Source organism: Lynx rufus, unplaced genomic scaffold (genome assembly GCF_022079265.1).
Source record: "Lynx rufus isolate CCGP_SWC_20201006 ecotype Redwood Valley unplaced genomic scaffold, mLynRuf1.p SCAF_2, whole genome shotgun sequence".
Classification (NCBI taxonomy): Eukaryota; Metazoa; Chordata; class Mammalia; order Carnivora; family Felidae; genus Lynx; species Lynx rufus.
Window position 1 is genome coordinate 150,447,694 of NW_025814834.1, and position 279,480 is coordinate 150,727,173.

At 39.7% G+C, this 279,480-nt stretch overlaps 3 protein-coding genes and 1 long non-coding RNA gene across 6 annotated transcripts; 3 read left to right on the forward strand and 1 right to left on the reverse strand.

Moving 5' to 3' along the window:
• Positions 1-44,706: 44,706 nt before the first annotated feature.
• DDAH1 (dimethylarginine dimethylaminohydrolase 1) lies at positions 44,707-180,389 on the forward strand. 2 transcript variants are annotated; one of them, XM_047085864.1, is made up of 7 exons: positions 44,707-45,009; positions 116,834-116,884; positions 142,773-142,872; positions 149,857-149,930; positions 150,760-150,879; positions 177,825-177,968; positions 180,223-180,389. In XM_047085864.1, exons 1-7 carry the CDS (start codon positions 44,707-44,709, stop codon positions 180,337-180,339), a joined length of 909 nt encoding a protein of 302 aa, XP_046941820.1. In that variant the 3' UTR covers positions 180,340-180,389. The 2 variants fall into 2 exon arrangements, with proteins under 2 accessions (XP_046941820.1, XP_046941821.1); XM_047085865.1 differs by lacking the exon at positions 116,834-116,884.
• LOC124516510 (uncharacterized) lies at positions 167,810-199,418 on the reverse strand. Its single transcript, XR_006963052.1, has 3 exons — positions 199,288-199,418; positions 190,964-191,080; positions 167,810-168,404 (listed from the first exon to the last, which is right to left on the reverse strand). It is a non-coding gene; the product is annotated as an uncharacterized LOC124516510 (long non-coding RNA).
• Positions 199,419-215,477: 16,059 nt separating this feature from the next.
• On the forward strand, positions 215,478-226,130 carry BCL10 (BCL10 immune signaling adaptor). Its single transcript, XM_047084654.1, has 3 exons — positions 215,478-215,752; positions 222,855-223,143; positions 225,592-226,130. The coding sequence occupies exons 1-3, from the start codon at positions 215,696-215,698 to the stop codon at positions 225,945-225,947; spliced, it is 702 nt and encodes a 233-aa protein (XP_046940610.1). The 5' UTR covers positions 215,478-215,695; the 3' UTR covers positions 225,948-226,130.
• Positions 226,131-232,584: 6,454 nt separating this feature from the next.
• CUNH1orf52 (chromosome unknown C1orf52 homolog) lies at positions 232,585-243,250 on the forward strand. Of its 2 annotated transcripts, XR_006962837.1 has the most exons (4): positions 232,585-232,900; positions 233,540-233,738; positions 239,485-240,399; positions 242,992-243,250. XR_006962837.1 is itself a non-coding variant. In XM_047084498.1 (3 exons), exons 1-3 carry the CDS (start codon positions 232,625-232,627, stop codon positions 239,556-239,558), a joined length of 549 nt encoding a protein of 182 aa, XP_046940454.1. In that variant the 5' UTR covers positions 232,585-232,624; the 3' UTR covers positions 239,559-243,250. The 2 variants fall into 2 exon arrangements, 1 of the variants encoding a protein (XP_046940454.1); XM_047084498.1 differs by having other exon boundaries at positions 239,485-243,250.
• Positions 243,251-279,480: the final 36,230 nt, after the last annotated feature.

Below are 279,480 nucleotides of genomic sequence, written 5' to 3' on the forward strand. Positions count from 1 at the left end.
CTTGAGGTCATGAGTTCGAGCCTCACATCGGGAATAGAGATTACTTAAAAAAAAAAAAAAAAAGAGGCAAACATCCTGTCATATATGTCTCAGACATTTATTTATACTAGAAAGAAAATATTACAGATATAATTACTATCCCTTTACAACCCTTTTTTGGCATCCATCCATTTTCCCCCATGTAAGTACAAATAACAAGTATTTATCTTTTTACTTTTTTTCTTCTTTAAAAAAAATGGTTACACTGTACACACTTTTCTATAGCTGACTTTTCTCAAATACATCATTTGAACATCTTTCTATGTCCGTAATATGGCTCTATCTCTTTTTCACTGGCTACATAGCAGTGGTGGTGGGTGATAGCTAACATTTCCTGAGTGATTACAATGTGCCAAGAGTCTGTCACATCTTTAGTTTACAAGAACCACATGTGGAAGAAGCTCCATTTTGGAGATGAGGAATCTGAGGCTTAGAGAGGTGTGACAGGTAAAATAATGCCCCCCCAAAATGTCTATATCTAAATCCCCGGAAACTGTAATGTATTACCTTACATGGCAAAATGGACTTTGTAGATGGGATTAAGGTTGAGACCTTGAGATGGGGAGATTGGACTGTCTGGGTGGGCCCAGTTAAATCACTTGGGTCTCTAAAAGTGGAACCTTTCTTGGTTGAGTTAGAGTGAGAGATGATGACAGAAGCAGGGTCAGATGACACCACAAGAGATTCCATGCTCTGTGGCTGTTTTTGAGATGTAGGGGTCTATGTGCAAGGACCAGCAAGAAGACTCTAGGAGCCAGGGGCAGGCCTCTGCCAACAGCAAGCAAGGAAACCAAGACCTCAGTCCTACAACCACACGCATGGGACTGAGCTCTGCCAATACCTGAATGAGCAAGGAAAGGGATTCCCTCTTAGACTCTATAAGAAGGTCCCAACACTGTCAACACACTGCTTTTAGCCCAGTGAGACCCATATAGGAATTCTAACCTGTCAGACTATAATAAGTTTGTGTTGCTTTACACCTCTAAGTCTGTGGCAACTTATTATAGCAGTAATAGAAAATAAATATAAATGGCCACAACTAATAAGTTGTAGTAAAATGGGAACTCAGGTGATCTGACTCCAGGGTGTGTGTATATATAGCTGAATCAGTATTTATTTAATCAGCTCATGTTAGTGGACATTTAGATTGCTTTCAATTTACGGTATTTCAGACAATGGGATAGTAGATTTCTTCATATCTAAGTAAGCTCTACTCACAACGTGGGGCTTGAACTCACGACCCCAAGATCAAGAGCTGCATGCTATACTGACCTAGCCAGCCAGGCACCTCAAAAGATTTTTTTTTAAGTAAGCTCTTGGCCCAGTGTTGGGCTTGAACTCATGACCCTGAGATCAAGAGTCACGTGCTCTACTGACTGAGCCAGCCAGGCACCCCAATTTCCTCATGTCTGTATTTTTAAACACTTTAATTAGAATTCCTATAGGAAAATTTCCTACAAGTGAAATTATTGGATCAAAAGATAGTCATATTAAATATTTTTCTAAATACTGCCAAATTGCCTTACAGAATGTTCCCAGTGCAGCTCTTAGACAAGAACTGAAATCACCAGGAAAAGAGTGAACAAAAAATAGGAATGGATCTGGCTTATTGTAACCATTTCAGCAAAGAACTGATGAAGGGACCACGTAACTGAAGATGCCTTTCTCCTTCATTTTAAGCAGAGAACCTATCTGTTCCAGAAGAGTTCCTCTGGCTCTTTCTTTTTCATGTGTATTGTGGATAAATTCATTTTGTGCTTTTATTTCTGGGTCTTGCTTTGGCCTTTGAGGCAATAAAGATTGACAAAAATAAATAGCCTTTTTAGTAAGTATCTCTTGTGCTAGTGATCTATTTTAAAATGCTCTATTACTTCAGTTGAGGCTAGAGTTTCCCTTGTGCACAAATAGACACTTGAAAACAGTAATCGCATTTCATCAATTTTAAATGATAGGCTTCCCAGCAGGGTCCTGGAACCCTACTTTTAGAAAAAATTACTGATTAAAGAAAATTAACATAGCAACCTGTTCAAGTGTGTGGGCTCTGTGATTAGCTGATATGTTATGGGAGTCACTGCAGCAGGGCCCCGTCAGGATTTAATGGTCAGTTCCTCGTGTGATTCTATGTGAGAAAAAACCTCTTCACATTTTTCACATTAAAGGATCCTGGACTCTGAAAAATAAGTCTTTTTTGCTGGAGATAACTTTTACTTTCTTCAGCATCTTAATTCCATTCTTTTATCTGGAAAGTGGTCTCTGTCACTCTTGGCTGGTACCAATGCTTTTGTTGAGTTTATAGGTGGCATAACACCCTTTCTTCCCCGCCCCCCTTCTTTTGTCTCAGAACTTTCTTTTCTCTTGGAGATTTTGGTTTTCTCCTTAGGCTGTGATTTTTTATCTTCAAAGTTGTGAAATAATTTGACTCAATTGTTATGTTTGTTTTTTGCCCTTGTGCTCAGCTGCTAGATCCTGGGGCATTGTAATAAACATCCTCTTGGCTGTGAAATGGAAAGATGTCTAACTAATGATGTTCATTTATTTACTCATTTATTTTTGATTCATTTTTGCCTAGGAAACCAGAAAGGAAAATCTGAATTCTGATAAATGTTAGGGTATTGTAATGAACAATAACACCTCTTATTTGTTGAACACTTACCATGTGCCTAACACTACTCATTTTTTTTGTAAATGTGTTAAAGTCCTGAGGGCCATTCTGTGAGGTAGGTGCTATTATTATCCGTATTCCATTGTTGAGGAAATTGAGGCTTTAAGCAGTTAGACAACCCGCTGAAGGCTATATAGTAGTGAATGATAAAGCTGAGACTCAAACACAGGTTTGTTTGACCAGTCTGGGTTCTTAACCACTATACCAGAATGTTCTTTGGCATTTCAAATCATTTGTAAGCAATGCTTCCAAGAATGTTTTAAAACCAAAAAACCATAGCAAAAGAGCTCCTTACTTTGTGGTGAAGTAGAAAGAGTATTGGGATAGGAGTCAAAAGGTTGTGTCCTTACTAGCTGAGCAAGTCCACAGGCAGGTCCTCAAGTCTTTCTCTAGCTCCTCCTTTGGCCTTTGTTTTCCCATCTGTAAAAGCACCAATCTTCTAGCATCCTAAAAAAAAAAAAAAAAAAAAAAAAAAAAAAATCGACTTCCTCTTTAATTTCCCCTTTTCTAAGATAGATGAAACCTGCCGCTCCGTCATTTGTGACAGTTAAGGCTGGTATCGGATGAGTCATTCGGCACAGGGCTACTTGTCCTGAAAAAGAAGGAAAAAGCAATGATTAAATGCCCTCCCCTCCACCTCAGCAGAGAGCAAAGCTAAGCATAATGACTCAAATTCAAAGCCTAGAAAATCTTGGCGGAAACAGGGTGGATATGTTCTGTCTCCAATTTTCTCTGTATATCCATCGTTGACCATAGAAATGTGGGTGAATGTGTGGCTCATCGTGTAATCATCAGCTCAAACTTGCTCAAGCTGTTGTCGAGTAATAATGCTACCAAGCTGTCTCTGTCCAGTCAGAAATGAGACCTAGCCACAGAGAAGACTTCCTAACTTTCTCAAACATGTATCATTATCACATAGCTTTTTTCTACCCTATATGTTATGGGCTGAATTGTGTTCTCTTCAAATTCATATTTTGATGTCCAAATCCCAATTTGTTACTGCCTTTGGGAAACAGGGCCTTTAAAGAGGTAATTAAGGTAAAATGAGGTCCTATGGGCTCTACTGTAGTGTGACCAGTGTCCTTATAAGAAGAGATTGGGACACACAAATACAGATGAAGGCATGAATGACCATGTAAGGGCACAGGGAAAAAGTGGCCATCAGCAAGCCAAGGAGAGAGGACTCAGAAGAAAACAAACCTGTTAACACCTTACTCCTTGGACTACTAGCCTCCAGACTGTGAGATAATAACATTCTGTTGCTGAAGCCACCCAATCTGTGGTATTTTGTTATGGCAGCACTAGCAAACTAACACAGGATATTTTATTTATTTATTTATTTTTTCAACGTTTATTTATTTTTGGGACAGAGAGAGACACAGCATGAACGGGGGAGGGGCAGAGAGAGAGGGAGACACAGAATCGGAAACAGGCTCCAGGCTCTGAGCCATCAGCCCAGAGCCTGACGCGGGGCTCGAACTCACGGACCGCGAGATCGTGACCTGGCTGAAGTCGGACGCTTAACCGACTGCGCCACCCAGGCGCTCCAAACACAGGATATTTTAAATCCAGGACTGTTTTTAAGGTTTCTCCTTTACTTCTCAGAATATCTTCACCTTTATGTTTTTCTTTCTTTCCTCCTTTGCTTGAGTTCAGTTTTCTTACCCTAATAAGTCATACTTAGGTATCAAGCTTCATCCATGAACTGGGGTACAGACATTTCACAGATGTTAACAGTGTTTGAAGAATACTTAGTGTTAGATTACTCTTGACTGGTACTCTGAATATAGCTTACATTTCTACACCTATGTGAAATCCTTGACGCTGACTCACCTGTGTGTGTCACTTCTTAAGCAGATTATTTAATTTTACAACTAATATAATAAAACACTCAACTATGTACAATTGAGTTCTCATCCCTCACCCATAGCCCAGGAGTGTTTCCATTTTTTCTTACTTCCTATCTCGGTAAGATGGCAGCAGCAGTGCCATCCATCTAGACTCAGATTCTCAATCTAAGAATTTAGGGAGCCCTTGTTCTTTCTTTTCCTTACCTCACACGTGCAACTCCTTATCCGCTTCTATTCATCCATCCTTTAAAATATCTAATGGGAAAGTATTTGTCAAATTATAATATTAAATTTTAATGAAAAATATCAGTATGGACTCATGAATTAAAAATATACATGCATACAGCACCACTATCTGTCCATCCTGGTTTTGTCTACTAGAAGAATATAGAAGCAATGATACCCCTTGAACAATAAATACATCTAGACCCACATTTTGGTTTCCATCGTTAACCTACTAAAAAGAACAACGATCTTTGGAGAAATCGCTGATTCTAGTTGTTGAGCAGGGAAACTACACGGTGAACTTAGGATATCCTGTTATCCTAGGAACTAAGGAAATGCTCAGTGATTTATGGGGGCATGTTAAAGGGACACAAAAGCTAGTTTTATTTTTATTTTTTTTTTAATTTTTTTTTCAACGTTTATTTATTTTTGGGACAGAGAGAGACAGAGCATGAACGGGGGAGGGGCAGAGAGAGAGGGAGACACAGAATCGGAAACAGGCTCCAGGCTCTGAGCCATCAGCCCAGAGCCCGACGCGGGGCTCGAACTCACGGACCGCGAGATCGTGACCTGGCTGAAGTCGGACGCTCAACCGACTGCGCCACCCAGGCGCCCCCACAAGAGCTAGTTTTAAAGGGCTTCCACTAGACACATTTGGACAATTTGAAGATGACTGTAGTTAACTGCAAAACATTGAAAATATAAAAATCCATGAGTGTATAGTGATACCCAAAAAGTAATGGAAAGAAGAAGAAAAACATTTACATCATTAGAAGTAACAAATCCTTACTCTGAAATTGATAGTAAAAGGGAAAGAACTAAACATTTACTTTGTCTTTTTAGGAGAAATATGTATATCATCATCCTAGTTGATGAGGGAATCTTACCTTTAGAAAAGAATGCCGTAGAAGAAGTGATATTTGAAAGTCACTATTTTGCAACCCCCAATGAAATAATATTTCAGAACAGGATATTCACACAATGACAAAGTATCATCACACAGGTGACTTACCAATTGCAAAGGAGCAATCTGGTGGGTCACTAATTTGGCTATTCCAATAATATGGGGTAACCTTGAATTGTATTCCTTTTGATGTGATCATTCACAGACTGATCCATCTGTGATGCAGATGAAATTCTCAAAATCATTTATGAACTATTCTTGCCGAAAGTGTTAAACTCAATCTAATTAAGCCTTTAGACCTAACTTCAAATATATAGGAATTACAGGAAATCAAAGAACAATGAAATTACAGGAAACCTACAGAGGAATCTGCAAAGTGAGATATTCTATAAGACAACTTTTTTGGATTCTTCCAAAAGTCATTATCATCAGGGGAGAGAGAGTAAGAAGACCTAACAACCAAATACAATATATGAACCTTGATTGACTCTTGGCTTGGTAAAAACAGCTAAACATTTTGGGGACAATTGGAGAAAATTTCCATATGAGTTATATATTAAATGACATGATATGTGATATTAAAAAACTAATATTAGTTTTCTTAGATGTGATAATGATATTGTGGTGATATACAAGAAAACTCTTATTTTTAGGTGATGCATATTTGAGTTATTTAGGTGTAAAGTGTCATGATATCTATGACTTTCTTTCAAAATACATACACACACACATACACACACCTACACACACGCACACACACACATATATATATACATATATACATGTATATGTGCATACTGTTATCATTTTGCCATATTTGCTTTATTTTTACACACACGTATACGTGTATACACATATATGTGTGTATATATGTATGTGTGTGTGTGTACATATATATATGTATATATGTGTGTGTGTGTGTGTAAAAATAAAGCAAATATGGCAAAATGATAACAGTTATTAAGTTGATGTTGAATCTGGGTAGCAGTTGGTATTCATTGTACTATTCTTTCAATTTTTCTAGATGTTTAAACATTTTTATAAACAGTTTGGGAACATGTTTAAACCTCAGCTCCTTTTATGCCTCTGCCCCTTGCCTCCGTCTTCCTCACCACTCTTCCTACTTCAAGTCTTCATCATGTCTTTCTTGAACTATTGTGGTGGCCCCCTGAGTAGTGCCATAATTCGATCTAAATGCCTCCAAGTTATCTGCCAGAGTCTCCTAAAAATCAGCTCTCACTAATTTCCTACCCTGTTTCACTCTCCCCCATCACCCACATGGTAAAGTCTGAAAACACTTGGCAAGCAAGATTCCAGACTTCTCATACCACATTCTCATTCAAGGCATTTTCCTGCCACCTCGTAGCCTGTGCTCTGTCAGGGGTCACAACCACAAATGCCCATAGGGAGGGCTGGGAATAACACAATAGAGGGTGTGGGGTTTGGGGTGGGCTAGGGAGAAGAATCTCCCTCTAAAGGAGGTAGCTATTATTCAAGATCAGTTGAATGTGGGCCCAGTGTTGCTAAATCTTTGCATTTCCAGTAAGTCAAAAATAAAGGTTTGTGTACAAATTCTCCCCATTTTAAACATGGACAAGTAGTTTTTAAAAAACATTCTGCAGACTTAAAAAAAAAATTGTGGGCTGCCGGGCGTGACTCCTGCATGACTGAATGCTCACTTTTTGGCATCGACCTCTGTGTTATTCTTCCTTCTCCTTTGTCTAGAATACTTTCTCCATCCTTTGTCATCGAAATCCTGTGTATCTTCCAAAACCCAGCAAGCAAGGCCATTCACCTTCCCTCACTCCCCCAGGCAGAGCCACTGCTCCTTCTGTAGAGTGACCTTTTGTACAAACCGCCATTCTAGGACTTGTAATGGAATTACATATTTGATTGTCTGTCTTCTTCCACTGGGTTCTGAACCCTCATGATTAACAGCCACGTTTTACTTATTGTCTCCCTAGTGCTGCTCCTGGAGTCCTATATATTTCAGCATCTGATGAGCATCTGTTGGTTTAGTTGCCTCTTAAAAGTAATGCTGTAGAAGAATTTAGGACATAGCTTCTACGGCATCCAGTTGGAAATGTACTTAAGAATGTCTATGAATCAATAAAAGAAAAATTATTGTTATATCCCAAGTAAGGCTGTCTTCTGAGATCATTTGTCTATTGCAGGAAATCAGGTAAACACATTTAGTTTTTTTAAAAAAAATTCTGAAAACAGGATTCTTTCTGACTTTTTAACCCAAGAGAATGATAATAGGGTTTTGTTTTAAGGATTGCCTTTCAAAGGCAATCTTGGCTAAGATCAGGCCAATGAGTCTAGGCAGCTTTGGCAACCTATAAATGCTCCAAACCTGCTCAAATTCTTGTAAGAACTGAGTGGTGAGGTGTGTGCTGAATCAAGTCACCGCCTCTTCTTGGGACATCAATTTTTATCAGTGCCCTACATACCCAATTCTCTCCTTCTTGTCTCTTTCATGGCTTTCTTTCCTGCAATGCTTGCTTACTTTTATTCAGCATTCCTTTCAAAATCCAGCTGAAAACTTACTTCTTCCAAGGAGTCTCTGATAAGTGCCCCCAGCCTTAATTGTTCCATTATGTTATATTCTCCATTTATTCTTTATGTTGGGTATGTCATATTCCACTGTATACTATATAATTAGAATAATTATGTTAAGAATAATATAGTAAGAGTCATTTGAAGACCATTGTTAAAATAATAGCTTCCTAGACTCTTCCCTGGAGATTCTGATTTGGGGGACCAGGCATGGAGATAAGTACAGGTAATTTGTATTTTTAACAATGGCCACAGCTAATTCTTAACATCAGGCAACTTTGGAAAGCATTAGCCTCATCTTTATAAGGTTGGATTTGGAGTCAGACTGTTCAGGATTTCAGGCTGGGCTTTTAGCCTTGTAGCTCTGTGCAACATTAGACAAGTTACCGTGTCCAACAGCCATGTATTTTTAATCCAAAAAATGGGAATGATAATCATTATTATAGTCCTGTTCTGGAAGAATCAAATGATTTATGTAAAACATTAGCACATTGCCTGGAACATTCTAAGAGCTCAGTAAATATTGACAATTATGGTTATATTTGCTTTTAATTTGCCTGGTTATGTAAATAGGAGTCAAGGTTTGGATGACGGTTTCTTTGGTTCTTCTGTAACACTGTGGTGATTTAGGGTAGGGTGACCCAGAAGATTTTATACTAGCCAAAGACTGTTGCCAAGAGCCTGCCAATTTTTATTGCCCCAGCAAGGTATCACCCTTTGTTCTCTAATTTTACCTGTCATCTCCATTAAATTATAGAAAGGTCTTTGAGGCCATTGACCTTGTCATCTACTTTTATCACATAGTAGATCCAGATCCTGCACGATGGGCTATCAACAGAGAGAATTATCTAATAGAACACACACTTATTTCCTGGAATTATAGAACCATCATTTCTTATGTTACAACAGCTCCTAGTATGTCTTGGGGTCTTCTACTCCTGCTCTTTTATGATTAGTCCCTACACAGCAGCCAAAGTGATCACTTAATAGTGTGATCACAGAATGTCATTCCCTTTTGAAATTTCCCAGTACTTCCCACTGTATTTAGAATAAAATCCAAACTCCTTACTGTAGCTTTGAAAACACTACCCGACCTGGGCTGGGTTTTCTGTCTGACCTTATTTCCTGTCATTCATTACCTGGGTTATTACGTCCCTATAAATTTGCTGTCCCCCTGCCTGGACTGTCTTTTTCCCTAGATCTCCATGTCATTCAGCTGAGATGTCACTTTCTCAGAGACCTTCCTGTACCTCCCTATCCAATATTTTTCCTCTCATTAGTTTCTGTCCCATTATCCTGCTTTATTTTCTTCAGATCACTCACTACTGTCTGATATTGTACTTACTAGTAACTGTTATTATTTGTTTATTGTAGCCTCTGTGAGATCAGGCATCTTGTCTATCTTACATTTTTAGCACTGGGGACAGAACCTGGTACATTTCATGTTCTCAGTATATATTTGGCAAATCAATTAGTGAGACCTAAAGAACATCTATAGAGTTCAGTAGACTTCAACTTTTTAAAGCAGAGGACTCGTACCAAAGCATAATATTTGGTTTTAAATTATTAATCTGTGTGTTTATTTAGTTCTTTCCTGACAAGCAATAGGATTCTATACACACAGCAAGTTCTAGCAAATACTTAGCAGTTTAATGAATCTTTGTTCAACAAGAGCTACCACCAGGGGGAAATCAATCCTCTGACCAGTAGCTGTAGATGGTGAGAAAATCTGGCTGGAGGAGAAACAGGCCCAACCTCAGGGGACAAGGGCAGGCAGGAGGCCCTGAGTGTTCTGGCAGCCCAGCTCCTCCAGGGCTTCCCCTCAGCTCTGCAGAGAGAAGCAGTAGGAAGCAGGAGAGGTAGGGCCCTCATTTGGAGCATCCAGAGGAGAAGCAACAAGATAGGGCTCTTTAATGCCGGCCTGGACTGCGGAGAAAAGCTGGAGCAGCCCTGGGCCAGTGGCAACAGCACTGAAGAAAATATGGCAGCAGTGGTGGTACCAAAAGGACAATATCTCAGAGAGGTACTGACCTGTGAGGCTGCCTCCCACCAGGATTAAGCCATAAAGGATTGGGAAGGAGGCAATGAATGCAAGTGGCAGTGAGGAGGGCACTTGACCCCTCACCCTTTCCCAGGTGACAGGAAAGGGTTCGGGTACTTGGCATTCTAGTAGTTAAGTATGTGTGATCTCTGACAGAACTATTGGTTTTGTTGTTATTTGGGTTTTATTTATCTTTCAGTATCATCTTCAGGGATTAAACATATGCAGAGATGACAGAAATGTTAGGGTTAACAAGCAAGGACTTTAAAATAGTTTTTATAAATATGTTTAAGGATTTAAAAGAAAATAAAGACTCAACTGAATAGAGGAAAAGTCTCACTAGAGAAATGCAAACTATAAAAGAAAACTAACTAGAAATTCTAGAACTGAAAGTTATCTGAAATGAAAAAATATCACTAGATGAGCTTAACAGTAAATTGCATTCTAGAGACAGAAAAAAATTGTGAACTTAAAGACAGCAATATAAACTATCCAAACTGAAGCACATATAGAGAAAAAAGACTAGAAATAAATGAGCAGAGTCTCATTGACTTGTAGGGTAATATGAGGTGGCCTAACATCTGTGAAACTGGAGTCTCAGAAAGAGAGGAGAGGGTGACTGGGATAAAACATAGATAGATAGATAGATAGATAGATAGATAGATAGATAGATAGATATAGATAGATATAGATACATATATCTATATAGATATATATATCAAGAAAAAGCTGGAAAAAATCCAAATTTGATGAAAAATATTAACCCGTGAGTTTTATAAGCTCAATGAGCTATAAGGAGGATAGAAATAAAGAAAACCCCTTCTAGGTACATCATAGTCAAATATCTAAAACCAAGGACCAAAGAGAAACATCTTAACAGCAGCCAGATCGGGGGAAAAACTCCTTCTGCACAAGAAGGGGAACAATATCTGACTTTTCCACAAGTCAGAAGACAATGCAATAACATCTTTAAAGTGCTGAAAGGAATAAAACCTGTTAACCTGGAATTAGAAACCTAGTGAAAAGATCCTTGAAAAATGAAGGGAATAATAACAGTGAGAGCAAGAGCAAGAAAGAAAACAAAAAGAAGTAAAGGGAAAGAAGGAGGGAGGAAGAAAGAATGAATGAAAAAGAAAAACATTGCCAAATAAAAGCTGAGGGAATTTGTCAACAGTAGACATGTACTTTAAGAAATGTTAATGTCTTCAGGGTGAAGGAAGTGATACCAGATGGAAACTCAGATCAACATGGAAAATGAAGAGTGTTGGAAATAGTAAATATGTGGATCAATAGAAATTTCTTTTTTCCTTGCCTATTATTGGAATGAGTGTCACTCTTAATTATACAGCTAAGTTCTTAGTGGACATGGCAGTTGTCTGGGAATCAGGAAATCTAGGGCCTGGTTCATTTCTATGACCTTAAGTAAGTTGCTTAATCTCTTACCTTGCTTGGATCATGAATCAAGTAGAATTCTAATACTTGATATTTTTCTCTTTTTGGTAAGCATGCAATAAATAATTCCTTTTATCGCTGCAAAACACCTCCAAAGGGCTATCTACCCATTGCTTCTCAAATTTAGTGTGCATATGAATTACCTGGGAATCTTATTAAATTCAACTACAATTGATAAACTCATTGTGGTATTGGTAAAAGGACAGACAAATAGGTCAATGCTAGAGAATAGAAATATATTCTTTTTTTCCCTTTTACTTCTAACCTGTTATTCTTTATACTTATACCTTATATTTAAAGCTTTTCTTTTACAAACTGTACATCTCTATATAAACAGATGTTTATATACATCTGTCTTATAAACTCATTTTTGTCTTTTTATTCACTTTTATAATCTCTGCCTTTTTTTTAATTTTTTAACTTTTTTTTTAATTTATTTTTGAGACAGAGAGACAGAGCATGAACGGGGGAGGGGCAGAGAGAGAGGGAGACACAGAATGGGAAGCAGGCTCCAGGCTCTGAGCCATCAGCCCAGAGCCCGACGCGGGGCTCGAACTCACGGACCGCGAGATGGTGACCTGAGCCGAAGTCGGACACCCAACCGACTGAGCCACCCAGGCGCCCCTATAATCCCTGCCTTTTAATTGGAGTGGTTAGTCTAATTATATTTAATATCATTGTGGATGTTGAGCTTGTATCTGCCATCTTGCTATTTGCCCCCTTCCATCTGTTTGTTTTGTCCCATCTATTTTTACATTCCTTTGTTTCCTCCTTCCTCCTTTTGGATTTGCTGAGAATTTTTAAGTATTCTACTTTATCTCCTCTATTGGCCTAAAAGCTGTACATCTTTGTTTTATTTTTTGGTGGCTGATCCTTAACAGAGTCTACTATGATTTCACATTATATCACTACACATGTAGTATAACAAACTCATGAAAGAATACTTCTTGTTCCCCAGCTTGGCCTTTGCACTATTGTTACATGTCATACTCCTTCATATGTGAAAGCCCCACAGTTGTTACTGTTTTCGATTTACATAGTCAATCATCTTTTAAAGAAATTAAATAATGTCAATATTAGAGCAGTCCTGGGAAACCTTCTAAGTTTACTCTCTGCTTGCTGTATTTTCCAAATGTGGTATGTAAAGTCCTCTACAGCCCCTACCCGCTGGGTTCAGGTGAAGCAGCCCTTCAGTGAAGTCACCTCTGCTGACTTCTGAGGTTCTGTTCCTCAGAATCTCTTCAAAATTCACAGTAGGAAAAGAGGACAGCAGGGTGCTTAAGAGGAGGGTGAATACTGACCAGGAGATGGAGAGGATAAAACCCCATTAAGTCTGTATCTTAAAATCTCATTAATCTTCACTTTTTATGAAGTATAATTTGAAGAGATATATTTCTTTTCAGAAAGCAAGTTGTGAGACACTTGGGGGTTAGTTAGTTCACCCGGGGCGGGGGGGGGTGGGGGGATGCTGAAAATCATACTTGAATTGTCAGTAATTCCAGAAAGCAAAATTCAGGTACTAAAGAGGGAGTGGGTAATTGAAGTCCCTGGGCAAAGAAAGATCTTTGCTTCTTCCCAAGGTCATCTGGTATGGGAGTAAGAGGGTTTGAAGAAAATGTGTCATTGATGATTTAATAATATTTGACGTGAGAGATTACATTTCCCTAATTTCATTTTTTTTACATAGAAAACCCAGACTGCCTTAAACCTGCTAGTGATATATGTGGGTTAAAATTGCATTGAACAACATTGCGTACACTTTCTAATCACCTCAACGTTTTTGAGTACTGTGTATCTCCATTAAAATATATATTTACATTATGCTTTAGATTTGTATCTCCTTTTGACACTCTCATGTTTTGTAAGAATAGAAATCTTGTCTAAGGCTTCTCTTTAATGGGAATAGAAACCTTGCTAACATCTGAATCACGCTGAGCATAAAAAAGAAAAGTGGGGCCATCTCCACACTCAGTCCCCTTTCCTGGCATAGAATGACAGAGTATTGATGTAAAAAGGACTGCTTTTTTTTTTAATATTCAAAGTGTTACTAAGTGCCGTGGTCCTTCATCTTTGGAAATATTGTGGCTTTCAGGGTCACTGGCTGTGTGTCATATTCCAGCAGAGAGCACAATGCATCAGCTGTGGATTTTCTTTGTATTCTCAGTGTTGTTCGTGGCTGTTTCTTTACATAATGGGCTGTATGACACCCTTCATTTTAAAAAAGCCCTTATGTTTATGATTACTGTGTCAAGTTATTGGGTCTGTGGCTGGCCTTGCACAGTCACCGGCTTGAGCTCACAGGAAAGTGGGCATAGTTGTCAGTGCCACGATGCTGTTCTGTTAGGTTAAATAAAATGTAGAAACTGGTGGTATCCAAAAAACTTCTGGTAAAAGCATTATCTTGGCAGCAGGGAGCTCCTGGGTGGCTCAGTCAGTTGAGCATCCAGCTCTTGATTTCGGTTCAGGTCACGATCTCCTGGTTTGTGGGATCGAACCCTGCATCGGGCTGACAGCATGGAGCTGCCTTGGGATTCTCTCTCTCCTTCTTTCTCTGCCCCTCCCCCCTCTCAAAATACACAAACATTAAAACAAATTTTCTTATTTGAATTAATGAAGAAGGAAATATATGCTGTGAAAAATGACTGTTAAATAGCCTTGGTTTTTCTGTAGGAATGTCCTCAATGTTAGCACCTGCAGTAGGATAACATGTGTCATATTGGTTTTATAATATTAGTATCTGTACAGAATGATGGCAGGAAGACAAAGTGGGTTTTATTCCTTACCGGTTATTATTGGCTGATGTTACTCCTGTGAAGGCTTATGGTATTAGGTGAAACCATGTGAAATCATTGTTTATGTAGGCAATTTTATATGGCTCTAGGAAATAAGAAGTATTTTAATTAGTTTTGTCCATATTGTGAGTCTGCCACAAATATTTTAAACGAATACATATATTTAAACTTGAAGGCAAGATTTCTTTGTTCTCACTCTTGCTGTGTTTTTACTCTTTGTCAGTGCCTTCTTGCTCTCCAGGAAATGGAGACTCTGTATACAGAAAATCTGACATTTGCCATTCTGTAGCCCTCTTGAGAGGTAAACAAGTAAAAATACGAATATTACTTACTCAGTTGTGGGTTAAAGCCATCTTCAGATCCTTCTAACAATAATTTAAACTTCTGGCAGTTCCTTTATGAATTCTTTTTTCTGTAGAAAAGACAATTTCGTCACAGGAATATATTACAAGTATTAAGATATCTTTCCCCTCCCCCCTGCTCCCATATTTCTCCATTTTCAGTTTCACCTATACAAAACAGGAGCTCTGGTAGCCTCTGCTGAGACTTTTCGGTAGGAAATGCTTTGAAAAAGAAAAGAAAAGAAAAGAGAGAAGCAGCTATTTTGAAGACTGACTTTCTAAAATTATATTTAGGTAAGCTAAATTTTCGATGTCATCCCTTATAGCTGAAAGTACACACATTTGATTTAATCATGTTAATCAAAATGTATTTGCATTCAAGTGCTCTTATATATCAGTGCTTCTGGATGGATTTAAATTATATTGACAGAAAACATCCATTTCCTCACGTTTTCAAATACCAAGCAGGTTTCAGAACCTTGGTCTACAGCATGGTTGTTTTGGGGGGAAAAAAATGTAATTCGGCCAAAGCTGATCTTGTTTTTCCTTTATTCTTTAAGCCAGAAGCAATTACTTTTCATTTCAGGATTAAGCGGCTGTAACATTGCCATTCGTCGCCGAGGCTCCTGGTTTCAGCACGTCTCCTTGGTTCCCAGCCAGTCCTGGGTGTTCAGGTAGCAGCTGTGGCTGGGAGTGCCTCTCCAGCCCGCATTCCTTGGCTATGAATTCTGCAGCCCTGTTTATCTGATGAAGACCTCCCCATAGCGAGTTGCTCATGACACTGTCACACAGACCTTAATGGATGGTATGGAAAGATACTGAATTTTTTTCCTCCAGGAATGCCAGCCAGTCCTGAATGCCAACCAGTCCCTTCACTTTGGCTGATCACTGCAGAGGCCTGGTGCTGAGGTCTGATGAGACCTGTTCCACATAAACCAAATTCTAACAGGATGCCTGCAAGTCCTCTCTCTGAGGCTGTCACGCAAGCCTGTTCAGAGAATTTTCGGCAATTACACTTGCTCAGACATTGAGTCTCACTTCTCTGCACTAATTATTTACTTCAATTTCTACTTTCAATCTATAAATGTTAGCACTGTCAGCACTCACAGACCTGTCTTCTTTCTCTTGAAACCATGACTTTACTTGGGATAGCTTGGGATGCTTTAGAGCATGGCTTTCTCACTATGTCATGTGTCTTCATTTTGCTTTCCCAAACCAGACTGTAAACTCCCTGAGAGAGGAGACTCTGAAAAGTGGTAATATCTTATATAGACAGATACACAACAAATAACAAGAACAACATTTGGACAAAAAGACTGTTGTTGCTCTTAGTAGTGGAGAAAATTTGCCTTAACATGTTCAGAAGACTCTCGATCGACTGCTACAACATACGTCTCTTCTCCTTTCCCCCGCCTGCCCTCTGCTGGAACTGCTAATGAGCAATAAGAGGGCCAAAGCAGGACGTGGTGTGGGAAACAGGGGAAAATAGGGGCTTGTCTGACTGAAAAGCAAGTTGAATAACTGTGATTTGTCAATTCACAACCTAGATCTTTGAAGCTCCTCCTTACTTGCTTTTGGGCAGCTAGCAGTCTCATTACAAGACCCTTTATTGGTTCAGCTGTGCGTGGGAATGTGATTCTACCTAATGGCATGAGATGGACCAAATGACCTTGTATGTCTTCCACTCTTCTTTGCTTGTTTCACCTCTCTGTCTTGCAGTCATCCAATAGATGGCAGATAGCTGAGCCAGATAGTGCCCCGTCCCAAACATAAATGCCCTCCTGTTTGCCAAACCCTCAAAACCTTCACCACCTTCACATATAACAGGCTTTTACGAGGATCTGGCAAGACTGCCGCTTCGGTAATGCAATGCCGAAGGTAAGCTTGAAACTCTAGACTGGTTTCCTGTTTCGAAGGGCAGCAGGATGTGACAGCTGCGGAGGCAGCCCATTTGCCCTTGGAGAGAAGCAGGAGTGTCTGATCACTAGATGACCTCTCCCTCCTGCTGGCTCAGGGATGGTGTGAGCAGTCCCACTCTCCCTCCTGCCCTTGGTCAGATGGCGAGATGTTATGAAAAAAGGGAGGAAAACATGTTTTTTTGCTTTTGTTTTATTATTAAAAGAGGCACTCTCTGAAGAGGCAGAATCCATTAGCTGAATCCATTTCAGTGTCTATGGTTAATTAATTTAGGCAGCTTTAATCCACTTTTATTATGTAGCCTTTAAGAGCAATTCTGGTAAATGTCCATCCCATAAATACTAGCACTACTTTATATGTATGATACCCTTTTTTGGAAGGGTGAATCTGAATTATTATCCAGATATTAATTTGCACACAACTCTGTCTAGACAATGCAAAAATACTTCCTCATAGTTTGAACATTGTTCAATACATTTTGAAGTGGGGAAAACGGCTCAGATATGAGACTTCACATTTTAAGTCAGTGAATAAGTCAGTCTGTTTGCTTCCCGAAACATAACTCTGAAAATCAGTCTTATCATACTATGAACTGAATAATTGATTTCCGCATTTCATTCTGTAAATTAAACACTAGACTTTGAATTACTAGAAGAAATAGCACAGTTAGCCAATAAGGCTTTCTTATAAAATGACAGCATTTTAATTTAGTGTATGCATTAGCATTTATTCATGGCTAAGATTTCATCAATCAATTTTCCATTTAAAAAAGATGTCTTTGAAAACAACAGTAGAGAAATGCTGAGTTCCAAAAGCAATGTTGTGAAAGGCAGCAGCTCTAGCATTTTGGGCACATGTTTAACTTAATTATAGTCAATAATTATGTAGCTCCAGGCATAAACCCACATTTTTAAAATTTATTTATTTTGAGGGGGGGCGGTGGTGGATAGAGAGAATCCCAAGGAGGCTCTGCTCTCTCAGCACAGAGCCCAACGCAGGACTCCCTCTCATGAACCGTGAGATCATGTCCTGAGCTGAAATCAAGAGTCAGACACTCAACCAACTGAGCCACCCAGGTGCCCCTAAACCCACATATTTTTTTTAATTTTATTTATTTATTTTGAGAGAGAGAAGGAGAGTGCAAGCAGGGGAGGGACAGAGAGGGAGAGAGAGAATCCCAAGCAGGCTCTGTGCTGGAGCACAGAGCCTGACACAGGGCTTGATCTATAAACCCCAAGGTCATGACCTGAGCCAAAACCAAGAGTCACAGGCTTAACCGACTGAGCCACCCAGGTGCCCTTAAACCCCCATTTTTTAAGCATCTACCTTATGAACTGACTTTCTTGGAATGTCAGAGTTTATAAAAGAAAATAGTTAAAGTTTAATGAGAGGTGTGTTGTATTTGTTCAAAATTATAACAATGTCTGATAGTATTTTAAAATATTTATTTTGCTACTTTCTATGCTACTTTTGGTTTTTAAATTTGTTTACACTAGTATGTCAATAGTTGGCTTCAGATTAAATGAATATTAGTACTTTTTGATAATTTTATTATTTGCTTTTTGAAAATATTTTAAACTGAAAGTGACTCCAAAATAGAAGCTTTAAGAATTCCTACCACCAATTAAATACTAATTTTAAATCATTTATTCATTTCATTCATTCAACCAAATTGTATTTAACACATAACAGGACTGACTTATCCATATGCAAGATAGGCATAGCACCTAGAGCCCACAGGACTTTTAGGAGCCCATGCAAATGTTTTAACTTCCTTTAAAAATCAGAAGGAAAAAAAAAAAAGAAATTTTACGTCAAAGAAAATGTTTAAATATATAGAACTAATCTATTCATCTTTTTTTACCAATATGGTCATAAAATACAATTTTCAATATTTTTTATGGTGGAAGAAGTTCATGCAGGCTAACATTCCCAGGACCCACAGAAGTACTATTGCAACCTGTGCCAAATTCTACCTATACTAGATTCTAGAGATAAAAAGATGAGTAAGACACAATTTCTATGCCCAAAGCGGCATAGTCTAATGAAGAAAATGGGCATATAGGAGACAGTTCATAAAATGGTTTCCTTGAATTTGTTTGAAATAGTTGTTACAGCTTGAGGAACACAGGCATTTTTCTACAAAATGTCATTTAACATGTAGCCCTGGTCTTAACCTTCTTTCAGTTAACTTATACAAAAATAGGATTTGCATACTTCAATGATACATAGACACCATGACTATATGTTTGTTTCTTTTAAACACTAGTGATATTACCATCTGGATCTGTAAGCGAAAATATTCATATTTTACTAGCAACTTCATTAACAGGGCCACGAAGGAAATGCCAGGTCCTCCATATTGATGGTTCAGTGAGGAAATTAGAAATGTCTCCCTAGCATAGCAAAGCTAACTTAGCTTATATCTTTTAGAGTTTTATTGAGGCTTCAAAAATGGAGCCGAATCTTGGCTATACTTTCTGTCTTCATAAAATGTCTCATTTATATAAGATTCAGCTTTTATTTTTTCAATTACTACTTCTAATGCCATAATTGGAGTAGTCAGAATGTTCTAAGCCTAAATCTTCCTTGCTAATATTTGGGCCCACTTCCACATTTTTTTTGTTGCCAATTGGAGAACGATTTTTGATCACTTTTTATTTTTAGGGCAATTTTACCTGCATTATCTTATTATACACATGCAAATGCTTTTTGAATAAGTAGGGCATCATAGGACATTGGAAAGAGCACAGACTCTGACAGACCTGGCTATGCATCAGAATTCTGTCACTCAAGCTATATGACTTTGGTCAATTCATTTCACCTCATTGAATCTCAGCTTCCCCGTCTGTAAAATGGGGATTGTTATGCATGTGTTACAAAGTTGCATTAGGAACTAGACTAATGTATGTTAAGCATTAGGCCAGTACTTGGAATATAGTGGATGCTAGATAAGTAGCTGCTATTATTATTTTCCATGTTTTACAGATTAGGAAGCTGAAACACAGACATATTAAATGGCCTTGGCCAGCTTTGGGGGGGATAAGGTTCCCAGTTATTATCGGAAAATTGCAGCCTGACTTTTGATCAAGCCTCACTGAGAATGAGGTTGTAGGACACACAGAAAAGTTCAGAAGCAAAAAGTATAGAAAAATCAGTAACACCAAAGCAAGCAAATAATCAACATGTATTTATTGAGCACCTTGTAAGCATATGGTATTCTGTGCACAAGTTGGGGTACTTTGGATTGCAAATGGCCAAATCCCAACTTGCACACACAAAAAGGAAAACTTATTGGCTGGTGTAACCCAAACACAGGTTGTAGGGAACTGATCATAGAGATGTCTGAATTCAATGTCAGGAACACTTTTAGGGCTTACACTCTCTATTTCTGACAAGAGTTTCTATTTCTATTTCTGACAAGGTTATCTTTGCAGATAGCTGTCTCTATGCCATGGGGAACATGGCTTCCAATAACTTTGGTCTCTCATCTTTTCCTAGAAGCTCTTCTACCAGCAAAGAAAGAGGATTTCTTCCCATTTGGCTCCAGCCTGGAAACAATCCCAAGAATGACTTGTATTGGATCAATGGAGGTTGCATACTCCCTCCCAAACTGCACACCAAGCCAGGAAGATGGGGTAATATGATTGGTCCAATCAAGAGTTCATGTCGACGCTTATCATTAAGGTGTTGGTTTTATTTTTTTATCTTCATGGAAGGAAGTTTATTGGAGCAAGCAAAGATAGTAACCTTTATCTTATATGAGATGTAATAAAGAAATTAATATTTTAATGGTAGAGTTGGTTTAAAGAGCCAAAAGACTAGAATCTCAGGATGTCTAGCTAAGATACTACAGGGCCCAGGTGGACATGTCATGTGGATTTTTCAGCCAAAAAGGGAAACTTACCATATTTTTGCCTCCCAATGTATTAGCTCATAGAGTACAGACTTAAATTTATTTCTTAACATGCATGTCTTTTAATGGAGAAAGTTACAGACACTTGGGTACTATCTTAGAAAAAGCAGAACTCTTAGGGGCACGTGGGTGGCTCAGTCATTTAAGTGACTGACTCCTAATTGATTCTGGCTCCTATTGATTTTGGCTTAGGTCATGATCTCACAGTTGTGAGACTGAGCCCTGATTTGGGCTCTGCAATGAGCATGGAGCCTGCTTGGGATATTTCTCTCTCTCTCTCTCTCTCTCTCTCTCTCTCTCTCCCCCTCTCCCTCCCTCCCTCCCTCCCTCCCCCTCTCTCAAATAAATAAATAAACTAGAAAGAAAAGAAAAGAAAAAGCACAACTCTCTGAGAGGGTGGCTGGAGGCTGGACCACAGACTGACTTCCTGTCCTTTGAAAAAGTCCTGGGGGAAATGCATTATTCTAACAGCTTGCTTAATGCTTTTGCTTCCTGTGGAGAGGGGTTGGGGGTAGGAACTCAAAGCAGACTTATAAATTGAGTTCTATAGTGCAGGGACTTCTCCAAAACTCTCGGCTGGGTTTATTTAAGACACTGAACTGTTTGCTGTTGGCTCCAGTATTTCAGTGTCCACTCACTATTTCGTTCATAGGAGAACATGGTATTATATTAGAGATATGGGGAGATCATGACTGGGGGAGGAGACTGTTTTGACTTTTTATGCCAAAATCAACATTCCCCGCTCATGTCACAGGAGCCCCAGAGCCTCCTGTCATCTGGGCTCTCCATTCAAGGTTACCTTGATTACTTTCAAGGCTTTAGTCATGAATCTTTCTTAACTATTTTTACCTCAAAATAGTGTCTTTAACAACTCACTGTTGCTTTTTTCTGTGTCAAAATTAGAAGTATCCCAACTGTTTTCCAGCACCAAATTCTTTCCTCTTTCACCTCTCTGGGAAACTAACTCCATCCATTATGCCAACTTCTGTTTACATCTTCGATTACCCCTTTGCTGCACCTTTCTCCACACATCTACCTACAGGACTGTCCCCTTGAGATATCATCAAAAGAGATAATGAATGTGGGTGTACTCTATGACTGTAAAGTGTAATATAAATATGGAATAACATCATTATCCTTTCTTATCAGTCATCTCAAAAAATTATCAATGTAATGTATTTCTTGACTTTACTTTCTCACTATCAACTCATTACTTAATGTCTTAAAAGCTGATGTGTCGTAATGTGTTGAGGATGGGAGGGCGGGGGCAGGTGTCCATATCTTTGAGTCTTCTTCCAGTATGTGGCACATTTGACTCTGCCCTCCTCTTTCAGTGTCTGTAACTCACTGCTTTGGTTCACCTCTCTGAGTACTCTTCTCTCTCCTTTAATGCCCATCTTTTTCCTTCTGCCTCTGAATGGGAGTTGTCTCTATCATTCTGTTATTGCTCCTACTTACCCTGCCCCCTCTCTTTTGTTCTCATAAGTACTTGTTAAAACAAATCTCATCTCTATCTCTTCCCTTCAACCTGTTAAATGCCCACTGTAATTTTAACCTACATATCTCACTAGCCCCAAACATGAGGTATACAAAATAAACTCTTACCCCATCCTAAATATCTTCCACCCCATCTCAGCCAACAGTGTTACTTTTTAGTCACGTAGGCTTGAAACCTTGGTTCCTGTTTTGATTCCTTGCTCTCTTATCCCTGAATCCAATTTAAGCTATATTTTAAGAACATATTATTCTGTTCACCTGTCTTCACTCTGTCTCTGCCTTCTGCCTTCTCTTTCTTCAGGCAGTGATAGTTCAAGCTGCTGGGATAGCACACCGTCTTACTTTGCTTTTGGTAAGGTTGTCCAGAAGTATTTTGTGGCCATACTTTTTTTCTCTTCCTCATTCTGGATTCTTTCCCTTTTCTGAACTGAATAACCATTTGAACTTTATTCATAAAGATCACTAAATCTTTTTCTACACTAATACCTTTCTCAAAACCTAAATATATACTAACATGTTTAGAATGGCCTGTATAACATGTCTAGTTAAGTAACAGGTGTAAGCTGACCATTGTTTATAAGCATTGACATGAAAAAAATACATTTCATAGCTATGTGTTTTATTAGTATAATTTGACATCTTCAAATATAGTCAGTAACTTCATATTAGGATATCATTTCAACCATATTTGATTTAGAAAGCTAAAGTTTGGAAGATCTAATGATGGGCTAGTAAATGTATATTAAACATATTGCTTAAGTTTTTATACATTTCTAGCAATCATCAGCATATAATTCCAGTTTATGTGTAAACTCATCAGAAATATCACTTCAATCTCTAGGACTCGTGCCCTCTTACTTTATTTCTGCATATCCTATTAATAAGGAATGATTAAGGACAGCTTTAGTTTTCTCAGTTTCAACCTTAAAGATGTATATGGTAACAATAGCGTACTGTGTAACTGTTAAAAAAAAATCGAGAAGCTCCTTATGTGTTTATATGGAAAGATCTCTGTTATAAACTGGGTGTGTCTCCCCATCCCCCCAATTCCTGTGTTGTTGAAGCCTTAAACCTGAATGTTATGGTGTTTGGGGAGTAATTGGGGTTAGATGAGGTCATAAAGATGGGATCGCATCAGGGTGGGATCACTGTTTTTATAATAACAGACACTGGAAGACATACTGTTTCTCTCTCTCTAGTGAGGACACAGTGAGAAGGTGACCATCTGCAAGCCAGGGAGACAGCTCTCACCAGAACCCACCCATACTGCCACCCTGACCTCAGATTTCCAGTCTCCAGAACTGTGAGAAAATAAACTTCTGTTGTTTAAGCCGCATAATCTATGGGGTTTTCTTATGGTCGCCCAAGCTTATTGATACAATCTCCAAGATTTATTTGTAGGTAGGGAAAAGGGGGTGCCAAAAGAGTGTATCGTTGGGATGAAGAAAAGAAAAGAGTCTATACTTGTACTGGTTTGTATATCCATTCTAAACGTCCTGGGAATAAATGAGAAACTAATAATGTTGTTTACTTTTTTGTGGGGCTATAGGAACGTGACAGAGGACGGGGTGGAAAGGAACCTTTGCTGTATATCCTTCTCTATCTTTTGATGTTTGAACTATGTGTATGTGCCACCACTTCAGAAAACTAAATAAATAAAATTCATTTAAAAATAATAATAAAACCACTTGGAAAAACAATATTATATTGAAATAAGGAAAATATGGATTATATTGAAAGAAAATTATTGATTAGCAGAATAATTACGGCAGAGGTTGACGTTTGAAGATGAAGGAATATGAGCAGTTATATTAAATTGCTTTCTTGGGCCGTTATTTAACAATTGCTGTGATCATGTAGACAGCTCTGTCTACTGCCCTTTCCTGGGATCTGCATTGCTGACAACAACAGAGCTTGAAGTACCCCATGTAACATGCATTTGATTGAAAGATGTTGGCCATGGGTTCTCAAGTACTCTCTTGGTCGTCTGTCTGGGAGTAAAGGCTTCTTCAGCTTCCCTCAGTTGGTGGTCCAGTATTCAAGGACAACTCCTGAGAGAAGGACCAAGCCATTCATTTGAAAGAGGCCAGTGTCTTTTCTGTGGACAAAGATGTAACATCTCTCACAACTTACCTTGGCCAATTAAACATCCAGTTGTTCTAGAGACATTACATCATGCTACTCCCAAGTGTTGTCCTTAAATATAATAATGTAATTCTGGTCATTTCTTTGCTTTTAACTTCCATCAAAGATTTCTTCTCCATTGGTCATCTGGCCTATCTCTTTATCCCCATTGACTGTTTTTTAAGTAAACTCTATGCCCAACGTGAAGCTTGAACTCATGACCATGAGATTGAGTCACATGCTTTACTGCCTGAGCCAGCCAGGCACCTCCCCCCCACATTGACTCATTTTGAGCTGTTCTGCCATGACCCCAAAGTACCTTTATTTCTGTCCCCACACCTTCATAAATGTCATTTCCATTGCCTGAACTACCCTTCTATTTGTTTCTGTTGATGAAGTTCCCCTAAATGGAGTTGACTGTTTTTCTTGACATCACCCTAAATTTTTGAACAGCAATAATATTCTCTATGTGCTTTTTACTTCTTGTCAGATTCAAGAAGTTTGGGGGCCATAGCATATTCATTTTGCATCCCCAATGCTGGCATCCAGTAGGCATGTGATGGTTGAATGAATGAATAAATATACACTCTGGCCGAAATGTTAAAGACAAAAATGTCATAGTAGCCTATAATAAAATCCGAACCAATGCTTAGGGAAAATGCCTCACAGGAGGATTCTAACTCTCTGCACTGTGATTGTGTTATTCAGGTCCTGATTGACTTATAAGAGCTGAATTCTGTCAGGACCATTTTTCCATTAGCCTTTTGCAGGGGGTTGGGGGACTTTCAATTTTGTAGATATTTTGTGCATGTTTTGAAAACTCTGCTGGGCATCCCCCTACTAAGGCATCTCTTTGAGGATTTCCTCTGTTTAAGAGCATTTTATTTCTAACATTTTAAAGTATAGATGGCAGCTCTCATTCCAGTGGATTTTCATCCTTATCTCCAGAAAACCATATTTTGTATGCTTTGTGGCAAAGTAAGTTATGCATCTATAGAAGTCACCCCGTGGAAGTGAGCCTTTGGATAGAAGGCTGAGCTCCACATTTGCTTGCCAGAGAGTAAGAGTGACAGCAAGGTGATCTCTGTCACTTTGTAGTAGGTATCTTTCTCATGTAACTTTCTCAAAGATGCTCTTTTAAAATATTGAGATATTTGCAGAAAACAAATCATGAATATTTTCTAGCTAAAAGAATTCACTTGCCACCTTTTGGAGGGTTTCAGCTGTGTCAATATGGTACTAGGGAGACAGATATTAGAATTAGGCCCATTATCTTTTGTTAATTCAGTTTACCCTGGACAAAGTAAATTAAATGCTTGAACTCCAGCTATTGAGACATGCTTGTATAAACATGGCCTCATAATAATTTGCTCTCAAAGTTCATTGACTTTTAAATGTCTTACTGATGCTGCTAAAATGTGTCCATTTATATATCTAATGTATTAGCATTTATTTTCTATATTATCTTGAAATCTCGTGTATAGCGTGATAAGTGTAGTTAATAAAACTTTATTGTATACTGGAAATTTGCTAAGAGAGTAGATTTCAGGTGTTCTTGCCACACACACACAAAAGAAAATGTGTTTGGGGTTGCCTGGGTGACTCAGTCAGTTGAGCATCTGACTTCGGCTCAGGTCATGATCTCAAGGTTCATGAGTTGGAGCCCAGCATCGGGCTCTGTGCTGACAGCTCAGAGCCTGGAGCCTGCTTCGAATTCTGTGTCTCCCTCTCTCTCTGCCCCTCCCCTGCTTGCTCTGTCTCTCTCAAAAATAAATAAACATTTAAAAAAATTTTATTAAAAGAAAATGTGTTTGGAGATGAACATGCTTTTTAGGTTAACTATAATTATCTCACTATGTATATTTATATCAAACATCATGTTGTACTCTTTAAATATATACAATCATTATTATTATTCTTTTTTTTAGAGAGAGAGAAAGAGAACATGAGCAGGATAGAGGAGCAGAGAGTGGGGGGGAGAGAGAGAGAATCTTATGCAGGCTCCATGCTCAGTGCAGAGTTCAACACAGGACTTGATCCCACAACCCTGGGATCATGACCTGAGCCAAAATCAAGAGACTGAAACTAAACCAATTGAGCCACCCACTCACCCCTATACAATCGTTATTTTTTAAAAAACAAGATTTGCAATAGATTGAATGCAGAAGATAGAGGAATCCAGCTGTCCTCCATTTTGCAAAAATGTAAAATAATGCCACTCAGTATATATTTTTTGTTTTGGAGATTATGGTTACTTTTTCATAAAAATACATTATTTGTGTTCACTTTAAAAAATCCAAAACATTTTCTATAGTAATGAGCACCATTGAAGTCTGAGTCCGATATACATTTGAGCACAATCCTTACACTTTTCTCCATATAAATAGCACATTTGTTCTTAGTGACATGTGGCTGAAGGCAAAACTTAAATCCAACAGAATTTGCTGGATCTTAGTTCTGATGCCATTTCTTGCAACCTTTGGATATAAAAATGACAGAAGTCTTGGAATATTTCTCCCACTCCAGAATTTTAGTTATTTTGCAGTCACAAATCTGCAAAATCTCCAGATTTTCCCTCCTCCAGGAAAGAGAGTCTTAATTAAATAATTAATTAAGCCTTTTAAAAAACAAGCAGTTCCCTGTGGATTGCTTTTATAATTGCCTCTATACTCCTCAACTAAAGGTCTACCTAAGCGAACTGCCTCATTTGTTCTCAATATAACATTTTACCAATTTAATTCATCCCATTGTTTACTATAAAGCTCATGTGTCTCTGTTGTCATCATCTGTTCAAAGCCATAAGGTCCCAGAAGAACCAAGTATCCTTAATTTATTTTCTATGGGGCCTAACCAGCATTATATGATATTAAACAGGTAATAATTATGTTTAATGTGATGGTGATAAAGACAGGAATCTATAGTAGGCTGATAAAATATGAATTTAACATGAAAACAGACACTTATTAAAGCTTTAGTGCTTTTTATAGCACACAGTAGTCTATCCGTGGCTCAGAAGAATTTAGTATGATGTGAAAACATGGATGAAAAGGTGCAAAATAGCCAACTTCCAATGACTCAGGGTACATGTGTCCCTTAAGTTGCTCGCCTGCCTTTGCCCTATGGCCATGTTTCCGTTTTTATGATTCCAGCCAGAGAAGGCATAGAGGAGGTCAAATCAGTGAATTCTCTAAATAGTGATAGTTCTGGTAATAATGTTACTCCAAGAGGGGCACCTGGGTGACACAGTTGGTTAAACATCCGACTTTGGCTCAGGTCATGATCTTGCAGTTCATGAGTTTGAGCCCCGTGTTAGGTTCTGTGCTGACAGCTCAGAGCCCGGAGCCTGCTTCAGATTCTGTGTCTCCCTCTCTCTCTGCCCATCCCCCACTCAAGCTCTGTCTCTCTTTCTCTCTCAAAAATAAATAAACATTTAAAAAATAATGTTACTTGAAGAGAAGGTGGTAATGACTGCTAAATCATTATTTTGAGGGATTATTGTAGAATTAGATCTTGATGGAATTAGATCTGGCATTAATAAATCAACATTCATTGAATGTTTAGTTGGTAGAAACATGGAGGAATTCCTTTTTCTGTCAGAGGCTCTGTATGGCAAGTCTGACTGTGGAAGATCTTGTATCCATGGGAGAAAGTCAAATGGTTGATCTTCATGAACTAGCTGAGCTTGGAGGAGCAAGCCTGAAAGACAAAGTCGTTTTCTAAAAATGAAGGATTTAACCTTTGTTCTAGTCCTTTCTGTCAGCAAGAAAACTGTCAAGGTTGATTTCAAATAAATTATCATCCTTGGCATTTCCCCCCAAAACTGCCTCTCTGTCACTTCATAGAAATCGCTACTTGTCCTCAGTTGTATGTAGTATTAGCTCAGACATTGCACACAATTCATTATACCACAGAAATTGAAAAAAAACCACATCATATATTATAATATAATATAATATAATATAATATAATATAATATAATATAATATAATATATTTCCCCTGAACTGGCTATGTATCAATAAACTCAGGAGTATTAGAGTTAAGGTCTGAAACCACAGCCACTTTGTCACTTAGCGGTCAGTGTTCTTCCAAGAGAGATTAGGAAGTGTTTGGCTTAGAGACAAGCTTTAAAAATTACTGAGAAATGCATTTTTGCCAGGTCTATTAATATTACTTCTACTTAGATCATCATATTTCTTCACATCTTTTAGATGTTTGTGAAGTGTGTTTGTGATAACATTTCTTTCACCTTTAAAACAACCTCAGACCTCTTAAGTACATGTGTCTTCAAGACAGAATTAGAGCATTTTCACTCCTGGAGTGCATGTATCTATGATCAGATATGATCACATGCTCTAACAGTGAATTGAAATCAGTTTTATGACTCCTACCATCAGAGCAAGTGCTGGGCCTAACGAACTGGGGGCAGAGAGGTACATGACCAACACCACCCTGCATGGGGTGTGGTGCTGAGCGCCCACATTTCCCATCCGGGTCCACAGTCTGCAATTCAGAAATCCAAATGGCTCTGGAAAACAGGACTTTTTAGTAACAAATTTGGTGGCCTAGACTCATGAGAAGCCTTAGAGTTCTTATTCTAATAATCCCACCTCACTAAATGGGACTATCAATATGTTAGATTATGGAGTGCTGGCCCAGGCCTATTAGGGGTGTTATGTAAGTGCATATACTCACATTACCTTTCTAACTGCGCCCCCCCCCAAAAAAAAAAAGTCTGAGTTTTGAAACACACCTGACACCAAAGATTTGTATCAGGAATTGTGAGCTGTACCTTTCCTTACGGTGCTAAAGTCTTTAACACAAAATCATTATGGGCAGTCGCTGTTAAATCCTCCATCACCTGTGTATATGGGTGATTAGTTGCTCTTACAGAAAACTATAACACTTATCATAACATACTAATAGCTTGTTTTCAATCTAGTATCTTCTGGACTAGACCGACAACTCTTCCAGAGAGAAACTGCCTTTAAAAAATAACGTTTATTGTTTATTTTCTGATTATAACACAAATGTATGTTCCTTGGTGAAAATTTGGGAAGTACAGAAACATGTACAGAAAATAAAAATAATATATAATCCCACACATGAAGGACAAAGTTCCTATTATATTTCATTATGGTTTTTCCTATGCATATTTTTAAAAATAAAACTGGGACCATACTAAAGCATATTCTTTTTCCCCCCAGTTTTATTGATATAATTGACATACAGCTCTGTGTAGGTTTAAGATGTATGGCATAACGACATGTGTGCAGATTGTGAAGTGATTATCCACAATAAGTTTAGTTAACGTCCATAACTGAATGGATGGAAGCATTATTTTAAAAATCTTTATTTCTAGTGGCTGCAAGGTATTCCATAGGTATGGAGAACCATGATTTATTTAACTACTGCCTTATTGGAGGACTTCCTACTCGTTCCCAATTTTTTAAATGAAAAGAGAAACAGTTTATTTCTTTTTTTTAATTCTTTTTAACATTTATTATTTTTGAGAGTCAGAGATAGAGAGCAAGCAGGGGAGAGGCAGAGAAAGAGACACACACACACACACACACACACACAGAATCTGAAGCAGGCTCCAGGCTCTGAGATGTCAGCACACAGCCCAACGTGGGGCTCGAACCCACAAACCATGACATCATGACCTGAGCTGAAGTTGTTTGCCTAACTGACTGAGCCACCTAGGCACCCCTAGAGAAGCTGTTTCTTAAACAGATTATTAGGCACAGTGCCTAGCACTTCCTCACTCAATAAAAAAGTATTGAATTGATTAAAGCTATTTTCATCTACTAAGATCCTAGCACAAATAGGCTTATTAGGTTTAATCAGACACTTAGGAGGAGTCTGAAAGAATGAACTCCAGAGCCAATATATCTTGATTATGAAGGGAGCAGTTTAAGCCTGACTGAGAGAGGCAGTGCAGGGATAGGAGTTGCTAACAGTGTGTAGGGTGGGGAGAGGAAGCTTTGAAAAACTTCTAAGATGAATTTTGACTATGTCACAGTTTGACCCACTGAGGGAAGTGTTGAACCATCTGCAATGGTTTCATTCTCCCATGCTTCTCAACAAGTGGCTGTTTTGTCGCGTGTTTCTGTTTTCTCTTTTAATTGCTCATAGTCGTTCCTTTGAGGGCAGACATGTGCTCTTTGAATTTAATTGAATGTCTGCTTTAGAATAATATGACAAGGGGAAACATCTTCTTAGATTCCAGTATGTGTTAAGATGGGTATAGTCATTTCTGGAAACTCCCAAATCAGATCTATGTGATGTCTTCCAGTAAATGTAATTAGGCCAGCTCAACAGGACTCTCCCCCAAGCAAAGTCAAGCAGATGGAAGCTGGAAGCACCATTTTCACTCTAACATGATTGAGACAAGACCCAGCAAACTGGACTAGCAATATTTGATGGTCTGCTGGTGTTTTGATGATATTTGCATGGGCTCCTCCAGAATGCCTGTTCCCATACCATGTAGAACGAACGCTGCCTTTTTTGATTTGGGGCCGAACCTACTCTACATTCAGATTATCTGAAAACTGTCAAAATACTCAATAAGCAATTAATGGTGCAAATACTGGAGCACCTGGGTTGTTTAGTTGGTTAAGCATCTAACTCTTGGTTTCTGCTCAGGTCATGATCTCACAGTTCGTGAGTTTGAGCCCAACATGCTGACAATGTAGAGCCTGCTTGGGATTCTCCCTCTCTCTCTGACCCTTCCCCACTCGCGCTCTGTCTCTCTCAAAATAAATAAATACACTTTTAAAAATGGTGCAAATACTAGTTATGGTAAATGCTAGCATTCAGCAAATTTGTTTAATTTAATTAAGCATTTAATTTCCTTCTGGTGTTTTTTATAAAATAAAAGAGGGAGGAAAAAATAATCTCAGTTATTAACTACTTAAAGCTTTTCAGTTACTGAAAAGCTATAGCAAACCATGGGCTATAGCAAACCATTGGGCTATAGCAAACCATGAATCTTTTAAAAGCAAGACACTAGGGTGCCAGGGTGGCTCCATCGGTTAAGCATCCTGCTGTTAGTTTTAGCTCAGGTAAGAATCTTGAGGTTTGTGAGATCGAGCCCCGAGCCCTGCGTAGGATTCTGCACTGGTTGCACTGAGCCTGCTTGAGAGTGTCTCTCTCTCTCTCTCTCTCTCTCTCTCTCTCTCGCTCCTTCTGTCTCTGACCCTCCCCTGCTCATGCTCTTGAGCTCATGCACTCTCTTTCTCTCAAAATAAACTTGAAAAAAAAAGCACAGCACAATTTAAATTAAAATAAAAATTGTTTAAACTTTCAAAAGGCAATGGAAATACAATTCCTTTGAAAGGGTATTTACTTTCATATTCCTTAGAATAAATATTATAAAGTAATATAAAGCTATATAGAATACAATATTACAGAGTGATATAAATCCTGAGGACTATTCCCCAAAATGTTAGCCCATTCATCATCAATTGACATTCATCACTCTTTCCTGACAATGCCCAGCCTCTTCCCTTGATCTCCTCCTTACCAGTCAATGACCATTTCTGATGAGGATCAGAATATTACAGTGAGGCAGTCAGTATTGTAAAGCTCAGGAAATATTAAGTCAAAAGGAAGGATACAACTAAAAGGATAATCCCTAACATTAATTAGGATGTCAGAAAGAGTTCTTGGCAAAAAGTAAATTAGAATTGGAGCATCTTTCTTTTCTTCTTAAAGATGCATAAAAATACAATTCTGATTTTTCTATATGCTTATCCCCTTTCCCCCTAAAGTGATGTAGCTGTCACATGATGTATGCCCACCAGGGGCAGGGGGCAGGGAGGGAATGTTTTCCAAGGTAATCTTGCTTTTGTTTTTCTTTCTGTATTTTTGAAAAAAATCTTTGTTTAAAAGCCCAATTTTTTTCTACTTCTGAGTTGGCAGATGACATAGTTAATTAATTTTTTCTCAGTTATAAGTACATTAAAAGTAATTTAAGAACTGAACAGAGAATTGAAGCCCACATGTTAGGATATAGAAGCATAAAATATCCTAGACTATCACATTATTGATGATCTGTGCAGCATTTTATACTGATGCATATATTGATTTGATGGAATGTTTAAATAAATTCTCAGGAAAATTGAATAAGTAGCTACATGTATGACCTGTATGAACACAAATTTCCATTTTTCTCTAGCTTTCACATAGAAATTGAAATTATACATACATAACGGGAATAGTGTGAATCATGCATCACATTTAGAGTTAGATAATCTTGGCATGACTTAGTCTTGATTTACATTTAAACTATACTTGTATCTGTGATATCACCAGGATGCATTATATTTTCTGCAGATGTTTTCTTAGGGTGATTTTTCATGCTGTTTTCTCTGAATCTGGGTGATTCTCATGTGAGACATCATTAGGTTTGTAGGGAATGCTTTTCTAGTTGTAAAAGGCTGTAAAAGAAGCCTGAAGGCAGGTTGCAAACCATTGGCAAACTCCCCATTATTGAGGAAACACACTTAGTGGAGCCCTTAACCTTATATGAGCCACCCAGCTGGGCACTGACACTCAGTTTCCTCACTTTTAAAGTGAGTTAACACTATCACCCACACTCCAGCTGTAGTACATGGATTTCTTTTCTGTTTCCTCAAACACATTAAGCTCCCTCTCACTTTTTGTCTTTGCTAATATGATCCCTTAGTTTGGAATATTCTCTCCAATCTTAGTTCATACTTACCCATCCTTCAAGTCTCATCTCAAAAGTCACCTCCTCAGGGGAATCTTTCTTGATCCCCCAGATATTTCTGTCATTATATGTTCAGGGAAACCAGTCCTTTGCCTGTATAGCACTTATTTTATAAATATTTAATTGTATGATTGATTAATAGTTATCTTCCCTGCTGGACAGTAGTAGTGTCCAGCACTAGTCAGTAAATAGTGCTAGTTGCATAAGTAAATGTATATGTATGGACCCTGATTTTAATTCAGGAAGTGAAAAAAAACTTCAGGAAATTGAAGGCAAATTGTCTAAAAAAGTTATATAAGTACTTTCCGGAATAACAGAACTTGGAGAATAAAAATGTGGCTGATTAATAATGGGCACTCCTTCCATCAAGAGGTAGTGTCTATTTCTTTTCTGTTTGATCTGGACAGGACTGTGACAGCTTTGACCAATACAGGATGACAGAAATGATGCCATGCTAGTCTCATGTGTAGCCCTTAAGTGGCGAGTCCCCCCCCCACACACACACTTCTTACCTCTAGGAAGCCAACCATCAATTAAGAAGTGAGACTACTCTGAGACTACCATTCTGTGAGAAGCCCAAGCCACCTGGAGAGGCCCTGGAGGAAGAGACTCAGAGGAGAGAGAGGTCAGACAACACTGAGGCATTGGAGATGTGAGTGAAGAAGCCATCTTGAAAGTACATCCTCCAGCTCCAGCTGCCCCAACCAATTCCACATGGATAAGACATGAACCACCTAGATTAGCCCTTCCCAAATTCGTGACTTACAAATCATTGGCAAAATAAAATGATTGTTTTAAGCCACTAAGTTCCAGGATACTTTATTATGCAGCAATAGATAACTGGAACAAAGAATAAGAAAAGCAGTTCATGATGATGAGGAACTGAGGAAAGATGATTCAGAGGAGAAAATGTGTAAAGGGTAAAATAAGGAAATGTGTAACAAGCACCTCAGAAGTAAAAGTTCAGGTAATGGAGATGGTGAGGCTTTCTCCATAAAAACCACTGGAAGTTTGCAAGCTACTCATTTATACACAATGCAGGTCCCAATTTAAGAGACCTTCTACTATAATTTTATAATGGTGCTGGCAAGTAAAAAGTGTGGGGAAATAATCTGACACCATTTTTTACATGACTTTATAAGGATTGTCCCTGTATATCATCAAGCACATGGAATATAAACTAGTTCATTTAAAATGCAACAAATTTTCACCCAATATTCAACATAAGTTTCCCATTTGTCAGGGGAAGTTGGGCAACAATTTTGTTATAATGAGATTTGGCCCTAGAATGGGTATATAAAGCTTTACCCAACCATGAATGGAATGAGGAAAAGGAAAAGAAGTAACCTTCATTGAAAGCTAATTATTGTCAGGTTTTGCATATTTTTTTTTCATCTTCTTCTCCTTCCCCTTCTGGTTCTTCATCATCATTATCACAGAAGCTGATAATATTTGTTTATCAGTGCTTACTCTAACTATATTCTATAAAGCTTTATTTACATGGATCATCTCAATCTTTTAAAACCATAAGGTAGGTGTCTATATTCATTTTATAAATTAAAAACTCAAAGCTCTGTATGTTAAGGTGATTTATCAGGACTGTACAGAAGCCAGGATTTGAACAAAGAGCTATCTGAATACTGACTAAACCAGTGAGAAGGACAGGGAGTACATGTGTCCTATTTGTTTAAGGTAGTTTTTTTTTAATGTTTACTTATTTATTTTGAGAGAGGGGGGGTGTGAGCAGGGAAGGGCAGAGAGGGAGAGGGAGAGAGAGAATCCCAAACATGTTCCATGCCACCAGCACAGAGCCTGATGTGGGGCTTGATCCCATGAGCCATGGGAACATGACCTGAGCTGAGATCAAGTCAGATGCTTAACCAACTGAATGACCCAGGCACCCCTAAGATAATTTTACTTAATCCTCTTAATACCCATCTAAGATGAGTATTACCATTCCTGTTTTGCATACAAGAGTCTGAGGGTCAGAAAGGTTAAGCAAACTGTGCAAGATCACACAGCTGTAACAGAGCCAGATTCAAACTCAGACCATGAACTCTACTGCACAGCAAGTAGCAGGCATCTGGAGCAAAAGAATCATAGATTCTTGAAGGTGGAACAGGGCCTGGTATAATTCTCTTATTTTATAAGAGCTGAAAACCATTCTTATAAAGGTGGGCTGATGGAAATATGGAGAGGTGCATGCTATCCATTGCTTTAATTAAGCCATTCTCTAAACACCTGAATTGAGGACTCGGCAATAAAAAGATGTGTCTGTCTGCCAAGAGATCCTCAATTAGCAAGTAATACAGTATTGTGATGGGAGTGAAAATGGATATAGGTTTACCACATCTAGCCTAGGGGTTCGGGGTAGTCTTCTTACTGGGGGTGATGCCTCCACTGAGTCTTAAAGGAGGATTAGGAGCTACCAGAGCAGGGATGGGATCAAGCATATTCCAGGTGTTAGAACACCGTGTACAGAGGCCCACATAAGACAAAGGAGGGGGAAGTGACCAGAATGAGGTTGTGGAGGGGCGTTTTGCAGGCCATGATAAAACATTGGGACTGAATTCTGAGAGTAGGAGTGGCCACTGGAGGATTTAAGTAAGAGTGTCATGGTCAGATTTGCATTTTAGAAATACCACTCTGGATAGGACTGTTGCAATAGTCCAGAAGACCAATAATTATATTCTGGACTAGGTGGTGGCAGAGTAATTGGAGAGACATGCGTGGATTTTGAGCCATTTTATGAAGACTGATCTGTCAGAATAGGATGGTTGATTAAATGTGGAAGCAAAGGAGAAAGTTAAGCTAAGGATAATGTTCAGATTACTGGCTTGAGCAGCTCTCTGAGTGAATGAAAGGGGAGACAGATCCTGGGAGGAACATGATGAATTCAGAGGTGGGCATGTTGACTTTGGATTTCCTGTGGGACAGCCAAACATGGGTGTCTTCTAGGCAGTTCTGATGCTCAGTGGAGATTGCAGGACCAGAAATGAAGGTCTGGGCATTGTTGGCATTGAGAAGATATTTGAGTCACGGGTGTAGATTAGCTCCCACAGGAGGGAGCATATAATGTTTGAGGAAAATAGAGTGAGGGTAGACAACTCTGGGAAACACTAACATTTAAAAGTAGTGGAACAGAAAAAGAAGAAGGAGGAGGAAAGAAGGAGGAGAAGACAAGGATGAGGAGGAGAGGAGGAGAGGCAGCAGCAGCAGCTAGGAGAGAGCAGTACCACTGACGCAAAAGAGGAAGCAGGAAAGAAGACTCCTAGGACATGTGTGTTCTGATGTAATGCTAAAACAGGTGTGGATTGATACCACAAGAGCAAGCATGACCATTCCCTGGAATCACAGCTCTAGCAGTTCATTGTTCTTCATCAGGGAATGAAGCAACTTCATTTCATAAAGAAATGAAGAGGGCTTATCAAAGCCCTGGAGTGTGTGTGTGTGTGTGTGTGTGCGTAACAATTTCAACTAGAGAAATGCTTTTCTTTTCTTGAACACTTAGATTGCCTAAAGTTTGAAAAGGCTTTTCTCGCAATCTTTTTGTGCCCCCACAGACATACATTTAAGTATGAAATAACCATACAAAGTAGTTCTGGAAAGACAGTGTTGCAAAAAGCTCTGAGAAACAGAAAATAAAAGGAATTATAAACGCTCAGGGCCACAGTAACCTTTGCAAATCATCATAATACATCACAACTTGTTCAGACTCAATACACTTACGTAGTATTCTGTACTGTTGAGGATACTTTGATTATCCCATTAGCTCCTAATGTGGTTGTAATGAAGTAGATGACTCTGGCATCAATGGGTTATTACGCAGCTAAGAGAAAATAATAAACAGCATAAGAGAGGAATAGAAAGGGTTACAGAGGTTTAGAAAGGGGAAATGTTCCTTGTATGGGAGGGGGGAGGGAGAAGAAAAAGTAGAGCTTTGAAGAGCCAAGAGCACCTATTGACTGCTTACAGTGTCCCTGTTACCGAGGTAAGCACTTTATATGTTATCTCATTTGAAGGACTTGGGTATTCGTCACAGTGCCTGGCACAAGAGCAGAAGAGCTATATTAGTGGTTATCATTAATTGAATACTTCCTGGTGCTGGTCACAATAAGACCCTTTGTACATGCTATCACATTTCAGCCTCAAAACAACCTACAGATTAAGGTATTATAACTCCCACTTTACATATAACTCCCATTTACATAGAAGTTTAAGTGAGTAACCCAACAAAGCTCCCTGGTTAAAAAAAAAAAAAATGGCATACTCAACTAAGAATTTTGAAGAGAATGTTTAATAAAGAAAATGTTCTGGGGCGCCTGGGTGGCGCAGTCGGTTAAGCGTCCGACATCAGCCAGGTCACGATCTCGCGGTCCGTGAGTTCGAGCCCCGCGTCGGGCTCTGGGCTGATGGCTCGGAGCCTGGAGCCTGTTTCCGATTCTGTGTCTCCCTCTCTCTCTGCCCCTCCCCCGTTCATGCTCTATCTCTCTCTGTCCCAAAAATAAATAAAAAACGTTGAAAAAAAAATTATTAAAAAAAAGAAAATGTTCTTAGAGGTATGGGCAGGTTAAAGACAACCAACAAGGGATGTTGAATTATCCAGGGACTAGCAAAAATGGGAAGCCATTACCACCTCCAGATGTAGATCATTTAAGGAACACCGTTAAGCGGTTCAGCTGACTTGCAGCAAATTAGCTGCTTCTTTCTAGAAAATGGGAGTTAGGAATTCTAACTTTGCTGCTTTCATTGACATCTTTACATTAAACACATATGTAATGGTTGTTATGTTGGGTGGTTATGTTATGCTGGATCCCTTCTGCAGCTACTCTGATCAACATTCATAATTCCAGGAAACACTTTGAAAAACTGGAGAAAGTGGATGGCCCCAAACACAGCCTCCTTATACATTAAATATTGCCAAATGCTCTTTCTGAAAATGCTGAATTGACTTTTTTTTTTGCAACTTGTTTTTAAAAAGTATTCAATGTCATGTGCTTAAAAGTGGGTTTTGAAATGTGTGCTGTTTATTACTTCAATGTAAGTAGTTATCAGAATCCAGCCAGAACCTGGAATCACTCAGAAGGGGCCACCAGACAGAAGCTATGATTATAGAAGTGTGTGCATGGTACAGGACCATGAAAAAGTAGGAAGAAAGTGAGAGGAATCAATATGTTGACCTCTCTCTCCTCTTTCCCTCCAGTCTCCTGTAAGTGCCTCCCATTGGCCAAAGCCAGCAATAACAGATCGCAGGTGGTGCAGTCCATGCAAGTCAGTCCTCCAGGACTTAGAGCAAGACAGAAAATGATTCTAGGGCACACCAAGTTTACACAACTAGAATGCAGGAAGGCCAGGAGCCAAAGTCAGGTTTATCACGCCTTAGTCACTGCTTATATATATTCCTCTACCACACATTGCAGGTGCTTGGTAAATATTTGTTTAGTGAATGAGTTCCCATATGAAAGTTGAAGAAACTGAAGTTAGGAGGCTACACATCTTGACTTTAGAAACCAGAGCCCTGACTACCCGGGAACCATCTCCCAGTCTATAACTTAACTGCCTGCCCTCTTGACCAAATATCATTTACTCCTTGGATGTCAAGGAAACTCTGTAACAATGGGTGCCTTCCACAGTAAACCTTTTCACATAAAATTTAATGATTGCTATGTGTAAACACTCAGGACTTATTCTCAGAATATAGACTTATGGATGGTACTTACTTGATCCAGTATTCCTCGCACTGGAATGGACAAGGACACCCTTGAGCCCTCATTCTCTTTTAGAATTCCCAAACACCCATCCCTAATGAAAGTAAATCTTGGGGCGCCTGGGTGGCTCAGTTGGTTAAGCTTCAGTCCGACTTCAGCTCAGGTCACGATCTCACAGTTCGTGGGTTTGAGCCCCGCGTTGGGCTCTGTGCTGACAGCTCAGAGCCTGGAGCCTGCTTCACATTCCGTGTCTCCCTCTCTCTCTGCCCCTTCCCTGCTCATGCTGTGTCTCTCTCTGTCTCAAAAATAAATAAACATTAAAAAAAATTAAAAAAAGAAAAAAAAAGAAAGTAAATCTTGAATCTTCTAAAAATAGAGTAAGAAAGGACTAAGGCAGGAATGTCTGTTTTAATCCTGAAATAATTGCTATCTAAAATTGACTTCAAATGTAGGTACCAGCAATATTATCAATGGGAAAGAAAAGTTGCCTTTGTATCAGTGTCCACCTGGAGAACAGAAACAGCTCTAGGTATTTCAAAGGAATTAAACCAATTTCAACTGGTTATAAAAATCTTAAAATGTGTGGAAGAGCAAAAAGAACAAATTGACTATAATAAATCCTACATTCTCGTTTATGATTACATCTCCAGTGCCTAGCACTATACTTAGTATGTAGCAAGGGTTCAATATATATGTACTGAATCTATGACTATACTTGTAGGTGAGACATGGTCTGTCAACCTAGGAAAGCCATGGATTCAATTGGAAAGCATTAGGATACCTGTATGACTCTGGTAATTCAGTGAATATGGATATGTGGTTTGGCCTTTGGTAGGAAATCACATTCAAAGCCTTCTGTTCACAACCTGTCAATGGATAATATTTATTAAACATCTACTAGATGCTAGATGCTATTCTGGGCACTTTTCTAAGTACCTTGCATTATTAATTTACCTTCATAGTAGCCCTGTGATAATGAATTCATTGTTTCCCATTCTACAGATGAAGATGAAACTGTGGCAAAGAGTGCCTTTTTTTTAATGTTTGTTTATTTATTTTGAGAGAGAGAGAAAAGAGAGAGAATGAGGGAGGGGCAGAGAGAGGGAGATAGAGCATCCCAAGCAGGCTCCATGACAACACAGAGCTCAGTGCAGGACTTGATCTCACAAACTGCAAGATCATGAACTGAGCGGAAATCAAGAGTCAGATGCTTACGCTACTGAGCCACCCAGGCACCCCAGACAAAGAGGTTTTAAGTAACATGTCTAAGATCATACAATGAAATAGCAAAGCCATGCTTCCACCCACAAAGTTTGACTCTAGAAGCTACACTCAATCTCCACGTCATTTGTCTCTTCATTGCTCAAGTGAGGAAAGCTTATTCTACCATTCTACCTTTATTTTCCATTTTTCCCATTGTGCTCTGAGGCAGAACCCAGCTAGGTGTTTCTGCAACCTGTTTCCTCTTCTTTCTGGGCCCACAGATTTTACTTCCTAGTTTTTCCCTGTGATTACTGTAGCTGTGTGACTGAATTCCAGCCAGAGGAACATGAGCAGAGGTGATATGCATCACTTCCTGGCCTGGCCCATTAACCCTCTCGCATATGATGCTGTATGTGCTTTCCCTTCCTTTCAGCTTAAGGAAGGTAAGCATGGTGAGCTTGGATGCCATATTTTGAAGTGTTGGAGCCACAAAATGGAAGAAGGCTGGATCCCTGCATGTTTGGGGGAAAAGAGTCAGGAACCAACCAGGAACATCTGTGTTAGATTTAAAGGAACAAAAGATAAACTTATGTCAGCTTTGTGCCGCTATATTTGTTGGGGGTGTTTGTTGTAGCAGCTAGAGTTATCTTAACCAATATATATGTGAACTGAGCTGATCTGTTATCCCTGGAACATGTGTCTCGCTTCTGCACATACTTTTCCTTAAAATCTCATTCTCCCATTCCAGTTATTCACATCCTAAAAATTATTCAAGGCCTAAACCAAGACCAATTGCCTCTAAGCAGCTCTCTTCCACACCCATCAGCCACAGTGATATCTCCTTCCCTCAATGCCTATATCACTTTGTTGTCTATGCCTTTCATATGCCCTTGTCATAGCTTCAATTTTGGATGTCTTGTTTTCCCAATGCGGTTGTAAGCTCTTCAAGGTCAAGGATCATGTTTTTATGCTTCTTGTATGTCTCTGAAGTATGTAATACGGTGTTGAGCCTTGGGAATTTTCAATAAATATGTGTGGGGGAAATGAATTTATAGATGCATTAGGCTCAATAAAATCTGCTTTCCTAAAAAAGACCCTTCATTACTTCAAGCAGGAAGGCATGTAAACTATAATTTACTGGAGTTGGTGTTTTTATTCTTTTCACTGACATATACATTCTAACACTTTTTGACAACTGCTTAGAGGAGACAGAAGGCATGCTCATCAAATTTCAGTTGACACAAAACTAAAGGTAATAAATAATGCACAAGATGCCAGAATCAAAAGTAGGCAAGTGGGAATGAAGCAGATAGCATTTAATAAGGATAACTACAAGATTAAATTTTTAAAAACCAACAGCCCAGGGGCACCTGGGTGGCTCAGATGGTTGAGTGTCCGACTTCAGCTCAGGTCAAGATCTCACAGTTTGTGAGTTAGAGCCCTGCATCAGGCTCTGTGCTGACAGCTCAGAGCCTGGAGCCTGCTTCGGATTCTGGGTCCCCCTCTTTCTCTGTACCTCCCCCACTCACGCTCTCTCTCCCAAAAATAAATAAACATAAAAAAAAAAAAAAAGGCCAGCAGCCCAATTTCAGTATGGAAAGACATGGCTAACAGAAAAAACTTTTTAAGTTTTAATTGGCTGCTGGGCTGACATGAGCTCAGGGTGGTATACAAGACCCCACGCTAAGTTAGGCTCCAGGCACCGAGTGGCAAAGTATTCAGGTTTTAACAGGGCACTGGTTTTAACAGGGCATGAATAAACGTCACCAGGTGGAGGCCAATTAGAAGCAGATGTAGCATCAATGTTGGGTAAAGGAGGGAACGAAGGGCAACGTCAGCACATGGGTTAGCTTTCAGCTGTAGCATTAGTGGGAATCTCCTGTCTAAGGCCGCCATTAAGTGATTTCTGACACTAAGCTACCTGGGGCCCCTAAGAGTTTTGCCCCCAAGTAGGTCTTAAAGGTTTGTTATTTTACCTTTGGCCACACTCTCCTGTGTCAGGGTCAGAGCTGCCCTTCACTTAAGACACTTCACTTTTGAAGCTGAGAAGTACGTCATCTGGGTAAATTCAAGTCAGCTTTGCGACAGGTGAGAGAAAGCAAATCACATCAACTCCAGGCTCAGTTGGGACAATCATTCCAGGATCCTCAGATCTGCTTCTAGAAACCCACATTTGCTAAAAACTTGCCAGAATTCTGGCAAGAAGCCTATGGCCTAAGCCTTAGCACTGGATCATTTAAAAAGTGAATACAATCTTAGGCAGTGCTAACAGAAGCCTAGCATCTGGAACAAGGATCCTGCTGTCATCTGTGCTGGTCACAACACACAGGAAGAATTGTTTCTATTCCAGATACCATGGTTTTTTTTTCTAAATAACATTTTATTTATTTTTGTTTTTTTTTTTAAATATGAAATTTATTGTCGAATTGGTTTCCATACAACACCCAGTGCTCATCCCAACAGGTGCCCTCCTCAATACCCATCACCCACCCTCCCCTCCCTCCCACCCCCCATCAGCCCTCAGTTTGTTCTCAGTTTTTAAGAGTCTCTTATGCTTTGGCTCCCTCCCTCTCTAACCTTTTTTTTTCTTCTTCCCCTCCTCCATGGTCTTCTGTTAAGTTTCTCAGGATCCACATAAGAGTGAAAACATATGGTATCTGTCTTTCTCTGCATGACTTATTTCACTTAGCATAACACTCTCCAGTTCCATCCACATTTATACAAAAGGCCATATTTCATATAGCAGCACTTTCAACAATAGCCAAATTATGGAAAGAGCCTAAATGTCCATCAACTGATGAATGGATAAAGAAATTGTGGTTTATATACACAAATGGAATACTACGTGGCAATGAGAAAGAATGAAATCTGGCCAGATACCATGATTTAAAGGGATACAGGCGAACTGGTGTGTGTCAAAAAGAAGATGACCAGAATGTTAGAAACCAAATCACTAGTTACTTTTTGGTGGTTCAGGCTCAAGGCCTAGAAGGGGTCAAGATGGTGGGTGGGAGGGTGGTGTCAGGCAGTGTAGATATTAGAACTGTCTTCAAGTAATGTGAAAGAATACTAGCCTATTAGGCAAGGCTAGAAGACAGAACAGGAACCAGTGGGTTTTAAGCCCAAAATGAAGATTTTAACCATTATAGCTCTTCAAAAGTAGAATACGCTTTGTAAGTAAGAGAGGTTTAAAATGTTTTAAGATCTGGGGCACCTGGGTGGCTCAGTTAGTTGAGCATCTGACTTCAGGTCAGGTCATGATCTCAAGGCTCCTGAGTTTGAGCCCCATGTCGTTGGGCTCAAAGCCCGGAGCCTGCTTCAGATTCTGAGTCCGACTCTCCGCACCCCTCCCCCCACTTGTGTGCGCACTCGCTCTCTCACTCTCTCTCTCTCTCTCAAAAATAAACATTAAAAATTTGTTTTAAATAAAATGTTTTAAGATCTGATGATTTTCATAGATGTTCTAGCTGGAATTCAGGACCACTGGGTGGGAAGTTAGAGGATTTCTGATGTCTCATTCAAATCTATTGTTCTATGATCTAATCAATCTTTAAATTAGAAATGTGCTACAGAATATGAGGAAACAAGATTATTACCTGAGATTATTTTGGAGCTAGGGTCTGGGTTTTGAAGTGGATCTTCCCCTCAAAAGAAACAGAATTCATGGATGATTTAATCTACGATATGCAAGAGGAGAAAAATAGACATTAAGTGCCATTAAGAAGAGAAAGACACTCCCTAAGGTGTATGGAAAAAGAAACATTCAACAAATACCAGGAGAAATTGCACGGAGCCTGTACAGGCGTGAGGGGGAGGCCAGGGAGAAAGCTGGAAACCTTTTCCAGGGATGAGAAGTTGTGATGCTATGTAGTCTGACGCTGCGCGAGGTGAGCGCTTCTCTGTCGTGGGGAAAGCGTGCTTGGTCTTTGCCTCCCCTAGTCTGCGGCCCCTGGAGACAAACACACCAGAATCACATTGTTCGTGACAACGGACTGTCCTTGAAATACTGTGAGTTTCTATATTGTCTGTTTTTCTCTACGTGTGTTTTTGGACTCTTCCCCTTTATCACAGACGGGAAGAAACGCACTCTTTTTATAATCGCGAGTCTCACCTGGGGTGAGGGGTCATTGGCGGACTTGGGTACGAAGAGAGAGAGATTTTCACGCCAGGAAGTGGGGGTGGTACCACGTGCTGGGCAACCTGGGACCAAGAGAGTAGGGAGAGAGGTCAAAGTATTTAACCACGGAGGCATCATCTTATCCTTTGCCTCTTGACCCCCGAGAAGCCCTCCAGTCACTGCCCAGAGCACTGCACGCTCTCCACGTGCGCCTTGGGGCTGATGTGAGGTGTGCACCTGCGGCGGAATACAGGTAACGTCAGGGCCGGGTCCACCGAGGTCCACCGAGGTCCCCCACCTGCGCACGGCTCGCTCGCTCCCCGCTCCCTCCGCCGCCTCTGCGAGCCCACTCCTCGTGCGGTGCTCGCCACTACAACCCCCACCTAGGCTGCCGCAAAACCCGAGAGCGCCGGGGTGGGCGCGCGGGCTGCGCGCGGGCCGGCGCCGGGAGCTCTGGGCATGCTCAGTCGCGCGGGCAGGGCTCCGGGCGCGAGCGGGGCTCTTTCTGCATCACATTCATCTGCTGCCAAGGGAAGCCGCCGGGCGCTCGCAGGCTCTGCGCGCTGCCCGCGGGAGGACCCGGTCGCCGCGCCCCCGCCGCCGCCCCGCAGCCTCCTGGAGCCATGGCAGCGCTCGGCCACCCCGCCGCCTTCGGCCGGGCCACCCATGCCGTGGTGCGGGCGCTGCCCGAGTCCCTCTGCCAGCACGCGCTGAGGCGCGCCAAGGGCGACGAGGTGGATTTCGCCCGTGCCGAGCGGCAGCATCAGCTCTACGTGGGCGTGCTGGGCAGTAAGCTGGGGCTGCAGGTGGTGAAGCTGCCAGCCGACGAGAGCCTCCCCGACTGCGTGTTCGTGGAAGACGTGGCCGTGGTGTGCGAGGAGACGGCCCTCATCACCCGACCCGGGGCGCCGAGCCGGAGGAAGGAGGTGAGTGCCCGCCCGGCCACGCGAGGGGCGCGGCCGGGGACGCGCACCGGTCCCTCCCCCGCCGCCCGCCGCCCGCGCCCCAGTTGCAGGCGGAATCGCGGAATTGGCCCCCGGGCTAGTTTAAAACTTCTCATCTGGGGGAGAGGGTGTGTCTGAGAGAGAGAGTCAGAGAGAGAAAGAGAGAGAAGTTCATTGTTCACGCCTCCGGGCTGTCGGCACAGCTTGGGTGCCTCCAAGACGACCCGACTGAGTGTGGTTGTGCGGACTCCGGCAGGTGGGCGGGGTGGGGAATCCACCTCACAGACATTTTTATTTGGAAAGATTAAACAGTGGCAAAGACGATGCAACTCGGAGCGTTTCCGAGGGAGCAGGGGCAGGGAGGGTGGCTGTTCCAGGCGGGCGGGCGGGCGGATGCCGAGCGAGGACTCCGGGAGGGGGTGGGGGACAGCGCCAGTTGGTGACACTGAAGCCCCCTAGCCTTGCCTAGGGTTTTCGGACCAGCGCGGGGCAGATGAACTAAGCGGGTGTCGGCGCCCACAGACCTAGGGCGTCCCGAGTTACTTTTGAGTGGTGAGGAGTGAGTCCAGCAGATTGTAAGGAGAATGGTTTGTTGGTGAGCTGTGAATAATGTGTTCGTGAATAGGCTAGGTGTGAAAAGCTGTACTCAGGGTAGAGTGCTGGGGGTGTGTGTCTGTGTTTAATTAGAAATGGTTGTTTCACAGATTCCATGATCTTTATTCTCTGTGTTTTTAAACTTCTAACAATTAGAGCTTTTTGTGTTCTCAAGGAAAAGAGACTCCTTTAAAATATTGCAGCTTGGGAAAATGGCTGTGATTGCTTTAAACCCGAGGTAGGTTGGTGGAGAGAGACAGAGTGAGAATGGATTTTAAAAAGCCATCTGGCCTGGGATTCCCCTTATTGCCCGGCGCAGAGCCCAGGCTCAAGACTCTCCGTTGCTATTGCATCCAGTGGCATTGCAAGAAGCTGTTTTCTTTCATATCTGGGCGGTTCGGGATTTTTTTCTTCTATTTTGTCTTTATTCAGTTCACATTGGAAATGCCCCCATAGAGCTTATGGTTAAAATATGCTTGTTCTAAGGGCGCCTGGGTGGCTCAGTGGGTTAAGCCTCCGACTTCGGCTCAGGTCATGATCTCAAGCCTCGCATCAGGCTCTGTGCTGACAGCTCAGAGGCTGGAGCCTGCTTCGGATTCTGTGGCTCCCCCTCTCTCTGCCCCTCCCTGGCTTGCTCGCTCTCTTTCTCTCTCAGAAATAAATAAACATTAAAACAATTTTTTTTGAATATGCTTATTCTACACATGCTTCGCTAGTTAGTTGATAGAACCATACGTGGGCTGAAAGAATAAGCGTATTCCACTTAATTCTTACTGAGACAATTTATCTTTTTTTCCACCCTGCCTTAGCAGAAAACAAAAAGAGTAATGGGTCTTTTTCACTTTATCTTTTTATTTTCTTTGCCACACCTTTGGGTTTGTGAGATGGCCCACTCTATTTTAAACTGATAAGCATGTAACGCCATTTGAATACTTTCTAGTATATCCTAGGCCATATGACACGATTGTGGTTTGTGCTTAAAAGAGTAAAAGATTTCAGAAACCTTTTCAAAATGGTACTCACTTGATGAAAGTAATCCAGTTTCCTGTCAACATACTGTCACATATTTAATCATCCATTTCATTTTATTCCTGTAATAAAACCTTCCCAAGTTTGGCCTTCCCAATGCTAAAGTGGGCAGTGATCTTTCTCTGTCAGTTTTTGAAGCATACATTTTGGAATGGCTTCAGTCTTATATCGGTCTCGTGGCCCCCTGCCAGAGGCCACATGGTGTAGTGGGTAGGATCGTCAGACTGCATCCAGTTCTGTGGCCTTGGGTAGTGTCTCTTGCCTCATTTTTCTCACCTGAAAAGTGGACATAATAATACCTATTTCATAAAGTGATTGTAATAAATTTATTAATCTATCTGAAATTTATAGGATAGGACATTTCATGAATGCTGGTTATTATTCACTTAATATTAGGTCATGGAAGATTTGCTTCTTCTTGAGCAGTGAGAAGTCTACTATATAGTGATGTGACATTACAGTGACATTTCTCCTTCCCAGGGCGAAGGGGAGTCATCTGCATACCTTAGGATCCATTCTAATCTGCTTTGTAGCACTTCCTCCCAGCTTGAGTTTCCTGCAGGTACACGTGGTCTCCCAAAAACACCTTTGCCATTGCACATGATCTGAATCAGCAGAGTAGCAGACCTTCCAGCTGGAGAGAGAAATATGGGCAGTTGTATTAGATGGGGTGCTTCTGGAAAGCAGGGCTATGCAGGGTGACTAACACTCTTTGAAACTGCTCACAATACCAGTTTACTGCCTTAGTTGTTGAGTGAATAAATGAATAAATGAAATCCTAACTAGCCGATATTAACAAGCTGATAATAATTACTTCAAGGCCTTCTTTGTACTGTTGTATATATTTTTCATGCGATGCTTGACTCTCTGACTGAAATTCCACAACGACTAAGGCATTATTTTAAGATTATTGCCACTGATATCCTTGCCTTCTGTCTCCTTATTCTCTATTCTGTTCTTCACACTGTGACTAAGCTGGTCTTTCTAAAACTCAAATCTGATCCTGTCCCTGCTACGATGAAACTTCTTGAGGGACCCCTATTAAGCTTTATGAACCCATTGAACTGGACTCTCTTGCTTTTCCATCTTCAGTTGCATCTCTGACCCTACCCCAGGTGCCTACCAACCCTTTGGCTCAAGCCAGCTTCTTTCACTAAAGCTCACCATGCTGTTGCTTTTCTAGGCATAGAAATTGAGAAAATGTCCCTTTTTCTGGGACATTCCGCCTCTTTCCTCTTCTCCATTTTACCTAGCTGTTTCTATTCATGCAGCACTTCTCAGCTTACTGGTATCATTAATATTACTAGCTATTCTCTCTCGGGTGCTTGCCATCTGCCAAACATTGTGTCAGATTTATGTCACAGGTTTCAATGAATGCTCACATCAACTCTTAGATCTCAGCGCTATCATTATTCTTACTTTCAAGTTGATGGAATTGAGGCTTAGACGGATTAAATCATTGGCCAGGATCATAGAGTAGAACCAGTGAAACGAGGATTTGAACTCAGGTCTGTAGGACTCAAGCTCTAGTCACAACCACTGTGATACTAGACAACCAAGTCTAGGGTTGGCTCTCCTTTTATGAGCACCTATGACTCTCTGCACTCCCTTCTGTGGTATTTGTCGTACTTTATGATAATGGCCTGGTTTACCTTTCTGTATCCCTCCACTGTTATGAAAACTGTCAGGGCAGGGATCACATCTACATTCTTCAGCATCTTATAACCAGGACCTTGCACACAAGAGTCATGCAGCAAATATCTTTTTGAACAAGTGTGTCCATGACTTTAGGTCAACCTTAGATTTCCCTCCTTATGACATATTTGGTGTTTTGCAAGCATTCTCAATTAATAGAGCCCCAAAAGTTTCATTATAATTGCAGGTGACTTATAACTGTTTTACTCTTCCTCTCCTTTCCCCTGACTCTGTCTCTTATTATTTTGCTTGTTTTTATAAAAATCCTGAGAAATCCTTCTTTATCAAAGCATCATGTTATATTTAATGACTTTTCTTTCTTGGAAGAAAGGACTGAGAACCGAACTCAAGAAAATACCCCTCTGTGAAAGCAGTGTTTGCCACAATGGGACCTCCCAAGATTAATAAAACACAGACACTATCTGCAGGAAGCTTAAGTTTTGGTGAAGAAAACTGTGTACAGAGTCAGCAAATAATGTTAAGTGTCTCATAATTCTGTGTCTTCATGAATAGGAATATTTTAATGTTTAATACTTTAAAGACAAATAAATTAGCTTTTAGAACTAGTCTTTTTTTTTTTTTTTTTTTTTTTAGTTTTTGAGAGAGTGTGTGTGTGCATGCTCATGTATAAGTGGGGGGGGGGGGGGCAAAGGGAGAGGAAAAGAGAGACTCTTTTTCCATGCCCACCGTGGAGCCCGACCAACACAGGCTCCATCTCGTGACTGTGAGATCATGACCTCAGCTGAAATTAAGAGTTGGATGTTTAACCAACTGAGCCATCCAGGCACTCGGAGAACCAGTCATATTTTAAATGAATCCAGCTTAATTTCTGAAGGAAAAAAAGTCAGTTTACAAATGTCAATGTCCTATAAACAAATACCTAAGAGCTAATGTAAGACAAGTGACAGGGTGTGAGAATTGGGTTTTTAAAAAATTAAAAATTTTGGATAAATTATACACTTCTGCAATACCAAAATGAAAAGGTGTAAGAGGATAAATATGCAGTGAAGTTGTCTCCCTGCTCTTGTACGTGACTACCTGGTTCCCTTTCTTAGAGGCAACTTTTAATACCATTTTCTTGATTTTTCCTTCTAGCAGGTTTTTAGTACCTAATAAATGATTAACTGACAAAGGCTACTCAAGCAAAATTGTAAAGTATATCCTGTGCCCTTTAACCCCTCTTTGAGAGTTATTTTATCCTTTACAGGTATCAAGGATTGGTATGTGGAATATTTTGTCTAGGAGAGAAAAAAACAGAGACTCATTCTCACACTGTGAGAATGGCTTTAATTATCCTTTCCTGGACCATTTGCATTTTTAGGGACCTCTTTAGGAAGGCAGCATAGCACAGTAATAAGTCTCAAAAGTGGAATTAGACATTAAGGTAGGGCAGGGAGGTATAAATGGAAAGAGTGAGCAATACATATTTTGATAGAAATTCCCCTTTTATTAGAGCACTTAACTGTTTGGATCTACGTATTTTGGCCCTGGGTATATTCTTTGGTTAGGCTAAAAGCATAACCCTTTTGATCCCAGAGGCAAATTGAATATGAAGCCAATGTCTAATGACTAGCCAACATGTGCCAAGTTATGTGTGTGTGTGAATTGCAAAACATGGTATTGTTATTAGCTCTATTTAAAAGAAGGAAACTGAGGCTTAGGTAACCAGAGTTAAGTAAGTTGTCCAAAGACACACAACTAATAAGTGACAAAACTGAGGTTTTCATGAAAATATGAAGGTCATTTTTGCTTGAAGTGCTTGTAGCCGGTTGTGGTTAATCATAACAGAACATTAAATCAATACAAAACAACTACCTGAATCCCATTTTATACAGCTAACAATACATAATCTCAGTTGGATATTAACGAAGTGAATGTTTTACTTCCGTCATCTCATAAATGAGAGTAGATTATTTTCATTTTAGTTAAAAAATAATTATCTGGTCATTTACATGAAACCCCAGAATTATTTTATTTTATTTTTTTTATTATATGAAATTTATTGTCAAATTAGTTTCCATACAACAGTGCTCCTCCCAAAAGATGCCCTCTTCAATGCCCATCACCTACCCTACCCTCCCTCCCACCCCCATCAACCCTCAGTTTGTTCTGTTTTCAAGAGTCTCTTATGCTTTGGCTCTCTCTCCCACTCTAACCTCTTTTTTTTCTTTTGTTTTCCTTCACCTCCCCCATGGGTTTCTGTTAAGTTTCTCAGGATCCACATAAGAGTGAAAACATATGGTATCTGTCTTTCTCTGTATGGCTTATTTCACTTAGCATCACACTCTCCAATTCCATCCATATTGCTACAAAGGGCCATATTTCATTCTTTCTCATTGCCACGTAGTACTCCATTGTGTATATAAACCACAATTTCTTTATCCATTCATCAGTTGATGGACATGTAGGCTTTTTCCACAATTTGGCTATTGTTGAGAGTGCTGCTATAAACATTGGGGTACAAGTGCCCCTATGCATCAGTACTCCTGTATCCCTTGATGGAACCCCAGAATTGCCTAAGCACAATTTGTCCAGAATTGTGTTGTTTACCAGGAGGCTGGACGATTGCTTTTTTTAAATGCACACATTTCCTCAAACTTCTTTTTAACATCAGGTGAGAGAACTGCCCTAAGCCATAATTAGAAATTACTCTTACTCTCACCAAGATGGAAAGTGAATGTGCTGGAGGCTCTTTCCATGGCAGCGGATTAATAGTTCGTGATAAACTGTCACCTCCAACTGGATAGAACAACTGCTCCTTTTCAGGATGTTTCTTTTTTGACTCTACTTGGCCTTGGCAATGAATGTTTGGAAATTGATATGTCTTGGAAACTGGAGTACATCTATTATATAATGCAATCTATTCCCATGCAGTTGATCTTGAAAGCCTTGAAAATAAAGAACGTAATGATGAGTAGGGAGTGACTTCTATTAGATACTATTAGCTGAAAATGAGCTTTCTGCAGAGATTCCTAGAATCATTAGAGAATCGTTATAAAACTAAGAAGGCAGAGATGGATCCCTATAATTCAGATATGCTGGAAAATTGCTTTTGCATGTATTTAAATTCTTGTTGAGCTCATATTTCTTCAAAATTAGTTTTATTAGAGTAATGATGTGTATCTATCCATTACTATATGCCTCAACACAGAAAAATGTACTTAAGACTTTCGAACAAATAGATTTACCTTCCATTGATTTTGCCTCATAAATAAATTATTCATGGCCTCTTATGAATCTCACTATAAATTTGGAGATGCATGTTTAAAAACTGAGTGCTGGTTGTTACTTATTTTACTGGCATTTGCTGTTCAACTCTGTAACCACTTCAGAAAGCCTCATTTTCTAACTGGACATGTGGTAGAGTTCATTCCCCGGCTCAAGGGGTATCATAATTAAAGTTAAAATAACTGAAATTTTAATGAGAGAAAGAGAAGTTTCATTCGTATCTTGTATAGAACATGGCGTGTTGTTCATTCCAGATAGTCAATAAATATTTATTTACCATAAATAAATCCCCAGTGTTCCATCACAATGCTCCCCTCACCTTTGAAGTTAGCTTTTATTGCTTTCCCTAAACTGGTATGAGGTATTAAATCTGTTAGAGTCCTCAGGCCCATTTCATAAGTAGGCACTTTTCATCCAAATGGACAAGCAGGAGTAGTCTCAAACAACAAATCCCATTTAAAATGCGTGCATATGATGCCATCCTAGTTCACTTCATCATTGTCAAATAGTTTAATAATGTACATTGTCTTCCTGAAGCTGAGTGCTGAAGGAGCAGTAGTATCACATGGAAAGAATAAATCATCAGACTTTAGACTCCTGTTTGTAAATGTTTAGGTCATCCAAGCAAGTATGACCAGAGGAAAAAGCACAGCAGACTAAAAAGATGAAAGTATACATTATTACAGGGTTGGTTTAAATCACTGTGGGCAAACTTAACTTAGTTTATGTTAGCAAATTAAAGAGAATACAACCTCTAAGCTGCTTTTGCAAGTAGGTGCGCTCATAGGAGTAAATTGTCATTATAGTGAAGATGAATACATCAGTATGTTGCTTTATTTGAATATGTGTGATTAAATAAACCTTTGCCTTAATTAAAAATATGTATTTGATTTCTTTGTTCTTGTTTAAGAAATATTAGAGTTTTCTAATTTGCTTACAGGTCCTGTTCAGATGGGACATGGAGGGTGAGAGAAGGATAAGAGATGTGGAAAAATTGATGGGGCAGTGTTGATAACTTACATTTGTGAGATGAGATGAGGGTTTGATGAATAAAAAATACTGGTTTTTATTCAACCTGAAACATTATACTTGTCCTACTTAATTAACCAATCATATAAACTCATGCCTTGCTAATGATGATCCATTATGAGATGAAGCTGAATTATGAGTGCATGATTGCATTAAAAATGACTGTGCTTTTGAAGGTAAAGCAATAGTAGTTACATGACTCCTGTATGTTTATGCATTCAACAACTGTCTCCTACATGCCAGACCCAACGTATGGTGCTAGGGAGATAGAGATGAATTAGATCTCACTGCTGCCTTCAGGATCTCACAGTTCACCAGGGATGCAGACTGGTGGCAGATGCTTGCAGAACAAGGGGAGAGGTTTCACGACAGAGTTCTGTCTGGTGCTATGGAAACTCTGAGGAGGTATATCTGACCCACACCAGGACTTCTCAGAAGAGATTATTGAGCTAGAAGTAATGGGAGAAGTCAGAGAGGACAGCCTTCCAGAGATAGAGAGCACTATGAAGTAGAATGAGGGTGATACTCCAGTAAAAATTAATTTCATTAATGTTGAAAAGGATGCAGGATTGAAAAAAGCCCACCTATGCCCTCTCAGAACTTTGAGATTTTGGCTCTGTAGCTCCAAGTTCACCAAGAGAACTATATCCTTAACTATTTCCTGTTTGGGGCCTAAAGGGATTTGGTTCCCTAGCACAACCTATTCCTAATTGTCCACTTATTTCTTGAGGTTGCTAGCATGCCATCTTGCAGACGCAGTAATTTTTCCTCTTTGGCCCCAAATTTGTCACATTAGGATGTATCAGGCAAATATGACATCCCATAGTATATAGATATATATAACATTATCCAGTCAAGATAAGAGAAAACTATTTCCTCTTTGCTGTCAAAATGTGGTTTTATTTACAAATCTCTCCATCTTGGCAGAGTTGAATTTTGTACATGCTGTGAAAGGCAACGTGGTAGGGATATAACGCCATCCTAGAGGTTGGGGGATGCCGGTTTTGACTTTTTGCCTTGATATGAATATCTAATATTCTTTACAATTTGGAGATGCTCTGCTTTCTTTCTGGATCTCAGGTCATGTTGAGATGGGACATGGTGGGTGAGAGAAGGATAAGAGATGTGGAAAAATTGATGGGGCAATGTTGATAATTTACATTTGTGAGGTGAGATGAGGGTTTGGTGAATAAAAAATACTGGTTTTTATTCAACCTGAGACATTATATTTGTGCTACTTAACTAACCAATCATAAAACTTATGTCTTGCTAGTGATACTCCATTATGAGATGAAGCTCAATTTACTCTGTTTCAAAAGCTCAGCTTCCTTAACCATTCATAACATACTTGAAAAGTAGTTTTTTTTGTATAGAAAGCTTTAGATAAAAGCCATTGGAAGAGTATAATATCCCTAGACCCACACAATTTCTATCATCCCATGACTTTCATCAGTGTCTGCCAGTTGATGTGTCTGTGGCAAACGTGAATCAATGGCCTGAAGAAATGAAGAGCAAGTGGATATGAAATATGTTCTGGAAGCTGTGTTTTTTGCTAGACATGCCCATGGCAGTTCTTTCCTATAAACTCTTCTTACATATGTGTTGACTTCCACTCCTGGTGCTACATTTGGAGCTCTGTTTTCTAAATTTTGACTTTTGTCTTCCAAAACTGCATGTTATTTTTCTGAACAAAGAAAGAAAAAAGATACCCATTTAAATGTAGCTTTTCTGTAGTTACCTATGTATAATTTTTAAAATATAATTTATTGTCAAATTGGTTTCCGTACAATACCCAGTGCTCATCCCAGCATGTGCCTTCCTCAATACCCATCACCCTCTTTCCCCTCTCCCCCACCCCCCATCAACCCTCAGTTTGTTCTCAGTATTTAAGAGTCTCAATGGTTTGCCTCCCTCCCTCTCTGTTTGTAACTATTATTTCCCCATCCCTCCCCCATGGTCTTATGTTAAGTTTCTCAAGATCACACATGAGTGAAAACATATGGTATCTGTCTTTCTCTAACTGACTTATTTCACTTAGCATAGTACCCTCCAGTTCCATCCACGTTGCTGCAAATGGCCAGATTTCATTCTTTCTCATTGCCAAGTAGCGTTCCATTGTATATGTAAACTACATCTTCTTTATCCATTCATCAGTTGATGGACATTTAGGCTCTTTCTATAGCTATGTATAATTTAATATTGTTAACAGTAAGATATTGATGTAATTATTTTTAAAACTTGGAGATATGCTTGTGGTAAACTTGGACATTCTTTGTCTGAAATCATTCAAAGAGCTAAAATTAATAATCTTGGTGCAGTTAAAAGATACTAATGGAAGAAAAACACATCCACTTTATTCTCTTAATTGTTACTTTTTTTTTTTTTTGAGTCCTAGGGAACCATCATTTTACAAAGAAAGAACTATAGTTCAGCTTTGGGTCATATTTTAGGTCACTTGTGATATAAACATATTTTCCAATTCAAGAGTTTTCTGTGGAGAAATTATAATCTAGTGGTTTATTTTGAGGTAGTGAAACCATTTTGCTTTTGGTATTCTTCTGACTTGTCTTATGCCATCTTAGTCCTCTAGCAGGGACCCAGGTTTTCCAGCTCAGCTCCTCTTTCTACAAAAAATACAGTGTTGAAAGAGAGAAGTACCCTAGTCACAAAGGGTACTGATTTCATTTTTACATTACGCTCAAACTAAGCATGTCTAAAGCTTTCAGCCTCCCCTAGTCTCCAAGCTTCCCCAGGCCACCCCATGTGAGTAGTTTAACAATGAATAGAGCACAGCTTCAAGACAAGGCTTCTTGTATAGTTGTGTGTGTGTTTTCAAAGTGCTGCTCTCCAGCCATCATAGAGGGGTCATGAAATCAATTCAGTGGGTCATGACTAGCCCTTTTATTTTTATTGTAACAGAATCAATAGAAAATGTCAGAGTGCACTGCAACATAGTAGGATAAATACAGTGTCCTGAAACTTTTCTCATTTTGATACATTTGTGTTTGTATGTATACTAATTACGTATATAAAATACATTCCTTGCTGTAGATAATTGGCAAAAAAAAAAAAAAAAAAGTGAAAACCCACTGTATCTCCTTTCAACCAGATTGCACATTTCAGCCTCTTCATAGAAATTCTGGAGGACCATGCCTGTTGTCCAGTTGGGATCTGGGAATCATGGCAAAAATCCCAAATGTTTATGTATATCAAGTCACATTTTATTTCCATTTACCTAGGTTAGAAATTGAACCTTCTGGCTATTTGGACCCCTGTCCATTCAGGGGAGAAAAAAAAAAAACTTACTTGAGGAACATGAGGAGGAGAAAGACTGTCAACTCCACCATTCTCTAGAAACTGATTCTGCCTCTCCTTTGGTAACATTCTAAGTCAGTTAAGGGAAGGTTACATTGATTAAAACAGGCAAGCATGGTTTCCATTTGAATGGGCACCTTTTTCATTTTTTTGAGAGTGGATTCTGTGGTGGCAGCACAGAACTGAACCACAGAGTTCCTTGCGTCCAGAGGGGTGACTCCTGACATTTTCCTGCCAGCAGCCTCCAGGTGAAAGCTATCTGCATTGACCCCAGGAAGCCTCAGTGTCTAATGTCAGGATTTCCATTCCACTAGAGATGGAAACTCAGAACACTTTTTTGTTGTTGTTGTTCAAAGAACCCCAGAATATGTCAAAACACAGAATGTCCTAAAACATAATTTTAATGTTCACATCATTTTCAGACCACTGACTAAAGGCCTAGCAGGGACCTTGAAAATCACTGGTTTCACCATTTTTCTTTCACACTTGTGCAACACTGAATAGGTGTAAATCCAGCCTTTACAGAAGAACGCCCAAATGAAATTTAATTTTCTTCCTCAAGTAACCCATTTCAGCAATATTTGTGAGTGTTGGTGCTCATTAAGTATGAGTCATTTGGACTGACATACAGGTTTGAGTTCATTCTGACAAAGTGTATTTGGTTAGGAACAAGTTAGTCTGTGATTACAGGAAAACGGTATCCGATTTTCAGTTGTAAACCCCACCCCCACCCCCTTCACAGCTGAGCAGCCTAGGCCCGAGAGTGGAGTGTACTCTCACACCTGCTCTTTTGTCCCCCTCAAAAGGAGTGCTGTCAAGATTTCGGTAAGGGAATGATAATAGAGGCAAACAGTGTGTTGCTGTGACTGGAGAAATTGTGTGTTTGTAGAAAAGGGGCTTGGAATTGTGCATCTTGGAACTATGTTTACGTGAGAAAAAATGGGTAGTGCAATTGTCATGTCTATGACAACATTTTTCTTTGTGAGCACTGAGCTGGATAACTGAAGCCTCGGAGTGGTTTGCAAGAGAACTGAGGACGAATATTGCTTCTAATCTGGTCCCCAGAGAGAAGCTTCTTGGTGAGGGGGAGAAGGAATGGGGATTTAGGCTGGAACACTTTTTTGAAAGTAAATGACGAAAAACATACAAGACATTGCCCGCTGGCCTCAACGTGGCTGAGGGCTCAATTAGGATTCCATCCACACTCCCTGAAAACACTTGCCTGCCCTGAGGTCAGCCTAATGACTGGAAACTCTGCAAATGGAACAGCTACTGTCCCTTGGACTGTTTTCAACACACAACATATGCACATACAGTTTATACACACTCAGTATCAAGTTGGGATAAAATCAGTTTTCTAACAATGTCTTCCTTGTGTATAATGCTTAGTAGTGATGCAGATCATCAAAACCGATTAGAGAGGTTCTTGAGTTACATTGTTTTGGGGGACCACTATCCAGGAGAAGTATTTTTTTTTAATGAATTCTGCTTTTTCACTGGGCTCTCTCAGCCCAGGATCACCTCCATATCAACCTTCCTTCCTCTTGATGTCACCCCTTTTTAGAGCTGTCAGTGGAGGAGAAAGGGTGTATGCAGTTCCTGGAACTTTCTTACCCTCCCTTACCCTCCTCTTGTTGGGGAGTTCCTTTACCACCATGGATTTATCCTCATATTCTGGGTCTAGCTAGTGATTTTCATATTGCAAGTTTCAACTCATAGGTGGATCATAGTGTCCACCTAGCAGGTCACTCTACTTTTTGTTTGCTTTATTGCAAACGAACTAGAATTGAAAATACCGGAGCACGTCCGTTGCCCATAAGACAGCCAGGGGTCTTTTCATTTACACACATACAGATATACACATGTTCACTAGTGTGTTGTGGGTTGTGATGTAAGATGTATTTGCCATTGAAATCTGCTTATCTAGGAGACCAAGATAAAACTTTAAAAAAGTACTAAAATTACCTTTTATTGATAGTCTTTGCTGTTTGCAGCAACAATAGAATTTTGGCATGTGTCAGAGGCACTGACTTTCATTGAGCAAATAGGCTGTTTGTCTCCTTTTATTACCTAGTAGGAAGGTAAAGCCACTTGTGTAAATGCAGCAAAATGCAGGAGATGGAAAGGAAGGGAAGAAAAGTAAACAGTGTAGATGGTAGGTTTTGAGTTCTTCTCAGTAAGTAGGTATTTCAAATATTAAGGACTCCTTCACATAAATGCTATAGAGTATTTCCGTATTCTTAGACATATCTTCATTTGTACACCAAATTATGATGATGTGTTATTACAGGCCAGGATGGCAGTTGTTTAGAAACCACACCTGTTATTAAAAAAGCCACATTAGGGACGCCTGGGTAGCCCAGTCAGCTGAGTGACAGACTCTGGATTTCGGCTTAGGTCATGATCACATGGTTTGTGATTTTGAGCCCCCACGTTGGGTTCCACGCTGACAGTGAGGAGCCTGCTTCAGGATTCTCTCTCTCTCTCTCTCTCTCTCTCTCTCTCTCTCTTCCCCTCCCCACTCACAGTCTCCCTCCCTTCCCCCCGCCCCAAGAACAAATAAACATTTTTAAAAAATAAATAAAAGGGCCACATTAGAATCCAGTGCATTTTTATGTTTTGTTGACCCCAACCTCACTTCTACCGATTCTGCTTTCCCATGCCCCGCACTGATGTGCCCATCGGCATCTTCAGTGTGCCCCACTCCCTAAATCCATCATCACTTGAGGTGCCAGATCATCTCAGGTGCCTCAGTCATTGTCATTCCCAACATGCATACCCCTCACACAAAATCTGGTACCTAGAGACATGTACTTTTAAACTGCCTCAGGAGGCAGACTGATTCCTGTGACATTCCTTGAGCTGTGCTTTTTCCTCCTTTCCATTGCCTTCAGGGGTGGAAGAGGACAGCTATGAATTTAAATTATGGTTCCACTGCTTATTAGCTGTGTAGCCTTGAGCAAGTTGAGCTTCAGTTTCATCCTCTGTAAAAATTGGGGGGGGGGGTTGACCATCTGTAACTTTGTTAGGATGCCTATATGCATTAACATGTTAAAGTGCCTAGCAGTACTGTGCACAGAGTAGCTCTTCTGTCAGTGATAGTCCCTCCTCTTATGTTATCTGCTTTCTGTATTTCTAGAGAGCTGTCAGTCATTTAAGCCCCTGAGGTGGAGACTGTGCTTTACTCTTGCTACTTTCCACCCTGAAACTAAAGATCTCCATCCCTTTGGCTTCAGCCTTGCTGCCGTAACCCTTTAGACAATAAGACTCTGCCTAGCAATTGGGATTTGTGGCTCTTTTTGCACCCCTATGCTGGCTTAACCTGAAACATGTCAGAAGGTTGGGAATACCATGAGAACATATGCTTGAGCCTGCTTGGGCAGCTGGATCAATCCCCCAACACCTATGTGGCTACTGTACAGGCAGGTCTGATGAGGGCACTAGCTTTCTCTCCACTTCACTTTTGTAGGAGTAAGTCATCCTTAACTGAATCAAAAGATACTGCCCTTTCCATAATTCTTCTTCATCCCCTGATCTTCTAGGTAAAAGAATACCTAGAGAATCTCTTCCTTTCAATTTACCATTTGATCCTGAACTATTCATTTATGGGTGTTTAGCTTTGAATTCACATTTCTAGTATCTGTATATTTAATATGTTTTCCATTTTTAAGGACTTTAAATTTTTATTTTATTAAATTTTTTATTATTACCCTTTTTATTGAAGCATATTTAACATATAATTTTATATTTTAGGTGATACAACATAGTGATTCAACAACTCTATATATTGCACAGTGCTCAAGAGGAGAGTAGCCACTATACAACATTATTACAATATTGCTATTATTATTTTTATTTTAGAATAGTTGACACACAGTGTTACATTAGTTTCAGGTATCCAACATAGTGATTCAACAAGTCTATTTGTTATGCTATGCTCACCACAAGTGTAGCTACCATCTGTCACCAGTGTTCTTACCATACTATTGACTGTATTCCCTGTACTGTACCTTCTTTCCCTGTGAATTATTCATTCCTTAAGTGGAAGCCTATGTCTTCCACTCCCTTTTACCCATTTTGCCATCCCTCTACTCTCCTTTCTGGGAAACATCAGTTTGTTCACTGTATTTATGGGTCTTTTTCTGCTTTGGGTTTGTTGTTGTTGTTGTTCATTTGTTTGGTTTTTTAGATTCCACATATAAATGAAATAATGTGGTATTTGTTTTTGTCCGACTTACTTCATTTATCATGAATGATACCCTCCAAGACCATCTGTGTTCTCACAAATGGCAAGATCTCATTCTTTTTTATGACAGAATAATATTCCATTATATATACACACATACACACATATACATTATATACATTATACACACACACACACACACACACACACACACACACACATCTTCTTTATCCATTCATCTGTTGGTGGTGACTTGGGTTGCTTTTATATCTTGGCTGTTGTAAAGCTGCAATAAACATAGAAGTGTGTATATTTTTTTTGAATTAGCATTTTCATTTTCTTTGGGTAAACAGCCAGTAGTGGAATTACTGGATTATATGGTAATTCTATTTTTAATTTTTTGAGGAATTCAACTGCTTTTCACAGTTGCTGCACCATTTTACATTCCTATCAACTGTGAAGCAAGAATTCCTTTTTCTCCACATCCCTGTCAATACTTGGTATTTCTTGTCTTTTTTGGTCTAGCCATTCTGATATCTTATATTGTGGTTTTGATTTGCATTTCCCTGATGATTACTGATGTTGAGCATCTTTTCACGTATGTGTTGGCCATCTGTATGTCTTCTTTGGAAAAATGTCTGTTTAGGTTCTCTGCCCATTTTTTTGATCAGAGTATTTGTGTTTTGGTGTTGAGTTATATAGGTGTATATCTTGGATATTAACCCCTTATCAGATATATAATTTGCAAATATCTTCACCCATTCAGTAAGTTGCCTTTTTGTTGTTGATGGTTTCCTTTGTTGTGCAAACCAAAATAAAAAGCTTGAGCACATTGAGCATGATGTTAGCTGTGGGTTTTTTATATGTGGCCTTAATTATGTTGAGGTATGTTTTCTCTAAACCCACCACTTTTTTGAGAGTTTTTATCATGAATGGATGTTGAATTTTGTCAGATGTTTTTTCTGCCTGTATTAAGATGATCATGTGATTATTATCCTTGATTTTGTTAATGTGGTGTGCTACATGGATTGATTTGCAAATATTGAACCATCCTTGCATCCCTGGAATAAAATCCACTTAATCATAGGGAATGATTTTTTTAATGTGTTGTTGAGTGTGGTTTCTTAATATTTTGTTGAGGATTTTTACATCTATGTTCTTCAGGGCTATTGCCCTGTAGTTTTTGTTTGTTTTGGGGTTTTTTTTTTTGGTTTTGGCGAGGTTTTTGGCAGTGTCTTTGGTTTTGGTATTGGGGTGATACTGACCTTATAGAATGTATTTAGAAGTCTTCCTTCCTCTTATGTTTTTTGGAATAGTTTGAGGAAAATTGGTATTGACTATTCTTTAAATGTTTGGTAAAATTCACTTGTGAATCCATCTGATCCTAGACTTATGTTTTTTGGGAGTTTTTTAATTACTGATTGATATGTTCACATTTTGTATTTCTGATTCAGTTTTGGAAGATTGTATGTTTCTAGAAATTTTTGCATTTCTGCCAGGTTGTCTCAGTTATTGGTGTATAATTTTTTGTGACAGTCTCTTATAATCCTTTGTATTTCTGTGGTGTTGATTGTTACTTCTGTCCTATTTCTGATTTATTTATTTATTTATTTATTTGGGTACTCTATTTTTTCCTTTAAGAACTTTAAAAATTCTTCTTTCATTGCAAGGTGAAATTACACCTGGAAATGAGTCTTGGTTTCACTTCTCAGTTATATCATCTTTGGCAATTCACAAGTTTTAGTTTCTACTGAAATATTTCTTCTTCCCAAGGATGTTGAAGACCAAAGTATACTGAATACTATGATGCCTTATACAAATGTGATTACAGTAGTAACATTGTTATGGTAAATGATAGACTGTACATAATGATTACAGTAACTTTAGTACTTATGGACTAGAGATGACTAGCTTATTTTTGAAGATGTCTCTGACTAGATCTGAGCAGTGTCACTTGCACTGTGACCACTAAACCCTGATAGCCTTTTAGGAGGAGCCCTGATAGAGGCACTCTTAAAAAGCTTTAGTCAACTCTAAAGACCCAGATCTACTCTGGAAACTCTGAACTCAGACAGATAAACTTTGGGTACAGTTTTGTCATTCTGTAAAAAAAGATAGCATGCCTCTTATTCATTTAATTGTTATTGAGTGCCTGCTGTATGTAAAACTGATAGAGTAAACAAATATGATGCCCAGCCTAGTGGAACCTTATCAGGGAGTCTAAGTGGGGAGATAACCATAAAATAAACAATCACAAATATATGCATATTTAAAAACAGTAAATACTGGGGCGCCTGGGTGGCGCAGTCGGTTAAGCGTCCGACTTCAGCCAGGTCACGATCTCGCGGTCCGGGAGTTCGAGCCCCGCGTCGGGCTCTGGGCTGATGGCTCAGAGCCTGGAGCCTGTTTCCGATTCTGTGTCTCCCTCTCTCTCTGCCCCTCCCCCGTTCATGCTCTGTCTCTCTCTGTCCCAAAAATAAATAAATGTTGGAAAAAAAAAATTTTTTTTTAAATAAATAAATAAAATAAAAACAGTAAATACTGTAAAGGAAAAGGATGTTTTACTTCATAAGGTTGTAAAAATAAGAGACCTTTGCTGGAAAGGACTTGAGTATCAGTTTTTACATACACCTCTTATTAAATAGTAGGTAGTAAATGTTCATTGATCAAATGATAAATAACTGGTCTAATATAATGTTACCAGAGACACTCCTTAAGGCAGTAAAGAGGTAGATTGGCATTGAGGGGGCACCTGGACTAGGAAGTCTTAAAACGTCTCTACTTAAAAGCTGTATAGCTAAGAGCTAGCAGATGATTGCTGTGGACTTTAGGATTCCCATCTGTTAACTGGGGATAATGCTGCTCTTTGTCATCCTCTATTGTCTTGAGCTTTATTTTTTTTTTTAATTTTTTTTTCAATGTTTTTTTTTATTTACTTTTGGGACAGAGAGAGACAGAGCATGAACGGGGGAGGGGCAGAGAGAGGGAGACACAGAATCGGAAACAGGCTCCAGGCTCTGAGCCATCAGCCCAGAGCCCGATGCGGGGCTCGAACTCAAGGACCGCGAGATCGTGACCTGGCTGAAGTCGGACGCTTAACCAACTGCGCCACCCAGGTGCCCCGTATTGTCTTGAGCTTTAAACAGAGAAGTGGGGGTGCCTAGGTGGCTCAGTTGGTTAAGTGTCTGACTCTTGATTTAGGCTCAAGTCATGATCTCATGTTCATGGGATCAAGCCCCATGTCGGGCTCTGTGCTGACTGTGCAGAGCCTGCTCTGGGTTCTCTCTTTCCGTCTCTCTCTGCCCCTCTCCCACTCATGCATATACCTGTGCAAATGTTCTCTCTCTCAATAAATAAATAAACTGTAAACTTAGCACCTGTAGGAATTGGGCCACAGCCTGCCCTGCCACAACATCACAACATCTGGAGATGGGTCCCTAGTCCCACAGTCCTCTCTGTAGAAATCTTAGAACCAGCTCTTGAGGGAGTCCCGTAGCTTGCCTGATGTGGGTCTCAGACCTTTGGTAGCAGGATCTATAGTAATGGCACTGCGTATGGCTAGCTTTTTGCCACGTGTTAAAGGATTACCTATTTTATGGAATTTCTAGGGAGAGCCCTCTGTTAGACCCAGGAGACTAATTGTGTGAGAATATGCACCCTATTAAAGAGTTTGGGAGCTAGATGGGTTTCAAGAACACATGTAACCACCACTTATTGTGTACTATGCTTGCTGCTTTGTCTACCCCACTTCATCTTACCCATACAGTTTCCCCTATTCTATGAATGGAGAAACTGAGGAGAGGCTATATGACTTGCTTAAGGTCACATAGTTACTAAGTAGTGAAACTGAGATGGACAGCCTGGTGTTTCTGACTCCAGGGCCTGAGCATTTGGCCACTATACTACAGAAAACACACAAGCAGCCATGCCAACCATTAGAGGATTTGGGTTAGCGAGACCCTCCCTGTTGATATAAAAACCAAAGTCACAGGTTTGATATCTCCAAAGGGCAATTGTCTAATCCACCAGTGAGGGCACCAAGAAGAATGAGAGACAAGGGATTCTGTGGCTGAAGACAAGGTTTCAGCTCAGCAACTACCTATCCTTCTATCCCTCTACCCCCTAATCCATGATGCTAGCCCAGAAACCTTGCCCACCTAGGAGAATCACAGAAGCTGACCAGCATCTCCAGCCATGGACTTAGTCTGGGCTTGATATTTGTTGGCAAGGTTCCTCACCAAATAGTTAAGCAACCCATGTAGAACCTTGATCTTAACTTACAAACACAGAAAGGCATGCTGAGTAAGAGTCTGAATAGGAATCCTAAGATGGCCCCAGCTCAAGGAAGGAAACTCCCCTGGCTCTCTAGAGTAAAAAACAAGGGTTAATTCTATCCATACACCCACACTAACTCTTGCTCAGTCTTCCTGGAGACAAATCAAAGGAAAAATTATGTGAGTTATGCATGAAAGAGACAGATTATCACTTTTATTGACACAGATGTTATTCTAACTCTGTGTGTGTCTCAGCTGACCCCAGGTCAACAATACAAACAATAATTAACACAAGCAGGCTGCAAACCTGTCTCATTCCTGTGCACCTGAGTTTTAGTTGAAGGAGCAGGGATACACATAGAAGCATGCCTGGATCTTACTGTCTTTGTATCTTAGAAGAGGGAGGGTAGGATGACATGCCTGGCTTTAGGTTCCAGCATCCCTTAACCCCATTAACTAAGACACTTGACTTCTGAGATGGCTTAGTTAAGCCATTGGCTCCTTACCCTTCCTCTCTCTCCAGTCTTGCTCTTGGGACTAGTGTAACCCATATTTAATAAAATGAATACATTACCCACACTGTACAGCTCTGATTTTGTTCTTTTGAATATTCCTTCTCCCCTCTGTAGAGGACTTGAGTCCTGGCCTTGTACTCCATCCCCATGGGGACTTGCCTCTGGACTGCTCTGACTTCTGCACCCCGCAGTGTCCATCTCTCCACCACCATCACACATTTTTCCTAACCCTCGACCTCACCACCCACTTGTTCCTGCCACCATGCTTTCTGGATATCCATTCTGTCCACCTGCGTAGATTTCTACCTACCAAATGTGTGTCTCTTCGTGCCTGGAACTAATTTTCAGGTTTATAGGTTCCTTCCAGTGCAACCTGTCTTCTCCTGGTTAATCCTTTCCCCCACAACAAACAACAGCATAATAGCATTTATCATGTGTTTATTGTGCATCAGCACTTTAAATCCATCCTTCTCATCAGCAGCCTTGGTCTTGTTCCTAACTCTTGGAGCAATCTGGCTATTAGCTGAGGAATTTAGAAGACTCCTTAGTCAATAGGTCAATAGTCAGTAGTGAGTCAACCTCATCATTTCTGCTGTTGGCCTTGTTCTGACATGACCCTTGCTTAAGTTGTGCCCCAGTTCCATTAACTGCATTTATATATTGATACCCTTTGCTGATTTCCTGCCTGGATCCCCGGTGAAAGACTTCAAGACTGACCTACAGTCCTATATGGGAGGCCTCCTTAAGCTAACTGCCAAACCCTTTGGCTCCATGTTGTGCCAGCCTTCTCATATATCTGCCTGGTAAATGTCAGGCCAGACACGAGCCTGCCTTATGCTGGGGTGAGCCCATCAGCATGCTCCCTCTTGCTGGAGTCTCTGATGCCACTGCCATTATGACGCTTCTTCCTTCTGCTCACAGTTAGAACCATCCCTGGTCACTGGTCTTGCCCTGGGGGATCATTCTGCTCTCTGGACCTCAGATGGAACACATGCTCTTATATTTTAAAGTATCTGTTAGGTCCAACCTATTGGGAAGTTTAGGGTAACATGACTTAACTAGGGCACACTCTTAATTTTCCTTCTCCCTTCCCACCTCCTATAGTAATTAGCTATCAATAAATGCTACTTTTCTGACTCAATTTAACAAATCAGTCTGTTCTTGGAATTCTCACTAAACTGACTTTAGTATGATTTAGTAAAATGGCATTTGCGGGTAGGAAAGTAATCTTACAGTGTTTAATTAAGCAGATTAAAATGTGATTATCTCAATTGTCAAAACTGTTTTTGTAGATTTCCTGTGTTTTCTGTTGTTTTCTGTAAAAGAAAGATTATTCACATTATTGTAATTCCATACAGTGCAAAACTAGAACAAAGGAAGTGATGCAAATCCTTTAGCAGAAAGGTCATTTGAGTCATTGGAGTGTCCTGAACCATAGAGGGCACTTAGAGCCATTGTTGATGCACAGCACATTTCTTCAGATTATGACACCACTCATTTATGTAGAGGTTTTTCATGTGAATATTGACACTCGAGACATACACTTGTAAACAAAGGCAGGTAGTGTGAGGAGGAAGTGAATCCTTTGTAGAACTCTAAATTTGCCAGATCCTCAGAACATCTCACTCTTAATAATTCCTGACATTCTTTATCTTTTAGAACAGAGAGGATGGGGAGAATTAAAAAGTAGGATTAGCAATGCTAGAAACGTGAATTCTGATTGATGATCCAGGATAACAACTTCAAACTAACAGATCTTGATGTTCTCACAAGAAAGGATGATGAAGATTCTGGCTCCCAATCACAATTGGTCGATATTTGTTGCTGAATACAGCACTGCACAAGCTCTCCATGTCTTCCTTGGGTTAGAGAAAGTGATGAATTCAGGGGCACAGCTGGCTTGTTTTGATGATTGACTGTGAGGAAAGAGGGTAATTTTGCAAAAGAGAAATCTTTCCAGAGTTTCCATTGAGGATTAGCCTGTTGAAATTCAGAGAACAAAGGCTGTGTGACTTTTGGTTAGCATTTTGCATAACTCAGAGTGACTAAATCTACAATTCCTGGTAACTCAATTTGAATCTTTGGCAAGCTTTGGAACTAGATAGGGAGCTATCAGATCTACCTCCAGGCTAAGATTAGCAATCATATTACTGGGTCAATGATTTTGCATTCTAGTCAGATTATTTAGATTGTTAAAAATCAATCATGTCTGCTGAATGAAAAAGGAGGAAATTGTAAGAATATACTCAAACTGAAATCCCAAAATCATTTGGAACATGGAATCCCTCTTTTCCTCATGCTCTCTCTTTTCTCTCTGGGTCTGCTGTATCCTATCATGTTTTCTAATAACTTTAGCTTGCTTGTGGTCCAGAATTACCTTATATCCCCTTAACGTAGCTGCTGTATCAATGTAACTCAAATTTCTATTTCTCCGTTTCCAACTCCCAAAGGGGGAGTCTCATGGCCCATATTAATTTTTTGAGCCAGGCAACCAAGTAGGTAGGTAGTTGGCCAGCCTGAGAATAGACTAGTTTTGTGTCAGGTGCCCATTATTGGTTCATTCAGCTGTGTTTTAGGGTCAAAGACCAGAGTAGGTTTGCTCAGAGCAGCAGAGTCTGTAGACAGGGCAGATTCAGGCATATAAATAGGCAGTGGTTGGTGTCTCATATATGACTAGCTACCACCTGCTTTAAGTGAATCTGAACACTAAACTGTAGTGAACGAAAAGTGCTCTGGATGAGGAGACCCCAGTCTGGTCTTTTTTCCTTTTGAATTTTTAAATTCAATGAAGATGACCTCCTTTTCTCTCCTGGTGAAAGGTGGCCTGTCCTATATCCCTTCTCTCCTGCCTCCAAGTGAAAATTAAAACATAATATAAAAAACTATTGCTGCAAAGAGAGTGGCAACTGAGAAGGAGAAGAGCAAATGGGAAGAGAGAAGGAGAAAGAGAGTGGGGGAAGAACTGACTAGAGATGGGATCTTCACTTTGCACCCATAAACTTAATACATTTCCATGACGCTAAGCCATAAACTAGATGATTAGGGCTGACGTTGGGAGGTTTGAAGGAGATGGAGAGGGAGGGAGATGGAGTTTAAATAAGGGCGGAAGAATATGAAGGAGACAGTTTGGGATATGGGGCCTTAGTAGGTGGAAATTCCACCTTGGTGTCTTTGAAGTGTGATTGCCAAAGGATAGGATGAAAGGGGGACTAGAAACGAAGGTGAACCAGTGAGCAGGGCTGGCTTTCATCTTTCCCTCTTTCTGAAAGCACTCCAGGAGCCAAGTTCATGAGCAATCTCTAGGGCCCAGGGCTCAGCATGAGTGTCTCAATTTCTAACCAGCCCCAAAAGAGATGCACCAGACAACAAGCATCTGGGTATTCCAGACATCTTTACTGGGCTGTAATGTTTCGGTTTGCCATTATAACAAATGGCCAGAGTTGCAGATGACATTTAACTGTTGGGAAAGATTTATTTGACTTTAAAATGTAACCTGATCTTTTCAATTAGCATATCCCCTTTGGGAAGGAGAAAAGAACCTTTTTATTCTTTGGTGTATCTTCACTTGCTTTTTTTTTTAAATTTTTAATGTTTATTCAATTTTGAGAGACAGAGAGAGACAGAGCATGAGCAGGGGCGGGGACAGAGAGAGGGAGACACAGAATCCCAAGCAGGCTCCAGGCTCTGAGCTGTCAGCACAGAGCCTGACACGGGGTTCGAACCCACAGAACCTGAGCTGAAGTCAGACACTTAACTGACTGAGCCACCCAAGCACCCCTTAACTTGCTTCTAACATTAACCATCTCTGCAATTTGATATCCTATGGTCTGGCCTGCAAAACCACATATATCAAGCTTCCTAAATATTTGGTCTTGAATGCAGGGCTTACATTGCACATATCAGTAATCTTTTACCTTTCTTTCTTGGTGATTAAAAAACAGGGCCTACTGAACTCCTGAACTCATTCTACTAACGTAGCTCAGATGCCTTATTCCTTGAAACTTTCATAGATTCTTAGAGTTATTGTGTCCCCTATACTTGGGTCAGCACATACACTCTTACCGTAGTTACCTATTTGCATGATGTTCTCCCTCAGTAATCCACGAACTCCTTTCCTGTAGATGCCTTATTCCTTGAAACTTTCATAGATTCTTAGAGTTATTGTGTCCCCTATACTTGGGTCAGCACATACACTCTTACCGTAGTTACCTATTTGCATGATGTTCTCCCTCAGTAATCCACGAACTCCTTTCCTGTATCACCACTTCTCATTTTTTTCACTTCTGAGCTTCCAGCCCTGAGCACAATAACTGGTACACAGTAGATGCTCAATGAATGTTCATTGAATTGAGTAGACTGTGTTCAATACAGTTTAGCATGCATAATATTCTTGGGAGCCATTCTGTAAGGCCATGCAATAGGTGACAACTTTGGTGTGGTTGGAAGAACAAAGGAGTTGGAATCAAGACACCTGTGTTCAAGCCCTCACCTTGTTCTTTACGGATATGTGGCTTTGGTCACAGTCTCCCTGAACTTTGCATGTAAAATACAGATAATGATTCCTGCTCCTCAAGGCTTTTGTGAAGAAGAAATTTTTAAAAATATGAAAAGTCTCTGTAATGTTAAAGTGCTATGTATAAACATGATATCAAAAGATAACATTCTTCTGAAAATTCAGAAAATAATCCCCCTTAGATATGTGATTCAAGACAGACCTTTATTCTGTAGCAGACCAGCTACCTTTATTCTGTATACAGACCAGCTCTGTAGCAAACATGTCATAGAGTTAAAAGCTATACTGTTGTGAGAATAATAAATACGAAGCATCTAGTATAATGCCTAGCATATAGTAATCATTCAGTGAATGATAGCTATCATTACTGTTTTCACCCCTACTGTTATTAGGATAATGTAGCATTTCCTCAGCTGGCTGGCTCAGAGGAAAGCAGTTGGGCTATCAAAGAAGGGTAATGAATCTTCAGTCCTCGTACAGTTCTATAACCCTCTATTTCTGAACGAGCATCTGATTTCTTGTCTTCTTTAAACTCTGATTTTCACTTGTGTACTGTAGGATGGCTTCAAGCTCAGAGAAGAGGAGCTCTAAAAATTCAGGTAAGCATAGCTATCCTCTTGAGCATGCACTTTAATTCTCTCATTATCTGTTTGTCAGAGAGCAGAACCTCTACTGAGAATGGCAAGGCTATAAAAATGTCTGCATTTATCTACAAAGCCAATATCCTACTTTATTTGGAAGTTGAGGTGGAGATGGAGACCTTTCAAGTACTTGATGCCATTGAGCCTTGTTAATTTGTGAAAGGGTTTTGTACTTGCCCTCTTTTTTTTTTTTTTTAACCATTCTTAATTTTCCAGTCCTACTTTCTTGTTGGCTTCAAATGTGCTCACGAGAGTCCTGCCAGCTTTAGTTGGAAGGAATATATTTCCGAGCTTAGTTGGACATCAGTTTTTTTTGGGCCCTGCCCAGACTTTTGACAGAGAAGGTAGTGTTAAGGGGGTTGATGGTGTCTAGACAGTAAAATCAGAAACTGTGTAATTTATGTTCTATTACAGACATCCACTTCCCGGATTGGAAAAAGGAAACTGGTTTTTATCTAAGGAAGTTACATTAAAAACCAAAGCCCCTGGGTATTTCTGACCTATGAAAAGTTGAAGCTTGGATAGTTTTATATAACATTCTTTAGTCCCTTCAAAGACAAGAGTTATTGAGAGTATTACTGTGTAGATGAGAAATAAAACTTCTAAGTTCCAGGAGACAGTTTGTAGAACTATATAGTGATCCTTTGCTGCTGCTTACCACAGGTTGAACCCCTATAAACTCACAGTGCAGTTTAGGTATTGCACATCAGTTTTAGAGGGATGTGGGAAAGTTAGAGAGGAGAAAGGCTAATAGCCAAAGATGGTGGAGTTGTTCAGACCTGTAAAGAAGATTGCAGATCTGACTCAGGAATTTAAAAAAAAAAAAAAAAATCAAACTTTGCTTTAAAGAAAAAGCATGCTCTTGATTAGGAAAAAGTATAATAGAAATTTAAAACGTCTTAAATCCACAGTATTTTGTATTTCTTTTTAGATTACTTATTGCTCAATGATAAACTAATAATGTTTATAAACTAATGATGTTTATCAGGTACTCAATATTCAGTAATGTCAAAAGTAATGGGATGACAAAAATCTTAATAAGCTGGGCAAAATCTATGTGGAATTAAAGGATTTTAAGGACCATGATAGCTTTTGTTTTATTTAACCTGGATAATTATCCAGGTTTTTAATGAAATCTCTCCATTTTTTTTCAGAAAAGTATAAACTCCTCTATGTAGCGCTATGAGACATTATATCAAATTCTGCTCTCTGAACTGTTCAGAACACATGCATTTAAAATGCTGTAGTCTTGGGACACCAGTCGGTTGGGCGTCCAACTTTGGCTCAGGTCATGATCTCACGGTTCATGGGTTCGAGCCCCACGTCAGGCTCTGGGCTAATAGCTCAGAGCCTGGAGCCCACTTCAGATTCTGTGTCTCCCTCTGTCTGCCCCTCCTCTGCTTGCACTCTGTCTCTCGCATTGTCTCAAAAGTAAATAAACATTAAGAAAAAAATTAAAAATAAATTTTAAAATAAAAAAATTTTAAAAAGTAAAATACTATAGTCTTATTATTATTTTTTTAATGTTTATTTATTTTTGAGAGATAGAGACAGAGCATGAGCAGGGAAGGGGCAGAGAGAGAGGGAGACACAGAATCTGAAGCAGGCTCCAGGCTCTGAGCTGTCTGCACAGAGCCTGACGCAGGGCCCAAACTCACAAAATGTACAATTGTGACCTGAGCCAAAGTTGGACACTCAAATCACCTTAGCCATCCAGGCACCCCTAAGTTGCTTCTAAATTTTACATAGAAAGAACTTTTTAGTATGTAGTAATTAGGTAATTAAAATTTGTTTTAAAGAGCAGATCATTTCAGAAATTATATATTAATATTAGATATTAAAATTAGATATCAGAAAACAGAGAAGAGTATCAAATGTGTAATGTATTGATTGCTACATATTCATGATATGTGTAATATGCAGAAATCTCTGTAGCAGCCAGAGATTGTGATAAAAGCCTTTTCCACAGCACCATAGCCCTTTGGCAGGAAGACTCGGAGGGTCGTAACTGCATCAGATACTTGGGAAGCTCAAGTCAGTTGTTCAACATGCCACTCCAGTCTGGGATGTTTAGCTTGTCAGCTTCCCAGGGTGAGAGTCTACACCTTCTGCGGTTTCCATGGTTCTGGCACAGTGGTGAGAATGTAGAGGACACAGTGGGAAATTCTCAATTAATTGGTGGAATTGTCTGTGTAGAATGTGTTGGTAACCAGCATACACTGGAACATTGTATCCCACCACTGCTAATTATGGTCAAATGCAATTATCGGAAAACTGCATAAATAATAATAGTAATAATAATAGTGACCATTAATTAATGGTAATAACAGTTACCATTAATTAAGCACTTACTGTCAGCTCATTTAATCTTCCCAACAACTTTATGAATTTGATTTTATTTTCACAGTTTTCTACATGGGCAAGTTGAAGTTAAGTAGCTTGACTAAGATCACAAACTTAGTAAAAATTGGAGTTGTTTAGATTCAGATTTGTCTGTCTTGAGTCCAAAACCTATCCTTTTCATTATCATCCCATTCTAGAACTTTTTATTCATCTTCCCACTAGCTTCTTATAAGTTATAATTTGGCCTACCCTAGGGTGCTCAACAGAACTTTCCAGATGTCCATGTTTCATACCTCACAGCTAAAGACCCTTTGAAAATCTTCCACCATCATCCTGATCCTTGTTCTGATTATTTCATGCTGTATAACAAACTATTCCAAAACTTAGTGGCTTAAAGCAATAACAGAATTTAATTTGCTCATGAATCTGCCGTTTGGGCCGGACTTAGAGGAGATAGCTTGTCACTGCTTTGCTTGGTGTCAACTGGGGGTGGCTCAAAAAGGAATAAATAATTATTTACAATTCTGGCAGTTGGTACTGGAAAGACTCAATAGCTTCTGGCTGCCACAGCTGAGACTCCTCAGGCTTCTCTCCCCATCTGTATATGGATTTGCTTATGTCCTGTATGGTGGTACCAGAGTTGCTGGGGTTCCTATATGTCAGCTCAGGACACCTAAGAGACAGGGCGACAGAGAGAGAGAGAGGGAAAGCCAGATGGAAGCCATATTGCCTTTTTTAACCAAGTCTCAGAAATCATGCAATATCACAGTTTATTCGTTAGAAGTAAGCCACTGAGGCTGGCCCATATTCAAGGGAAAAGAAATTAGATTTTACCTACTGCTAGAGGAATATCAAAGAATTGGTGAACTTGTTCATCATGGTACCATGTGCCTTTCCTAAGTAGGTTTACTCCTATCTCAATTCAAGGCAGTAGGGCTGGGCCTGGGCTCAAATGTGCAAGAAGTGCAAGTTGTCAACAACATTCATTGCTTTGCCTCTTTTAGAGCCTCTTTTCCCACCAGTAATAGCACTGTACAGCAGTAGAGCTCCTCTGCTCTCCCAAGCCCAGAACTTTCCAGCTCTCCCACTCCACACCCATCCTCATCTCCATCCTAATACTTATCTAGATGATCAGTTCACCCAGGATAGTGAAGCCCAGAGAGGTGCTCGGCACCATTACCAACACAGCCAACAGAACTTATATAGTGTCAGTACTGCCTGGTGCCTGAGCCAGCTCTGACCAAGGTTCACAGTGTGCCTGTATTGCTATAGCACATATCTGCACATCACCAATCGTACATTATTGCTTCCTCATCATTTGTATTAATGATCTTTCCCAAGATGTTTCTGCCAAAACCTTCATTACCCACATTATACCACACTTTTGTGTTCTCTGAAATACTAAATCAACATGGATGGCATTAATAGAACACACTAGCTCTGGTGTAGCAAACACCTGTTTGATGGCATAGGAAAGAGTGGGTTCACCTTCCTAGGAAGAGTACAGTGGTTGTAGAGACAAAGCAGGAGTTTTCTTTGGCTGTCTTAGTGATTTTCATGTGCTAGAAAATAAAATATAGTATCTCAGTATTTTCATAAATCTTGCTGCATATTTTTCTCAGGTTTATGAAAATGCACTTCTAAAAAATTAAATTTAAATACTAAAAGCTTCTTACATCTTTGAGAGATAATAGGGAATATTATTTTATGTGCTAGTAAAATAAATTATTGTAGTTTTTTCTGGATCTCCTCTGCCTTGTTTCCAAAATATCATATTTTCATTGTGTTCTTAAAGTTAAAATAATCTGCAGGATTTATAGTGTGAAGGCCAAGGACTCTGTACCTTGTTTCTAATCGTCTTATCAATTGCATAGCAGTCTATAAAGGCACCAGCAAAGTACATTTTTTGATTTTAAAATATGGTGCATCATTTGGGGAATGCAGATGTGGCCCTTAACTCCTAATTCTGAGGTTACTTCATCATACATGAGCAGTGGGGTCTTATGCTGCTTAATCTTACTTCCATAAGTAGCTGTCTCCAATCTTTGGTCTCCAGGAGGATATAGTAACCTGTACCAGGGATCCTGGTACATTACTGCATGCCAGGTTATAGGGCTAAACTCAGACACTGTTGACTATGACAATCACCAGTGGTCATTTAGGGAGTGTTTACTGTGTGCCAGTGACTTGAGAGTTCTTATCTCACTTAATCCTTGGAGACAGTTGTTAATATCTACATTTTATAAGCATCAAAACCAAGACTTCAAGAGATTAAGTAATTTGACCAAGATTGCACACTAATACATGCTGAAAACTTGATTCTAAACTGGGCCTTTTTTTTTTTTAAGTTTATTTATTTATTTATTTATTTATTTATTTATTTATTTATTTTGAGAGAGAGAGAGTGAGTGAGCAAGTGGGGGAGGGGCAGAGAGAGAGAGAATCCCAAGAAGGCTTCACACCACCATCAGTGCAGAGCCCGATGTGGGGCTCGAACTCACGAACTTAAAGATCATGACCTGAGCCAAAGTCAGACGTTTAACTGACTGAGCCACTCAAGCTCCTCTAAACTGGGTTTTTTGACTCCCCAGCTCTTGCTTTTGGCCTAATTACAACAACCATTGTTTGCCATTCTTTTTCCTCCCTCCCATTACCTTATTGAAATTCAAAAAAGTCTCAGTTGCTAGAGGATGCTTTTTCTTTCCAGTGGTATTGCTGTGATATGAAATTCTTTTCTCTCATGCACTGTGAAGTACCATGTATAGTAAGAAGAGAATGCAAATAGACATCTGAGAGCTTGCAGAGTTTCTGTTTGCATGTGAATCAAATGAGCCTTGTAGGACTCAGTGACATTGTGTTACCACATAATGAATATCTTTATATAATTGAATTGAACTCACAGGAAACATTGGAATTGATGACCAGCCCTAAATTGAGACTGTGCAGCAAGGAGGAAGGACCCAGGCTGCCTCCCACTTTCCTGTGTTCATTGGTCTATTTTATGAGCAAGCTTCTGGAGGGCTTGTGTAGAGCTCAATGAGATGATATACTATGAGATACGGGAAGAACAACCCTTATAAATGGAGTAACACTAAGCAAGAAATGCCTATAAAATTTCGAACCTACAGGGTGAAGGGCACTGTTTGCATCTCACATGAAAGCTACTGAAGAAAGGAGGGAGGAGAGACTCCCAGAATGGTACCCCTGTAGAAACAGTGACAATCAAGATTCAGACTTTGTCCACTGACTCTAAAATTGGTGGCAATGAAATTAGTTTACTCCACAAGTTCATGGTAGTTGAGGTTCTGATGACAGTTCCCTTTCGACTTTAGATTGTGTTGTTATCCAGCCAACTCTTAAAATAAAACTCCTACTTACATGAGGTCAGTGTGCTAGACACTACACCATAGTCTACTGGGATTAAGGGTAGGAAAAAAATAAACAGACAAATGTAGCAGTGATAAGAATTATGACTGAGAGAAACACTGAGCACAGTGGAATGGGGGCCCTTGTCTAAAATAGATAGGTCCAGGAAGACTTACCAGAAGTGGTGACATCTGAGACAAGATGAGCATTTATTTGCTTTTTAAGATAATTTTATTGCTTTTAGGGGTGTGTGTATGTGTTGTGTATGTTTGTATGCATTTATCCCAGATGAATGAAAAACCTAAAAAAAACTTATGTAGTGCTGTGTTAAATAAGAATGAGTGGTAACAGTGAATATCCTTGCTTTGTTCCTGATCTAAGAAAGAAAAGTATTGTTTAGCATTGCTTTAGCTGTATCCCCCAACGTTTGATATTTTATATTTTCACTTTTGTTTATTTCAGTGAAGTCTCTTCACTTCTCCTGAGACTTCCTCTTTAAACCATTGACTATTTAGAAGTGTGTCATTTGGTTTCTACATGTTTGAAGCTTTTCCTGTTATCTTTATGTTACTAATTTTTTGTTTGATTCCATTGTGGTCAGAGAACACACTGCATATTTTCAGTTCTTTTAAATTTGATGAGGTTCGTTTTATGGCCCAGGATATATTAAGTTTAACATATCTTAGTATATGTTCTATGGACACTTGAAAAGAATGGATATCCCACTGTAGTTAGGTGTTCTATAAATGTCAATTATATGCTGTTGGTTGATGGTGATGTATTCTTCTGTGTCCTTGCTGTTTTATGTCTTATTGTTCTATCAGTTGCTGAGAGCAGGATGTTGAGTCTCCAACTATAATTGTTGATTTGTCAATTTCCCTTTTCAGTTCTATCAGTTTTTGCTTCACATACTTTGCCACTGTGTGGTTTGGTGCACAGCCATTTAGGATTGCTGTGTCTTCTAGATGGACTGACCCTTCTAGCATATTGTAATGTCTCTCTCTGTCTGTGTTTCTTGTAGTTTTCTCTGCTTTGAAGTCTACTTTATCTGACATTAATATAGCTACTATTTTCTTTTGACTAAGGTTTGCATGATATATCTTTTTCTTCCCTTTTATTTTGAACCTACCTATATCATTATGTTTGAAGTGAGTTTTTAGTGGACAGCATATAGTTGTGTTACTTATTTTTTTAATTTATTTTTTTAAATTTACATCCAAGTTCTTTAGCATACAGTGCAACAATGATTTCAGGAGTAGATTCCTTAAAGCCTCTTACCCATTCAGCCCATTCCCCCTCCCACAATCCCTCCAGCAACCCTCTGTTTGTTTTCTATATTTAAGAGTCTCTTATGTTTTGTCCCCCTCCATGTTTTTATCTTCTTTTTACTTCCCTTCCATTATGTTCATCTGTTTTGTATCTTAAAGTTGTCATATGAGTAAAGTCATATGATATTTATCTTTCTCTGACTGACTAATTTCACTTAGCATAATACCCTCCAGTTCCATACACATAGTTGTAAATGGCAAGATTTCATTCTTTTTGATTGCCAAGTAATACCCCATTGTGTGTGTGTGTGTGTGTGTGTGTGTGTGTGTGTGTGTGTGTGTATACACCACATCTTCTTTATCTATTCATCCATTGATGGACATTTGGGCTCTTTCCCTACTTTGGCTATTGTTGATATCACTTTTATAAACATTGGGATACATGTGCCCCTTTGAAACAGCATACCTTTATCCCTTGGATAGATACCTAGCAGTGCAATTGTGGGGACATAGGGTAGTTCTATTTTTAATTTTTTGAGGAACCTCCATACTGTTTTCCAGAGTGGCTGCATGAGTTTGCAGTCCCACCAGCAGTGCAAAACAGATCCTCTTTCTCCTTATCCTCACCAACATCTGTTGTTGCCTGAGTAGTTAATGTTAGCCATTCTGACAGGTGGTATGAGGTGTGAGGTCGTATATCTCACTGTGGTTTTGATTTGTATTTCCCTGATGATGAGTGATGTTGAGCATGTTTTCATGTGTCGGTTGGCCATCTGGATGTCTTCTTTGGAGAAGTGTCTATTCATGTCTTTTGCCCATTTCTTCACTGGATTGATTTTTGGGTGTTGAGTTTGATAAGTTCTTTACAGATTTTGGATAGTAACCCCTTAGCTGATATGTCATTTGCAAATATCTTTTCCCATTCCGTTGGTCGCCTTTTAGTTTTGCTGATTGTTTCCTTCACTGTGCAGAAGGTTTTTATTTTGGTGAGGTCACAATAGTTAGTTCATTTTTGCTTTTGTTTCCCTTGCCTCCGGATGCGTGTTGAGTAAACAGTTGCTGTGGCCAAGGTCAGAGAGGTTTTGCCTGCTTTCTCCTGGAGGATTTTGATGGCTTCCTGTCTTACATTTAGATCTTTCATCCATTTTGAGTTTATTTTTGTGTATGGTGTAAGAAAGTGGTCCAAGTTCATTTTTCTGCATGTTGCGGTCCAGTGTTCCCAGCACCACTTGCTGAAGAGACTGTCTTTATTCCACTGAATATTCTTTCCTGCTTTGTCAAAGATTAGTTGACCATACGTTTGTGGGTCCATTTCTGGTTCTCTATTCTGTTCCATTGATCTGAGTGTCTGTTTTTGTGCCAGTACCATACTGTCTTGATGATTACAGCTTTGTAATACAGCTTGAAGTCTGGGATTGTGATGCCTCCAGCTTTGGTTTTCTTTTTCAAGATTGCTTTGGCTATTCGGGGTCTTTTCTGGTTCCATATAAATTTCAGGGTTGTTTGTTCTCACTCTGTGAAGAATGCTGGTGTTATTTTGATAGGGATTGCTAGTTCTTCTTTCCAAAGATTTCAAAATTCCTTCTTTTATTATTACCTTTTTACCTAGAGAATCTGGTTTAGCCATTTTTTAGGGTAGGCCTGCTGGTGACAAATAATCTTAGTTATTTATTTGGGACTGTCTTGATTTTCCCTTTATTCCTGAAGGACATTTTCATGGATATGGGATTCTGGATTGACAGTTATTTTTTTCATCATTTGAAAAATGTGTCATTTCCTTCCAGCCTCCATAGTTTCTGATAAAAAATTCATTTTCATTTGAATTGTTTTCCCTCTATAGATAAGTTGTTATTTCTCTGTATCTGCTTCTAAGACTTTTTTTTTTCCTTTAGTTTTCAGAAGTTTGTCTATGATGTATCGTGGTTTGGATTTTTTTTTTTTTAATTTATCTTGTTTGTAATTCATTCACCTGCTTGAATCTGTAGGTTTATGCTTTTGCCACCTTTAGGAAGTTTTCAGCCATTATTTCTTTGAGTGCTTTTTCAGCCTTGCCTTCTTCTCTCCATCTGGAATTCTAATGACAAGAATATTATAACTTTTCTTAGAGTCAGTCTCACAGGCTTATTTGGTCCTTCTTTGTATCTTCTGTTTCTTTTTTTTTTTTTTTTCAACGTTTATTTATTTTTGGGACAGAGAGAGACAGAGCATGAACGGGGGAGGGGCAGAGAGAGAGGGAGACACAGAATCGGAAACAGGCTCCAGGCTCTGAGCCGTCAGCCCAGAGCCTGACGCGGGGCTCGAACTCCCGGACCGCGAGATCGTGACCTGGCTGAAGTCGGACGCTTAACCGACTGCGCCACCCAGGCGCCCCTGTATCTTCTGTTTCTTTGATGCAACTTTCTATTTTCTCATTTGTTTCCAGCATGTTTGTAATTGCTCACTGAAGTATTTGGTGCTGGCTGCTTTAAAATCTTTGTCAGGGCACCTGGGTGGCCCAGTCAGTTGAGCGTCCAACTTCTGCTCAGGTCATGGTCTCGCAGTTCATGAGTTTGAGCCCCACGTCGGGCTCTGTGCTGACAGCTCAGAGCCTGAAACCTGCTTCAGATTCTCTCTCCATCTCTCTCTGCCCCTTCCCATTCATGCTCTGTCTCTCTCTGTCTCTCAAAAATGAATAAACGTTAAAAAAAAATTTAAAATCTTTGTCGTATAATTCTAACATCTCTGCCATCTCAGTGTTGGTATCTGTTGATGGTGAGTATCTGTTTAATGTAATTAAAATTGTGGTTTTCCTTGTTCTTAGAGTGATGGGTGATTTTGAATTGAAACCTGAACCTTTTAGGTATTATATTATGAGACTCTGGATTTTATTAAACCTTCTATTTTAGCTGGTTTCCTCTGACATTCCTTTGGCAAGGGAAAGGTGAGGGCACTGCTTAATTATTGCCAGGTAGGAGGTTTTGTATTGGCTTATTTTGCTCAGCATAACCTTTTGAAATTACTTCATGCTGTTGCCAGTATTAGTAGGTTGTTCATTTTTATTTCTGAAAAATATTATGTTACATGCATCGTATGCCTCAGTACCTTTGAAAATTTTTCACAATTTTTTTCCCATTTACTGTTTATACATTGTGTTTATTGTATTGAATCTGTACATCAATTTTGGGAGAAATGTAATCTTAGCAATACTGAATCATACAAAGAAGACCCAAATGCATATTTAGGTCTTATTTAATGCCTCTCTGCAATATGTTGTAATTTTATAGTCTCCTTAACTAGTTGATTTTGGGGGGTTCTATTATAAACGGTATTTTTTATTTATTTTCCAATTATTTATTGCCAATACAATAGTCCCCCCCTCTTCTGTGGTTTTGCTTTGCATGGTTTCAGTTACCCAACAGTCAACCATGGTTCAGAGGTAGATGATCCCTTTTCTGACATATTATCAGGTCATTAGTAAACTAGCACTATGTCATACTGCCTGCATCATTTACCTCACTTCATCTCATCACCTAGGCATTTTATCATCTCACATCATCACAAGGAAGAGTAAGCACAGTATAAGATATTTTGAAAGAGAGAGGGATATTTTGAGATTTTTGAGAGGCAGAGACCACATTCACATAACTTTTATTATGATATATTGCTATAATTCTGTTATTTATTACTTGTCCCTTACTGTGCCTAATTTATAAATTAAACTTTATTATAGGTATGTGTGTATAGGAAAAAAACATAACATATATGGGATTTGGTATATTCAAGGTTTCAGGCATCCACTAGGGATCTTGGAACATACCCCCATGGATAAGGGAGACTACTGTATATAGAAATACAGTTGATCAATTGCATCTGCAGTCTTGCATCTTTTATCTGCAGCCTTGCCAAATTAACTTATTCTCGCACTTTTGTGTGTGTACTTTCCACCTACATGATCATGTCATCTGAAAAAACAAGTTTTACTTCTTCCTCTCTGAATGATATGCTTTTCTTTCTTTCTTTCCTCCCTCCTCCTTTCTTCATTTCTTTCTTTCTTTTCCTTCTTGTTTTTATGAGAGAACATGGATGATTTTAATGATATTCTTATCAAAGAATGGTATAAAATATAGAAGAATGAGATTTTTTTTAATTTGCTGTTTTTTTCTCTAGCTTGAGAATTTGGCACAAGGTTTATGTATATTATTTATTTGCCTAGTTGTTGAATTGACAATACCTGCGAATATCCTTATAATTCTGTATGTTAATTAGATTTGTGTAGAACATCCTAATTATGTTCTCAGTCTGTATACTAGATGTATATTATTGCAGTTATCCTTGTTGTTTAGCATTAAGGACAGGAATCTCTACAAATATCAACCAAATAATGCATTTTTCTGAAGTCATTAAGGGGAGGTAGATTTCATATGCAGAGGTCAAGAAAAAAACCCTCTCTTCGTCCCTTCAGCCAAGCTCAAACCCACACTTCTCCTCTGTCGGCCCAGGTCCCCTGCCAGGTCTTTGGTGTTTTATTTCCTAATTGTACCTCTTCTTGGTACCTCAGCCATTCCATGAAAATCCCTAAGTGGCACCTACAGGAACTTAAAAACAAAAACAAAATTGAATATGGTATACACACACACACACACACACACACACACACACGTCTGGCATCCTGGCCCCAGACCAGTTTTGTTACATAGATTTGTATCACACAGTATAAATATCAGTGTCACAGAGTAGATCTCATAGTTTGGAGTCATCTTCTCTGAACCAATAAGTTTAAGCCAAAACTGAATGGGGAATTATAAGGTCTAGAGTATTGTTTGTTTTACTGGTTTTGGTTTGTAGGAATCAGCCCAGGTCTTGATCATTTCAGGCCCCTAATTTGCTTTCACCACATTGTACCTTCAAGATGCTAAAATACCAGAATGAAAAGTGAAAAATTCTGTTGTTTTTATAGATGCCTTAAATACTGAACATTTGAATTAACTAATAGAAGATTGAATGGGTGAACCAAATCATCAAGTAAACTATAATTCATTTGTATTTGCTTCTGGAGTGTGTCATGTGATATTTTCCTGGGAAGATTCATATTCTTAATTATGTTTGGTTTACAATAATATTAAAATAACCACATTTCCTGAATACAATTCAATTGTGCCATTAAGGGATATGGTGTTCCTTTATCATTCCAGTTAGGGTAGAATTTACTGGAAATAAAAATTGGCCATGAATAATCCATACAAAAATAAAATAGATTTCACTATATCTAGAAGCCTCTATACCAACAGAATTTACATTATTTCTGTGTGCCAGTGTTTCTCAGAATCCTAGCTTTGGGAGGGATATGGGTGCCTTCTCACTGGTTTAGCATAGGTTAGCCAAGGGTCTGCTTTATTTCATGCACTGTGTTAGCCCATGGGGAAAAGGAAATGGGAGCTGGAGGAGAGGTCATGCCCTCAAAGAGTTCTCTGTTTGGTGATGCTCAGTCTGGCTATCTTGAGCCTTTGCTTGATCATCCTGAATAAAGCACTGTTTTCTTTGCTGTCCAAGCAAGCAGGAGTAAACAGGCAAGCTGGTGGCTGTTTGTGTTGTCTGGGGTTACTTGTCTTGAGTGTGCTGCAGGAAGCTGGTGGGGAACAGACCATTCCCACTGCCTTCTCAGATATCCGTTCACAGACCTGGCAACAACCCTACCCTTCTTGAATAGTGTTTGTCTCTGAGAAAACATCTGCATAGGCAATAATATCCCTCTCCTGAGCCTTGATTCTAAGAAGTCTGGAAAGGCAGATGGATAACTTAAAGGGTCTTGGGTGACACAAACTACTTGGGCTCTTAATATGGGTAGACAAGGTAGTGGCAGTTAGCTAGGACTCAGCTAGTTAAAATCTAACTGCCAAGTAGTTTATAACCTTCCCCAACCAGTAAGACTGGAATAAGGGTTGGTGCCAAGAATGCTGTAAGGGTTGGGCCTCAGTACCTCGGCTTATAGTTCTTTCATTCGTGTTCAGATCTCAGTGTTGGGGGAGATATATGACAGCTGAAGGACAGCCTTTCCTACCCCCTCCCTCATCTAGGATATTTGGGAGGACAGTTCATTAGGAAATACTTAAATGTTTATGAGGTGGGAGGGGTACTAAAAAGAAAAAAAAAAATATGCCCAAATATCAAGGACCCAGCCCTGTTATGACCTTTTCTATCCCATACACTTTTTCTCACTCTCACTTCCGTAACATCCTTAGAGAGAAACAAGGTATTCCACCTTGTTTATTTGTTTGTTTTCCAAGAGCAGTTGACAACAGACAGTCATGTAAACACACCCAGTTTAACAATCATGTAAGGAAATAGATGACTATTCCTGTCTGTCCCTTTGAGCTGGCCCTGCATGGACTGGCAGGACACAAGCATTTTGCACATGTCATTTCTATATAGAGGTCTTACAGCTGTAAAATTCTTCTTTGAATCCAAGTTACCATATGAACCAATTAGAATAAAACCCCCAAAGTTCCGTAACTAGCTTGTTTGTTCTGAGCAGGCTTCTTGATGACTAGAAGTTTGGAGCTTCACATAAAAAATTTCAGAAAATCATTAGATTTTCCAACATGTCATAATATAGAATGCCCTCTTTTCTAACTTGCTTTCCGTTGTCTCTTGCATTTAAAGAAACAAAACTGAAAACAAAACCAGAACCACAAGAACGATAAGCTCTTTACACACTGCAGAACCAAGTAGGGTTTAAATAAGAATTGGAGACCTGTATCCTGTTTTATGTGTGAACGTAGCATGTACTTGTCTTTGGTTAAATGTGAAATGGAAACTAACTAGCTATGATCCTGAGAAATTTACCTAACTTCTCTGAGCCTTGTTTGCCTCAGCTGTAAGATAAGGAACTTGAACTAAGATCATTCATAAGATGTAGTAAGAAGGTTTCAAAATTTTAGCCCAAGTGAGTGTGCAGAGAAAAATATGTTTTTCAACACTTTTAAGATATCAGGTAACTTACTGATAGCCAGTATTAAATTAGCAGAACTTGTTTGAGTAAACGAGTAGCTAGTTACCAAGTTGTAAGTGTCTAGTATCTTGGGTCTTAAGCATTTGGGGATTTCTTGATCAGTGGCTATGCAGGTACATAGGCAATAAACTGACATCTAATTCAGTAAATGTATATTCAAGGACTTCTGACTGCATGGACTTACTTACTCTAGGAGGTGAATAATGACATCTTTAATCTTTAATGACAGCTTTGATAGTTTATGAAGCCCTTTCATGAGTTGTCTCACTTGATTTTTATACCAACACTATGGAGTGGAGAGGGCAAGTATATCACCATTTTACAGATGAAACTGAGGCTCAGTGATGTCGCATAGAATCCTAATTTCAATCTACTGTTCCTGGGTTCCAAGGATACGAGGGATGGAAAAATATAAAAGGCAAACTTTTTTGAAAAATAACTATCTGATGATGATGATGGCAGTTAACATTTAATGAACTCTCACTGTGTGCCAGACATTGTTCTAAGTGTTATATATATATTAACTAATTTAATTCTCACAACAATCTTATGAAGGAGATACTGAAATTATTCCTACTAGTGATAAATATAACGTGGAATTGAGTAGGGCAGGATTTCTTTTAATCTGCTTTGTTCACTGTTATAACCCCAGCAGTTAGAATAGTGCCTAACACAAAATGGACACTCTGTAAATATTTTTTTAATGGTTATTTATTTTAACAGAGAGAAAGAGCACATGTGAGCGGGGGAGGGGCAGAGAGAGAGAGGGGGACAGAAGATCCCAAGTGGGCTGTGCACTGACAGCACAGAGCCCAATGTGAGGCTCAGACTCACAAACCATGAGATCATGACCCGAGCCGCAATCAGATGCTTAACTGACTGAGCCACTCAGACACCTCCGTAAATATTTTTTGAAGGAATGAAAGTTTCTGAATGATTTGAATGAACGAGTCTCTGTTCTTCCAACAGAGAAACTGAGGCTTGGAATAACTGGGTAACTGTTCTTGACTAAGATCACTCAGCTGAAACAAGGTAGATGCAAGATTTGAATTTAGCTAATCCAGAATTCTTTAAGGCCACAAGCTATCCTTGTATTGAAACAACCCACCAACTATACTAACTGTATGTGCTTTGGGGGAATTTTTAAACTTCAAAAATCATAATAACTTTACTTATCCTTGGATTTAGGTTCTTTGCAAAGAAACATTTAATTGATGTAAAATCCTAGATTTGATATAAAACCCTTATATTGTATTGATACTGATCAGGCTTGGAAGACAGTTGTTTAACTGAGTATTTTGATATTTCTGCTTAAGAATGCATTCTCTAATTAAATGTGTGATGTTTTGTTTGTGTTGCCTGAGGCACTCATTACAAACTGGGAAAGTCTAGCTCTGGTTTATCCATCATAGAAATATAAATGTCTGAGAAATGGTGTGACTAGCCACAGAAGCTTGAAATGGGAGGGTGTTAGTGGGTGGGGGGATGGGTATGATTGCAAGTTCAGGTTAGTTAGAATAAAATACTTAGGAAAAATTGAATTACTAGAAGGCTGCCAGCTTGCAAAGATGAACCTGTGAAAATCTAGAAAGGAAAATAAGACACGAAGTGATACATTACCTTTGAAAAGTACAAATGTAAAACATACAATCCCAATGTGAGATTTGGGCTTCACAGTGAAAGAATTGCAGTGTGAAATGCAATGCCTAACTTCACCCAGTAGTTAATGTGACATGACAGCTCACCTGGAAATGAACTGTAAAGAAATGCTTAATTTAAGAATTATATTGTATGATTTCCATAATCGAAATGTTAAAAGCTTTTTAGCAGAGCATAAGTAAATGTTTCAGTAAAAAAAAGTGTACTCTTTTTTTTTTTAATTTTTTTTTTCAACGTTTATTTATTTTTGGGACAGAGAGAGACAGAGCATGAACGGGGGAGGGTCAGAGAGAGAGGGAGACACAGAATCGGAAACAGGCTCCAGGCTCTGAGCCATCAGCCCAGAGCCTGACGCGGGGCTCGAACTCCCGGACCGCGAGATCGTGACCTGGCTGAAGTCGGACGCTTAACCGACTGCGCCACCCAGGCGCCCCAAAAAAGTGTACTCTTAAAGTATACTCTTTCCTTACAAATAGCATGCGACAATAGACTGAATGATAATTTTCATTATTGTTTGCATATAACTAATGTAATTCTTACCCATTTCTTGTGTATTTACACTTGCGTCTTGTTTTACATTGATAAACTAGAAAGGAAAGCCAAAGATGGATTTCCCTTTATTTTGCGATGTTTTCTAATCATAACACTATTAATTCATATTCATTGCAGAAAATTTGGAAAATATAGAAAAATTTAGTTTTTAATATCAGAGCTTAGAAATTTCCTTTAGAGGGATAGTGTATATGCCTATGTTCAGTCCTTTAAGAAATCAAAAAAATTGGTATTTTCTAATTATATACCCATGTGAACTAAAGAGGAGAGAGATAATGGTACTCATTTTATATTTGAAAAAATGGAGATGCTGGCCAAAGAAAGAAAGAAAAACAAGTGGAGTTTTAAAGAATTATGCAAGAGGCGCCTCGTGGCTCCTTTGGTTAAGTTTCCAACTCTGAATTTCACCTCAGGTCATGATCCCACGGGTCATGGGTTCAAGCCCCACATTGAACTCTGAGCTGCCAGTGAGGAGCCTGCTTGGGATTCTGTCTCCCTCTCTTTCTGTCCCTCCCCCTCTCTCTCTCTTTCTCTCTCTCTCTCAAAATAAATAAATGCACATTTTTAAAAAATGAGTTAAGTACAATATTTAGCACATGTTCACTTTATATTTGTGAGTCATGATGAAAAAAAATAAATAAAAATTATGTTCACTAGATATCTGCATATATAGAGAGCTTCTTTTCTGTACTTATAGCTATATTATGTGTTGACAGATATCACTTTAGTTCACATGTGCGGAGTAAGACGTGGGTGTATCAGTTTGCATCATACATACTATACCCTAGTCTCATTAGTCTCATAGTCTGTTTTCCATCTTGATCCCAGTGTGATTATTAACCTTCAAAATAAGGTATGCCTGGGTGGCTTAGTTGGTTGAGCATCGGTCTCTTGATTTCAGCTTAGGGCATGATCCCAAGATCATGGGATTAAGCCCCGCTTTGGGCTCTGTGCTGAATGTCGAGCCTGTTTGGGATTCTCTCTCTCTCTCTCTCTCTCTCTCTCTCTCTCTGCCCCTCCCTCTCTAAATAAATAAATAAATAAATAGACATTCAGAAAACAAAACAAAATAAAAGCAGAGTACCAGCCCCAGTTAGTTTAATTAGTGAATTCTCTTCTACTCAACATTTTAGGAAAAAATGACACCAATTCTCCATAATGTCTTCTAGAAAACAGAAGCAGAAGAAACACTTTACAACTCATTTTATGAGGTCACCATTACCTTAATACCAAAACCAGGTAAAGTCATTACAAAAAGGGAACTCTATAGGCCAATATATCTCATGAACATAGATATAAAAATTCTCAACAAAATATTAGCAAATTGAATCCAACAATGTAGAAAAAGAATTATACAGCATGATCAAGTGGCATTTATTTCAGGTATGCAAGGATGATGCAGTATTTGAAAATCACTCAGTATATTCGGGCATCTGGGTGGCTCAGTTGGTTAAGCGTCCAGCTTTGGCTCAGGTCATGATCACACAGTTCATGGATTCGAGCCCCACATTGGGCCCTGTGTTGATAGCTCAGAGCCTGGAGCCTGCTTCAGATTCTGTCTCCCTCTCTGCCCCTCCCCGGCTTACTCACTTGCTTGCTCTCTCTCTCTCTCTCTCAAAAGTAAATAAACATTAAAAAAAAAAATCACTCAGTGTAATCTACCACATGAACAAGTTGAAGAAAGAAAATCATATGATCATATCAATACATGGAGAAAAAGTATTTGACAAAATCCAACACTCATTCATGATAAAAGCTCTGAAAAACTAGGAATAGAAAGCAACTTCCTGAACTTAATAAAGAACATCTACAAAACAAAACAAACTTAATTGTAATAGCCTACATTTTTTTCCCCTAAGATCAAGAAAAAGGCAAAGATGTTCTTTCTCAGCTCTGCTATTCATCATTATACTGAAAGTTCTAGCTAGTGCAGTAAAACAAGGAGATAAAAGATATACAGATTGAGAAGAAAGAAATAACAGTGTCATGTTTGCAGATGATATAATTATTATTATCTAGGGAGGAAAATCCCAAAGAAACTAAAAAATAAAAACAAAACTCCTAGAACCAATAAAGGATAGCATAGTCTTGGGCACAATGTTAACGCACAAAAGTTAATTGCTTGCCTATATGCCAGCAATGAACAATTTGAATTTGAAGTAAAACAAAAAAAAAATTTACAATAGCAAAAAAAAAAGAAAGAAAAATGGAAGGAAGGAAGGAAGGAAGGAAGGAAGGAAGGAAGGAAGGAAAACCTACATATAAATCTAACAAAATATCTATAGGATCTATATGTGGAAAACTACAAAATTCTGAATAAAAAAGTGAAAAAAGACCTAAGTGAATGATTCCATGTCCATGGATTGGAAGATTCAATATTATTAAGATATTAATTATTCTCTAATCTACCTAAATATTTGATGCATTCCCAATCAAAATCCCAGCAAACTATTTTATAGATATCAACAAACTGATTCTAAAGAATGTATGGAAAGGCAAGAAACCTAGAATAACCAACACAATTCTGAATAAGAAGAACAAAGTTGGAGGACTCACAATACCTGATTTCCAGACTTACTATAGATAATAGATAATAGATAATAGAACCCAGTAGGAAGCCTAGAAATAGACCCACACAATTATAGTCAACTGATCTTTGACAAAAGAACAAAAGTTATTTGTCTTAGTGGGTCGCCATGACAAATACCATACATTTGGTGGCTTAAACAACAGATGTCTATTTTCTCACAGTTCTAGAACTGTAAGTCAGGGTGCCAGCATTGGTTCAGTTCTGGTGAACTGTGCTCACACAGCCTTTCCTCAGAATGTGTGTGGAGAGAGAGTGCAAGGTCTCTGGTATCTCTTCTTGTAAGGGCACTAATCCCATCATGAGAACCTTATCCCCCAATAATCTCATTAAACCCGCATAAAGACCCCATCTCCAGATGCTACCACATTGAGAGTTAGAGCTTCAATGTATGAATTTTAGGGATATGCAATTCAATAGAGAAAGGATAATTTTTCAATAAACAGGATGGGAACAGTTGGATGTCCACAAGCAAAAACTGAACCTAGACATAGACCTTACATTTTTCATAAATATTAACTCAAAATGTAGAATGTAAAACTATAAAACTTCTTGAAGAAAATATAGGAAAAAACATAAGTGACTTCAGTTTGGCAACAAATTTTTAAGTACAACACCACAAGCATGATTCATGAAAGAAAAATGGGATAAATACACTTTATTAAAATTAAAAACTTGTGCTTTGTGAAGGAAACTGTTAAGAGAATGAAGAATAAGCCACAGATGGGAGAAAATACTTGCAAAACATGTCCAGTAAAGAAATTGTGTCCAAAACATACAAAGAACTCTTAAAACTCAACAATAAGAAAACTGACAACCCAGCTAAAAAGTGGGCAAAAGGTCTGAAAAGACTCCTTACCAAAGAAGATATACAGATGGCAAATAAACATATGAAAAGATGCTTAATATTATTTGTCATTAGGAAATACAAATTAAGACGAGATACCACTACCTACCTACTAAAATGGCTAAAATCCAAAACACTGACAGTGCCAATTACTGGCAAGGATATAGAACAACAGGAACATTTATTTGTTGCTAATAGGAGTGTAAAATAGCACAGCCATTTTGGCAGTTTCTTTCAAAGTTAAACATAATTTTACCATATAATCCAGCAGTAATGGCCTGGGTATTTACCCAACTGGCTTGAAAACTTATGTCTACACAAAAACCTGTATGTAAATGTTTATAGCAGCTTTATTCACAATAACTCCAAAGAAGATACCAAGATGTCCTTATTAGGACCTTTTTATGATATATTCATATAAAGGAATGTTAGTCCTCAATATGGAGACATGAACTATCAAGCCATATAAAACCTTGGATGAATCTTGAATACATACTGGTAAATAAAAGAAGCTGGTGTGAAAGGGCTACATACTGTATTATTCCAATTATTTGACATTCTGGAAAAGGTAAAGCCATGACAGTGAAAAGATGTGGTTGCCAGAAATTCCAGGAGAGAGGAGGAGGGTTGAATACATGAAGCACAGGACGATTTTATGGGGCAGTGAAACCCTTCTGTATGACACTATAATTATGGACACATACATTATGCATTTGTCAAAACCCATAGAACATTGCAACACAAAGAGTAAACCTGAATGTATGCAAACTTAAAAAAATCATTTAGGAGATTGGGAGTCCCAGGATGGAAAACAGTATGATTAAAACAAATAAACAAACAAACAAAAAATCTAACCATTATAAGGTATGAAACAACCTCACTGAAGGAGGTTGGGGGGAGAGCTGCTGACCTATGTAATTTTGGAAATGTGTGGAATCTGTAAGATTAAAAGCAAAGCAGGGACACCTGGGTGGCTCAGTCAGTTGAGCATCTGACTTCGGTTCAGGTCATGATCTCACAGTCCATGGGTTCGAGCTCCGCGTCGGGCTCTGTGCTGACAGCTCAGAGCCTGGAGCCTGTTTCAGATTCTATGTCTCTCTCTCTCTGACCCTCCCCTGTTCATGCTCTGTCTCTGTCTCAAAAATAAATAAACGTTAAAAAAAAAAGGCAAAGGAAACAGTACATACACGCTGAACCATAGTGGACAAAATTGTTTGCCTTGAAGATGCAGGTTAACAATTCTGATATTTCTATACTGGAACTGAGCAATTAAGTAAATGGATGGCAGTTGGTAGAAGCTGGGTTTCTCATTGTTGGAGAGTTTACTGGTAACAAGAAAAGCTAGAATGATCTCTATGGTAATAGATCAGAGTTGGAGACATCAGTATGAATTCATGTTTAGCATAATATAAATACAGATGGTTACATATAGAAATATTTATAGATATGTGTATATACAAGAGCTAATATATGCAAATATATTTTTTGCTCCTCAGCTGAAAGGGTCTGGAAATAACAACACTCCAGCAGTAACAAGCATACTTAGCACCCAGATCTTGGTTTCTTATACTGTTCTCCTATAAAAGGAACCAGGACTCTTTGGAGAAATATCTGATTTTAGCACTAGATCAGGAAATATACAAGATGAATCTGGAGCATCTTATAGTGCCAGAAAGTAAGGAAGTACTTTTAAAAATGCGCACATGGAGGGATGCTTGGGTGGCTCAGTTGGTTAAGCATCCAACTTCAGCTCAGGTCATGATCTCATGGTTCATGAGTTTGAGCCCGGAGTCAGGCTTTGTGCTGACAGCTCAGAGCCTGGAGCCTGCTTCAGATTCTGTGTCTCCCTCTCTCCCCTGTTAATGCTCTGTCTCTCTCTCCAAAATGAATAAACATCAAAAAAGTTTTTTTTAATAAATAAAAAATAAAAATGCACAGTGGGGACGCCTGGGTGGCTCAGTCCGTAAAGTATCCCACTTCAGCCCAGATTATGATCTCCCAGTTCGTGGGTTTGAGCCTGGGCCTGGCTGTCTGCTGTCAATGCAGAGCCTGCTTCAGATCCTCTGTCTCCTTCTCTCTCTGCCCCGCCCCTGCACGCGTATGCAAGTGTGTGTGTTACACATGTGCACACCCTCTCTCAAAAATAAACATTAAAAAAATGCACACAATGATAGAGTGTGTCAAAGGGATACAAAAAGCAGTTGAAAGAGCTCTCAATGGCTAAAGATGGAGCAATTTGAGCAACAAAGTAAATAAAACACTATGGGATTATAACCCAAAGTATAAAATAAATATCCTTGAGTCTGCACTGATATAAATAAATGATTGAATAAATACTTGTGGGAGAAAAGACAAATCTCCCATGCAGAAGAATTCCAAATAATTTATGTAGATACTCTGCCTTCAAGGAGATAGAGCAAAACTTCCCATACCTTAAGTGTGACTGTACAAACTGACTGTCTTCCAAAGAAAGGGGAGAAAGTAACTTCACCAGGGAGAGGCCTGACAAACACTGAGCCAAGTGATCAAGGTCAATACCAACAGTGATAAGTCATGCTGATAGTATGTACACTTGATAAAATGTAGCACTTTGCCTCAGCAGAGACCCATAAACCCAGTCTAATCATGATAAAAACATCAGACAAATCCAAGTTGAGGGACATTCTACAAAATACCTGACCAGCCCTCTTCAAAAACACAAAGGTCATCAAAAATAAGGAAAGTCTAAAAAATTGTCACGGCCAAGAGAAGCCTAGGAAGACAGGGTGACTAAATACAATGTGGTGTCCTGGTTGGGATCCTGAAACAGAAAAGTATGGGTTTTAATAATTAAAACTCTGCCAGTATTGGTTCATTAACAGTGTACCAATATACGGTAACATGTGCCATGCTAATGTAAGATGGTCGCAGGGATACATGGGAAATGTCTGTATTAGCTTCACAGTTTTTTCTGTAAATCTAAAATTGAACTAAAAACAAAGTTTGTGGGTTTTTTTGTTTTTGTTTTTGTTTTTAATGTTTCCAAGACTTTCTTGCTGTTGCGGCTGTCCTCAGGGTCACTACATTGCACAACTCCAAGAAACACCATTCATATAAAATTCAGTGTGAATGGTTTCCCCTAGAGTTGTGCTAGGCTGCAACTTCAACGGTTTTTTTCCTAAGAAAACTTATCATGTTTGCCATGTGTCAACTTATGTGTTCCCAGTGAAACTTTCCCTCCATTGATTATAGATCCTGTCCCACTGGTTTCCTCAGAAGGGGAAGGTTGGACTGGATCAGTGACCAACCTTTTTCACACGGAGGTAGGGAAGGCACTTTCCCTCTTGTTTAAGCAGGCATCAACCCAACTGAATGTGAGCAGACAGGGAAGACGTAGCCAACTTGGGTAGATCTGGTTGGCTTCTCCTGTCCTGGCCTATGATCTATACTCCACACTTTGACCCACTTCTGACCTTGGTTATGGGGTAGGAAGCACAGCATGGCAGACTTGATGATCCTGGTGCTTCAACCTCCTGAACCAGGAATCAACCCAAATGGGCCAGGAAAGCCCAGGGAATGTAGTAGGAATTGTGTTGAAAGTGGCAGCAGAAGCATTTTTGAATAGAGAAGGGCTTTTCCAACATCCAAAGAAATGCTACATTTTCTAGCCTGCTTCAGTGAGAACCTGAAATACAAAAATTGTTGTTGACTACTCTGAAACTCGGGCATTTAACTGAGATATGCAAATGAAATATTCAATCCCTATGAAATGTGAGGCCTTCCCCTGGCATTTAGTCCATAAGTTGTGTTCCACCAGATTTTATAGCATCAAGTTCCCCCATTCGAAACCAATGGTCTTTCATTTACTTTCTTGTAAATTATAAACCAAATTATGTAATGCAAACCATATAAAAAGAAATTTATTTTTTGAAAGAACCTCATACATTTCTTATTTTACTGAGGTTTATTGGTCCTGTTAATAGGACAGAAGAAAAATTGACCTTTCATGTTTTTACTTTTTTCCACACTGAAGGGAGACCTTGAACTGTTAGGGCAAAAAGGCAAAAATACTTGACTTGGGCCAACTTTTTTTTAACAGAGTAGGTCCTGTTGCTGAGATAAGCCTCTTGCTAAATCAAATGTGTGTTTTTGTGTTTGGTCTTGGATCTTATCTGCCTGCAGCAGCAGCAAAGCTTAATAACAAATGAGGTTCAAAGAGGTGAAGCTGCTGTCTCAGCCTCTTACACCAGTGTTTTCAAAGAGTTCTGTAGATTTGGTCATTATGCTCATCCTAATCAAACTCTTTGAAAGCTTATCTTCTGCCACCGTTTCCTACAGTCTTTCCGCAAAGCAACCATTATTTGCCATCATTAGTAGAATGGTATGTGGTGCATAAATGTACTTAACAGTTAAATGTCTAAGACATTGTTTAAGACCATCTTTTAAAGAATCTCAGTTTGGCATGATTTTTTTTTTCTAGTTTTAGTTTTCAAATTGGAGTATTTTGCAGTTATTTTCCACGCATTGCAGTTGATTTCCTAAATTTGCTCTTCAGTTCATGAGGGATATGGTTTCTATCGCACAAATAAGTTAAGTAGCTGCCATTTGGTAATATAGGTAACAGAGATTGTTTTCTTCTTTTTGTGCTGGGTAATTCTATTTAAAAAATTTTTTTTAACCTTTATTTATATTTGAGAGACAGAGAATGTGTGAGCAAGGGAGTAACAGAGAGGGAGACACAGAATTCAAAGCAGGCTCCAAGCTCCAAGCTGTCAGCACAGAGCCTGACATGGGGCTCGAACTCATGAACCGTGAGATCATGACCTGAGCCGAAATCAGATGCTTAACCGACTGAGCCACCCGGGAGCCAATGGATAATTCTATTGATTACCGGAAGTGTTACGTATATGAAGGTTGATAAGGGCTTCACAGTCCTTCACAGTTGATAGGATTCACAGTCTAACCTTGGTTTTCTTCAAAGGTCCCTGTTGGCTGAAACTCTCAGAAAATATGATTGTGCTCCTCAGTCAATGAAATTGTAAAAGTGATCAGGAGCCCTGTCCTGAGGAGGAGGGACTGTCTACATTTGGAGTGTCTGAGGTGGTAATGTTGAGACTCAGACTAGCATGATGTAGGGATGGGGACCAACATTCCTAGAACACAAGCAGAATGAGCCCACTTGCCTCTCTGTGAGTGGGGCTCTTGACCACAGGCCTGGCTCCCAGTCCCCTTCCTCTCCTCTCCTCCCCCTCACCCAGCAGAGGTCTGACCCATCCCTGCGAGAAGGCAGCTGTCCTTGGCTGGAGCCAGCTCTTGGCTGCACGCTGTGCTCCACACAGCCTTCCAGCCCAGCCAGCTTGGCTACAGACGCCTCAGATTTCATCTCCCAACTAAAGACAGTTCATACACTAAAATCAGATTTTCTCACCTGGTAATTTGATCATTTCTCAGTTGGTAGATTTCATCCATAAAAATTGTCTTCCTGACAATAAAATAAAATCCAATGTTATCTAGCATGGTGTTACATGTATGAACACTACCCAGTGAAAGCTCTTGAGAAAATGAGAATTAAAAACAGCAGTTTAGGGGTACCAGCCTGGCTCTGTCAGTAAAGCATGCAACTCTTGATCTCAGGGTTATGAGTTTGAAGTTTATGTTGGGCATAGAGTTTACTTAAAAAACAAAAAAAGTTGTGGTGCCTGGTGGCTCAGTCAGCTAAGTGTCTGACTTTTGATTTAGGCTTGGGTCATGATCTCATGGGTTTGTGAGATCGAGCCCCACTTCAGGCTCTGCACGAACAGTGTGGACTCTGCTTGGGATTCTCTCTTCCTCTCTCTCTCTACTCGCCACTTCCCTGCTCTCTCTCAAAATAAATAAACATTAAAAAAAAAGGTAATCAAAACTTAAGGGGCGCCTGGGTGGCGCAGTCGGTTAAGCGTCCGACTTCAGCCGGGTCGCGATCTCGCGGTCCGTGAGTTCGAGCCCCCGCGGTCCGTGAGTTCGAGCCCCGCGTCGGGCTCTGGGCTGATGGCTCGGAGCCTGGAGCCTGTTTCCGATTCTGTGTCTTCCTCTCTCTCTGCCCCTCCCCTGTTCATGCTCTGTCTCTCTCTGTCCCAAAAATAAATAAACGTTGAAAAAAAAAATTTAAAAAAAAAAAAAAAAAAAAAAAAACTTAAAAGGCCCCTGGATACCCCTCCTCAATCACAGTCCTCCCAACAGAGGTAACTCCTCATCTGAATTTTATGTTAGCCCATTCCCTTGTTTTTCTTTATAATTTAATCACCTGTGTATTTTCCTTCAAAACAATATAGTGTTTACTTTTGTCCTTTTTGAACTTTACACAAAGAGAATCACAACTCTGTACTTTTAGTGTGACTTCTTTTGCTTAACACTACTGTGTGCTGTATTCCAGTATATGAATATATCAAATGTATCCATTTTACTGCTGATTTACATGTGAGCTGTTTCTAGTTTCTTGCTATTGTAATGAGCAATCCTGCAGTTAGTAGTCTTAAACATGCCTTCCAGGCCACATGTGCAAGAGATTCTCTCAGATTGATACCTAGCTGTAGAGGTGGATTGTAAGGTATATATATTTCCAGCTATACTAAGTACCGCCAAAATGTTTCCCAAAGTAATCATTGCTATTAATGTTCCTACAAGCAATGGATGAAAGTGCTTATTGCATTACATGTCCTTCAACATGTGATATTATTTGATTTTAATTTTTTCTAGTGTAATGAGTAAGAAATGGTATCCTACTGTGATTTTAATTTTTATTTCCCTGATCACCAGTGAGGTTGGATATCTTTTCATATGATTATGGGCTATTTGTGTTTTCATTCATTCTGTTCGAGTACCTCTCATGTGCCGGGCACTGTTAGTGTCTCCTACTTCTTTGAAATTTCTGTACCTATTGATTGCCCATATTTTCATTTGTGTTGTTTTCTTTTTTCAAAAAAATTCTTTATATGCTGTGGAAACATCCTTTGTTGGATACATGTTTTGCAAATATTGCTTCCAAGTTTATGGCTTGCCTTTTTACTCTATGGTATTTTTTGATGAACAGAAGCTCTTAACTTTAATATAATCAGATCCTTTTTCTTTATATTGTTTTTTAAAACTTTAGAGTTTTCCTTTCAAATTTAAGACTTTCCTACTATTTGAGATGTATTCTTATACATTATATGAGGAAGGGATCCAGTTTCTATTTTTTTCCCCATATGGAGAACTAACTCATTGTGACATTATTAATGAGTGGTCTCTCTTTTACCTACTAATCTATAGTCCTCTTTGTTATGAGTCACGTCTTTATGTATATGTGTAGGTCACTGTTCTATTTGTCTTTCTCTGTGCCAGTTCCACTGTATCACTGTATGCATTACTTACCATTTAAAAAAAGATAATACAGTTGATCCTTGAACAACATGAGTTTGAATTGTATGTGTCCACTTATACATGGATTATTTACAGTATGGTACTGTAAATGTACTTTCCTTATGATTTTCTTAATAACGTTTTTTGTTCTCTTGCTTACCTTATTGTAAGAATACAGTATATAATACATATAATATACAAAATATGTGTTAATCAACTGTTTAGATCATTGGTAAGGCTTCTGGTCAACAGTAAGCAATTAGTAGTTAAGTTTTAGGCAAGTCAAATGTTATGCACAGATTTTCAATTGCACAGTGGGTCAGCACCCCTAACCCTCCATTATTCAAGGGTCTACTGTAACTATTTTGGAAGTTAAATGCACAGTACATGACACATGTGAAGCACTCAGTAGATGTCATCTATTATTATATTAGTAGGAAACACATTTTGGGGGAGAATATATTTCAATATAGTTTTTCAACAATATCCAAAACTCTGTAGAAAATTAGTGAATGTTCGGTAGAAATTTTGTTTGCATTTGATCCAAGTTACCTGGCTGTCCAGAGACTGAAGATATACACGTGCTCTGGGGCGCCTGTGTGGCTCAGTCAGTTAAGCAATCAGACTCGATTTTGGCTCAGGTCATGATTTCACGGTTTGTGGGATTGAGTGCCATGTCGGGCTCTATGCTGACAGCAAGGAGTCTGCTTGGGATTTTCTCCCTCTCTTTCTGTCCCTCCCCTGTGTGTGGGCACGCTCTTTCTCTCAAAATAAATAAACATTAAAAAAAAGAAAGAAAGAAATACACCATCAGTCATTGTCTTTGCCTTTTTCTGAAGCATGTAGGAAAAGGTGAAAGGTGAACTCTCTAGATTCTCTAGTTATCCTCACTCAGAGTCTCTTAGGAAGGCTAAATGAAGGAGGCTTTACTTTAGTAGTTTGTTTCTTTTTCAGAATTGAGTTTTGGAAGAGAAAATGATGTGAAAGAATATAGAAGCATATGCAGGGGAAACTTCCATTGATAAATATCTACAGCATCCAATTTTCTACACCTTGCTTCTATTCCATACTTTTCTTATTATAAACCACCTCAGAATCTTTATAAAATAAACCCATTTATTTGATGAAGAAGAAGGAAGTGCCACATTTTAACTGTTACTGAAAGAAATGTTCTTTGCTCTGTTGGTCTTGGACTTCCACAAAATACTTGATTCCAGATGTTAAATTGTTTTTTCAGAAGCCTTGTTAAAGTGCCAGAGCATTAGATTTTTGAAGGCATTTCCAAACCCCAGCTGATTATCACAACACACAGGAATCCAAACTTTCAAAGCTCAGCTTTGGCTCTGAAGTATATCAGCAGCTGCAAAAAATATGTGCAAAGGCACAGGTTCACAGGACTGAGGTTCAGTATCCGTATATGGTAAAATTATAAGTAAATTTCCTTTACTTCCTGGTTATCAGAGATTCAGCTCAGTTGTTTAAAAGGCTCTAAATTTCCTTGATCCTATAAAAAATAATTGTAGCTCAATAATGGTAATAGTCATGTAGCAAGGTGGTATGTGGATTCATTCCATTAGCTAATGTCATATGGGTTTCTCAAAACTTCTTTAATTTTATTTTCCCACCAAAGCATTCACAGTGATGAACTTATTTTACATCTTACTCCAGCTATATATTTCAGAATATATTAACAAAGTCACCTTTCCTCCAATTATTTTATACATATTCACTATTTGTGTTCTTCTTAAGAGGCTTGCTTCATCATTGCCTAGGGAACCAACCCAAGAATGGAGAAAAAGTCCTCTCCATTCATCTTATCTCCCTCCAGCCTAAGGCAGAGGGATGGATCATCAATAGAGGCTGGAACCTGACGAAGGTGGGGAGGGGAGTTTAGGAGAGAACCAAACAGAGATGTTTGAGCTACATCTCTTAATTGTGTTCCAACAGCAGACTGATGATCTTTGCATTCAAATCATTTAACAAATAGCATTAGAGCATCTAGCATAGTATAGTAGACTCCACACTCAATAAATTGTTATCATCAGATAGAGTAGAATTATAAAGACAATCTATAATAAATGAGAGATTGTCCTGGGCCCTAAAACAAAATGTTTCAAATTAATTAAAAAAAAAAATATATATATATATACATATATATATATTATATATAAATATATATATATATAATATATAAATATAAATATATTCATTCTATTTCATACCACTGGCACTACACCTGGAATTTGGTATAAGTAGGAATTAAAAAATCAGTCCAATGCCTTTCTCTCCTAAATCCCACAAGTACATTCTACATTGGCTTGATCATTTAGGAGGAAGTCCTGATGCTATCAGTGTAGAACATTCCTCCAGGCCTGGGTGGGGTAGAAGTTCTGCTTTCATCCCTTTCTAATTCCTTTTCCAGCTATTGATTGGCTTCTGCAGTGCTAAGGGCAGAGGTGTCAGCTGATCTTTCTCTGATTTCTTAAGATTCCTCCCTTTCAGAGCAGAAGCCAGCAGGACCAGAATACTTCTAAGGAATCTTCGGCAGCAATCTCCATGGGGAGCCTCAAAATGAGAGTGAAACACAGCATTTACCCTCAAATGGCTCAGCAGTTGTCATCATGGCAGCTATCAGGAGCTACAGATGTCTCTTTCACAGTCTTCATATTTAGGGCCCAATAGAATTAATTGTCTGCTGTCTTGGCATCTGGATCTAGACAGATGTACACTGAGCAGCCATTTTGCTAAAGGCTGGGATGCTGAAATGAAAGACACAGTGATAGCATGATGTGATAATCAACACTGCATCAATCCCTGCCCCCCCCACCCCCAATCAAGGTCCGCATTTACTTTGTCAGGCAAAGGAGCATTTTACTTAAGCCAGGTCCATTACCTTTCTAATGGCTCTTCCAGTGGTGTGAAGTCTTTTCTTTGTCTTTATTGACCTCAATACTTCTAGTTTGTTTTTAAAATCTTAATTCTAAGCTACTTATTGCAATTGTGCCAAATGTTGAATTCATAATTCTTTGTTCCAGCTCCTCTACTTTGTGAAGGTTAACTATTTATAAAACCATGCCAAAACAACAACAAAAACTCCAGCCTACCTTTCTTGAAGCAATAATTCTATTCTAAAAAAACCATGTGAAAATTTAATTCAGATAATTTATAACAGTTTACTGCTGTCTCTTAGACTCCTCCTCTCTGTCAAACTGCTATTGGTCTGTTTCATGGATAATGGTGTCTGAATATTTTCACATGCACTACAGTGGTTTTTGTGACGTTGTAATAACTTGTGGGCTAGACCAAGACTGGCTGGTCGAGGTCCTGGCCAGACACACTTAGTCAGAGGACCTATGAAAAATATAGTTAGATAGAGTTGGATCTCACGACATCATTTCAGCCCCATAGGCGATATCTACAACAGCCTAACCCCACTTTGGTGGTGACTCTACACTGTTATAATATCTCCCTCACACATCAGAGTGTCTGCTCCTTGTTTTGGTCCGTATTTCCAAAGGTTGTTATACCAGAAGCAAGGGGATATTTCTCATTGGTTTGCTTGCTTCAGTGTTCCATCAGAGAAGCAAAGACTTAATTATTTATGAGATAAAGTTAAGTAAAATCGACAATCAGAATATCCTTGGGACTAAGCCATGCCTACCACTGCAAAATTATCTTTTAAAATGAATTTAACTTATGCATTCTAAACTGAATCATATTCACCTAAACCTAAAAATACTCATATAATCTCACTTTCCCTTTTCTGAAAAGGAGATTAACATTAATTTTGAGGAAATTTTTTCAGATCTATCTTTTCGTAATCTCTCCTGGTATACACATAAAGAGAATTGTTATGATTAAATAGGCATTGAAATGGCCTAGTTAACTTTTAGTACAACATTTCAAGTAGGGAGCGAAGACTAGTGAAGCTATGAATTTTGACCAATAGCTTGGGTTTTGGTAAAAACTTTAGCATATGGCCCTCAAAATTGGTTTTAACCAATAAATAGCATTTGCTATACACAAAGTTGAAAGCTCATCTATGTATTTCAGTAATGCTGTTACAGCATGAAATGCCATCATAGCAGTGAATGCAAACTGCTCTGGGAGCACAGAGCTAAATACCTGCTGTGGAGTTAAGTAGCCCTTCACAAAAGGTGCAGTGTTTGAGCTGGGTCTAGAATGAGGAGTTGGGAGTTCCAGATGGAGAAAGGTGAAAGATATTGTAGGCAGTATGTGAAAAAGCATAGAGGTGTGACAGAGGATCTCTGCAGACCAGTAGGGAAGTTTGATGTGACTAGAAATTTAAGTGACAGGAGAAACACTGGGAGGTTACACTATGAATGCCAAGCTGAAATGGTGGTGCTTCATCCAGTATTATAGTTTAATGGGAAATAATGAAGAAGGTGCTTTATTAGGGCAATGATGTATCAGATCTTGATGTTTGGGGATATCTCCGTGTAGATTAGAAGTTCAAAACACCAAACTCAGGGAAACCACTTAGGGCTCCTACAGTAGTTGATGCCAGACATGTTGTGATTCTGGACTCACAGTGACCATGGGAATGTAGAACAGGAGATGAAGTTGGAAGGTATTTAGAGTTAGGTTATTAGCTCTGTGAGAGCAGGAATCATGTGTGTTTTATTGGATTTTGCCCCATAAAGCTCTCTGTACCTGTTGTGTGATCCCAGAGTCTACAAGACCCCTTTCTTCCAAGATCCCCACCCTTTCCACTTTACTACTCAGTTTTTACTAGTTGGTCCAAATTGTTCAGTGTAGTAACCCCACTCATTGTTTCTGCTGCTGTCAGATATATAGACTTAACATCAATGAATTGAGTAAAAAATTAAACTAAATATCCTCACTCATTTGTACTTTTTCATGTATTTCTGTTTCATTCTGTTTGTCCATCTAGCCTATGCTGGAAGAACAGCTACATTTTTAGTGGATGTGTGTAATTAGCGTGATCAGAAAGGAAGGTACATATTATGAGATACTTTTTAGCCATTTTTAAAATGAAGTAGATGTACAAATATGGAAACATTTCTAAGAAGTGTTTTTTTAAAAAAGGAATTTATAGAATAATGTGATAATACATTAAACAGAGAAACCACAAATCAAAATTATAGATCTTATTTTATATGTATATATTATTACCCAGATAACGGTATGAAAAAGAATACTCCAAATTGATAACGGTGGTTACCTCTCAGAGAAAGACCAGAAGTAGAGGGGAGAGGTGAATTTTTCGGTTAATCTTTACATTTGAATATTCCCCTCCCTCCCCTAAAACAAATGCAAGAAAGAGGGAGAAGGAGAGAAAGAAGAGGAGGAAAAGAAGGAGGAGGATGGGGGCCCCTGGGTGGCTTAGTTAAGCATCCAACTCTTGATTTGGGCTCAGGTCATGATCTCAACGTTCCTGAGATCGAGCCCTGTGTTGAGCTCTGCCCTGAAAGAGCAGAGCCTGCTTGGGATTCTCTCTCTCTCTCCCCCTCTCTGTGCCCCTACCACACTCCTGGCTCTCTCTCTCTGTCTCTCTGTCAAAATATATAAACACTTAAAAAAAAAAAAAAAAGAGGAAGATAAAGTAGCCAGAGCAAAACTCTTTCAAAGCAGAAAATTCCTTGTTCTGTACTTATGTTTGTCAAGAGCAAAAGAAACTGAGAAACATGACTTTTTCCAACACTGGGAGAAAAAAAGAATTTGATTTCATGAATTATTTTCATTATTGAGGCTGAAGTTGTGATTGGTGAAGTAGTGCAATGAATCTGATACCCAATTTTAAACTAGAAAAATCCATATTGTAAACCTGGACCTGCCTTTGCATAGCTATGAACTCAAGCAAGCAATTTAAATTCCATGTGCATTGTCTTCTAACTCTAAAGCAGGAGAAATAATACCTATTTCTAAAATGGATGTTGGAAGAGACAAATGACAAATGCAAGCAAAAGAATTTAACTCTTTTGAATTTTATGTAAGCATAAGATAGGATGTTCCGGTATAATCTCTACCTATATACATATACTGACTGGGTATCTGTTGCATACTGTTTACCAATTTTAAATGTGCAAATTATTGTTTAAGATAATCTTGCATAATCCTTGGGTCAATATTACGGAAAAACTAACAATCAGTTCTTTCAGTTTTCTGATTTCAAAAAGCCTCCTTTCAGATTTAAATTGAATGGGCAACCATTATTTCTAGTGCTTAAAAACACAGTGGCATCCCCTTGGAAATCCCTAATTAGTAGTAGCTGTGGTCTAATTAGGTAAAAATGATAATCTAAGAAAGTCCATTGATTGTTTTAAAAGCAAGATATTGTAATTCAAGCATATTTCCAGATGCCAGTGAATTGCTGGAAAGCTGCAAGTTTAACTTTCCGCTCTGATAGAGTTTTAAAAGAGGTCAGAGTACGTTTTACCATAGTGTCTAGCAATGTGAGTTTGTGCAGACCTTTTGGCAGACATTCCTGCACACTCAAGCTAAATCAATGAATCATCCATTGTTGGCCGGCCCCGCTCTCAGTTGCTAAGAGATTTTTCAAGCATACTGAGGCTGCTTCATTCTACATGGTCTGTAAAAAGAACAAAATGTATTAAATTTGTAAATGTCTCCTCTTTCCTAATTAAAACTTTGCCCAGGACTTTAATATTTGGGGCAAAGAGAAAGTCAGTGTGTAGCTGGAGGGTTTCTACTGGGGAAAAAATAGGAGAAAACTTCCTGTTAATAGCTCTTCAGAACTATGTGTGTGGAGGAAATGGAAATATTTAAAAAGTGGACGCAGACACCAAAAACAAAAACTCAACTAGGAAGGTCTAAACTCTTTTAATGAAAAATTGTGTGTGTGCATGTGTGTGTGTGTGTGTGATTATGTTTCAAATGAATAAGGTTTTCTTCCGGTTTTATTAAATGTACTTTAATTTTCATTTCTCTGAATCATACAGACTTTCTTTCTAATTTAGCCTATAATTTTAAAGCTTTGATGTAATAGTTTTTAAATGTAGAAATTTAAAAATACCATAAAAATAAAATGTAGTTTTTTTCAACTTACTATTTATGAATGTATAAAGTTTATTATGTTTTATATATATCCTTACTGATATTTCAAGTTTTAAAATATATAATAATTGTTTTCCTTATGTTCTTTTGGGACTCTGATAATTTCACATTATTGAGAATCCCATAATTTATCATAGAGGCTAGTGATTCATATGATGAGAGGAAAAGGATGTTTGGACTACAGATTTTAAAAGAGAAAGAGAAAGAGAGCATAACAAATCTTAACTTAAAAACAAGCTATTTTTTTTTTATTTTTTTTTTAAGTTTATTTATTTTTGAGACAGAGAGAGACAGAGCATGAACGGAGGAGGGGCAGAGAGAGAGGGAGACACAGAATCGGAAGCAGGCTCCAGGCTCTGAGCCATCAGCCCAGAGCCCGACACGGGGCTCGAACTCACGGACCGCGAGATCGTGACCTGAGCCAAAGTCGGACGCTTAACCGACTGAGCCACCCAGGCGCCCCCCAAAAAAATTTTTTTTAACGTTTATTTATTTTTGAGACAGAGAGAGACAGAGCATGAACGGGGGAGGGGCAGAGAGAGAGGGAGACACAGAATGGGAAACAGGCTCCAGGCTCCGAGCCATCAGCCCAGAGCCCGACACGGGGCTCGAACTCACGGACCGTGAGATCGTGACCTGGCTGAAGTCGGACGCTTAACCGACTGAGCCACCCAGGTGCCCCAAAAACAAGCTATTTTTAAAGTTATTGGATTTGAGTCTGTTCTTTAGTTTCCCAGGATAAAATGCTATTCCATAAATCTCTCATAAAGATGAAGCTTTGGAGATAAGAATGTGGGCTTTGAAGTTGGACAGGCTTGAATTATGATCCTGGCTGCTCCATGTTCTAGATGGTGTGACTTTGGGCAAGTTACCTTCTTTGGGCTTCCACTTCCACATTTGTAAAATAACATAACAAAGTACATCACAACAGGTTGCTATAGGATTCAAGTGAGGAAACGTCATAGCCTTGTCACATAGTGGGTACTCAGCTCTCAGCTTCTCTAGAACTGTTGGGGACTGGTTATTGATATTCTCTTAAATGCTCACAACCAAACCTTGTTTGTTTTAAGTTGGCAATATTACTATTTGTTTTACTTCTAATTTCAACAGAGATGTATTCAGATGAGTGGATGAGAACATTGATCTCATGTTGCGGAGCTTGGGATAAGAGCGCATGAAAAGTCTTACGCCTTGGCCTTCTTTCTTGCAGAGAAACAAAACATTTGTGATTCGTGGCTTCCTGCCTCCCCTCTCTCTATGAGGTCCTCTTTTTGTGGACCCCACCTTCTTTCAAGACCTCTATTCCAACATGCCATCTCCAGTTTACTATTCACTGCTATAAAGCAGGACTTCATCGAGGGCACTTTCGTTTTAGCCAAAAACCAAGTATTTCCCCAGCCAAATGCAGAGTAAGGAATGAACTGTACCTTAGTACTACTACCAGCCCTGTTCTGTTGACCCAGAACATTACTTTTTAAGACTTCAAAGCAAGCTTACAGAAAAATAAAGACTGACCCTATTTATGTGTTTAAACTTCCTGACACCTGTGTTTGTGTAGAGGAAATAACTCAATGTCTGTACTAACAATTTGATGACATACACCCTTTATAGAACCAAGTACATTATTTTTACAGTAAGTTTTTTTAATGTCAGGGAAAAACAGTATCTTTTCCTCAGGTGTTTGAGTGTTTTCCCTCTGTAGTCTTAGATACAGTTTTAATCCTATTTCTTTTAGGTAATCTTTGTTATGCTTGATTGTAGATCAAATGGAAACGAACCCATTTGGCCTATCATTGAATTAAACTCAAGAGACTTGCTAGCATCTCTGCTCTCAGAATAATATGAAGTGGCAGCTGTATAGAACTGATAGAGAATCTGGTAGCCCCCGCATAAAAAGAGAAGTCCTAATGTAGCTGAACAGTATCCACAAAAGAACGTGTCTGTCCCTGCCCAGAGAGGATAAAACAGAGGTAAATGACAGAGTGAGGATGTAATGCTTAGGCTGTCCTAGGGCAAATGGTAGAGCTGGACATTCCCTGGCAAAAATGAAGCAAAATAAAACCCAAAGGAAAGAACTTTAGGTTTAATGCATAAAGAGATTATGGTCCCCCAAAATAAAAATTAAAAAAACCAGCATAAACTGACTTAAATTGCAGGGGTGGCATTCAGTAAGCACTACAGGGTAAAACTCTTGTGGTTTCCTGTTGGAGTTTCACTTTGCAAATACTTTTCATACAATTCAACTTGAGAGAGAGAGAGAGAGAAGGAGGGAGAGGGAGAATTTTCCCTCACTTTCTAAATCATGGCTCAGTAGTGTGTTATAAAACACTGAGAACGGAAAAGCCATTACGTGGAATATAAAGAAATACTTGAGTCTACAATATCATTGAACTCTTGGATTCAGTTTCAGCAGACATGTTCTGTATTCCCACAAGAGTCTGGAAAATTGACTTCTATTTTTTTCTGTCTGGAGTTGCAGTTAGTGTTATTATTTGCTCCATGGCTCAATCCGGGTCAGACTGTTCTGCAGTAACACAGGTGGATGTTAAAACAGGGAATCTGTTGAAAAGATTGTGGAGGAACTGCTTCCCTAAAGCAGTTTTGGATGGCAGTTTGGTGGCAGTCAGCTATGGTAAGGACAAATGAAGCCTAGCAGTACCTTCTAGAATGGGGTCTTGCAAGGTTTGTCACCTGCAATCTTTAGGAGAAGTTTCATGTAAAATGGGTCTTTAGGACCAGGTGGCATCCTCTAAGAAGTGGATCCTAGAAGTGGAGGTTGTTGAATTCTCTTAATATTTGTGAATTGTAATGTTGTTCTGCATGTCTCTAATTAGCCTTATTTGTGAAATACAATACGCATTTCTTAAAGGAAAATTCCATAAATCTTTTGTGTAGGATTTAAAATATTGTAGAAATTTACTGTTAAAAACTAGTTATAGAAAGATTTCTTATCCTATTGAAGGTAGCAGAAAGAATATAGTTATGATTTAAGGTATAGAAATTGTTTTGTATTACATAAAGTGTTTTATTGTCAGCAATTACATTGTTAAAATGTAACATGTAAATTTTGCCAAGGGTACATATATCTACTTGTAAGTGATCACACAAGGGAAACTATATTTTATGTGTTCAGCCCATTGAATTATTTTTCTAGTAAACAACCTAGCATAAAATAGACTGAAACATCCATTTATTTTAGCAACTATGTTAAATTACAGATTAATGGTCCAAAATAAAATTTGAACTGATTTAATACATAATTCAGCATTAGGGGGGAAAATAGATCTTTTTCCAACTGAGAATAGACATTTTTTTTTTCTTTTGTGACTAACTTATTTTCCCCTTAATAAGTTTAGGACATGCCTGAACCACAGCCAGCCTTAAGAATCCCTTTGTTCAGAAATGTTCAGTGTTATATTGACTAAGGAGCAACTTGGGGGTTGAAAAATAGATCAGTGTTTCAATTTCTGACTTTAGACTATTTTTAAAGTGCGGAGAGTTCCAACTGAAAAATTGCAAATGCTCCAGGACACTGTGCCTGGAAATAAGATTCCTGAATAGTAGAGCTTGGGGATGTTTAGGCGGCCCTTACAGAAATGAGCCTTCAAGTACATTTTAAGTACACGGTGTCTCGCACGTTTTGAATGGTTCTTCTCAGATTTTTCTTGGATATAACGATTTCATTTTGTTTTGCTTCTTTTCTGTAATTCTGTTTGTTAAACCCAGGAGTTTCCATGCCCAAGGGAAAATTTTCCTCAAACTTGCTATCATTCCTCTCCAGATCAAACCCCAGAAGCCCTAGGGAGGGTCCCAGCTCACTGCCGACTCACAGATTCCCTTCTTATCACTTGGAACAGACACTCCTCTGTGGGCACATACACTGCTGTCTTAAGAGAGCAGATATCTGTTGAGGTTAAACTAATATTTTTTGGAGCAAAAACAAGAATCCTGAGATTTTTATTGGTTAATTGTGTTTTCTAGAAATGGAACTTGAGGTCAGCTGTATTTACCAGAAAATCCAGAAAAGCATTTGATATCTTGGTATTTGTAAGAAATTACAGATTTCAGAAGAAAATATCAAATTAATCTGAGTCTGAAACAGTGTGGGAAGTTCATATATACTATCTTTTCAAAATATTTTGTCAATAAAAAATTTGGATGGCAGTCTCACTTGTTATTAGGTGAAAGACGGGATTGAGGAGAAAAAAAAATTCACACTTAGACCCTAGCTGGAAAAGAGAAACAGGAGGTGAATTTTTTTAAAAAAATGACACTTTCAGGGAACATTAAAAAGGAACTAGGTGCAGAACAGTTTATGAAAACATTTTCTTTCAAATAAGGTAATAGTGTTTCTTTTTAAAAATTTATATGTAACAATATGATTCTATAGCTAAATGAAAGGATTTTTAAAATAGCTCAAAAGCTGCTTCTCTTAAAATTCAAAGTAAAATTATATTTCAGCCTCATTGCAACCTTTTTTCCTTAAGGTAGATATGAACCATGCCCTTCTGTATATGCTTTAAAACTGTCGTTAGTATTTTGGATATATTTAGTAGTTCTTTTCTGCCCCGTGAAAAGTGAATAAATACAAATAAAAAGAACCTTTTGGGGCACCTGGGTGGCTCAGTAAGTTGAGTGAATGACTTCAGCTCAGGTCATGATCTCACAGTCTGTGAGTTCGAGCCCTGCGTTGGGCTCTGTGGTGACAGCTCAGAGCCTGGAACCTGCTTCGGACTCTGTGTCTCCTCTGTCTTTTCCTTCCCCCTGCCCCCCTTGTGTTCGCTCTGTCTATTCAAAATAAATAAATATTAAAAAAAATTTTTTTTTAAAGAACATGTCAATAATGGAGGATTTCACTTTCAATGAATTTCAAGTTTTCACAGTAGTCTCTCTTCTCTCTTAGGAGCTCTAGGCCTGTGGAAAAAGGGAACATTGTCATTTTATTGTCAGATGGCGTCAACACAGTTTATTATCATAGGTACTTTTAAATACCCAAAGGCAGTTTCTACACAGAAATTTACTGATGAAAGAGTAGCAAGTTAGTGTTCTGAGAAGTATTGACTTTTCAGCTCATTGTTCTAGAATTGTATAGATAAAACTTTAGAAATCCCAGATATTTGCTTGCTGTGTCTTTGAAGAGTATAATCGCATTGTGGGTGTGGATGATGTCTCTGCTTACGTTTTTATATGTTTTCCATTTTTGCATCCTCATGCTGCTGAAGGAATAGAAGACAGCTTAGTAGCATATATAAAATACAAAGTAGAATCAATCAGAATACGGATAAAGGAAGAAAATAAGAATAATTGCCATTGGGAAGAGCCAGGAATGCAGTTTATGATACACATGGTCTAGACACTGTTACAGATGGGCTACAAATTCCACTATAAGCTTTCTACTGCCAGCAGTAAGAGGTGGACCTTGTAGGTGCTTCAGTCTGAGGACACAAAGATGCAGGCAAATCAGTTCATGAGAACTGATAGTGTTCTTACTACTAAGCTCAGAATTTCCTCTTGGGGCCCCATGTGACCAGAGTGTGATGATGTAAATACCATCATCTATCACTTTTCTGTGGTAGGTGCAACTCACTGAGTTCAGTATTACAGTAGGTAAACTCTCTTGATTTGGGTGTACATTTTAGTATTTCTGGAAGAGTAGTAGACTGTGTGTTCTTCAGGCAGTCCTCCCTGATTGTTTTTAATAAATTGTGCCAATGAGTACATGATTTTATTATGAAAAAGTGGCAGAGATACAGCAAAACAAAGCCAAGATTTTCCTGAGCAAAAATTTTGAGTTTACTCAGGCACATGGACCAAAAAACAAGAACAAAAAACAAAAGTAGGCCTTCACAGCTCCCTAGTTCTGTCCCATTATTAACAGGGCTGACATAAATACCATCTCTAAAAACTGTGAGGTCCTATGGGGCACCTGGGTGGCTTGGTCGGTTAAGCGTCCGACTTCGGCTCAGGTCATGATCTCACGGTCTGTGAATTCGAGCCCCGCGTCAGTCTCTGTGCTGACAGCTCAGAGCCTGGAGCCTGTTTCCGATTCTGTGTCTCCCTCTCTCTCTGCTCCTCCCCTGTTCATGCTCTGTCTCTCTCTGTCTCAAAAATAAATAAATAAATAAATAAATAAATAAATAAATAAATAAATAAATATTAAAAAAAAAAAAAAACAACTGTGAGGTCCTATATCTACACTCCTTATGACCAAAATAAAATCTCAACAAAACATGTATTAAACATGTCTTGAACTTGGGTGATACTGTTTCCTTGCATTGACTTCAACATGAACTATTTGAAAACTGCACCCCCAGGCAACTAACAGATTTAATTTCTCCCAAATTATTACTTATAAGACATATAAACAATGGAATAACTTTGGTTTTAGGATATTTGAGTTACAAATATTTGAGTCATTTTTTTTTTTTATTTTTCTGTTTTGGTAATTATAGGTTATAAGCTTGTCTTATCAGGCCATTCCTAGTGAGAGGTAAAATAAACCAAATCAGGAAGCTTGGCTTTCTGCTGTCTATAGCACAAGAACAAGAATCTATTTCATCCAATTAGCATCCTCTCTTTCCTAAGTAAAAAGTTGCACGTGGAGTACAAAATTCAGGAACTCTTTATTTCTTTTCCTCGTGTTTCCTGAAAGGAGCCCATTGCACTGAACCATTCTGGTCCTCTGATCCTTGTCAGCAAGTTGCTATTCCTGTTGTTGGTCAGCCACATTTTTTAGTGGATTTGCAAGTCACTTTACTCAAAGTAGGAAGCAGATTCTATCTTTCTCTCTTTGCTCAGCAAAGCATGCCCCTGTGTTTCCTCTTTCCTTGTGGAATGTCTTGGGACAGGTGGGTGAGGTGAATATTGGTGCATTGGGTTTTAAAATGACATTGGCCCAGCTCATGGATCAGGTTGTTCTCAGTTCTGATTGGAAAGCAGGAGACCTTGCCAGTTCTACAGTTAGATTCTTACCAGGGGACCCCGTATAAAGTTCATATCTGATCCCCATTTCCCTTTGTTTCTTCCTAATTAGCCATAGTGTGGAGAAGAGGATGGGGTAGTAATTGATACCCCTAACCGCTTGCAAATAAGGCAAGGACACTGAGGTAGGATTAGGCTTGACCAGACCTAGAAAAGTATGTGACGGTATATTCTTTTCTGTCCTTTGACTTCAGATGTAAAGTTGGCCAGAGATTCTTTTCTCTATGGTAAGTAATAAAGATATTCCTTGGGGTTTTTGTTGTTGTTGTTGTTGTTGTTGTTGTTGTTGTTGTTGGAAGTTAAAAGGTCTAGAAATGTCAAGTTCGGTTACACATTCTTTGGCCATTACTGCTGAATTATATTAGCATAACTGTAATAGAAATTTTAGGTATTTTACTCCTGGTGATCCTGCTACCTCAAATATCCTCCTTAGGCCCTCCCCGCTTTCATTTTCCTTTTGGAGGGCTAATTCCAACTTTAGCTAGAATGTGAGTTCTCTGAGGTCAAAGAGTTAATCTTAATCATTCTTGTATCCTGTCATTCGGTTCATTCATCCCTTATGTATATATTCATTTAAAACAAACAAACAAACAAAAAACAACTAACTTATTGGCATCTCCAGTGTGGTAGGCTTGCACCAGGTCCCACAGTGATGTAGCCACCAACATGAGAGCAGAGATGCTGCCCTCACAGTTTCTGGTAAAGCCCCTCATGACAAAAGGATTTCAACTGAGTAACTAAAACATTGAGCACAGGGCCTCATGGCGTCTGTCACTCAGCACACATCTGTTCAGTGGATGAATCCATCAGTAGTGATGAAAGTGGCACATAGTCAGTGTCCTGAGTTTTTTGTACGGATCTTATGGATTCCGAGACTAGAATTTAACACAGAGTGAGTAATTAATATTCAGTAAATAACATTTACTGTGGGTAGGGCACCATGCTAAGTGCTTTATATATACCATTTTCTTCATCACAAAAACCCTGTCAGGTACAAACAACTTTTAATGTCCATTTTACAAATGAGGAAACTGAGGGTCAGAATATAAGTAACTTGCCCAGTCAACTAGCAACTATCAGAACAAGGATTCGAATGGAGTTGTTCAATTCCAAAGCTAGTGAACCTAAGCATTTTGCTGTACAACTTCCCAGGGGTTATCTATTTCTATTCCTTTTAGTGAAACTTGGACCAGTGGGACCTTAACAAAGAAGCCATCTATCAGTCAGGAGACCAAATATTCCACATTAAAAGCAGACAAAAATAGCTTCATCAGGAGCACAGTGAAGGTCATGCTTTTTTTCTTTTTTGTCACTTTTTCAGAGAGTCATTGATGGTCTTAGAGTGGTAGTATATACCAGGACTTTCCCGAATGCTACATCCAGCTAAGCTAAAGAGGAGTTGCCTATGGATTCTTATAATGAAACTTACATGAATTTTAATATAAAATGTAATTTTATAGTTTACTAAGGGATCTAATGATTCTGGACAACACATCTAGAAATGGAATAAGGGAGGGGGGAAGTGAGACAAATTAAATATATTGTTCCCTCCCACTGTGCCTCCAACTTTACTTCTTAGGGAAAACAGTAAAGATAGGTTAAAATTATGTAATTACTTTTCATTCAAACCATGCAGATTATTTCCATAGTCTCATAGTTTATGACATTTACTGTCTATATAACTTGTATTTACAGAGCTAATGTTCAAGAAGCAGTTTGGGGGTTTTTTTCTTAACAATAGTAGCCACAGTAACAATACCTAAAATTGTTTGCTGTGTGCCAGGCTTTGTGCTGAAGCTTTTACATGCATTATTTCACTTTATCATTCCCGCAACCCTAGGAGACAGTTATAATCTCCACTTTAAAAACAAGGACCCAAAAGTTGGACAGGTAGAGTAATAGCTCAAGGTCAAGGAACCAAGATTTGGAGAGGTTGAGGACTGTCTCAGGGTAACCGACCTAATAAGTGCCTGATTCCAGTGTCCATGGACTCAGTTACTCTACTGGCCCACCCTCTTGAGAGGTTAGCCTGACTGCTGGCTAAACTGCCATCAGGTAAAGCCTTGCAGTCCATACATAGGAGTTTCCCAGGGCAAAGTGATCTGGAGAAGAGAATGACCCATTTCCAACTTGATAATACTCTCGTAAAGTGGTTTTTAAAATGAGATAGTCCTCCTAAAAGCAAATTATTAAGGAACACCCATCATTGAAATTATATTTAATACCTATTTACTACTTATTTTCTTCTAAGAGGATCCTGGTTTCCTTCTCCAGGCCTGAATTTTATGTTTTTTCCCAAGCCATTCTGAATTTTTGTTTGCTTCAGGTTAGAAAAGCTCCCTGGGTATAGCTGTGGTTTGATGTTTTCAGCTGCTTTGCTCTGTGCTGATGGTTTTGACTCCTTCAGTAAAGGTACGCTGGCCTACCATGGCTCTCTTATATAGGAGCTCAAATAGATATTGCAGAGGAGAAGAATCACAGCAGTTATGAATTGTGTTTCTGGGTCTCTGTAAATTTTAATATAATGGTTACATTTTCTTATTAATCATTTTGCTACAGGTTCATCTCCTAAACACACTCCAGAAACACTGCTGCATAGTTTCAAATGGCCTTCTTAATTAGCTTCCAAGCTCTATTAGAGTTAATAGCTATATCAAAGCATAGCACTTAAAAAAAATTTTTTTAAGTTTATTTATTCTGAGAGAGAGAGAGAGAGAGAGAGCGAGAGAGAAAGCACACACAAGCAGGGGAGGGGCAGAGGGAAGGAGAGACAGAATCCCAAGCAGGCTCCAGGCCATCAGTACAGAGCCCAATGCAGGTCTCAAACTCATGAACCGTGAGTTCATGACCTTAGCTGAGATCAAGAGTTGGCCACTTAGCCAACTGTGCCATCCAAGTGCCCCCCAGAGCATAGCATTTTAAATAACATTTAAATAAATCCTGAAGGAGTTTTATCACACTTAGTAGTCTGTTCCCTTTCATGCCATTGTCACCAAAATCATCAAGAATCATTATACTTGTTCTTACAGAAGTATTTTCTAGACCATCCATTTATTTGTTAAAGGGGAGGATGTTGGTCCTCACTGTTTTAATGAGAAAAAACAATCACTTGAGTTAGGAGAAATTACAGAATGTTGTCACATAGGTTCAGGTAAGTAAAGTTACAATGTTTAGTGTCTGGGCTTGAGCCTTTTACTTCTAGCCAGTAAAGCCTCCAGGAATTTCTCTTTTGCTGTAAACAGTTAGAAAACTGGACCAATTATGTGAAACACTAGTTTTCAGACAATGTACAAGAAGAAGTATAGGACTGTGATCCTTAAAGGGATGGAAACAAATGAAGTGAGATGTCCGGTTGCCCCAGGTCACTGTCTGGAGTCAGTTTCCAGAGAGAAGGGGAACAGAACAGAGCCCAGGGATCTTGCCGAGTTCACAGGACAAAGATCAGAGTATGGGGAGATCAAGATGGTAGAATTTTCAGGACGAAGTACTGGGGGTGAGGGAGCTTCATGATGAGAGCATTCTAGACATCTGCAGAATTGTTCCTTCAGTCTTGGGCTGCAAATTTATTAGTCTATGCATACTTAAGAGCAACTACTTAACACTGGAGAGAGAAACACTAGAAAATAGACCAAAAAATTCCTGGAACTCACAGTACATGGGAATAGTTCATATTCATATCAGCCAGCATAGAGAGATCTCAAAACATGTATATGAATGAGAGAGACAGACAGACAAAGGAGAGAGTCAGTAGTGCAAAGGGATCTTATGATCAGGATTGGAATAAATGGCCAGAGAAATCAACATGGACAATGTAACCAGTGACCAGTGGGAATATGACCATTTCAGCTATGACCGTGCCAGTGATCAAGAATCTAGGACCATGGTGACATGATTGTATATCCTGGAATATTCCAGCACGAGACTCTCTATAAATGCTCAGTGTGAATGTTGCCTAGAAAGAAAGGTGGCAGGGTGCCCTAGTGGCTCAGTCAGTTAAGCGTCCGACTCTTGATCTCGGCTCAGGTCATGATTTCATAGTTTGTAAGCTTGATCCCCACATCCGACTCTGTGCTGGCATTGCAGAGCCTTCTTGGGATTCTCTCTCTCTCTCTCTCTCTCTCTCTCGCTCACTCCCCTTCTTTCTCTGCCCCTCCCATGCTCTTTCTCTCTCTCTCTCTCCCAAATAAATAGACTTTAAAAAAATAAAAAAGAAAAAGGTAGAGAAGAAAAGGAAAGACCTAAATTTAACTTAGTTTGAATTTTAAATGATTAAGAAGTTACTGGATTTGACTACATGTATCTGAATTGTTTTCTGTCTCTAGAAAATGTGTTCAATTATAGGAAAATAAAATCATTTATATATAACAATTTGTAGTTTTTAAAATTGTCTGCTGGCATATTATTTAATGTCATGGGACCTGATTGATCATCTTTGAAATAGGGAAAATAATATCAACCTCATACAACTGAATAAGATTTCAAAGGATAATTTATGGTGGCGGGGGGGAGGGGACATTTATACATTTAGAAGAAAATTTCCAGTGTGAATGTTAGGTAAGCTTAGGTTTTCTTGGGTTATTTTGTGGGTTTTTAAAAATTTTTTTAATGTTTATTTATTTTTGAGAGAGAGAGAGAGAGGCAGACTACAAGGGGGAGGGGCAGGGAGAGAGAGGGAGAGACAGAATTGGAAGTAGACTCCAGGCTCTGAGCTGTCAGCACAGAGCCCAACTTGGGGCTCAAACTCACAAACTGTGAGATCAGGACCTGAGCTGAAGATGAACGCTTAACCGACTGAGCCACCCAGGCACCCCAGGTTATTTTGTTTTTTATGTGAGCTCTACACCCAGCACAGGGCCCGGATTCATGACCCCCAGATTAAGAAAGAGTCTCATGCTCCATGAGCCAGCCAGGTGCCCCCAGGCTTAGGTTTTTAAACCAATGTGATTTCTGTTATTTCAGGAGGCTTGCTCTGGCTACCATGAATATGATAACTTGAAGAAAGGAGGGCCATTAGGAGGAGACCAGTTAGGAGGCTTTGTTCAGACAACAGGGAATGAGGCCATATTTAGGAAATTGCCGTGTTTTGGGTTCAAGAGCCTTTCCAATGGTACAAATGTGAAGAAGGGTAAGGAATTAGGGAGGAGTCAGAGATGACTCCAAGGTTACAGGCTTGATGACTAGGAGGACAAGGATGATATTAACTGCGTTCAAAAGTAAGGATGTCAGCAGGTTTGAGAAAAAGATGAGTTCAGTTTAAAGCACACTGAACATTGAGTACAAAGATGCCCTCCAGAAAAAGAAGTCAACAGTATTGTAATGGTTAAGAGTGAGGGTGTGGTGTGGCTCTGGAGGCAGACTCTTGGAAAAGTTACTTAAGCTTTCAGTGCCTCAGTTTCCTTTTGTGGAGAACAGTGGTGAAAATAGTGCATACTTCATGGATTTGTTGGAAAGCTTGAATATAAAGTCATCCAGGAGGAATACTTAGAAAGGCACCATCTTTGAATGTAGCTACTTTGGCCACTGTTGGTGGGAGGATGGTACAAAGGGCATGAAGAAAGGGCACTTCTCACTGCTGTGGATGACAAGAGATACAGCTCTGAACATTTAACTAGCTGGTGACTTTGAACAAGGGATTCAGCCAGACCTCAGTTCATGTGTGAAAATGAGGGATTAGGTAATTCTCTATAAGGCCTCTTAGAGCTCTTACCATTGTGTGATTGTGTTGAGGCTGAAAGTAAAATTTGTCACAGATAAACCATAATGGAAATAATTTATTCACAGATAATGGAGCAGTCAATGGTGTTCATCACATTTTTGAGTACCTGTGTGTCCGTAAGTCATATTTTTGCATTTAAAGCACATTAGAAATTTAAACATGATAAAGGTAAAAAGCTTTTTGAAATTTGCCTCTGGAGATTTTTTTTTTTTTAATTTAGAATTTCAACTGTGCATTGTTCTAGTGGCTTTTCTATTTACCTGTCACTGTAAATTTTCTGCAGAGTTTCTGGTAAATGTATGGAGTCTTCTCCTGTTATGCTTGGCTTAGTGATGTCACAAAATAGCTGTCTGGACGCTTACTTCATCTGCAAGAATAGGGTTTTTCATTTGCCAGGATTTTCACTTGTTAAAAAGGGTCTCAGTCTCCGTAGACAGGGTATTAATTTGCTGTTTTTAGATAAGCCTTCTAGAGCAGAATGCAATCCTCTTCCCATTAGGTTACTAGAAATTTTTATTAATAGAAACATGCTAAGCACATAAACAAAGTTAAGATTTGCATGTGGCATACACAGGGGAAAGTTTATGAAGGAGGAGCTATAAGGAAAAAATACCAAAGAACTTCCTCTTAATAGCTTATACCTCCCCTATCATTTTACCTTTTAATAGGGGAGGTTTTCTTCACCCTTATTTTCTTTAACCCTTTCTGGCTTTCAAAATCTGATACCTACCCATATGTATTGAACAAAATCATTTTTCACTTATGCCCTTTTTAAATTACAATATGCAGAATATGGTTGAAATAATAGGATGAAGTCCAGTTAAGTCACCTGTAAAAATCAGCCTAAATTACTTTATTATCTCATATTCATGCTGAAAACTTTCTTCATATGACACATGTTTAGTATTCACTTTAGATACATTTTCAAAATGTTCAGCTATCAGAATAAGAAATCAAATACAAAAACTGTATCACAGTTTATACTACATATTTTCCAGTTTTTCATGTGAGTAGGCTTCAAATATTAATAAGCGGAAGAGAGGTTGTTAACTTATTTGGGAAGCCAAATATTCAATTCTCAGATTACTCAAAGGTCTTATTGTACATGGGTGTGTATGTATCATGTATGTATGTTGGTGAGGAGAGAGTTATGTTTGCTTTGGGAAAGAACCGTTTAGGGAAAATCTGGCAGACACTGTAAATAGCTATGATTTAAAATTTTTTTCTTATCAGTTGAAAAATACCTGGGCCACTAACTGTGCATTGTTTGGAAACTTGTAAAAATGTGCCCACCTGGATAATGTCACAGAGGGCTATGGTCCCCACTCTTGTCTTCCGATGCCAAGCCACATGTATTCTGTAATCTTGGTTTTGTCAGATGACAGATGCTTCCTCCTTTCATGCCACAAAAAGTGAAATTCCAGCTAATATGAAAACTTTATAAATGAAGTCTGGTAATTGTACTTGAGTCTAAGAAGACAATTTAAATTTATATGTATATATAATTAATTATGTATTAATTATTTTCAAACTGTTTAAGTAGAAACTATTTTACATTAGTAGTCTTAACATTGACTTTTTGTCTTAAAAAATTTTTACTGAGTCAGGAATCTTGTTATAGTGTAAACATGGGCCTTGGGTCCTAAGTCCTGCTTTTGCCCCTATGACTGAGAAAAGTTAATTAAACCTAATGGAACTTGGTCCCTTGATCTGTATGACTGCTAAGACCTCTTCTGATTTTAATAGTCCATGATTCTATAAGTTATATGATGTGCTAGTTTCTTTCCATTTAATTCTCCAGTTCAGAAATTTATCACACATATATCTGCATCTAGCTTTGACATCTATTAGGTGATCTATTAGGTGATCAATAAATATTTATTAAAGTAATGGTATGTGTATTTTGCTGTTTCTGATGGGTTGTGAAATTACTGTAATTTCACAGCTTTTTATATTGGGCTGTTACTCATCTTTATTTTTGCTGAATGATATTATTGCTGCTTTAACATTTACTTACTCTCTGCCATAGTTTTGTGCATGATGTGGAGTTGTTTTTATGTGTTTCAGAGAGGAAGCTGGAGGAAAAACTCTTTCACTACACCTAATTTTAGTCACCCTAAAAAGATAGATACAAATACTATCATAATCATAAAATAATCCAGAAAGTAAAGTTTACTTTTATTCAGCTTGACTTTACTAGTGAGGAAAACAAAAAACAAAACAAAACAAAAACATTCTGTTACTGGCCAGTTGCCCTATGGAAAGAAATTGGAGATACCCATCCTTTCTTCTAAGGCTCTTAGATGGATATACTGAATAGAAAAAAAATACTACAGGATATAAATTGTTTCCTGTTTGATATAAGAATTTTTAAATTAAAACATTTGTTCCCTTAACTTTGATTTTTTTTTCCATCATAGATTTTCAATCAGTCTTTAAATGAGGGATAAACTATTTAACTCAGTCATCAGATAGTACACATAGTGTGTTAGTTCTTTAAAAATGCCTAGTTCTATGGGATATATATTCAGCTTCATATATTTTCAGTATTTAACACTAACACCACAGTGGCTTAATATCCCATTTGTAATGCAGAGAGAGTTAATGAGTTATGCTAGTAAAAAGCAAACTTTAAAGCATTTAATACATTTCATATTATTATTTGTTCTGAGAGACTAACTCAAGATTTATAGGGTTCAATTTTGAACCTCAGAATAAATAAAGAGAAGGGAAGCCAAAACTTCCCTGGTGTTGAGGAAAAACCCTTGCTTTCTAACTTCCTATGAATGGCAGTATTGTTCCCCACAGTATAGGGGAGCCGGGACCTTGCCATTCCATACTAAGGCTTGTTTTTATTTTTAAGGAATGTCGGAAAATTGTGGAAATGAATGTTTTTTCTTTTTCTTCTTTCCTTAATACCTCATGGATCCTGACCTTTTCCTTTAAACTGGTTTAGTATGTGTTTCCTTTAAAACTGGTCACTGACCCAAAAATAAGTTTTTCTTTTTCCATGATCTTCTCTAAAGAATTCTGTTAATAGCACACTAAACTGGATTACAAACTTACTGAATAAGTGCTTTGAATTCTGGGCAACCTTGGAATAAAGGGCACAGAAAGAGTAATACTGCATAAAACAAAATTGAGCAAGTTAGTATAAAGGAAAGGAATGCAACTGTATGGTTGATGTGATCAACATCTTCTAGTAGGTTTATTAGCAATTTAATGGAATATGGTTATTCAAGCATAATAATAGCCTCAGTTGAAATGTCTGCTCTGCTCTTTTTCCCATACACTTTGGAATGAGTCGAATGTGACAGTTGAGCTTTCAACAAGCTTCATGAATTTTAAATCCTTTTGAGTCATAAAATGGGTTACATGGCATGTAGTCAGTGTGGACAAGGAGTTGGCAGCCTCGCTGGGTGTTATGGGATATCAGGTGTCTTCAACATACTGAAGACCTGGGTTCACTAGGTGCATTCAGAGGTCTGCTCTGCATATCCACAAAGAACAGAGGACCTCTTTCTGTCCAACACTTAATAATTAATTATTTTGCAATTGTAAGGTTACTTTCCCAGCAATTGGTTCAAGACTTAAACTTCATGTCATCACAGAAGAAAATCTTTACTACTGTCTCAGAACAAATTATTTTGGGGCAGCTAAATATTTCTATGTTTGTTTCCTTCTCCTGTCTGATTCATGTATATTTAAAGAAGAAAACCTCTGTGAATTGTGACATGGATTTGTACCCTCAAATTTTAACACATATCCTAATTGGTCCTAAAGTTATTCTCAATTTCTGTTACCACTGTAAAAATCTGATTCTTTGCTTAGGGATAAAAGTATTGAAATAATCTGAAATTCAATACAGGGAGCTTTACTATTTGTATCTGGAGCTACCTTACAACAAAAGTCTGTTTTCCGAAGATAATTTTTCAGGAAGTCCATTTTAAAGCAATCTCAACTTGAAGTGTGAGTTCATTTTTAAACTACCTTATAACAGTGCCCCATATTTTATTTAAATGTGGCATGTGGGTTCTTCTAGTGTAATTTTATAATAGCATGAGGAAAAAAACAATTTCCTTAACAATTTCCGATAGGAAATTTTGGAAGTTTATGTGACAGATTATTAGTAGTGGTATCTATACATGGTGTTGGGATTACAAGAATTTTTAATGGTTTTATTTTTACTGATCTGTAATTTCTAATTTTTTCTGCATAGAATGTGTGGGATAGGATGTACTACCTTTTTCATCTTGAGTCTAGGGAGAGTGGGTTTTACAGAGACCACTCAGAGTTGATAGATATTCCCTGTATTTGGGAAATGCCCTGGGCACTGGTCTAGGAGATCTGAAGAGCAAGAAACTCAGTGACTAACGGCTTAGATACGGAGCCAAGAAATTGCTGCTTTGTTGGGCACAGATACACTGCCAGAGTTTGTGGAAGTGTTTTCATGGACTAGAAATGTAGGAGCTAAAGCTAGGCTGGGGCTGTTTCAAGTCCAGTCCAAAGGTATAGATAGCTTGGTATACCAAGCAAGGTAGCCCCACAGTGAGAGCCTGAATGGAGCAAACCACCAGTGAACTAGGGGTTAGTAACTCAGGCAAAAAAGACTTCTGAAATGCGGCTACAAGTGGTCTGCTCTTCCTTACCCAGAGTCACATTAGTACTTGAATGTTTAGAATAGTAGAAAGCATGCATTGACAAGCCATGTCCTCTATGCATAGATCTGCCTTGGCATCTGCCTCAGGAGTGATTACTACAGTTGTAGATAGGTAGACAGAGTTTTAGGCATTCAGCTTTTTCCACCAGTGACAACAATCATTATCCACTGACCAAGCAGGGCCCTAAATCATTTTTGCATATTTCCTTTTAGCCTTTGTTAACAATCATACTTATAAAAAAAAATGTTGCAATCTAGTTTTTTGCATAGTCTTCTAACTGCTAAATTTATCCATGTTCTTATTCTTAGAAGTATCTCTTCGTTTCTCCCTGGGTATTTATAAGGATATGCTTCATTCAGTTCATTGCACAAATTCTAAATGACATTAGTCACTAAAGACACAGTATGTGAAATTACGCTCTTAAGATCTGAAAGAGTTAATCTACTTTTCAGAGTTCCTGAGGTACTATCTGAGAGAAGCTGAAGCAACAAGAAAATCTGGCTAACTATATAATGTCAACAAGAAATACTTAAGGAGTATATTTGCATAATACTAAAATACATTTAGCTTTGCGTTTAGCATAAACATTACTGTGTTCACTTGGTATTTACTTCAAGATCTGAGTGTCAACTTATGTGATACTAAATTTAGTTCAGATGCATTTGAAAACTTTACAAACTATACCCACTATTAAACAAAGTGGTTTTTGCCAACAGATTGTGTGCTTTGTTAGACTATAAGCTTTGTACATTTTATAATAAGCACATTCCTGTTGTGAAATGGAATGCATCTGATCCATAATAAATCTAGTTGAGAGACAATGGAACTTAGCCAGCTCAGCCCTGGTTCAAGGAAAAAGACAATAAATAGGGGTAATGACATTTATGAGAATCTAATTTCATCATGCACTGCCTCATAAGAAGAGAATCTAGATGGCATTAAGGTTATTGTACTTTGAGAATTACTCAAAACCAGATACAAAGTGCCTTCCATCTTATAGAAGGGACTAGTAGCTATTCCTCAGATAAATGTTTTATTTAAAAGTTAGTTAATACTCAGTGATAATTGGAAACATAAATAAACTTTTTCTTAAAGAAAATCATAAGGATAAGAATTCTACCATATTTTTCCCTAAAACAATTTGGGAAAGGCAAAACTCACCAGCTAGACAATAATTAGTTTTCCTTGGTAAAACGTTGACTGGAATGTTTCTATTAGGAAAATATTATCAAACTGTTCCAGTCTCAGTCCAGCCAAGGATGCCCAGATTTGATAACAGAGAAGAAAAATTATTCACTATTTTTGTTACCACTGTGTTAAAATTTGGACAGCTGTCAAAAACAAGAACAATTTCTTGAAACTAGCCATTTTGTACAACTATGGTTGGAAATAAGCCTTTACTTAATATTCATAAGCATACAAATATTCAGCTGGTGGTTTTTCAGTAACACATTTTAAATAAGCTCTAGGAGAAGCAAATGTTTGAACATATGACAAAGGGTGAATATTTACAAAATCACTTGCCATGCTCCAGCCAGGAATCAGAAGGCAACTTCTCAGAATGAATTACTATGTCCTCTACTAACAATGACTGGAGCCTGTCACAACCATTGCTAATGAAGGCTTCAATCAAAACACATAAAATAGTCTAGGACTAGGAAGGAAAAAAGAAAAGCAGTATTCCCAAAAAAATCATCCCAGCATTCCAAAAACCATCCTGAATATTGTGTTCAAACACTGGGCAATGTGTTACAGTTAAAAAAGCACCAGCTTTGTACCAGTTGTGAAGAAAATTAGTTTCAATTGGTAAAAAATTAGTAAGTACAATACTTTTAAAAGGTATTCAGCCTTATTCATTTTTAGCACATACAACAGTCATTTAGAATATACTAACGGTTTCTAAATTATATCAAACCAGATACAAATCACTTGAATAATTGAATAAGAGTATTTTAATTAGCACAGCAAGCATCCATTTAGTCCTATAGTTGCTTTGGTATGAATTATTTTGGACTAATTGATCTAAAATGTGTTTGAAAGTTGTTCTTCCTATAGCCTTGCTAACTCTATTTGCTTAATGAACTTCACCCTGTTGCCTGTTCAAAGTGATCACAATTCCAAAATTGATGGTTTCTGAAAGAATGAAATCTTATACCACTGTTGTTTTATAGCTTCCACAAAATTGAATCTAACAAAAAACATACCGATGTTTAACAAGTATAGCACTTGAAGCCTTAACATACATTACATCCAGAAAGTTCATTTCAATCCACATGTGTTCCAGACCCTTTATCCTGGTGGTATCTGTGCCGTCATAATGTATGTGCATTAAATAGTCTTTTCCTGCCAAAGGGGGATTATTCCTTCCATTGCTGCAAACAGCCACCATATTGTGCAACAGCAATGGCTCAAAAATATCTCCAAGAGTCTGTTTCTTGGAATACAGTTGTTAAGAGGAATTGTCAAGGCCAGATTTCTCACATCACTTCCTGCAGAACATAGTTTGAGATAGTTCTAATTTCCTTTGGTTTAAATACTGTTTTTATGTCTTACTTCCAGTTCTGACTACCCTCCCAGAAGTCTAGATTAATATAGTCAAATGTGTTGATCTCTCCATATCTAGAATATCTGGAAGATATTTCAGAATCAACTTAGCTAAAACAGAACTCATATTTTCTCCCTAGATTTGTTCCTTTCCTCTGACTTTACTGTATCAGAAATTAGTACCATCATCCACCCAATTGCTCAAGACAAAAATCTAAATAATTTTTGATTTTTTTTTTTTGCTTCACTCCCATATCTAATCTATCAGCAAGTCCTGTCACCTCCCCTTCAAAACACATTCCAAATTCTTCCCATTTTTTTTGTCTCCACTATCATCACCTTGTCCAAGCCACCATTATATTTTGCTTAGACTACTACAAATGCCTCTCAGCTAAATTCTCTGCTTCCATTCTTGCCTTCCAATACATTTTCCACAAAGCAGCTAGCCAGAATCATCTTTGTAAATTAGATTATGCCACTCTCCTCCTTCAAATTTCCAGTGGCTTCTAATAACACTTAAAATTCTAACCCTTTATGCTAGTTTACTAAGTTTGGTATGGTCTGTTCCCTGCCTACATCCCCAGTGTTATCTACCACCTTGCTGTATTAGTTTTCTAGAGTTGCCATAACAAAGTACCACCCGGTGGCTTAAATAATAGAAATTTATTTTCTCACAATTCTGGACCCTAGAAATCTGAGATCAAGGTATGGGCCAGGTTGTTTCTCCTGAGGACTCTCTCTTTGAGTTGCAGATAGCTACCTTCTCCCTATGTTTTTACATAGTGTCACCTTTGTACCTGTATACTTCCTAATCTCTTTTTATAAGGATACCAGTCATTGGATTAGGACCCACACTAATGGCCTCATTTTAACTTAATTACCTGTTTCAAGGCTTTAATACAATCACATTCTGAGATACTGGGGGTAAAGACTTTAACATATGAATGGCAGGGGGTGGGGGGGAGAGAGTTCATCTCATAACACTTGTCCTATCCATTTAGCTCCATACTGACTATCTTTCTGTTCCTTGAACAAATTAAGCTTGTTCCTATCTTAAGACTTGCACTGGCTCTTGTTAGAACATTCTTCTCCCTGATGGCAACAGTGTTGGTCCTCTTGGTCGACACATACATGTCACATGTTCGGAAAGGCTATTCCTGAGCTCCCAATCTAGCCCATTCATTTTACAGGCATACTTCAGAGATGTGGCACGTTCAGCTTCACATCACAATACAGTAAGCCAATTGAATTTTTTGGTTTCCCAGTGCATATAAAAGTTATGTTTATATTATACTATAGTCTAATAAGTGTGTGATACCATTATGTGTAAAAAATATGCATACTTTAATTGAAAAATATATTATTGCTAAGAAAAAAACTGCTAGCCATCACCTGTGCTTTCAGTGGGTCATAGCCTTTTTGCTGGAGGAGGATCTTACCTCTGTGTTGATGGCTGCTGACTGATCAGGGTGATGGTTGCTGAAGGTTAGGATAGCTGTGGTAATTTCTCAACGTTTATCAACGTTTATTTTATTTTTGGGACAGAGAGAGACAGAGCATGAACGGGGGAGGGGCAGAGAAAGAGGGAGACACAGAATCGGAAACAGGCTCCAGGCTCTGAGCCATCAGCCCAGAGCCCGACGCGGGGCTCGAACTCACGGACCGCGAGATCGTGACCTGGCTGAAGTCGGACGCTTAACCGACTGCGCCACCCAGGCGCCCCGGTAATTTCTCAAAATAAGACAGAAATGAAGTTTGCAGCATTGATCGTCTCTTCCTTTCACCAACAATTTCTCTGAGCATGTGATGCTGTTTGATAGCATTTTATGGACAGTAGAACTTTCAAAATTGGAATCTATCCTCTCAAACCCTGTGTCTGCTTTATCAACTAAGTGTATGTAATATTCTAAATCCTCTGTTGTCATTTCAACAATCTTCACAGTATCTTCACCAGAAGTAGATTCCATCTCAAGAAACCACTTTCTTTGCTCATCCATAAGAAACAACTCCTCATCCGTACAAGTTTTGTCATGAGATTGCAGCCATTCAGTCACATCTTCAGGCTCCACTTCTAATTCTAGTTCTCTTGCTATTTCCACCACATCCACCGCCATTACTGAAATCTTTAGCCCCTCAAAGTTATCAATGAGAGTTGAAACCAGCATCTTCCAAATTCCTGTTAATATTGATATTTTTACCCTTTTTCCACGAATCACAATGTTCTTAATGGCATTTAAAGTAGTTAATCCTTTCCAGAAGGTTTTCAATATATTTTGAAAACCTATTTTGAAAATATGTTTTGGTCCCATCAGAGGGATCACTATCTTTGGCAGCTGTAGCCTTACAAAATGTATTTTTTAAATAATAAGACTTGAAAGTCAAAGTTATTTGTGGATCCATGAACTGCAGAATGGATGTTGTGTTTCACAAGCATGAAAACCATATTAACCAATTTGACAATAAGTTATATTAAAAAAAATAATAAAATTTTAAAAAATGTTTCTTCACTTTTGAAAAAGAAAAAAAAAAAAGAAAACCATATTAATCTCATTGCCCATCTCCATCAGAGCTCCTGGGTGAACAGGTGCATTGTTAATAAGCAATAATTTTTTTTAAAGAGTTTTTTTTCTGAGCAGTAGATCTTAGTAGTGGGTTTAAAGTATTCAGTAAGTCATGTCTTAAACAGATGTGCCATCATCCAGGCTTTATTGTTCCATTTATAGAGCATGGGCAGAATATATTTAGCATAATTCTTACAAGCCCTAAAATCTTCAGAATGGTACATGTAACTGGCTTCAACTTCAAGTCATCAGCTGCATTGGCCCCTAATAAGACAGCCTCTCCTTTGAAGCTTTGAAGCCAGGCATTGACTTCTCTAGCTAAGAAAGTCCTAGCTGACATCTTTTTCCAGTAAGCTATTTCATCTGCACTGAAAACCTGTTGTTTGGTGTAGCCACCTTCGTTAATTATCTTAGCTGGATCTTCTGGATAACTTACTGCAGCTTCTACATCAGCACTTGCTGCTTCATCTTGCACTTTTATGTTATGGGGAACCCTTCTTTCCATAAACCTCATGAACCCACCTCTGCTGGCTTCAGACTTTCCTCCTCCAGCTTTCTCACCTCTCCTAGCCTTCAGGGAATTGAAGAGAGTTGGGGCCTTGCTCTGGATTAGGCTTTGGCTTAAGGGAATGTTGTGGCTGGTTTGATCTTCCATCCAAACCACTGAAACTCTCCATATCAACAATAAGGCTGTTTTGCTTTCCTTTCATTTGTGTTCACTGGAGTAGCACTTTTAATTTCCTTCAAGAACTTTTTCTTTGCATTCACAAGTTGGCTAACTGGGTGGTACAACAGGCCTAGCTTTCTGCCTCTCTTGGCTTTAGACATGCCTTCCTCACTAAGCTTAATCATTTCTACCTTTCGATTTAAAGTGAGATGTGTGATTCTGCCTTTCACTTGAACACTTAGAGACCCTTGTAGAGTTATTGATTGGTCTGATTTCAGTATTGTTGTGTCTCAGGGAATAGGGAGGCCTGAGGAGAAAAAGAGAAATGGGGAAAGAGCCGGTCAGTGGAACAGTCAGAACACACAGAACATTTATTAAGTTCACCATCATATATGGTGCGTTTCATGGCTTCCCAAAACAATTACAGTAGTGACATCAAAGATCACTGATCATAGATTACAGTAACAAATGTAATAATTATGAAAAATTTTGAAGTATCATAGGAATTACAAAAATGTGACACAGAGACACAAAATGAACAAATGTTCTTGGTAAAACAGCACTGATAGACTTGCTCGATGCAGGGTTGCCACAAGCCTTCAATTTATAAAAAAAATGGAATAGAAGTGAAGCAAAATAAACTACCATAAAAAGGGGTATGCCTGTATATCACATTCCCTGAAATCTCTGCCTAGTACCTACTACTACTTAATATTTTTTCCTATTTATTATTTATGATCTATCTCTTCATATCCCCACCAGAATATACACAAACATCTTCTCTCTTCACTGATGTGTTTCTAGGACCTAGAATAGTGCCAGATGTGTTAAAAATGTTGAATCAATATTATTGAATGACCAGAAAAATGAATGAAATTATTAGAGAAGGTAAAGAGAAGAGTGGCAGTTCAGTTAGTGATTATTGTGACAAATAGACCAACGATGGTTTTCTCACTTGGGGGTCTTTAGAAATAAGATGAATCTGCTTACCCTTGAAATGTTGTAAGAGCTGTCTAGAAGAGGTCACCTCACCTTGCTACTATGCCTTAGCTAGACAAAGTGGATATTTTTAAAGGAAGCATAAGTTTATTATAACATTTCTAGAAATTATGTGTAACTTGCAAAGTTTTTCAGCTACTCATTCACTAAACATATGGAGAGTCTATTGTGGCCAGATCTTTTGTTAGTAGAGTGTCCTGGGAAACATGGCAGCACACAGAAGGCATATGTAACCCAGCCAGGGCCTACAGTTGGCGTGGGCCCAAGGGTCTCTTGGAAGGCTTCTAAGGCAGCTTAATACCTACAAGGTATTAATTGTGTTCTGGACATACAAAGTATTTGTCACGGTTTACCCCTGTTTGCCTTTATAAATGGCAGCTTGCAGCTTCTCTGAATTTACAAAAAATTATGGGCCCTTCAAGCTCTATGTGTGGTGCTTATTTTGAATGGTGTGCACAGCAAATTTTTATGGTTCTTGACTTTTGGGAAAATTCCTTTAAAATTTTAGAACCTTGTCAGTTCCCTAGTTTTTAACATACTAGATTTTGCAAACCTTTTGGCAGCTGACACTTATTTTTATTTGGTATTTGGTGGTAAATCACATTTCTGTTTGTTCTCTGCAGATAGAATGTCAGTGGCTCTTAGACATTCAGTACATTATCGTCAACAAGGAAATGGGCCACTTGAATTAGTGCATTGTATGTCAGGAGAGTGACAAGACCAGCGGAGCTTCTGCCTTGTTTTTCATTTTAAAAGTTAAATGTTGCTTCCAGGCTTCTTCTGGGAAACTCTCATGTTGGCATCTTTATCAAGGGGCCTCTGTTGTGTGTGTGTGTGTGTGTGTGTGTGTGTGTGTGTGTGTGTGTGTTTTGAGTTTTGGGTTTTTTTTTTCTTTTAGCATAGTTGACACACATGTTATATTAGTTTCAGGTGTACAACTCAGTCATTTGACAAGTTTATACATTATGCTATGTCCACCACAAGTATAGTTACCATCTGTCCCATTACGTCCCTGTTAGTGTCATTGACTCTTCCTTTCATTCCCATGACGTACTCATTCTATAACTCAAGGTCTGTATCTCCCTCTTCCTTTCATCCATTTTGCCCCATCCTGCCACCTCCCTTACCTCTGGCAACCATCGATTTTTTTCTCTGTATTTATAGTTCTGATTCTGCTTTTTGTTTATTCAATTTTTTAGGTTTCGTTTATGAGTGAGTGGAATCATACAGTATTCGTCATTTTCAGTCTGACCTATTTCACTTAGCATAATTCTCTCTAGGTCCATCCATGCTGTTTCAAATGGCACAGTCTCATCCTTTTTTATGGCATGTTTGATTTTGTGTGTGCACGCACACGTGCATACCACATTTTCCTTATCCATTCATCTATTGATGGATACTTAGGTGGCTTCTATGTCTAGGCTATTGTAAATAATGCTGCAATAAATGTAGATGTGCATATATCTTTTTGAGTTAGTGCTGTGATTTTCCCTGAGTAAATATCCATTAGTGGAATTATTGGATCATACGGTATTTCTATTTTTAATTTTTTGAGGAACCTCTATACTGTTTTCCACAGTGGCTTTACCCTTTTACATTCCCACCAATAGTGCACAGGGTTCCTTTTTCCTCCACATCCTCACCGACACTTGTTTCTTGTCTTCTTGATTTTAGCCATTCTAACAGGTGTGAGGTGATATCTCATTGTGGTTTTGACTTGCCTATCTCTGATGATCAGTGATGTTGAGCATTTTTTCATGTGTCTGTTGGCCATCTGTATGTCTTCTTTAGAAAAATACCTATTCAGGTCCTCTGCTCATTTTTAATTTTTTTTTAATTTAAGTTTTTATTTAAATTCCAGTTAGTTAACATACAGTGTAATGTTAGTTTCAAATGTACTATATAGTGACTCAACACTTCCATACATCCTCTGATGCTCCTCACAAGTGCACTCCTAAATCCCCTTCACCTATTTAAACCAACTCCCCTCTGGTAACCATCAGTTTGTTCTCCATAGTTAAGAGTCTGTTTCTTGGTTTGCTTCTCTCTCTCTCTCTCTCTCTCTCGCTCTCTTTTTCCCTTTGTTCATTTGTTTTGTTTCTTAAATTCCACGTACGATTGAAATCATATGATTTTTGTCTTTCTCTGACTGACTTTGTTTAGCATAATATTCTCTAGCTTCATCCACATTGCTGCAAATGGCAAGATTTCATTTTTTATGGCTAATATTCCATTGTATATATACCACATCTTCTTTATCCATTCATCAATTGGTGGATACTTGAGCTCTCTCCATAATTTGGCTATTGATGTGGGTAGCCCTGTATCCCTTTGAGTTAGTATTTTTGTATTCTTTGGGTAAACACCTAGTAGCGCCATTGCTGGATCATAGGGTAGTTCTATTTTTAACTTTCTGAAGAACCTCCATATTGTTTTCCAGAGTGGCTGCAATGGTACCCATTTTTTAGTAGAATTATTTGGTTCCTTGATGTTGAGTTGTATAAACTCTGCATATATTTTGGATATTGACCCCTTATCAGATATATCATTTGAAAATATCTTCTCCCATTCAGTAGGTTGTCTTTTTGTTTTGTTTGTGGTTTCCTTTGATGTGAAAAAGCTTTTTATTTTGGTGTAGTCCCAATAGTGTGTTTTTGCTTTTGTTTCCTTTGACTTAGAAGACCTATCTAGAAAAACATTGCTATGGCTTATGTCAAAGTTATTACTGTCTGTGTTCTCTTCTAGGATTTATATGGTTTCAGGTCTCATGTTTAGGCCTTTAATTCATTTGGTTTTATTTTTGTGTATGGTGTTAAAAGTAATCCAGTTTCATTCTTGTATGTGCAGGTTTCCAGTTTCTGGGAGAGGCCTTTGAATATCTATAACTTTCCAGATAATGAGAGCACTCATTCCCAGTTTTCTTCAGAGATGTTTTGTTTTAAGATTTTGTACCCCCCTCCTTCTTTTATAAATGTTTTTATTTTTATTTTTGAGAAAGAGAGAGCATGTGGAGGGGCAGAGAGAGAGGGAGACACAGAATCTGAAGGAGGCTCCAGGCTCTGAGCTGTCAGCACAGAGCCCAATGCGGGGTTCAAACTTGTGAGCCACGAGACCATGACCTGGATTGAAGTCAGACGCTCAAGCGACTGAGCTACCCAGGAGCCCCATTGTTTTGTTTTTTGTTTTGTTTTGTTTTGTTTTAAGTAGGCTTCATGCCCAGTGTGGAGCCCAGCATAGGGCTTGAACTCATGATCCTGAGATCACAAGTCAGATGCTTAACTAACTGAGCCACCTAGGTGCCCCTTCAGAGCTGTTTTTAATCTTTCCTGTGTACTCTGGCCCTATCAGTTTTCCTTCTGCATTTCTGCCAAACCTTTGTATTCACATGTCCTCCAGATCTGAGCACTGGTTCAGAGATGAGAGTGTCAGAACATCAATTTCCCACTCTGACATATGGAGCTATAACAATTATGCTTAATCTAAAGAATTGAGGCAGTATAATACTTCTTTTTGGCTTTAAAAGTTATTATTTACAATCTTCTTTCTTCTATAAACAGGATGGTCTTAGTGTCACTAATGGCATTTAGTCAAAATTCTTGTCAGCCACAATAGCAGTTATTATCAGTTAAGATAACACCTTACGTATTGTGTAATTTATTGAATGGCAAGTCAGGTGTATTTCTAGAGAAAGAAAAACCCTCCATTTAACAGTTGTTGCTACATCAGAACTTAATGAATTTTAGTAATGTGGTCTGTTGTTATGAACTCTTTGGATATTGCTTGTCAGGTTTGTTATATAAGTAAATGAATTGTTTTTAGCTGCAACTAACAGAAACTCAATTCAAAATTGATTAAGGAAATGAAGAATCTCATATGCCAAGAATTTCTGTGCTCCGGAGTTGGTTGATTCATCAGCTCAATAATGTCATCAAGGACCCAGGTTCTTTCCATCTTTCTGTCCTGTCATCCTTGATGACGGTTGGGCTCTCAGACTAGCACCAGTTCCACATACCATATCCAGACAGACAATATCCAAAGGAAGAAGTGAGATTATGTTTCTTTCTGTACCTCCAGGAAACTGTCAACAGACTTCGTCTCAGTGGCCCAAATTAGGTCATGTGTACCAGTCCCTGGCAAGAGGGATGAAACTGCCTTGACTGATTCAGACTAGGAGGGATATGTTATTATTAATATGAGATAATCCATGTAAAATCAGTTAGCACAATGCTTAGCACTTAGAAAGAGCTTAATAAATTTTATATATTATTAATGATGATAAGTCTGTGGCATTAATATTGTAAAAAAGGGCCAGAGTTATGAGTGATTAAGAGGTAGATTCCTCAGCCCTTGGGGTTACTGATTCTATGTTGAGGAGATAGAGAGAGGTGACCAGTACCATCTATGTGTAGTAGATACACCTGGAAAGGCCATCTACAGTGCAGGGTTGTAGTTTAAGGCTCAGATCTTTAGAGAGAGCACAGACAAGGTCCCTACTCATAGGAAGAGATTGGGATAAGTTACTGCCACAGGACTCCAGGGAAAAGAACCAAAGTCACACCTGGGTTTATAGTCTAATGTGGAACAAGGTATAAAGAATGACTTAATGCTGAGCCTCAGAGGATTGGCCTGGAGCTTGTTAGATCCTCCTTTTTTAGATGACAGTTGATCCTGGTAGGGATGAACCCAAAGTTGAAGTTTCCTATCCTCCAAATGGTTAGTATAAGAAAGTATGCAGAGGTTAGCAGCTAAGCAGGCCCTGATATGTGTTTTCTCATAAGAAAGGCATTATTGGCGCTCTACATAGTGTAATTATTATCGTTGTTGGCAGATAATTAGCAGCACCTTGGGTTACTAAGAAACAAAAAAAACAAAAAAACATGAAGTATCATAAGTTAGTGTTGACACTCACACACCTTGTTTTTTAGATACAGCTTTTCCCACTGCAGCAGAATCCTTCTGTTGGCCTCTGAGGGTTTGCATCCTTCTCAGATTTTTTCATCTACTTTTGGGTTTCCCATGTCTTCCCACCGCCCTCCTCCCCATCCATATACTCAGCTTCTTGCTTCTGATTGAATTTGGTTAAAATCTAGAATACATTATTCATGAATAACCATCTGGAATGTTTTCAGTAAACTATCTTGGAGGGAAATGAAATTACAGTTAAAGTCACATTTATGAATGCCAGAAACTGTTTTGAGACTCCAACTCTTCGAAATGTAGAGCTGGAAATGACTTCATTTTTAAGCTGACCTGTACCCCCTCATCTTACAAGTATGGGAACCAAGATGCTAAATATTGTGGTTAATTTTTAGATCTTGTCACTAGAGATAAGCCAATAAGTTTAGAAGTCCATATCACAAGATAAACCAATAAGTTTAGAATTCCAAGAAATCAATGGTAAAAATGCAATGGATATTAATTGTCTTTGGGAAATGTTTCAAGAAATCTTATTCGTGTAACAGTTATAATTATCAAAGCTCAAAAAAAGGAAAATGAACTAGGTAGTTATAAAACTTTCACACATGTTGACCACGAATATCATGAGTTCCCAGAATAATCAAAGGATTAATGACATTTACTTGACTCTTCCTGATAACTTCTGAAGATTTTAATGCAGTAAATAATTTCCAGTTCTGTTGACCATATTCTTAGTATAGTAAGGCCTTAATTAATTTTTCATAAGTTAAAGTGAGCTGTTTGTGATCTGAGAATTATCCAGAAACCTGTTTGGTTTCTAAGGAAGAATTCCAGATGACCCACCAGCAGGAAAGATAACCATTATAAACATTTTTGTTTCTTAGTTTAAACGTTACTTCCTCAAAGTGACCTTTCTTGACCCCTGAATCATGTACCCTTCTTATTTCTCAAAGCACACTATTGTTTTCCTCCATAACCCTTATCATAATGTGTAAACTATATGTTGATTTGGGTGAATCTTTAATATCTGTTACCCTAAGGGCACTATATAGCAGGAGTCATGTCTATTTTTTGATGACCACTCATTACTGTCTATTGTGGTATCTAGCTCAGAGCAGATACTCAATATTTACTGAATGAATGAAACTGAGAATAAGATTGGGATGGCTCAAGGCACATTTGTGTTCTGCATTACTACTTAGGTATATACTTCTGTCATTTTCATTTCTATGAGCATGTATTAGATTTGTAACTTTAAAAAAACAGTATTGCAACTTGCTTTTTATATTTTAAAATCTAACTGTACAACATTTTAGTAAATATTGGATTAAGGAAGTTGGTGGATCTAAAACTTTAAACTCTGTTAAAACATTTTCTTTTTCTCGGGAATTTCTTAGGAACATCTTAAGAACTTTTGCATCTTATTCTGAATAAACAACTTAGAGATAAGTTCAACATTTTGCTTCTGACCAAAGGCCTTTATAGATAAATTTTTAAAGTAAAATGTTTAAATTAGGAACTTTCTGTATTAGTTTTCCATTGCTGTGTGACAGCTTACCATAAATATAACACTTAAAAGAACACCCACTGGGGTGCCTGGGTGGCTCAGTTGGTTAATCATCTGACTCTAGATTTCGGCTCAGGTCATAATCTCATGGTTTGTGAGTTCGAGCCCCACATCGGGCTCTGTGCTGATGGCATGGGGCCTGCTTGAGATTCTCTGTCTCCCTCTCTCTGTCTCTGCCCCTCCCCACTCTCACTCTCTCGAAATAAACAAACATTTAAAAAATAAATAAAAATAAAAGAATACCCACTTATTATCTCTCAGATTTTGCAGATTGGAAGTCTGGGTGTGGCATACCTGGTTGTGGTTGTTGGCTGGGCTCTGTTCTCACCTGGAGCTTAGGTCTTCTTCCAAGCTCATTCAGGTTGTAGTCAGAATTCATTTCCTGTGGTTGTAGGATCAAGGTCCCTGTTTTTTTGCTGGCTGTTGACTATGGGTTTCTCTTAACTCCTAGAGGCAGCTCTGCGGGCATATCTCTAAAGGCAGTTCCCAACATGGCTGTTTGCTTTTTTTTCCAGACTAGTAGGACATCTCTCTGACTTCTTCCATCTCTGACCTCTAAACCCCCGTTTAAGGGCTCATCATATTAGGTCAGGCTCACCCAAGATAATCTCCCTTTTAATGAACTCAAATCAATGGATTAGAGACTCAGTTGCATCTGCAAAATAACTTTACCTGTGCTATAAAAATGTGCCTAATCATAGGAGTGATATCTCCTCACATTTATAGGTTCTTTTAACACCCAAAGGGAGAGATTTGCACATGGTATATACATCAGGCAGTGGCAGTCTTGGGTATTGTAGAATTCTTCCTCCATAGTTCCCAATGTGGTAAATTCTCAGAATCTTTCCCAGTTGATTGAATTGGTTTGAAATGTGTGTGGTGACTTGGTTTGGAGTGTATCTTCATGTCTCTGTGGTTTTGTAATCTCATTGTAATTAAAATGCTTTTGTTGACTGTCTGAAGATTTCTCTACAAATAACTCCTTCTCACAATCTGATCTAGGAATTGGAAAGATGAAGTAGTGGTTCTCAAAATTCATTAGTTTATATATATGCTTAGGAAAACAAAATTTAGGATAGGATCTTTAAACCAAACCTAAGTTCACATTGCTGCAATTTGTAGCCTGTCCCTCCTACCCCCGTTCCTCCAGCATGTATGAGTTCACATTTTTGTTCATACAAATAAAGTGAACATAATCTGGTTTTTTTTTAAATGTTTAGTTATTTATTTTGAGAGAGAAAGAGAGCAGGAGAGAGGCAGAGAAAGAGAGACAGAGAGACAGAGAATCCCAAACAGGCTCCACAATGCGGGGCTCAAACCTGTGAACCGTGAGATCATGACCTGAGCTGAAACCAAGAGTTGGACGCTTAACGGACTGAGCCACCCAGACACCCTGAACATAATCTGTTTTTAAGAGTATTATAAATGCTTACAATCTCTTCTAATATTTATTTTTGTCTGACTGCGTAGTAGATATATAAATTATCTTGTTAGTGACAAGTTGTATAGGAGAGAAGAACACAAACTGCAGAGTAAAGTTCTCTAAGTTCATATCTCAGCTCTGCTGCTGTAAGACCTTGGTCAAGTCACCTACCGTGCTTCTGCGTCCTTGTCTCTAAAACAGATAATTCTTGTACGACTTTTATTGGGTTATGAGGGTTAGATTATTAAAGATGAATTCTTAAGATAGTGTCTGATACAGGAAGACTATACAAATGTTTGCTTTTATCATTGCTAAGTAAATTCCTCCTAAGAGTTTTGTCCTAAAATTATAGCAGAGGATTCCAATATGTTTTTATTTAGGAATTTTTCAGACTCAGTCATTTAGTATGTTATGCCTCTCTCTGATCTTTTTTTTTTTTTTTTTTTTTTGGTAGTTCTGGTTAGTTTTAGTAATTTAATTAGCACACGTGGGAAAGTTAAGGAATAAACCACTGAACAAACCTCAGGCATCCCAAAGTTGAAGGGTGGTAATTAATATGCAGGCTGTCATTGGTGAACATTCCTGATGTGGTTTATACATTCTGTTCATATTACTTAGTGTTTTAATTGTACTGCACCTTAGCATTCTAAGACCCTAGTATACAGAAATATCACCCATCTCTGAAATGAAGAGGCCATGTAATCTGGATCCTCTTAAATAGGATCTTGTAATACCAAGTGGACTTGAGTGTACAAAGTTGGAAAACAGAAGGCATGAGCTTCATTTCTGATGTGGGCTGTGCTTTGTGTGGAGGCTTCGGGAAAATCATAATCACACAGTGCAGTGAATAGGAACACAAAACAGGAGCGTGGGCTCAGAAAGCTTGACTCAGCAAGTCAGTCAACTTACTTTAGCCTTAGTTTACTCGTATGTAAAATGGGTATACTGATGCCTGCCCTTACTTCCTTTTCAAGTTATTGTGAGCATCACAACAAATATTTCATTTTATTATCACTATATATTCATAAGGTATATCTGCTCTGCTGGCTTGTTAACTTCCCAGGAACAGGGACTATGGTTTGGTGTTTAAATATTTGTAGCCGGGTTAAAAAAAAAAAAAAAAAGTTGGCATCTACTAAAAGTTTGCTGAACTGAAATGTTGACTAACTGAGAAAAGATATGTAAAAGTATGATAGAGACTTGAGGTATTGTTATAAAATCAGCCAAATGTACACTAGTCCAAGTGGCCACAGGATCAAAGATGTGCTGATTGACAAAGAACATTAAAGTGGCATAAACAAATGGAATGTGACCTTTTGAGTGTGACCAGGGACAACACAGTGTAACTTTGATGTATCAACAAGTTTCAAGCCAGCTGTGCCTTGACATGATAGAGGCATCACATCAGCTTCTTGAGTGGCTTCCTCAGCATTATCTATGACTACCAACAAAGCTATGTTGCTGCTATTCAGCTCTTAAGAGCTAGATAAGAGTGTGAATAGGATGACAGTGTAATTTTAAAGCTCTTATAATACGATGAGTACTTGGAACATTGAAATGGGCACTGAAAACCTAGTGGTGATAGCACAGCTCCTAGCACATGGCAGATCTGGGGGGAACAGGGTTATGCTGGCCACAGACAAGCCAATGCCAGTGTCCTCATTCGTGGTTGTAACATCTGGCACCCCACTGAGCAGAGCAGCTAAAGGAAAGCAGCTTGGCAGACAGGTCGGTGCAGACTCTTAATGGGACTGCAGCACAAAACTGTTCATCAGGCCTTGTGAGCACATTCACCACATCCAAATGGAAGATATGAAACATCAGAGTGGTCATTGTTGAAAATAGGCAACAAAAGCAACTTTGGACAGGGCCAACGTGAAAATATTGGCATCTACGTAAAGAATACTGAACTAATGACAGTGCTCTTACAAGCTATTGGGAGTATAAATTCCCAATAAAATGTGTAAGGTTTTATAATTATTTTAGTATTTTGTATTTGGGGGAAATTTTGCAAGAAGAGTTGGGATCAAATGGTATATTTGTATCTTTTATTTCTTTTTGAAAGGTAGCCAGAATCCAAACCAAGCACTGAGTTTATTTAGGGCAAAACAATAACATCAGCAGCTACTGGTTTTGACCACAGTGTGCCAGGCAGTATATATTAGCTTATTTGTTACATAATTCCTGTTAGAGTGGAAGCACTATCCAATTTACAGATTAGAAAACTGAGGCTCAGGAAGTATAATTCGTCCCAAGTTGCATACCTAATAAGTGGTAGAGCCTGAATTCAAATCCCCAGTTCTTTCCATTCACCATGAGAACCCAAAAGGAGTAAGATGAGAAGACAGGAAGATGATGTAAACATGAAGGACACATGAGGGAACAGAAATGAGGGCCATGAAAGAAGGTAAGAGAGTAGAACACAAAGGGTAAGAAAAGGGACCAGGCATTGAGAAGGAGTGGGAGTTCTTTCGATTGAGTCCTTTAGAGTGGTCATGTCTTCAGGAACCGTCATCGTTCTGTATCATCTTGGCTGATGCCCCTTTGAGTCCTGTGGGGCAGCTTAGCAGACAGGTCCACTTACCGCCTTATCTAGTACATACAGCGGGGCGGTTTTAAAGCAGAGATTAGACAAGAAAGCTACCACATAGCCTGACAGCTTCCAGGAGCTGGAAAGAAATTAAACTGGAACGATTCAAATTTAAATGTGTCTTCAGTGTATGTGCTCTAACTTTACGTTGGCTTTGCAGAAAACACGTGTCATTTTAATTCACTGGAAAGCAGGTGGAATCTGTCATGGGGTGAAACATAAGAAATCTGTCCAAATGTAAGAAAAAGCAACAGCTTCCTTTTGTGCGTCAGTTTCATAGTACAAGTATGTGTCACTCGGTCCACATAAGCTGATATTCACCAAAATAATAAAATTCGCATCTAATAGTCATTGAGCAATTATAGTGTGCCCAGCGCGTTACATGTATTTAATCATCAGGAGGAGCCTAGGGGATTGGTACTATTATGACCAACCACCCATTTTAAAGATGAGAAAACTGAGGCTCAAAAATTAAACAAGCTATCACTGGCTAATAAGTAGCTGAGCTGGGATCTGAATTGCAGGCCCTTGATCTTAACACTACACTATGAAGTGCCTGTGACTTGTGTCACCCCATGATGACATGAGTACTCCAAAAAAAGAGAGAGAGAAGGAAAGGGAGGCAGAGAGGGCACTAAGAAAAGAAGGAGAAGATAATGACCTCAAAACTAGTACCAGCTTTGAGGAAGACATGTGGGTTGGATGCTTGGAAGCCGTAGAGGTGATCTGAACCTCTCTGTGGTCAGAGAAGGAATCTATAGCGAAGCAAAGGGTAGGAGAAGCCAAAAGGGGGCAAGAAGAAATGGGAGTACAAAGTAAAAGAATGAAACCAAGTACACGCAGAGTGTAAAGGGGAGGAAGAAAGTTCGTGTAAATCTTTGGAGTATGAAAATAACGTAGTTAGATTTTAAATTAAAGTTGTTTCTCTGATTTACCCTTTTATTTCCAATTTCATGGGTGAAAATGACCTATTCAGCTCAACCTTTAGAATTAATACTGTTTGTCTGACAGTTTCTCTCCACCCTGAGTAACACTAAGTTCTACCCTGCAAGGTTAGCATCTCAGTAAAAGGTGGGTGTGCTGTTTAATTGGGTTTTTTTTTTCCTCCTGAAAGTTAATTAAGTCAACATTAACCATGGCTATGTAACCACAGAATGGGCAGTTTCTTTGAAGGCTCATGGTTTGGATCTTTTCCTGCAAAACTTCCCACTTCTATAGCTATATTTAGTGTGCTAACTGCCTGAATAACTGGTTTGCTCTGGGCCCCTGTGTCACGGCAATACTGGGCCTTGTTTGCCTCCAAGTTTGCTTTGCGGAACCATGATGCCAAGAGTTTGCAGTTCTCAGTCGACAGCCTCTGGGTTCAGCCTCTCGTTTCTTCTCCAGAAACTTCGCTGGAGTTAGCATTGCCGATTTGATGCCATATGGCTCTATGATTCTCAGAACCATTTACTTAATATTTAATAAATTTTTAAACTTGTCCATACCCTTAACTCTGAAAGTAATATGGTATCATCAATGTTTGTATCCTGACGACTTTGTTTATATAGATGTGACTGAATATTTAAGGAGAAAAAAATAAAGTACTGGCCTTGCGCAAAAGCCAGTTTTCTCATGTTGGTGCAGCTGTTTTAACTTTTAAGAAACCACAAGCATTTTATCCTCTAAAACTTTAATTTGAAAGACACAGGACTTTTAAAGAAATACAGTGTTTCTGAAACTGATATATATTAGCCTCCCTACTTCTGTTCTCTTTAAACTCTTAAGAATTGAATAAAGTTCCTGAGTTGATACTACATATACATTTTTCAGAAAAATACATGTAATTGCTGTATTCCTAGTAATCTTTGAAATGTTAAGTTATAGTAGAAGCAGTAGCATCATAAGAGAGACAAAATGTAACAATAGCTGCTTCATTCTCTTGACCTCTCTTCAAGCTCAGAGAATTTTCCATAGACCCAGAGGCAGATGCCAAAAGGAAACAGTTGTGTGTTTTCTTGGGTTCACTGTAGCCCAGCAAGCCCTGGTAATTGTTATTCGGCTTCTTTTTTTATGCTACAGCAATGATTCTCCTTCCTGTTACATAGAAAAACCTATTCTCCTGTTAAAAGAGAACACTAGATGTGTTTATTACAACATTAAGACCGTTTGTCCATGGAAATAATTTTTTATTGTTCTGAGTCACTCTGGTTTGTGGAATTTTTACATGAGTTCCAGCACAGGGATGAGATGATATATTTATTTTAATTTGTATCCTCTTTTTTTCTTGACTGCATGAATGTCAGGCTTGTTGTCAGAATATCCCCATATTTTTATTACTTTAGAAGTTACACTGCTGTAGTTGTGTCTCCTAAATTCTTCATTGACAATTCACTCTGTGTCCTGGGCATGCTGAATTTTGGCAGGACTACCTGCTTCTCTCAGTGTCATGGGATCTCTTGTTTTTCCATTAGCCCCATTCATGTTGTCTCCACATATGTCTTTACCATGTCAAAGGTTATACAGACCTTCAGAAATACTTGAATTGTTTTGTTGAGGGGTGGCTGGGTGACTCAGCTGGTTAAGCATCCGACTCTTGATTTCAACTCAAGTCATTATCTCACGGTTCATGGGTTCAAGCCCCAGGTCCGGCTCTGTGCTGACAGCAGGGAGCCTGCTTGGGATTCTCTGTCTCCCTCTCTCTCTGCCCCTCCCCCACTCATTCTCTCTCTCTCTCTCTCTCTCTCTCTCTCTCTCAAAGAAGTAAACATTTTCTAAAAATTGTTGAGCAGCTGGAAAGACTTGAATTAAACTGTGAACTTCAAAGGGCATTTGTTATGCCTTAATTTTTTTTTCTTGTATTAAAATAAACCTCACTTAGAAGTATTCCCTAACTCAGCTCAGAATATCTCTGCTTTAAACTATACCCTGGAGGGGCGCCTGGGTGGCGCAGTCGGTTAAGCGTCCGACTTCAGCCAGGTCACGATCTCGCGGTCCGTGGGTTCGAGCCCCGCGTCGGGCTCTGGGCTGATGGCTCAGAGCCTGGAGCCTGCTTCCGATTCTGTGTCTCCCTCTCTCTCTGCCCCTCCCCCGTTCATGCTCTGTCTCTCTCTGTCCCAAAAATAAATAAACGTTGAAAAAAAAAAATTAAAAAAAAAAAAAAAAAACTATACCCTGGAATCATAGAAAGCCCCTAAAATTCATTTTCAACTATTCTTTGGTTTGATTGCAATTATTGTATGTGTTAATCACCTCTAGGAACATAGGTTAAATTTAACTAACAGTTCAGATTTACAGAGTAGTCTTAGATGTTCTGACATTTTAGAAAATATTTGAATAGAAAATAATGACTATCCTGTGGGCTGAGATTTCAAGTTACTGGTTATTGTCATTAATATTTCTTCCATATATTACTCTGTGTGTATGCAATTCTGACTGACTTACTAACTGACTAACTGACTGACTTAAGATTTAAAATTAAATCTTGTACTTTCTGGCAAGAATTTGAGGATTGGGTGTTGCCTTCTACCTTTTTTTTTTTTTTAATTTTTTTTTCAACGTTTATTTATTTTTGGGACAGAGAGAGACAGAGCATGAACGGGGGAGGGGCAGAGAGAGAGGGAGACACAGAATCGGAAACAGGCTCCAGGCTCTGAGCCGTCAGCCCAGAGCCTGACGCGGGGCTCGAACTCACGGACCGTGAGATCGTGACCTGGCTGAAGTCGGACGCTTAACCGACTGCGCCACCCAGGCGCCCCTGCCTTCTACCTTTTTTGACTCATATGTCCTAACTAGTCGGCCTCCAAAAGAAAAAGGGGCTATAATACTGACGTGAGCATAGACTAGACAGAGACAAATTGGACAATTTCTAATAGATAATTTCTTCTCTTACAATAATTTCTCTTACAATAGATAATTTCTTCTCTTTGGTCATGGCTGGTCCAAACTATACTACCTATATTCATATATTCGCAAGGGTTTATGTGTGTGAGTGCGTGCACATGGGAGTATGATTCAGCATTCATAAGTTTTAGGTGATTTGTTTTCTTGTCAGAAAATGGTAGAATATTAATCTGAATCACTTTATTTTCAACAGGTTGACATGATGAAAGAAGCGTTAGAAAAACTTCAGCTCAATCTAGTAGAGATGAAAGATGAAAACGCAACCTTAGATGGTGGAGATGTCTTATTCACAGGTATCCTAGTCCTTACTTTCTCCTATCCAAAACTATTTCTGATACCTGGCTTGTATTCACTTGTGTAACTATAGGGTTTTTTTAATTACCAAAGTAAAAATGGCAAATGCAGAGAAGCTGGAAAATACAGGAAAGCACAAAAGAGAAAAAAAAAACCAAAAATGACCTTTCATCCAACATTTGGGTGTATGTCCTTTTAGGACCTTTATATGCATGTAGTATTTGCATATTTTTTACAAAAATGTTATCAGGGTGTACCTATCACTTCATAGGTTGCATCTACTACATTCTACAGGGTGCATTGTTTTGCATTGTGATATAATATCTGGTTTGTATTTAAAAGATTCTTAATTCAAGATGTGTCATTTACACATAATTTTCTTCCTGGACAGCAAGATGAATTTAAGTAATTTTCAGTGTAAATTGATTTGGCTTCAGTGCCAGATGAATAATAGCAGAACTCAGCCAAGTATAAACAGCTAATACTATTATTGATCTAACTAGAATCAGTTTTTATAGTGGGTATAATATGGCTGCTAAAAAAAACAGTAATTGTAGCATTTAATCTTTCTAACTCTTTTATGATCGTATTATTGTTTTGCAAAAGTCATGTGCTAAAATTTGGATCCCCAGATTGATTCTACTTAAACTGACAATTTGTAACTTATAGTGAGAGTTTACTTTCACTTGAATGTCAGAGAATAAATACCTGTTTCAGGGATGGATCCCTACCAGCAAGGACTGGTTCCTTGGGAATGTAGCCCAGGTGCCCCACTGAAAGCATGAAGTTTCTCAGAAGTCTAAGGTTTTAGCTGATATGAATTTTATATTGAACCCCTTGTATATAGGCAAAATATAGCCATCTTCATTTTAATGAAAAGATAATATTTTGTATTATATTTTGATACAATGAATTTTCTTGGAGAAGAGGTATTTATCCTGTGACATTTGAGGAGTTCTTTGCTCAGTGTCACATACCTTTAGGTGGAGCCACTGTGTTGCTGAGCTCCAGGGGGCACCTTTCTTATCACAAGCTTATGCATAGTACCCCCTGGAGTTGTGCACTGCACAACCTGTGCTACCACTGCCTCTGGGGCATTGTATATACACCCATTGAGCCATAAGAATACAGAAAAGGGGGTCAAGGAGGCCTACGCCACATTCTCAGCTCTGGCCATGTCTGAGCAGACTCAGGCATTCTTTCGAATCTGCCTAGTAAGTTCCCCTGAGAATATTCTTTGTGCCTCCCATTGACGGCACTTTCATTCTTTTTGGCAGCACAGAACAACAGCCTGTTTCTTCTAGAAAATAGGCTTTTGTGAGCAGCTAGATGTGTAAATCACACTTCTTACAATAAAACTCTTCTTTACCAGAACACAGCCATATAATAAATGTGTAAGCAGGTACTGATAATATTTGAAGTATGCTTTAAAACAAGCTGTGCTCACAGCCACCTAGTTATCTCACCAGCTGAACTGAACAGATTCCCTGAAATTTTCTCAGTGTAATGGCACAGTTTATGCCAAGAACCTCTTCCTCTGGTCAGAGGTCTTTCCACAGCATTTCAACCTTAACGTTTTTGCCCCAACTTCTAATTAAGCACCTAAGCATCGAGGCTTGCCTCTATCACTATCTGTAAGCACTTTTTTGGTAACATTCAATCCTTAAGTTAATATCTTGAAAGTTATTTTATTCAAAACTGAGATCCTGTTGGGATATTAGATCTTTATCTGCTTGGCACCTCATTTACACCTGATGTCTGGTCCTGCCTTCTATTTCCTACCTCTCAATTAGTTTTTCCTTTTTTAAATTGTGGTAAAATATATATAACATGAAATTTGGCATTTTAAACATTTTTTTAAGTTTCTTTATTTATTTTGAGAGAGAGCATGAGCAAGAGAAGGGCAGAGAGAGGGACAGAGAGTGAGAGAATCCCAAGCAGGCCCTGTGCCGCCAGCACAGAGCCCGACCTCACAAACCATGAGATCATGACTTGAGCTGAAACCAAGAGTCGGACACTTAGCTGACTGAGCCACCCAGGTGCCCTTCAATTTTTGGATTCATCAGAGTCAGGTAGCACTTTCCACATTTTCTGGGTCCTCTTCCTTCTGTAACTCAGAGTTTCATTAACAATTGATTGAAGAGTGCCTGGGTGACACTTGATTTCAGCTCAGGTCATGATCCCAGGGTTCCAGGATGGAGCCCTGTGTCAGTCTCCATGCTGGTGTGGAGCCTGCTTGGCATTCCCCCCACCCCCTCTCTCTCCCTCTCTCTCCCTTTCTCTCTCTCTCTCTCTCTCTCTCTCTCTCTCTCTCTCTCTCTGTCTCTCTGCCCCTCTTCCCTGCGCACGCTCTCTCTCTCTCTCTCTCTTTCAAATAAAAATTAAAGAAAAAAACAAGGAACTAAAAAACAAACAAACAAAAAAAAACCACAACTGATCAAGAAATGGACAGAAGGAAAGCAGCTTTCCCACTCCAGTTCAGCTGAGAATCTTGTCAGTCAGGCGAGCAGCTACTGGAAGAAATTATTTCAGTCCTATTTCTCTTAAATAATCATGAACTTACCTCTACTTTTATTTTTCTATTTTTATGGAATATGGAGCAACTAAAGAAGAGTTATAAATGTTTATGTACAACTTAAAGACTAATGATAAAATGAGCACCCGGTGCCTGCCACCTGGCTTAAGAAATTGCCAGGACCATAGGAACCCCACTCCTTCTCTCTTTTTTTTTTCCTCTTTGTTTTGCTTGTCTTACAGGTTTGTATGATTAGAGTCCTACTATAGGAACTATTCTGTGATTTGTGTGTTTTTGATTCAACTTGGTGTGTGTAGCTAGTGTCTTCACTGCTATATGGTATGCCATGGAAAAACTACACCACGATGAATTTATTCATTTTACTGCTGATGTATGTTTGTGTGTTTTCCAGTTTTTGTCTGTTGTCTTCAGTGCTGCTATGTACATTCTTGTGTGTGTCTCCTGGGAATGTGTATAAGAGTTTCTCTCAAGTAAACAACTAGAAATGGAGTTTCAGGTGATAAACTTTTTACTCCAGTGAAATGTGTGTGATTTTTTTTCTTGCATCTACTGATGTGATTAATTGCACTAATTAATTTTCTGATATTGGTCAGTCTTGCATCCCTGGGGTAAAGTCAAACTCCATTGTGATATATTCTCTTTTTACTACAATGTTGGATTTAGTTTGTTAATTTTTTTTTTCAAGACTTTTGTTTCTGTGACCTGTAATTTTTCTTGCTTGCTATCTTTGTCTGGCTTTGGTAAAAGAGTTATCTTAACCTCACAACATGTATTGGGAATATTTCCTATGTTTCCATTCCCTAGATTCAGAATTATTTGAATTGTTCATTCCTTGAACTTTGGTAGAACTTACCTAGAAACAGGCCTTAGTTTTCTCTGTCGGGAGATTTTAAACTGATTTAGTTCCTCAAATGATTGCATGACTGTTGAGGGTTTTCTGAGTCAGTTTTCGAGAGTTCTGTTTTCTAATACTTTGTTTTTATCTAACTTCTCAAAATGTTGGGTATAAACTTATATCTTCTTACTATGTTTTAAGCTTCATAGCACTATAGCTATGTCCCCTTTTCACTCATAATGTTTATTTGTGCCTTCTCTTTTTTCTTTTGTGTCTGAGATCTGTTGGTTTCATTAATCTTTTCAAAGAACCAATTTGGGGTTTTGTTGAATCCTCTTTCTTGTATATTTCTTTTTCTCTTCCTGTTTCTATCTTTAATTCCTTCCTTCAAATTTCTTTGTTTTTATTCTGTTCTTTCTTTCTTATATTTCTTTTTTTTTTTTTTAATTTTTTTTTTCAACGTTTATTTATTTTTGGGACAGAGAGAGACAGAGCATGAACAGGGGAGGGGCAAAGAGAGAGGGAGACACAGAATCGGAAGCAGGCTCCAGGCTCTGGGCCATCATCAGCCCAGAGCCCGACGCGGGGCTCGAACTCACGGACCTGGCTGAAGTCGACGCTTAACCGACTGCGCCACCCAGGCGCCCCTCTTTCTTATATTTCAAGCTAGAACTTTGTCTCTTTAATTTTGAAACTTTTCTCATCTTTAATGCAAGTAGTTAAAGCTGTTGTAACTTTCAAGTAACTTTCAAGTACTGCTTTAGCGGAATCCTTCCTGTTTTTATATATATTTGCTATCATTAAGTTTTAAATGTTTTCTGATTTCCATTACGATTTATTCTTTGACTCATTTGTGTTCTTTAAAAAACATATCGATCATTATTGCAAGTTTCAGGGACACCCAACTCATTACCCTGATAGTTCATAAGGGAAGGAAAGATTCAGGCATTTAGCTGTGTTTCCTTTATGCATTCTATTTCAAGTAAACCAAATACTTGGCTAAGAAAGTTTTTCTTTTTAGAATTCTAGCCCGTAAATGTAGATTCCTAATAAACTAATGGATCTGTGTAATGATGGTCACACGATGTTAAAACCTTTATATGAAAGCTTGACGGAGAACTTTATAATGTAGGAATCAGGCTGACATTTATTAAGCAGAGAATTTTTTGTTGGCCTTTCCAAAATACCACTGGAACACACAGATTATTCTAGTATCACTGAAAACGTGGCAGTCAGTCATGTGCCTCATGATGTGCTGCAATAGTGCAGCCCCACCTCAGAAGTAGTCCTATCCAAAAAAAATCTTTTGAACAAGGATCTAATTAAGCATCTACATGAAACTATCAGTTTACTGAAAATACAAAGGATAAAGGAACAGTTTCATGTTAGATGATACACAAGGAAGCAACCAGCCGAATCCAGGCTGTAGGATCATCAATAGGACAAATGACCTGGCTTCTTCTGTAAAAGAATAAGGTGAGAGGGTGAGTTGATACAGAAAAAAAGATGACATAAGAAACGTAACGACAACAACAATTTTTTTTTTAATCTTGCAGTTCCAGAAGTTATTACTTACATCAGAAAGGCCATTTAGGGGATATAGTCTACCATACTGCTAGAAACAGAAGTCCAACTTACTTTTTAAAGAGACAAGTTTGCTTTTCTTTGTACTTTGCTACCTTAGTCTTTTAAAAAGAAATAGTGGGGCGCCTGGGTGGCGCAGTCGGTTAAGCGTCCGACTTCAGCCAGGTCACGATCTCGCGGTCCGTGAGTTCGAGCCCCGCGTCGGGCTCTGTGCTGACTGCTCAGAGCCTGGAGCCTGTTTCCGATTCTGTGTCTCCCTCTCTCTCTGCCCCTCCCCCGTTCATGCTCTGCCTCTCTCTGTCCCAAAAATAAATAAACGTTGAAAAAAAAAAATTAAAAAAAAAAAGAAATAGTATGCAAGCCCCATTATAAATTTGTTTAAATTTGCTTAATCCGTTAGATGTTTTTCCTAAAAATTGTGTATAAATCTAATTTATAAATCTATTTTTGTCTTAAAAGAATTAAAGAAATTTGCTTTTTAAATTTCAGCTGACTTTTTTAGTAAAGTGAGTAATACTTTTGTCAAATAAAAGACCCTTTCCCTTAGTTAAGTTTTGATTTGTATGTAGTGAGTTTTCTCAAGGGACAACATAAACATACCATTACAAAAACGAACAAACAAACCAAAAAATACATGTCAGTATACCACCAAGGAATCTTCCCATCTTCCAACAGAATAAGCCATTAACTTGTCATAACATCATTTGACCTATGTCATTTACCTATTTTATAAGGACATCATGAGGATTAAAGTTGTAACATTATAAAGTCTATCAAGCAATTCTTTTTACATGGTTTCTCTTCTTATACTTTACCCTAATGTTCTGGATCAAACTATATACTGATTTCAATTTGAATATTTTTTCACATATTATGTATAATTCTTTTTCAAAGTATTCAGGGAGATTAAAAACCCCCACAATTATATGTTGCCTAATGCAATCTACTATAATTGTTTGCTTGCCTCTAAGTTGGAGACCATTGTTATTTAGGGTTTTGCCTTCTGAGAAGAATATTTATGGAATTTCAGAAAAGCCAAATAAGTAGAACGTTCCATTCTCCTAAACTGTAGTACTTTGTAGAGAGGCATTTTGATTTGAAACGAAAAATAAAAGTTTTAAGGACATCTCTTAGAAGTCAGACCTGAAGACCAGTCAGCCCTAAACTTGCTTTACCCAGATAGTTTCTTCAGCCTTTACATCATCATTATAAGACAGGGAATCTGACTTCATCACAGATTCCTAGAATTATTAATTGGGGGTGGGGGGAGGGGAAGGAAGCATTCCTCACATGCCATTGCTATTACTTAATTTTTTATTACACATTAATATGTTTAATTCTATTATTTCCTAAGTAAAAATTTTATTCTTTTGTTGTGGTAAAATATACATAATATAAAATTTGCCATTTAGCTATTTTTAAGTGGACAGCTCAGAGACATTAAGTACATCCACACTGTGTTGCAACCATCACCACCATCCATCTCCAGCACTTTTTCACCTTCCCAGACTGGAACTTCATAGCCGTTAAACACTGACTTCCTAGTTCCTCCTCCCCTCAACTTCTGGCAGCCACTGTTCTACTTTCCACATCTGTGAATTTGAAAAAGGTTTTTCTAAGGACAATATGGGTTTGCAAGCATAATTCGTTCTGGAAACATGCTTATAATCCAAAGCACTTGTATATCAAAGGGAATTTCGAGAACCATTGGCTCAGTTGCGATCATGACATTCGGCGTCTTGTACTGCTCATATTGCAAGACATCACTAGTTTATCAAATTAAAATTTATTAGAAATGTTTGCTCATCTTACAGAACACTTGGCAGAACAAGCTTCTTGCAATCCAAGGTTTTACTGTGGTTTGAAATCAGTTTAGTGTAAAGAGAGCAGGGGTCAGAGTACAAGCAGAGCTGCCTTCTGTGATAGGAAAGAACTGTGTGGTGCTTTAAGGTCATTATTTACAGATAAAGAAATAGTGTGCCGTCACTGGTGCCACATACTCACTATGTTCCATGACATTTATTATAGGCAGAGAATTTTTTGTGGGCCTTTCCAAAAGGACAAATCAACGAGGTGCTGAAATCTTGGCTGATACTTTTAAGGTAGGTAAAGGATAATTTATGCCCAGCATACAGTAATTATTTAATAAATATTCATAGACACATTGAATCAGTATGTCATGAATAATGGTATCTATATGTCACCAGCTTTGCAAAATAATGCCTAATATTTGTACATTTGCTAGAAGTTTTAAGAGTTATCAAATTCAAATTTCTCAATAAATAAGCTGCATTGGGCTACCATAGCCACAAAAGACAAAGTTATCATGGACGTCTTCTATTTAATATCTCTCAGTGTATAATCATGCAACCACCTAGCAGATTTCCTGGCACAATAAATGACTTCAAAAAAATTCTGGGGACTCAGCTAACTCTAACATGAAGTGTAGATTTTTCGGATTGGAATCAAGGATCACTTGTACTCGGGTACCTATTATGTGCTGGAAGCTGTGCTAGATATTGCACGTACATCCTCTCATGGTCCCTTTACTCTATTGATTATTAATAGATTGACTCACCAGACGGCTTAGGAAGGGATATAACCCCCAAGAAGCTCTTTCCATCTTGAGGGTGTGAGGTTCTAGTTTGCACAGGATTTTCAGACATATCCTTCCAGAGTAGCCCACTCCGTAGATCAAGCAGCAAAGCTAGGTGTTGACACAATCACACATCTGAGAGAAGTCTCTGCACTTTCTTCTTAAAAGTAGTCTTTATTTAATTGGCAATACCAAAACCTACAGGTCCCAGTTCTTCTTCCAGATATTCAGGGCCCCTGGCACCCTCTTTAGAAATAGGCATATTTGGGGCAGGTTTAAATCGGTTTTAGAATTATTCTGCAATGCCAAACTGCTTGTTTCTATTATACACATAGGACTATGCAGTCTCCACAGTCCCGGTGGCTGATGCTTTGCATTTGAAGAGTTTCTGCAGCATGGCTGGGCCTAACCTAATCGCAATTGGATCCAGTGAATCTGCACAGAAGGCCCTAAAGGTAGAAACAAAACTATGCTTCTTAATGCAACAGGCAATGCCTACCACATGTTTTTTTCTAATTCTGTCTACTGGGCAGGCAGCAAGCAGGACTGGGGGGAAGAGAATAGGCTGGTACTGGAACTTTCTCAGATATACTATCGTGACCTCAGATTCATTGAGAACCAGCAACACCTAAGTGTTGGAAGAACTCATCACTGGTGAAGCATTCTTACTCATCCACCAGGTTTCCTAGGAAGGCCGTGATTCAGACAGAATAAGAAATACCAAACTCAGGGCGTCTGGGTGGCTCAGTCGTTTAAGCATCCGACTTCGGCTCAGGTCATGATCTCACCGTCTGTGAGTTCAAGCCCTGTGTCAGGCTCTCTGCTGTCAGTGCAAAGCCTGGAGCCTGCTTTGGATTCTGTGTCTCCCTCTCTCTCTCTGCTCTTTCCCCACTCATGCTTTGTCTCTCTTCCTCTCTCAAAAATAAGTAAACATTAAAAACAATTAAAATAAAAAAAAAATACCAAACTCATCACAGTTATTTCCTCCTGGAAAAAGGAAGGCATGCAGCCAGTAGCACTTTTCCTAAGTAAGATAGTTGGTACACAAGGGGTTGTTCTATTATTCTTACCCTTTTGTATGTCTGAAATATTTGATAATGATCTTTTAGAAAGGCACGATTGGGAAGTACATAAAAACCATAACTTCTTTGTTTGCATTTAGAACACTTAAATTTTAGGACAGGAATTTGTCTCATTTCACAGGTGAGAATAGGAAAGCACAGAAAAATTGTAATTTGCCCAAATCACACAGCTAGGTCAATAGTGGAAGTCATTGATAATGAAGAAAACCTTCCACTGCTACAGTGCTTTATAGTCCAAAGACCCATTCCTTCTCTGTAACAGCCCCGTGAGATCATCTGGACGCTCTTTCAGGGCAAAGACTGTGTCTGTTTTGCTCACCATTGTTCTCCTTCGTGCTTGGTCCATGGTGGGCCCTTAATAAAAGTCAGGTTAATGGATGAATAAATAAGTGAGAGAGGCGATAGTATCTCCATTTTGCAGATGAAAACTAGATCAAATGACTCACCGCAGGCCCCGAGGCTAGCACTAAATGGTGGGCTGGCATTACCACCCCCTCCTCATGATTTACTGAAGGACTAAAGAGAGAAGTTCTTCTCAGGCAAAGAGAGGAAGTCTGTGCCCCAAGGTGCACAATTAATTTTTGTGCCCTTTTAGGTCTTTACCTGTCTACCTGCGCGCTAGACTTGGCGCAGTTTGTCTCAGAAGAAATCATTGCCTGCCATTTACTGAATTTTCCCCCTGCATTTTCTGCAGCTTCTTCAGCCAGCTCTGCTGGCCTTTCCATCTTCCTTTTCTCATACCATATCTTTGATTGTATTTCTAGGACTTTAACAATTGTTGCTAAACAACCTGCCTCAGAACTTGAATTTGGTGGCTTTTTCTATGCTCCCTTTTTTGTTCTGCTTCATCTGGATGGCTATGTCAACTTTACAAATAAAGAAGGTCGTGCCTTGAAAGAAAGTATTTGATGGATGGTATCACTCAAAGGATCTAGGAAGATTATTTTTCTCCTCAGGGTCTAACTGTGGTGTTTATCCATGGCAGCTGGGTTGGTCAGCACATGTCTGAAATTGAGTATAAGGGAGGGAGAGGGCTGAAACTGGTTTATACTGTGCTCTTGTGTTAATTAGCAGAAGGAACCTCTTCTGGGTAAACAAATTACAAAAAGTAGCCCCATCTGCCATTCTGGGTAGACTAGATCCCTAACTCAAGTAGCTTGGTCCCTAATTCAGATAGGTCACTTACTCAAATAGTCTAGAGAAGCAAACATCTAACAAATTAAGAAATAATACAACTATGGTTAACTAACAAAACATTCTATGAAGTAGTCCTGACTGCTTTCACAAGACAGGGTGGAGCTCCTTGAAGCCTAGATATTGGGAGAAAACTTCACAGACAAAAATGGGCCTAGATGTGAGTCTTAAAGGATTTGGCAGGGCGGGATTCAGTGAGACAGTGTTTCAGGTGGGGACACAGTATAAGTAAAGACTGAGCCAGACACATACAAACTAGTCTAACCAATGAAGAGTTTTCCTGTGAGCTCCGGGAGATACAACTAGATGGAGCAGATGAAGTCTGAAGAAATAGGGACTTAAAAGTGAGGAAGAAGATGAGCTTTTCTCCATGAAACATGGCTTTTGAACATGGGCTTCTGAAGCGAAGGGTTTGTATTGCTTTAGAGATGTTGAACCAGCATTCCTTTTGAAAAAAAAAAAAAAGAAGAAGGGGAAAGACCTTGCAATCCGAAAAGAGGACCACTGATAACCTGGGAAAAGAAAGCCAAGCCCCAAGTCCCATTGTATGCCTTAGTAACTCACCACCTTTTTTTTCTCCCTTCATCTTTCCCTTCCCATTGTCAAGTCAAGTCCTCTAAGGTCACATCTTTTAAGGGCCTCCTATGTGGACTTTACAGTCCTCCTTCCTGTAGAGTCTATTTGAGTTAGTGTTAATAATGATGCTCACTCTATACTTGAAACCTTCTGTGTCAGAAGCTATAAATAATCCTCACTAGAAAGGCATTCACTCTTTGGAGATCATGTTTTCCATCAGCTTCCTAAGCCACAGGCCTGTAGAGTTGGCTAATGCCTACCTGCCATGTTTCTAGCATCAAAAAGATTCTCTTATTTATAGTGAAAGCAGATGGACAAAGTAAGAATAGTGAGATCTCCATGCAGGCATGTTCTCAGGTCGGAACTAGGTGGGTTGGTGAAATTCAGATTTAGTGAACTCAACTGTTTATTTATTTGAGAACAGTTTTGGCTTCTGTATTAGAAAAGTCAATAAAATTGATAGTGTGGCAAGTCCTACTACTAATTTGGAGATATCAGTACTGATATAGTTAGGCAGAAAGACAAATGGATAGAAACAAATAGATCATTTGCGCATAGTGAACACATATTTTTTTCCATTTGACAGTTGAAAATACTGAGATCTGATGAAATAAAACATTTTGAATACAATCTCGGGGTTTTGGAATCAGATTTCCTGGGCCTTAATTTTCTTCCTCCCAGTTGCCCACCTCACTCTATACCTGTTCTTTTTCAATTGGAAAACTTTTCCCAATTATTTTGCCATAAAATTATTCTGGCTAGGCTTCCTCTTTCTCCTTTCCTCTCTCCAACTACCCACTACCTCTTCCCATTTTTTTTGCTGCAGTGTCCAGGATCTGACCCATCAGGAAAGATGTGAGTTTGGTCCCAGATGTCTGTTTTTCCCTTGCAAATCTTGATGTCTCTGTAGAGAAGCCTGTGGCCATTTGGGCATCTCGTTGAAGGGCATAACACTTAAACAGGTGAATCATGCCTTCCTGTGCCACACACTGAGAGCTTGAATACTTCCCACATCTGTCACTGCTTGTGGAATACTTGCCTCCTTCAGAGCCAGAAAACTATTTCTTACATATTCATGCAAAGCTGAGAGCCCAAGGGTTTCTGGTTAGACTTATTGCATTTGAAACACTTTGTAATGGGTTGCAATCAATTTTGGTTAATGAAGTGGGATCTTATGGAGATAGTCATCATATCTGTCTAGGTTGTAGTAGATTTAACAGTGTGTGCATTGTATATTTAAATGAAATCATCAGTCTAGGAAGACTTGAGCAACTCTCTGCTAAAAAGCCAGAACACATTTAATACAGGGCACATTTAATACACATTTAACACAGAGTATATTTAATGAAAGGAAGGAATAAAGGATATATTATTACTGCATTTTCCTGTTGATATGGCCAAGGTGCTGGAGGTTAGGTTGATTTGAACAAATACCTAAAGACATTTAACATCAAGTTTTACCCTTGAAATACTATTATCTAAGCAAAATTCATCTTTAGAGCAACGTGTCCATTTTATAGTGTTTTCCCCATACTTTCCATAATTCTGCTCATGCCTTTGGGCAATTATACCTTCATCCTGCCCTTCTAACTGCAAGAGAATTCAATCACCAAAAAATACGTATTCTATTATTTCATTCATTTAAAGTTAAACAAAAGACAAAACTTTAAGAGGTAAGGGAATTGTGGTCCAGTGGGCTATTTTGTATTTATAATTTTTAAAGTTACAGAATTATGTATATAATGTATTATTGGAAGTGGGCTGAAATTAAGTTACATAAAGTAATTTTCCAAAATCTGGGTCTAACCCTTAAACCCTTACTTTACCTGCTACATGATTCCTGTCTTTCCTGCAGACGAGCTTGTTTTTTATTTTATTAATGAAGAAAAAAAAGACAAACTTCATACCCCTTGAGCAACATCTTCCCATTTTCCCTCCCCCCAGCCCTTATACACCTTAAATATATACAAGTTTTGTCAGTTATACCTCAATAAAGTTGGGGAGGCAAAGACATGACAACAAGTAGATTTGTGCCACATCTCATCCATTTTTTTTTTTCTAGAGCCATTCCAAAATCGACTTGCTTTCCAGGAACCTGGATTAATTACATGGTCTCTGTCATAGGAGGACAGACTGTAATTCCTGCCCTCTGGAGGGACTCACTATATTGATTTTTAACTCAATCTCCTTGGTGGCATTCAGTCCTCCAGTCAATTAAGCAGGGGGCGGGGGGAGTGGAGAAAGGAAGGAAAGACAAAGGGAGGGAGGCAGAGTAAGAGGGAGGGTGACATTTAGCTGAAATTTTCCCAAAACTAGGGAGATGAGGAAGCTCAAACCGGGAAGCCCCATGGAACTGACAAGCTGGGGGGGCTGTGCCATCTGCTGGCCAGGCAGCAAGCGGAGTGCTCTCACCTTCCTAACCCCTCAGGGAAACCAGTTATTTGCTCCTTTTGGCATCTACAATTTTGTTTATTGGTCTTTTTTAAAATTAAAATTCCATTCTTTTGTATCACAACAAATTATTATTTTTAAATGCTTTTGATAGAAGTACTAAAAGGATATGGTAAGAAAAGAATTATGAGTTCACCACTCCTTTTTTTGGTCCTTGTCATGTAAATGGAGCTGAAATATAGTAAGTGGAAATCCAGTAGACTTGTAATTTTAAACTAAGATGCTCATAACGTATCTTGATGGAAATGTCTTTTGGTTTCTTATCTACTTCCTGAAATAACTAACTGCATTTGTAAGATTTCTTGAATGAGGACATGGGCTGCTTCGCAGAGAATTTAAATTCCATAGCACGAAGCATGTTTTTTCTTTTGAATGACTAACTATATAACAGAGGTCACTCAGACAGTATTTCCTCTCGTTTTGACTCAGCGTCAGCATTGATTTTTTGTCCAAAAATGTCCATGTTATTTTATAGATGGTCACATAAAGAAAGAAATGGAAAAACCCTTAATGTGTTTGGATTTTGTATGTTTTTTTATTGCCTGGAATTTCCTTTGATGATAACTGGAACAACAAATAGCAAAAACCAAAAGACAGAATGAGACCTAACTAGTATCAACAGGGTGATTGAAATGGAAAAATAAAGACTTTGCATTTCTAGTTGTTGTTGTCACAGGGAATTATGGTGTGTAGCCACAAGATTTCCCACTTTGGGTCTCTTCTGTGAAATATATGCTGACAGTCCCATTGTAGGTTTAATTTAGTCTTCTTATTTGGTTGTCTGTTCTAGTTGTATTCATGAGACCCACAAAACAATGACTTAAAAAAAAATCTACCATGCCTGAATTAAGAAATTAACAGAAAACCAAATCGCCTCTGAGTTTGTAACAACTGTTTATGCTTTTTTCCTGGCAGCGGTTGCCTTATCTGACGATATTCCCAGAGCTGTATGCCAACAAGGCTGGGGTGGCCAAAATAAAATACTTTGGCATGATAGGGCCATAAATAATCTGAAGCTGTGAGACCAAAACAGCCATGCTGAATTTCAGCACTAGTTCCAAGGCAGGAAGAAGGCAAAATTAGCCAAGTAGGAGAAAGGGAATAATAATAGGGTTTTATTCTCTTGAGGTTTCAGGAAAATTTCAGAGGAAGAAATTACATTTAAAGGACCATTTATTCTGTCCATTATACGATGGGACATCAAAAAATACTCAATAGACTTTATGGGATGTTATAGGGGGAAATCAAGCATCTGTTGTGTGACTGAACAAATGTCCTCTGAATGGGCCTTTGAATCCAAGACTCTTGCTTACAAAAGAAAAGGCCTAAGTGACTTTAAATGAGTGTTTTCTAATGAGAAGTGTGGTTTAAAACCACCTGCGGAACTTTCTGAAAACACACTGCCCTGGACCTATCCCAGAGAACCCTAACATTCTGGGTCTGGGTTCAAGCCCCAGCATCTGCATTTTTGAAAGCTCCACAGATGATCTAGGAGCACAGATGAAGTTGAGAGCCACACTGCCCTCATGGATTTCTGCAACTTCCAAAAGCACCTAGCTTAGAATCCTGAATAACACACACCTGAAGAATCCAGCCACTATGCATTGTAGGTGCAAAAGTATGCATTCTGCGTAGCAATAAAAGTAGAGAAAGTGTCATGATTAAAGCCATCAAAAGCTAGAAACTCCTTACCTTTTTGCTGCCTGGAGTTCAACATTGCATAACTTAAAATATAACACCTAACTGGGCAATAGCTTGAATGCCAATATTTAATCCATTTGGCATGCTAAAATTCCTTATTAAAATATTCCAAGTGACCAAAAAATCGCTGTTATCATTTTCTGAGGGCAGGATATTTGCATTTGACTCACGTTTCCATACCCCCTCCCCCAACACACACACACACACACACACACACACACACACACACACACATCTAACAGGACCTGATCTCAAGGTGTGAAGTTTTGTGCCAAAGAGGCAAAAAGGTTAAACTTCACACACCATTACTGATATTAAAGAATGTACCTTTGAAAATAATAGTATGTTGGGACACCTGGGTGGCTCAGTCGGTTGAGCGTCCAACTTCAGCTCAGGGCATGATCTCTGGGTTCATGAATTCTAGCCCCACATTGGGCTCTCTGCTATCAGCCTGGAGCCTGCTTTGGATGCTCTGTCCTCCTGTCTCTCTGCCCCACCCCACTGATACTCTCTCTCTCAAAAAAAAAAAATAAGCATTAAAATAAATAAATAATCATATGTTGATTCTAGTAAAGAAGCATAGTTGTCCAAAGGTCCAAAATGGCTATGAGAACTAAGCAGATAACTTTGTTATCTTGGGTAATCCATGGGTTGTCATTCTGGCTCTGCCACCAACTCTCCCCATGGGTGACCCCTGTCTCCTGTACTCAATCTCATTCTAAACAAAGTTGAATCAGCCTCACTAGAAAATGAGAGCTTCATTCTTTTCCATTGGAAATTTCAGGGTAAAGGACTGTGTCTTGAACATGAGGATGTGCAAACACCTGGCAAAAAGTAGCACCAGAACAGGGATAGTTCCAAAGTGGGTTGACTGTAGACTCTTTGATCACTGTGACATTGTTCTTTCGATGGCTGTGGGTGATTGAAGACTTGTGCTTAGCTGAATATCTTCATGCCTGTTTGAGGATAGAAAACCACAGCAGACTCCAACCTAATTCCATCTTTCTTTAAGGAGGCATCAATGGCATCCTACTATCAAATTGGATATCTAACAAACATCATTTTGTAATTTATACATAAAAATCTAATAGGAAAAAAAGTGAAGCTCCCAAAAGCCCTTGTTACTGTCCCTTTTGCAGAAAGGCTTCTTTAAAGACAATTGAAAAAATAAAACCGGGGCAGAGGAAAAGAGTCACAGCTGAGCTTGAAGCTTGAGCTTCCTATTGCTGGATGAGCTTCCAGCAACTCTTTATTGAGCAGCAACTATATGAAAGATACTTCCCCACACACAGGGGACACTGAGATGAGTGAGAAACAGTCTCTGCCCTCAAGGTCCCTCCAGCCTGATTGAAGATATAGGACAGGACATGAAGATATAAATGCTGTCACAGTGTAACATAAGATAAATGAGTAATAAGTACAGGGTCCTCATAGAGAGGATGGGAGTACTAAGGGGGGAGTGATCACAGGAAGTAGGAGTCAAAGTCTGAGTAGACCAGAATGAACAGCAAGCAAGCCTGCCATAGAGAAGGAGTGGTTACTACAAGCAGGAGAACTAGGGAAATGTCTATTTTATGATCCATAGACAATGGCTGGAGCAAGGGCTGGGTGCAGGGAAAGAAAGTTAAGTTTCCAGACATAAGTTGGGGCTGGTCCAGAAGTCAAAGAGTGAGGGATTTCTTACCTGCAGGCTGTGGGGAGGCACTCAGAGTTTTTCGCAGAGGTGTAAAAGCTGAAGGTGGTGTTTCAGAAAAATCTATCTGGCAGTATGCCTGTGATGATTTAACAGGGATAAAGATTAGGAGGAATAAAATTAGTTCGGTGCCATCACACAGTCCAGAAATAAAGAAGAGGAGGTCTGGACGAGGGAAATAGCCGTGAAAATAGAAAGGGCTGTACAGAAGCTGAGTTCCGTTTAGAAAAGTAATAGAACACTGTGACTGAGGGATGTGAGGAGCATGGGAGAAAAAAGGAGCCGATCAGCACTTTGACAGATATTTATAGAACTCCTACTCTGTACCAGGCATTGTACTAGGTCCTAGGGGACAATGATGAACAAAATGACTTCAGAAATGACTACCAGATGGGTGACTTTGGTGGAATTTGGGGAAAAGAGTTCCAGTTCTCCCTATCTGGGAGGACCTATCATGAGGACCATGAACTCAGTCCTCCCCTTCCACACAGGAACAAACTATAGAAGATCAGTGGGCAGAAGTATGTTGCTGGATTTCACTGACCTCGTCACATTTTGGGAACTGAGCTATACTCAGACATATTTAACTGACAGTGGCTCGGGTAGACATCCGATGTCTAAGCTCGTAAGACACTAACGGGGTTGGCTCCCATTTCACTTTCCATTGGCAGCAGTCTGTGCCTCCTCCAAATTTGGAGTCTCTGTCCTTTACTCTTTTCCATTTATTTATTTTTTTATCTTTATCTACTCACTCTCAAGGCACACCAAAAAAATCACTTCAATATTTACATGCCCTCCATCTCCAGCAGTGTCCTGTTGTTTTTTTCGCTGAAGTGAGTTGGCAAGAGACTGGCCCCCTCCTTTGAAAAAAAAAAAAAAACAGGATGATTTCTGTGTCACAGGCTGAAATGATGCATCACAGCACGGCCTATGTGATACTCTGGGCCATGCCAACACCAGTACCCTTAATGTTGAAGGGATTAGGAAATGTATCAGTTGAGCTAGTAGGGAGGATGGTTGAGTTTTAGGTTACTGTTTCTCTGTGGAAATCACATGTATTACATGCCTTAGGTGTTAATGAGTATCCTATTGCTTGGCTGAAGGTTAATAAAGCATATGGTAAAATATAGACCCTAAATTAGAAGTGACATGTTAACCATGAATTATTCTCCAGCCTCTAAGGAAACCATCCATACCACCTCATACAATACCAGAATTAGGCCATCCTTTGAAATAATGACATGCAAGAGAAACAAATTAAATTTGCCACCACCTTCCTGCAAAACCATTCCACTAGTGTTTCTAGTGCTATTAAAAATCACTCTCTCTCCTTATTTTTATCTTTCAAAATGTCATATTAGTCCAGCAATCTGTAAGAATATTTCTAGATCTGGGGCATGTGGAGGGTTTAGTTGGTTGGGCATCTGGCTCTTGATTACGGTTCAGGTAATGATCTCATGGTCATGGGGTCCAGCCCCACATTGGGCTCTGTGCTAGGCATGGAGCCTGCTTGGGATTTTCTCTCTCCTTCTCCCTCTGCTTCTCCCCAACATGCATGTGTGTGCACATACACTCTCTCTCTCTCTCTCTCTTTTCTCTCTCTCTCTCTCTCTCTCTCTCTCTCTCTCTGGGAAAGAAAAAGAATATTTCTAAATTTACTTTTCATTTATGATCATTGGATGCTGCAGTTGAGGCCCACTATTACTCAAACACTATCTGTCTGCAGATGTTAAAAAAGGAAGCTTTGGAAATATGTTACAACAGCCATTCCCTTTTAATCTCTTTCTGAAGTGGAATTAAGTTCAAAGCTGTGACCACAAATCCAGAGGTGACTCATCATACAGAGTTCAACCAAAAAAAATAAATAAATAAAATAAAAACCAAAAAATGGCAATTGGAAGCTAAATGAAAGGTGTTGAATCTATTACATCTCGTGCACATTTTCTAGTCACTCATTTGTTTTTCCATCCACACTCTGGCAAGTGATAAGAGCTCAAGATAGCTCACATGTAGTTGTAATATCAGTAGCAGTAATAATACCTTTTCGGTGTGAAAATCATGTTCATTTAATTTGAGAAGTCTAAGTTACTGGGTGTTAAACTTTAGTATGCCCAAGGATCACCCAAAATGCACATTTGAATGCACGTCACATTCCTGAGGTTCACCAGGAGAAATTCTGATTCAGCAAGACTAGGAGGATGGAGCCCAGGAACCACTGCATGATTTGGATGCAGGTAATCCACAGATCACACTGTGAGAAACACTGGCTCTGTCTGGAATCCACAGAGTGAACAGAAAATGCCACCTGCTATCATTCAGAATAATATCACATTGAGTAGAAATAACTGGCACTTCAGAGAAATAGCTCTCGTGGGAAAGAAAACAATGCAGAATTCCACTAGATGATTGAAATACAAATGCTTATGAACAACTAACTTTTCTCTAAAATGATGTATCTTTTTACTGGGGGGGGATGCTTACAGAGTAAAAGATACATATCATGTGTTACATCTGGTGCCTTTCTCTCTGTTGATAACACTTGCCTATTAAAAACAATGTATCGGAAGCAAGTTCTAATTCTCATTAGGCAAAAAGGCCATCAGACTTGAATAGAAAAGTCTACATTTCTTCTGAGCCCTACCATCCTCTGGCTTGAAAATAAACATGATACTAAATTCTTCAAGTAGGAATAGTGGAAGGAGGAAGGAAACCCAGATCTCTGTTTGGGTAAGAAGTTTGGTCCCATCCTTCAGCTTGTTAGGGAGAATTTGAGAAGGGCTTCTGGAGAGCAACCAAAGCTGATTAAAGTCAGAGATTCAGTAACCAGTGTTGATTGCACAGGATATGGCACAAGTGTTGATGGGCAACTCTTCATTGCTTTTCACTAAAGGTTGAGCTCTGAGTAAGTGTGTCTTATAGGAAATTGCCTCTGGAGACTTTAGGAGTATTTTAATAGTTACTGAAATGTTGAAATGCATTGCTAAAAGATTATTCATTCATTCAACATTTAACAAATGTGTATTAAGCATCTACCATCCGCCAAGCACTGCTGCAAAACACTGCACAAACGGCCAGTGGTGTAACTGTGCCTCTCTGGAAGCTTTTCAAAAATCGTCTGTCCTTCTGGGATGACTTGGATACTTTGACTTAATCGAATTCAAGTAGTATGTCAATCACCCAAGGGATCAAAATATATATAATGGAAAGGTAAAACTATGTATATTACTTTCTGAATCAATAAATGACTCTCAGCTAGTGGCCTTTTCCAGCTTCTTATCCCATCCTTCCTTTTAAATGAGCACATTGCCACTTGGAATAGTCATTTCTCAGCTTCCTTTGTACTAGTTATAACAATGAAACTAAGTATTACCAATGAGATAAAAGTAGAAGTGCTGGCTGTGAAATCCAGGATCTGGACTGAAAGGGAAGAGTTGTACCCTTTTCCCTTTCCTGAATTTTACTGCTTGAAAACGGGATGTGATGGTTGGAGCATCCAGCAGCTATTTTATACCACGAGGACAAGGGCTAGATCCTAGGTATGGCAGAGCAAAAAGCTAGAAGGACCCTGGACTCCTGATGACACTATAACCTCAAAACTCTCATATCAGAGAGAAATAAACTCTTTAAAGTCTCTTTGGAGTCCGACTTCAGCCAGGTCACGATCTCACGGTCCGTGAGTTCGAGCCCCGCGTCAGGCTCTGGGCTGATGGCTCAGAGCCTGGAGCCTGTTTCCGATTCTGTGTCTCCCTCTCTCTCTGCCCCTCCCCCGTTCATGCTGTGTCTCTCTCTGTCCCAAAAATAAATAAACGTTGAAAAAAAAAAAATTTTTTAAAAAATAAAGTCTCTTTGGAGAGCAGGTAGTTTCTATTATAGCCAAATTTAGTCCTAATTGATGAAGGCTGTTCGTGTTCATTAGGCATTAGGAGAAAAATTCAAGCTGTCAAAACAACGGAGATTTATTGGTCCCCGTAGCTCTAAAGTAATGCAGACTTGACAGTAGGTTTGATTGATCTGCTCAATGATGCCATCAAAGAACCAGATTCTTTTGTCTCTCTTCTTCACCTTACACAGATGCACTTCACCATAAAGCTGGCTCCCATTCAGGGCAGCACAGTGACTGCCAGCAGCTTTCTGACTACATGCTTGCTCACCTGTATTCAGGAAGAGAGACATTAATCTTCTTAGAAAAGTAAGGACACTTCCTTCGGATCTTGTCCATTCTTATTAGTCTGAATTGGGCGTCTGCCCATCCCTGAACCACTGACTATAACCAAGGAGTGAATTACACTGGAGCTACAATTCCCTGATTGCACGGAGGCCTGCTGAGACACTGCAGCAAACTCACGGGGGGGCCCCATGGCCTATTTTAAATTTTCAAAAATAGCACAGATGTACCTGTCAGACATCACACACAATTCTACTGTTAGATTGCTTGGACCTAACTACTTAATAAACAAAAAGTGTTAGGGTATTCTTTGGACAGGAGTATTGTGTTTATTTTGGTTGTGATTAGGTTTTGTTGGCCTCAAGGCACCGTGAAAATATTACTGAGACACGACGCGTTCTGAACCAAGAAAGGAGTCCCTGGCCTAGAGTCAAGGGTAGAATTAATTTCCCCTTACTATGTGGGCTACACTGGGCTGTGTGGATATGCAAATGAAAAGTGGGGTAGTTAGGAAGATAGCAAAGAACAGATGTGGGGGAAGCAAATCCTGAATTGTTCTGAAGGAGGGAATTGTCTTTATTTAGGAACATACAACTCCTTTGGGGTGAAAGGTGGGATCCTTGAAGGCTTGGGGTCGCCAGACAATACAGCAAGAGAGAAAGCAAAAACAAATGTCCTTTGTTAGAAGCGCTAGGAACGTGGAGACAGGGAGAGAGAATTAAAAAGGGAGTGAGGAGTGGCCTGAGGCACAAGGCAAGGTTGGCAAGTCTTTGAAGAACACCAGAGTTCTCTAAGTGTTCTTATTACTGCAGTACTCCAACCTGCCAAACTTGAGAAAAATCTATTACCCTATGTGAATAAGATTTTTTGAGGCAATCAAAGGAAGCCTGAGGTCCCTGTTTATGTTGCCATGGTTTAAAAGAAGGGTAGCACCTATAAAATAACTGTACCTCTGAATGGATCTAATTCACTGGAAGCTAGGACGAGAGATAACATGAGAATATAAGCTGCCTCCTTTCCCCTCTCACTCTTTATTTACCCCCAAGATTGGTAGAGATTATGGAGAGGGCACAGAATACTGGTTCTCGATCCTGTCTACATAGTAGAGATACCTGGAGAAGTGTTTAAATAGAAATACTGTTGTTTTGTCTGCCTCCAGACCAACTAAATAAAAAATCTCTATGGTTGGGGTCCAGAAATCTGTACTTTTTAAAAAGCTCCCTGGATGATTTTAATGTGTAACCAGGGTTGAGAACCACTGGTTCTCTATAATGTTACACAAATCAAGGAATAAGGTGCAAGACACTCTTATCTAGATCTTGTAGAGAAAAGAGACCCCCTTAAAGTGGACGTGGAGGAGGAGATAGGGGAGGAGTTGATGTTGTTCCTTCTTGTCCCACTTAAATTCTCTCCACCAAACTAAGACCAGTAGAAAAGCCTGGACTGAGGCAGGAGAGCTAAGATCTAGTCCTCACTTTGCAGTTCACTAATTTTGTGTGCTTTTAGGTAAGTCAGTCTTTCATCTCTCTGAATTTCTGTAAGGGGCACCTGGGTGGCTCAGTCAGTTGAGCGTCTGACTCTGGCTCACATCACGATCTCCCAGTTCAGGAGCTCAAGCCACACGTAGGGCTCACTGCTGTCAGTGCACAGCCTGCTTCACATCTTCTGTCCCCCCATCTCTGCCCCTCCCCTGCTTGCATGCACACTCTCTCTTTCTCAAAAATAAATAAACATTAAAAAAAGAGAGAAATGGGCTTGATAATTTCCAAATTCGTGCCTAGTTCTCAAACTTATGATTCTCAGTAGTCTATAAAATGACACCACTTCCCCAGCTGCTCAGATTATTTTATCAACATTCACTGTCTGACACTAGCAAAGGCCATATCCAGAAGGAAACAAGGTTTCTCCCCCACCCCATTTCAAAACATAAAACTTGAAACACAGAAAGCCAGGTAACTCCCCACACAAGAGTAGGAGAAATGAGGATGGCTGTTTTCTCCATTAGCCATGGTTTGGTTGTAGTCATGTACAGGGTATTTTGGTTTCTGGGAAAAGATATACGGGGACAACAGCTGTTTTCTTAAACACTAATCTCTTTATTTTCAGGGCTCTTGTTAATTCAGAGGAAGAATTGAAGAGTAAATAGTATGCTTATTTGGAAATTTGATTTCTTTCTTTTTCTGGTTAACTTTCCTCCTCTTTCCCATAACCATCTGCTCTTTTCCTAAAATATAAATAAATTTGATGACTTTATTCTAAAAACAGTGGTTTTCAACCAGAGGCAACTTTGCCCCCCAGGGGACATTTGGTAATATCTGGAGATATTTTTGTCACAGCATGGTGGGTGGGAGAGTGGATGCTGTGTAGTACGTAGAGGACAGGAATGCTACTAACCATCCTACAGTGCACAGGAAGCCCCCATAAACAAAGAGCATCCAGAGTGCTGAGGTTGAGAAGCCCAGTCCTAAAATATGAATGAGATTTGTCCACCCTATTTCACAGAAATTGTGACTTCTGAGCACGTGATAGTTAAGGTGCTTATGCCTGATGAAGGACAGCAGTGACTCCTGAACATCAAGTAGCCTGTGCTAGCAAGAGTGTTTTTCAGGAGCCAGGAATTAAGTAGCTATATACAGTACCAACATTTATTAGATTTTTGTGTAACATACTATTTTCAGGTATTGGAACCACTTCGTACACATGGGCAAAAACGTCATAAATATGAGATGATTATAGAAACTGAGTAACAAGGCCACATGTAATTGCCTTCGTGGGTACAGAGCCTCTAGAGATTTTCTTTGTGTTATGTTTATCTACTTATTTTGAGAGAGAGAGAAAGAGAGTGCACGTGTGGACTCGCATGAGTATGGCAGGCACACAGAGAGAGGGAGAGAGGGAATCCCAGGCAGGCTCCATACTGTCAGCGCAGAGCCTGATGTGGGGCTTGAACTCAACTAACCATGAGATCATGACCTGAGCCGAAATCAAGAATTGGATGCCTGAGCTACCCAGGCGCCCATCTCTAGAGATTTTCATTACCAGCCTTTGAAGGAAATGGAGTTGGAGCTTCTGGACCTGTGATGTTCAGACTCCTTTACTGACAAATTCAATGGAAAATAAGCAGATTTTGTTTCAAGTATGTATGTTTAAAAAAAAAAAAAAAACAACTGAAGGGGACGCCAGGGTGGCTCAGTTGGTTAAGGAGCCAAGTTTGGCTCAGGTCATGATCTCACAATTCGTGAGTTCGAGCCCCACGTCAGGCTGTGTGCTGATAGCTTGGAGCCTGCTTCTGATTCTGTGTCTCCCTCCCTCTCTCCCCTTCCCCGCTCGTGCTCTTTTTCTATCAACAATAAATAAACATTAAATTTTTTTAATTAATTAAAAAGATCTGATGAACCCATGTCACTACCATATAGGAAAAAGGAGACAAGTAAGATGTGGCAGAGAGGGGAGAAAGAAGACTTCAGTCTTTTTTATTAGCTTTATTGAAATATAATTTCCATACAATAACACTTAATTTTCATACACTTCACACTTTAAATGTACAATTCAATGAGTTTTGACAAAAGTATATGGTTGTTTTAAGTTCACTAGAATCTTAACTTTTCATAGTTGATTCTTTTACAAAAAGCTTGTGTTTTATGATTTTCTTCATAATTAGTTTTTTTGTTTATAATTTAAAAATATGTTTCTAGAAGAACTGTCTGAAATTATATGCTCCTACCTCACCCCATTTTGTAAAAGTGGCTTACAAAGATGCATGAAGGATAGCATAATAACCAGAAATAAAACAGAAGATTTAAAGGGAAAACAATGATTTAAATCGGTGCCAAGTTTAAGAATACAGACCATGGATTCTCATTTCATTCTTGACATATAGGACAATCAGACTTTAGGCTTCCAGTTAGTATGAAAAGGGGAAAGCCTTTCCACGTTTTCTTGGCATGTTTGAGAGCATCAGTGAATTTAGGCTCCTCTTTAGCAAACCCAGTTGCCACCCTTCCAAGAGTTCTCAAGTTTCATAAGCCCACTGAAGGTTAATCCCCATTGTTGTTTGCCATAAGGAAGCAAAAGTTATATGAGCCAAATTTTAAAGCTAAAGTTATCTGTGTCATTAACAAAGAGGCTGTAGGGCTACTTAAAGTAACTTTAATGAAAGCCAACTCATACTAACATCCAGGAACCAAGTCTTCTAAAACTGAAGTCTCCTGTGTAGGGCAGTGGTTCGCTGGAACCACCTCCTCCCAGCTTAGGAGAGCCAATTGTTAAATTTTCAGAATTTTGCCAGCTGGTTGTTAAACACAGCCATTATTAAAAATTAAGTTATGTAGGGGTGCCTGAGTGGCTTAGTCAGTTGAGCATCCTACTCTTGATTTTTGGCTCAGGTCATGATCTCACAGTTTGTGGGTTCAGCCCCTTGTTGGGCTCTGTGCTGACAGTGAGGAGCCTGCTTAGGATTCCCTGTCTCCCTCTCTGTCTCTGCCCCCCCCCCACCCTGCTTTCACTCACACTCTCTCTCTCAAAATAAATAAATAAACTTAAAACATTAAATTATGTGAACTTAAGACTAAATAAATTATACTAAAAACAATACTAAAAACTTATCACTTCCTAATTCCTGTACTACATTTTACCATTCATTAGCTGTGCTCTTAAAGGTTTTTTACATCTGTTGTGTACATGCATGATGGTAATATTCGATAATGGCATGCCATTGCATATCTCTTCCCAACTCTGTATTCAATAATGTTATGTTGGTAACTGGGAATTGGCAACAGTGGGAATGTGTGCATCACAAAAATCAACTTAATTTAGCTTTTTATTGATTGTCCAGACATAAGAAACTGATGGAAGAAATTTTAATCCCACAGATTAAACTTAAAAGTGTGTCACTTGTAGAGCCATTACAGTGAGGGAGTATTCTTCCAGTATTCAAAAGCTATTATGTAATTCAGCAAAGAAGTCACCCATATCATCAACAAACAAACGAAGTTCCAATGTATGTTTTCATTGTTTCACTTGCCTCATTAGGATAAACAAAAATATCAACCAATAGCCATGTTGGAACTACACTGGTTTGTCAGTTGCAACAATAGGTTGGTGTCAGATGCACGAGCTCTGCAAAAAATCAACGGAAGCATTCTGTTGTGAGAATCAATTGGCAATACAAAATTTACAGTAAGGAATATTAACTGTTTTATTATTATTTATAAATTGTGTGTTACCTATCCTTTATACCAGTAAAATTTATAATAAACTTATGTGGGTATATTATGTATATATTTTCCCCTACATTTACCAACACACTACTTCCTGGAGCTAAAAATCTCAGAGTACCGAACATACATTAAAGATTTTTTTTTAACCACCTAGTCTAAGAGTATACATTCAGGTAGAGTGATATAACTGGAGGTCCCAATGATGAATTTCTTCATCTTCTTCCAGAAGGGGGGCGGGGGGGGAGCTCTTTCATGAGGACAGATTCTTCTCTAACCCCTAGGCAACCCTTTCACAAACGGGTTTGTGCCCAGCAGACTGGGCAGAGGATTTTGAATGACTCAAAGCAAAGCAATCACAGTTATTGCAAAAGAAAATTTAAATGTATGCCCTGCTGATGAGATAACTAAGGAATATTTACTCACACAGAAAATAAGCATTAATCCACCAGTGCTAGGGTCAGAGTGAACAGGACTGATTCTGGATGTCATTGCAAAGTGTGTATGTTTGGCCATTTCTTATCTCTCACTTTAGAGCCTGCCCCTCTGCTGCTCTAGAAGCAATAATGCCTCTTTACCCACTGTTTTTTTTTTCTATCCCCAAAGGCTCTACTCATCTTTCATCTACTTAAAGAACATAACAGCCAGCTTTAAAGAAACCAATCCATGGAGTTCAGTAGCGAACTCAGATGTCTTCAGGAGCCAGACCTTCTCCATCTAAAGTGCATTTAAATGCAAACTGTAAAAAATATATGCATGTTAAATAAGTTGTATCTACAGGAAAAATTAGCCCAAAGGCTGCCAGCTTGTGAGCTCAGAGTCTAGTCTTTTTTTTTTTTTTTTTTTTTTTATTTTGGGGCACCTGGGTGGCTCAGTCAGTTAAGCATCTGACTTCGGCTCAGGTCATGATCTCACGGTTTGTGGGTTTGAGCTCTGCATCAGGCTCTGTGCTAACAGCTCAGAGCCTGGAACCTGCTTCTGATTCTGTGTCTCCCTCTCTCTCTCTGCCTCTCTCTCTCTCCCTCAAAAAAACTAAACATTAAAAAAAGTTTTAAATAAAAAATACATATTTATTTTGAGAGAGAGGGAGCGTGCATGTGCATGCACCAGCAGGGGAGGGGCAGAGAAAGAAGGAAAGAGAGAGACTCCCAAGTCGGCTTCATGCTGAGTACCTGACTCGGGGCTCGATCTCCTGACCGTGAGGTCATGACCTGAGCCAAAATCAAGAGTCGGACACTTAACCAATTGAGCTACCCAGGTGCCCCTCCGAGTCTAGTCTTTCAAGGGATGTTGGAGAGGTGGTAGTTTGACAGGAAAAACATGGGAACTTGGAGGTTGAGGTACCTAGACTTGAATCCTGGATTTACTGTCTTAACATGTGACCTTGGACAAATTATTAAATTTCTAAGAACTTTGGTTTCCTCATGCATAAAAGTGAATTGTTGTGAGAAATAAATGAAGAATAGATGAACCACCAATAAATAGAAGATAGCTCAATAAATGCTGCAGTTGTTTCCTGCTATCCAGTGACACAGGGAACCTGAAAGAGCACCAAGCCTCCAGTACCCAAGGGAGTTAATTTTCGAAGGTGAAATTAGGGTGCAGGTATCTGGGGAAGCATAGTCAGGGCATGACTTCAGTAGCCAAAGAGGCAACAAGATATATCTTGGATACAACATACAAGGACTAGACTGTGGGAGATCTGCTTCAGCGACAGAGCTAGTCTTAGAGAATGCATGGGCAGGGGTAAGAAAGGAGATAGGATCCCAGATTTTGCCTTTTGGAAGGGGTGCTTTGGTCTGAATTTCTTTCCCCTGCACCCCTGAAATTAGAAAGTGAGGACTATAACTCACCCAGAGGCTCTCCCTTGTTCCTCCTGCGTATACGCTTCTCCCCAGCCCTTCACAGAGCTCAGAGCGGTCCTCCCAGTGTGGGAGTTTTTCCCAGCCTTCCACAGAAACCATTGTTTTTGAGGATCCCTTCGAGAAATGGTTCATACAGTTTATGGTTGTAGTTTGAATAACAGAAGTCTTTCATCCCCATATTCAAGTGGGCCTTATGATCTGAACAAAAGGAGCAGCTCCAAATAGGAGAGAGAGTTGTGGAGAAAATGGCAGCTAGCTTCGAAAGGAATATTTGGCATTGAAAGTTGGCCCAGCTTTAACTAAAAAGAACCATGTCACTTCAGTTTTAGGATATGTACAGCCCATCAATCCAGAGAGGATGTTTAAAAGACAACCTCTCTCAGGTTCTGTTCATTTTGAGTTGATCCACTAAGACTATAAAAAAAAAAAATGAAAACATAATAGTTCTAGAATGTTATCCGTAGTTATATTGACCCAGCCTTAAAAGGACTGCCTGGGCTTAATGCCTGGTATATTGTCAGCTCTCAATAAAACCTTGATGGATGTATAAACAAATGAGGGATTTTAGGTATCCAGTAGCAACAAGTAGTGGGCTTGAACATCATATATCATACATCACAATAGAATCTATAATCTGTCCCTTTTAATATTGACTATTTTGATACATTGAGATGGGTACATATGTATATTTCATAAAAGATCAATTGTGAGTGAGCCAACCGTGCTCTGAATATTTCCTAAACATCTCTAAATACCTTCTATACACCTTTGCTTCAGTATTTGACCAATAAGTCCTAAACCGTTCTGTGAAACAACATAGCCCAAGAATTTTTTTAAGTAATTGATGTAATACAAAGAAACCATGAGTAACAAGTGGGAGAATGTAGCTGTCTTCCAGTCCTTTGAATGAGAAAATTCCCAGAAACGTTAGGACTGACGGAAATGCCTGGTTGTTAATGCAACTAGCCATGCAAATTCTCTTGGGCTGAAAGCCAGACATTTCCCACTCTATTTTGTGACAGCTCTACTCTGGGGAGCAAGGCCGATTCCTCCAAACCCGCAGCTGTGTAACAGACCACGGTGATGCAGCCAAGATGGTCTTCAGAACCATTTCCACTCTGCCGCGTGCCTTCTTCAGTAAGGGGGTGTCTGTAATAGAAGTGAAGTTGACTTTCTTTTTACTGCTGGCATCGCCTTCGTGTGCTTGTCCTGCTTTAAATTATAGATTGTCATCTCTTAAAGGCAGAGTCTGCAACTGAATTATCCTTGGGTGTCTTTCTCTTTGCCACCTCTCACTGCCGTCGTGTCTAGCCCAAAGGGGGCCTCCGAAAAGGACTGTTGGATTGAACTAAACACCATTTGTGTCCAATCCCAATAATACTTACTATGTTTTGCACAAAGTGGAATAATTATTTTGGGAAATGGCAAAAGTCAGAAATGGCACATTAGAGCAGGGACTTGACTTCCCAGATCTTCCAAGCCATGTAGGACTCATAGATATTAGCCAGAGTCTAGGGTCTCTTGGGAATTTAGAGTGTCTATAGAGGGTTTCGGTGCTTTCTCCTTTCCCTTCTGGCTTGGGGCACAGTGAGAAGCAGGAAGTACATCCCCTGGGGTTCAATGAACACTTTACACAGCATTCTGGAGCAGTACACCACCTCCACCCTTTTAGGAAAAATGTTGGCACATAGAACTAAGCAGCCAACAGCCACATTCTCAAGATATTTGAAGTGATGCTCATCTTTTAACAAAGGCTTCTGTGCACCCACAAAGAGGAAGCAAGATCTCCTCCCCTCACTGTGACTGCATCTTCCTCCTTGGGAGCCTGAGCTCTCTGAGGCGATGCCCTGCCAGGCAGGCCACATGAGCACATCCTCACAGTGCCAGTTCCAACAACAGAGGAAAGATGTTAGAGACATGGTCTTCTGAATCTTTTGCTGTGTGTTCCCTTCCAAATGGGGAGCTGCGCACCCTGCCTTGTGTGTATATATGTATTTCCTGAACCCAGCTATAAATAAATGGCAAGCTTTCTTATTTAGACAATAGCAACATATATGAGAAAGGAAAACAATCACTCTCACAGGAAAAGAGAAACCTGTTCTTTGTTCCAAAACACAGAAACTCTTTGTGTTTAGAATCAGAACCTTAGCTTTTTCAAGAAAAAAAAAAACAATGTATTTTTTGTTTATTACTTACAGTTACCACTTCCTAAATCCTTTTCATTTAGAAAGACTACGCCTGGCATTGCTTTTGTGTTTTCTCCTTTCCACAGTTAAACAGAACCACTCACTGCTCCAAATGGGACCTGTTCTATTATTAAAAGTCATTTCTTTTGGCACATTTTTAACCTGTCTTAAAATGATAACCATGGGACCTTGGTAAATTGATTGAAAAACTTCTCCTAAGGTGGCTTTGTTAAGACATTTATTTTAAGAATAACTCTCAGTAGAATTTACTGGTGAGTTACTTTATCTATTCCCAGTATTAAATTATGTCCCCACCAAGGATGTTATTATTCCTTTCCTGACAGTAATGGAAAAAAAAAAAAATGAAACTATCCTCAAACAATGCTATGTTGGCTACTGGCTCCGATGTCAGTAATTTTGAGAATACTCCCACCAGAAGCTATAAATTATAAATATAAGGTCCGGAAAAGAGAGAAACACCAAAGAGTGAGGAAAAGCAGTGATTACAGTTTCAAATAAATGTCAACAAAGCAAACACATAGGCACCAAGGGGGCAGGATTGTTCACTCGAGGAAGTGAGAGTGGGGGATGGGAGAGAGGGTGGAAAGAGATGGAAACCAAGTAAATAAAGCACACCACGAAAGGAAATCTACAGTCTCCATTACTCAGAAGAAACTGGGCACTTTCTGAAGTAGGCACAACCTTGGAGATTTTATTTTGTTCCCTCACTGATAAACAAGAAGTCAGCACTGATAACGATCCCTGATAACACTTCCTCTGGAATGTACAACATTCCATGTTTCTACTTCATTGTCACCACCGGACATGCATGAGTCAGACTGCGAGGTGGGAAAATTGGCCGGGCTGCTCTTGGGACCATTGAAGGTATAGTCAGGCCTATCGGTGTGATTTTGCCATGCTTCTTTCTCTTTCAACTCATCTCAGGAGGGATAGGTGATTTCTTTACCTTTGGATAAAGAATGCAGCAAATCATCTGTAGAGCAGATGGAAAACCAACTGGCAATTATCTAGTGCTTATGAATGGTGGGAGCAACTAGCCTAATGTGATAGACTAAAATGGGCTGCCCACAATTCTCCCAGTTGATTAGAAAATCGGGTCAATGGGAATATTCAGTTTTCTGGATTTTGTTTTCTTTGTGTCGGAGCTTGACCAGGTAACAATGGCTGTACATACCATGTTTTTTAAGGATCTTTGGGAAGTCCTTGAATCACTGAGGTCCCACTTAGTAAACCTCTGGCCCAGGGAACTGTCTCCCGGTGGTCTGGAAGAAATCCTAAACTTCTCAGATAAACTGTATCTAATCCACATGAAGGATGACAGTCAGTTCTAACTGTAAATGAGCAGACTAACCATCTTGGCCCACCTTCAACAACACACAACAGAGATTCAGACGTCATGCAGTCCTATTCCTTGCACCCAGAAAGAAACATGCTGGCCAGACTGACTAAGAGAAATTGATGAGAAGTTTTATAAATCCTAGTTTTTGTCTTGCATTTAGAGATAGCTCCACTTACATCTTGAAGAAATCAAACTGCTTATTGAGCTTCTGGACTATTTCACTAAATCACAGGTCACAAACTGACAGAGACATGTATGTGTTCAGTTTGATATACACAAGGTTTTTTCTTTTCTTTCTCTGTTTTAATGCTTTCAGGTCTAGTTTGCCCCAGGTCCACCACTTCCTATTATCTTACATCCAAAATCATTTGGGTTTAGGACCACAGGGTATAGTGTCCTATTGTACAACATAAGGAAAAAGACAAACATTGGCCTCACTGGTTTAGCCCGGTTCACATTAACAAATGAATTGTGTTTCTTTTTCTGGATGTAGATCGTACCTCATTTTTATACATGCAGTTGTTCACATACATAATTGTGAACATCTCAGTATAGTCTTGAGGTTTGCTATATCCTTTGAAAGGGGTGAAGAAATGAATCAATTAGCTGCAAGCATATTTTGATCTCCTTCTAGATGCCAAATGACTTGCAAGAAACAAAGAGGGAAAGGTGCACATTTATTACACATTGAATATGTACTAGGAACTTGTGCTAAGCACTTTACAGACATAATCTCTTTTGCTTTGTCTTTTAAAATAACCTTCAGAATTACTCTATAGGAAATAGGTATGACATTGTCATCCCATTTTACAGTTGAGGAAAATGAGCCTTGGAGAGCTTAAGTGACTTGCTCAAGGTCACACAGTTAGTGTATAGCAGAGCATAGATTCAGACCTTACCTCTTTCTGATTGCAGACTAGAAACTTGACCCCTACTTGGCTGGTCATGCGACCATAAAATACTATTAGCTTATTAAGGGCTTATTACTATGTCCCATTATATACATTATCTTCATGTACTTTCACAATAAGTGTATCAAAGGCTATTATTATCCCAGTTTTATAGTGAGGAAACCAAGAAGTCAAAAAACAAACAAAAAGCTTAAATTTACATTTAAAGCCTAGAGCTGAGACTCAATCCCAGGGGTCACTCCAGAGTTAATGGTTTAATGTGCCCCCTCCCATACAGTGAAAGCTACTATTAATGTGTTTTGAAAGCAGCCAAAAAGAAAGTCTGCATGTGTTTACATAGAAATTCATAATAGAAGAGAGCTACTTGGATATGCATTGTTTTTCTCTTAAATAAGCCTCTCCATTTTATTTCTGGACATACCCACTTTATAAAGAGGGCTAAGTTGAATATGTTTTTAATTTGCTTAGAGTAGTTACACTTTAGGAGTGTCTTTAACTTCTCATTTTTATACACTTTTTCTTCATTTTTATTTTTTAATTTTTATTTCATTTTTGAGAGAGAGAGAGCATGAGCTGGAGAGGGGCAGAGAGAAAAGGAGACAGAGAATCCAAAGCAGGCTCCATGCTGTCAGCACAGAGCCCAGCATGGGGCTCAAACCCACAAGCCGCAAGATCACAACCTTAGCTGAGGTCTGACACTCAACTGACTAAGCCACCCAGGCACCCCAGGAGTGTCTTTAACCTCTTAAATGTCCACATATCCAAGTAGATCTAAGATTTCTCAATCAGGGCTCTAAAGAAGAACCAACCCATCAGATGACACCCTCTCTGGATCCATCCCTTTAGGGAACAATTTAAATTAAAAAGTGCAAGAGAAACGTCCAGTCAAGTCCTATAACTATACCAAGCTGTACCATGTCAGAATAGGATTACATATGAAAGAAGAGTTAGTGATACCACAGGACAATAAATAATAAGTACCAAATGAGTACAGAAAAGGAGATGTTATAGTAGTTTATAGGAAAGCGAGATGTGCTGCAGCTCTGGAGGTCAAGAAAGAGAGCAAAGTAAGATGATTAAGAAAGGTTTTGAGTTGCACAGATTTGGGTTTAAATCTACCTGTATGACTTCGAGCAAGTTATTTGACTTCTCTATCAGTCCTGTTTGTTCATCTATAAAATGGGAATTTTGAGACGAGATAATAAATTTTCAATGTTTTCCATGGTGCCCTGCTTGTTCTTATTGTAGTATAATTGTTTGCCAGTCTCCTCCATTAGCCTGTAACCTCTGCAAACACTGGATCTGTGTCTTACTCATCTTTGTCTCTCAGCCTTTGATATAGTGCTTAAGCTCATCCCCATTGCTGATGTTTCCTTCTGTGCCAAGGATATTCCATTATCAGATTCCTCTTGCTCTTTCCCGGCTCTTGACATATTCCACACTAGGAGAAGTGAGCAGTTGACCTGATTGGTGGGTCGGTAGGAGCTTACCATATGCCACCCTTCACGTGGTCTTTGGAATGAATTTTCTGCAGGGAACGTGCTGTCTCTTGCACTCTTCCATACTGTGAATCTTGCTGTCCATTGCTGCCACGAGTGAGTGGTCAAGGCTTCCAAATTCTGAGGCCTAGTAATATGAAGCACATTTCCATACAAATATTAAGGGATAAAGGGAGACCTGGCTGGAAAGGTAGATCAAGCCAGATTGTGGAAAAGATATTGGTATACCGTTATAGCATGACATTTCAGCAAATTCCTTATAATGTATGGATATTGATAAAGAATGGAAAGAGTCTGCATAGCGAAGCCCAAAATATATTTAAGTTGTTGTGGGGTTGTTTTTTGTTTTCGTTTTGTTTGTTTGGTGTTTGGATATTTTTGTAGTGAGGTTGTGGTTGTTTTTTGGGTTTTTGTTTTCATTTTTTTTTTGAAAAGACGAGAATGAGATCAATTTTTAAATTTTGTGCAAAGTTCATTTTTGTGATTTTTTTTAAACTATTTTTTTTTAATTTTTTTTTTCAACGTTTATTTATTTTTGGGACAGAGAGAGACACAGCATGAACGGGCGAGGGGCAGAGAGAGAGGGGGACACAGAATCGGAAACAGGCTCCAGGCTCTGAGCCATCAGCCCAGAGCCCGACGCGGGGCTTGAACTCACGGACCGCGAGATCGTGACCTGGCTGAAGTCGGACGCTTAACCGACTGCGCCACCCAGGCACCCCTTTTTTAAACTATTTTTATAGTAAGGCATTAATAATCCCATCATTTGATGAATAGACCTGTTATATCAGGTTTTTTGTTTGTTTTTTTTTTTAACCAGGTGTGGTCTGGGGACCATCTGCCTCAGAATTACCTGGAGAGGTTTAGAATGCAAATTTTCTGTGCCTCACTTCAAATCTGACAGACCAGAATCCCTGGGGATGAGACCTAGTGAGACCTAGGAATAGGAGTTTAACATTCTCAAGTGATTTTTATGTTTATTGTATTAAGGACATCACCTGCACAGACAGGTTAATTCAATTTAAATGTATCTACCAGAGGAAATGGGGGGGGGGTTATTACTAAATCAGATTATTGACAAGAATGATTACCACTAGGGACCCTTTTTCCTATAGAGCAGGGCAGCCCTTCTTACTCAGCCAAGAATATCATCAAAACCCCCGCTGGGCCTTTGTATATGTGTCCATTTCATGTCTTAGTGATAGATCTTATGAACAAAAACAAAAAATTGTGGACAGTTTTAAAACCTTTTTAAAATTACACACAAATGCACACTTTCATAAAACAAAGCAAAACAAGAAGAACCCTTCCAGCTCTTCCAAAGAATCATAGCTTCATCGAGTTTTCCTCCTGGGATTCTCAATGACTAGAGGAAATAGGCAGGAACTTGACAAGAACATTCTTAGGCATCCGTTGCAAGCTTATTCCCACACACTGCCTTCCTTCTGTTTGAAAGTGTGGGGAAATGCTCTGCTTAAACCTGCTTTGTTTGTCTTTATAGATCATGCAACAGATGAGTGACCACCGCTATGACAAACTCACTGTGCCTGATGACATGGCCGCGAACTGTATATACCTAAATATCCCCAACAAAGGCCACGTCTTGCTACACCGAACCCCAGAAGAGTATCCAGAAAGTGCAAAGGTAAAAAACCCTCCTTCCTGGCCACTGCAGCTGAATAGGCCTCCATGACAGTCTTCCTGCCTAGGGAATTTTTTCATGATGGAGTGACAGATAACAGGCACTTCCTTTTCCTCTATACACATCAAATCATTATGAAAGCAGAAAGGATAATATAGGTCACAAGGAAAGTTTGATTTAACTCACGCTTCTCATTCATGTCATTGGTCACTAATGTGTGCACAGTAGTTGAGGTGATTGTGTCTGGTATTCAGAACTTTTCAAATAAGTACTTAGATCTCCCAAGTCTGTGCTCCAGCTCTGATTACACATACCTCCCCACACTTAAATACCCATTAAGCATAGACACCTACAATTAGATGGTCAACTCGAATTGTTTTCGGACAAATGTGAGCTGCCCTTCCTCAGAACGTCATTAGCTTCTTATGGCAGAGAAGTATGAATGACCCAGAGGTGGGCGCTCATTGTCAGGGCTACAAAAAGAAGGGCTTTGGGCTGCACACCCCAGGTAGCAAAGGATCAGAAAGAGCAAAAAGAAAATATACTTGCAGTCAGGCACCTACCTGTCCCTCTAAGAGCCTCTGCATTTATGTGCCAACAAGGGAATTGTCCCTAGATATGGAATTCTTTCTGGTCTTAGAAGATGTTCCTTTGTCTTTCAGGGCATTCTGCCAGTCTCATTTGTATACTTTAGCAACTGCAGTTTACTTTAACCACGGAGACACAACAGTGCTCATCCATAGACCCTCCACATGTCCATATCTGTTTTAGGCATTTCAGCATCTTTAGCTCTGCCTGAAGGAATAAGATATTCATACTGAGCATTACACAAGAGCCTTTGATAACCACTCATCTTTTTTTACATCTAACTTAAAATTTTACATCTTTAAACATTTTAGAAAATGTTTTGGCTATTTTTTAAATATTTGATATTGTGTAATTACTAGGCTTATCTTAATTAGTCACCTTCTTGGCAGATTAAAAGAAAATGGTGGGGAGATACATAGATGATTTCTCTGTTTCCATGGCGGAAAGTGTGACGCTGAGGAAACTATAGGACCCCTTACCTCATACTGGGGCTTAACCAGCTCTCAGATGAATAGTGGGTCTCATATTTTATTGTGCCTCAGGTTTGTTAAAAAAGCATGTTCCTAGATCTAGAATCTGCACCCTAGAATCCTAGAATCTGCAATACCAACAAGTACCTAGGTCACCGCACTCACTTGGAGAAACACAGCTCTGGATCGTTCCTGCTTCTCCAGCCACAGTGATCATCTGACAACCAGACGATGATTAACCTCTTCTGGATTCAGTCCTGTGTCTATCAACAGTAACGATGATAGCATCCATGTTCACTAAGGCTTCCCCTGCTCCAGGCACTGGGCCAAGTGCGCTGCGTGCATTATCTTATTGATTCCTTACTGCGGCCCTGGGAGGGCGCTCTTGCTACTCTAATTTTACAGAGTAGTAACCCAAGGCTAAGAGGGGACATGGCATTTTGGTTGAAGTTACACTTTAGGTGGTGAGTTGACAGAACTGGGTTTGGAGCCCAGCTCTGGCTCCAGCACTCTTAGTTAACCACTGTACTGAATTTTAAGGAGCAAAGTGCTTCCTGAAGAAGCATGGTAGATTGCTTTTAGACAGTGTGTTTTCAAGGGATTTTGTTGTTGTTTTTTTAATGTGCTTTGTTTGATCATCAGAGAACAATCTGTGGACTGTTAATTTGAAGTTTTGACACATGCTTTCTATTAGTGTCAAAAGATGCTATAAAATTCACACCTGTAATTTAAAAGCAGTTTGACCTGAAATACTTCATTTAAATTCTGTTTTGTCAGGTTTTTCCAGTGGTGTTGGTAAGGAAAGAAACATTAAAGTACAGTTAAGAGGGTTTTAAAGTGTGGAGAGGGAGAGTACTATTGAGTCTGAAAACACTGCCACCGGCTTTCACGTATCGCTCAATCTCCCAGTGACAACGGCAGAGTGAAGGCATCTCTAGTAACAACCACATTTTTGACACATCTTTGCCTTTGAGGTTAAAGCATAGAGCTAGTGGTTAACCAGTGCTGCTAGCTCCATCAGTATGGCTGTGGGCACATATGTGGTCTAGATTGTATGCACATCTTGGGGTTACATGGCTGAGATGCCTAAACTTGCAAGCCACGTTAATTCTCTGCACTAGGCAAGGAGGTGGGGGTAGGGTAATACAGAGGCAGAGGCACAATCCTTCTTCTTTACCTCTCCTTGATTCCTGCTGCAGGTTTATGAGAAGCTGAAGGACCATATGCTGATCCCCGTGAGCCATTCTGAACTGGAAAAAGTGGATGGGCTGCTCACATGCTGCTCAATTTTAATTAACAAGAAGGTAGACTCCTGAGTTGAAGTCCCTCCCTTGTAGCCAGCAATACTGCACTCACAAGGCCGATAACTGTACCACTCCTATCGTGTTCATTGACAATCTACTGTGCCACTGTGCTACTAACTCTGGTTTACAAAAGTCTGATTCCAAGTTTGCTTCATTCTGCACCCCCCCCCGCCCCTTGCGGTGGTACCTAAGCCGTGGGTTTTGCTAAATGAATTAAGCAATCTAGAAAATATAGAGCTAATGAATTATTGAACTGTGATTAATAATAGTAAAGAAACACTCATTTTAGTGTTTGTATTATTGGTGTGAAATATATATATGCTGTTTAGTTGCCAATATATGCTAAAGGGTATCTTCTTGATCAGTCAGATAGGCTGGGTTGTTTTGTGTTTTGTTTTTTGTTTTTCTCTGTATCATTAATCATCTTTGGTTCCTGAAAAATTCCCTCGTTCCTGGATCCTCTCCGTTTCCTTCTTTTTTTTTTTTTTTTTTCATCTGAACTCTGGAAATTTTGTTTCCAGTTATTTTCTTTTGCCTTTCCCACTTCTATTACCTTAGGTAAAATCCACTGTCTTGCCTTCTGGATACCTTCCTGCAGGCCTCCCCCATCTGCCACATCCGTCTCCTCTGGCTCATGGCTACATATTTGGCCACCACCTCCATTCTCCCCAGGAAAGGCAGACAGGTCCCTCAGCAGAATTGTGACCAAAATCAGAGAGACTATTTGGGGAAGAGTTAACTACAAAGAAGCATATCCTGATGGGGTTTGCCCCAGATAACTAAATTCCATAAGTAGGACACCACAGCTAGGCAGGTAAATTCAGCTCCATAGGGTTGCTAGGATCGTAGATCAAGACACTTGGAAACACCATATGGGTACAATGTCTTAGGAAGTCTTTTAAGTCACATTCCATGAATTTTTGCTTTATCACTAGCCATTTACAGACCTTGGGGAATACTCTTATTTATTCCATCAGCTCATTTCTATTCCCACCCCCCCACCATCGTGACTCACCCTATTTCCAGCCTTCTACCCCCCTGCAATTATCCTGGTCTAACGACGTGATTTCTTTCAAAAGAGACATTGCATCTAAAAGTGATTATTGATGGTCTAGTGAGAGCCAGATGGAGCATGTACAGGAAGTGATCCGCTTGGTGCTTGAAACCGCAGACAATGGACAATTCTACTTTGAAATATCTATGATGATGTACTGTGGAATTCAATTAACACTTCTTTCCTCTCTAGTTTTTAAATTACACAACCTAAAACTGATGCCAGTCTCTTACAAAGAACAATGCCGCAGTGAAGGGAGAGATCATTGTCTTTTACTTAAACCTGAAAGAAACAGCCTCTTAGCAGGCCAAGGAAATGGTACTTTCCAAGGAATGGTGACTGATCCAGGCATGTTATCAAACTTCCTAGTCATCTCCACCTTTCCGGTATTGCCTGTAGCTTGTTGTTCAAGATTAACAATCAGGGAGATTAAGAAATATGACTGAAAGTCTTGCTCTGCTTACCTATGTATTTCTAACCAATCATTTCTTAGGTTTAGTGACCAAATGGAAGTGATAAGCCTCTGAGAAAACCAAGGCATCCGTAACTACTATCTGTCTTTTTCATTTATTTGATGATCTAATGCCAGGATTTGAAGAATTCCTTTCCTCTCCTTTTTGCTTAACTTTAAATTCATTTCACATGCAGATATCTTATATAGCATCCCATGAATGAACCATATCTTAGTCACTGTCATATTTGGAATTGTCTCATCATAGGTGAATAGTATGTTTTTACCAGAGAGAAAATGAATGTTACCCACATGCTCAAGTTAATAAGGAAAAATTGTCTTCCACAATTATGGTTGCCCTTTTGGGTTAAATCTGGCTCTGAGCTGGCAAAATCAGAACTTCTCCCTGGAAGAGTTCAGCATCTCAGAAACAATCTGGGGAAAATTAACCTAGTCAGCCACATGAGGCTTAATAGCAAGTGGCATATAATTTTTAATATCTTTACTTCTGTCACCCCCAACTGAAGAACTGTATTATAGTCGATTGCAGGTAGTTAGATTTTTCTTCTGAACAATCTGTTCTGCAGAAGGCTGTTTTCCACCTTTCCTTTCCTTTGCTTGCCCTCTTTGCTCCTCTGTCCCAAGAAGTCACTTAGAATCTGTGTGCCTCTTCTACAGAATCTCATTCTATGCTATGTCAACTGACTAGGCTGTCTTCTTTGGACTCCCTACGTGATGATGTGAAAACCCAAAATATCTGCAGCATAGTAGTAGTATTTTTTGATGTTCTCGTAAGCATAATGTTCTCTTTTCGGAGGAAAGATAACCTGTTATTACATAGGTTCACCTCTGGCCCGTTGTGATTTATAAGGATACATAAACTAACAGAAGCTGCTCTTTGACATTGTGAAGACAATAGGAATTATATTAAAGTAAGGAAAAGTTGAGTCAGAATTACTTGGTCGGTAAGATTCAGTCTAATAGGGGCAATATAGAGAAAGTACATTATTTAGCATTATTTCTTCAACTCTAATGAATCACTATAGAAATCAGCAGGCAGATCTCTAATGTGTATTGATTGCTCTTTAAGCTACTGTGAACAGATTACTAAGGCTATCTCTTCATCTCTAAGGGGGAAATAGTCTGTAGATGAATAATGTGACTTATATAGAGTTGCATGTTAGTCTTGGTAATTATTTAATCTTTAACATTCTACAGAACTCAGACATGATTTCAACATGGTGTTAGATGTGTGCATTTTGATTTGCTGACCATCACATTCCAGCCAATGTATGGTTATCCACTCTGTGTGCCAAAACCAGTAAATGCCTTTCACGGCTCTTTAGTCCAGAGAAGTTCTGCACTGATTTTGGTCTCTTGTTGTCCTGATCCTACAAGTATACAAATCACGATGGAATAAAGTGTGAATTGTACTGTGACCAACAGCATGTGTCTCTTTTTTGCAACAAAAACTGCTGTAGTAAATGAAGTAACCATTGCCTTGCTGTCAGAGATGGGAAGTTTTCTCTGTTGTCCCATAATTAGAAATACTGTACCTGTAAATCCACTGCCATCAAAATCTTGGGTTGAAACGATATTTGAAGTGATACTTCATACTTCAGGCACTAAAAAGTGTGCATGATACCCAGACAAGGTCAGGAGATCTTGATTTCACATGTGCTCCTCCTTAAGGCTTCCTTTGTTCCCTTTCACTCCTAACTGTGGTCAGCACATTACACGGTTCAGTCATGGAAACCATGCAACAATTTTTTCCTGTGTTCATGCAAGAGTTTGGTTTTGGTTTTTGTTTGTTTGCAGTAAGCATCTTTTAGGAAATTTGAAGATTTTTTATTGAGTCTTTTTTATTTCCACCAATTTTTTTTCGAGCTGAAATCAGCTTTATTGTTTTCCTTTTCTGATTGTAAAAATAACCACTCACTGTAAAAGTAAAATTCAAGGGGCGCCTGGGTGGCGCAGTCGGTTAAGCGTCCGACTTCAGCCAGGTCACGATCTCGCGGTCCGTGAGTTCGAGCCCCGCGTCGGGCTCTGGGCTGATGGCTCAGAGCCTGGAGCCTGTTTCCGATTCTGTGTCTCCCTCTCTCTCTGCCCCTCCCCCGTTCATGCTCTGTCTCTCTCTGTCCCAAAAATAAATAAACGTTGAAAAAAAAAAAAAATTTTTAAAAAAAAAAAAAAAAAGTAAAATTCAAATAATACAAAAGAAACTATAAAAATAAAAGTAAAGAAAAAAATACCCAAAATTTCATAACCTAGAGATGCTCTTCTTAATATTTTGAAGAATATCCACAGATATAAAGAGGTACAGATATAAATGTGGAATAATTTTACATAATTATGCAGTTCAGTAGCCCGCTTCCACTTAACAGTAGATTGAAGGCATCTCCCCATGTCAATAAGTAGAGATCTACATCATCAATTTTAACAGCCCTGAATATTCTATGATATGGTTGTCGAAGCAGTTCTTTCTAATTTATATGGAGTGTTATATCACAGATGTTCAGTATGCCCATGTTGCTAGTAGCCCGGGGTCTTCAAGCCGTCAAAAATGTCCTGCTTATGAGGTTTCACACACACCCAGAGTCAGTTCAATCTGGTGTCTTCTCGTGGTAACTAAATGGTACATGCACTTGCTCATTAGAAGCACAGAGTAATTAAAATTCCTTGGAGACATCATTGTTGTACCATATCTTCTCAACTTGATTAGTTCTCCCTTATCTAGGCCAGCATTGAAATGGCATGGAAGCTAAAAAGAAAATGCCAACTACCACCCTGGCACATCTGCCCAGGGCCCCCGTAGGCAATGGAACCCTCCACCTAAGTGCCAGAGTACTTACTCCTCACAGAAGAGAAAGGAGAACTTTTTAAAGGAAGAGTTGGCAGGGCTTTCCTGACTGATCTTCCTCCCAGCCTTCCAGAAGAATGGCAGAAGGTAAGAATGAGAAAAATCCCCTCTCGTGACAAGCTACAGATTCTGGAAATGGGACTTTTAGCTGAATGAATAATGCTGGCCAACAGTATTTTTAGACAAGTGAGCACATATTTAACAAATGCGCACACTGCCAGGCTCTGGGGTGCAGCTCCTGTCTTTCCAGAGCTGGCAGTGTGGGAGGGCCAAGGAAGACAACACAAGATCACAAATGATTATGACACAAAAGAAGGTAGGGTAAGAACTAAAAAGAACAGCACCATGGTGGTTCCCAAGTAGGGGAGACCTGACAGAGGAACCAGGGTTTGATCTGGACTTGGAAGGACAGCCCTGGCTTCAGTAAGCCAAGATGGGAGGCCAGGTATTTGAGGATGAGGAAACAGCATGAACAAAGGCATGGAGGTGGGAGAGCATAGTATGCACTTCAGAAGTGCTTCTCATGGGGGCACCTGGGTGGCTCTGTTGGGTTAAGCATCGGACTCTCGATTTCAGCTCAGGTCATGATCTCAGGGTCATGAGATGGAGCCCTGTGTCAGCATGGAACCTGCTTGGGATTCTCTCTCATTCTCTGTCTCTCTCCATCTCTGTCTCTGTCTCTGTCTCTGTCTGTCTGTCTGTCTCTCTCTCTCTCTCTCTCCTTTCCTGCCCCCCTCTCAAAATAAGTTAATAAACATTAAAAAAAAAATGTGCCTATCGTGTACCAGTTAACTATGCTTAGACCCTGGGGGCACAATGGTGACAGGACCTGCTTTGCTGGAATTCACATTCACAGAGGAAGACAGACATTAAACAAGGGATGGCAGGTGTGATGAAGATTGTAGAAGGAGAATGGGGTGTGCAGAGCAGATGGTAGGGGTAAGCAAGTAGATTTGTTGGGCTGAAACACAGGGAAATACAATAGTGAGACCATGCAGGTTGGGATGTCAAGAGTCTTGCCTGCTAAAAGGGGATATTAGACTGAATCAGCAGTCTGTGAGGATCTCCTGAAGACTTTGGGGTCAGAGAATGATATTACTGCATATGGCAGCATCATATAGGATGATGGGGATTGCTGAGTTTAATTTCCCCTGGTTTAATTTGTCATTTAAATATCTCTTCTTGGGGCGCCTGGGTGGCGCAGTAGGTTAAGCGTCCGACTTCAGCCAGGTCACAATCTCGCCGTCCGTGAGTTTGAGCCCCGCGTCGGGCTCTGGGCTGATGGCTCAGAGCCTGGAGCCTGTTTCCGATTCTGTGTCTCCCTCTCTCTCTGCCCCTCCTCCGTTCATGCTCTGTCTCTCTCTGTCCCAAAAATAAATAAATTAAAAAATATATATATCTCTTCTTACCACCAAAATGGAGCCTGAAAGCCAGGCAATTATCTCTCTATATGTATTTTCTCTCCTGAAAAACAGATTAATAACACCTTTCCCTCCCAACTCCAAAGGGACATTTTCAACACAAATGAGATAAAAAGGACTGAAGAGTTCTTTGGAAGAAAGGTATAATGTAAATATCATTATCATCATCATTATCCTCATTAACTCCTATCACAGCAAGTCTGGTTCCCATCAAAATGTCATCTTCTATTTGAAACATCAATCACCGCTCCAGAAATAACAAGATTTTCATCATTGATGCCTGTAAGCTAGCCTGACAGCTTCCATGGCGAATTCACAGGTTTCCTTGGTAGCCAACATGGCTGTTGTGAAGACATACTTGCATGAGGCAACTGTTGGCAAATCAGAATGTTCCCCATCTCCCTTCCCCCTCCAAACATTCATTTCTAACTCAGTGAAAGCTGGCCACTTATAGCACAAGATAACTGAGGTTATCAGCCTTTTAGGAGAATGTGTAAGAGCCAAATATGTTACTGTCACTATAAATAAGTACAAGATTCAAACCAGTATGCCAGCTAACCTCTTGGTAAAATATAGCTTGGGCTGGCTTGTGACATGAATGCCTAAAAGTAATGTTGGGTCTCTAGGTCTTAGGAAGCCCCCTCTGTTTATAAATAGAAAGTTTAGTCATCTAGCTATGAATACAAAGAAAGAGTTTCAGTGAATTAACATAGACCTAAGAAAGTAGCTTGCTTTTTCCTATGCTTAAGTTTTAAAAGTAATTTTTTTAAGTTCTTGCTCATGGACAAAGAAACATATTGATTAGCTAGGACTTTGGGATAGAACTCATAGGATGACAGCTCAAAGTTAAATTAGGAAACCATGTGCTATGTGTTGAAATTTTCCACTATCTCTCAAGGGTGCAAAAGACTCTACATACTTCACATTGGTGCAGGAAACGTTCAGGAACCAAACCACTTCTGATTCTAAACGACAGCCAAGCTATGTAGAAATGTTACCTCTTCTACTTCTGGAAAGAGCTTGTGGAATAAACACATTCATGGATGCAACAGAGGCTTCAAATTCCAGGGCAGGACACGAACAAAATCATCTGTCTTGTTTACATGGGACCCATGTGAGCATATGAGGTCCCCTAGAGTTAATTCTAGGGCAGCAACATGGGGCTTGCTTCCTTTTTTAGGCTTGATAATAATTAGGGGAGACCAAAGGAACATTGTTATCATGGAAGGATGGTAACAAGAAGTTTATCTGACAAGAAATAGAATTCACCCCTCCTTAGATCAGATAAAGAGATTTGAATGATGGTCTGTGTCAAAGGTATGGATGTTCAGGGTAAAAACAAGGGGTGGTGACACCCAGAAACCAGCTGTCAGCAGCACCCTTATGACCAGCAGAACAAGGACAGAAAATCATGCTACTGCATCTGAGACAGAGAAAGAAGGTCCACAGCTCCAGCCAGAGATCAGGTTCCAGAACAGGGAATCCAACTTCAGCCTCTCTTTCTACTCTCTGATCTGCTGGTGCCTCCAATGACTGAACAAAATGGCAAGATGGCCAGTGGGGGAGCCCAGGCAATGCCGTCTTCAGAGGTGAGCCTCCTGGGCCATAGAGCTGGCAGAGAAGGGCAGAGAAAGGATTTGGAAAGGGTAGAGGATATTCAGCACAATGCCACACTATGAAAATGAGCTCTTACCCCTTCAGAAAGGGCCATCACCAACTCTGTCTCTCAAGGTTGGCATTTAAATCATTTTTCTTGGCAAATTGCTCAGGCACATGCCAGTTCTATGGTCTGGTTCTCCCTCTCAACATCAGAAAATGGTTGGAGCAGAATCAACAGTAGGACAGGAGTCTGCATAGCCTGAGGGTGAGAGTACATCACATTCCAGACCCATGAGTCCTGGACCTCTTTAGTAAGCACTATGTTAATTCTAAAATTAGAGCAGTCCCTTGGGCACCTGGTGTTCAAAAACAGCTAGGTGCCTTTTTACAGCATGCTCATGACCTGCTGGTGACATAAAGTTGTTTAGGATTCCAAAGAACCTATTTTCTGTTTCCCCTTCTGTTTGTACACACAGCCAATCCTGCTAGGCTCAAGCTGTGTTTGGCCATGGTTATGTTGTTCCTGGGGATAATATTCAGATATTCAGTCTAAACTAATAGCAGCTAGCTCCCCATTCCTGGAGGTGTTCAAGCAGAGACTAAAGGACCGCATCCAAGAGTGGTTGTAGAGAGATTACTCAAGCAGGTAAAATCTAATATAGATAACATCTAACATCTTTTACCACCCTTCAATTCTATAATTAGGTTTTGTGCTGTTCTGATCCTTGGTGACTTTCCTTCCCACTCTGGGCCCTACCCCCCAGTCTCTTGAACATATGAACATTGTTCTCATCTATTAAATAACAATAATAAAAGTTCCACGTCTACCATGATTGCATGAGATCCGTGGACTGACTCTCCAACAAAACTGAGGAACATTTTTTTTTGATGGGTCATTTTTTCCAGGTTTATTCAGGTATAAATGACAAAATTGTAATGTATTTAAGTTGTACAGCATGGTAATTTGATATATGTATATATGATGAAATGATTCCCACAGTCAAGTTAACACATCCATTACCTTTACACAGATAATATTTTTTAGTGAAGTACTCAAGGCCAACTTACTTTTAGCAAATATCAAGTATATAATACAACATTATTAACTACAGTCTCCAATCTGATCACTAGATTTTTTTTTTGAAGAATAGTTGACACAGATTTTTTTTTTTAAGAAACATTATCTGGAAATGGTTGTAAGTGCATGAATCAAGTGAAGAAACAGTCAAGAAAATCTGCCCAACTTGGTAAGATCACTGAGAATCTATGGTATTTGCACGTTTCTTCCTCCCTTCCCAGCTCAGTGAGAGAGACCTCCCACTCTAGACTGAGAGCTAAGAACACAGAGCCCTTTCTCCCCACAGGTGAGAGGAGAGACCTCTCCATTTCTCACCTGCCCCACGCCACCTGTTGCTGAGATTAACTTCTGGGCAAGTGTGGCTGCGAAGTTGGGCTCCCCTCTTCCTCCCAACCTCAATTGTATGGGACAGAGGCTCTATGTTGAGCACTGCACCAAGAAGAATATGAGACCTCGAACACCCTTCCCCCAGCTAATGGGATGGGGGTTCTAGCCAGAAGAGGCAAGCCAGAAGACCTGAGGCTACAGTCCCCCCTCCACCAAACATTTGTCAACTAAAGCAAAGGCCTCAGAGAAGAACTCACCATTTTCCCTGCCCCCAGCTAGAGCCAAGCATCAGAGATTTTGCCCAGGGGGAGAAAGCAGGCTGTAGAACAAAGAATTCCAAATTCCTCACCAAAGAACTGACTTCATTTGCAAGTTCAAGTCTAAAAGTGCTCTCAGCAGAAAAGCCTCTCCTCTGCTATCCCGCCAGCTGCTCCCTTGAGGGGTATTCAGGAAACTTCTATCTCCTTTAAAAAATAATAAAAACTAAAGGCACCCTCAAAAACAGTGGAGGTTGTCATGAAAAGCAGTTGGGAGGAGATTGGTAGATTACTTGGAGATCCAGGCTAAACTTTAGGCAGCTAGCTTGGAAAAGAAGAAGTACCCCTGTTCACAGATAACATGATCTTGTTTATATAAAAACCTAAGGAGTCCACTAAAAAATGGTTAGACCTAGTAAAAAGAGTGTGGCAAGGTTGAAGGATACAAGACCAATATCAAAAATCAATTGCATTTCTATATACTTGCAATGAACCAGCTGAAAGTGAAATTAAGAAAAAATTATTCCATTTACAATAATATCAGAAAGAATAAAATACCTAGGAATTAATTTAATAGAATAAGCACAAAACTTATACTCTGAAAATGATAAAGTATTGTTAAAAGAAATTAAAGAAGAGTTAAATGAGTGGGAAAATCTCTCATGTTCATTGATTAGGAGACTTAATAGTGTTAAAATGGTGATACTTCCCAAATTGATTTACACATTCAATGCAAAACCTGTTAGAATCCCAGCTGACTTCTTTGTGGAAATTGACAAACTGACTCTAAAATTCATATGGATTTACAAGGAGCCCCCTATAGACAAACAATAGTGGGAAAGAAAAACAAAGTTGGAGGATTCACACTTCCCAATTGCAAACTTCAAAAGCAACAGTAATTAAAACAGTGTGGTACTGGCATAAGTATAGACATATAGATCATTAGAATAGAACTGAGATTCCAGAAATAAATCCGTGTTTTTATAATCAATTAATTTTCATCAAGGGTGTGAAGACTATTTAATGGGGGAAAGGATAGTTTCTTCAACAAATGCTGCTGGAACATCTTGGATACCCACATCAAAAGAATGAAGTCGGACTCTGCCCTCACACCATATATAAAAATTAACTCAAAATGGGCCAAATATCTAAGTGGGAAAATATAAAACTCTCAGAAGAAAACATAGGAGCAAATCTTCATGACCTTGAATTTGGCAATGGCCAAATACTTTAGTTATGACACTAAAAGCATAAACAACAACAACAACAAAATAGATGAATTGGACTTCCTCAAAACTGAAAACTTTGTGCTTCAAAGGACACTATCAAGAAAGTTAAAAGATAACTCACCAAGTGGGAGAAAATATTTGCCAATCACATATCTGATAAGGTATTACATGTAGAATATATAAAGAACTCTTAAAACTGAATAACAATTAAAAAAAAAGATAACCCAATTTTTAACATGGGGAAAGGATCTGAAGAGGCATTTCTCCAGAGAAGATATACCAATAAGCAACAAACACATGAAACATCATCAGTCATCAGGTATGTGCAAATCAACATTACAAGGAGATACCATTTCATACCCATTAGAATGAGGAGAATCAGGGGTGCCGAGGTGGCTCAGTTGGTTAAGCATCTAACTTTTGATCTCAGCTCAGGTCTTGATCTCGGGTTTGTGAATTCAAGCCCCACATTGGGCTCTGCGCTGGGCATGAAGCCAAGTTAAAAAAAAAAAAAGAAGAAAAAAAATGAGGAAAATCAGAAAGTCAGATAATAAAACATTTGTAACAATGTGGAGAATCAGAACCCTCATACACTGCTGATGGAAATGTAAAACACAGACACTTTGGAAAACAGTCTGGCATTTCCTTAACACGTAAACATTCAGTTTCCAAATGACCCAACAGTTCCACTCCTAGGTATATACCCAAGAGAAATGAATACACATGTCCACACAAATATTGTGTACCTGAACACTTGTAGCAGCATTATTCAAAATAACCAAAGGGGTGAATCAACCCAAATGTATACCAAATGAGTGGATAAACAAAATGTGTTAGCTCCACACAATGGAGTATTATTCAGCCATTAAAAAGAATGGAGTATTGATACATGCTACAACATCAATGAACCTTGAAAACATTAAGGGAAAAGAAGCCAGTCACCAAAGACTACATACTGTATGATTCCCTGATGTGAAATTCTAGCATAGGCAAATTTGTAGAGACAGACTGGTTGCTTACTGGTTGCTTAGGGCTAAGAGTGGAGGAGGAGGGGAAAGAGAGAATAGAGGAAGTGACAGCTGGGAATAGAGGGTTTCTTTTTGACAAAATGAAAATGTTCTAAAATTGATTGTGGTGATAGCTGCATGTAACTGAATATGCTTAAAACCCCTGAATTCACTTTAGGTGGGTGAATTGTTTGGTATATGAATTATATCTCAATAATACTATTTTTTTTAATAACAGTAATAATATTCTTCATATCTCAAAAGGTAGTTGGGAACATCAAATGAGAGAATTTATGTGAAAGTACTTGGGACCCTATGCAGTGCCATACAGATGTCTGTAGCCTTTTATATTCTTGAATGAGATCAATCAGCTTTTCACCAGCACCTGTCAGTACAAAACTCATAAGCTGCCATTCCTAAAACTACCTTAGCCCCCAATTAGATTTCCTTTTCTTCAGTATTTAAAATTCATGGACAAATTCATTCATTTCACCCTTGAAATCGCTCTGCATAATAATTGCCGTGGAATGCTTCTTACCATCACAGCCTTTTTAAAAGAGGAAATAACATTTCTTTTATATGTTTTCCTAAAATTCAGCTCAAGTGTGCATAATTACCACTCATCCCAAGTTCCTCGTTGTGTCAACCATGAAGTCTACATAGTGTATATAATAATTTGCTAACTGGTAATCATTCCTTTCCCCTCAAGTTCCCAAACCCCTCATTATATTTTGGCCATCACTATGCTTTTCTGAGCTGCGGTGAACAGCAGTCTGAATAAAGCAAAAGGAGATGAGATATTTGCTCGAAGTGGTGAGGCTGAGAATAATATTGAAAGAATCTGGTTCTTGGCCAGGTGAGCCTATGAATGCAGCATCACTGCACCATTTTTAGACAGGAGAAGGAGAGAGAAATCAAGTTACCCTTTCTGGCGGCATTTTCTTTGCTTGGCTGATCTGGCCAATCCTGCAGTCTAAATAACCCTAGCTTCCTCATGCAATTATACAGCCTTGGGGCCCAGTCATGTTTCATTTGGCATGCAAGCAGCTGATGCCCTCTTGATCTCTTTTTTTAAACTTTGCAAATAGTATTTAATGATAAGAGCTTTTTTAAAAAGCTCTATGTGCCTAGCCTGGTGCCAGGAAGTGTTATGTGCCTCCTCACAAGTGCCCTATGAAGCCGATGACAAAACTGAGGCCCAGAGAGACTTAGTCACGGCACAATGTCACACCACTAGTGAATGTGGCACTAAGGCTCTAACCCTGATTCTGTTTGAACAGTGTGGCCTGTGCTCCACAGCATTATTCTGTGCTGCACGCTGGAAAACCAGTACCCTAGTAAAATTTCAAAATTGTTACAGATCAAGGCATTTTCAGAAGGCAAAAAGTTTTCCTCTGATTTTCCATATTAATCTAGATCTGGGAGTATGTATGGCCCCTCTCTCCCAGAGACATCCTTTGGTTGAGACTTAAAAACAAAGGAACCCTAGACATCTTTGGTTGCGGACAGCAGGCTTTGTAGAAAAAGTGTGGAGTAACAGCACCCTCAGGTGGTCATTTGCATTTTCTCACATGGCCTTTAGGCAAGGAGACCTGGGAAGGAGGCTGCTGGGGCTGACCTGGTGGCCTTCCTGGTACACATGACCCCCAAGGACCTGGCTGTGGGCCTGACCCGGGCAGAGTTCATGGCCTGGGCCCTCCCACTTTGACTGAAACCAGAAGTGCAAAGTCCCAACAGAGGTGTTTAAGATCCATGCAGACCTATATGAAGTCTGGAGGCTTTGTGGCCAGGAAACTGCCCCCCTGCCACCTATTCCTTGGCCCATACTTGCATTTCTTCCCACAAAACACCAGCTCCAGATGAAGCTTTGTTCCCTTGCTGGGGAAAAAAAAAAAAAATCACCTACCCTGGGGTAGAGGTAAGACTTTAATTTTTTTTTAATTTTATTTTTTTAATTTACATCCAAATTAGTTAACATATAGTGCAACAATGATTTCAGGAGTAGATTCCCTAATGCCCCCTACCCATTTAGCCCATCCCCCCTCCCACACACTCTCCAGTAACCCTCTGTTTGTTCTCCATATTTAAGAGTCTCTTATGTTTTGTCCCCCTCCCTGTTTTTATATTATTTTTGCTTTCCTTCACTTTAATTCTTTAATTAAACAATTAATCACTTTAATTCTTAGTAATTATTCACATCCTCCTGTGAAATATGTAGATCTGACCCTTCCCTGATAACAAGTGTTTTAAGGAAAAGAGAAGAACCTAAAGATAATGAGAGCCAGGGATTGGTGAGAGAAGCAAGAAATAGAAACAGAAAGGGAAGGGGGGAAGGGCCCAAGAAGACAGGAGAGGTATATCCCAGACGCCTCTGCAGTCTGCCTCAGTCCTCATTGCCCCAGGCTTCAGAAGCATGATAAACACTCAGAGGCAGTGTGTTCAATACACAAGACATTTCAATGGCTCCCCACTGGGCTCCCATCATTGCTTGGTGTGTAGTCTGGGCTCTCCAGAGAAACAGAATGAATAGGCCAGAGAGAAGTAGATAGATTTACTATAACAAATTGGCTCGCATGATTATGGGGCCTGAGGATTCGCATCCACAGCCAATGAGCTGGACACTCAGGAGACACAATGGTATCTGTGTTCCAGTCCAAGGCTGAGGGCCTGAGACCCAAGACAGTCGATGATGTAAGTTCCATTCTGAGTCCAGGTGTGAAGGTGGGAAAAGACTGATGTCCTAGATCAAAGACAAGCAGAGAGAGAGAGAGAGAGAATTCTTTCTTACTCAGCTTTTTATTCAATTCAGGGCCTCAGTGGGCTGAGGCCCATTCACATGGAGAAGGGCAAGCTGCTTAACTCAGTCTACGGATTCTAATGTTAATCTCATCCAGAAACATCCTCACAGACACACCCCAAAGTAATATTCAACCAAATATTTGGGCATCCCATGGCCCGAGCAAGTTGACACATAAAATTAACCATCCCATTTGGCAACAGCCCCTGTCGGCACACCACTTTTTGGTTGTCTGTGCCCAGGCTGTTCTCACCTTAGACAGTAGAGGCTAAGAGCAGAAACAGCCTTTCCTAGCATCCTACCCCCAGTGTCTGACACATAGCAGGTACTCCATAAATATTTGGTGACCCAGGAATCATTGAGTGATCCCCTTCTTAGAGAAGGGGCAGGCTTTGCTTTTCACTTGGAGCTGACCAAAACCACTCTCACTTCTTGTCTAAGTTTGAGAACAGGTTGTTACCAATTGGTATCTTTTACGTTCTCTTCAGGTTTCAGAAATCTTTGTTTGTAAAATCCCAGCCTTGCCTGTTGTCACCACAGCTACCCAGAAACTGTCAAAGTCCCACAGGACCCCTTAGGGAAAGCCAGGAATACTGTGCAATTAGTGTGATCCCTAAGCAGCCAGCAACAGCACCACGGGCCCTTCCAGGGGAGAATGAAAAGCCCGATTCAATGGAGACTGTCATAGCCCATGAGCCTGCTGAGCTACAGGAGAATTGTTCTAATGCTGTGAGACAGGTTTCTAGAACAATTTGGAAAAGGGTGAAGAGACCCATCTTCACTTCATCTTACTTGCTGCAAGTCTCTGCTATTCAGGAAATGCAAGAAAGAGAAATCTACCTTTTGGGTTTCTGTGTCTTAGTTTTGCTTGTGGAAAACAGTGATAGTGGACCCAAAGACTCACAAAAGTATGGGAGCCCGTCAATCCCCAACACCTCAGGCAGGATGCCGGGCTCAAGGAAAACCAAACCCCCAGCGAGTCACAACTACTGGCTGCTCACAGAAGTGGCACAGGGTAGTAGTAAAGACTTAACCCCTAAATCACAACTGCCCTCTAATCAAGAGTCTATCATTTGCTGGTTTGGACCATTATAGTGGTGACACCAAAAGGTAGCTTAGAGAGGCTTTAGCCACCCATGATCTCCATCAGATTTCAAGCTATTCCAAACAAAGGCAACAACCATCATTGTAATGAACAGTTGAAATATACTTGATCTTATGTGAGTATAACCATGTAAGAAAATGTAGGGTTTTTTTTATACATGAGCCAAGTTAATGCAGTGTGCATTTTACACAAACACAGCTTCAAGACAAATCCCCTATCAGTCCCCCCGACATCCCAAACCAGGTCACTACCCTAAGCCAAATTCTGGAGCCAACACCAGCAAAGCATTTGCTTTCTGTAAGACTCAGTTTCTTCCTCTGTTAAAATAGTAACAGAGGAAGATATAGCTATTGAGTACTTTCTGTTTTCCAGGCTGAGCTAGATATTTTTGTGAGCTTTCTTATTTAATCCTTACAACAACAGTACAAAGTCAGGCCTTTCCTCTCTGTGCCTCAGTTTCTCAGGTTGTAAGATAGACATATAATGCCTACTTCTTGGGGGTAGAGTAAAAGGTAAAAAGTTACTTGTTCATCTCAGTTAATCTGCCTCATAAAATACTCCATTCCCATATTACTGTAATTTCATTCTGGGTTCTGTGCTAACTGGTCATCTCCCAGCAATGATGTCAAGAGTCAAAGTTTATTCCATTCTCCATATCTGGGTGGTGGCTACCTTTGGGCTCCCAATCTGGCACCCTTTGCTCCCTTCTCAGTGGCTTCTTCTCAGGAATACTTCCCTCTTGAGCAACTTTCTTCTCAGACAGACTCTTCCTCACTGAATTGCTGCAAACGTAATCAATTATTGGGAAAAAATCGTATAATATTGTCCCTGATATCTCAAAGTAAATCATTATACTCCATGACTCTGTAGCTTTCTCTCTACCTATTTCATCCCTGTCTTCAGCAAGTACTCTCCTTTCCTTTTGCTAACTCCTTTCATTAATCCTTTTATTAAAGTTATTTTATTTTATTTTATTTTATTTTATTTTATTTTATTTTAGAGAGACAGAGACAGTCCGAGTGGGAGAGGGGCAGAGTGAGAGGGAGAGAGAGAATATCAAGCAGCCTCCATGCCGCTAGCACAGAGCCAGATGCAGGGCTCAAACTCACAAAACTGCGAGATCATGACCTGAGCTGAAACCAAGAGTCAGACACTTAACCAACTAGGCCACCCAGGTGCCCTTCCTATCGTTAATCTTAATGTTTGCCCAGTTCCTCCTAGAGATTTCACATGTTATCTGATGCCAGAGTTGGATTGGAGAAGTCAGCCTCCCAAAGCCTCAAATGTTTTTGTTTTTGTTTTTGTTTTTGTTTTTGTTTTAGAAAATGGCATTACACCTACCTTGTAGGTCAGTAAGAGAATTTTAAAAGATATTACACATGTTCCTATTCTGTGCATTTTTAATATATCAGAGGTGCTCAATAAATGGAACTTTTCTTCCACCCTTATCAGGCCTGTCCCAGAAAACCCCAAAAGGACATGTGTGGAAAAAATCTAGCTCTGGTGTGCCGGCCCTGATTTGAGAAGGCCCAGAGCCAGCACAACAAAGACTTTCAAGGCCCAGTACCTGAGTCCTGGCAGTGTGGCCTCACCCAGTAGTATAAGTGATTGTTGGAATCTGATGTAGTTAGAGACATAAAAGACAATCATCTCACATCTCTAGATCTTTCTACCTGGCAGATATCTCTGAGACCACCAAATATGACTATGCAGTACATAGCCAGGCACAGCTTCGCACTGGGGGCCTGGGCATCTCTGTGCCCTGCTCCCCCGGCCTGGTCTAACCCATCTCCTGTCTCCATCTCTCCAGCCCCTTCATTCTTCCCATTCTTCTTCCTCTTGCCATCCTTTCCTGTAAATGGAGATTATATTAATACCATGAGGTTGTTAAGTACATCAAAGTACATGTGTCTAAAAATGCCTTGTTAACTGTAAAGTGCTATACAGAATTTGTTTCCTTGTTTTACTTTTCAGTACAGGAACTAGCCTGTATGTGTCACATACCATCAGTTAAAGTGCTGGTTTTAGTTGGGGGTGGGAGGTTGTTTATTTAGTTTTAGGGTCTTTGGCTTTTTGTTTTCTTGTTTTGGGGTTCTGGTTTCTGTGCACATTCCGGTTCCTAAGGGAATTGGTGGTATTTAAAAAACCTAGCTGGCCTCCCAGTGTGGCTGAGATAGAGACATGATTCTCTGGAGAAATAATTCACACTGTGCAGCTTGCTACATAGATTTGCTCAGGTGAGAAGTGGTTCAACTACAAACTCACACCTGGCACTCGGAGTGTCTGTCCTTGTGACTTTTGATTTGGGGATTGGATCAGAAACCACAATATGATTCCTTTGTCCTAACATAAAGACTTGCCCCTCCAAATTGGCAAGTTCACAGACTTCTAACTGAATGTCAAATGCAGCGGCTCTAGAGGACCCTTTAAGGTGCCCCATGATGAGGGAGCATGAGGCAGGCTGAGGGGTAAAGCACAAGCTAGCACCCCCCTCCCACTCCAGGTGGGATCTGTGTGATATTTCTTGGACACTCCCAGCTACCCAAGAACAAAGGAGAGGGGTTTAAGTGCTTGCCATGGTAATGTGGGAAACTAAGGCAAATGAAAAATTAAATTCTCTTACTGCCTATAGCCCACTGACAAGTCCTTGAAACCAGCAGAGTGGCCTCCCTCTGAGGATCTCAGCTGCCTTGATGATGACACTTTGCTAGGGGCAAAAGAGAACCTTAGCTTAACATTATCCCAACCTCAAGGATCCTGTAAGTCAACTTCCTTTATCTCAGCTGCCCCAAGATATATACTGGCGGTCATACTCCAAGCTCATGGCTCCATGATATACATCTAAAGAGTCTCATAACTGAGATTTTATTAAATGGTAATAAATGGCATTTTCCTAGCAACAACTAGCCCCTCAAGGTCCTGGAAACCTTGCTTCCAAAATTCCTTAGAGATTTACTCTATCGCTGACTGCCTCCCAACTTGAGGGTATATAATGAGTTACCCATCACGACCCCAGTGCGGCTCTTACTGCCCATGGGTCCTGTCCCCATGCTTTAATAAAATCACCTTTTTACACCAACAACGTCTTCAAGAATTCTTTCTTGGTCGTTGGCTCCAGACCACCCCACTATCATCCCAAAATTTCACCACCCCACAGGACCCTGCTGGGGACTCAGTAACAATGCTTTGCTTCCCAGCCTGAGTTCTGAACCTATTGAGAAAAAATACAAAAGACCAAGTCGTTGGAGACCAAAATGTCTCATTTATTACTGATATAGCTTAGGCTGGAAGATCTGACTTGTATCTATTGGCAAATGGAACCTTAGCTCCAGGCTGTACCCTTTCAAGGCAGTGCTGGAGCAGAGGGAGCCTCTCCCAGCAGGGTGGGGGCAGAGCCTGCCGAGAGTTGCTGAGCAGAGCATGTGCTCACAGCAGAGGAGCCTGCTTCCTAGAGGAAAAAGTGAGGCACTGAGCCAAGCTCCCATTTTCTTCCCAAATTCACCAAGTAGAAGGAACCCTGCCATAGACTAATTCTAGTCAAGGACTACTCTTTTCTTTCAAAGTCTTCTTGAGGCAAATGCTTGTAGAATGACAATTTCCTTCAAGAGGTTACCTTGATCTATTCTATTCTGTTCTATTCTGACACAGTAATTAACACATCTCCATTCCATGCTCTTTCTGGTGTTTACCACAAACCCCCATTGTGTTCTGGCATTCACACCTCCCTCCACTGCAGTCACTTCTTCCGTTTACCTAACACCCAACACCCACTCACCACCAGCTGTAGTCTGAAGGCACGCATGACATAGTGGCTTGAGTTAGCATTTCCTCTTAAACCGTTTAAATGATACGACCTGTCTGTCTTTTGTCCTTACATAGGCAGGTTCTGTCGGTGGTTTCCATATTTTTGGACTCCAATGTCAGTAGTGTTACATGAGCCCACAACAACAATAAATGGAAAACCTAATCATTGTGGTTTTTCGCCTAAGTTTGTTCCATTTAAATGAGTCATACCATTAAGTAAATACACAGTTTCCTTTAAACCCTTAATCAGTTACACAAGTACCAAAGAGTTCACTCTGACCCTGTGTTGTGTGAAGGCTTTTTTTCCTTGTTCTGTAAAACTTTCATTCTTGGATTACACATTTTCAGGGACGACTGCCAATTCCTTCCTTTCCCTTCTGTCCTTCTCTGATCATTGTATGTGTGTATTTTCATGTCAGCATCCTGGTCCTGCAAATAAAAGCCACCTTTCCGTTTTTATCAGCAAACAGAATCAATTCCAATTTTCTGCTGGGCTTCCCCATTAGTGTTTGGTGTGGGTGCTTTGCTGGATTGTTCCAATAAGCTTCCCACTCTGTTTCAAAGGCATCTAAGGTAAAGACCAATACGCTGGAAAGGAACTGAAATTTCTGAGTTTCAGAGGCTGGTCTTCTGTGGGCCCCAGCAGCTGGGCAGGTGTCTAAAGGGACTTGGCAGGTAGTTGCACTCTCCCCTGTGTTCCCATTATCTTCCCAACAGCACTTTATACTTCCTTCTGCTATGTACACACCATCTGTATTTTCGTGACTTACTCCACTTTCTCCTTACCTACTCAGCAAATCTGCCAAAGCAAAACTCTGTCCTATCCTTTGGGTCTGTTCCAGCTAGCTCCTGACTCCTAGCGGGAGCTCAGTTACTATTTGAGGAAAAGGGAAAGAAAAAGAAAGAAGCGAGGAGCTCAGGAGGGGACCCATGCATATGCTAGTACCCCTTTCTAAAAAGCTGTCTCCACACATTTTCTTCACATGTCTCCACACATGGCCAGCTCCTTCCTTTCTATCACTCCCATGTCCGTTCAATCTCACCCCCTCAGAGTGACCGCACCCTTCCTAAAGGAGCCACCAAATAGGCACACATGGACACATACACACAGTTACCTTCTGTCTTCCTTCCCTGATTTATCCACTTTTGGCTCTTCACTATCAGAAATTATTTTAACTGTATGTTTAGTTATTGTCTGTCTCCCTCCACTATGATGCAAGCTCCAGGAAGTACCTTAGCTACAGTATGTAAAATAATGCCTGGCATGTGGTAAGTGCCTAAAGAGTTCCAATTAAATAAATAAATAGAGAAAGAGAGGGAGGGAGGAAGAGAATGTCTCCCCTCCCCCTTGCCCGATTCAATCAACTTTTCAATATAGAGCAGTGGGAACCTCCACGGAGAAAAAGGAAACTGTTCTTCTGCCCTTTGCTTATCTTCCCCCTGGCTCTTCAATGTAGACTACAGGGTCCAGAAAACCTCTTTGGTGGGAGAACGGGTGAAGGAAGTGAGAAGCGTCTCCAGCCATTTATCCTTCAAGATGCAAAGAAGAATACAGGAAGGAACGTGGCGTCCAGAGATACGGAGCTGTCCTGGAGACATTCCAGCCATGTGCTGCCCGTGTGCAGTAAGGACCTGCTGAGTGTCAGAAAACGGGGAACACGGTTTGCACAGAGAGCCATGGGCATTTTCGGTACGTCTCGGCACCCACGAAACAGGTGGCACACTGCGGCCTCGGAAAGGCCGGGGCCGGAGGCTGCGATGCTGTTGTTCGTCCCACTGCGTTGTCAATCTCTCCTTCACTCGGTGCATCTGTTTCCTTCTCTCACTGCAGACCTGTGCACAGGAGCCAAATGTGGCTGCTCGGGAGCCCCACAGACCCATTTCCCAATTCCGGGAGGAGAAGCTGACAGGGCCAGCTGGAGTCAAATGTCCACATCCCTTCTCAGCAGCTGTGGGGCAGGCTCACGTTGTACGGGCGTGGCAGCTGGAAGTGTTCAGAGACGGTGGTCTGTGGCTGAGGAATACCCCAAAGGATGCTACCAACTTTTTTTTTTAACATTTATTCTTTTTTTGTTTGTTTGAGAGACAGAGTGTGAGCAGGGGAGGGGCAGAGAGAGAGAGAGAGAGAGAAACAGAATCCGAAGCAGGCTCCAGGCTCTGAGCTATCAGCACAGAGCCGAACGTGGGGCTCCAACTCATCATGAGATTGTGACCCGAGCCAAAGTCCTAGGCTTAACTGATTGAGCCAACACCCAGGCGCCCCTCATCTTTACCTTAATCAACAGGTGGTATGCTCCAGACTGATAACATCTGAGAAGCAGTTTATTGTCGTTTCTTTTCAAATGTCCAGATATTTTCCATTTGTTTTCTCTGTCATTAACCCATAATCATCTAGCACTGGGAGCATAAAATATAAAAGGTCACCCTATGAAATGTGTGCTGGGTCACTAGGGCATTAAGCACTTGTTTCCAGTGTTAGTGGATCTAAAGCAGCAATCATAAGTCAATGACAGAGAAATATTTACTGACCGAACATAGCCTAAAGAAGCCACATGTGACAGAAATCCTGTGGGCAACTTTCCACCTTCCTCTTTCATTGATTCTGGGGCCTGAGAAAACAACTCCTGGAATGTACCCACTGAGTGCAACCACCTCAACAGAGTAAGATAGTGTATCCTGAATGCATCCAAAACACATTTTTCCATGGGCAATTATGAGGCCAGCTCACATAGCCTTATGCCTCCTCTTTCACTATTTCTGACTCATTCAAATGGTTTTCTGGCTATTTAGCCCAGGGGTACGTGATACAAGATGACCCTCGGTGAAATCATACCTTGGGTGTTTTGAATACTTGATATTGTGTGTGTGTGTGTGTGTGTGTGTGTGTGTATTTTGTTTTTTTGTTTTGTTTTTTGAGCGAGAGAGAGTGAGTGCAAGCAGGGGAGGGGCAGAAAGAGAGGGAGAGAGAGAGAGAGAGAGAGAGAGAGAGAGAGAGAGAAAATCCCAAGCAGTCTCCATGCTATCAGCTCAGAGTCCAACTCAGGGCTCCATCCCATGAACTATGAGATCATGACTTGAGCTGAAATCAAAGAGTCAGACACTTAACGGACTGAGACACCCAGGAGCTCCACTTGTTGTTAGTTTTCAATTGATTGACCTTTGAGCAAAGTTGTTCCTTTATTGTGGAAAGTCTATTCAATAGACTGGGGTTGTGGGGAGGGTAAAACATGTTGGCTTCAAGGAGAGAAATTGCTGTGCACGTTAATGTAAGATTTGTCATAACTGGGCAGAAACATATCTCCAAAAATGATGATTCCTTTGGAGAATGTTCCTGCCCTAAGTGTAATGCAGTTATGTGTCCACCACTGTCCTGGCTTGTGGAGAGGTTCGGGGCCAGTTCTGTCTGGTTCCATGCTAGTATGCACCCAGGTACTGCTCCGTGAAGACCCCTCTAGGTGACCAAGACTTCGATCCTGGAGCTTTTAAGTGTCCTGGGCTATTGGAAATGGGGCTTCCCACATAGTATGAGGGAACAGCTGAAGGAAATCCTGGGGCACAGGTGGTCACTTTCAGACCTAGCTAATCACAGTAATTCAAGCCAATGATCATTCCTCACCACAGGTGAACAGGACATCTAATCTAGGTGCTCAGGACAGGTGGAAGTCTCCAGGGGTGTGAGCTGATGAGCTGGGAACCATGTTCCAGTGGAGTACAGGTATCTCTCTGTCCTTGAGGTCCTTCCTCTCCCCCATCTCCCAGCCTATGGAATCTTTAGTCTGGGGACAGAGCTCTATTTGCAATTATGCAGCTATGCATCTGGCTCTTTCTGTCTTACACCTGTACCAGGGACTTTTGAACTTAAACATTACTAATTCACCTCCTTTATTCTCTGCCTCAAGAGTAACATCCTTCCTCTAAAGCACTGGGTGACTCATATCTAGTTTTCTGGGCTGGAAGGAAGATCCTCAGGGTGCAAGAGAAAACGAGAGAGGGCAGAGTTAGAAGGATTGTGAGGGTTGAGGGGTGGTGAGAACACGAAAATAATTCCTTAAAATGTTCCCTTCTTCCATATGGGTTAGGCATTGTGCCCATACCATAATGCTTGTTACTGGAGTTTCTGTTCTTGTTCATATGGTTTCCTGCAGGGTTACAGGACAGATAAGTGGACCTGACCCTGAGGAGAAAACAGGGAAAGTGGCTGGATTTGGCTTGGGGCAGCACAACAGGGGCTGAACCGTGGCTGTCCTGCTGCAGAGTTGACAAAGGGGCCAGATCTTGGGGAATGTACTGATATTAGACTTTATCTCCTTGTGCTTTTTGAAGACCATAATGCCAGGCCTCACCTCCAGCAGTGAAGGTATGTTTCTCCCCTGAAGGGATGTCATTTGAATTATTTCTTGGGTAAGCTGACCTAGAGCTGAGTGAAGGGGACAAAAATAACCAAATACCTCCTCCTTTTCCCGGGGGTGTATCAGGCCTAGATTCTGAGGATGAACACAAGTGAAAACCTCCTGTTTGGGGAGGTGGGGTTTGTTGGTTAGGATGGCCTTGGGAGGTAGAAATGAGAAAGTGTACCCCCAACATGCCTTGGCACCCACCGCACCTTACCGGCTCCCTACTTAAAAGCTTGGAAGCACACCCTGCCATGCACGTGGCAGCCGGAAGTACCAGGGAATTAACACCCCCAGGGGAGTGTCCGGCCAGTGGTGGTTTGGAGCAAGTGGATAAATATTCCCAATTTCTTCAGTCCTCAGGACAATTCTGAGGCATGTCTATACCAGCACTGTCCAGCAGAAATGTAATGTAAATCACATGTGTAATTTTACATTTTCTTGTAGCCACATTAAAAAAAGAGTGAAATGAGAGGCACCTTGGTGGCTCAGTCAGCTAAGTGTCTGACTCTTGATTTCAGCTCAGATCATGAACACACGGTTCAAGGGATCTAGCCCCAAGTTGGGTTCTGCACTGACAGCACAGTCTGCTTGGGATTCCCTCTCTCTCTCTCTCTCTCTCTCTCTCCCTCTCCCTCTCTCCTCACCTCTCTGCCCCTCCCCTGCTCATGCTGTCTCTTTCTCTCAAAATAAATAAATAAACATGAAAAAAATTTTAAAACACGGAAAATGATATAGGTGAAATTAGTTTAATAGTGTATTTTGTTTAACCCATATATCTAAAATATTATCATGTCAATATATAATCAATATAAAATTATCAATGAGATATTTTACATTTTTGGTAGGTTAAAAATCCAGTGTGTATTTTAGAGCACATCTCAGTTCTGATTAGGCATATTTTAAATGCCCAGCAGTCACACGTGGCTAGTGATTCTCATATTGGCCAGGCCAGATCTATACTGTCTCCCAAAGGTTCCCAATGTGACTGAGCCCCAGCTGCCTACAGTGGTAATCTTCTTATGGATGCACCCTATTGAGACTTCCTTCCCTTGGCCCTTCCCTTCCCTGAATGACTTCAGTCTCTTACGAATGCTGCCTGAGTTCATCTTCCAAATGAACCACTTGCGCTCATATCCGTGTCTCTGAGTCCGCTTCTGGGGACCACAACCTAAGACGTGATGGATCTAAGCCTACAGGCTCTAAACGTTAGCTACATTCCATATTAGTTATTAAGTTGTCCTCAATTTTGAACTTTCCTTCTGTTATTTTTTTTAAATTTTTTTAATGTTTATTTTTTGGGGGGAGATAGAGCCGAGCGGGGGAGGGGCAGAGAGGCTGAGACACAGAATCCAAAGCAGGATCCAGGCTCCGAGCTGTCAGCACAGAGCCTGATGCGGGGCGTGAATCCATGAACCACGAGATCATGACCTGAGCCGAGGTCGGACGTTTAACCGACGGAGCCACCCAGGCGCCCCTCCTTCTGTTATTTTTACATGCAATAAATACTTGCTAAAAGTTATAGCAAGGTGTGTTCTGTGCTGTGACAACCTGGGGGGAAGGGTCTGCTGTTCCTGAGCCTGAAGAGCAAAAGACAGAACAGTGTCCCCTCCCCTGAGGCCAAAGTGGCGGTAGCAGTGTCAGTACCCATGGGGATAGCTATGCCCAACAGAGGGGCAATTTCACGCAAGTCACCCGCAGCAATGTAGCCAAGTGACAAGGAGGCTGGCATGGAAGAATACAAGGGACTCATTTGCTTTCACACAAGATGGTGCTGGGGACTCTCAGAGAGGCCAGAAGACAGTTTCTAGCCACCAAACCAAGAGAAGGGTGTCCCAGCTACCACAATTTTATATTTAAAAGGAAATTTAAATTTTTATAGGCATGGGTGGTAAAGTCTGGACACCTGAGTGCCTTGTTAGTTAAGTCTCAATTTGCTGGCTCAATCAGGATGACTTCAGAGACTCCTCCATCCATGCCTCTGAAAGTAACAAAGAAAAACAGATTGAGATGCAGACAGACTCTGGCACTGGTTATAAATTCTGCTAGAAGAGGTGCTTCCTTCTAGAAGAGGTGCATTCTTCTAGGAGTCAGAGCATGACTTATGATGTCAAATAATACTAGACACATAAAACAGCCCTATCAGGGTATGGAGCAAAGATGAGAGAGCAATTTTATGTCAGAAAGCACTGAAGTATCCCTAGAAGAAACCTGACCCCAAAATGTCCACATATATTAACAAAACCTATTGTTTTGTATTTACCTAATGAAAACAGAAAATTCCTTCCTGCTTATTTGTACTCCATCTCCGATTCTCTTAGGCAGAATGGAACTAGCTGTTTTCTGGGCATATTTCCAGGCATATTTTTTTCTCAAGCCATCATCTTCACCAAATACAGGCCAATACATTTTAACTTTGGTGAGCCAGACATGAGAAATGACCAAAATATCTTACAGAAGACTAGTGTAAACTTGGGTCTTTATATCCTTACGTCCTAAAACTATGTGCTTTCACTATCTTTTCCAAAAAAATGAATTTAAAATGACAATGGTAACATTTTTGTGGCTTCCACAATACACTCTATTCCATTACTCTCTCTAAGGTCACAAATGAGCTCCTGTCCCAATACCTAACCAGGGATTCTCGTTCTACTTGAATTTTTTCTGCAGCATTCAACATATTGAACAACATTTTCTTTGTTTATTCCATTTCAACAGATATTTTTTATCACTTACTATAAACCAAGCACTGTTATAAGCACCTTAGATATATCAGAAAGTAAGACGAAGACCTGTGCCCTTCTGGAGCTCACACTGTAGTATGGGGAGACATCATTAAACCATAAGCCTCCGTTACTGATAGTTTTTAGAAGTTGGACACCAAAATACCCTTTCTGAACAAGCAAGGAGAGGTCATAGGCTTTGGAGGCTGGAGAATATGAGTCAGAGGCTGGAAGATGACAGAAAGCTGTGGGGCAATGTGTGATTTTCACCTAAAGTATCCCCAAACAGTTAGTAAATTCCTAAGCATCACGAGATGCCAAGTGTAACTGGATTTCTTATGGACAACAGAGCTGGGGTATTGCTTACATCTGGACCTGGCGGTTCTGCTGATTCCCTCAAATCCACACCCCCTCTCCCACCGCTGGTGCCACTTTGTGAGTTTGGGGCCTCAACCTTCAAGCTGCTCTCCTCCCAAGCTCTAGTCTTACTCATCTCTATCCTGGCCCCCATAGTGCTTCCTGAGGGATCGTTCCCTAAAATACAAATCCTGTCACTGCCTTTCTCCTGAATCAGGCCTTCCAAAATTGATAATATGCTTGCCAAAGATCCTTTGGTAAAATATACACTGAGGGACACAGGTTTATTGGTCAATAGAATCGTACTTGCAAAAAGCACAATGGAATAATTCTTTCTCCCAAAGCAAGAGTGAAATGCTCTTTCTGTTTAGAAAGGGTCGACACACTTTTCACTGCTGTAGGAATTATCTCAGAACAGCAATAATTCTGAGAAACTGTGGATGGTTGACAGAGCTAAGCTAATCTTGACAGCAACCCAGATAATCACAAGTGGTTGTTTGGGGGTTTTGAGAGTTAGCACCAAGCAGTTTAAAGCATGTGAAGCTGGTTCATTGCCCATTCGCTGAGAAGCTGCAGGTTACTCCTCACATCCAGCAGCTTGACGTGACTGAGAGCTGAGTAGGTGTGCAATGCCCAATCAGAAACACAGGATCAAGTTTTGCGTCTGCTCTGAAGGTGGGTCCAGAGGGTATGGGTGCTGCCGAGAGAGAACCAGCACCTAGAAAGGCAGCCTGTGGGCTGAGTTTCCTCAAGGCAGCATAGTTGGGGGAGAAACCGTATTGTGGCTGAGGGGAATCAAGGTCATCATCAAGAAGATGCTGACAAGCATCAGATCTGAAGGATGACTTAATAATGACAGTATGTCTCAATAACAAAAGTGATCATTGCTAATATTTACTGCCCATTTGGTATACAGAAACTAAGCACTTGGGGCGCCTGGGTGGCTCAGTTGGTCTAGTGTCAGTCTCTTGATAGCAGCTCAGGTCATGATCTCATGATCCGTGGGTTCGAACCCCACATTGGGCTCTGCACTGACAGTGTGGAGCCTGTTTGGGATTCTCTCTCTCTTTCTCTCTCTCAAAATAAATAAATAGAGCTTAAAAAAAAGAAACTAAGCACTTTACATGCATTCAATCTATGAGATAAGATGTTGCTCTTTCTTATCCTTTATATGTTAGTATTTCCCAACATTCCACCTCTATTCCTCCTCTCTTTACATATTTAAACTTTTCTACTGGGTGGATGAGAAACTTTGGGCCTATAGCAGTTAGGAAACTTGCCTGAACTTGAACAGTAAGTGGTAAAGGGATGACTCAAGGCCAAGTGAAGTAAGGCTGAAAATCAGACAGTGAGGTGTGAGTCAGAGACCACAAGATGGAGGTCAGAATGGAGGACAGACAAAGGATGGGTTGAGGCAAGTAGGTTAGAGCTAAGGTCAGGAAGTTCCAGAACACGGAATTCTCCTTTAGCCATGTCTTGGTGTGCCATCGAAATGAGAATGGCTGCTGAGGGGAACTCTGCAGGACTGGATGGGGATAATGGAAAAAGTTTGCCGACGTAGAGAAGAATGATTATTTTATTTTGCTTTCATTTATTCTGTGGTGGTAAGAACACTTAACGTGGCATCGACCCTCCTAACAAAATTTTAGGTGTATGATACAGTATTGTTAACTATAGGCACAGGGTTGTAGAGCAGATCTCTAGAACATAATCATCTTGCATAACTGAAAGTTTATACGATTGAAGAGCCGTTAGCCAGTCATTCAACATGTATTTATTGAACACCTCCTGTCTTAGTCCACTCAGGCCGCTATAACAAATTACTACTGACTGGGTGGCTTATAAACAACAGAAATTTATTTCTCACAGTTCTACAAGGTGTGTGACCGAGATCAGGCTGCCAACACGTCCGGTTCTGGCGAGAGCAGACTGCTGACTTCTCACTACATCTTTACATGGCAGAAAGAGCAAGGGAGATCTCTGTGGGGTCTCTTTTACAAAGGCACTAATCCCATTCTTGGGGGCTCCCCCCTCATGACCTAATCACCACCCACAGACCCCACCTCCTAGCACTCACATTGAGGGCTAGGATTTCAACACATGAGTTTTGGGGAGACATGTTCATTTAATAACACCTACTATCTACCAGGCACTGTTATAGAAGCAGCATTGAAAAAGTAGATAAAATGCTGGCCTTATTGAAGCTACACTTTAGCTGAATAACAATAGATTAAATACTAATCAATAAAAATAGTAGATCTGATGTGGTGTGCTATCACAGACAGTCCTTTCCAAGGAAAAACCCCACTAGAACTGGATTTTCAAAAGTAGGGGAGGGTGGCTTAGTCGGTTAAGCAACTAACTTCAGCTCAGGTCATGATCTCACAGTTCATGAGCTTGAGCCCTGCGTTGGGTTCCATACTGAAAGCATAGAGCCTGCTTCAGATCCTCTGTCTCCCTCTCTCTCTGCCCTCTCGCCCACTTGTTCTCTCTCTCTCAAAAATAAATAAACATTAAAAATAAATAAATAAAATAAAAATTAGGGGAAAGATAAAGAAAAAAATAACTTCCTATCCTGCAGGCCAGTCCCCTACCTCTGTTTAGCAAAGATTCTCAAGGTTCAAGTGGCTCTGGCAGTAGGAACATGGTCTCCCAGAGGCTTAGAGTTGGTAGCACTGTCAAAATCACTTAGGCAAACCACCTTGCCTTCCAGTTTGTGAATTCCCTCATAGAAAAAGTTATCTGGGGTATGTATGCTTGAATACCTTCCCAGAAAGAAAACTTAGTATTTCTCAACTCAGTCCACTCCAGAGAAGTTCAGTTTGGATCTGGATCCCTCTTTTTCAAATGATGCTCTGGGAAGCCCTGGGTATCGTTCCACTCTGGGCACTCATATGCTATGCCTTCACTAACCCTTCCCAAATTATGCCTGCAATGGAGCCCCACCCGGAGTTTGCAAGTACCACCTTCTTTCTCCTTCTGCGACTTGTATTTAAGCCCCTTCAATGTTACCCATGGATCTTCGTGTCTCATGGATCTTCAGCAGGATCAGGCATTCTCATTTACAAGATTCCTTACATATACCCCAAGGTGCCATCTGACAGAACCACGAACCTCTGAACTCATGTGAAGCTGTTTTGTTATCATCTCTTCATTCACCAGAGGAGGGTCCATTTGTAGAAACTCACTGTAGACTAAGAAGTCTTCTTACTAGAATCCTGAGCTTCTGCTCAATAGTGTTGATGCCACCTTCTGGAGTCATGCTCCATCACTTATATCCCTAGGCCTTGAGCAGTGGACCCATTCCTTAGCCTCCTCACCTTGGCAGGATGTTCTTGTAAGGTAGCAGTTCAGGATCTATCAAAAGCTGGAGGACTCTTTTCCTGACAATCTCGGGATGCTCTCTTTCACATGTAGGGAGTTGGACAATCCCACCATAAATTTCTTAGCTTTTCTTTTTCCTGCCTCAGGCACAGAGAACAGACCTAAATGCATTATATCTTTGGCCTTGCCCCAGGGAATGTTCTAGTATCCTAGCTCCTCTGAATCACTGCATCCTAAAGCAGTTAGCTCAGTCTGCAGCTAGCAGTTAAGAGCACTGGCCTTGTGATCAGACATGTTGAGTTGGCATCCTGATTCTGCTACTTGGTAGAGGAGTGCCTTGGGCAAATAATGTTTTCTAAGCCTCAGATTTCTCCTCTGTAAAGTGAGGGTAATAAAGCCTACCTGAAAGGATTGTTAACAGGTATTAAATTGCAACAGCAGATGTAACGTGCTTGGTTCAGAGTGGGTGCAAAATAAATCGATAGCGAATATTTCTTCCTAGGTATTTGTATGCCTGGGAGATCTAACCGACCCCTCAAGACCTCTCTGCTGGTACATAGGATATTGCCTCTCCTCAACTCTATTTAAGGTACTTTGTCCCATAAACATGTAAGCCTCTAATACCAAATTCCTGTTTTTCCTCCCCAAACAAATCCCCTCAGCACAAGGCAGAGGGACTAATCCCTTCCTTCAGGTTCCCTCATCAACCCCAACAATGTCCTAGTCTCAGGGTGTACTTATGAATGTCCTCCTAGTATTTGTTTAGGCCCATGCTTACCTGCACCCTCTTGGTCTTTCTTTCCTAAACTGGGAGCCACTTCTGGGACAGACTGCTTGGAAAGTTCACAAAGTTCCTGAGCTAAACTGTCTGAATTCCACTACAGATCGTCTCGCCATTAAAACCCAGAAGTGTCTGGCTCAGAACTGGCCACTTTTTTCCTCCAACTATTTAGAGGAAATGTGTAATTCACAATCACTTGGAATAGAATTCATTGCTCAACCTGGCACCTGGTATCTGGCAGAAAGTGTTGGAATAAATCATTAAATAGCAGTTAAAGTGCCATCTATTAAAGTCCTCTTGTCCAATTTAAATATACCTCAGTCAAAAATGGTTTCCTCTTCCCTCCCTCTGCATCCCTATGATAGTTATGGGGATGTTAGTTAGTTAATGAATGCTTATTAATTGTTCTCAGGTCAGATAGCTGATAATTGACAAATTTAGAATCCAACTGTACTAAGTTGAATGATGTCTTCCCAAAATCCATGTCCATTGGAACTTTGGAATGTGACTTTATTTGAAAATAATGTCTTCACAGATGCATTCGAGTTAAGATAAGGTCATACTAGGTTAGGGTGGGCCTAAATCCAATGATTAGTGTCATTATAGGAAGAAGGAAATTTGGGGGTGCCTGAGTGGTTCAGTCAATTAAGCGTCTGACTTCAGCTCAGGTCATGATCTCATAGTTTGTGAGTTCAAGCCCTGCATCAGCTCTCTGCTGTCAGTGCAGAACCTGTTTTGGATTCTCTGTCACCCTCCCTCTGTGCCTCTCTCCCATGCGTGTGCAGTCTCTCTCTCTTTCTCGCCCACTCAAAAAATAAATAAACATTAAAAGGAAGATGAAGAAGGAAATTTGGAAACAAAGATACAGTAGGAAAACAGAGAAGGCCATGTAAACACGGAGGCAGAGATTAGAGTCATGTTGCCAAAGCCAGGGATTACTGGCAACCACCAGGCACTCAGAAGAGGCGAGGAAACAGTCTTCCCTGGAGTCTTCACGGGAAACACGGCCCTGCCAATTTTGGACTTTTAGCCTCCAGACCTGCGAGAGATGAAATTTCTGTTGTTTTGGTGGGTGGTTCAGTCGGTTAAGCATTTGACTTTCGGTTCAGGTCATGATCTCACCATTCGTGAGTTCAAGCCCCACTTCAGGTGAGCTTGAGCCCGGTTTCAGGGTCTGCACTGACGGTGTGGAGCCTGCATGGGATTCTCTCTCTGTCCCTCTCTCTCTGCCCCTTGCTCAGTTGTGCTCCCTCTCAAAAATAAATAAGCAAATAAATAATGTTTAATAAATGAATAAAGATAAATTTCTGTTGTCTTAAGTCACCCACTTTGTGGCAATCTGTGACAGCAGCCCTAGTCCTAGCCCTAGGACACTAATACACCAGCCTGAGTCTGTCAGTGGCTAACTCTTCATATTTAGCCACTATGACATGCTGTCCTGCGTCTGCAGCACCTAAACTGTATCCTTCATGGTACATTTCTCAGATGCCTCGTATTTCGCAGTAGGAGACGGATGGTGCACCCAGAACTCAAGGTGGGGATGGAGGGGGGTGGGGAAGAGGTAAAATGATTGCAAGGTAGAGAATGGGCAGGGCTATTACTTGGAAAGGGGCCCAAACTTGATTACAGTCTGAACCTGTGGTTTAGCAGAAAAGGGGAAATGCATACGACTATGAAGGAAGTATTGTGCACTAGAAAGAAAGCCAAGACTGGAGACTGCAAGGCCTGCCATGAACCAACTCTGTGATCAGGCACATGACATTCAGATGTGGCTGCTTTGACACAGATTATTCCACTTGGGAACATTGAGGCATGGCCTCAAAAACAAAATATTAACCTTTGAGCTTTAAAAAATTCCCAAGCTCCTCATCCATTCCCACTCAGTCCCCAATCCTCTGTCCATAACTCCTGTTTCTGACATAGCAGACACTTAACTTTTGAAGAAAGAACTGCATATGGAGGATAGAAGGAGGTTGGAGGGTGGGCCTGGGGTGGCTCAGTCAGTTGAGCATCTAACTCTTGATTTCATCTCATGTCATGATCCCAGGTTCGTGGGATCAAGGCCCACATTGGGCTCCATGCTGAGCATGGAGCCTGTGTGAGATTCTCTCTCTCTCTTTCCCTCTGCCCCTCTCCCCTGCTTGCGCTACAATCAATCAATCAATCAATCAATAAAATAATAGTTTTTTTAATTTAAAAAATAAGAAAAAAGGATGGAGAATAGGTAGATGAAAACATTGGGGACAAAATTGTTAATAACAATGAAAAACTGGAAATAAAGTAACCTTGGGGGAGTGCTCACCACTGTTCCCACTCTGGTCGTGCCACCTTTATCTTCCCCTAGATCACTGTGGTAGCCTCTGGCTGTCTCTGCTTCCACCCTTACACCTACAGTGTACTCTCAGCGGCCAGAGCAATCCTTTTAAAAGGAAATGAAATCGCGTCCCCACTTATCTTCCAAAGGTTCCCAACCCCCTCGCTGCTACTACCCCTGGCCTGAGCCACCACCTCCAGGGCCTGGATTTCAGGGACTGTGCCCTCACTGCTCTCCCCCTTTCCATATTCATTCCTTCCCCTCAAAGCAACAGTGAAAGTGTTCCTTTTTCAAATCATAAATCGGATCATGTCACTCCTCTGCTCAGAACCCTGCAGTGGCTTCCCGTTTGACTCACAATACACCCATATGACTCAGAGTAAAGTCAGAGTACACGTTCAGAGTAGCACACAAGTACCTCATCTCCTGCCCTGCCCCACTGAATCCTTTTCATTGACTGTTTCCTCTACTCATAATGTTCTTTCTCCATATGTCCACATGACTCGTTCCTTTGCTTCCTTCAGGTGATAACTCAAATCTCCCCTTCTCAGTGAGGTCTTCACTAACCACCGTATTTTAAATGATACTACTCCAGCACTGAGTGCTGAGTAATGTATAGAATTGTTGAATCATTACATTCTACACCTGAAACTAATATAACACTGTATGTTAATTTTACTTGAATAAAAAAAAATTAATATTACCATTCCAGACACTATCATCTGACTTTTCTGTTTTGTATTTTCTCTTAGCATTTATCATCTTCTAACATAATAAGATAACTTTACATATCATTTTTCAAGTGCCTATCTGGCCTGCCCCAAATACATGTATGCTAGAATTAAACTCCAGGAAAAAAAGAATTTTTATCTATTTTGTTCATAGCTATTTCCCCAGGACCTAGAACAGTATGTGGCATATAGTTGACATTCAATAAATGTTTGTGAAATGAAAGCACAAATGGTTAAGTAAATTGGGTTATACCAAGATGTGGGAAGATTAAGCAATCAGATAAAATTGTACCCTACTGTGTAACAATATAGAAAAGGACATATGATGTAACCTGTTAAAAGCTTATGATGCAATGTTATGTGATCAAAACTACATTGATATGGGTTTGGCAACATTGTTCTTTTCTGGTTCTTTTGTTTCCCTTCCCTTAGAGTTTTCAAGAGATGCCTGACTAGCTGTCTCAGTGGGTGGAATATGGGACTCTCGATCTTGGTTTGTGCGTTTCAGCCTCATGCTGGGTGTAGAGTTTACTTAAAAAAGAAAAAAAAATGTTGGAGTTCCCAAGTTTGCCTTTGGTCCTCTTGTCATTTCTATCTACCCTCACCACTTCAAATACTATAGCTTATTTAGCATGTCGTCCAAACCACCGTCTCGGGCCCAGGCTGTTTTCAGCTTACCCACATTATTCATTACTCATGTTGTTTTGTATACACCTCTATATGTAGTTAGATACCATTCTGGGAATAGCTATCAGTCTGTTGCATAAAAATAAGATAACTCTTCCAGGATAAGATGACCAGAACATGTTACTAAGAACTCAATAAATGAGTAATACAAGACAGTAGTAAATTTTAGAGTTCATACTGTGTGCCAAGTACCTCTAAGAACTTCACATATATAGTATCATTTAATTCTCACAGCAGCCCTGTGAGAGGCGTAAGGTAGACATGTCTTTATTATACAGATGAGTAAATAAGGAAATAGGATTATAAAAAACAGTAACCAAAAAGTATGCAGACGTTAAATTAAGTATTAAAGCGGGGGAGGAGGATTATGAGTGTTTTTTGTCTTTCAAAAAAGTTCTTTAACATTGTAGTTAAGCTGCGTCTGTGTGTATTGGTTACGCGTATGCGGGCGAATCTGTACGCGACCAAATAAATTAACTACTTTAGTGGGCAAACACAGCAACCGGATATTGTAGGGCAGGGTCTGGGAAAAAGGGAGGAACCCAGAGGTACAAACAGGTCGAGCCCGCCTCCACCAGTGAGCAGCCTGCCGAGGGGGGGGGGGGGGCGGGCGGCAGGAGGAGCAACGGGCCCCACCCACGGAAACGAGTCCTTACCGGGAGGCCAACCGGCCTCTCCTTGCAAATAGAGCGCGGGGGCTGTGGGCGGAGCCACGCCTGAAAGGATCCAGGGGCACCGATTGGCTGACGCAGAGATGGGGCGGGCTCTAAGGCTGGCCCAGCCTCGCGGAGGGGAGGGACCTGCGCGCGAGTCTCCTGGAGAGGAAGGAACCCGGCGCTAAGCGCGCTTTGAAACGTAAAAGTCTACAGCACCCTGGGCCCTAGAGGCGGAGCCGGAAGCTCTACGGGTTTCAGCTCTGAGCCCCTCTGTTTTCGAAGGGGCAGCCCTCTTCCTCTAGCCCGGGGCTGTCTCCCTCCTCCCCCTTCGCCCGGAGGCCGAAGCCCCCAGCCTGGCCTGGCGGTGCTGCGGCAGCTCCCGGACCCGGAAGAAGCATTAACTCTCGTCTCCGCCATGGAGCCCACCGCGCCGTCCCTCACCGAGGAGGACTTGACAGAAGTGAAGAAGGACGTAAGTAGCATAACCTGGTCCAGATGCCGCCGAGGGCCGGGGGTCGAGGGGGGGCAGGGGCAGGCTGCGGCCCGGCGGGCAAGGAAAGCGGAAACCCGGAGTGGGAGTCCGAGTCGGAAAAGAGCCTGCGGGTCAGAGAAGCGGAAGGTCCAGACACCGCAGGACTGCTGGGAGCCCTACATCCGAGGGCCTTGGTGGAAGTGATCCCCCGTGACCTGTTAATCTACGTTTTAAATCGCTAAAAGCAGGGCTTGGGTTTCTGAAACCTTGTCCAGTGGAGCGTTTCTTCGCAGTCAGCTGTTTGCCCACTCTTCACTCTTCCTCTGGTGTGTTTTTTTTTTTTTTTTTTTACCCCCGCTGTACTTTGGAGCTGCGTTGTTGGGAATCGACTGCCCAGGCTCATCCTTGAGTCAGACTCCTTAGGCCGTTGGCTCAACCTGGAGCAAAGTCAGTTAAAGGATCCCAAAGCAAATATGTGAAACTCTTTTATAAAGGGGGTTGGGGGAAGCTCAACAGCTGAAAGCACAACCTGGAATTCCCCTAGTAGGCAAACGCCCACATATTTAAATTGAGGGGGGGGCGGTGTAGTCGAAAATTAATATACAGGTAAATGCTGAAAATACTCAGTACCTAAATTAGTCTCTTTTGCTTGGATGTTGCAGAACTGCACACATCTTAATACTTATTTGCAAAGAATGACTTTGTTAAGGTATTTCTTGTTCTCTTTTGCTTTTAATTGTTTTGCCATGTGAGACCTATAGGAGTACCACTAAAATACTTTACATAATTTCAGATTAAAAACAGAAACTTAAAAAAAACAAAACAAAACCTGCCAAAACAGAAACTCAACAGAAAATGAGTTCTGGTTTAACACTGCAGTATGTATACAGAATCATCGTTGTGAACTGGACAAAACAGCAGCTATTTAAACGTTAATCTACCTTAAATTCTTCCCCTTTCCCTCCCTTGAAAGGTTTATTACACTGAACTCGCAATTACAATTGGTATGACTCATCAGTAGAAGGAAACTGGCTATGACTGGGATTTGTGCCTTAGGTTCCTCATTCAGATATTTATGGAGCACTTACTGTATGGATAAAGTACTGTTCTTGGGCCTGGAAACAAAAAAAAAAAAAAAAGGACAGGCCTCTGCTTTACATTCTATTTGAGATAAGACTGGGACACTGATAACTACTGTACAATACCTGAATGTTGTTTTATATAAAATTTGTGCCAGTAAAAACAGGAATGTCAAGAATTAAGCCTTCAGTGTTCCAGGTTTTTTTGTCACACACTTTGCAATGTTTCCATTTAATCTTTACAGCAGCCTCTGAGGGAAATAATTATCGTCCCCAATTTACAGCTGATTAAAAAAAAAAAAAAAGCGTTGTGAGAGGTTAGGAGTGGGCATAAATATAAAACCTGTACACAATCACAGATATGAGGAGTGTCTCCCAGGTCTTTATTCATTTTTTTCCTATCAGTTCATTGATACTATCCATCTCCATGATTTCAGTTTATAGCTATATCAGAAATTCATAACCTTGAGGAATCATGAATGGGTTTTGGGAAGTCTATTAAAAAAAAGTATGTGCATATTTTTTTCTTAGAAATTTTTTTCATGCTATTTTCAAAACAGTTGATGACTTCAGAAGGTTTTAAAATTATCATACACAGGGGTGCCTGGATGGCTCAGTTGGTTAAACATCCGACTTTGGCTCAGGTCATGATCTCATAGTTTGTGAGTTCCAGCCCCACGTCGGGATCCATGCTGACAGCTCAGAGCCTGGAGCCTGCTTCAGATTCTCATTCTCTCTCTCTCTCTCTCTCTCTCTCTCTCTGTCTCTCTCTCTCTCTCTCTCTCCGTGTCTCGATAATAAACATTTAAAAATTAAAAAAATAAAATTATCATACACATATTTGGACTTCCTTATCTGTCAGCTCTAGGTGCTTATTTCCAAATATCTGCTGGAAATCCACTTCTTTTTTCTGCACACTCAAAAACTGAACTTTTTATTATCCCTTCCCCAAAGCTGCTTGCTGTCCCTGCTGTATTCTCTGTCTTGATGGATAGTGTACCACCACCCATCCTCCTGGAAAATCCCACTTTTTCACTGTGCTCCTTCCGTCCCCACCTCCTGCCCCCATCTAGTTCTTTACCTCATCTTTTTGGTTGAATTTAGTTCTGTTTAATAAATATGGATTACATGCTGCTGTGAAGCATGGGTGATTCTAACAATTCAAAAATTAAAAACTAAGACACAGTCCCAGTTTGAAAAGCTTGATTTCTTGGAAGGAGGGAGACAGACATAAAACGATAATCTCCAATTACAGGATAAGTGCAATGTATTTTACATTCATCTATAACACTAGTTGACATTCTGATAAGTGCAAGATATACAGAGTTGAACAAAACATACCTGGTTTTTGCCTGCTTCAAACATACAGGTCGTTAGGGTTGAAAACTAATAAATATATGATTACAAATTAAGCTAAGTACTATGAAGGAGACAGGTGTTGAGACAATAGCAGGGGGGAATCTACTTGCAATAGGATGGTCAGGGAAGATTAGATTTAAATTGGCTGCTGAAGAATATGACAGAACTGGGGGAATAATTCTATTCTAGGCAGAATAGAATTTGCAAAAAGACCTAAAGCAAGCAAGACCTTGATGACTTGGGGAAATTGGAAGAAGGCAGAAGGCAGCAGGTGCCCTGAGGTGAAGTTAGAAAGGTGGGCTAGAGCTAGATCATAAAGGGTCTTAGAGACGGTAATAAAGTGTTAGGATTTTTTCCCCAAGTATAGTAGGGACCTATTGAAGAATTATATTTTTAGTCTCCTTGCATATTGTATGAACTGAGGAGAGCAGAAGTGAGAAGAGGAAGACCAGTGCGGAGATTCTTAGAATTTATATAGTTGAGAGCTAATGGGTGATTTGGATCAGGGTGAAAGCAGAGGAAATGGATGGAACAAGGGAATTCCAGATGGATTTTTGAAGTAGAAATGAAATCACTTGGTGATAGATTTAGTTGAGAAAGAGAGTGGAATTAGATTGGTAAGTGAAAATGTCAAATCAGCTATTAGACCTACAAGTCTGAAGATCAGAAAGGAGATCTGAGCTAGAACTATAAATGTGGGATTGAATGAGTTCACCTAGGAAGTTGAGAGCTGGAAGGGAAAAGGGAGATCATAGGGGAGTTTTACAAAGTGAAAGGTTACAGCCACAGAGATGAGAATGAAGCCAGGAGAGTGTGGTATTCCTCTAAAACAAGAAAAGAGTATTTTAAGGAGGGAGTGGTCAACTGTGTCCACCCTGTTGAGAAGTAAGATGAAGACTGGCAAGTATCAGATTTGACAGGAGGTTACTGTAGCTGAGAAGAGTAGTGAGACAGAGTGGAAATGAATTGTGGAGTCCTGCTATATAGAAAAGTGAAATATATGCACAGGATGCTACAAGGACAGAGGAGAGGGGTGCCTAACTCCATCTAGGGAGTTTAAGCAAAGCTTCCCGAAGGAGATGCCCACTGTGCTCAATCTTAAAGGATAAATGCGGACTTTGGGTATGAGAGGAGAAAACAAGACAAAGGTAAAAACACAATGAACTGTAGAGTGATAAACAGCAATTTTAGGTAGAATATGATGTACCAGGACACATGGAGGTGGTGATAGATTAAGCTGGAGAGGTAGGCAGGATCCATACTATGAATTGCCCTGTCTGCCATTATCAAACAGCTATTATTTATTGAGTACTTACTGTGTATTGGGAACTGTGTCAAGCCTTCATATTCACTTAGTCCTTCTGAAGGTCCTGCAAGGGAAGTGTTTATCACTATTTTTTCAGTAAGGAACCCAAAGCTTAGAGGGGTTAAATAACTTACCCCAGCTCTTACAGGAGTATATGGCAGATTTAAGATCCAAACTGAAGTTGGCCTGATCCAGAGCCAAACTCGACCTCTCCACTGTTCTGCCATAGTTGAGGAACTTCATCTTTTAAGTTGGTGGAACACACTACTTTAAATTTTTACAAAATTCACTGACAGTATTTCAATATTAGTAAAATTCATATGGTACTTTTTTTCTTGAAAAACTGGAAGATCTAATAGATGTGTGAAGGAGACATTTGAGCGGGAGGAAAGAACTAGGAAGTACAGCTAGGTGTCTATTCTTAATAGTCCATGCAGCATATGATAAAGACCTGAACTAAGGCAATGCTTATAATTGAGATGAAGTGAAGGGGCAGATTCAATAAAAATAAGGAGTAAATTGGCAGGACTTGGTGGATGGGTGATCAGATATGGCAAGTGAGTGAAAGACAGGAAGTCAAGGATGAGTTGTAGGTTTATTGTATGATTGGATGGGTGGTGGTACTCCCAAATTAGTTAAGAATATCAGAGGAGGGGCACCTGGCTGGTTCACTTGATTAAACATGAGACTCTTGATCTCAGCTCAGGTCTTGATCTCAGGGTTGTGAGTTCAAGCCCCGCTTTACAGTCCACACTGGGAGTGGAGCCTACTTAAAAAACAAAAAAAGAATATCAGAGGAAAGGGACAGGCAGAGGTAATAAATTTGGTTTGGGACTTGTTGAATTTGAAGTACCTTTGGAGGGGCGCCTGGGTGGCTCAGTCAGTTAAGCATCCGACTTCAGCTCAGGTCATGATCTCGCGGTCTGTGAGTTCGAGCCCCGCGTCCGGCTCTGTGCTGACAGCTCAGAGCCTGGAGCCTGTTTCAGATTCTGTGTCTCCCTCTCTCTCTGCCTGTCCCCCACTCGTGCTCTGTCTCCCTCTGTCTCAAAAATAAATAAACATTAAAAAAAAATTTTTTTTTTTAAATGAAGTACTTTTGGAATGTCCAAGTACCTTTGGAAAGTCTTGATTGCATATACAAATTTGGGAATGATCAGCATCTAAGTGGTAAAAATGACAGCAGATGGAGTTTTTCAAGTTCAGCTTTTTTTTTTTTAATTTTTTAAAATGTTTTTATTTATTTTTGAGACAGAGGCAGAGCATGAGCAGGGGAGGGGCAGAGAGAGAGGGAGACACGGAATCCAAAGCAGGCTCCAGGCTCTGAGCTGTCCTCACAGAGCCCGACGCAGGGCTCGAACTCACAACCTGCGAGATCATGACCTGAGCTGAAGTCGGACACTCAACCAACTGAGCCACCCAGGGGCCCCTTTAATTTATTGTTTTTAAGTTTGTTTGAGAGACAGTGCGGACACCAGTGGGGGAGGGGCAGAGAGAGAGGAAGAGAATCCCAAGCAGGCTCCACTCTGACAGCACAACTGTGATAGTGCAGCTTTATCTCATGGACCATAAGCTCAGACCTGAGCCGAAATCAAGAGTCGGTCACTTAACCAACTGAGCCACCCACGTGCCCCTCGAGGAGTTCAGCTTTTAAATCTATTGTCTCCATCCCCACAGCTTAAATTCATACACTCAACATAGCTTATGTAAAATATGGCAGCAGTCTTCTTATGGGTCTCCCAATTTTTGCTCCCCCCAACCCCCAGTCCTCTGCAGAAGTTTTTTTATTGCTTCTGATTTATAAACCTTTGATGACTCTTTTGGCTACAGGGAGATGTATTTTCCTCAACATGTTATAACAGTTCTTCCCTAATCTGACCTGTTTTCCTTTCCAGCTTCATTTCTCACCACCCTCACATGTACCCCTCATCCCAACTACCCTAGTCTTGTTAGTGTTTCCCTCTGTGCACCTTAATGCTACAAGTATAGCCTCTGTAAACTTCCCAGGTCTAGAGGTACAGTTAGTTGCTTATTCTGTGCTTTCCCAGTACTTGTGTTTTTTTTTTTTTTTTTTTTTTAATTCTGGGTCTTTTCACATTGTTTTATAATTACTGGCTTGAGTTTGTTATGTATTCTCCCAACTAGACCATGTGCCCTTTGCATGCAGGATCCAAGCCTTGTTCATCTTTGTATGCTCAGCACATAGCATAGTACGTATTTAGATATACGAAATGTTTGTTGTGTGAATACATAAATGAATGTGGGAATTCAGTGGCCTGAGAACTATAGGAACCCTTCACCTAGCTTGCTTTCCTGCCACCATGTACTAGGTAGGGTATTTCTAAGATCTTCCATTCCCTTTAGCTCATGATGATACCTGTGAGTCCATTTAGTCATCACTGTCTTCATCGCTAACATTTATTGACCACTTACTATTTACCAGGCACATTTCTAAGTATTTTACATATATTTATTTCTCATAATATTCTGATGAGGAAACTGAGGCACTGAGGAGTTAACTTACCCAAGATCACATATCTAGTAAATGAAGGAGCTAGAGTATAGTCAGCGCAATCAAATTAGTAATGCTATTTATTGGGACCCACATCAGTTTTCTACTAATTAAATTTCCTGAGGCACTTCTCAGATCTAGGTCTGTTTTCTGTGATTTCCTTTTCATTTCTTTAATTCCTTCCAACATTCACTATTTCTTTAGCGTTTGCCTCCCCACCCCTTCTGCTTTCCTTCTCCCAACTGACTCACTGAGTTAGTCTTTCCAACTGACTCCAAAGATAGATACATTATGAGTCCTTTTAGTGCAGGGTTTCTGTTGTTATTATTATTGTTATTATTATTGTTATTGTTATTTTGTTTTACTCTAGGAAAATGGAAAATTAACAAACATGAGAAAGTTATAAATTATGAGACCTCACTAAGCTCTCCTCTTTGGTCCTGACTAATCTCGGATTCCTTGTTAAATGGTAACTAAAATGTATGGAAGCCTCTGCTCTCATCTGTACCCCTGAAGGTGGAGGCGCGCAGCAGACCTCCCTATTTCCACGACCCAGGCCCTCTAGATTCACCCCCTCCTCATAATAGCCTGGTCTCGGTGTGTAGGTGTGAAGATGAGATTAAAGCAGCATAGAAACTGAACAATGTTTAGTCTAGGACCTACTTCTGTCCGCTTGGCCGTTTGTCTTAATAACATAGATCTTAGTAGGCCTGAGTTTCTTGACTTCAGTACGTTTTCTCCCACTAGTTAAGATTCTAATAATAGTCACCTAATAATCAGTCACCTATGTGATTTCCTCTGGTGTTTAAAAAAAAACAAAAACACTGAAGCATGGTTTGTATCTTTTAGGCTTTAGAAAATTTACGTGTATACCTGTGTGAGAAAATCATAGCTGAGAGACATTTTGATCATCTACGTGCAAAAAAAATACTCAGTAGAGAAGACACTGAAGAAATTTCTTGCCGAACATCAAGTAGAAAAAGGGCTGGAAAATTACTAGACTACTTACAAGAAAACCCCAAAGGACTAGATACGCTGGTTGAATCTATTCGGCGAGAAAAAACACAGAACTTCCTGATTCAGAAGATTACAGATGAAGTGCTGAAACTTAGAAATATAAAACTAGAACATCTGAAAGGTAAACTATTTTAAGTGGCCAAGAATTCATTTAAATGTGACAATGCTTTCATTTATTTTTAATGTTTATTGATTTTTAAAATTTTATTTATTTTTGCTATTCATTTACTTTTGAAAGAGAGAGAATGTGAGTGAGCGAGGGGCAGAGAGAGAGGGAGAAAGCGAGAATCCCATGAGGTGCAGTTAGAAAGAGGAAGAGAGAGCATAGGGCCCAGAGCAGGGCTTGAGCTCACCCGGTGCGGGGCTCGAACTCATAAACTGTAAGACCATGACCTGAGCTGAAGTCGGATGCTTAACCAACTGAGCTACCCAGGTGCCCCTGACAGTGCTTTTAAAAGTAAAATACAGAGGTTCCAGTCTGGCTTAGTCAGTAGAGCACGTGACTCTTAATTTCAGAGATGTGAGTTCAAGCCCCACATTGGGTGTGGAGCCTACTTAAAATTTAAAAAAAAAAATTTTTTTTTGAAAAATACAAAACAAAAAACCCAGAAATGATCATTTTGTTTTTATTCAAAAAGTTTCAGCTTCAGAATTACATTTGATTTACATTGTTTTTACCTTTTATCATGTCATTTCACTGGAAAAGTGGACGACTATCACTCAGTGTTCTGAGTGTAATGAAATCTGAGTTCTAACTGTAATGAAATCCCGGTATACGCAGGAGTTGGTTTCTGAAGTCAGCAGAATGTCAGTTCAATCTATTCAAAAATAACCGCTGAAAATGCACATCACACACGAAGAACAATATATAGACAAAGTATTTTTATAGTAAGTCCAACTCTGATAGTTCTTGTTCCACCTGCTGATCACAGAATGAAGTGGGCGGCATGTTTATAAGAATCATGTTATAGAAGTTATCCGTAATTTTAAATACTAGAGTCACAGTCTGGCAAGACGGGAAGGGTGTGGGAATGGAGGTTGATTAACGGCTTAGCAAACTTCACCGCCCACGTCTCACCCTCACCCCAGAGTACACCCTGACCAATTGGAATACTTCATAGAATTGCCCGCACTATTTAAATCCTCCTGTCCCCACAAACCCCGTCTCTCTCTCTCTCTCCCCTTCTCTCTCTCTCTCTCTCTCTCTCTCTCTCTCTGCCTTTCTGCAGAGCACTTGAGATAAATGTGCATGTGATATAGCTCTACTCCAGCTGTTCTAGGCACTGGGGATACAGAAATGAGTATTTTAGGACTCTGCTGTTAAGAAACTCACAGTCTGTTAAGTCCATACTGGGACACACTGGAAGTCTTCCCTCCTGAGCACATTTAAGAAGATCATTTAGGGGCGCCTGGGTGGCTCAGGCAGTTGAGTGTCTGACTTCGGCTCAGGTCATGATCTCATAGTCTGTGAGTTCGAGCCCTGCATTGGACTTACTGCTGTCGGCACAGAGCCTGCTTTGGATCCTCTGTCCCTCTCTCTCTCTGCCTCTCTCTGCCTCTTTCTCTCTCTCTCTCTCTCAAAAATAAATAAACATTAAAAAAGAGAAAGAAAGAAAAGAAAATTGTTTATATAGCATGGAACAGAAATGCTGAATGTATTGTGAAGCTGAAAAGCTAGTGGGGGAAAAAAATGACATATAAATGTACTTTATAGACTTTGCAGATTTTTCATAAAATTTGTCAACTCAGGATGTTCTGTGCCTATAGACAGGTTAAATATTTGCTAAGCCGAACAGATAAAATTTGTTTGTGTTCATTCTTTCACCCTGAGGCTAATTGATACCTATACCCATTAGATATGGTAAAATTCTTTGATCAGAAGAGCCACTATCATTTAAACTCTAAGGTTGGGAACCAGAACATTATTTAATGTGAAGAGACCTGGGTTCTAGTTCTCACTTTCCCATGAAGTAGTTCTAGAATGCTGGGCATGACTTAACTCTTTGAGGCCTCTATTTTCTCGTCTCTGATAGTGAGAAGCTATCCCAGGGGACCTCTAAAATTCCTTCTACTTCTAACACCCTATGACTCAGGAATCTATAATTGGTATTAACTCATAGAATTTTAGCATATGCCCTGTTTACAGTTCGTTTCTTACTGCGTTTGTGCCAGAATGCTAAAGAATATTAGTTGTGAAAGCTATTTCTTACTTTATGAAAAATTTTAGGGGCTACATAATTTTTTCCAGGTCATTCAGTAGTTAAGTATATGAGTACACAAATTACATGTGATTTACAGCATGTCATTTAGCTTCTTTGAGATGACTTCCTTATCTAGGAAATAAAAAATAATGGTGTACTTCATGGTTGTTGGGAAAAGCAAATGAAACATGAAACGGATTATGACAGAATTTATAAACTGCTATTTAAATTTTTGGTTGTGTGGTAACCAGCTTGTAATCTTTCAAAACTTACAAGATGGGTATGGGCTGGAGTTTTTTTTGTATGTTTGTTTTGTTTTGTTTTGTTTTAGTGACTTTTTCATTTACATCTGAATAATTTTATTGTAGGACTGAAATGTAGCAGCTGTGAGCCTTTTCCAGATGGCGCCACAAACAACTTCTGTAGAACAAATTCAGATGAGAGTAATTTCTCTGAAAAACTGAGAGCATCCACTGTCATATACCATCCAGAAGGAGAATCCAGCACAGCCCCCTTTTTTTCTACGGAGTCTTCCTTGAATTTGCCTGTTCTAGAAGTGGGCAGAACTGACAATCCCACCTTCTCTTCAACTACGCTTCCCAGACCTGGGGACCCTGGGGCCCCGCCTTTGCCGCCGGAGCTGCAGTTAGAAGGAGGAGGAACTTGTGGAAACTCTAGTGAGATGTTTCTTCCCTTACGATCACGTGCTCTTTCGCGTCAGTGACTGAGATTACAGCCTTCTAATTTTTTTTTAATAATGACAAAAAATATTTGAAAGGATATGAATCTTTTTATAGAATTGCTATAATGACTTAACATTTGATATGCGTCTTTTGAAATGCAATGGAAGCATACTTTGTAAATAGAGTCTTTTAGAATAAAAGAAGCATACTTTTAGATAGCTAAAGAAAATCATGTTGATCATGTAATTTTCAGTGTTTTCTGTTCTTTTCATTTTTGAGGTATCTTGAGTGTGTTCACATTTTTTATGTTTTAAGACTAACAGAGAACATTGCTCTATTTGAGAGTAGAGTCTCAGCCTGGGAATAATGTCTCAGTGCAGTTGTGCTAGAAATTTTCGAGGTCTAATAGTCCTTTCCAATTCTTCAGCAGTAAATTTTCAGATTAAGCTATTTCTGGATGGAATAAAGCCAATCACTGAGAGGAAAACTGCCAGTGTACTGAAAAGAATCTCTTTCCCACTCAGTTGGTCTTAGGGACACTTACAGAGTCCCCTTCTTTTTTTTTTTTTTTTTTTTTAATTATTTTATTTTATTTTTGAGAGGGAGAGACAGAGCACCAGCAGGAGAGGGGCAGAGAGAGAGGGAGACACAGAATCAGAAGCAGGCTCCAGGCTCCGAGCTGTCAGCACAGAGCTCGACATTGGGCTCGAACTCACAAACCCGTGAGATCACAACCTGAGCCGAAGTCAGATGCTCAACTGACTGAGCCACCCAGGCACCCCACAGAGTCCCCTTCTAATGTGGGGTGACATCAGAGAGAAATGTTGAGGTTGGAACCACCAAAGATCTCAATTTGCCAAAATACATTTCTTACTCACCTTACTAATAGTACCTTCTTAGGATTTTCACAGTCTTTGCTTATCATTTTAATTCCTACATAAAAATCTTGACAAAAGCCTGCTATTGCATATAATTTGATGAGATTTAAAAACGTTTTTCTGTGCTTTTCATTCGCTTTTAATGAAGACCACTGTACAAGTTGAAATAACTAGGACAAAGTGTGTGTGTGTGTGTGTGTGTGTGTGTGTGTGTGTGACAGTTCTGTCTTTAATATTGTTTGGAACAAGTGGCCATTAGCCTTATCTGTCTTTTTGTTACATAACAAAGTTTGACTAATTTTACACCTTTATAAATTTTATGCTGTCACTATTTTTATTTAAATTATAATTCTATTTTCCTGATTATATGTCTCATATATTTCCATTACTTTCAAAAAGCAGAGATGGAATATGCTATTAACAATAAAAGGTTTTAAATTGTAGTGCGGATGTTTTGGAAGTTTCAAGTATTTCATTAGGAAATAAATACCTAAAATACTTTTTTATATATGCCAATTTTTATACACACATTACTTCAGGTTGTGAGATCAAGTTGCATTTGTGGATAGACCAATGAATTTATCAGTCATGAAGAAGATTGGCATATTGGCTTTAAAATTTTTTTCAAGCCTGGATGATTTTTGTAGTGTAACATTTTCTAAGGATTATAGGGAAACATCTCACCTTCAGCAAGGCATAAGAAAATAGTAACATTACATTTGAAGAAATCTCTTTAAAAAGCAGAAGCAGGCTTTTCATTCATTGATGAAAATAAAAATTTGATATGTGGTTACTTTTTAAAATTTAAATAGAATTTAGTCAGATTGAAAAAATTTGGATACGCTGTATCACCTACATTTATGGTTTATAACACTGAGTTTTCTTTCAGACTGTTACCTATGCAGATAATAAAATTAATGTTTTAACAAACCTAGCCTTTTGGGCTTTCTGAATCCTGTGATGTCAATTTTCTTTCCTTCAGACACTGAAAACCACCTATTGCCATAAATGTATAAATTAGAATGACAGTTTGGACAGGTTGATGAATGCAGCAATGACAAAGTTACTTTTTACAGATACCATATTATCACTTCATACAAAGACAACAATTCTGAGCTCACTTTTTAATTTTTTTTTAATTAGTAGCCTTTATTTTTTAGAGTGGTTTTAGATTTATAGAAAAATTGAGCAGAAAGCACATAATTCCCATATACCCCATCTTCCTCTGTTTTCCATTTTCACATCTTGCATTACTGTGGTATATTCATTAGAACTGATAAACTAGTTTTAAGACATTATTAATAGCTCACGTTAGGATTCACCCTGTGCTATACAGTTCTATAGGTTTTGACAAACGCATAAAGTCATGTATCCACCAGGATAATATCAGACTAGATAGTTTCACTGTCCTAAAGATTTCCTGTGTTCCACTTACTCATGTCTTCCTCTTCGCTCCCCCTTCCAACCCTGGCAACTACTGATGCTTTTATTGTGTCTCTGTTTTATTTTTTCCAGAATGTCACCTGGTGGGAATCACATAGCATGTAGCCTAAGTTTTCTCCATGTCTTTTCGTGGTGAGCACACTTTTGCATGAGGTAATTATGCGTCTTTGGTCAACATGTTACTCTTGGTGCAAGGTCAGACACTGGCAGATTAGGAACAGGCTATGATAATGGCAATTTTTTTTTAAGTTTTTCGGTTCTGTTTGGGAGTTTTGGATTTATTTTGATACATTTTTTTACTTTAAGTAATTTATCAATCTTTTGTGCTTAGTGATTTTTGTCTCCTGTTTTAGAAATCTATGCTTATCTTGGTGTCATGATGATATCCCGTTTTTTTCTGGAAACTTAGTTGTTTTAGTGTCACCCTTGGCTATATAATTCATTAAAAAATGATTTCTGTGTATGGTATAAGGTGGAAGTTAAGTCTTACAGGTACTGTCTTATTCCCTAAGCAATATAAAAGGGACAGAAAGTTCCAGGCTCTGGCCTTACCTTGTATCAGTGGATAAACATACCCACTTTTGACTTTGAGGAAAAAAAACAAACCAAGAAGCAAATTAGTCTGTAGTTGTTCAATGTAATCTCATGAAGGCTTTCTGAAAGCAGAGGTAAAGTAAACTCAGGATAAAGTAAATGAGTCAAAATCACACAGCTATTTAGGATTAAAATCCAGGACTGTTTGGCTCTACAGTCCATGGTCTTCCCACAACTCCACGCTCTTAGTGAAAGGCAAAAGAAAAAAGTGTTTCTTTTTTTTTTAATTTTTTTTTCAACGTTTATTTATTTATTTTTGGGACAGAGAGAGACAGAGCATGAACGGGGGAGGGGCAGAGAGAGAGGGAGACACAGAATCGGAAACAGGCTCCAGGCTCCGAGCCATCAGCCCAGAGCCTGACGCGGGGCTCGAACTCACGGACCGCGAGATCGTGACCTGGCTGAAGTCGGACGCTTAACCGACTGCGCCACCCAGGCGCCCCAAGAAAAAAGTGTTTCAAGAAGGAGGCCTACCTTGTTAAAAGGTCAAGTAAGGGGGCGCCTGGGTGGCTCAGTCGGTTAAGCCGCCGACTTCGGCTCAGGTCATGATCTCGCGGTCCGTGAGTTCAAGCCCCGCATCGGGCTCTGTGCTGACGGCTCAGAGCCTGGAGCCTGTTTCAGATTCTGTGTCTCCCTCTCTCTGACCCTCCCCCGTTCATGCTCTGTCTCTCTCTCTCTCAAAAATAAATAAACGTTAAAAAAAAAAATTAAAAAAAAAAGGTCAAGTAAGAAGCAGCTCTTGGACTTGATCACACAAAGGCTGTTGGTGGCTCTGATAACAGGGACTCATGTTAAACTGGGTACCCCAACTCCAGAGGCACTCAACAGTGAGCCGGTTTTAAAAGCCACAGGATAAATGTGATAATCTTAGCATCAGTTTCACTTGATAATAAGTAATTTTTTAGTATTTTTTATATATTAAAATAAAAGCTGTATTAGGACTAGTATATAAAATTTGCATACATTTTCAAGATATTATACTGTATTTCCCCCAAATTTTATGCTCATGGGGTTCTGGGCCACACTGTATCAGCTTTACCTACAGAGGAGCTGGAGACAGGTCAGCCATGTAAGCAATCAACTGTCTATGTAGACTGAACCCTAATTAAAACTCTGGACACCAAGGCTTGGATGAGCCTCCTGGGTGGCAATACGCCATGCATACCGTCACATAGCTTTGCCACAAGAAGTTAATACTGTCTGCACCTCAATGGGGTGAGGACATTGGAAGCCCTGTGTGTGGAAGTCTCCTGGGCTCCACCCTATGTACCTCTTTCCTTGGCTGATTTTAATTTATATCCTTTTGGTGCAATAAACCACAACCAAGAGTAAAACAGCTTTCAGTGAGTTTTGTGAGTCCTAGCAAAAACTTGCAATTGGTATCAAAAGGGAGGATGCATCAGGGAAATACAAATCAAAACCACACTGAGATAATACCACCTCACACTGGTCACAGTGACTAAAATTAACAACTCAGGAAACAACAGATGCTGGCGAGGATGTGGGAGAAACGGGAACCCTCTTGCACTGTTGGTGGGAATGCAAACTGGTACAGCCACTCTGGAAAACAGTGTGGAGGTCCCTCAAAAAATTAAAAATAGAATTACCCTACAACCCAGCAATAGCACTACTAGGAATTTATCCAAAGGATACAGGAGTACTGATTTGTAGGGGCACATGTACCCCAATGTTTATAAGCAGCACTATCAACAATATCCAAATTATGCAGAGCCCAAATGTCCATAATGCATAAAGAAGATGTGGTATGTATATATATAATGGAATACTACTTGGTGATGAAAAAGAATTGAATCTTGCCATTTGCAACGACGTGGATGGAACTGGAGGGTATTTTGCTAAGTGAAATAAGTCCCTCAGGGAAAGATAGATACCATATGTTTTCACTCATATGTGGAATTTGAGAAATTTAACAAAAGAAAAATAAGTTACTGGGGCGCCTGGGTGGCGCAGTCGGTTAAGCGTCCGACTTCAGCCAGGTCACGATCTCGCGGTCTGTGAGTTCAAGCCCCACGTCAGGCTCTGGGCTGATGGCTCAGAGCCTGGAGCCTGTTTCCGATTCTGTGTCTCCCTCTCTCTCTGTCCCTCCCCCGTTCATGCTCTGTCTCTCTCTGTCCCAAAAATAAATAAAAAACGTTGAAAAAAAAATTAAAAAAAAAAAAAAGAAAAATAAGTTACAAACACGGAGGCAAACCATAAGAAACTCTTAAATACAGAAAACATACAGGGTTGATGGCGCGGTGCTGGGGGGTGGGCAGGAAAAATGGGTGATGGACATTGAGGAGGGCACATGTGGGGATGAGCACCAGATATGGTATGTGATGAATCACGGAATCTACTCCCGAAGCTAAGACTACACTGTATACACTGTATGTTGGCTAACTTGACAATAAATTTTCTTTAAAAAAGTGAGGATGGTTTTGGGTACCCCCAAACTTTGCACTTTAGGGCCATCATTTTCCTTTGTCAACACAGGTACTTGGATGGAAAATTTTGAGAAAACCCATCCAAAACTACATACTCATAAATTACTATATATTCCACATTACTTACTGATCAATGAAAGGCACTGAGCTGGGGGTATCAGGAATACAAAAATGCACAAAACGCAGTCCAACTCCTCCTCTGGGAAGGAGTGAACAAGACAGACATAGCTCTGCCCTCTGGAGCCTACCTCCAGCAGGAACAGCAAGTTATGAATGTGTGTATCGTCTGAATGAGCAGGCATCCTTCCCCGGGTACCGTACACGTTCACAACCAACTTTTTCACTTTCATGTAAGTATCATTCCCTCTTAGATCACCAGGAGAAATAAAAGATTTCTAGTTTCAGTGGTGACTAGGTTATATCATTTACTAAGAGAGGGAACACAGGCAGAAACAAGTCATATGGAAAGACAAGTTACTGATGCAGTAATTGAGTGTTTGAGGCTTCATCAGGAGGCTCCACATGGAAAGTTTAAGAGCCAGGTAGAGATCTGGTCCAGAGCTTGGAGTGAAAAATTGCGGCTGGAGACACAGATTTGGGAGTCCCAAGCATAGGTAGCTAATGCCATGTAAAGAGATGGGCTGATTTGCAACTTTGTAACACCCTCTACAAAATTATATTGTATTGTTGAAAGATGGCATAATATGTTGGGACACACCAGCGCTTAAGGGCCATACAGGGCAAAGCAAGAATGGAAGGAAGCTGACAATGACAAGCCAGAGAGTTTGAGACCCACTGAATCGTGGATGCAATCAATCCAAGAGGAATTTCATTAAAGAGAGTTGTTCAGAGTCCACTGGAAATGAGGTCAAGCAGGAGAGGATTTAGTTTGTGACGTGATAAGTCCACAACCCATAGAAGTGTTCCAGGACGACTGAGGGAGGCAAGCATACTGAGAGTAATCTTCATTTTGAAGAAACGATGTAGTGGGATCAGAAGAAATCCTGGTGTCTCTGAGCAATGGCTAAGGTGAAGCGGCAGTGAAAAAAAAAATTCTTATTTCTTGTCTGCCTTTAATAAATTCTTATTGAAAGCTGAGAGCTTTGTTGGGACCACTGGTTCAGGACCTGCCTCTTCTCAGGGTTCCTCAGGAAGGAACATAAGCAGACCCTGCTCAGCAATGTGCGCGCCCCGCCTCCATCCTAAGACCCTGGCCGAGAAGCAGGAACGCGTCGTAGCCGCTGGGGGGCGCAGGCCCCGAACTCCTCTGCGAGACTTGGGGCGGAGCCAGCCGTGGGGCGGGCCCTTGGAGTAGCTTCCGGTTTCCGGCGGAGCCTACAGTCGTCGCTCGCAGCCGTCATGGCGGCCGAGGAGAAGGACCCCCTGAGCTATTTCGCGGCTTATGGGAGCAGCAGCTCAGGCTCCTCGGGTGAGGAGGATAACAGCGAGCCGGAGGAAACAAGTCGCAGGGCCCCAGATCCTGCGAAGTCGGCGGGAGGCTGTGGGAACAAGGAGGAGAAGAGGCTGCCGGGACCCGACGAACTATTCCGGAGCGTGACTCGCCCGGCCTTTCTCTACAATCCGCTCAACAAACAGATAGATTGGGAGAGGCACGTCGTTAAGGCGCCTGAGGAGGTGAGGTTCCCGACCCGATTTCCCGGTCGTAGTCCCGGCCTCCGCCCCCTTCCTCCTGAGCCCTCTCCTGGGGACCGGCAGTCTGTTCCCCCACACGCAGTCACCTCCTGCGGGTTGCCGCACCGCCCCCTCCCACCTCCAGCCCTGGGGAGCCCGGGTCCCCTTCCCCAGCCTGGTGGGTGTCGGACCGACCCGCAGCCCCCGCCCCCTTGTGAGGAGACCCAACCTCCGCGCTCGGTGCCCCGACCCCGCGCTGCGAGGACTAACGGTGGTGACTCCCCCGCCCCCCCCGCTGCAGCTTCTCCCCGAGACCCCTTCCCTTTGACGCCGAAGTGCCTGCGGTGCTGCCTCCAAGACAGTGTCTGCTGCAACCTCCTGAAGGGGTCAGCCTTGCCGTAGTATCTCTGAGACTGGATTCTTCTTTGGTAATTAAAAGTTATTAGCTTTATTCATATAGGGAACCCTTTGGCTTTCACTTAACAGTATTGTGATTTTGATGGAAAAAAAATGTGTCTTTAAACCTTAAGAAAAAAAAAAGTCAGCCTGAACAATAAGCGAACGGCAGGGAGGTGCATGTGCCCATACGGATTGTAGGAACCTCGGTTCGTCACGGTGCGTCTTAATGTGTTTGCTTAACAGCCTCCAAAGGAATTCAAAATATGGAAGTCAAACTATGTACCACCTCCGGAGACCTACACTACTGAGAAGAAACCTCCCCCTCCAGAGCTGGATATGGCAATAAAGTGGTCTAACATATATGAGGACAATGGTGATGATGCCCCACAGAACGCTAAGAAAGCTAGGCTCCTGCCTGAAGGGGAGGAGACAGTGGAATCAGGTAAGGCGAGTCAGACTCCTGTGATAATACCTTTTGGTCCCTGTGATGAATTTTAAAAGGAGACATTTAATGAGTGAAATTTAAGTCTAGCGGTTTAACAAATTAATTATGGTGTATGACTATTATTTTTTGCTGTATTTTTGAGAAAAATCCTATACGGCTTGGAAGTGAGGTCTCTGAAAGCTCAACCAGTAGTATTTACTGTGTTTTAGAAAAAGATCATGTTAGGGGCACCTGGGTGGCTCAGTCGGTTGAGCATCCGACTTCGGCTCAGGTCATGATCTCACCGTCCGTGAGTTCGAGCCCCGCGTCGGGCTCTGTGCTGACGGCTCAGAGCCTGGAGCCTGCTTCCGATTCTGTGTCTCCCTCTCTCTCTGTCCCTCCCCTGCTCACACTGTCTCCCTGTCTCTCAAAAATAAATAAACATTGGGGCGCCTGGGTGGCGCAGTCGGTTAAGCGTCCGACTTCAGCCAGGTCACGATCTCGCGGTCCGTGAGTTCGAGCCCCGCGTCAGGCTCTGGGCTGATGGCTCGGAGCCTGGAGCCTGTTTCCGATTCTGTGTCTCCCTCTCTCTCTGCCCCTCCCCCGTTCATGCTCTGTCTCTCTCTGTCCCAAAATAAATAAACGTTGAAAAAATAAATAAATAAATAAATAAATAAACATTAAAAAAAAAAAAGAAAAAGATCATGTTATTCAGGCCTTGAAGCAAAATCCCTAATATCCCAACCAATAGTATATGTGATTTATGGTGCCTTATTACAACAGAGTCTGTTAATGCATGGATTCTTTCTTGTGATTGCAGCTTTGAAGCACTGAAGGCTTCATTTTATATTAAAGCAGTCGTGATTTGAAGCCAAAATTAGCGTGACAAAGTGAGTTTAATTGAGTATCCCTGCGTAGTAATAGGAAGATAATGACTTAGTTGTTTATGATATCATAATTTCATCTCTTACTTAGAGTGTAAGTAACCACAGTAATCTCTGCTTACACACTTTTACCCTAATCACCACTCAAATTCCATCCTTCACACTGCAGCTAGTGATCACTTTCTAAAAGTCCTATCTGATTATGTAACTCACCTGCTTAAAACCCTTCACCAATAAATAGCATAGAGTCAAAGCCTTCTGATGGCCCTGCCTTTCTCTCTACCTGTATTTCGAATGGTGCTTTTTCTAGCACTTTAAGATCTTAAAATTGAAAACTGAATAGACCATGCTATCTTACGGTTCCATGCCTTTCAGTATATGTTGCACATTAGTCTGGAATGTTCTTCCCTCCCTCCTTACCTGTGGCTGGTAAACTCATTCATCCTTCAAAATCCAATTCAAAGAAAAAAATGTCAACACCTTCAAAGTATTTGTTCCTCTGTACCTTGTATGTGCTAATGCTGTTGATTGTATTTACCATTCTTTATGAGATGATTTGTTCATAAATCTGTCTCCTTTATGAAAAGGAGTTCCTGTACAGTTTATAGTACATTTTAAATACTCAGTGGATGGGCGCCTGGGTGGCTCAGTCAGTTCAGCATTAGACTTCGGCTCAGGTCATGATCTCTTGGGTCTGTGAGTTCGAGCCACACATCACACATTGGGCTCTGTGCTGAGAGCTCAGAGCCTGGACCTGCTTCGGGATTCTGTGTCTCCCTCTCTTTCTGCCCCTCCCCCACTCATGCTCAGAGGTCTCTTTGTCTCTCTCTCTCTCTCTCTCAAAAATAAATAAACATTAAAAAAAAATTTTTTGATAGTGGATAATTGTTGAATTATACTAAATTTTTATGAAAGGGCATGCCAGTTAAACAAATTTTTGATGGTTTCATGAATCAAGGGCTACTTAGCTCCTTTTACAACCAGGCAGAGTGTTTTAAGAGAAAGGATAACTGGTAGTTCTTCAGTTTTGATTCTACTTGGCTTTTCTGTTTCTTTTACTGATGTCACAATGTGGATTAGAAGTCACTAATGAAGGCATATCTTCAGTAAATATATCCTTTTAGAGATGCCAAAATGAAGTTGGCATTTAAAAAACTTCACAGTAGGGTATTTTATGTAATTAATAAAAACACTTTTGCATAAATAATGTTTAATCCTTACAACACCTTGTGAAACCACATAGGGAAATATGGAAATGAGAACTTCATGTGACTTGTCCACAGTCACAAAATTAGAAAATGCCAAGCTGCAAATAGGTACTTTCACACAATTTTTAGAATTCATTGTCCTTAGCAGCCTAGTACAGAAATGGTACATGATTCATTGTTACTATTTTATAGACAAGGAAACAGTCTCAGATTAAAGAATTGGCCTAAGCAAATTCGCACAACTAGGAAGAGGCAGAAGAAGAAAAATTCAGGTCTTTAAATGGAAATGGTGCCTCATTAATTTGGGGTTTAGTCTCTTACTGTTTTGCAAGCTGTAGTGCTTGTAGCTGTTTTGTAGAAAGTAAGACCACTAAAGTTGATATTCAAGCAAGGTACTATAGGTTGGTGCTCTGTCTTTGTTCCTATATGGAAACAGTGAGGGTTATATAGCAGGACAAACAAAGAATTGTCTTTTTTCCAGCTTGCTTATTGAGTTCAGATAGGTAATTCAGAGTTCAGTTAGGTATTGAGTTCACATAGGTGTGGGACAATTGTAATTCCCATAGATGATATCTGTTCTTTTGATTATATGATAGTCCTCCAACAGCAAGTGTATATGTATACAATATCAACAGAATCATAAGGTTAAAAGTTTAATCCTGGATCATAAGGTTAAAAGATAATACATCTTTATTTTATTTTATTTTATTTTTAAGTTTATTTTGGGAGAGAGAGAGGGAGAGAATCCCAAGCAGGCTCCACGCTATCAGCACAGAGCCTGTCAAGGGGCTTGATCTCACGAACCGTGAGATCATGACCTGAACCGAGATCAAGAGTCGGACACCTTACCGACTGAGCTGCTTAGGTGCCCTGATCCTGAAATTTTTAATTTGGACTCTAATGTTGGTTAACCATTTAGAATCCCATACCATGTTCACAGAGTCACTATAAAATTAATCATTTTTTACCTGTATTTTTTTAACTTATAAAATATCTTGTTTAATAAATTCCATTCTCTGAAATTATTTAATTTTTAGGTTATTAAATTATTTTTAGTTTTCCTTCTCATTTTTTTAAATGTTTATATTTGAGAGCGAGAAAGTGGGGGGAGGGGTAGAGAGAGAGGGAGAGAGAATCCCAGGCTGGCTCTGTGCTGTCAGTGCAGAGCCCAGCACGATGCTGGATCCCACCAACTGGGAAATCAGAACCTGAGTGGAGATCAGGAGTTGGTCACTTAACCACTTAACCAACTGAGCCAGCCAGGTCCCCCCTCCCTCTCATTTTTTGGACTTTAGCCTTTTTTTTGCCAGTTAACTTATTCCAGATTTTTTCAAGTTTTTTAAATATTTATTTTATTTGTATTTTTTTTTAATTTTTTAAATATTTATATATTAGAGAAAGAGAGAGAGTGCTAAAGGGGAGGGGCAGAGAGAGAGATACAGAATCCAAAGCAGGCTGTAAGCACAGAGCCTGACTCGGGGCTCGAACACACAAACCTTGAGATCATGACCTGAGCCGAAGTTGGACACCAACCAGTTGAGCCAGCCAGGTGTCCCAATGTTTATTTTTTGAGAGAGAGACAGAGTGTGATTGGGGGAGGGGCAGAGAGAGGGAGACATAGATGAAGCAAGCTCCAGGCTCCCAGCTGTCAGCACATAGCCCAGTGCAGGGCTCAAACCCAGGAACTGTGAGATAGGACCTGAGCTGAAGTCAGATGCTTAACCAACTGAGCCACCCAGGTGGCCCTTTTTTTTTTTTTTTTTTTTTTTTTTTTAAAGATCTGGAAAAGATTCAAAACTCACCAAGTCTTGCTACTTGCCAGCACTTCTTGTTTGGTAATTGTGAAATGCAGATCACTAAGGCTTAGATATTAATTGTAGCTTTATTGACGTGTACTTAATCGTGAAATCCTAGCTAAAGTAGCTAATGCTTTCCTTTTCTTTTTTTTTAAAGAATTTAGAAAGTTCATATTAATGTAAACTTATTTACCTCAGGTGGCATGAATTCCATATAGAAGAATTGCTTCCTTACTAGTGCATCATCTAGAAACTCACTAATCTTGATAAATGAACATTTCAGGGTGGTTTTGTTTCTTTTGTTTTTCCTGTTCTGGTTTTTAAGGTGATGCCTTGTTTTGTCACTAGGTGGCATTAGCTCTTCAAATTACTGATAGGAAATCATTTTTCGATCCTCGGTAGTTTGTGTTTTTGTTAATTCAGTAAATATAATTGACAGATTAAAAGCAGAACTGTCTCAGGATCATCTTTTTAATATGTCAACAGTGGATTTTATAGCAGAGTTAGAAAGTAATTTCGGTTTTTATACTATTGAAAATAATCTCAAGCAATGATGATGATTAAATAATTAAAAAAAAAACAGGCCTTGGAGTATTCGAGCTGTGTGCCACATCAGTTGGTTTGTACATTATTTTTGTGTATATATGATAAACTACTGATTAAAACCCTCGTTTGTAAATTCCTATGATGATTCAATTAATTTTATTTTATCTTACTGCTTATAATATAAATATATATATGTAAATCCATAAGTGCTTTATGAAATATAGGAATAACATCGCCATACTGAGCTTGAAGATGAATGCAGATGAATCACCTGCAGTTGTTTCTAATTATTCTCCACATCCACAAAGGAGATATTCTGAGTATGGTACAGTTAGGAGAAGGGAACTGAAGGCTTAAGGTTGTAAATGTATTTCCTCCATAAGGAGTTTAGGGTGTGATATCAGCAGCTTCCCCAATTTTTTATTTTTAAAAAATTTATTTATTATTAATATTATTATTATTATTTTATTAAGTAAGCTCTACTCCCAACATGGGGCTTGAACTCATGATCTCAAGATCAAGAGTTGTATGCTTTACTGACTGAGCCAGTCAGGTGCCCCTGCTTCCCCAGTTTTTTCATATAAAGGCCCCTTTCAACATCAAAATATTTTATAGACCACCATATGATAGTTGTTGAACTTTCGGTATCTGTTGATTGAGAAAGTAAAGCCAAAAATGCAATGAGTTCAGTAATGTGCTTAAAATAAATGTATATTTTAAAATTAATTCCTTCTACATAGTATTCTATCTAAATGGAGTTCTTAAAATAAAGCCACACATTTGTTCAGAGAGAATACAGTTTCAGTGAAACATCTACCTGTGAGTGCTTTTTAAATTTCAAAATAATAAGAATGGGGGTTGTAAATAGAGAGGGGAGTTGTTCTGTGAGGAGAGAAAGCAGATTTGAAAGGAAAGAACAGCTGATCACTGCTTAAACAGTGTCATGGTTGGATCGATACTCTTGGTAAAAAGAGTAGAATGTGTTCCATTGTTACAAGGTGTAGATTATTTAAATATATACAGTATATAAGCTGTAGAATATATTTGGGATAGCTTTTTTTCAGAACAGATCTGGTTTTCTCATTTTAAAGTACCTGAATCCAGCACTAACAGGTCACTTGTGAATTTTGTGTAACACTACAATTAATTTCTTATTTCTACCTGCACTTTAAAATCAGAGATCTAAAAGTTAATTTTTGGTTTTTATTAGGATACTGAAAGAAACATAAGTTGAAGATAATGATTTTGGTCTAAAGTGAATGAAATTTTAATACTTAACTTTTTTTTTTTTTTTAATTACTGATTGAAACTTTTCCTTTCCTGTTTAAAGATGATGAAAAAGATGAGCATACTTCTAAAAAGCGCAAAGTAGAACCAGGAGAACCGACAAAGAAGAAAAAGTAGAAAATGACAAATCACAAGAATTTCTGTCTGGACTGCGAAACTTGTTGAAACGGTTTTTTGGGGCAGATTAAGTTGATATTTTAAATTATTATGAAACAGCATCTCCATGAAAGTACATGTTAATTAATAAGTATTGCTATGGGAACTTTCCACTGTAGAATTCATTTTTTTATTTAAAACTTTATTTAAAACTCAAGTGGTGATTTGTGATTGTGAAATTGACAACACTTGGAAGCATTCTTGCTATCACAGAGTTGGTGACATACTTTGAAAGTTTTGTCACATGTCGACATGCCAATGTTCTATGAACCTTTTATAAAGGAATATATTTTTAAAGTAAATATATTGTAATGTACTGTGAACTTGTAGGGTGCTTTTCAACAGTGTTTGTACAGTGTAAATAGATCATGGAAATAAAATTACTTATTCAATATTGCTATTATTGCATAACATTAACATTTGAATATTTGTCTGTGACAAGTAACCTCTTTGCCACATGGTGTTTTAATAGTAGGTATTACCATTTAGGGAGTGCCTCTTGTGTTCCAGGTGCTTCGTGGGTGCTTTTTCTCTGCTCTTCAGACAGCCTGGTAAAGCAGAGATTAGTGGCTTCATTTTGTAATAGAGATTAACTTATTCAAGTTTCCATAGCGAGTGAACAATGATTTTGTGATTTAACTCAGGATACTTGACTTCCAAAATCATCAAATTAAGCCACCTACCCACCACTTAAAATTTAGTTGTCTTCTAAAGGAATTGCACTTGTCCTCTCTTCTAGGTACTCTCTGTGGTAAGTAGGGAGATCTTCCTCTTCCCTGATTGTATTACTGCACCTTATCATGTAAGTCTTATGTGATGGTTTTTCCTTAATTTCCCTGTTAAATAGTTTGCTGAAGATAAGGATTCTGTATAAAGAATTGCCAGATGTAGCAAACAAAAATACAGGATACCCAGTTAAATTTGAATTTTATAGTAACAACAAGGTTTTGTATGTGTAATATTTGGGACAGCTTACACTAAAACTTTATCTGAAACTCAGATTTAACTGAGTATCTTGTGCATTATCTGGCAACACTACTTCTATTGCATCATCTTTACATGGTTCCTATTTTAATGCTTTGCATATAGTAATAAACAAGAAAGCAAGGGGTGGTCGAGAAATGAATAATCTTTGATTTTACTTCTACAGTCCAAAATGCAGTGCCCTTATTTGTAGCATTTTAAACTATAAAAAGGAGAGGTTATACATTGCATCAGTCATTTCATGATTCGTAATGCCTTTAAGAGACAAGACTTAATTACAGGACCTGCACATTCAGTGTATGAGAAAAAGACTTTGGTCTTTGAGTTAAAAAAAAAAAATCCCCAGTCCAGTTGTTTTTCTCAATACTGGAAACCAGTATTTGAAAAGCTGTAAAATTCATTTAGTTAGAACATGGATTAAGTAGACTAAAATTTGTGAAAGTCATTAAAAAATACGATGCTAGCCATGGTGTTTTGCGGAATGAGGAAGGAACATAACAGTATGATGGCTTCAGTAGATCTCAGACTTAAAAAAACTAATTGTGTAGCTGCTTATCCTCTAGGTTTATAGCTATATGATTCCCAAAATTGAAGTAATTTGTAAAGCAAGAAGTTTTTAGTTTAAAGCCTTTGTATGTGAATAATATGGAGGGCTACGGTATCATATTAAGGAATGGCATCAAGTGATAAAGCATGACTCCAGTATGACACCAAACTAAACAAATAGAATTATAATTCTGAGGCTGTGGTTCCCAGATCTGGAGAAGTCTGTAGTCTGGATACACGTGTTAGTAGAGCAGATATCTCAAGAGGCTACCGAAATGCAAGATTTAAAAACTAGCATGAAGGCACACCTCATACAAAAACAAAACAAAACCAGCAAGCCACTGTCTGGAAATCTAACCTCTTTATCACCCATTGGTTCAACTCCCAGCTCTCGTTGATTTGTTTATGACAGCAAAAGCTCATTAGATCAGTCCCTACTGGTGCTTTGAGCCCCCCTTCTAGAAGATAACCGAATTGGGGTGGCGGGGAGGAATAAATACCACTTTATTAGAAGAGGGATTGATACTTTAGACAGGACAGGTAGTGGCTACACTTGTGAGATCATTACGTAACCGGCTGGGAGATGTATACCTATGTGAGTACAGGTCAAAGTAGTTCTAATTTAGGAAGAAGGAGGCTAAATATTTTTGAGCAGTCTGAATCTGCCGTATGTGTTTCATTGGGTTTCTTTTCAGAATATGGCCAAAAACAAAAGGGGAAAGGGATCTCTATCCAAGTTGTTTCTTTTTTTAGAGAATCAAGTCAATATTCCTGATTGTTTCCTCATCTTTAAGGAAGTGAAGCCACATCAGGCATAAATGGCTTTCTTTTGTGCAAGGATAAAATTTGAGAAGAACTAAGCATTTGTGGGTCATATTTTAAAATTCAATGTGTGAATAGCATTATGGAGTTATGTGGAAAACATTCTAACTGGAATCGAAGAACATTACTGAGAAAAATTGACACTGCTTTTTAACCATTAAAATACAAATATTACTGGAACTTATTTGCAAACTTGCAACTTCCTAGTTTAAACCGTTAATGCTGTGTAGTGCTTTTGAGTTCACAAAGTTGAATCACATAGCACTTTATTTTCCAAAAACCTAATGAGGTAGGTTTTATCATTTCCAAATTACGGAAATTGAAAAAACAGACCCAGCCAGCTATAGCAATATACCCACAACTATGCTTAGTTAGCTTCAGGATCTGCAATCCCATTCCATGTAAGGTTTATGGAGTACCTCTTGGTGTAAAGCATTGTGTTAGGAACGAAGGGTCCATCTTTAAGCAAAGTCACGTTGGTAGCCATTAGGAAGAAGGACATGCAGGGACTGAGTCTGACCAGCTGAGCAGTTCAGTAGAGCGGTAAGGACCTGCTTGAACTAAGGCATCGGGAGAAGAGACAGGGATATGAGGAATAATACTGCTCAGCTGGATATAAAGGCAGAGTGAAATTTTCTTTTATTGCCAACTCTACATATATTTAATTAAAATATAAATGGGCTAATGCAGGTTTGAACATGACCTACATATAAAACATGTTGCCACACCAGACACAAAGCCCTACTAGAGATATTTTTAAAATATAGTTATTTTTACAGGTATCTGAATAAACTCAGCAACTTTGAATAAGTCAAATTTTTGACTAATTAAAACCATAGCTGGACTTTAAAATATGTCATTGGTGGTATTTTGGATGTTCGTGTTTTTGTGTCCATATTGAACTGCTCTATTTTACTACTCCATTATCACTTAGTACAGAAGTTCCAGGCATTCTTAGAAAAAAAAAAAAAGTGGTAAATTCCCAGCAAGTGTGTTGGATTTTTCATTAAATTCTAAAGCTTTCTCTTTTTTCTTTACACAGTTTTCCCAATATGAAACATGGCATTGCATTGTAATGGAAAAAAAAAGAAAAAGATACCAAGAAGTATTTGTATGTATAGTCCACAGAAGAGGGACTCTGCCTGTTCTGTCATTGACTAGAACAATGCCTGGCACATAGAAGGCACTCGATATAACTCCTAATTGGTGATGGTGAACTGAATTTTCCCCCTCTGGTTTAGGGTGATCCTCCAGAGGCTGTGTTTCCAGTTATATAGGCCAATAAATCTTAACAACTTAAACCAGTTTGAGTTCAGTTTTGTCATTTTCCATCCAAAATATCCTAATTGATGTGAAACTCTACTCCCTTGGTTTCTTATAAGGTCCCATGTTATCCTGGTTCTCTTCTTTATTTCTTCTCTCTGGCTCCTTCACTTCTGGTTGCCCTCGAATGCCAGTGTAGCCTATGTTGTTGCCTTCTCGTTGTCTACACTGGTTCTTGACAATTTCAGCCAAGTTCATGACTACCACAGTAACACTATGATGGTTCCCTACACTGTATGGTTTGTCAGAATGTTCTTGTAAAACCCTAGATTTGTGTATCCAATTGTACATCTCTGCTTGAGTCTCAAGGGCCATTCACATTATGTATGTCCAAAACCAAACACATGGTGTCAAAACCCATACCACCTCCTATATTTTGTTTCTGGCTAGTAGAGTTACCATCAACCCAAAAATCTGCCCTCTGCCTCACATGGGTTTAGTTACTAAATTCTAAGGGTTTTCTCCCCTCGTTCTCACATACTTAATAATCCCCCTCTAATGAGTCATTTATAATTTCCCAGGTATGCTAGTTTCATAGTTCTGTGTTCAATTGTACCATTTGTTTAGCCTGGCCTTTCTCATTCTACTTAGCGAACTCCCTCTTATTCTCTGAGATAAGAATCCAGGTACATATTCCTTCTGTGCACCTTGCTCTTTAGGTCTGCTTCTGCACCTGGCCATTGCTGTTTTCTGTGCTCAGTACTAAATAGCTGACATTAGCTGAGTACTTAATGAAACCAGTAACCAAAGGGTTAATGGGACTACTCACAGCTGCAGACTAATAAGTGCAGCTGCAACTTTTTACTCAGACTTTTTTCATACGCTTTTAAGTTTTTCTGACACTCCAAGAGGTGGATTTGAGGCTTGCCCTCCAGTCTCCTTGTTTGGCTGCCTCTCAAACCCCCTCCTTGCTACATACTCAATGATTGTCTTTCCTGCGAATTGGGCGGATGAACTTGGATTTGATTACATTACTATGTGCCAGGCATTGTTCTTGGTGCTTTACATGTATTAACTCATTTAATTTGATGAGGTAGGTGCTAGTCCTAGCCCTACATACCCCGGGGGAGAAAACTGAGGTACAGAGAGGTTAAGTGATTTGCTCCAGGTGGTAGAGCTGGGACAGCGGGCAGTCTGGCTCCAGACCCAGTGCACTCCTGCTGCTGCACTGGAGGGGAGGAAGGAGCCCCTGAATGAACCCATAGATTGACTTATTAATTTGTGTTTCATTCAAAGGATGTCTTACCCCTAGAAGGCACTCAGAATACAAATATTTGGAGAATTAATGAATCCCAAACCAGTTCACTAACCAGAGGCATAGCATTTGTTTAATGCTATGGAAAGTCAATAAATACATGTTTTAGGAAGATTGATGCCTATTTCAATGACTTAGTAGCTTATTTATCACATATTTGGAGTATTTTAATTGAAAACCTTAAAGTAATAGGGCTGAGGATATACCTCTCTCCCTCCAAAAATATTTTTTAGCTTTTCAGCTCTTTTTCAAAGTCTACAGTTTTTTAAGCAAAGTGAAATAGCTGTAAGTCATAAATTTTGCCTCAAGTATTTTTTCTACCCTTTCAAATGATAGCTTGAGTTTAGAATCATCGCACCAGGGTGTGGGAAGGCCTCCAGAGGCCCTCCAGTACAGCCTTGCCAGAATATAGGATTGTCTTCTCTGTGATCTTTGTCTCTCATTTCTAGGTTCACAGATGAGCCCACAAAATGACAGGTTTACAGGCTGGATTTGAAAAGTCATTTCCTGTGTGTCTGTAATATTTTGGTTCCCAGGGTCTGGAACTCCTGTTCCTTTCCCTGTGTTTACCATTTTCCGAAAAAGAAAAGAACAGAGTGTTTGGTGCATATTATTGAAGTAAAAGTGCAGTTCCATTCCTGGCATAAGTACCTGTCTCTCTTTCTAGTGGGACCAAAATTCTAGCAACCTTCTCTAGTGCACACTGGGGAACCTGCATTAACATTTTAAATTTAGAAACTGCAATGGAGTCACAAAAGGCACTTCCCGAGAAGGAGGTGATTTGCCTGCAAGCAGAGTTACAAGCAAGAGCCAACTTGGAATTAACTCCTCTGAGGCTCACATGCCAGGAGGAATTTAAGACACTTTTGCTAGTTTTTGCTGGTTTTCAGTTTGGACACACACACACACACACACACACACACACACACACACAGGATTTAACAGTCAATAGAACCTTCCTTTCCTCTTTTTACCAAGTTCTGCCTCAGGCCTTCCCCTCCAACCCTCTCCTCAACTGCAAAAAGTGGCCTACTTAGTAGTAAAATTTCTTCCATAACATCTGGAATCCACATGTCCAAAATGTAAGGCATAAACTCTTCGTTTTTTTTTTTCTTTTAATTTAGGCTTAATTACTTGAGCTCCAAATCCTGCCTGTCCCTGCCTCCCTCCATACCAAACTAATTAGAACAATTATCTGAGCCATCCATGGCTACCGATCTGTTAAAGCCTGTTATTGAGGTTGACAAATGAGAGGGTTAATTTCTCTAGATTGCTCCATAGTTGGCGAAGAAAGATAACAAGGCTTTACGTTAGTAGAGTGCTTCTGAGTTTTCAAGCTATTTTTTCTCAACACCAAACTGCCACCCAGGAGAAGAGCTTACTTTGGGGTTCCAGCCTGTCTGGAGGTAAGTGACTTAATTCAGAACTGAAGCACTTGGAATTCACGACTACTTGTGAAAGAGGGTCTCTCCCCGCCCGGCTGCTTCAACTGTGTAAAAAAGGTTTTGATGTTTTTTAAAGGAAATAGGATTGCCAGGTAGTAACTAACCACTGGTGCCAACTTGGAGCTGTTGACTTAAAGCCTTAAACAGTAAGCTGCTTTTTATAGATAATTAGACCAAGGCCCTGTATATTTTTAACTTAAATTCATCCAGTCACTTTGGCTAATTATAAATTACCCAGGTTTTTCTATTCTTTTTCTACATTTGTTTCCCCTGTAACAGTAGCAAGGCTATCATCCTATGTCAGTCTTACTAGGTAGCTAAACTGGAGTTCTTTTTTATTTTATTTTTTTTACGTTTATTCATTTTTGAGAGACAGATAGAGCACAAGTGGGGGAGGGGCAGTGAGAGAGGGAGACGCAGAATCTGAAGCAGGCTCCAGGCTCCCACCTATCAGCACAGACCCCGATGCGGGGCTCGAACTCACAAACCACGAGATCATGACCTGAGCCAAAGTCGGATGCACAACCGACTGAGCCACCCAGGCACCCCTAAACTGGAGTTCTTAATGTAATCTTTTTGCCCTGGAGGTTTTTTTTTTTTAGATCACATAGCCTAGTGTTGAATTTTCTTTTCTTTCTTTTTTTTTTTTTTTTTTTTTTAAAGCCCAAGAGAGTTCGTTGAAAAAAGGATTCGGTTTTCCTAGTATTACCACGATTTCAACTAATTTTTCCAACAGAGATTTGTGAAAATGTGATAAAAAGTGATGGGGAACAGGTTTTCAATGGCCTCACTTAAGTGCCAAAGGTAAGAAAAAAAATCCTTACATCACAGAAGCACAGAAAACAAAAACTTACATGTTTTCTTCACTGCAAATATAGTTTGTCTTTTTTCAAGGACAGGGTCAATGGTTACACCAAAAATACAATAACAATTGAGTATATTCAAGACACATTGTTCCAATTAATTCTCATCACATTGCTATATAAATTGTTTTAATAGTAATGTTCATTCAAAAACATTTATTTTTTAAATTTATTAGTATTATTAAAATTTTTTAATGTTTATTTTTGAGAGAGAGAGAGAGAGCATGAGTGGGGGAGGAGCAGAGAGAGAGAGGGGGAGACACAGAATCCGAAGCAGGCTCCAGACTCTGAGCTGTCAGTACAGAGCCTGGAGTGGGGCTCAAATTCACCAACCATGATGTTTAACTGACTGAGCCACCCCGATGCCTGTCTTCATTCAAAAAGAACATTTCTGATTATGAAAATGATACATGCTCATTGTGGAAGTTCTGGGAAAAAAATAAAATGAAATAAGAAAATAGAAATCACTTTTAGCAGAGACATTCACTGGTAACATTTTGATACAGAATATTTTCTTAGAGAGTTTTTTTTTCTATGCATACATGCACATATTCTAAACAACATAGATATTCCATATTTTACTTCACATTAAGCATTATCAATTCCATTAAAAATTCTTCAAAAACCTATTTTTATTTTCATTTCTCTAATGGACATTAAAATTATTTCTGTATTTTTCACCACTATAAATAACGCTAAGATGAATATCTTATAATTAAGTATTTGGTTGTAGAATTTGATTATAGAACTACTTTTGTAAGAATTTGAGTCATATGTAAAGATCTAGTTTCCTTGACTTAATGCTCTTAACCTCTTGAGACCACATTTCAACAAATATTTTAAAAGTTTTTGTACATCTCCCTGAACTCCTACACGTTAAGTCTCTTGCCAGAAACCAGCTCTTTATAACAGCAATTTGGCATTCCTAATATGTCCTCTTTTTAGCTGCTCTGAAATACCACGTTTCTTTTTAGACTGCTCCCAAAAGCTACTCAGATTCCAAAAAGCTACTCACCAGGGCTCAAATTGAGAACCTGGTTATTTTGCCTTCAGCAAAAGGAATTTGTGGCCACTCTGAACTAAAGACAGATTTAGAGGTGGAAAAAGGACTGCGGGTGGGGGGCGGGGGGAATAATAAAGCAGACTGGGCTTTCCCCCCACCCCATTCTACCTTATTGACCATGTAATTGCAATTAACAGAGAAGGACCTTAGGTGGAGCCAAAGGCTACTGGAGAAATCCCCTCCGCACTCAGGCAGGCCGTGCCTCTCAGATTCCGCCAGGCAGCTGGCTTGCCTGGCTGCGGGAGACATCCAGAGCCAGCCAGCCTAGGAGGGCGAGTGCCAGGAGGCACCTCCTCTCAAAGAAAGGAAAGAAAAAAAATGCCTTCTTATCATGGTTTGTGGAATTGGGGAAATTCCACAACCAGAGCTCCCAGTAAAGCTTTACCAGAGGCTTACAAACAAAGCAGACTCCCAAGAGAGGAGCTCCCTGGGAGAAGTAGCATTATCCTCACTCTCATCTTGTCACTTAATCACACTTATATTGTTACCTCACTGCTGGGCACATCTTTTCTTCCTCACTGGATTCGGAGCTGCTAGAGAGTCCGCAGGCCCTTACAGTTCTCGTGGAACAAACTCGCGGACCCAGCCCAAAGCAATACAGTTAGAAGTTGTTTAATAACTAATTGCATACATGAACCAACACTTAGCATCTTAGAGCAGTGCGTTATCAGGTCTTTTCCTGCCTATTTTTTAATACCTTTTTAAAAAAATGTTTATCTATTTTTGAGAGAAAGAGAGCGAGCGAGTAGGTGCAGAGACAGAGAATCCCAAGCAGGCTCTGCCCTGCCAGCAGAGAGCCTGATGCGGGGCTCAAACTCACACGCACTGTGAGATCATAACCTGAGCCAAAGTCAGATGCTCAATCGACTGAGCCACCCAGGTGCCCCTTCCTGCCTATTTTGGATGGGGGATTGAGCAAAGTAACCTGGTCCTGGAAAGAGGACCAGGAAAGAACAGTTCACCAAGGTCTTTATTTCCCTGGGCTGGTACTGAGAAAGTGAACCAAGCCCAATTCTGATTCCTGTACTTCAGTGAATCCAATGATTGATAATCTTCAATTAACTGAGATCCTCTCCCACTTCCTCAATTTTGAGGGAAAGAAATAAGAAAAAAACAGGGATTTTTATTTTTTCTTAACTAAATAAAACCATTTCTCAGTGTTGGCCATGGACTAGGTATAAATCCATCTCAGTCTCCTAAACCTTCTCCATCAATGTTTCCAGAAGTTTGTTCCAAGAAAACTGCTTGCAGATGCTCTGAGAAAAGGTTTCCACAAAGTCTAGGATTCTTCCCTTCTAGGTGTCCACAATGAGCACGAGTGTTACAAAGGTTTTTAGGTGTCATTCAGTTAAGAAGCCTCTGTCTTCTCTACACCAGAGTCTCAAACTTACCAGAATTATTTTGAATAGAACCAGAATTATTTTGAAGAGCAGCTGGTAAAACTTTATGGAATGAACTTGGAGACATGCTGCTCTCCACCAGGTGGAATGACAATACTCATTTGGGTTTACAGTGGGCGGAGGGGGGAATTGGTCATTGATTATTCAAGGAGTATCTTCAGTAGAGACTATTTGCTAAATTATTTTTCAAAATAGCTGTAGGTTCAAAGATATTTTTAAAAGAAATGCAAGTTAATACTACTAAGGGATACTATTTCTCACTAAGTAGGTTAGAAAAGGTACACTTGACAATACACTCCGGTAAGGATGTGAGGACACAGCATTCTCATACAATGCAAGTAGGAGGGCAAAGTGATCTAAACCCTATGGTGAGCAATTTGGCAAAAGCTACAGAAATAACAAAAATATTTACCTGTTGACCCAGAAATCTCACTTCTGGGAATTTATCCTTTAGTTATGCCTATATATGTACATTATGATAGATATACAAGGTTATTTATTGAAACATTACTTATAATAGCAAAATGTGGGAATGAATTCAAATGGCATGAGGGACTGGTTAAATAACTATGGTTTATCTACACAGTGGAATAGTATTCAGTAGCAAAAATAAGGAAAAAATAAATTCTCTGGATGGATATGGAAAGAGATCCAGCATATACTATAAAATGCAGGACATAAATTTATTTTTTTTTAATTTTTTTTTAACGTTTATTTATTTTTGAGACAGAGAGAGACAGAGCATGAACAGGGGAGGGGCAGAGAGAGAGGGAGACACAGAATCGGAAGCAGGCTCCAGGCTCTGAGCCATCAGCCCAGAGCCTGACACGGGGCTCGAACTCATGGACCGTGAGATCGTGACCTGAGCTGAAGTCGGAGGCTTAACCGACTGAGCCACCCAGGCGCCCCTAAATTTATTTTATATAAAATATATAAAAATGGAGGTATATAAACATGTATAAAATGTATTAAAAAGATATATATATACACATATATATAATGCTACTGTTTATTTTTTGTGTAAGAAAGGGGATGATAAGAAAATATCTTCATCAAACAATGGAATGTTATTCAGCACTAAAAATAAAATCAATGAGCTATCAAGCCATGAAGACATGGAGAAAACTTAAGTGCATGAGGCAAGTCAATCTGAAAGGCTATATACTGTATGATTCCAACTGTATGACATTCTGGCAAAGGCAAAACTATGGAGACAGTAAAAAGATCAGTGGTTGCGAGAAGTTGGAGTGAGTGGGAGGGATGAATAAGTGGAACACAGGGAAATTTTAGGGCAGTGAAAATACTCGATATCTTATGATGTTGGATACATGTCATTACACATTTGCCCAGACCCATGATGTACAACACCAAGAGTGACCTGGAATGTGAACTATGGACTCTGGGTGATTATGTTGTGTCGATGTGGCTTCATCACTTGTAATAGATGTACTACTCTGGTGGGAGACGTCGATAAAGTGGAGGGTTATGGGTATAGGTGGGGCAGGGGGTATACGGGAAAAATCTGTACCTTTCCTTAATTTTGCTATGAACTTAAACCTACTCTTTAAAAAGTCCTTTAGAAATATATAGAATCACGTGTGCTCGTGTTTGTATAAGGTAATACTGTAACGACACAGAAGAAACCAAAATAAGTAGTGCCCTGTAGAGGACAGGGAAAGTTTGGCGTGACAAATAGTGACAATGTTGAACTTTGCCTAAGCCCTGTGCTCCAGAACACCGTGAAAGCTAAGAAATCCCCCAACGCTTTTGCGTCCCAGGAAATAGCAAAGGACCCTCCTCCTGTCTGAAATAAGACCTACTTCATCCTTCCTCCCATAAGACTCCTGTGGATGACTCCCTTGTTGACCTGCTCCTTCCTTCTCTTTAAGACATCCCTCATTAACGAACACTCTCCCTATTATAATAGCCGGAATAAAATTATCTCTTTAATTATCCAGTGCCTTTTTGCAACAAGCATGGGGACAGAGGTCAAAGACTTCTTGGGGTAAACCTTTTTCTATCATTTTGATGTTCAAATGATGCGACTGCATGGGCCACTTGAAAAATTTCTAATTTAATTTAAAATACAAAACAGGCAAAAGATACTCTTGATAAGCAAGTAGCTAACTTAAAAGCGCCATTAAAGAATACCTCGGTCTGGGGCGCCTGGATGGCATCATCCATTAAGCTTCCGACTGTGGCTGAAGTCGTGATCTCACGCCTCCTAAGTTCGAGCCCCACATCGGGCTCTGTGCTGACAGCTCGGAGCCGGAAGCCTGCTTCAGATTCTGTGTCTCCCTCTCTCTGCTCTTCCCCCGCTCACGCTCTCTCTCTCTCAAAAATAAATCAACATTAAAAAAAAAAAAGAATACCTCGGTCTGGCATCCCCAGTTCACTATTTCAGGATAGAAGTATGTCCTGCTCTTCAGCCTTCTCTATTGACCAACGAGGTGCTGGCTTGCTGACACTTTGCAGGCTTTTCTTTCCTTATAAGTACATTTGTAACGAAAGAACATGGAGAGAAAGGAAAAAGAGGGAAAAGGCAGGAAGCTGTTCTGGCCTCTCCTGTATAATTTTTGAACCTGTGGTTGATAAAATTCCTTAGTTTGAACCCATAGTCTTTCCTCCTACCACAGAAAAAACAAAAAAAGTCATTTTCTCTTTTTTTCCTCCACGTATTCCTGTCCTTTGGGTCTTCTTTTGCCTTCCGCCTTCAGTTTTAATTAATGTTGTGGAAACCTGAGCTACATGTCCCTCGTGCATGGTCACTTCCTCCCAGTTGCTGTGGCAACTTGCATGCGGTGGCCTTGCTTTGAAGACAAGTCATAGGAGGGGGTACTGCAGTTCCCTGGAAGGGGACCTGGATCAGTGGGTGACCAGGAGGAGCAAACTTCCCCCGGAGACCTGGACCGTTCATACTAAAACTGTTACATGAGAGAAAAAGAAACTTCTTTTATAAACCATTGTACGATTAACTTTATTCAAATGGACACAGTTTCTCCTCAAGGGAATTGAAAGGGTTGCATTAGATAATCTCCAAGAAGCTTCCCAGTGCTAATTTATGTGAATCAAAGGCTAATTTTGCCACCTTAAAGGGTCAGAGAGGCTTTGAACCATAGCTGTGTTTATAGAGCATATCATCATGTGCAGCTGAGAGGCATTTGCTACTCTAGAGCCTAACGGATAAGACCTGAACTTTGGGTTCAGCCTCATAAATCCAGTTCCCAGCCTTGCTCCTTACCACCTGTGACCTTGGGCAAATTGCTGAGGCTGTTTGAGTCTCACTTCCTTATCTATAAAATTCAGATAAACTTAGGAACTGTTTCACTACCTGAGATAATCCAGGAGAAGTTCCTGACTAATAATAAACACTCAAATTCTAGTTGTTTTTATCATTGTTGTTAACGTTGTTGTTATCACGACCTTTGTTAAGAACGTACACCCCAACTGTAGCAATTTTGCATGGGCCAATCTTTTTTTTTTTTTAATTTTTTTTTTCAACGTTTATTTATTTTTGGGACAGAGAGAGACAGAGCATGAACGGGCGAGGGGCAGAGAGAGAGGGAGACACAGAATCGGAAACAGGCTCCAGGCTCTGAGCCATCAGCCCAGAGCCCGACGCGGGGCTCGAACTCACGGACCACGAGATCGTGACCTGACTGAAGTCGGACGCTTAACCGACTGAGCCACCCAGGCGCCCCTGCATGGGCCAATCTTATCCAAATTCTGCTTACCTGCTTTCTGTCATCATTTTAAAGAATTAATGGACAAAAAACATCGCAACAGATTGAAATCACTGTGAAGAGTGAGGTGAATGGATGTGGTAGTGGTATCTACTCTTTGCCTGTGTGTGGTTCTCTCCTGTGTCCTGGGAGTATGGGAGACTACTGCCCAGCCTTTTGGGAAGTTGGGCGAGACATCGTGACTAGTTCTGGTCAAGGGGTAGTGAGTCAAAGTGATGGATATAAATAACATCTGGTGCAAGGGATTTCAGAGCATATGGGAATTCTCCCTCATCTCTTTCCCTAAAGCCACTGGTTGATCCAATAGCGTCATACAATGATGGAGCCCTCGTCAACCTGGGGCCTTGAATGACTATGGAGCAGGTCTACTTCTCACCCTCAACCTCTGACTAACACACATTGGACATGTGGAATAAGAAATAAATTTGTTGTGCTGACACTGAATATGCTATCACATTACCTTTATTCCCCCCTAAAATAATAAGTAATGACCACGTTGCCATAATATTCAGAATACTTAAGCTTTTGCACTGAAAGGTCAAAGGGCCCACATTTGCCAACTATGATGGCCCCTGCTGGAAATTTCCGTGATTAAAATACCTAAAGCGATTTAAAACATAGAAAATGTTACTTCATTAATGGAAGTATGGCGATAGAAAGTTTCCAGGAGTGATTAATATAGAAGATCTATGTTTAGAGCCCCTAGTACTAGAGAGAAAAGCTATTATTATTTCTTACTGAGCGTATTGAGATGATTTTTTTTTAATGTATATGAATTGCCTAGTGGTTAAGAATACCCTAACCCTGGGGCACCTGGGTGGCTCAGTCAGTTAAGCCTCAGACTCTTGATTTCCACTCAGGTCATGATCTCACAGTTTGTGAGATCTGCCTTGGGTTCTGCACTGAGAGCCCTGAGCCTGCTTGGGATTCTCTCTTTCCCTCTCTCTCTGCCCTTCCCCCATGTGCTCTTTCACACACTCTCCTCAAAATAAACAAACAAACATTTTTTTTTTTAAAAAGTATACCCTAATTCTTACTCTCAATTCAGACCGCCTAGATACAAATCTTGACTTCACTTCTTGTTTTGAGCAAGTCACTTAATTTCTCTGGCCCCCAGTTTCCTCATTTATAAAGTGGTTTAATACACCTCACTTATACAGTTATTATAAGGATTAAATGAATTAATATATATAAAGCTCTTAGAATGTATATGACACATAGTGTCTTATATAAGTATTGGCTATTATATTGATGATTCTTTCTTTCTTTCTTTCTTTCTTTCTTTCTTTCTTTCTTTCTGAGAGAGAGGGCACAAGTGAGGGAGGGGTAGAGAGAGAGGGAGGGAGAGAGAGAGAATCCCAGGAGGGGCAGAGAGGGAGAGAGAGAGAAGCAGGGCTTACCCAAAGCGGGGCTTGAGCTCAAGCTCACAAACCGTGAGATCATGACCTGAGCCAAAGTCCAATGCTTAATCAACTGAGCCACCCAGGTGCTCCCTGATGATTATTTCTAATAATTGTAATGATTTCTGAAATTAGAAATTATGCCATGGGGTGCCTGGGTGCCTCAGTCGGTGAAGCATCCAACTCGTGGTTTCAGCTCAGGTCATGATCTCACAGTTTTGTGAGTTTGAGCCCCATGTAGGGCTCTGTGCTGGCCAGTAGGGAGCCTGGCTGGAATTCTCTGGGTCCCTCTCTCTCTGCCCCTCTCCCACTTGCACTTATCTGTCTCTCTCGGGATAAGTAAATAAACTTTAAAAAACAGGAAAAGAAAGAAATTACACCATATTACCCTGCCGTAAGAATAGGCTGATAAGTCATTGACACAGACTAGAGAACCCAGAAATAGATTCAGGGCAGGATGGCTATCCACTTGGTTTGTATGTTGTCCCTGCAGACAGTACCTGTTCCGGTCCATCCGTGTCCATCCTGTTTTTGCTGTTTATATTTTAAATGTATCCCTGGTCTCAGGACATAGAAATTTAGTATATGGCAAAATGTGGTGCTTTGACTCCGTGGTTAAAGATGATTGATGTCACATATATTGCTAACAGACACCTTGCTATATATTTGGTAAAATAAAGGGAGACTGTTACCTTATACTGTGTAGACCTAAATTTCAGATGGATTTGAGACTTGATTGTAAAAAACTGTAATAATGGAAATGTATCTCTACATGTTGGGAAGACTTTTAGCAGGAAATCCAGATGCTATAAAATAAAGATATGTAACTACTCAAATTAAAAAAAAAAAAGAACCATAGTGTGAAAAAAAATTTAATTAAAAAACATATAAAAATATTTAAAAAATAGAGTGGAAAAAATACCACAAATTCGATAGACAATGATAGATTAGGCAAACTATTTCCTAAATGTGTGAAAATGAAGGGCTACTTGTTTTACTACATAAAAAGTTAAAAAAAAATAAAAAAAAGAGTAGCCTCACAGAAAACGGACAAAGAATGTAAACAGGTAGTTCATGTAAGAGCAAGTCCAAGATTTGTGTTCGCCACTAAATACAGAAAAAGATGCCAAGGTGCCTGCCTCATGAGGAGTCAGGGAATGGCAAATTAAAGTAACAATAAGATATCTCTTTATAGACTTCAGATTGGCAAAAATAAAAAAAGAAAGATGACAGTTACTGTTTTCAGAAATATGTGGAAAGGGGCACTCTTATACATTGCTAGTGAAATTGTGAATTACTACAGTATTTTGGAGAGCAAATTACAATTTTATATATATGTATATATATAATTTTATATATACAATTTTATATAATATATATATTTATATATCTTTTATATATATACTTTATATATATATACTTTATATACATATACTTTATATATATATATACTTTATATATATATATACTTTATATATATATATACTTTATATATATATATATATATATATATATATATATATATATATACTTTTCCTAGCAATCTTACTCACAAGAGGAATTTTCCCATTTAAATAAGAGCACCAGTATGAAAGGTTAGATAAAGGGGCATCTGGGTGGGTCAGTTGGTTGAGCATCCAACTTCAGCTCAGGTCATGATCTCACAGTTCCTGGGTTCAATCCCTGGGTTGAGCTCTGTGCTGACAGCTCAGAGCCTGGAGCCTGCTTCGAATTCTGTGTCTCCCTCTCTCTCTGCCCCTTCCCTGCTTTTGTTCTGTTTTTCTCTGTCTCTCAAAAATAAATAAATAAATAAATGTTAAAACCTTTTTAAAAAAAGAAAAAAAAAAAGGAAACATGTACAAGGATGCATCCTTGCTTGTCATTGGAAAAAAACTTTTAAGTGCCACAATAAAGATAACACATATAATATCCCATTGACATATGAGATGCAAAAAAGGATGGGCACCAAAATGTTAACAGTGGTTGTCTCAGGCAGGTAATGAGATTTCAGATCATTTTTTATTTTCTTCCTTATATGGTCATATATACATATATATATTTAAGTTTATTTCTTTATTTTGAGAGAGAGAGAGAGAGCATGTGCGAGTGGGGGAGGGGGGTGAGAGAGGGAGACAGGGAATCCCAGCAGATCTGCACTGCCAACGCGGAGCCCTATGTGGGGCTCCATCCTGTGAACTGTGAGATCATGACCTGAGTGGAAATCAAGAGCCAAAGGCTTAACTGACTGAGCCACCCAGGCACCCTGTTCATACAGTGTTTTTAGAATTTTCAAAATGTATTATTTATATAAACAGAAAAACATAAAACTATGTTCATTGTAGGAAAAATAAACGAATGAAGATCCTTAACAAACTTTGGGGTAAGTAGATATTAATTTAGGGAGGAACTTGAAATGCTGCCATAGACTTAGGTAATATTGAATAACTCATAACTTATTGAAATTTGATTTAAAACAATAAGAATATTTAAGTATCTTTTAAAGATTTTTTTCCAGTTTTCTACCTGAGACAATAAAATATAGCAAAAACCTCAGTTCACTTAAACGGAGATTTTGTTATTGAGAGAGAAACTTTTCACTGTAATTCAAAAGAACAGTATTTGTTAAAAGATATATTTTCTTTGCATACTTTTAATAAAATCTTTTCTTTTTCTTTCTTCAATGGCCCACATCCTTATATCCTGATGTTTACCTCGTATTTGGAGACCAGCTAATTTAGTGGTTTTATTTCCCCACCCTGCTTCTTTAAATTTGAGTATGGTACTCTGTGGTAATCAAATGACTACAACAAATTTACTGTTAGACCACTTTGTTGTGACCTCAACACAAAGCATTTACGGTATTTTCAGTTATCGTCTTGTGAGTCCATTCTTGTGTATGTGTGACTTCTTTTCAACAAGTAAAAAGCTGCTCATAAAAGTTAAATCACAACCCTGGAAGGAACACTACCTCTTACACAAAAAAAGAGGTATAATAGGGAAAGGACAGTTAGCAGTGAAAGTGCTGTCAGAACAAACCCATGAGTGATTAGACACAGTGAGATAGGGCACTGTTTCAAATAGCTAAACTAGACACATATACCACATTTTTCTCCTTTCTGGCTCCCTAGGGCTTCTACATTCCAGCCCGCTTACCATTGTCTACCCACTCAGTCTTTTCTTTCTTTGAAACGTCTTCGTGGTTTTCTTGAGTCTTATGTTCTAGCAACTTTTCTTTCACAAGGAGAGGCTTATTGGTATCTGGTTTTAACAAATGTATTCTCTCTTCACTGACCACTTTTTTTTATTTTTTTTTAATTTTTTTTTTCAACGTTTATTTATTTTTGGGACAGAGAGAGACAGAGCATGAACAGGGGAGGGGCAGAGAGAGAGGGAGACACAGAATCAGAAACAGGCTCCAGGCTCTGAGCCATCAGCCCAGAGCCCGACGCCGGGCTCGAACTCACGGACCGCGAGATCGTGACCTGGCTGAAGTTGGACGCTTAACCGACTGCGCCACCCAGGCGCCCCTGACCACTTTTTTTTAAATGTTTATTTTAAGAGAGAGAGAGAGAGAGAGAGAGAGAGAACACACACACATGCACGTTCAATTGAGCAGAGAAGGGGCAGAGAGAAGGAAGAGAGGGAATCCCAAGCAGGCTGCTAGCTGTCAGTCCAGAGCCCAGTGTGGGACTTGAACTCACTAACCATGAGATTGTGACCTGAGCCGAAATCAAGAATTGGACGCACAGCTAACTGAGCCACCCAGGCGCCCTGACCACAGTTTTGAAAACCAAAAGGTATAGACCAAGCAGAATTTCTGGAGCACTCTCTATTCCTCGAGAGGAACGTATTAGTGTGGAACCCTAGTCAGGTCAGCGCTAGACAGCTCCATTCCTAGTCTGGCCAGAAGCCTCACTTTACTATGGCTGATGTGTAGGGCACTCCCTTGCTCCCTGACCGAGACCCAATCTGCCTTTCTAGAGGCAAGAAAACTTATACTAAAGTTAAAAAAAAAAAATCTGCCAATACCTATCCAATAGGGAAGTTGTGAAACTTAAACCATGTTTTTATAGCACTTTCCAACCCATTGCTGAAAGAGCTGCGGAAATCCAATGTTAGTCTTTTCTCTATGGCTATTGTGACTCATAAGATTCAGTGATGCAACAGATAAACAATAATCAAGATAAGTTTGAGATCTGATATGCCTTAAAGAAGGAAAGAATTGTCATCTATCTCTCCTTAACAAAAATCTTACTCAAGGGCTCTCTGTAATGACGGGGTATCAACGCTTTCTCAAATCAGAGAGTCTGTTTTGATGTTTTGGAACATTCTAGCTGCTCTCTGCAGTTTCCTTATTGACGAGGGCTAGCAGGCTTTCCAAGAGGGTCTTATCTGCAAGCTGCGGCAGTGGCTCAGGGAGCTGCCGAACAGGTTCAGTGGGATCGCACAGCTGCCTGGGAGCGGGAAGCCAGACTGGGTGAACTCCCTGCTTTCTTCTTTCAAGGCCGGCAGGCTTTGACCTGTAAATAGGTGCCTAAACAGGGTCTAATCTATCACACAAATATGCCTTAGCAAGAGTGGTAATGCCCCTTATTACCTGGCTTAGCAACAATCCAAGACATCTATTTAGAGAAGAGCTTGCATAAATTGCTATACTTGAAGCTATGCCTGGTATTTCTATAAAACCCTCTTAAGAAATGGTATAATGATTCAAATTTTGTTTCTAGCAGCCAATGGGAACAAGTCCCTTCCTATGACCCCAGCTCTCAAGAGCAGCCTTAAAATGGCAAACCAACACTGTGCCCTTGATGGGTGTCCTTTAGGCTGAGCTTAAGTATTCAGTTCTTGGGGATCGTGTTTTTACTCATGTGAGATGATTTTTACCATCTCTACCCACCATGATATGATCTTAACGCTTCCATTAAAAAACATATTTTAATTTTTAGGGTTCAGAGAGTTTGTTTTTAATTTATGAGAAAAACTCTCTAAAATTGGAATGATCGTGGACATTCATGGTTGGAAAGTAAATTCCTAGCTAAGATTTGCTCTTTTATTGCTAAAATGGAGACAGATTGGGTAAAAAAACGAGAAGTGCTATGAATATGGAAATTATTATTATGAAAGCCATTGGTAGGTTATTCAGGAGGAGAGTAATTAGAAGGGAAGTTAGGACTTTCATTCAACAAATATTATAAATATTTTTAATATTTCCAGCGGTTAGCACTTTCTAATAACAAAAGCCCTTATCAGAATAGCATTTTTCCTTTGAAGTGGAGGGTAACAACTGGGTCATTCTGTTCTGTCATGTCAAGTCTCAGCTAATTACCGTGCATGATATAAACTATTAAAACATTATCTTCCTGGATGTGCATTTTATTATGTTAATGTTAATATTCCATAAAGCAAAACAGAAGTTATATTTACAAGTTATTTTATTATATTATTTTTTAAATATTTATTTATTTATGAGAGACAGACAGACAGACAGAATGTGAGTGGGGGAGGTGCAGAGAGAGGTGGGAACACAGAATCCCAAGCAGGCTCCAGGCTCTGAGCTGTCAGCCCAGAGCCTGACACAGGGCTCAAACTCATAAACCTCAAGATCATGACCTGAGCCAAAGTAGGACACTTAACTGACTGAGCCACCCAGGCACCCCTACAAGTTATTTTTAAAACATTTGGCATTTAATATGCAAAGCAAGATACCCTCTTCTTAAGAGATATATCTTAATAGAATTGGCTTCATTGTGGTGGAAAATAGTTAATTATCCAATGTTAAACAATGACTTACCCTTCTTTTTAAAAAAAGACAGTCTTTTGGAACAGTCTTTTAGGGGTTCTTATACAAGTTGGAAGAACTTTACATTTGCTCTCATCATTAGCTTTGTGATAGAGGGAGGTGGCAAATATTATCAACTTTTCATGTTTAAAATAACTTGCTACAATTTTATTTTGAACTTATTAATTTTACTAAGTAATCTCTATGCCCAATGTGGGGCTGAACTCATGACCCTGAGATCATGTAGATGCTCTACATCTATGGACTGAGCCAGCCAGGGGCCTGAAAAAGTTAAAAATAAAAACTTTTATATTAAATGAACAACTTTGAAGCAGTTTATTTTGTAACAACCTGAACCAGTAGATGCCCTATTTATTTATCCTACTATAAATAACTACAAGGTTTATTAGTGATACCATATTATGGACACTATGGATTTCTTAGAATGTCGTCCCAATTTTAGAAATCCCTTTTTTCTCACAGTCTCAGTCTGACTTATGTTTCTATGTCAAGACCACTGCCTTTTGGCTCACTCCTTTTCCATTTTTCCTTTCGTTCATTCATGCATTCATCCCCCAACTGTTGACCATGCTCCATGCTCTGATAGAAATATTTGAGGAGCACCTGGGTGCCTCATTCGGTTAAGTGTCTGACTCTTGATTTTGGCTCAGGTCATGTCTCACGGTTCCTGAGATGGAGCCCTGTGCTGACAGCACAGAGCCTGCTTGGGATTTTCTCTCTCCCTCTCTCCGCCCCTCCCCTGCTTGCTGCACGTGCATGGGCACTCTCTCAAAATAAATAAATAAACTTAAAAAAACAGTAGTATTTGAGCTGAAACTTGAAGAATAATTTGGGTTTTGTCTAAGCTTGTTCCCTGCCCCCACGGATCCTGCCTCATAGTCAGGGGGATAGAAAGTAGACAAGTAAAATATATCAATAAAAGTGACAATTACAGTTTGTGATCCCTGTTATGACCAGAGACTCCTTTGTTGCAGTGACATTTAAGCTGAGACCTGAAGGATGAGCCTCAGCCAGGCATGCACTCTGTGTAAAGAGGAATACTCGTGCAAAGTCTGATGGGGACGTGCTTTGCAGGTGTGAGAAACAGAAAGGCGACCAGCACGGCTGGAGGGGGAGTGGCAGAGAAGTGTAAGAGGATGGAAAAGCAGGCCCAGCCCGCATCACTCAGGCCCTCATAGGCTGAAGAAAAAAGTTTGGGATGTACTCTATGAGCAATATGACCTTAAAAAGCTTAAGGAGGGGAGGGTCAGGTGAGTGTGGATGGGAGAAGTGTCGCGTTCAGGGTCAACAGATAGTCAGATGCAAAGATACAGAGTTATGAAAAAGCGTGGCACGATTGTGAAAATTCAGGAAAGAGGATCACCTTTAGAATCTTGTATGGAGATGAATATGATGACTAAAGCAGTTTTCTGCACCAAACGAAAACGAAAAGCCTCTTAAGCCTCCAGTCAAAAACGAAAGCCTCTTAAGTCCAAAGCCTTGGAACATTGCACTATGCCAGTGAAAACAAACCCCTATTTTTGAAATTTACTTATCATGCTCAGAGGACATAATAAGCGAACCAAGAGGGCAACTTTGATCATTGCTTATCTTTCAAAAGACGGAACAGTATCATTCTCTTCCTTTTCTTCGGCCAAAGGGAATCAGGATCCGTTAGTGATCCTTCTACATTTTATAGACTCAGAAATGTCTGCCTCTCTAAAGTTTGCAGGAGATAATTTATGGTGCAAGTGTCCATTTCTATGTGTCAAAATTGCATTACCAAGATGGAATTTTATATTTCTAGGATGTTTCAGTGTTCTGAGAGAAATGCATTACATTTTTGTAAATAACCTTTCATTTAATTATGAGTTCAATTTCAGCCTTTGTACTTGCTGTTATTCATCTTGCTGATGTCGATGAACACCTGTTCCACATCTTCCCGAAAGGAGATTTCTAGTGGGCTCTTCACTGCTTGCCTTTTTAGTTATAGCTCCTCTTCCTAATTCCTCTTTGCCTTTCTGTCTTGGCCTGTAACTGACTTGTTCACTTCTTTTCTCGGAAGTTTTAGCATACCAACCTCCCTGTGTTTCACCAAGAGCTGTTTTGGAATGTTTACCCAGGGAATTAGTTTATAGTTTGGCTCATTCTTTTGTTAACATAATGCTATGGAATGAAATCTTTGCTTCCCTTCAGTCTTGACAGGTCTTGGCAGTAACTGCTACTTATTTCATTGTGATTTCCATTTGGGAGAAAAGCACTCACTTCTCTTTTCATACATAGTCTTGCTTCAGACATTCCTCCCAACAGGATGTTACAACTCTTCTTCCTTTTATCCAGGAGCGAACCCTCTATTCTTCTCACAGCAGACCTTTTGCTGTTCCCAAGCACATTCTTTATTTTCCTAGCTCTGTGCCTTTCCTCATGCTGTTCCACTAGCAGAGATGCCTTTCTACTCATTTCTATGAGCCAACATTTGCTTCTTGCCTCCTTCACTAAGCCTTTTCAGAATGCTTTAATCAAAGGTCTTTGTTTGACTTCTCACTGGGCATTTTTCCCAAGCCCATGCAATGACCTGTTCAAATTTCCTGAGGACAACAGCTAGAAGCCACAAAATCATTCAGTAAATAGTTAAGTAGCAATTAGAGTGGGGAGAGCATGATGGAGGGGTCTAACATAGTCAATCTGCCATCAACTGCCAGACATTTTCCCCCCTTGGACAGTTGTCATACTGTCATAGTGTGGACTAGCTTGATGGAATGTTAGACTCTTAGCAGTTGGTAGCCAGGTCGGCCCTGCCGAGGGGAAAACATCCACCTCATTCTACCAGATAATCTCACTGAAGGAATGAAGGAAGAGCAACAAAATCAGTATATACCCAGGTAAATACAACAGACTATTCTTTTCCTCTTAAGTTTTTCAGAATGCATCTGATGGTTGAAAGTAACAATTACAACATTTTCTGATAGAATTTCAATGTGGATGTAAAAGATAAGATAATTAATTATAATATAAAGAGAGGAAGAGGACCTGTATGTTCGTAGATTTCTACATTCTACTTGAAGTGGTAAAATATTGATTTTAAGTGGACTACGCAAAGGTAAGCATCCATATGATACCTCTAGAGAAACCACCAGCAACCAAAAAAAGTTACACAACAGATAGAGTTAAAATCACCACACGTAAGTTGTAATGGAATACTAGCGGCGCCTGGGTGGCTCAGTCGGTTAAGCGTCTGACTTCGGCCCAGGTCAGGAATTCTCAGTTCGCGAGTTCAAGCCCCACGTCGGGCTCTGTGCTGACAGCTCAGAGCCTGGAGCCTGCTTCAGATTCTGTGTCCCCCTCTCTGTATGTTCCTCCCCAGCTTTCACTCTGTCTCTCTCTCTATCTCTCAAAAATAAATAAAGATTTTAAAAAAATGGAATACTAAAAAGTGCTCAGAACCCTGAAAGAAGGGGGAAAAGGGAAAACAGATCAAGAGAGGGAATACACAGAAACTAAGTAATAAGGAGCGCATGAGTGGTTCAGTCGACTGGGCATCCAACTCTTGGGTTTGACTCAGGTTATGATCTCACAGTTCGTGGGTTTATTGGGCTCATGTCAGGCTCCACGCTGGTAGTGCAGAGCCTGCCTGGGATTCCCTCCCCCTCTCTCTCTGCCCCTCCTCTACTCTCACACTCTCTCCCTCTCAAAATAAATAACTAAAAAGCTTTAAAAAAGAAAAAGAAAAGAAGTAATAAAATGGTAGACCTAAATCCAAACATGTAAGTAATTTTCTTAGATGTAAATGGCATGAACACTCTACGTTTCTTTCTGGAATTATTTTTCTTCTGCCTGAAGAACTTATTTATTTAATTTTATTTTTTTAAATTTACATCCAAATTAGTTAGCATATAGTACAACAATGATTTCAGGAGTAGATTCCTTAATGCCCCCTACCCATTTAGCCCATCCCCCCTCCTACACCCCCCCTCCAGTAACCCTCTGTTTGTTCTCCCTATTTATGAGTCTCTTATGCTTTGTCCCCCTCCCTGTTGTTGTTTTTTTTATTATTTTTGTTTCCCTTCCTTTATGTTCATCTGTTTTGTCTCTTAAAGTCCTCATATGAGTGAAGTCATATGATATTTGTCTTTCTCTAATTTCACTTAGCATAATATCCTCCAGTTCCATCCACGTAGTTGTAAATGGCAAGATTTCATTCTTTTTGATTGCTGAGTAATACTCTATTGTATATATATACCACATCTTCTTTATCCATTCATCCATCGATGGACATTTGGGCTCTTTCTGTGCTTTGGCTATTGTTGATAGTGCTGCTATAAACATGGGGGTGCATGTGCCCCTTCAAAACAGCATACCTGTATCCCTTGGATAAATACCTACTAGTGCAATTGCTGGGTCGTAGGGTAGTTCTATTTTTCGTTTTTTGAGGAACCTCCATACTGTTTTCCAGAGTGGCTGCACCAGCTTGCATTCCCAAGCCTGAAGAACTTTCTTTAAAAATTATTTTAGGGGCGCCTGGGTGGCTCAGTCGGTTGAGCGTCCGACTTCAGCTCAGGTCATGATCTCACGGTCAGTGAGTTCGAGCCCCGGGTCGGGCTCTGGGCTGATGGCTCAGAGCCTGGAGCCTGCTTCCGATTCTGTGTCTCCCTCTCTCCGCCCCTCCCCCGTTCATGTTCTGTCTCTCTCTGTCTCAAAAATAAATAAACGTTAAAAAAAAAAAGACCTTTAAAAACACAAAAAGAAAGAAAACAAAAAAAATAAAAATTATTTTAGAGCTGGTATACTGGCAATGGATTCTCTTAGTTTTCCTTCATCTGAAAATGTTTTTATTTCACCTTTATTCTTGAAGGATACCTAGATGGGTATATGTTTCTGAGTTGACAGTCTTTCAACACTTGAAAAATGTGCCACTTCCTGATCTCCATGGCTCTGATGAAACATCTGCAGTCATTTGAATCATTGTTTGACTAAAGGTAGTGAATCATTTTAATCTGACTGCTTTTAAAGATTTCTTTCTTTGTAGTTTTCAGTAAGCTGATTATGATGTCTGGACATAGATTTCTTTGGCTTTATCCTGCTTGGAGTTAGCTAAATTTCTCAAAAGTCCATGTTTTATCAAGTTGGGGAAGTTTTCAGTCATTACATCTTCAAATATTTTTTCAGCACCACACTCCCCTCCTTCAGAGACTCTGGTGACATGAATGTTAGACCTTTTGTTATTAACCCACAGATCCCTGAAGCTCTGTTCATTTTTGTAAAAATATTTTTTCTCTGTTGTTCAGACTGGAAGTTTTCTATTGATGTATCTTCATACCCATTGATTCTTTTTCTGTCATCTCTATTCTTTTGATCCTATCCAGTGGTATCTTAATCTCACTGCTTTTAAAGATTTCTTGCTTTGTAGTTTTCAGTAAGCTGATTATGATGTCTGGACATAGACTTCTTTGGCTTTATCCTGGTTAGAGTTTTTCCATTTGATTTCTTTGCTGAGACTTTCTATTTTTCCATTTGTTTTAAGAGTGTTTGCAATTGTTTGTTGAAGCACTTGTATAATAGCTGTTTTAAAGTTTTCATCAGATAATCCCAACATCTGTGTCACCATGGTATTGATGCCTATCATTATCTTTTCCCATGCAAATTAAGATTTTTCTGGTTCCTTGTATCCTGGGTCATTTTGGATTATATCCTGGACCTATTGAATATTATGTCAAATTCTAGGTCTAAATGGTTATTTAAACCCAATAAAGAATGTTGATTTTTGCTTTTTTTAACAGACAATTGATCCAGCTAGGTTAAGGCTGCAGGGTTCAACCCACCTTATGGGGGCTGTGGTACCAATATCAGCTCAGCTTTTCCAGGCTTTGCAACAGAGTACAGATCTGTCCCACCTCCAGGCTGTCTCACAGTCACTTTGGGATATGGGTGGTGGTGTATCCGTTAGTTTAGTTCTCAAAGTCTTCAGTATGCTGATTAAGATCAGATCCACACATGCATAGCTCAGTGGTGAGCCCAGGCATACATAGAAATTCTGTCTTTGTCTGCTCAGGCTGCTATAACAAGAATACCAAAGACTGATATACTGGGTGGCTTATACAACAAACATTTATTTTCACAGTTTATTTATCACAATTCTGGTGGCTGGGAAGTCCAAGAGCAAGGCACCAACAGATCTGGTGTCTCATAAGGAATCACTTCTTGGTTCACAGATGACCATCTTCTCACTGTGTGTCCTAATGTGGAAGGGGTGAAGGAGCTCTCTGGGGTCTCTTTTATAAGGGATCTATATCCCATAGATGCGTGACCCAGTCACTACTCAAAGGCCCCACCTCCTATTGGGGGTTACATTTCAACATGTGAATTTTGGGGAGACACAAGCATCCAGTCTATGGCACAATCTCTCAGGCCCCTCTTATTTTCTGGGTGCTTCCCATTTTGGTCCTTGAGCCACCAACATGAGGCTCTCGTTATCTCACTCCACTGCACACTACTATTACTGTGCTTGCATACAGGGCTAACCATCAAGAAAAATGGAGAGAAAGAAAAAGGCAATGGAAGTTTGTCCCATTCTCTTTGAGGCCACAGCTCCACCATTCAGAGAGAAAAGTTTCCCTCCTTTAGGCCTCTGCGTCACCATCACAGGAGTGCTTGGGAGGCAGAGGGCAAGAGAATAGAGAGAAGACAAAACCCTAGGGATTTCTGTACTTTCTCTGGGCATTAGAAATTCCCTTTCACCTCCATGAGAGAGTGGAAGGCCTCTCCTGAAACTCTCCCTTTGGGGGCCCCAGTGTCATTTCTAAGTGTGAAGCTCGATTGCATTCAGGTCAAGGAATACTAGAGAAATAAAAATAAAAGGTAAAGTCACCACCAGTTTGGTAGTATTTTGAACCCTGGGCCTCCCAATCCAGCTACTATTTACTTTTCAGAGTCCTTAAATAGGTGCCGTATGGATTCTGTCCATGTTTTATAATGAACATTTCATCCACAACCCTAGTTGGACTTTTTGCTTGGCAGGTGATATTTTATAGTACTTGTCATGACCGCATTCTAAGGGGAACTACCTAGACCTGTGGGAGTGTGTCAAGTTTTCATTAATACATTTTATCTGAGAAAGGAATCTCTTGTTTCTCCCTGTCTCTAGTATGTGGACCAAATATAACCGTGATTCATCTACTAAATATGCATTTATTTAATTTACTCCTGGGGTAAACAGAGACATAAAACTTCTTATACCTCCAGGCAGTCTTGACATATGCATTGAACTTTGCTAAGGAGCTTTGTTCCCTTTTTATTTAAACAATCTTTGGGTATGTAATTATGAGGTTGCTGACTGGTGTGCATAGTTTTAAAAAAAAGTTTTCAGATAAGTAAACTTCTCTTGCATTTAAAGGAAAACACTTCTTTTCCCCCCAGTGTAATTTTACAGAGATCCTGGTAAAAATGACATTCCCTATTGGGTCATTTAAAATTTTTGTTGCAAAATAAGTTTTTATTTTTTCCTTCTTCAGACATGTTGGATCAAATACACTAGCAAGTACCATGTCAATGTTTATAATAAAACACCGTACTCTAAGATAATTGTTCTGTATTACTAGAATATTATTTTAATACTTCTAATGAGGTTGTTGAAATATTGAAAAACATGGTTTCCCAGCAGCAACTATCCCTCGCATTGAAGTGTGGGGGCGGGGGTATGTTTTGGGGTGGCTATGTTCTTTAAATCTTTTTTTTAGATGTTTATTTATTTTGAGAGAGAGAAAAAGAGAGCGAGCTGGGGAGGGACAGAAAGAGAGGGAGAAAGAGAGAATCCCAAGCAGGCTCCGCACTGTCAGCACAGAGCCCGACACAGGGTTCAGTCTCACCAATGGTGAGATTGTGAACTAAGCCTGAATCAGTAGTGGGACACTTAACCGACTGAGCCACCCAGGCACCCTGAGTTTTTCTTTTTTTAAGTGACTCCACGCCCAGCACAGAGCCCAATGCAGGGATTAAACTCACAATCCTGAGATCAAAACCTGAGCTGAGATCAAGAGTTAGATGCTTAACTGACGGAGCCACCCAGGCGCCCCTAAGTTATTTATGATCTTAAAGAAAGAATCACTTTCATTAGATTAAAAAATGCCTTGGGGCGCCTGGGTGGCGCAGTCGGTTAAGCGTCCGACTTCAGCCAGGTCACGATCTCGCGGTCCGTGAGTTCGAGCCCCGCGTCAGGCTCTGGGCTGATGGCTCGGAGCCTGGAGCCTGTTTCCGATTCTGTGTCTCCCTCTCTCTCTGCCCCTCCCCCGTTCATGCTCTGTCTCTCTCTGTCCCAAAAATAAATAAACGTTGAAAAAAAAATTTTTTTAAAATAAAAAATGCCTTTAAAAATAAAAGGATTTGGACACCTGGGTGGCTCAGTCGGTTGAGCGGCCAACTTCGGCTTAGGTCATGATCTCAAGGTTCGTGAGTTTGAGCCCCTCATTGGGCTCACTGCTGTCAGCACAGAGCCTGCTTCAGGTCCTCTGTCCCTCCGCCCACTCCTCCTCCAGTCCACTGCTCACGCTCTCTCTCTCTCAAAAGTAAAAATAAAACCTTAAAAAAAATTTTGTTAATGTTCATTTTTCAGAGACGGGGAGGCAGAGCACAAGTGAGCGAGGGGCACAGAGAGAGGGAGACACAGAATCCCAAGCAGGCTCCAGGCCCTGAGCTGTTAGCACAGAGCCCAATGTAGGACTCGAACCCACGAACTGCAGGATCATGACCTGAGCTGAAGTCAGATGCTCAACAGGCTGAGCCACCCAGGTGCCCCTAAAATAAAAATAAGACTTAAAAAAAATTAAGGGATTTGTATTAGAAGTTTGGAAAACTAGGCTTATATCCTTATAAGGTCTTAATAGCCATGATTGAATGGTTCTCAGCTACTTATCTGAATGTGGTTATAACCATGTCTGTTCTACCTACTCCCAAAGACTTTTGGTGAGAATCAGACTAGGAGATAAAGAAAAAGCACCTCACATTCATAAAACTCATGAGACTCATGCTGATACGGAGATTATAATGATGAAAAGTAAGGCAAGAAAAGGACATTTCATTATCACCATTGACATTAGCCTATTGGGTCATAGGGCTAACAACACATTATTTAAAATTAAGATAGGGAAATTCCCTTTTATTTTTTTAAGTTTTATTTTTTCTTTTTTTTTGGGGGGGGTGGGGTGCTGGGGAAGAAGGGCAGAGGAGAGAGAATCTTAAGCAAACTCCATGCTCAGTATGGAGACCTTCACAGGGCTTGATCTCACAACCCTGGGATCATGATCTACACTGAAATCAAGAGTAGGACACTCAGAGGACTGAGTCACCCAGGTACCTCTGGAGCTTTCTTTTGGAAACAATGTGTAGTCTTTCCTGAAGGTGAGAAGTTAAAAACAGGCAACTAGTATATGTGTTTGGGTTGCCCACCCAGAGTTAGTCTCTATAGTATTTTTTTTTTTTAATGTGAAACTCACTTCCCTGGCCAAAGGGTTAAAAAAGGAACAGGAGACAAGGATGAGGCAGTGGTTCTTTGTCATTCTTCATTCCTTGAGCTGGGAAAGCAGTTGTTTCCTTTTAATAGGCAGGCATGGTTCTCTGGTTGCTATACATGGATTGATCCACTCACTGAGAGGACCTATCAGATTCCAGTGGGCTCTAAGTTTGGATGCTGCTGTAGATGTGTGGCTTTAAGTTGTCTTTGCATGAAATTCTTCTTTAGTTTTTTTTTTTTTTTTTCCCAGAGTAATTGCTAAGTTTTTATAGGGTACTGGCCTTCCATTGATCATCACAGGATTGACAATGACTCTGTAGACTCTTATCTTAATTCAGAAGCCACTTATATTTGTTGAATACATAGACTTGAGGGCTCCATTGAAAAACTAGGATGTAATATGTGAAAGCATTTTTAATAGTGATTCCCCAATGAAACAGCTTTCAAGTTATTCTTATTTGCATGTCTAGGTACACCCGGGAAAACTGTCACCATGATTCATCTTAAATGAATCAATACAAAATGATGATTTTGGGGGCACCTGGGTGCTCAGTCGGTTAAGCATCCGACTCTTGGTTTCGGCTTGGGTCGTGATCTCGAGGTTCGTGGGGTTGAGCTGCATATCAGGCTCCACGATGACAGTGCAGGAGCCTGCTTGGAATTTTCTCTCTCCTCTCTCTGCTCCTCCTCTGCTCATGCTCTCTTTCTTAAAAAATTTTTTTTTAATTAAAAAAAAAAGGATGATTTTGTTTACTCTGGTGATAAGATAGAAAAATCTTATTCTTTATCTTGAATGTATTATTAGTGAGAGAAAGAACTTTATTCACCCTTGGATAAATTGTTTAGTAAAAATGGTAAGAAGGTGTGTTTTGTGAACAGGAATGTGACTTGAGACTGGTGTCTAGACTTCAAAAGATGGGTAAAGATGTGAAGTGTTGGGCCCTGTGGGTTCAAAGAATAACACAATCCCAGACTTCAAGGAAAGTATAATGCAGGAAAAAAATTTCTTTGGTGATTACTGTCGTATGATTAATAACTGGAGGCAGAACTTTTTAGGGCAAAGATATTGTCGTGACTTCATGGTGTGATTTATCAGTATTCTCATGAATATACATCAAGCTAAATATTTTAGAATTTTATTTAATTTAATAAATTAATTATTTAATTTAATTATTTATTTAATTAAATAAATTTAACTTAATTTACTTATCTCTCTAACCCTTTGAAAACATGTTAAAAATTCTTTTATTCTAGAAGAACCTACTTGCCTTAATCTGCTTGGGCTGCTGTGACAAAATACAATAGACTGGGTGACTTAACCAGTAAAAATTAACTTTCTTAAAATTCTGGAGGCTTCAAGTCCGAGGTCAGGGTGCCAGTGCAGTCGGTTTCTGGTAGGGTTCTGTCCTTGGCTTGCAGAGGACTGCCTTCTCACTGTGTGATCAGACTGGATGTTTATGTGCCCCCCAATTCATATGTTAAATCTTTTTTTTTTTTTTTAATGTTTATTTATTTTTGAGACAATGCGAGAGACAGAGTGCAAGCAGTGGAGGGGCAGACAGAATCTAAAGCGGGCTCCAGGCTCTGAGCTGTCAGCCCAGAGCCCGATGTGGGCTCGAACTCACGAACTGTGATCCAGGGTCAGACGCTTGACTGACTGAACCACTCAGGCGCCCCACATATGTTAAATCTTAATGCCCAACATATTTGAATGGTATTTGGAGGTGATTAGATCCTGAAGGTGGAATGGAATTAGTGTTTTTGTGTGTGGTGTTTTTTTGTTGTTGTTTTGGTTTTTGCTTTTTTTTTTTTTTTTTGAGAAAGAGAGAGAGAGCTCCAGCAGGGGAGGGGCAGAGACAGAGAGAGAGAATCCCAAGCTGGCTCCATGCTCAGGCCCTGCCCCCCCCAACCCATGACCTTGAGAATATGACCTGAGCCAAAATCAAGAGCTCCAGACACTCAACTGATGGAGTCACCCATGTGCCCTTTTATAAAAGAGACTCCAGAAAGCTTCCTTACCCCTTCCTTCATGTGAGGATATGGAGAAAAGTCAGCCCTATATGAACCAGGAAGTGGGCTCTCGCCAGAAACCAAATCTGTTGGTGCCTTGTCTTAGACTCCCCAGCCTCAAGAACTATGAGAAATAAATATCTGTTGTTTATAAGCCATGCAGTCTCTGATATTTCTGTTATAGCAGCCCAGAGGCACTAAGACAGCTCACGTGGACTTTCCTTGGTCTGCCAGAGAGGAATCTGCTGTCTGGTGCCTTTTCTTATAAGAACACGAACCCCATCAGACCGGGGTCCCTCCCTCACGATGCAATTACCTCCCAAAGGCCCCACCTCCAAATACCATCACATTGAGGGGCCAACATATAAAATTTGGGAAGACACAACTATACATTCCATACAGCACTTGAAATGCGTTTCTTGGAATCTACCATTTCTACACTGAATGGACATTTCTATCCTTTTATATACTACCTTCCCTTTTCTTGTATGCGTCATAATTGATGCATTGCTGCAGTTTAAATTAGAAACCGAAATACAATTTTGGTTTTTCTAAAGTAAAACCATGGGGGTATTAACAGTTACATGTGCTGTTATAAAAATGAGGTTGGGAGGAGAATAATATGATTATTTTGCATAATTTTGTATAATAAAAAGAGTCTAGCATACTTTCAGGATTACCTGAAATAGCTAAAAAATAAGTGCATATCTGAAGTTTCCTCTTTACATATAATTGAATAATCAGAAGACGATTTTTAATCTGGAGAGACATTATCAGGGAGTTTATGGTTTGTTTTTCCCCTAAATTGGTTCCCTGCTATTCCAAAATGTTAAGTAATATGTAGCTCCTTACTCTGCGCCTGAGAGAAAATCCTCCAGTAAAAGAATACAAAAGGCTAAATATGTGTTTACTTACTTACCTTTTTCAGTTTAATTATGGTTTTCTCAGTAGTTTCTTGCTTGTAAGTAATGCTCTTTTGTTTTGTTTATATGAAAGAACTATGAGTTTCCAGTAGGAGATGAAAGGAGGTTATTTTTTCTTTAACTCTTTATTTTGAGAGAGAGAGAGAGAAAGTACACACCCAGGAGATAGTGCCAGTAGGAGCACAAGCAGGGGAGGGGGCAGAGAGGGAGAGGGAGAGAGAGAATCCCAAGCAGGCTCCACAGTGTCAGCCCAGAGCCCAATCTCAGTCTCACGATTGGCTAAATCTCAGGAACCAAACTGTGAGATCATGACCTGAGCTGAAATCAAGGGTTGAACACTTAACTGACTGAGCCACCCAGGGGCCCTTAAAGGAAGTTATTTCTAAATGCTGAAAATGGTTTTGGTTTTTTTGGTGGAAGTGAGAGGTTGCGGTTGTTTATTTAATTTTGTAAGGGTAGATTTGAACCCGCTTATTAACTGATTAAAAAAAGTAAACTTTTTTTTTAATACCAAGCCAGTTGTATTTATTTGTTGAATATGCAGAAAGTTCTATTGAAAGAGTGGGATTTGGTATAGAAAACATTTCTGACAGCGAATATCCAAGGAAACACATTGCAAGTTGTTTTTATTTGCATCTACAATCTTCTCTTAAAGGTTACTTTAAATTTTTTTTCTTTTTTTTTAAGTTTATTTATTTTGAGAGAGAAAAAATATAAGCGGGGGAGGGGCAGAGAGAGAGAGAGAGAGAATCTCAAGGAAACTTCATATAGCCCTAAGTTCATGTGCAGCCTGAAGCAGGGTTCAGTCCCACGAACCATGAGACCATGACCTGAGCCAAAATCATGAGTGGGATGCTTAACTGACAGTCACCCAGGCTCCCCAAAACATTTTCTTTTTCATTGACATTTTCCATGATTATTAGCTGAGAGAATATTTAAAAGGGCAGGAAAATAATGTTCTTTGGTTTAAAACATGGTGATATAATTTGCTTACCATAAAATTCACCATTTTAAATGTACAATTCAGTGGTTTCTAGTATATTTACAAGGCTGTGCAAACAACACCACAATCTAATTTGAGAACATTCTCATCATCCTAACAAGAAACCTCACACCCTTTAGCCATAGCTCCTCATTCCCTTGTCCCAGCCCCAGGAAACCACTAATCTTTCTCTATTGATTTGCTTATTCTGGACAGTTCATATAAATGAGATCATACAATATGTGGCCTTTTGTGACTGACTTCTTTCACTCAGCAAAATGTGTTCAAGGTTCATTTGTGTTACCTCTTTTATTTCTCTTAACAATACCCCATGGAAAAATAGCAATCAATTTTACCAGGGAGGAAATGGAAACATATATATGTTAAGTTGCTCTTGGGCATGAAAATCACACATTCACTCAACAAATATGTATGGAACATCTATATATGCCAGAAATACTCTATAAAGTAGGGTTATGGCATTTGGGGGTGGTGGTCATGTCACATAAATAAATAGACATCTAATATAATATTAACTAGTAATAAGTACAATGAAGAAAAATAAAGCAAAATGAATGGATAGGAAGTATCAAGGGTATTATTTTAGGGAAAGTGATGAGGGAAGGGTTCTCTGAGGAGGTAACATTTGAGCTGAGACCTGAAGGGAGGGAGGGAAGAAGGCACACAGAGGGAACAGCAAATGCAAAGGCTCAGAGGCAGGAGTGTGTTTGGTGTGTTGGAGGAACAAGGAAGCCGGTGTGACTGGAAGGCAATGAGAGCAGGAAGGAGAGGAGAAAGGTAGGCGGGCGGAGAGTTGACCTCAGGTAGGCACAGATGCAACATCGTCTGTCATAAGAAGGTGGCAGGTGGAGTAGCAGAGTGCAAATAATGCCAGCTGGAAGATCTTGTGGTGGGAGGATGAGACAGTTCTCTCCTGAAAGTTTCTGTTATTTCAATGTAACAAAAACAAAAGTGATAACAGACTGTGAGGAGGGGGTGGTGGTGTCAAAGAGTTGAGAAAGAGATGAGAATGAATGGACTAAGGATATTTAGTGGAGTTGTCTGGCAGCACTGAGGGACCACTTGAAGTCCGTAACATGTTTTTCTCCAGCCACATAAGTCATCCAAGTATCAATGTGAAGTTCGTTGTAACCAGGGTTGAAGTTTCGCCAAGTAGGACAATGGGAGAGAGGGACAAGAGAGTTGAGGATGTGTGTATAAAAGGACCATGCAATCTAAACTGGGAGGAGAAAGGACAGAAGACGAGTGATTGGCTGGAGGGGTGGTGGGATCAAAATATTGTGGGAGACTGAGTGCCGGCAGGAGTGAGCTAGAAAATAGGAAGTGGTGTTTAGAGAGTTTGCAGTTATTGGTTATGACAAACTCTAATGTATGACTCAGACTGCATGGCTGAGGTGGGTGGAGGATAAGATTATTAGAAAAGTTAAAAAAAAAAAAAAACCAGTAGGTCAGGGTATTGGATGGATCCATTTTGTAAATAACTAAATCACCAATAGTGATGTCAAGAAAAATGGCAGAGACTTAGTGAGGCAGATGCTAGAATGAAGGAAGGGGTAGTTGGCAAATGACTACAAAAAGCAGAGGCAGCAGGTGGTATAGTTTAATGTCATGTATTTCAAATGAAAAGTGGATTTTCGGGAGGAAGGAGGAATAATGAGCTGGAATTGGCAAAGACGAATAAGAACTCACCATGATTTGTGATTTTGGGGTGTATGACTGATTAGGATTAGGATTTGAACTAGGTCTATCTGATTTCATATAATTTCTATTATGCCACTTCAGATTTGGATTAGAATTACAGTTCTTAGACCTAGATTTCAATATTATCTTGCTATCCCTTCAATGGAAATCATTTGGCTACCCTCAAAGTTGTGTTGCTTTAAATAGCTGCCAAGATCTATTTTAAAAATTGGATTCCATGGGGCGCCTGGGTGGCGCAGTCGGTTAAGCGTCCGACTTCAGCCAGGTCACGATCTCGCGGTCCGGGAGTTCGAGCCCCGCGTCAGGCTCTGGGCTGATGGCTTGGAGCCTGGAGCCTGTTTCCGATTCTGTGTCTCCCTCTCTCTCTGCCCCTCCCCCGTTCATGCTCTGTCTCTCTCTGTCCCCAAAATAAATTAACGTTGAAAAAAAATAAAAATAAAATAAAAATTGGATTCCTGTTAAAACAAACAAAAAAACTCCATACATTGCAATTGGTTAATAGGTTGAAGAAACTGAATCTTCTGGCCTCTAGTTTCCCATAGTCTGGATTTTATAATTGCATCCCCATGGTGTTATTTAACATGCTCCTCTGTTCTCTGCAATTCCTGAAAATTGGTAGTCAGATCTTGAGGCTGATCAAACCCAGGTTCATTTCTGGTAAGAATACTTCACTTGACCATAGGCCATGTAATGTCAGGCCAACTCTCTCTTTGTGATGTGAATAGCCATTGGTGATTTTTGTCTAGCTCCATAATTAGATCTAGGATTTCATCAGAATGAAAAATGTTGATATTCCATCAATTCTTTTAATTCGATGAACAGCTTTGAGAAAAAGCTACTTCCTTTCATCAAATATGAGTAACTCTGAGATAAAAGTCATTTAGGAGGGAGGCTATACCATCATTGCACCTCTAAAAGCGGCTTATCTGAGAGCTCCTATGGTTTTAAGGATGTATATACTTTGCCTTTAATGTATTTAATTGTAGTTTGTCCTACTTTAAAAGTTAGACTACATTTACAGGATGCAGTTGCACATTGAGGCTTAATATTTGTAGTTATATGGGAATATATTATAGGATTTAGTTCTAACACCTTTGAAGAGGACTGCACAGAAAAGCACTGAAATCTTCAACAAGCATTTTTCCACTGTTCAGCTGCATTTCACAAAAGCTCATAAAATATTAAACTCTTCTGAAAGGTGACTAACTAAATAATTTATGAAAGCAAAGTTTCAAGTCAATGCAAGTACTATTATAGCAAATGTGTATTCTGTTTTTCTTTACAGGGAAACATTCTAGGGCTGTAGGCTATAGTGGTTTTAGAATCAGATAATAGGGTTTGAATCTCTCTTCACTTATTATGGTGACCTTGAGGAAGTTACTCTACATATCCTAAATATATAAGAGAATCTGAAATAGTGTATATCCTAAAACATTAGAAAATACATATGTATTTGGCAAAACCCTCCTTTTTATTCCTTTGGCTAAAGGCAGGGGATAAGGGACATGACCAATTACCAAATATTGTTAATTACCAAAAAAAAATTAACAGTAAAAAATGCTGTATTGAGAACATGCCATCTTTGATTCCCAGGGCAGTGGCAGGGTGGTCAGTGTTAGGGTAAAACACTTTTTAACTCAATATTGATGGAACTGCATGGCAGACCAAGCAGGGCTATACCAGGGGATCCCTAAAGGCAGTTTAGGGAGAGAGAACAGGGCAAATGCCAGAGTTAAACCTGTCTTTGGTTCCACTAAGAGTATAATGAAGACTGAACAGCAGTGAGACAGAAATATACTCTAAATTGCTTAGAAAATAACCATAACATACCTAGACATTTCTCTTGTATTACTGTTAAACTTAGTCCTCTGTCTCAACCTGCCCTGCTTCCCACCCCTTTTCCCAGACTGAGTCAGTACAACCCCATCCCTAGGTTGGCTTCCTGCCTCACTGGAGCCCGATTATCCCACAGTTGTTTCATCTTTTGTGACTGTGCCGACATAGTTGTTAATTCACAGGATATCAAAATGATTTCCAAGTCAGTGAGAAACAAGTACAAACACTGGAAAATGTATTCTCACCATTTAATTTACATAGAAATATATGAAATTGAGATAACCAAGGGAATAGGGCAAAACCAAGGGAATAGGGCAAAAAATCCTGTTAAAACACAGAGGATTTTACAAAGTATAACTTACGTTTGTATCTTGTCACTGTCTTAATTATAATATGTGTAATGTAAATTCTGTGGGTAATGCCTTCATAGAGTTACATTTTTATAAACTTTTTATCGAAGTGTAACACACATACAATACAGTGGGATTTGCATTTTTAAGGTCATTAGTGTCATATAGCCATGACTGCCTTATTAAATTGTTGTGACCCTTTAAAACACCTCTTAAAAACTGTGAATTTATGTGATAGAACATCCTCAGCTTCAAAGTGGCATTAAGTTCAGTTGTGCAATGCAGCATCAGACTTAGTTCTGAGTAATGTGTAGAACAATGTGTAGTATTTGATATTGGCCAATGTATTTATAATTCCTGAACTCAACAAATTGACAAGTTGAATTAAAGATGAAGTTCAATCTAGATCTTCAAGGTTATATTTCTGTATCCATTTTTACACACATATGCAATTTACAGTAAGTACTCTTAACAACTCTGTTAACTTACAAAGAATAAAAAAGTTTTGCAGCCAAGAGTTGGAATGGAAACAATTTCTGAGATAGAGATCAAATTGTGTTTATAGACACCATTATTGGCAGATTTACTGTCAGTCATTTCCTGTGGGAATATTTCACTGGGACATAATTTTATGCCTTGATTATTCATTAAATAGCCTTTACTCCACGGAACAGAAATACCTAGAATTATAAATAGTAATGCATGCAAATTATAGTTTAACATTTCACACTATTTTACTAGATGAGGATTAAGATTATTTAATAAACGATTTATTTATCACTGAAATAATTTTAAAATGACACTAATACAATATGGACTAGTGGAGAGAGGCAACAGACTGGAAATGGAAGCCGTTTGTTTCCTCTAAACTAAAAGTGACATTAATTTAAAAATATTTATCACATACATATATAAGATGCTATACTTCTACTCTCTGGAGAATACCAAAGCCCATTATAAATAGAATCTGCCCTTAAGGAGCTTATGAATTTTCTCGTACCAGAGATAAGGCATGCTTTGTATAAAACAAAACCCAACAAATATACTATGAGTGGATATGACTAAAGTACTCTTGGAGTTGGGAAGGATGAGAGGTCATGTCTCTCTGGAATATCAGAGATGACTTCAGAGAGAAAACAGTTGAGTGGAGTCTTAAAAAGATGGATAAGATTTCTGCAAATAGAGATGCAAGTACAATTATTCCAGGAGGCAGAAACTAGGTACTAAAGAAGGTGGTATATACATCAAACCACATTTCGAGACTGAAGACTTTGGTGGGGAAAGAAAAACTTACATAAACATAGTTGGAAATGGGGTTAGAACTATTTCTTCTTTTTTTTTAATTTTTTTTTCAACGTTTATTTTTTATTTTTGGGACAGAGAGAGACAGAGCATGAATGGGGGAGGGGCAGAGAGAGAGGGAGACACAGAATCGGAAACAGGCTCCAGGCTCTGAGCCATCAGCCCAGAGCCCGACGCGGGGCTCGAACTCCGGACCGGGAGGTCGTGACCGCTTAACCGATTGCGCCACCCAGGCGCCCCTATTTCTTCTTTTTTTAAAGTAACCTCTATGCTCAACGTGGGGCGTGGGGCTCCAACCCACCACACTGAGAGTTCCATGCTCTATGGACTGAGCCAGCCAGGTGGCCCAGGACTAAATGCTATTATTTAGTTATGCAAGCATTCATTTATTCAACAAACATTTCTTGAGTTCTTATTATGTGCAGGTACTGTGCTGGGAGTTAGGAGTACACTCATGAGCTGCTCAGACAAAGGCCCTAATATGTAAACATTAAAAAATGTAACTGAAATCAGGGGTGATAGCAACCCTGATTCTTCCCGATCAGGGATAGGTCCATTCATCTGTGGCAACTCAAGGTACTCGGAGTTACACAGAATACAGGATTTAATGTTTTTGAGAGAGAATTGGTATTT

Coding starts and splice junctions, on each gene's coding strand:
- DDAH1 (XM_047085864.1), top strand. CDS start 44,707: ATGGCAGCGCTCGGCCACCCCGCCGCCTTCGGCCGGGCCACCCATGCC. Junction 142,873..149,856: donor TGGAGATGTCTTATTCACAG/GTATCCTAGTCC, acceptor CATTTATTATAG/GCAGAGAATTTTTTGTGGGC. Junction 150,880..177,824: donor CTGCACAGAAGGCCCTAAAG/GTAGAAACAAAA, acceptor TTGTCTTTATAG/ATCATGCAACAGATGAGTGA.
- BCL10 (XM_047084654.1), top strand. CDS start 215,696: ATGGAGCCCACCGCGCCGTCCCTCACCGAGGAGGACTTGACAGAAGTG. Junction 215,753..222,854: donor TGACAGAAGTGAAGAAGGAC/GTAAGTAGCATA, acceptor TGTATCTTTTAG/GCTTTAGAAAATTTACGTGT. Junction 223,144..225,591: donor AAAACTAGAACATCTGAAAG/GTAAACTATTTT, acceptor ATTTTATTGTAG/GACTGAAATGTAGCAGCTGT.
- CUNH1orf52 (XM_047084498.1), top strand. CDS start 232,625: ATGGCGGCCGAGGAGAAGGACCCCCTGAGCTATTTCGCGGCTTATGGG. Junction 232,901..233,539: donor TCGTTAAGGCGCCTGAGGAG/GTGAGGTTCCCG, acceptor TTTGCTTAACAG/CCTCCAAAGGAATTCAAAAT. Junction 233,739..239,484: donor GGAGGAGACAGTGGAATCAG/GTAAGGCGAGTC, acceptor TCCTGTTTAAAG/ATGATGAAAAAGATGAGCAT.